Source organism: Hyaloscypha bicolor, assembly GCF_002865645.1.
Source record: "Hyaloscypha bicolor E unplaced genomic scaffold K444scaffold_135, whole genome shotgun sequence".
Lineage (NCBI taxonomy): Eukaryota > Fungi > Ascomycota > Leotiomycetes > Helotiales > Hyaloscyphaceae > Hyaloscypha > Hyaloscypha bicolor.
The window spans coordinates 101,642-355,849 of NW_020194637.1; the positions used below are offsets into that span (position 1 = coordinate 101,642).

General features: G+C 43.5%; 67 protein-coding genes across 67 annotated transcripts; 36 read left to right on the plus strand and 31 right to left on the minus strand.

Annotated features, from left to right (window-relative positions):
* Positions 1-30,475: 30,475 nt before the first annotated feature.
* Positions 30,476-31,054, plus strand: K444DRAFT_699090 (uncharacterized protein; the record flags this gene model as incomplete). The annotated part of the gene is made up of 2 exons (XM_024887973.1): positions 30,476-30,730; positions 30,827-31,054. The coding sequence occupies 2 exons, from the start codon at positions 30,479-30,481 to the stop codon at positions 31,052-31,054; spliced, it is 480 nt and encodes a 159-aa protein (XP_024731258.1).
* Positions 31,055-35,882: 4,828 nt separating this feature from the next.
* On the plus strand, positions 35,883-36,433 carry K444DRAFT_634518 (uncharacterized protein; the record flags this gene model as incomplete). Its single annotated transcript, XM_024883752.1, has 2 exons — positions 35,883-36,050; positions 36,095-36,433. The coding sequence occupies 2 exons, from the start codon at positions 35,883-35,885 to the stop codon at positions 36,431-36,433; spliced, it is 507 nt and encodes a 168-aa protein (XP_024731259.1).
* A 680-nt stretch (positions 36,434-37,113) lies between these two features.
* On the minus strand, positions 37,114-37,938 carry K444DRAFT_539630 (uncharacterized protein; the record flags this gene model as incomplete). The annotated part of the gene is made up of 1 exon (XM_024875643.1): positions 37,114-37,938. A coding segment is annotated over one exon (825 nt), but the record flags the coding sequence as incomplete, so codon positions are not given.
* A 1,644-nt stretch (positions 37,939-39,582) lies between these two features.
* K444DRAFT_539633 (HET-domain-containing protein) lies at positions 39,583-40,728 on the plus strand (the record flags this gene model as incomplete). The annotated part of the gene is made up of 1 exon (XM_024875645.1): positions 39,583-40,728. A coding segment is annotated over one exon (1,146 nt), but the record flags the coding sequence as incomplete, so codon positions are not given.
* A 677-nt stretch (positions 40,729-41,405) lies between these two features.
* Positions 41,406-42,155, minus strand: K444DRAFT_634521 (uncharacterized protein; the record flags this gene model as incomplete). The annotated part of the gene is made up of 2 exons (XM_024883753.1): positions 41,406-41,563; positions 41,618-42,155. The coding sequence occupies 2 exons, from the start codon at positions 42,153-42,155 to the stop codon at positions 41,406-41,408; spliced, it is 696 nt and encodes a 231-aa protein (XP_024731262.1).
* A 1,482-nt stretch (positions 42,156-43,637) lies between these two features.
* Positions 43,638-53,575, plus strand: K444DRAFT_597950 (putative vegetative incompatibility protein HET-E-1; the record flags this gene model as incomplete). The annotated part of the gene is made up of 5 exons (XM_024878510.1): positions 43,638-44,627; positions 44,688-44,826; positions 45,119-45,168; positions 50,273-50,286; positions 53,123-53,575. Exons 1-5 carry the CDS (start codon positions 43,892-43,894, stop codon positions 53,573-53,575), a joined length of 1,392 nt encoding a protein of 463 aa, XP_024731263.1. The 5' UTR covers positions 43,638-43,891.
* A 3,040-nt stretch (positions 53,576-56,615) lies between these two features.
* Positions 56,616-56,807, plus strand: K444DRAFT_511847 (uncharacterized protein; the record flags this gene model as incomplete). Its single annotated transcript, XM_024873479.1, has 1 exon — positions 56,616-56,807. A coding segment is annotated over one exon (192 nt), but the record flags the coding sequence as incomplete, so codon positions are not given.
* A 5,833-nt stretch (positions 56,808-62,640) lies between these two features.
* K444DRAFT_539711 (uncharacterized protein) lies at positions 62,641-62,942 on the plus strand (the record flags this gene model as incomplete). The annotated part of the gene is made up of 2 exons (XM_024875653.1): positions 62,641-62,748; positions 62,802-62,942. 2 exons carry the CDS (start codon positions 62,641-62,643, stop codon positions 62,940-62,942), a joined length of 249 nt encoding a protein of 82 aa, XP_024731265.1.
* Positions 62,943-66,247: 3,305 nt separating this feature from the next.
* Positions 66,248-68,552, plus strand: K444DRAFT_128333 (GMC oxidoreductase). Its single transcript, XM_024870434.1, has 4 exons — positions 66,248-66,343; positions 66,396-66,633; positions 66,695-67,567; positions 67,626-68,552. The coding sequence occupies exons 2-4, from the start codon at positions 66,516-66,518 to the stop codon at positions 68,447-68,449; spliced, it is 1,815 nt and encodes a 604-aa protein (XP_024731266.1). The 5' UTR covers positions 66,248-66,343; positions 66,396-66,515; the 3' UTR covers positions 68,450-68,552.
* Positions 68,553-70,717: 2,165 nt separating this feature from the next.
* On the minus strand, positions 70,718-71,283 carry K444DRAFT_699098 (uncharacterized protein; the record flags this gene model as incomplete). Its single annotated transcript, XM_024887974.1, has 1 exon — positions 70,718-71,283. A coding segment is annotated over one exon (273 nt), but the record flags the coding sequence as incomplete, so codon positions are not given.
* A 1,536-nt stretch (positions 71,284-72,819) lies between these two features.
* K444DRAFT_634524 (uncharacterized protein) lies at positions 72,820-74,756 on the minus strand (the record flags this gene model as incomplete). The annotated part of the gene is made up of 3 exons (XM_024883754.1): positions 72,820-74,392; positions 74,473-74,587; positions 74,699-74,756. 3 exons carry the CDS (start codon positions 74,754-74,756, stop codon positions 72,820-72,822), a joined length of 1,746 nt encoding a protein of 581 aa, XP_024731268.1.
* A 237-nt stretch (positions 74,757-74,993) lies between these two features.
* On the minus strand, positions 74,994-76,421 carry K444DRAFT_667455 (glycosyltransferase family 25 protein). The gene is made up of 2 exons (XM_024887296.1): positions 76,065-76,421; positions 74,994-75,987 (listed from the first exon to the last, which is right to left on the minus strand). The coding sequence occupies exons 1-2, from the start codon at positions 76,230-76,232 to the stop codon at positions 75,097-75,099; spliced, it is 1,059 nt and encodes a 352-aa protein (XP_024731269.1). The 5' UTR covers positions 76,233-76,421; the 3' UTR covers positions 74,994-75,096.
* Positions 76,422-77,707: 1,286 nt separating this feature from the next.
* On the plus strand, positions 77,708-78,248 carry K444DRAFT_539781 (putative 37S ribosomal protein MRP2, mitochondrial; the record flags this gene model as incomplete). The annotated part of the gene is made up of 3 exons (XM_024875662.1): positions 77,708-77,814; positions 77,927-78,098; positions 78,186-78,248. 3 exons carry the CDS (start codon positions 77,708-77,710, stop codon positions 78,246-78,248), a joined length of 342 nt encoding a protein of 113 aa, XP_024731270.1.
* Positions 78,249-79,337: 1,089 nt separating this feature from the next.
* Positions 79,338-80,706, plus strand: K444DRAFT_646244 (uncharacterized protein; the record flags this gene model as incomplete). Its single annotated transcript, XM_024885178.1, has 5 exons — positions 79,338-79,405; positions 79,453-79,568; positions 79,619-80,295; positions 80,348-80,609; positions 80,702-80,706. 5 exons carry the CDS (start codon positions 79,338-79,340, stop codon positions 80,704-80,706), a joined length of 1,128 nt encoding a protein of 375 aa, XP_024731271.1.
* A 191-nt stretch (positions 80,707-80,897) lies between these two features.
* Positions 80,898-81,101, minus strand: K444DRAFT_539842 (uncharacterized protein; the record flags this gene model as incomplete). Its single annotated transcript, XM_024875666.1, has 1 exon — positions 80,898-81,101. A coding segment is annotated over one exon (204 nt), but the record flags the coding sequence as incomplete, so codon positions are not given.
* Positions 81,102-83,026: 1,925 nt separating this feature from the next.
* On the minus strand, positions 83,027-84,472 carry K444DRAFT_655540 (HAD-like protein). Its single transcript, XM_024886018.1, has 3 exons — positions 84,326-84,472; positions 84,218-84,272; positions 83,027-84,169 (listed from the first exon to the last, which is right to left on the minus strand). The coding sequence occupies exons 1-3, from the start codon at positions 84,346-84,348 to the stop codon at positions 83,417-83,419; spliced, it is 831 nt and encodes a 276-aa protein (XP_024731273.1). The 5' UTR covers positions 84,349-84,472; the 3' UTR covers positions 83,027-83,416.
* A 321-nt stretch (positions 84,473-84,793) lies between these two features.
* On the minus strand, positions 84,794-86,101 carry K444DRAFT_667458 (putative UDP-glucose 4-epimerase; the record flags this gene model as incomplete). The annotated part of the gene is made up of 1 exon (XM_024887297.1): positions 84,794-86,101. One exon carries the CDS (start codon positions 86,099-86,101, stop codon positions 84,794-84,796), a length of 1,308 nt encoding a protein of 435 aa, XP_024731274.1.
* Positions 86,102-86,603: 502 nt separating this feature from the next.
* On the plus strand, positions 86,604-87,608 carry K444DRAFT_539695 (uncharacterized protein; the record flags this gene model as incomplete). Its single annotated transcript, XM_024875652.1, has 3 exons — positions 86,604-86,704; positions 86,762-87,119; positions 87,273-87,608. 3 exons carry the CDS (start codon positions 86,604-86,606, stop codon positions 87,606-87,608), a joined length of 795 nt encoding a protein of 264 aa, XP_024731275.1.
* An 846-nt stretch (positions 87,609-88,454) lies between these two features.
* Positions 88,455-88,974, plus strand: K444DRAFT_618208 (uncharacterized protein). The gene has a single exon (XM_024881269.1). The coding sequence runs from the start codon at positions 88,467-88,469 to the stop codon at positions 88,635-88,637; it is 171 nt and encodes a 56-aa protein (XP_024731276.1). The 5' UTR covers positions 88,455-88,466; the 3' UTR covers positions 88,638-88,974.
* A 197-nt stretch (positions 88,975-89,171) lies between these two features.
* K444DRAFT_486698 (glycoside hydrolase family 114 protein) lies at positions 89,172-89,894 on the minus strand (the record flags this gene model as incomplete). The annotated part of the gene is made up of 1 exon (XM_024873123.1): positions 89,172-89,894. A coding segment is annotated over one exon (723 nt), but the record flags the coding sequence as incomplete, so codon positions are not given.
* A 1,318-nt stretch (positions 89,895-91,212) lies between these two features.
* Positions 91,213-93,823, minus strand: K444DRAFT_634531 (uncharacterized protein; the record flags this gene model as incomplete). Its single annotated transcript, XM_024883755.1, has 7 exons — positions 91,213-91,516; positions 91,575-91,834; positions 91,885-92,448; positions 92,497-92,669; positions 92,818-92,908; positions 92,955-93,108; positions 93,168-93,823. The coding sequence occupies 7 exons, from the start codon at positions 93,821-93,823 to the stop codon at positions 91,213-91,215; spliced, it is 2,202 nt and encodes a 733-aa protein (XP_024731278.1).
* Positions 93,824-95,793: 1,970 nt separating this feature from the next.
* On the plus strand, positions 95,794-104,868 carry K444DRAFT_539718 (glycosyltransferase family 4 protein; the record flags this gene model as incomplete). The annotated part of the gene is made up of 11 exons (XM_024875655.1): positions 95,794-96,741; positions 96,806-98,710; positions 98,765-99,169; positions 99,224-100,440; positions 100,499-101,270; positions 101,347-101,940; positions 101,989-102,654; positions 102,708-103,646; positions 103,700-103,768; positions 103,826-104,044; positions 104,101-104,868. 11 exons carry the CDS (start codon positions 95,794-95,796, stop codon positions 104,866-104,868), a joined length of 8,502 nt encoding a protein of 2,833 aa, XP_024731279.1.
* Positions 104,869-106,577: 1,709 nt separating this feature from the next.
* Positions 106,578-107,557, minus strand: K444DRAFT_618213 (uncharacterized protein). The gene has a single exon (XM_024881270.1). It carries the CDS (start codon positions 107,531-107,533, stop codon positions 107,018-107,020), a length of 516 nt encoding a protein of 171 aa, XP_024731280.1. The 5' UTR covers positions 107,534-107,557; the 3' UTR covers positions 106,578-107,017.
* Positions 107,558-108,571: 1,014 nt separating this feature from the next.
* K444DRAFT_634534 (uncharacterized protein) lies at positions 108,572-109,397 on the plus strand (the record flags this gene model as incomplete). The annotated part of the gene is made up of 2 exons (XM_024883756.1): positions 108,572-109,042; positions 109,089-109,397. The coding sequence occupies 2 exons, from the start codon at positions 108,572-108,574 to the stop codon at positions 109,395-109,397; spliced, it is 780 nt and encodes a 259-aa protein (XP_024731281.1).
* A 1,646-nt stretch (positions 109,398-111,043) lies between these two features.
* Positions 111,044-112,499, plus strand: K444DRAFT_597981 (uncharacterized protein). The gene is made up of 3 exons (XM_024878511.1): positions 111,044-111,577; positions 111,623-111,708; positions 111,770-112,499. Exons 1-3 carry the CDS (start codon positions 111,180-111,182, stop codon positions 112,351-112,353), a joined length of 1,068 nt encoding a protein of 355 aa, XP_024731282.1. The 5' UTR covers positions 111,044-111,179; the 3' UTR covers positions 112,354-112,499.
* Positions 112,500-112,988: 489 nt separating this feature from the next.
* On the minus strand, positions 112,989-116,296 carry K444DRAFT_699128 (uncharacterized protein; the record flags this gene model as incomplete). The annotated part of the gene is made up of 2 exons (XM_024887975.1): positions 112,989-114,371; positions 114,415-116,296. 2 exons carry the CDS (start codon positions 116,294-116,296, stop codon positions 113,119-113,121), a joined length of 3,135 nt encoding a protein of 1,044 aa, XP_024731283.1. The 3' UTR covers positions 112,989-113,118.
* Positions 116,297-122,316: 6,020 nt separating this feature from the next.
* On the plus strand, positions 122,317-122,801 carry K444DRAFT_503557 (uncharacterized protein; the record flags this gene model as incomplete). The annotated part of the gene is made up of 2 exons (XM_024873372.1): positions 122,317-122,617; positions 122,677-122,801. Coding segments are annotated over 2 exons (426 nt in total), but the record flags the coding sequence as incomplete, so codon positions are not given.
* Positions 122,802-123,364: 563 nt separating this feature from the next.
* On the plus strand, positions 123,365-124,032 carry K444DRAFT_634538 (uncharacterized protein; the record flags this gene model as incomplete). The annotated part of the gene is made up of 2 exons (XM_024883757.1): positions 123,365-123,938; positions 124,010-124,032. 2 exons carry the CDS (start codon positions 123,365-123,367, stop codon positions 124,030-124,032), a joined length of 597 nt encoding a protein of 198 aa, XP_024731285.1.
* Positions 124,033-124,818: 786 nt separating this feature from the next.
* On the plus strand, positions 124,819-125,346 carry K444DRAFT_634539 (uncharacterized protein; the record flags this gene model as incomplete). The annotated part of the gene is made up of 1 exon (XM_024883758.1): positions 124,819-125,346. One exon carries the CDS (start codon positions 124,819-124,821, stop codon positions 125,344-125,346), a length of 528 nt encoding a protein of 175 aa, XP_024731286.1.
* A 9,786-nt stretch (positions 125,347-135,132) lies between these two features.
* Positions 135,133-136,758, minus strand: K444DRAFT_667466 (uncharacterized protein; the record flags this gene model as incomplete). The annotated part of the gene is made up of 3 exons (XM_024887298.1): positions 135,133-135,624; positions 135,720-135,833; positions 135,890-136,758. The coding sequence occupies 3 exons, from the start codon at positions 136,756-136,758 to the stop codon at positions 135,345-135,347; spliced, it is 1,263 nt and encodes a 420-aa protein (XP_024731287.1). The 3' UTR covers positions 135,133-135,344.
* Positions 136,759-137,517: 759 nt separating this feature from the next.
* Positions 137,518-138,967, minus strand: K444DRAFT_634541 (uncharacterized protein; the record flags this gene model as incomplete). The annotated part of the gene is made up of 2 exons (XM_024883759.1): positions 137,518-138,421; positions 138,471-138,967. The coding sequence occupies 2 exons, from the start codon at positions 138,965-138,967 to the stop codon at positions 137,518-137,520; spliced, it is 1,401 nt and encodes a 466-aa protein (XP_024731288.1).
* Positions 138,968-139,927: 960 nt separating this feature from the next.
* Positions 139,928-140,830, plus strand: K444DRAFT_634542 (uncharacterized protein; the record flags this gene model as incomplete). Its single annotated transcript, XM_024883760.1, has 2 exons — positions 139,928-140,034; positions 140,083-140,830. 2 exons carry the CDS (start codon positions 139,928-139,930, stop codon positions 140,828-140,830), a joined length of 855 nt encoding a protein of 284 aa, XP_024731289.1.
* Positions 140,831-142,828: 1,998 nt separating this feature from the next.
* Positions 142,829-144,133, plus strand: K444DRAFT_487621 (uncharacterized protein; the record flags this gene model as incomplete). The annotated part of the gene is made up of 2 exons (XM_024873146.1): positions 142,829-142,981; positions 143,018-144,133. Coding segments are annotated over 2 exons (1,269 nt in total), but the record flags the coding sequence as incomplete, so codon positions are not given.
* Positions 144,134-146,148: 2,015 nt separating this feature from the next.
* Positions 146,149-147,237, plus strand: K444DRAFT_488207 (HET-domain-containing protein; the record flags this gene model as incomplete). Its single annotated transcript, XM_024873158.1, has 1 exon — positions 146,149-147,237. A coding segment is annotated over one exon (1,089 nt), but the record flags the coding sequence as incomplete, so codon positions are not given.
* A 2,093-nt stretch (positions 147,238-149,330) lies between these two features.
* Positions 149,331-150,590, minus strand: K444DRAFT_128769 (uncharacterized protein). The gene is made up of 2 exons (XM_024870435.1): positions 150,338-150,590; positions 149,331-150,275 (listed from the first exon to the last, which is right to left on the minus strand). The coding sequence occupies exons 1-2, from the start codon at positions 150,386-150,388 to the stop codon at positions 149,454-149,456; spliced, it is 873 nt and encodes a 290-aa protein (XP_024731292.1). The 5' UTR covers positions 150,389-150,590; the 3' UTR covers positions 149,331-149,453.
* Positions 150,591-152,029: 1,439 nt separating this feature from the next.
* On the minus strand, positions 152,030-154,511 carry K444DRAFT_539815 (uncharacterized protein; the record flags this gene model as incomplete). Its single annotated transcript, XM_024875665.1, has 4 exons — positions 152,030-153,476; positions 153,531-153,865; positions 153,917-154,185; positions 154,244-154,511. 4 exons carry the CDS (start codon positions 154,509-154,511, stop codon positions 152,030-152,032), a joined length of 2,319 nt encoding a protein of 772 aa, XP_024731293.1.
* A 1,578-nt stretch (positions 154,512-156,089) lies between these two features.
* K444DRAFT_667470 (uncharacterized protein) lies at positions 156,090-159,041 on the minus strand. The gene is made up of 4 exons (XM_024887299.1): positions 158,739-159,041; positions 158,455-158,690; positions 156,633-158,400; positions 156,090-156,580 (listed from the first exon to the last, which is right to left on the minus strand). Coding segments are annotated over exons 1-4 (2,211 nt in total). The 5' UTR covers positions 158,945-159,041; the 3' UTR covers positions 156,090-156,579.
* A 1,009-nt stretch (positions 159,042-160,050) lies between these two features.
* On the plus strand, positions 160,051-161,303 carry K444DRAFT_618220 (uncharacterized protein). Its single transcript, XM_024881271.1, has one exon. The coding sequence runs from the start codon at positions 160,116-160,118 to the stop codon at positions 160,887-160,889; it is 774 nt and encodes a 257-aa protein (XP_024731295.1). The 5' UTR covers positions 160,051-160,115; the 3' UTR covers positions 160,890-161,303.
* Positions 161,304-163,552: 2,249 nt separating this feature from the next.
* K444DRAFT_128816 (uncharacterized protein) lies at positions 163,553-164,340 on the plus strand. Its single transcript, XM_024870436.1, has one exon. It carries the CDS (start codon positions 163,606-163,608, stop codon positions 164,062-164,064), a length of 459 nt encoding a protein of 152 aa, XP_024731296.1. The 5' UTR covers positions 163,553-163,605; the 3' UTR covers positions 164,065-164,340.
* A 328-nt stretch (positions 164,341-164,668) lies between these two features.
* K444DRAFT_667473 (uncharacterized protein) lies at positions 164,669-166,035 on the plus strand. The gene is made up of 3 exons (XM_024887300.1): positions 164,669-164,996; positions 165,092-165,701; positions 165,778-166,035. The coding sequence occupies exons 1-2, from the start codon at positions 164,807-164,809 to the stop codon at positions 165,691-165,693; spliced, it is 792 nt and encodes a 263-aa protein (XP_024731297.1). The 5' UTR covers positions 164,669-164,806; the 3' UTR covers positions 165,694-165,701; positions 165,778-166,035.
* Positions 166,036-168,854: 2,819 nt separating this feature from the next.
* Positions 168,855-170,340, minus strand: K444DRAFT_539732 (MFS general substrate transporter; the record flags this gene model as incomplete). The annotated part of the gene is made up of 6 exons (XM_024875657.1): positions 168,855-169,014; positions 169,066-169,350; positions 169,414-169,512; positions 169,559-169,790; positions 169,834-170,192; positions 170,246-170,340. The coding sequence occupies 6 exons, from the start codon at positions 170,338-170,340 to the stop codon at positions 168,855-168,857; spliced, it is 1,230 nt and encodes a 409-aa protein (XP_024731298.1).
* Positions 170,341-172,915: 2,575 nt separating this feature from the next.
* K444DRAFT_699160 (uncharacterized protein) lies at positions 172,916-173,968 on the minus strand (the record flags this gene model as incomplete). The annotated part of the gene is made up of 1 exon (XM_024887976.1): positions 172,916-173,968. A coding segment is annotated over one exon (1,053 nt), but the record flags the coding sequence as incomplete, so codon positions are not given.
* Positions 173,969-174,170: 202 nt separating this feature from the next.
* Positions 174,171-175,427, minus strand: K444DRAFT_539667 (FabD/lysophospholipase-like protein; the record flags this gene model as incomplete). The annotated part of the gene is made up of 4 exons (XM_024875647.1): positions 174,171-174,759; positions 174,817-174,900; positions 174,960-175,214; positions 175,264-175,427. Coding segments are annotated over 4 exons (1,092 nt in total), but the record flags the coding sequence as incomplete, so codon positions are not given.
* Positions 175,428-175,894: 467 nt separating this feature from the next.
* K444DRAFT_128871 (uncharacterized protein) lies at positions 175,895-178,061 on the minus strand. Its single transcript, XM_024870437.1, has 2 exons — positions 177,558-178,061; positions 175,895-177,485 (listed from the first exon to the last, which is right to left on the minus strand). Exons 1-2 carry the CDS (start codon positions 177,633-177,635, stop codon positions 176,046-176,048), a joined length of 1,518 nt encoding a protein of 505 aa, XP_024731301.1. The 5' UTR covers positions 177,636-178,061; the 3' UTR covers positions 175,895-176,045.
* A 144-nt stretch (positions 178,062-178,205) lies between these two features.
* On the minus strand, positions 178,206-179,236 carry K444DRAFT_486938 (uncharacterized protein; the record flags this gene model as incomplete). The annotated part of the gene is made up of 4 exons (XM_024873129.1): positions 178,206-178,239; positions 178,294-178,539; positions 178,625-178,907; positions 178,954-179,236. Coding segments are annotated over 4 exons (846 nt in total), but the record flags the coding sequence as incomplete, so codon positions are not given.
* Positions 179,237-186,425: 7,189 nt separating this feature from the next.
* Positions 186,426-188,622, plus strand: K444DRAFT_634554 (carbohydrate-binding module family 43 protein; the record flags this gene model as incomplete). The annotated part of the gene is made up of 3 exons (XM_024883761.1): positions 186,426-186,515; positions 186,569-187,370; positions 187,424-188,622. 3 exons carry the CDS (start codon positions 186,426-186,428, stop codon positions 188,620-188,622), a joined length of 2,091 nt encoding a protein of 696 aa, XP_024731303.1.
* Positions 188,623-189,235: 613 nt separating this feature from the next.
* K444DRAFT_128948 (uncharacterized protein) lies at positions 189,236-189,849 on the plus strand. Its single transcript, XM_024870438.1, has one exon. It carries the CDS (start codon positions 189,318-189,320, stop codon positions 189,663-189,665), a length of 348 nt encoding a protein of 115 aa, XP_024731304.1. The 5' UTR covers positions 189,236-189,317; the 3' UTR covers positions 189,666-189,849.
* Positions 189,850-190,123: 274 nt separating this feature from the next.
* K444DRAFT_539681 (uncharacterized protein) lies at positions 190,124-191,343 on the plus strand (the record flags this gene model as incomplete). The annotated part of the gene is made up of 2 exons (XM_024875649.1): positions 190,124-191,026; positions 191,110-191,343. 2 exons carry the CDS (start codon positions 190,124-190,126, stop codon positions 191,341-191,343), a joined length of 1,137 nt encoding a protein of 378 aa, XP_024731305.1.
* A 443-nt stretch (positions 191,344-191,786) lies between these two features.
* On the minus strand, positions 191,787-193,262 carry K444DRAFT_667478 (uncharacterized protein). The gene is made up of 4 exons (XM_024887301.1): positions 193,034-193,262; positions 192,849-192,978; positions 192,251-192,780; positions 191,787-192,194 (listed from the first exon to the last, which is right to left on the minus strand). The coding sequence occupies exons 1-4, from the start codon at positions 193,241-193,243 to the stop codon at positions 191,895-191,897; spliced, it is 1,170 nt and encodes a 389-aa protein (XP_024731306.1). The 5' UTR covers positions 193,244-193,262; the 3' UTR covers positions 191,787-191,894.
* Positions 193,263-195,622: 2,360 nt separating this feature from the next.
* On the plus strand, positions 195,623-196,643 carry K444DRAFT_618230 (uncharacterized protein). Its single transcript, XM_024881272.1, has one exon. It carries the CDS (start codon positions 195,837-195,839, stop codon positions 196,458-196,460), a length of 624 nt encoding a protein of 207 aa, XP_024731307.1. The 5' UTR covers positions 195,623-195,836; the 3' UTR covers positions 196,461-196,643.
* A 127-nt stretch (positions 196,644-196,770) lies between these two features.
* On the plus strand, positions 196,771-198,927 carry K444DRAFT_618231 (uncharacterized protein). The gene has a single exon (XM_024881273.1). The coding sequence runs from the start codon at positions 196,803-196,805 to the stop codon at positions 198,453-198,455; it is 1,653 nt and encodes a 550-aa protein (XP_024731308.1). The 5' UTR covers positions 196,771-196,802; the 3' UTR covers positions 198,456-198,927.
* On the minus strand, positions 198,795-200,441 carry K444DRAFT_646255 (cytochrome P450; the record flags this gene model as incomplete). The annotated part of the gene is made up of 2 exons (XM_024885179.1): positions 198,795-200,252; positions 200,313-200,441. 2 exons carry the CDS (start codon positions 200,439-200,441, stop codon positions 198,795-198,797), a joined length of 1,587 nt encoding a protein of 528 aa, XP_024731309.1.
* A 3,205-nt stretch (positions 200,442-203,646) lies between these two features.
* K444DRAFT_699188 (uncharacterized protein) lies at positions 203,647-204,426 on the plus strand (the record flags this gene model as incomplete). The annotated part of the gene is made up of 1 exon (XM_024887977.1): positions 203,647-204,426. One exon carries the CDS (start codon positions 203,647-203,649, stop codon positions 204,424-204,426), a length of 780 nt encoding a protein of 259 aa, XP_024731310.1.
* Positions 204,427-205,005: 579 nt separating this feature from the next.
* Positions 205,006-206,433, minus strand: K444DRAFT_618232 (uncharacterized protein). Its single transcript, XM_024881274.1, has one exon. It carries the CDS (start codon positions 206,380-206,382, stop codon positions 205,231-205,233), a length of 1,152 nt encoding a protein of 383 aa, XP_024731311.1. The 5' UTR covers positions 206,383-206,433; the 3' UTR covers positions 205,006-205,230.
* Positions 206,434-210,121: 3,688 nt separating this feature from the next.
* Positions 210,122-214,800, plus strand: K444DRAFT_646257 (uncharacterized protein; the record flags this gene model as incomplete). The annotated part of the gene is made up of 9 exons (XM_024885180.1): positions 210,122-210,139; positions 210,267-210,504; positions 210,561-210,919; positions 210,980-211,217; positions 211,274-211,737; positions 211,863-211,962; positions 212,108-212,373; positions 212,508-212,999; positions 213,091-214,800. 9 exons carry the CDS (start codon positions 210,122-210,124, stop codon positions 214,798-214,800), a joined length of 3,885 nt encoding a protein of 1,294 aa, XP_024731312.1.
* A 387-nt stretch (positions 214,801-215,187) lies between these two features.
* On the minus strand, positions 215,188-217,857 carry K444DRAFT_667485 (uncharacterized protein). The gene is made up of 4 exons (XM_024887302.1): positions 217,207-217,857; positions 216,926-217,132; positions 216,731-216,866; positions 215,188-216,659 (listed from the first exon to the last, which is right to left on the minus strand). Exons 1-4 carry the CDS (start codon positions 217,530-217,532, stop codon positions 215,319-215,321), a joined length of 2,010 nt encoding a protein of 669 aa, XP_024731313.1. The 5' UTR covers positions 217,533-217,857; the 3' UTR covers positions 215,188-215,318.
* A 491-nt stretch (positions 217,858-218,348) lies between these two features.
* Positions 218,349-219,304, plus strand: K444DRAFT_667486 (uncharacterized protein). The gene is made up of 3 exons (XM_024887303.1): positions 218,349-218,595; positions 218,669-218,924; positions 219,008-219,304. The coding sequence occupies exons 1-2, from the start codon at positions 218,472-218,474 to the stop codon at positions 218,911-218,913; spliced, it is 369 nt and encodes a 122-aa protein (XP_024731314.1). The 5' UTR covers positions 218,349-218,471; the 3' UTR covers positions 218,914-218,924; positions 219,008-219,304.
* Positions 219,305-219,649: 345 nt separating this feature from the next.
* K444DRAFT_667487 (uncharacterized protein) lies at positions 219,650-220,222 on the minus strand (the record flags this gene model as incomplete). Its single annotated transcript, XM_024887304.1, has 1 exon — positions 219,650-220,222. The coding sequence occupies one exon, from the start codon at positions 220,220-220,222 to the stop codon at positions 219,650-219,652; it is 573 nt and encodes a 190-aa protein (XP_024731315.1).
* A 2,780-nt stretch (positions 220,223-223,002) lies between these two features.
* On the minus strand, positions 223,003-224,570 carry K444DRAFT_598009 (uncharacterized protein). Its single transcript, XM_024878512.1, has 2 exons — positions 223,363-224,570; positions 223,003-223,297 (listed from the first exon to the last, which is right to left on the minus strand). The coding sequence occupies exons 1-2, from the start codon at positions 224,446-224,448 to the stop codon at positions 223,091-223,093; spliced, it is 1,293 nt and encodes a 430-aa protein (XP_024731316.1). The 5' UTR covers positions 224,449-224,570; the 3' UTR covers positions 223,003-223,090.
* A 336-nt stretch (positions 224,571-224,906) lies between these two features.
* K444DRAFT_539747 (uncharacterized protein) lies at positions 224,907-226,187 on the minus strand (the record flags this gene model as incomplete). Its single annotated transcript, XM_024875659.1, has 2 exons — positions 224,907-225,738; positions 225,781-226,187. 2 exons carry the CDS (start codon positions 226,185-226,187, stop codon positions 224,907-224,909), a joined length of 1,239 nt encoding a protein of 412 aa, XP_024731317.1.
* A 1,319-nt stretch (positions 226,188-227,506) lies between these two features.
* Positions 227,507-230,638, minus strand: K444DRAFT_646260 (uncharacterized protein; the record flags this gene model as incomplete). Its single annotated transcript, XM_024885181.1, has 5 exons — positions 227,507-227,851; positions 227,914-228,894; positions 228,931-229,553; positions 230,160-230,498; positions 230,563-230,638. The coding sequence occupies 5 exons, from the start codon at positions 230,636-230,638 to the stop codon at positions 227,507-227,509; spliced, it is 2,364 nt and encodes a 787-aa protein (XP_024731318.1).
* Positions 230,639-231,520: 882 nt separating this feature from the next.
* On the plus strand, positions 231,521-232,643 carry K444DRAFT_618237 (aldo-keto reductase-like protein). Its single transcript, XM_024881275.1, has 3 exons — positions 231,521-231,645; positions 231,700-231,757; positions 231,803-232,643. The coding sequence occupies exons 1-3, from the start codon at positions 231,563-231,565 to the stop codon at positions 232,535-232,537; spliced, it is 876 nt and encodes a 291-aa protein (XP_024731319.1). The 5' UTR covers positions 231,521-231,562; the 3' UTR covers positions 232,538-232,643.
* A 180-nt stretch (positions 232,644-232,823) lies between these two features.
* On the minus strand, positions 232,824-234,728 carry K444DRAFT_539661 (FAD/NAD(P)-binding domain-containing protein; the record flags this gene model as incomplete). Its single annotated transcript, XM_024875646.1, has 6 exons — positions 232,824-233,292; positions 233,353-233,933; positions 233,985-234,325; positions 234,383-234,477; positions 234,531-234,601; positions 234,633-234,728. The coding sequence occupies 6 exons, from the start codon at positions 234,726-234,728 to the stop codon at positions 232,824-232,826; spliced, it is 1,653 nt and encodes a 550-aa protein (XP_024731320.1).
* A 639-nt stretch (positions 234,729-235,367) lies between these two features.
* Positions 235,368-237,284, plus strand: K444DRAFT_539721 (putative sugar transporter STL1; the record flags this gene model as incomplete). Its single annotated transcript, XM_024875656.1, has 8 exons — positions 235,368-235,439; positions 235,505-235,582; positions 235,633-235,854; positions 235,913-236,074; positions 236,134-236,452; positions 236,508-236,836; positions 236,895-237,077; positions 237,132-237,284. The coding sequence occupies 8 exons, from the start codon at positions 235,368-235,370 to the stop codon at positions 237,282-237,284; spliced, it is 1,518 nt and encodes a 505-aa protein (XP_024731321.1).
* Positions 237,285-238,041: 757 nt separating this feature from the next.
* Positions 238,042-240,642, plus strand: K444DRAFT_598015 (uncharacterized protein). Its single transcript, XM_024878513.1, has 8 exons — positions 238,042-238,123; positions 238,208-238,287; positions 238,338-239,246; positions 239,306-239,505; positions 239,552-239,684; positions 239,736-239,963; positions 240,012-240,167; positions 240,214-240,642. Exons 1-8 carry the CDS (start codon positions 238,064-238,066, stop codon positions 240,557-240,559), a joined length of 2,112 nt encoding a protein of 703 aa, XP_024731322.1. The 5' UTR covers positions 238,042-238,063; the 3' UTR covers positions 240,560-240,642.
* Positions 240,643-241,569: 927 nt separating this feature from the next.
* K444DRAFT_129140 (NAD(P)-binding protein) lies at positions 241,570-242,988 on the plus strand. Its single transcript, XM_024870439.1, has 4 exons — positions 241,570-241,797; positions 241,846-242,045; positions 242,095-242,588; positions 242,643-242,988. Exons 1-4 carry the CDS (start codon positions 241,775-241,777, stop codon positions 242,937-242,939), a joined length of 1,014 nt encoding a protein of 337 aa, XP_024731323.1. The 5' UTR covers positions 241,570-241,774; the 3' UTR covers positions 242,940-242,988.
* A 1,324-nt stretch (positions 242,989-244,312) lies between these two features.
* On the plus strand, positions 244,313-245,204 carry K444DRAFT_539798 (putative 3-oxoacyl-reductase FabG; the record flags this gene model as incomplete). The annotated part of the gene is made up of 2 exons (XM_024875664.1): positions 244,313-244,779; positions 244,835-245,204. The coding sequence occupies 2 exons, from the start codon at positions 244,313-244,315 to the stop codon at positions 245,202-245,204; spliced, it is 837 nt and encodes a 278-aa protein (XP_024731324.1).
* Between the last annotated feature and the right edge of the window lie 9,004 nt (positions 245,205-254,208).

Here is a 254,208-nt window from a genome sequence, read left to right on the forward strand (position 1 = left end):
TATTTAAAAGCTTCTAGAAATCAAGTATTTCTTGAAAAATAATCTAGCTAAAAGCTTTATTAAAGCTAGTTAGGCTCTCTTTACTTTACTAGTTCTTTTTATAAAGAAAGTAAATAGAGGTTTATACTTTTATATTAATTTCTGCTATCTAAATAGTATTATCCGGAAAAATTAATATTTCTTTCTACTTATTAATAAAACTTTAAATCAATTATTTAAAGCTAAGATCTATATTAAATTAGATATCTGCTAAGCTTTCTATTATATAGCTATAGATTCGAACTTTTAGAAGCTAATAATATTCCGTATCTACTATATAATATATAAATATAATATCTTTTAGAAAAGCCTTATAAATAGTCCGGCTATATATTAATATTATATAAATAATATATTTTTTAAATATCTAAATAACTTTTATATAATATATTTTAATAATATTCTTATTTATTTAGAGAACCTAGTAAAGTATAAATAGTATATATAAAAAGTACTAAATTACTTATATCTTACTAACCTCTAAATAGATATTAAGAAATCGAAATTTAAAGTTATATATATAAAGTATTTGGGCTTTATTATTTCTATATTTAGTATTAAAGTAAATTCTAATAAAATCGAAGTAATATATAACTAGTAATTCCCAAAAATAGTTAAGGATATATAGTTCTTTCTCGGCTTCTATAACTTCTATAAATACTTTATTAGAAAGTATAAACAAATTACTAGATCTCTTATCTTACTTATAAAAAAGTATATTTCCTTTAAGTAGTTCAAGTAATATTAAAAGGCTATTAGTTATCTAAAGAAAGCTATAATTTCTATTTTAGTTCTATAATACTATAATTTAGATCTGTCTATAATAGTAGAAATAGATATATCTAAAGAAATAATTACTAGCCTACTCTTTTAATAAGATCTAGAAATAGACCTTTAGTATCTTATAGCTTATTTTTCTAAAACTATACTTCTAGTAAAGCTTAATTATAATATATATAATAAGGAGATACTTACTATAATATAAGTACTAGAGAAATAGAAAACTAAGCTAGAAGAACTTTAGAATACTTCTTTTAAGGTCTATTCTAATTATTATATCTTAAAGTATTTTATAATTACTAAAAAGCTCTCTTCTTAATAAGCTAGATAGGCTAAGCTTTTATTCTATTATTACTTTAAGCTTATATATTATTCTAAAAAATCGAATAAATAAGTAGATATTTTATTATAAAATAAGATAAAGTAGATATTTAGAGCCAGATTAAGAAAAAGCTATAAACTCAAGTATTTTTTTCTAAAAATAAAAATAATCCGGAAATTATTTATAACTTATAACTTATAGTAATACTCTATAAAGTCGGCTTATTTAATTCAGAATTCGGTCCTAAAAACTAAGTATATACTAAAGACTTTCTAAAAGAGAATACCTCTATTAAAGATATAATTTTCCTAGAAAAAGATATTTTCTTAGAAGCTTTACTAGTAGATTCTATTATAATAGCCTCTATAGAAGTATTATTAGAAGCTTTTGCCGAGTATAGTAGCTTATAATTTATAGATAAGATCCTATAGAATAATTATATATTACTAGATCTAGAGAAGCTATATATAATAGCTTAAGCTAAAAGTAATATCTAAATACTATAAAATAGCCTTCTTTTATATTATAGAAGACTTTATATTATAGAGAATAAAATAACTTCTGAACTATTTTTATAGATTACTTTAATTCGTAAAATATATAATAAATTCCTTTCTAAATATTCTAAATATATAAAGCTCTATTAGCTACTAAAGAAGTAATATTACTAGCTATCTATAGGTAAGGATATTAATTAATACTATAATAATTACTATACTTATAGAAGATTATATATATCTAGAAATAAGAAGCCTAGTTTACTTTATTTTCTTTTAGTTTCTAATTACCTCTAGTAATATATTACTATAAATTTTAAGAGCTATTTAGAAAATAAATCGGGCTATAATATAGTTATTATATTCGTAAATTACTTATCTAAATATCTAATTACAATTTCTATATAAAATATAATTATAGCTAAGTAGCTAATACTTCTATTTTTACTTTATATAATATATTAAATAGATATTCCAGAAATAATTATATTAGATTAGAAACTCTAATTTATATCCGATTTTTAGAGCGAATTCTATATAAGAATTAGTATAAAGCTTAAGCTTTTAATAACTAATTATTCCTAAATAGATAAATAAATAGAAATTATTAATTAATACTTTAATTAGAAATTATATCTATATATTAACTATTACTAAAATAACTAGAATAAATAGATTACTATAATTAATTATTAATAAGCCTTTCTTTAATATAAAACTATTAGCTAGTTCCTATTTATAACTAAAAAAGGCTATAAGCTTTATATCTCTCTAATTTAGAACTCCTTTATTAAAGCTAACTTACCTAAGAAGAAGCTAAATAGAAATAAAGCTAAAGTATTAGTAAATTAATTATATAAATTATAGTAACTTGCCTAAGGCTATATAGAGTAAGTATAGGAATAATATATAGTATAAGCTAATAAATACTACTATCTAATTAATTTTAAAGTCGGGAATAAAGTATAGGTTACTATAAAGAACTAGAAATCCAATTATTTAAGCCAGAAGCTAGAGAACTAAATAGAGGGCCTATTTAAGATTCTAGAATAATATAGTTACTTATTTCTTCTAAAACTACCGGAAACTATAAAGATATATCTAGTTTTTTATATAGAGAAGCTATAAAAAAACCCTAGAATTCTCTACTAGATTAAGTAAATCCGGAACTATCTCTATTAATATTAAAGAATAGTAAATAAGAGTATAATATTAAATAGATTATTATAGTTAAGCTAGTAAGAAATAAGCTAAAATATAGAATTTAATAGATTAGTTAAAATAAGAATTTAGTATAGTATCTAGCTTTAATACTAAATAATAGCCTTCTAGTTTTATAGGGCTTCTATAATAATAATATTAATATATTAGAATTTCTATAGAACCTATAATATTAGCTAGACTATATAAAAAACAATACTTATCTAAAACTATATAGAAATAATAATAAATTCTTCTAAGTTATATATTAAAAATATTAGCCTTTTATATATAATATCTATATCCGAGATACTAGTTTATTTTAGAAAGGAAAATAGTACGAAATTAGATAAATTAATAGCTTTTATAAAGCTCGGAAATAAGCTTATTCTAAAAGAGAAAGTAATATTATAATTTCCAGATATCTAGTATCTGAGATATCTGGCCAGATATTAGATATTTTCTAGATATATATAATATAGCTACTTTACTAGAGAAATATATTTAAAATATACTAGAAATATTTAGAAGGCTAAATACTTTTAGAACTAGTATATTATAAGATATATATATTTCCTTATAGCCTTCTATATTCTAGTTTTCTTTTCCTTAGCTTTAAATTATCTTTATAAGAAACCTTCTATCTTATTTTCTAAGCTCTAAATATTATATCTATAATACTTATTATTAATTTATTTTTTACTATTAAATATTATTTAAATAATTAAAAAAATACCTTTAATTCTATATTTTTAATACTAATTTAGAATACTTAATTTTTCTATATTTTATATTAATTATTTCAAATTTAATAATAATACTATAAACTCTATTTATATTATTTTATAGTTCTTTTTTCTATAATTTTCGAAGTATTTAATATTACTTTTTTAAATATAAATATTATTTTAAAGCTCTAACTAACTAAATAGCTTTCTATTATATAAAATCGACTTTAATAAATATTAAATAGTTATAATTAGCTTTTAAAAAAGATATAAATTAGTTTTAAAAAAAGTAATACTTTATTCTAAATTATTTCTTAATTCTATTATTCTGATTTCTTTTCTATTAATACTTATTATTAGTATAGCTATAATTATTAATAGTTATATAATATAATTATATAATATAAAGGTAACTAGAAATAATAGGATATAGGTAATAGGTAATAATTATATAACCTTATATTATATAGGTAACTTAACTAGTAGACTAGTCTCCTTTAGGCTTAGCAGATTTAGAAATTATATATTAATACTATAATACTATAATTCTTACTTCTAAAGAATAACTTTACTAACCTTATATAAATAGTATTTTATAACTATATAATTATTACAATTTAGCTTTTAACCTTATTAGTTAATATAGTTAGCTAATATAATTACTTATATCCTATTACCCATATCCCGTTACCTTCTAGATATATATAATACAGCCGCCTTACTAAGGAAGTATACTTGAAATATACTAGAGATATTTAGAAGGCTAAGCCCCTTATAAACTAGCGTACTATAGGGTATATATACTCCCTTATAGCCTTCTATATTCTAGTTTTCCCTTTCTTAGCTTTAAATTATCTTTATAAGAGATCTTCTATCTTACTTTTTAAGCCCTAAATACTATACTTATAATAATAATAGTATTATATATTATTAGTAAACTAATACTAATTAGTTAGTATTTATATATTAGAAATAGAATAGTTATACTAAAAGAGGTATCCGGTAGCCTTTAGTAAAATTAATCTAGTCTATATTAAAGAAAGAAATTACCTATTAACTCTATAAAAAAGTATCCGGTAGCCTAAGGAAAAAGACTCTAGTTCTTACTAATTAATAAGTAATTAGCTATTTAATTAATTATTTATTTAACTTCTATTATTCTTTAAAACTAACTTCTTTTAGCCCTAAAACTACCTTTTTAGAAACTATCTTTTCCACTTATATAATACCTGTATCTATAAAATACTTTCTCCGGAATATATACCCTATATATGCCCTTAAAGCTCTTTAACTACTACTTTAATTTTACTATTAAAATCGAGTTCTTTAAGCTTTAGACCCTCCCGGAATTATAATATTTCACTTCCTAAATTTCTTATTATAAACGAAATATTTAAGGGCAAAATATTTACTTTAATACCCTTAATATCCTTAGATATCTAGGGTATCTAATATCTTAATTAGGTATCTGAACTAGATATCTGGTATCTAAATCAGATATCTGAATATCTTTACTATTAAACCCTTTCTATAAACCTACTATAAACTACCTTATTCTCGAACCCCTTTTACTATAAACTATATATATATATACCGGAAAGGGCTTAGCCCTAAGGGTTTGGGATAGCGAATCTTTAGGATAGATATAAATATATAAAGAAATAGAAGAATAGTATTAATCTGGCTAGCTCTAATTATAAGGAAATTCTGGATTACCTTAATACCAGATTATTCTAGTATAAGGTAGAGAAGTTAACTAATAAGGACCTCTGGGAATTATTTAAGAAGAACTTTAGTAACTTTAACCTCGAGATATTTAATTAACTAGATTAATATATACTATATTAATTACAAGCTACTTTATAATATAGTAGTATTTATATTAAATATAATTATAGTTATTTTACTATTATATAGTCCCTAGTTAATACTATTTAGAGAGAAGAATAATATATCTGGACTACTAATAATATTATTACTACTAGATAAGACCTTAAGGCAGGCCCTATTATCTTATTATATATATCCCTAAATAATAGTATTATAAGAAATTAATATACTAAACTAATTATTACTTATATTTCTTTATTACCTATTATTCCTTTATTATCTATAATTACTCTTACTAGTACCGGACTATAGAGAGCTAAAACTAATAATTTCCTATTACCTTTACTACCTCTAAATAGCCTTTTAGCTAGTTCTCTTACTATAAAGCTAATTAGAAAAGTAGTAAAAATATATACCGAGATATAGAAATATAATAGAACTAATAGTAGTTTTAATTAAAAACTCGCTATTTTTCTTAATATCTACTAATATATAGAGCTTCCAGAAAAGATATTAATAAAAGCTTTTCCTATTATATTAAAGAAACTAGTATAAGACTACTTCTATAATAACTAGCTCTCTTAATATATATATAAAGAGGCTTATATAAATATTTATAGTTTCTTTAAAGGCCCTAGTTATTATTATTAAAATTTAGACAAATGAAATACTATTATCTTAGTAACTATAATAGTAAAAGATCCTGAAAAGACAATATTTAAGCTTGTCTAACTACTAATTAATAACCTATATAAATTGTAATATAGCCTTACTTCTGCCTTATAAAATACCGAATTCCTATATAATAAGATTATTACCTTTTATTAAAGCTTACTAGTATACTAATATATAGTCTCGAATTCTTCTAATAATCTCGGCCAGCTTATTAATAAGCTCTAATTATCTATTACTACTTATAAAAAGAAATAATAGATTAATATCTAGATTCTCTTTACTAATTAATAATATTATTCTTAAAACCCTTCAAACTACTATCTATCTGGAAATTATTAATACGGATCCAGCTATAACTTCGGAATCCGTAATAACTATTTTAAGTCCTATAATTATAATAATTATATTCCGAAGTTGTATTTTATATATAAGAGACCTAAATACCGCTTATAGAAGTATATACCGGAGAAATAAGAGGCTAAGAAGGCTCGATTTAAGGGTAGAAATATTTACTAATTTAGATCCCGAAATACCTGTAACTTTAGTAAATACTTTAGTAGTACTTATATATAGTATATTACTAAATTTAAAGAAGAAGAGAATAATAAGAGTAGTAAGGACAAACTAGTAAGTAATACTTTTAAAGCCTTACTAGCAGAAATAAATAAAGGAGAGAAATATTACTCTAATTTCTATTTTATTTCTATTAAGAACTTTCTAGCCGTTTCTATAGCCTCTACTTCTACTATTTCTATAACTAATATTTTTATAGATAATCTCACTTTCCTTTCCCTTATATATTAGATAATAGGCAAAAACTATATCTTAAAGCCTACTAAATAAATAGAGAATATCTAGACATTTATAATTAATAATATATTAAGATATAATATTTACTACTTTTATAGAATTATAATTAATATCGGAGTCTCTAGATTCTTAACTACTAGTTCTAACTAATTTCAAGCTTTATAGCAAACTAATAATAGTATTAAACTTAATAAAACTACTAAAGGTTAAGTTAATATCTAGTTTAGTATCGGATCTATATCCTTTATTAGATCTATAATAGTAAAAATACTAATTAGGCAAGTATAATTCTATATTATACCTATAAAGACTTTATTTCTACTTAGCTTAGCTAATATAGACAAGTTAGGGATTTATTTTAATAATCTTACTAATTATCTTATTATTTCTACTAGATACTTTATATCTATAATATAATATTTGGATATTCTTTTCTACTTTAAAATACTATTTTATAAAGCTTTATTTCCGAATTCTTTACTTATAACTTCTACTTTCTTATAGAGGTCGAATTATAATATTTATACTACTATTTTAGTTATTTATTTATTAGTAAGCTCTAAAATATACTAGAATAAATAAGCTATAATATTAATATAGAAGCTTTTAGGTACTTTATAAAGTACTATAAATAATACCAGAAATTTGAATAATTATTAGAATAATTCAAGTTTAATCTCAGAGATAATATTAGCTTTAACTATTCTATTATTATTAATATTTTCTATATTTCCGGTAAGCCTATACTTTATATTATTAATAAAAGCACTCGATATTAAGCCGGCTAATAGCTTTAAAATATTAGTATATTATATACTTAAAATACCCTAAAATAGTATTAGATTAATATCTATTTAGGCCCTTCTAATTAGATTATAGTAGATACCAGAAAGTAGTTTACTAGTAAGGAGTTTGCTTAACTTGCAAATACTATAGGAACTAAGGTTAAAATTATTCCTATAAAAGCTTATAATTCTATCGGAATTATAGAATACTACTATAGCCCGATTTAATATATTTACCTTATTATTATAGCCGAAATTAATAGAATTAATAAGGATATTATACTTTAAATAGCTTTTAAGGCCATTAATAATTTTGCTAAATCTAATAGTATTATTCTAACTCTCTTAATTTATAGTACTTTATCTCGAATAACCGAATATAATACCCTATTACTAACTATATTATAGTAATTAGTAATACTTAAGAAGGCAATAATAGAAATTCAGAAGCTTTAAACTAGATATTAGATTACAAATACCTTAAATATCCGAAATAGTTCTAATACTACTAATATTTATAAATTTTCCTTGAATTTAGATATTCTTATATAGTATAAAGGAAATACCGGTTAATCTAGTAATTAGAATAGGCTATATAAGCTAGTAGCTATTAACGGGAAGAATTATATACTAGCTTTACTATATGGTAATACTACCTTTTACTTAACCTCTATAAAGCCCTTTTATATAGGAGATATTAAGGTTATTACTAATAGCCCTAAACCTGAACTTATTTCCGAACTTTATAATAAAGCTAAAGGTAATATAGATATAATTTCTCCTGTTATTCTCGCTATTCTACTAAAGTATAGTAGAGAACGCTTTTATAAGAACCCGGATTTTATAATATTTCTATAAGATAATAACATATATAAGAACTTCTACTAAGTTAAAGTTACTAGTCTTCTAGAAAAAGATATATTTGAGATTATTTTTAGATCTCAGGTACTAAAGGAAATATATATCTTTAACTCTTGATTTATTAATAAGATTAAGAATAAGGGTATGAAGAGAGAGTTTAAGAAGTTAAGACTAGTTATTTAGGCTTATAATAATAGTAAGAAATATATAGTATTAATATAATTATCTATTATTTAATATATTAGTCAGAGAATTATCCTTAATATTACTACTATAATAATAGATACTATAGAGTTATATTTATATAATATCTTATAAGCTTATATCTAATTAATAATCTTACTTAACCGTAATTTTTATATTAATCTATTTTATAAGTTTACTAGAGAGCTAAATCTAAATAATAATTCGGTTTTAAAGGTTATAAAACTACTATATAATATACCGGAAGCTAGAAACTACTAGTTTAAGACTTATTATTTCTACTATATTAATAAGCTTTTTATAGAATAGTTAACTTATAACTCTTGCCTCCTTTATAATAAGTAACTCTTCGGAATTATTAGCCTTTAAACTAATAATATTTTATTTATTAAAACTAATAATTTTATAAAGATAGAGTAACTAAAGCTTTATAAGGCTAAGTTCTTAGCTAAGAAGTATAAATGCCTTATTTCTAATTATAATTTCAAATTTAATAGAGGTATTATCTATATAAATACTACTAGAATTACTCTTATATAGAAATACTAGTATAAAAACCTCCGAACTATTTCTATAAAGAATATTACTACTATAAGTAATAGAAGTATTATTTATTAAGATCTCTCTATTAAGGACTAATATATTATCTAATATACTAGAGGAGTATATATTATATTAGTCTATTAACTAGAAGCTTTATATAACCTATTAATTACTACTTAAGCTATTAAACCCTCGGAAACTAATATAAAAGTACTTAATAAGCGCATTTAATAGCAAATTAAGAATATTACTAGAGAACTGAGATTTATAAAACTAATAAAGAAGTTCTTATATTTAATTGTTTTTATAGATACTTTATTTACAAATAATAGAGATCTCTCTTCCCAAATCAGATATATTCTAGTTCTAGTAAATAGAACTAGATATACTAATATTATCTACTAGTCCTCTACTAAATATAAGAGAGTTATTAGAAGTATTCTAGCTTCGGAACTCTATAATATAGCTTATAGCTTTAATATAGGCGCTTTAGTCAAATCTATAATTAATAAAATACTAGAAATAGAACTATTACTAGTAGTCTATATAGATTTGAAGTCATTATATAAATGCCTTATTAAATTAGAAACTACTTAAGAGAAGTATCTAATAATTAATATAATATATCTCTACCAGATATATAAATAATAAGAGATTATAGAAGTTAAATAGATTAAGAGAGAATTGAATTCTACTGATTTTATAATAAAATTAAAGCTAATAAATACCCTCAAGTATCTAATTAATATAAATATTATATAATTAAATATAGAGAAATAAGTCAAGTATAAATAGAGCAGAAAATAAATAAATATAAGATAAGAGAATATTATAAGAAAGAAAGTTATATATAAAAGGCTATAGCCTTTAGTATATAACTAAAACCTCAAAAGTAATATAGATATATAAAGTATTTGGGAAATCTAATACTAGGCCAGATTAGAGAATTTATATATAATTAGAAAGAAGTACTATTTTTCGCGTTTTTAAAGAGGTTCTAGTATTAGTATAGCTATAATTATTAATAGTTATATAATATAATTATATAATATAAAGGTAACTAGAGGTAATAGAATATAAGTAATAGGTAATAATTATATAACCTTATATTATATAAGTAACTTGACTAGTAAACTAGTTCTTTTTAGGCTTAGTAAATTTAGGGATTATATATTAATATTATAATACTATAATTTTTATTTCTAAAGAATAACTTTACTAACCTTATATAAATAGCATTTTATAACTATATAATAGTACTATATATTACTAGTAAACTAATACTTATTTTATATTTTTCTAATATTTTTAATATATTTATATATTTTATCTTTTATATATTTTCTATATTATTTTTCTTTTTTTATACTATTTTTTAAGTTAATAGAAATATCTTTAAATAAATAGAAAATTAAAATATATCTATATTATAAAATTTTCGTTATTTTCTTTTATATTTTAATATTTTAGATACTATTATTATATTATATTTCTATTATATTATCTTTTTATTTCTCTATTATTACTATTTAGTTTAATTTACTTTAATTATTTTCTAGATTATATTTCCTTAAATTTATATATTTATATTTCTTTTTATAATAAAAGCCTAATTCTATATTTTATTTTCTATAATTATTTCTAGTTTATAATTATATTACTTTAAATATATTTAATTATTATATTTACTTTCTCTATTATATATATCTATTATACTTACCTTAAAACTAGTATTACTTAATTCCCCCTCTATCCTAATAAGTAAGTATAGCTACTTTACTCAGGTAGCTAATTGAATATACCTAAGTAAGAGCAAGTAGTACTAATATAGCCTTCGGCTATAGTTTTTACTATAATATAAATACCTCCCTGCCCTAGCTACTCTGCCCTTCCTCTATTATTATCCTCTTCTAACTTTTCTAACCCGCTACTCGGCCTTATTTATATACTTATAACCCCTATAATTATCTCACCTTCTTTATAGCAGCTATATTACCTATAATAATACTAGTTAAGGGCAGTCTAATACTTATCTCGAGTTCTTTAATCTAGAAAGTATATCTTTGGTATCCTTCTAATTATTCTCTTTTAAATTATACTATTAATTCAAATATAGCTATTCTCTATATCCTAGTCCCAAATATTATTAGTTTTAGCTTAACCTTTATATATTTGCTACTATCTCTACTTATTGGCCAGAGGTTATAAGAGCAAGATATATTTATTTAAGATATATATTTACGAAATAAGATTAATGAGAAAAATAGCTCAGAATAATAGGAACCCGTTCTGCCTTATTATACTATAATAATAGTATAATCCGGAGACTATTAACGAGTTTTTCCGTAAGCTATAGTTCCTAGTATTATTATTAGCTTTATATAATATATTAGATCGAGATTCATTCTATATATAAACTAGGGATTAGTAGAGGAGCGGCTAGTACCTTATAGAGAGGGATATTATATACTTATTTTGACCCGGATATTATACTACTAGTATTACTTTAAGCTAAGGGCTAATTAATAGTACCTTCTAGGGTAAAGAATTATACTATTCGGAATTATATTCCGGCTATAATTTAATCTTAGCTATATAGAAGGATTTATTAATTATAGTACTATTTCTCGATTCTCGGTATAGCTAAAGGAAGCTAGGAAGAAGATATTAGAAATTATAAAGAAAATATATTATATAACCTCGGATATAATACTATCCGGTTCTTTTTTGGATTCTAGATAGATATAATAGAAGGTATTAATATAGCTTTTATATAATACAGAAATAGATATAACGCCCCGTAATTATATTCGAGTTAATATAAGGTAAAATATTACTAAGGAATTCTCGTAAGAGAAGAGTAGTAAGAGAGAAATATATATAGGGCAGATTAGATATAAGGTACCTTTAGGTTTAAGGTTATAGAGTATATATTAATACTCAAATTATATCTTCTAGTAGAAATAATTCTTTAAAATAGCAGAATAAAAGAGACGGCTAGGAAAATAGGGGAAGCCTATATTATATAGTCTATTACTAAATTATATAAGTTTAGCTTTATAGAGTAGGATAGAATCTAGAGAGTAATGAAAAGAAGGAATTAATAATTAGTATTAAAAATCTTATAGTACTAATTACTACTAGATTAATAGACTTACTAGCCCTAGTAAATATATATATTCTTGGAACTTGAAAAGGATAGAGAGTTGGAAATTTATATACTAGATAGTTTGGCTTAGCCCCTATTTTAGCCTGTAATAATAGAGTAGTAGTTATAAATAGCAAGTAAAGGAAATTCTATTATATAAAACTGGCCCTACTTCTTATAAAATTATATTCTCAGGTTATATATAAAGTTCCTTTAGTATATTATTTAGAAACTAGTATTCCTAAAGTTTATTCTCTATTATATTTAAATTCTCCTATAATAGCTACTATTGAAATAAATTCTAACTAATTAAGTATTTCCTATTACCAGAATTAATTACTTCCAGAAACTCGTCTAGCTCTATTATATAGTAATATTAGAGCAGTTAATATAACTAGTTCTAAGATCCGGGAACTATTACTATATAATATTAGGGATATAGCTATATCTTTTAACTATTTCAAATCTTAAGTTTTAGCTTCTAATAAAAAGAATTATTTGGAATTAGAAGATAATATATATAGAGCTCTAAGTATAGCTACTAATTATACTATAAAATAAATTAGTCTAATATTTAAAGAAATAATAGAGAATAATTATAGCTTTAATAAAGGTAATAAAGTAGATAATAATCTACTAACTACTAAATCCCTAGATTATAGTATATATAAGGAGGCCTTAATAAGGTACCTGAGCCTATATAATTACTAGAATTTCTATAACTTTACTTTCGATACGAGTAATAGCCTTACCGGTTCTATATAGTTAATATTAGGTAATAGTCTAGGTAATAAAGGCAAGTTACTAGTTATATTTTACCGGATATAAATCTAATAATATATAAATAGATCTACTATTCTTGAGAAAGATAAGCCAGATAATAGCTAGGAGAATTATAATTTAAATAGTTATAATAGTAATTATAATAATAATCTAAAGTCCGTTTAGAATAATAAGGGCTAATATTACAGGCTCAGGAACCTAACCCTATTATTTTTAGACTCTAAGAAATAAATTTCAATGAGCTTAGAATAGAAGTTTTCCTTTAGTAAAACATATAATCTCAATATATGAATTATAGCCTTTATATTAGTATAAGAGGCTATTAAGGAGGCAGTTTATTATAAGAACCCCGCTTATATAGAGCAAGTTTTCGAATAAACTAGATTCCTTATTATACTTATAAAATAAATAATTCTTAATATTTTATATAAGATAATATATCTAATAGGCTATAAGATTAAATAACGCTTCTAAGAGCCTTCTAGATCTCTTAAGTACGAATAGTTCTCGGGTAATACCGAGGTATTACAAGCTAGTATTATTAGATACTATTAGTATATCTTTAATTATTACTACCTACCCGCTAAACTATTAAAGAAATGCGGTAGACCGGCCTCACTAATATAATCTCCTTCTAAGGTAAAGAAATGCGGCAGGCTAGTATTTGAAATATAGCCTCTTTCTAAGAAGAAATATAAAAGGCTATCTAAGGTTAGAGCCCTATATAAATAATAAAATAGGATAATAATATCTTTTATAATTAGGGATAATTACTTCTTTTCTAGTCTTAAATAAGTACTTTAATTCTTACTATTACTTATAATAGTTTGCATTTTCTTAGAATAAATGAATTTACCCTTTATAGATTTGAATTTTTTATTTCTATAAGCTTAAAATAGTATTTGGTTCTCTATACCCGTATAACTATTTTACTATATAAACCCGTTTATTATTATTCTATAATTACCTAATAGTTTAGCCTCTTATATAGATAGTACTATTAGCTAAGATTTTAGAGTTTAGGGATTATAATTTTAAGCTATTATTAGGGAATAGAAGAATATTATTCCTAAAATATAATACTTTTACTAATTACTATAGGCCTTCCTATAATATTTTTTAAAGAAGTATAATTCAATAGCTATTTCTAACTCCTTTAGCTATTTCAGCTTTTACTACCAGTTTTGGCTATATTATTATATAATCGTACTTACTTCCCCCCTCCCCCCTTTTCCTATAGGGCCAATATTTTAAGTCTTTATCTCAACTTTATATAGCAAAATTTAATCTACTTTAATCCTCCTTCTAGTTTTATATCTAATATAAGAATTTACTATCTCTAGTCTGCCCTTTAGCTCAAATTCAAAACCTACTATAACCTATACTAATTACTATACTTTAATACTAGTTATACCCGAATCTAGTTTAATATTTAAATACTTAAATAATATTATATCCTAATACTACTAATAGTTTAGCTTTATTACTTTATTATAAGTCAAACTAATTCGGGCTTATAAGTAGTATAGCTAGATAAACTAGATAAGTACCTAAATCTCTCTATCTAAGATTTATCCGCTTTATATATAAAAACTAATAGTACTTTAGTAACCCGAATTTGAAGTTCTAATAGTATAAAGTTCTATTCCCAAGCTCTAACTCGAGGTCTACCTAGTTTCTCTAAAATAATACCGGAAGTTATAAAAGATAATTTATATAATATAATTTTATAACCCGAAATCAGACCTATATTACCAGAGCTATTAGCTACTAAAGTAAGAGATATTTATATTAGACTTATAATAGTTAAGGCCAAGTATATTAAAGTGAATTAGAGGCTACTAGCCTTACTTACTTAAATAAAGCTTAATAGTTAATAATAGTAAGCTTTAATTATTTTCTACTATATTCTCTTATATAAGTACTATAATTTCCTGTTTATATTATAATATCCGTCTATAGATTTAGCTCTATAATAGCTTATATTAGAGTATAATATACCGACTAGAATATAGCTTTATAGTATTTATATCTTCCTTGAAGTCTTATAATATTATCTATCTGCTTCTTTAAATTTTATACTAGACTTTCTTTATCTATTATACTTAATAATAGTACTACTTTATAAGATAATACTAATATTTGCAGATACTTGAATTAAATACCTAAAAGAGATAAGTTAGTATAGAATAGCTCTTAAAGATAAAGATATTTGAGACCGAGAGGTCTGGATATCTAATACTTATAACTAGTATTCTAAGGTATCTAATAGAACTCCGACTATTAGCAGACTTTACTACTATTATATAATTCTTATAACTAATGCCCTTTAAGAATTATTCTTATATAGCAAGTTTCTTTATATTATAAATCCTTTTAACCTAGCTCGAATATTAATCTTAATATTATTCGATCTAGTTCTAATTCTTATAGGAAAGTACTAATACAAGTTACCTACTTTAGATACCTATTTTATAAGGATATATAGGCTATTATTTAAGTAGATAATAGAAAGATTTAATAGGGAAGTAATATAATTTTTGTGTTTTCTAAATCTCCAGATTAGAAGAACTACTTCTAGCTTTATAAAGTAAGGATATCTAATTACTATTTCTAATATCTATATAATACTCGATTTTGGATTAAAGAATAATACTTTAATTAAAGCTATTAAGGAAATACTAATAATAATTACGGATAAGAAGGCAGATATTTCATTCGAGCGCTTATGGTATCTCTACTATAAAATACTAGTAGTTATCCTTAAATAAGCCAGAGATCCGAAAGTTTTGCCTTTTCTTTATATTATTCTTGCTTTTATATATTATATATCTTATTCTCTATATATAATAGACCTTTAGGAAGTTTAATTACCTTGAGTTTAGTTAATAATAATATTAAATGCCTTAATTAATTATTTCTCGGAATAGATTAAATATAATAAGTTCCTAGAGCCTATAAAAAATAACTAGTATTTATTTCCTAAAAATTATATAATATACGGACTTTTGTAAACTAGAGACTATTTCCCCGAATACTAGTTTATAAAAAAGGTTAAAGATAATAAAAAGTCTCTCGAAAAAGCATTAATAACTCCTTAAAGAAAAGAACGAATTCTTTAGCTTATATATTATATTACTAATTATAGTAATTTACTAATTTATTAGGATAGTACTATATATATATTTTTAGTAGAGTATATTAATAAAGTAGTAGGTAAGGGAGCTTACTAGAGAAAAGTTAGATAATAAGATAATAAAAGAAATTAGTAGCAAGAACTATAAGATATATAATACTATATATAAAATAATTAATATAGGTATAAAAAAGGGCTAGAATAAAGAATTATATTCCGGAAAAAGATTACTAGTAAGTTATTTATATATTAATAAACTATAATAGTAAGAGAAGCGGCTTTATATATAGAACTATTTATATTAAGAAGAACTATAGGCTATAATAAGATAGTTTATAAAAGATAGAAGATACTAGAAGTTTAGTATATAATTTCTGAATTATTATTAAGTTATTAAAAAATACTTCTTTAAGCTATATTATATTTGCTATATCTTTTTTAATAAACTATTACTTATAAAAGCCCTTTATCTTAAGGCCTTACTTCTCGAGTTTTATTTACTAGAGCGGCAAGTAATTATTGAAATAATAATACTTTAATAAGTCTACTTTCTTAAGATTTATCTATTTTATACTATTATATTTCTCTTTATTATAGATTAACTTTAAGCTTTCTAGAAATTACTTTCTCTACTAGTATTAACGAGTTTATCTAAGCTTAATACTTTCGGATTTTCGAGTATAATAGTAATAGAGATAGCTAATTAATATTAGTTATAAGAGATATATTTTATAGCCTTCTTTTACTTTATATTAATTCAATATCTATTAAACTATAAAATAAAATCCGTTATTATATTTATAGTAATAGTTAAAGGCTCAGACTATTCCTATATTAAAGATTCTGGTATTATATATTATAACCCCTTCGGAAAGTTTCAGGTCTTTTAAACTGCCTTTTTCTTACTATTATTACAGAATTCAAATAGCTCGCCTAATAATAGAGAAGCAAGCTATCCGGCTATAACCTGACTTTTAGAGAAAAGCTCGATCTTTAGCCTCTATATTAGGAGGCACTTATACTTAATTAAATTAGGAAGAATACTTAATAAAAGTATATATAACTAATCTTTCAAGAATAAATAAAAAGCCTCTATAACTTCTAGTAATTCTTTAAATTAGAGTTTTATTAGATCTACTAGACTAGAGCTATTTAATATTAGCCAAACGAACTCGCTTACTAATATTATTTTCTATTAGTTTATACTTATTTAATGCAACTTTCTATATTTTTATTAGTAGGCTCGGTAAAAATACCGGTATTAATATATATTAATACTTGCCCTATAATATTTGTTCCTAAGTAGCGGAAAATCCGGTATACCGGAAATAACTAATAAGATTATAAGAATTACGGATTTTTTACTATAATATTCTCTTTAAACTAATTATAAAAAAAAAATTATATTTGAAGTTAGTAATAGGCTTATTATATAAGTTCTATTTATATAATAACTTGTAAATATTGAAATTTGTCTAATTTTCCGGTATACTAGATTTTTTACTATATAAGAACGGATATTATTTTAATTATTATTTAATTATTCTTATTTACTATTATTTTATATAACTTAAAAATTAAAGATTTATAAGTATTAAGAATACTAATAATTTGGTTTAAATAAAAATATTAATATTTATTAAAATTATAATTTTATAAGTTTTATAATTCTAATAAGCTTATTACTAATTTTTTAGTATATAGTCCCTAAATTTTAGGTAGTTTATTACTAAATTTATAGGCTAGAGGCCCCTAAATTTTCGTATAAATTTAGTAATAAGATATTAATACTAAAATTTCTGGTATTTTTACCGAGCCTATAATTATTAGAGGTAATAATTAAGAGTAGTAGAGATAAGATATTATTCAAGTCTTTAATAGACGAAAATAGATATATATACTACTATACTAAATCTAATATTAATAACCTATTCCTATAGGTAGTAATTTCTGGAGGTACTAATTCTTAGAAATAGCTATATACTTATACCGGAGAATTAGAAAACGCTCCTTATTTAATCTTGGTATCCGGAAAAGGGGCTAGCGTCTAAAGTTTCATACCTCTATTTATAGCTCCTTATTTTATATAGCCCTATTATTTTAAATTAGTAAGCTATATTTATTAGAAAACTTATAAATCTCAGATATAGTATAATAATAATATAATCTCTTTAATTTATAGTATAGTATAGCCACTTTCTTCTTATTTCTAATTAAGTTATATAATATTATCTACTCTATAATTCTTATTTTATCTTATAATATTAAGATATATAATCTGCTAGCTAAATATATCTAGAATTATAAGAGTAATAGAAGGCCAAGATATAGGAAAAGATTTAGGTAGCTTCTTCTTATTAATAAGTAACTTTATAAGAAAGCGAGCTTTATTTTTTATTTAAAGAATACCTTTACTATTAATACTAGTCTATATAGTTCTACTAGAATCTCTAATATCTATAGATTAAAAACTTTTTTATAATATATTCTATAGAATTATACTAGCTATATCTATAAGCTAATAGTAATCTTTATCCTTAAATTATAATAAAGTTCCTTTAGTAGAGTTCTTTACTAATCTTAAGTAGTAAATATAATATATATAATATATAGTTAATTATATAGTCTATCCAGAAATACTTTCTCTATATTTATAAAGTTAATATTAAATATATAAGAAGGGAAAGATTTTTTTCCCTAGACTAAATAGCTATAAATCGAGAGGTAATTAAAGTAGTAATAGGTATCTTAAACTATAATACTTTAAGTCTTATTAAGCCATATCTAATTTACCTGAAATATCTATAAAAACAGTTATATAGAGGCTAAATAAATACTTATAGAAGAAGCTAATACTTTTAAGAGTATAATATATAAAGAAGATAATAGAGAGGTATCGGATTTATATATAATAAAAGTATTTAGAAACTATAAAGAAATATAGAGAGGTTAGTTAGTATTATTAGAATAAGCTAAAGAGGTAGTATAAATATAACTTGCTTATAAAACTTAATAGGGATACCCTACTTTTACTTATATATATAACCGAATTCCTTTCTATACTATAGTAGTACTAAATAGCAGCCCTAGTAATTATATATAGTCCAAAGTACTAAGGTAAGCAGATATAAGAGCCTAAAAGTAGAAATAAAGTACTTAATAGATTTATTAAAATCTCAAATATTCTCTTCGAAATATAAAATATAGTCGACCGGTAATATCCCAAGAATTATTAAAATTAATAGGCTAAAAGTTTGAAATCCTTCTCAGCTATATATCTAATAATTACTAGTTACCCTTTCCTCTGGCCCTTACTAAGCTAGTACTTCCAAGAGCTATATACTCTTATAAATTTTCTACTAGAAGCCTATAGCCTCTTATAAACTATATACTCCTATAAATTTTCTCCTGAATAGTATATATATATAACCAAATAATATATAACTAAATATAGCTATTATAAGCTAAGGTATTAGAAATAGCTTCTTAATAAATAGCTATAATTAACTTAATAATTAAGTACCAGAAATGCCTTCTATTAGGTAGATATCTCTTAGGGACAAGAATTGGCTCCCTTAAAAGCGGAATAGCCGGAACTAGCTTAAGTAAGAAATGGCTTCTTAGAAATTATATTATATAGCTCTCTAAAGATAAAAAGTCTATAGAGATTATACTAAAGAAATTATAGTTCTATAGAGGCTATAGCTCTAGAGCAATTATACTAAAGAGTAAGTAGCTCTATAGTAACCGTACTAAAGCAAGTATGGCTCTTTAGAGACTACCGCTTTCTAGAAACAGATCTGAAAAGAGTAGAGCTCTTCGGAGGTATAGATAATAGATATATAACAGATATAGCTATAATAACTCTAAGTTACTTGGAAGTTTATTTCTACTTTTATAGTATTAACTCTTCTTCTAGAACTAATAGTAACTCAACTATATAGTAAAAACTATCTATTCTTAATTCCGGATATTAAATCCCAAGAGGAAGTACTAGAGCCAAAAATGTAAAATAGTAAAAATCAAGCTATAATAAATCTGGAAAATTATGAAATATCTCAGAAAAATATATAAGAGCTAGAAATAGAGCTAGTATATACTACTAAGATATTAGAGAGAGGATATTAGGTAATTAAAGGCCAGGAAGATTATAGGATAGATAAGTAATAGATAGGAAAGAAAGAAGATAGTATAATAGCTAGGTAATAGATAGAAAAGAAAGAAGACGATATAATAGCAGGATAATAGATATAAGGCGAAGATAATAATAACTATAATCTACTAGATTAAGAGAAGAATAATACTACTAATTCTTATATTCTTAGTAAACAAATTATTATTTATTTTAAAAAAAGGGTAGATAGTACCTATCTATTTATTACTCTATTATATTACTTCTATTAATATTTCCTTCTATAAAATATATAGTAATAGTATCTGCTTCTTTAATAAATTAAGTCTATATTATAGCTTTATCTAATTCTAGAGGATATTTTATTAGTAATAGAAAATATATATTAAAAGAAAAGAGTATCTAAAAGCTAGCTAATAGGTGCCTCTAGTTTCTATTTCATTTCGAGCCTCTAGTTGGCTTCAACTATACGCTTGCTTATCCTCTACTATATAAGCTTAATAATATCTTATATTCGCTTAGCCGAATCTATCTTTTGCCAGACTTATATACTTTCCTGCTTCTATTCCTGATTTAGTTACCAGAAATTTATAGCCCTTAGTATTTTATATTTATATCTCTATAGATATATTAGTAAAAGATTAGTAGATAAAGAGAGTTCGAACTTTTAATACTTATTTCTAGCCTACTTTACTAGGGTAGTTTGAAAAAAGCCTTAAACTAGAACTTAAGGACGAAAAAAGAAGTAATTTCTTTACTACTTTTATTTCTGTCTTTATATAGATTATATAGGAATAAATACTTTATATTATCTTTAAAGCTATCCGTATATAGGATTCTATATCTTTACTTAATAATTACCTCTAGACTAGTTATAATAATAAGAGATATAAATTCCTGGATATCTTAAATAATAGGAGAAATTAGAAGCCGCTTTAGAGCCCTAATTTTAGGAGAATTAAAGTCTAGTTATTTAGCCAGAGAAGTAAACCGTTAGAATATATCTTAATCGGCCTTAGCTTTTAATATTATTTTCAGATTCTTTTTAATAGGATATTTAAAGAGGTTTAAGTACTTATATATACTAAAAGCAAGTAATTATAGAATACCGAGTATCCTATAAGTCTCTAAGCTTCCCTTTTTAGACTAGAAGGTTGTTTTAGTAATCTGAATTCACTAGTTTTCTTTCCGGCTTAAGAATAAATTATTTAATATAATAAGAACCGTTTAATCTAGAGAGACTATAACTAATTACTTTATACTATTAATATAAGCTTTCAAGAATTTAATATCCTTAAAGAATATAAATAGAGAATAAATAATACCTTTAAATCCTCGAATATTATTCTATATAACCTTCTATTCTTAGGGACTAAAATCTTTAAAAATAGTTCCTCCTAGAATATAGCTATAAAGAAATATAGTATCCAAGATTAATATTTCTAGGGCCCTAAATTTCATAACCTTTATAGTAATCTTATTAACTCTTTATTATTCTTTTATAATCCCGTTAAGGAATCTATTCCAGACTTTTTTAATATTCTCAAGCTAGTTTACTATTTACTAGAAGATAAGTAGAGCAAGTAGCTACTTCTAGTAATATACTAATATTATAGTATCTTATTACCCTTACTTTATAAAGAGTAGTAATCTTTATACTACTATTATAGAATCCAGTAATTTTTAATAGAGTATCTAATATAGATCTTAGTCAGGAGATTTTAATTATATCCTTAAGGTAATCCTCTCTTTATTCTTTTAAATAAGTCTAGCCCTGTATTTATAAGCTTGTTTCTTTAATATCGGTTATAAGAAGTTATTTTCTGATTCTTGAGCCAATATATAAAGACTACTAATAACCTTTATATTATTTCTATTATCTCTAGTCTCAGGAGATATTATTTTAATAGTATATATCCTCCTCTACTAAAGCCCTTTAACCTCTACTATTAGGGTATTTCTTGCTTTATATAGTTTATTTCTATACTCTAAATCTATTTAAAGTCTATAGTTCTTAGTAGTAATATATTTAGAATAAATCTTTTCTATTCTTATATATAGTTGGATTAGTACTACTAAAATATCTTCTCCGGATTTCAGATATACTATTATAGCCCTTTAAGATAGAATAGAATATATAAGGATATTTGAGTATAACTAATTAGGCCTATAAGCTTCTTCTTTTATAGTAAGTTATCTAAAAAAGTATATTAGGGAAATTAAAATATATAGAAAGTAAGGATTTAAGTAATTTACTAATAGAAGTTCTTTAGCCAAACTTAATACTATTAAATATAGAAACTTGTCTACTTATTAAGACTACCTATTAGGATACTTTAAGGCCAATCTTCTATAAAGGTAGCTACCCTGCTCTATAAGTTAGAATATTATAAAGCCTAATACTTTAATATCTTTATATAGCCCGTAACTTTATAGACTAATATTAATATAGCCTTTAGGATTAGCTTAGATAATAGATTAGTAAAGTAAGTAGTCTTTAGGCCGAGGCCTTACTAATTTTGATATCTTTATAAAGAGATAGAAGTATAATAGAATATATAATATCTCTATATATTATATCTTAAGAGGCGAGGAAATTAAGTTCTATTAGTACCTACTACTTTAATATTAAAACCTAAAGAGTTTTAATAGTAATAGTTTACCTTATATATAATTATTACTACCTAAATCTTGTTTAGTAATATAATAGATCTATTAAGATCCGTTAGAGAAATGGCTATATATTCGAAAATAGTAAAGATAGTATTACTATATATAAATATTTTATAGCTAGTAAGGAAATTCTTATCTCTAACTTAATAGAGGATTTAAGCTTAGTTATTAACCTCCGAACCAGCTATATATTTTACTATAAAAAGCTCAAATATAGCTGGATTCTTATATATAATAACTACTAATACTTCTAATTTATAATAGTATATCTTAGTATAGTATTACTAAAGTAATGCTCTTCTTAGAGGCAATAAGTTATATAGTAGTAACTCTTCTAGACTATATATTTCTTATAGTATAAAAAGAGATTCGGGTATATTAAGCTTAAATAATAGTTGAGGTAGAAGTATATTATAGATAACCTTACTAGTATTATTACTTGGGTCAGATTACTCTTTATACTATATCTTCTTCTATTATATAGGGCTTTAAGGGTTATTATATCGGTTCCTCTTTAGTAATATAATAGCCTAAAAGATTATATTCCCTTACTTCTCTAGCCAAATTTTATCCGGAAACTATATTATAGTTAAGTTTAATCTCTCTAGTTAATATACTATACTTATTATAATATATAGAAAGGAAATAAAGTTAGTTATAAGAGGTATAAAAGCGGGCTATTAGTTTAAGGCTTTTATAAATTAGAGCCGGCTTAAAGAGTTTAAAAGTTCTTAAAATTATCTCGGAGAGAGTCTCGACTTCTTATAATCTAGTATAAATAGATAGTAGTTCTTACTATATAAGGAAAATAAAATAGCAGAAATTAGAGTTATTACCTGAAAAAAGAGAGAAAACTTTACTATCTAATTACCTATACTAAAACTAGAGCTACTTGAGAAGATAAGATAAGAGGCTAGAAATAGTACCTATATTAATAATAATTCTAGCTAAGGGTATTAAGAATATTACCAGATACTTTTCTAATACTAGGTAGTAGAAAATAGATATCTAAAATAGAGCCTAAAAGCCAGAATTATATAATTGCCTCTCTAATACTATAAAAGCAGTAAAACTAGATATATTTACTAGTTTAAAGTCTATTCTATATCTCTCTCTCCTCTTTATTTACTACCTGCTTTATTCTTCTCTCTCTCTATTATCTATATTAAAATAATAAATATATAATATAATATCTAGTATTATACTACTGAACTAGAGAGGAAGCTTACTAAAGATTAAGAAGAGAATTTTCGAGGGATAGCTTATATTAGTTTAAGAAGGCTTAATTTTAAACCCGAATACTCGAGAGATATTAATAGGAAGAATATTAAAAGGCTAAAGAGAATCTTTATAAAATAAGGCTATCTTTAGCTATTACTATCTAATTATATACTAGTAATTATTACTAAATAAGACCTAAAAGTTATATTCTAATATTCAGGTAAGATATTTAAAGATCTTCTTAATAGTATATAAGATATCTCTCTTAAGCTAATATTACTTTTAAATAATATACTTAAGTACCTCTATAGCTAATATTAGATTCTAGCTATTCTGGAAATCTTAATATCAAAAGAAAAATAATAGATAGTAGATTTATACCTATTAGATTCGACTTTAAAATCCTCTATAGTTATTTTAGAATGTCTAATATTATCTCTATCTAGTAATAAGTCCGGAGGCTAAAGCCGCTTTAAGTAAGAAGTATTTTAACTCGTTTAATTTTGCTAATAATGAAATCTATAGAAAGATTCGAGATTACTAACGGCGAAATAAGCCCTTTACTATAAGGCAGTAGCGAGTATACTTATCTAAAGGCAAGTAGAAAGATCTGGGCTAGCTTCTAATAAAGGAAAGATATAAGGAGGCTTTTAATACCTTACTAGCTATTTATAGTCTCTGGATAGGGCCAGAATTCTTACTTAGTAATATATAGGAAGTTCTAGCTATATAATTTAATAATATCTACTAGGTAATCCCTATTATAATTATCTAGACTAACCTTTTAAGTAGAAGATCCTATATTATCTTAACTATATCTGGCAGATATAGTCTTTTATTCTAGATAGAGATACGGATCTTATATATAAGACTGACTAATTTACTATTAAAACTTTATAACTGAGAGCTCTATAAATATTAGGAGATAACTTAAGCCAGCTTAAAATACTTTTTAATTTGGGTAAGCTCTTTTCCGAGATAAGAGAAGAAGAAGAGTAAAAGTTAATCTGAAATAATATTCCAAGAATAGCTTGTTTTATCCCCTTACTATATATACTTTTTAAAGACCTAAAGTTACTAAACCCATATATAAAGATTATCCAAACTTTAATTAAGTAGCCTTTTAAGGGATTATTATATAATATAATAGAGTAGTAATTCTCTGGTACAAATCAGACTCCTAGTACAATTATTATATAAGATACCGAAACGGTATTTAATATATATAAAGAGAGTATAATAGATTAGATTAAATTCGGCTACTAGTAGCTCTATCTCTTTATACTATAATATTTTCCCCGGATAATCGGAGAATATCCGAAGAAGAAGAAAGATTAGCCCAAGCTAACTATTAAAGAGCCTGATTCCGTAACTTGGTACCGGTTTGCCCTCTTAGCCAATTAGCTAGGCTTTGATTCGGAAGTTATTAGGTAGCTAAAGGCCAATAATCCGTATAAGGTCGAGGCTTATAACTTCCTTCTAAAGTATAACCCTTCTGAGTTATATACCTATAATTAGTAGCTCTTTAAGGAATATATAGAATAGATAGCAAGAATATATATAGTAGTTATTAAAAAGGACCGATAGTATATTAAACCCCCGGTAGTAATAGATGGACCCGGTAAACCCCTTTTACGATAGTATAGTCGGTTCTTTCAGACTACTTATAAATGCAAGCGGAACTATCTCTTTTTAGATATTCTCTATAATATTACTAATATAAGAGAGAAGGGAATTATATTATTCTTTATTCGGAGGTTAATATACTTTATATTCTTTAGTAAATACCTGCCCGGTACTATAGCTAAGGCCCTATAAGGGCTACTACCTCGAAATACGGAAGTTAATATAACTATAGAAAGTAATAGGGCATCTTCCTATAATACCGAGTCCGGGCCAGTACCGCTCTAAGCCCTAGTAGCCGAGCCTTTAGTACGGAAACAAGTACGGAGAGACCGCCTAATACCCCTGCCTCCGTTAAGCCAGGAATAGATAGTACTAGTTCCTGCTTTATAAGCTAGCGAGAATTTGTCGAGCCAGAAATAGATAGTACTAGTATCTATTTTATAAGCTAGTAAGAATATATATATTTATCCCTGTTCTCTAGATTATACTTTTTAGAAACTAAAGAATAATATAGATTATTATATATCTTAGTAAAAAAGATATAAACCTCTCTAGATATTAAATAGTCTTCCAGATATATTAGAAGAGAGGCCTTTAAGACCAGAAGCGCTTTATATTATATAGTAATCCTTTTAAGGTAAAATAAGTAGCTACTAAGTATATTCGGAAAGATATATATTTAATAATAATAAGAGGCTATAGCCTTACTCTAGAGAGATACTATAATACGGTAGTTAGTAATAATATATATACTATAGTACTAGTATTAAAAAAAAAGAGGGAGATTAATAAATTACTAATTATTTCTGGAATAGAATCTGTTATAAAAAATAAGCCCTAATTTATAATACCCGAGCCAAAAAAAAAGAATAATTATAGAGAGATAACTTACTTATTTTATAATTAGAATATAAAATTATACTAGTACTAATTCTTATATTATCTATAACTCTTATACTAATATATAAGCTTATAGAAGCTTAAAGTCTTATATAAACCTATATACTTTTACTAGCTTATATACTTCTACTAGCCTTACTCGTACTAGCCTGGATTCTCGTACTATTTATAACTCTTATACTAATATATAAGCTTATAGAAGCTTAAAGTCTTATATAAGCCTATATACTCCTACTAGCTTATATACTTCTACTAGCCTTAATTCTTATACTAGCCTGAATTCTTATACTACCTATAACTCTTATACTAGTATATAAGCTTATATTAGTCTATATATTATTAATAAATCTTTATTAGTTCTTATAGATTAAGAGCTAGATTATAATTATAGTATTAGTATAGATATCTAATAAATGCCCCTCTTCCTTATATACTAAAGCTCTATTTTATCTTACTATAACTATATTAGTCGAGAATATATAATTAGTTTACTAAGCGGCTAAAGTTATTATCCGGAACCTCAATTAATAACTATCTTAGTTATCCTCTTTAGGCCTAATCTTACTACTACTAATATATACTTTATTTTAAAGAGAGTAATAGGTGAGATAAAGATAAGGGATTATTATTAATTTACTATCGGAAATTCTTATTAACCGAGGGCTAGTTGCGCTTTAGGGGTACCTTATAATTGCCTAAAAAATCTACTTCTACTTTAGTAATATATAAAACGGCTAGATAGTATTTTTACTATAATAAGACCTTTATATAATAGAAATAGATTTTAAGTTTAGTTCTATAAACCCAGATATTAAGCTAGTTATAATTAATATTAAGATATAGATTTATACTCTCTATATAGTATATAAATATAGCCTTACTATCCTTAACCTTAATAGCTAACTACCTCTATTATAGAAAGTTACTTTTCTTCTAAAGATAGATAAAATAATAGAAGAAATCGAATAGATAATAACCAAACTTATAGCCCTTTATAATAAAGGCAACTTCCTTCCTATAACTTGCCTGCTAGCCCTTATAATAATTATAGTTCTTCTAAAGCTCTTATTAAAGGCTATAATAGTATAGATATATTCTGAATATACTAGTCCGGATTAGAAATATCTCTTAATTATATCTAGAGATATTATTATTACCTATATAACTACCTAGTTATAAATATAATAGATTAAGGTTAGATCCGCTATCTATATAGATAACTCTATTATCTATAGAAGTTAGTATAGTTTATATTCTTGAAATATATAATATATTTCTTATATTAGGGACTTGTATTTATAAGCGAGTATATAAATATTCTAAATTTTATATATAAATAGATAAGTAGGCAAATTTATTCTATATTATACTATTCTATTAAGTTCTAATTACTTATATAGCCTATTAGAATTATAATAGATGAAATAGTAACTTCTTTAAGTAAATATCCTTATCTAATATTTACCTTATAACCTCTCGGACCTATTCTCCTATATAATTATTTATATATACTATTAAGTTATTAGTTAATAGATATAGTATCTATTTATTACTAGACTTATATAAGATTATACTTCGACCCTTTCTTTCTTTAATTTCAGATCTAATTAAATTCTTAATATTAAAGCCTCTATAATTTATTATAATATAGTTATATTTACTAACTTAACTAACTATACTATATTCCGTACTATTAGTAATATAATTTCCGGTAATAAAGGGATATATATTAAGGACTTATTAGAAATATAGATTAGGGATACTCTAATAGGTCGCCTTAATTAAACTTATATATTTAGAGTCTTACTTAAGTAGATTAATTATTAATTATTCTATCTATTTCAAGTATTCTTTAGGGTAATTATTAGTAAAGGTTCTTCTGGAATTAACTAAAGCCTATTTTTAGAATTCACCTGCCAAAATAATATAATTCTTCTTATCTTTATATTATAATTATAAAAATTCTCGAGAAGCTATTTTATATAAGGTAACTAGCTAGCTATACTAATATCCGTTATAAATAATAAGACTATTCCGTATTTATTAAGATATATCTCTTTATTATAAGGTCCTTTAATAATAGCTCTCAATTTAGTAGGTTAGGATAAGCTACTACTACTAGAAAGACTTTATATAAATTCTATCTATTATTAAATAATAAAGATAATAATATTCTAATCTTTATTATATAGGTACTATTATATAACTATATATAGATATAATTAAAAGAAAGTATTATAGCTTGCTTCTGGGATATAGAAGTATATATATTAGCCTACTTAATACTTCTAGAGCCTTAAGATTTTAGTATAGATCTAATAAGTATTCGGTAGGGATTTAATAGAGACTTTATATAAGTATTTCTAATTACGGAGGTTCTAATAGAATATCTGGCAAGTCCGGAGAAGATATAAAGATACCTATATATAATATATAATAAGGAAATATATTATTAGTATACTAAGTAGCCTCCCCGAAATATGAATTTAAATAGTAGTTATAATAATTACTACCAGAATCCAATAGATATTTAAGAAGATCTTATAGAAATAATATTATATAATTAAAAATAAGGTAATTAGAATAGCGGCTATAGTAGAGGCAGCCTAATTTATTTAATTAGTAGTTCTTATTTCGGGGGAGGGAACTTATTACTAATACCGCTACTTGAGTTAATAAGTATAGATTAGATATCTATAATACTATAGCAAGAATTATATAAATTACTTTCTTAATTATAGCTACCTGCCCTATCTAATAATAAATAGTATTATAAGCCTTATATCTAAGTTTATAGCTACTAATAATAGAGTTTATATAACTTCCGAGAGTAAGAAGAACGAGATTTACTATAGATAATAGTTCTATTTACTATAAGGCCTTTATATAATTATCTATAAGGCAAACGATATTATCTATAAGAAGAATAATAATTAAAAGTATATAATATCAAGTAGTACCGCTTATATACTTATAGATCTATAGATAGAAGATATACTTAAGAAAATAGTATATTATATAGGTATATAGAAAGCTAATAGAAATTCCTAATATATAGAAAATAATTAAAAGGGCAGTAATAGCTATAAATACTATAGTTATAACGGCTGGTATTATATAGTTGATACAGACGTGGTTTTAGCTAAAGGGGTTAGTTTTAGCTAAGGTTCCAAGCTATAGTTCAAACCAAGCTCGCTTCCAAAGCTCGGCGTTTCAGTAGTTTTGGCCATACCTACTTATCCACTGCCATACCTCACTTCTTCTCTCCTTAGCTTTAGATTCTGTAGGATATTGGAAATTATTAATCTTTAAGTATCGTTCCATTACTTTATTCCTGCTATTACATAATCTAAAGCTCCTACCTTTCGGACGGTAGTTATTATTATTGGGACTCCTGTCTACTAGCCCGCTTTTACGCGGAGCCCCCTTATTATTATTGTCATTATTACGTAGCGCTATTCATAGTTCTACCTGCAAGGTGTCAAAAAGCTCGATTTTAGCCAGCTCAACCCCTTATTATTTATTAGAGCCCCTGGCTCACCACCTCATTAATTCTTTACCAACTTTACCGACACTCCCTTGAGAATGGACACCTTCCAAACGCAAGTCCAACGCGAGTTCGATGGCCTGCGAGCTGAAATTACCACCTTGCAAGCAAAAAACACCCAGAAATCGAAGCTCCCAGATCCAGAAAAGTTCGCTGGAAGTACGTACAAGTTCGACACCTGGCTGCCTTCAATTAAGGCCAAGCTACGGATTGACGGCCCGGCCATTAGAGACTCCATTGCCCAGTTTTACTATGTTTACCTTAATCTGGAGTCCTCTATCCAATTAATGGTTCTGCCACAGCTTTCCTATACAGAGCAAGCTCAATCGTGGGATTATAATACGATTCTGGATCAGCTTTTACGGGTATACGATAATCCAAACAAGCAATTAGAGGCTAAGGACCGTTTGTATGCCCTCCGCCAAGGCAACGATTCCCTTCCTGCCTATAATGCCAAGTTTGAATGTACCCTGTATGAAGCGAATGGCCAAAGCTGGCCAGATATTAATAAAATTTCCAGCTTTCGCAATGGCCTCAATTCCGCAATTCGCTCTCGTCTGGCCCAGCAGCTTGTTCTACCCAGGATCTATACTGATTTCCTGCGTACGGTTTAGTAGCTCTCGTCAAAAATAGCTGCCCCGCCGTACGTTACTGCTCCCAAGATTGCCAGCGACCCTATAGACGTCAGCGAACTGATAATTGACGTCGTTACACCGGTAATTGGTACGCTTACGTCGTCCTCTGAGCCAATCTTACCGGCTATACCAGCTCGTTCTACGTTAAAGGAGCTCCGCCAGTATTATTATCAAACCGGTAGATGTGTTAGATACAGATCCCAGGATTATTTTATCAAGAACTATAGCTTGGCTCCTGCAAGTACTGCTACTGGTTCTGGTTGCAAATGGGTTACAACTGCCGCAATTGACCATTACTCTGATTCTGGTAGTAATTCTAGCGATTCTGGCGATTCTGGAGGAGGGCCAACCTTGGATCCGGTTTTTAACCGTATATGGAGGGCTGATTTTGCGGCTGGCGATTGGAAATAGGGTCCTTTTCCTTTGTTCTGTTATTTTTACCACACTCGCTTTAGCTTTCCCTTTGTTTTTACTAGCGCTCGGGTCGAGCTTTTTGGAGGGGGGGGGTGATATAACGGCTGGTATTATATAGTTAATACAGACGTGGTTTCAGCTAAAGGGGTTGGTTTTAGCTAAGGTTCCAAGCTATAGTTTAAACCAAGCTCGCTTCCAAAGCTCGGCGTTTCAGTAGTTTTGGCCATATCTACTTATCCACTGCCATACCTCACTCCTTCTCTCCTTAGCTTTAGATTCTATAGGATATTGGAAATCATTAATCTTTAAGTATCGTTCCATTACTTTATTCCTGCCATTATAATAGTATATTATTAAATAATATCTATATCCTAGAGAATCTTAGTAAGATTAATATAGTATGAAATCCGGATATATAATATAGAAGAAATAATATAGGCTCTAATAGATTAGCTTATAAAAAGGCATTTAAATTAGAAGCTAAAAGTTACTATAGTATTTAATATACTTTATATCTTAATTATATAAGATATTAGACTCTAGTAATATACCTCTAGAAGTAATACCTCTAAAAAATAGCCTCTAGAAATAGCCTCTAGAAATAACCTCTAGAAACGGCTAGTCCTAAAATCACTTCCTAGACCTCTAAAAGCGGTACCTCTAGGATAGCAGGCCTAGATTCGTTATTAGATTCATTAAAATATTAAGGGTATACCCAAACTATAGCTCTCTCTTTAGTTAATAATTAAATTACTAAAAGCTTAATTTTCTAATTAGGCTCCCAGGCTAGAAACGGGTTAGATAGTAATAGGTAGGATAGAAGTATTAAGATATATAAGGATATTTCTCTCTTTAAATTAACTATCTATTTTATTAGATTATTCTCTTACTACTGCTTCCGTATACTCTATATAATTAAGATAAGGCTATTTACAGACCCGAGCTTATCTCCGAGACATTCGAGGATATTTAATTCTTCTATAGCTATATCTAAAGAGAGGTGGTTTATATTTGACTTGTAAATATAGTAGAACTTTTTTAGGTAGGTAAATAATTAATAGGAAACTGCCTTTAAGAAAAGGAAATAATAAAGATCTTATTAAATATCTAGATAGCTTTAGTTATAGTATTTAATAGTATCTATTTCTGAGGCAATTTTCTTATTAGCGGAATTACTAGTTATTAATAGTAATTTCTGCCAAGATAGCTATCTTAAATCCTATACTATTTAGTATTTAAGGGTACTACTTTATTAAAACTAGTTACCTTAACTAGGGTATAGGTTAGGTACTTATTTATACTTTAAAAAAACGGAGAGCTCGCAAGTTAATATAGCTGAATCTGGGTTATTAGTACCGGTATAAGCGAGCCTACTTCCAAGTAGAAAGAAGGTCTAATAAAATTCCGGCTAGAGTAACTAGTATAACAGATTTGGGTAGAACCTTATATAAGATAGTAAAGTTAGAATACCCCTTAAAGCAGGCTTGAAACCCAAGCTCTTTATAGCTATATATAGCTTTATAAGTAGATACTTTCTGGTTATAACGGCTTTTAGGAATTCTGCTTTATATTAATCTATTATACTTAATAGAGTCTAATAACGGATACCAGAGTCTCTAGTAGATATAGCTAGGCTATAAAGCCAGACTTTCTGCCCGTCTTATAATATAGTACCTTATCTATATTCGGCTTTATAAAGGATTTCTTATACTTTAAGGTACTACTTAAGCTTTTAGCTCCGATATACAAATAATACTATTATAAGTCCGTTGCCTCTACTATACTATAGAACGGATAATGGATATAGGATAAAAGATTCTTGGTAGACAGATTAACTTAATTCTAAGCTATCTCTTCTAATTCTTTATATAAAGGATTTAACCCTACTAAATTAATATATAGAATTACCGGTTATTATAAGTTATAAATACTACTACCCTACTACTATCTCTTCCTTCTTCTTCCTCTTCCTTTCTTAAACAACTATATAGTATAATATATAATAGTGTTTCTATATAGCCTCGGCCTAATCTTATAATTCTTTGACTTATTCCCGAAACTACTAGTCGAGCTATAGATAAATATATAGGAGGCGGCTTTCCGGAATCGGGAAGGCAGGATTATTTTCCTTATCCTTAAATATATCTCGGCTCTATACTTACCTCTAATAAGTAATATTAATTATAAATATAATAGAGCTAAGGTATATTAATAGTACTTGAGTTTTACCTACTAAAATAATAGTAGTTATATTATATAAATCCTATTATACAGACTTTAGTTCCTGCTTTACTCTATATCTACTAATAATCTCAAACTATTATCTAGCGGATATATATTAATATTAGATAGGGAGGGTTATTTAATACCCGAAACAAGCTTCTAGTAACTACAAGTTCCCTTTATACTAGACTTTAGTATAGCAGGTATAAGGAAGAGGTAAACGGTATAGCTTCTAGTATAGGTTATATTATAATATTAGAATAGTTATATATTTAATATATAATCTATTATATACTAGCTTTATCTTACTTAGATAGTTAGTAGTAGCGGGGGTATAGTAAGGATCTCTAGTATATATTTAGAACTAGGGCAGGGAGCTGCTTTATAAAAACAATTACGGTACTTACTAATAAGACTAAGGAAGAATTCCGGACTTCCTTAAACTAAGGATAGACAGAACCTATTAGTAACAAGAAATTTGAGAAGGAATCTTACAAGCTAGTATTAAACTAGATAGATAATCCGACTACTTTATAATAAGCAAAGCAGATATTAGGTCTAATACCAAAATTCCGGATCTCTAGAGCTGGATTTTAAGGGCCTAATAATCTTAAAGAAGCAGAGGAAGAAAGAGATTACTTTATTACCTTTTATAGCTACTTGCTTGCCAATCTTATTTTCAATTATATATAAGATTTCTAGTATACGGACTTAATATACTAGTTTGCCTCCTACCTTCTACTTAGAGCTTTTAATTATTAAAGGAGTTATATAAAGCAGGGGAAGTAATAAGAAGTAAGGAAGAAACTAATTTATAGCTTTATAAGCTTTATAGCTTTATATTAAAGGCTTAAAATAATAATAATAGTACTTATAGTAAGTGCCGTTAATTGAGCTATAATTCCGTACTCTGATTCTTTATACTGGATTGCCTCTAATCCGAACTATAATAAGCTTAAAGAAATATAGAGAAGAATAGAGCTTTATATAAGATAATTAGTCCTTTAATAATATTACCAAATACGGTTATAACCGTTTAGGATCTCCTTTATAATACTTGCATAACCGGCTTCCCCTTAACAGAACTAGAGAGATAGTAGTATAGAGCTTCTCAAAATGCTTTCAATTTCTTCCAGAAATAGTACCTAACTCCGCCCCTTTCTCGAGTATATTACAAAATCAAACCAAAACCTAGCGACTCTGGAAGACGGAGACAGCGGCCCAGGAATAGCGCAGATTTGGCAGCTAGCAGGAAGTCTGGCTTACTAAACTTTTTAAGCGAACCTCCTATTCGCGACCCCCTTTTTAGCTCGCTTGCCAGCCTATTATATCCTTCGGCTGCCCTATCTAACCAAATCCTACCCTTCTACAAATCTATCAGTCCCCCCTATAGGTTTAATATTTAGTGGGAGGAGTGGGTTTTCAAAAATTTGATTCCAGTGCGCTCCCCCAATCACTCTCATCATTATCCGGATTGATTGTCCGCAGTAACGAGATGCTGAAACTAACTTAGGGCTTCGCTCATACTTTTCGTCTAACGTCCATCCCTGCGTACCGAAAAAACCGGTATACCGAAAAAACTTTCTAGTTTAAGGGTCTTAAACCTCCACCACATAAATATATAAAGTTATAATCTGTTTGCTACTGTTCTTTAGCTATTTCTCTACAAGGGCTCGACTTATAGTCAGAAAAATACTGCAGTTTGGCTATACTATCGATCGTCCTATTAAGAGCGTCAAAAGCTGCTGAAGCTATTGCCCCTTGCTCTATTATGACTATCAACCCGTCCCCAGAACTCGGGGCCGTGGTATAGGAGCTTCTATTAAGTTCAAATATAACTCTAAAGTTTGAAGACACAGAGCACAAGGAAATCTGCCTGCCGGATTTATCCGGACAAAAGTGGGAGGTACACAAAATGTTGCATCTTAATAAGCGAGGAAGGATTTATCGCCCTTACCTAATATTGTATTCACAGCCACTCGAGTCGTATTTTGATTACGCATTTTATAGATATCACGTGAAAGCGTGGCGCAATGTGGCGTTCTTCTAGAAGTTTCTACAAGCCACGCGTCCAGCTGTGCTCGCGAGCGATTTATGGAGCATCTGCGGCTCTGCTTCATTTCTGCTATCATCAGACCTGCGACTTCATCAAACGGCTGTCATAGACAAAATGGTACTGCAAAGAGATGTCCAGGGCAGGGTTTACAAATTCAAGAGCAGGTCAGAATGCTTGGGTTTGGGCATGCTTACTCTCGATGTCACAGACGTGGTGCGCAGCCACATGGTCCTCGTCCTAGGTATTGTGCCAGGAAAGTTGGATTATGTGAAAGTCATGACAGTGAGTGCTTAAAAGTTTAAATAGTTATCTGCTAACTCCTCCAGATTACCTCGACGCGGAAGGATCAGAGCGAATATGTCCCTATCTCGCCCACACCGAAGAAGGGCTTTGCAATCCAACTTCGACTTCGAGACTACCCCGGATGGTATCACGGAGATGCTGGCCTGTTCTTTACTACACTGCGAAAGAATTCATACCTAAAGATTGACTCGTCCTACGAGGTACCGATACAAATGTTAGTCGAGGAACCAGATTGTCTCGGCAATCCTTTAATGATTTGGCCTAAAAATCGAGGGGGTCTGGGAGAGCTTCGAGATCATGTTCAACGTCGTGATTTGATTCGCAAGAAAGAGAAGCAGAGAGAAGTGGAGGACGGTGTTTAACAAGCACTTGTTCTTATGAAGACCTTCAAATCCGCTCACCCGAAGTACCAGCTGGAAAGTCGGTATTTCGGTACCATATCGCAGGACGACTGTGGATATGTGTCTGTTCAACGATCAGATAACGCTCAGCTTCGTTTGATGGAGCTGTCGACGTAGGGCTATATAATACTGGACCATTCCAGTATGATATAGTCGAATGGGAGGTTACGAAATTCATACGCAGGAGTCGAGTGGAGTCGAGTGGTTTCTCACAATCTATAGATGGTTTGCGCAGTCGATGTGTCATGCAGCAACCGCTTGATGTGAATGAAATGTGATACGAACAAAATGAATGTTTCCAGCAACCGATCCACCCAGTGCTTCCACCAACGTCTACCTACTATTACATTATCTCTTCAAAGGTATTCGTGAAAGATAGAGAGCATGTATTACTCCAGCTCTGCCTCTAAAGAGCTGGCCTTGTAAGAAACGTCATCCATCATAGCCTCTTTCACTGCCCTCTGCTCCTGCTTTGCGAATATGCCTTCCCGGTCTGGATCAAGATGCTCTGGTGGTGTGCGTCTCCTCGCTGTAGCTTCGGCACGCTCGAGAAAGGTAAGTAATGTTTCCGCCGAGATGTGAATGCTTTGATTCTGAAGATACAGGATCAATCATCTCCCCTAAGAAAGCGACATATCTGTTCAATCGTAGTCCGAATCATTCTTCCAATAGGGATCATGTCTTCTCCGGTAATATTCCTCCGTCCACTGCTCGTCCTCTTCCTCTTGCTCTCTCTGCCATTCGAGGAGGAGCTGCTCATGATTATATGCATCGCAATCTTCTTTGTTATCGAATTCGACTCGGTCATCATCACTGATCCAAACTTTCTTCGGGAGTTTTGTGACCTCGACGGTCCATCCACGGTCGCGTATCTTTGTCCGATATTCGCTTAGATCCTCTGCGGTGTACACCTGGAAATTGACGATGATCTCTTTCAGTGATGGGATAGCCTTGAAGCGCGTGTCGAGCAAATCTAGTGCCTCTGCAGAGATAGGCGAATCGTCGAAGGCGTAGTTCGCGGAATCTGGTGGAAGCAATAGTTCGAGAGTAGTGATGCTTGTACAGGTATCTCGGATGAGTTCCAGATTTTTGATATGCGCTTCGTGAAGCATAGCTCCCTCATGCCGGAAATCGTGAAAGGTAGGGAAGGTAATGCAGATGTGGCGAATAAGGCTTGCTTGGGATCCGATCTGGCGAAGGAATGGGGCGATGTGAGGACTGTCCGTGGCAGATGGCGTCGAAACAAAAATATCAGGAAATCGAAAGCGGTTGTTGGAATACAAAAGTGAGCTGGCTTCGCCGTGTACCTTCTTATTGACGCGGAGGAGCGCCGGACAGAGACCTTCCCTTTTGGACCGAAACAGGGGCGGTGACGGAGGGCCATAGCTCGCTACGAAGACGATGGGTTCTGAGTGAACAAGGAGTTCCGAATAGATCTTGAGCCGGATCTCGATGACAAAGTCGAAGAACCTGAGGCCCGAGACTCGAGAAGGGCTGGGTGGCGAAGGTGAGGACGATGCATTTTGGTATAAGTGGGGTGAGTTTGCTCTCTTGTTCTGGAGAGCTTCTTTGACTCGAAAGGTCTGGTATACTCCTTCATGTTCTTTCAGCTTCTGCCACGCCTTATAAACATCTATCGGGTCATGTGGAGCAATCTCGCTCGCATGATATGTAAACGACCGGCCCCCCTCCAACCAATACTCGAGGTTATGAAAGTATTGCTTGGCCACGATGTAGACCTCCCGCAGATAGTTGGCGACCTCTGGATCGTGCCTGACGAGCTTGGACGAGAATCGCAGGAAGTACTCGCATCGATATGGAATTATAGCACCCTCGCCGAATTGGAAGTATATATAGGCGTCTTCAGCTCCCGGCTCTCCGACAATACAGATGAGAGGTTTCCCTGTAACGGGGTGGACGGCGTCTTTGTATTTTTGCAGTACTTCTTCGAGGAAGTGGTCGTAGAGGCCCTGGCAGCTAGAATTGAGGGCTGGGTAGATGTCGAACCCCTCATCGACTCCCATTGTGTATATCTCATCGAATGATCGGCCGGTGAGTAATGTGTGGGAATTGAACCTGTACAGCACAGTTTGTTTGCGAAGATATAGGACTCTCAAAAGCTGGTCTCGTCAACCTTTCGAGATGCGGGGGCTTGGCCGCATCGCCTAACCAGAAGAGGAAGCGCTGGTGTTCGCTCGCTGGCGAGTCACGCGTGGTTTAGCCTCTCGTCAGCCACTCCTGAACAGCCACATGCTTTGCAAATGATTACATAATTGAAAATTACAGCGTAAATGTTGTGGGACATGGGTGCCAGCCTGCGGCTCACACGAAGCCTTCGAAATTGATTGGAGTATTGGAACATTGGAATGTCAATTGGAAAACGTTAAGAATAAGTAGCTCGTACGTGTAAGGTGGATGGAATCGAAAAGATCGACTGCAGTGAGGCGTCTGAAACAGCGAGGCAAGCCACACCACCAAGACAAGAATATTCACACTAAGCCTATATGAGTTAGCGACTTTATTGCAGGCAGCAGTCAATGAGGAGATAACGTTGACACTTTATTTACGTCATATGCTATATTCGAGGAGTCATAAACCACTAAAAAATGTCTCTACCATCTTATTACACAGCGTCCACCAAAGAACGCCGAGATCCACCCTTCAATAATCTCTGCGGCCAATGTAAAAAAGACTTTCCGCCTGGACAGACCTGGACCTGGACCTGGAAATGTTGCGAGGACATCGAAAAAGGCACAACTGTGAGAATATCAAGTACACGGAAGCTCATAGACTCTGCAAAAGGCGGCTGTCATCTCTGCATTTTGATATTAGGAGCCTTTCATGAGACATTCTTTGCTGGTACTGATGGCAAAATCTTCGGCTTCGATGAAGGCAAATATCAGCTACAGGCTGTGCAAGACATTCCTGGTTGGACACTGAAGCTCTTTCTAGACTGTCCAAATCTCCGACGTCTTTCAGATTTGAGCTTCCCATCGGATGATCTAAGAGTGGACTTACTACTTTTGTTGCTTCATGACCAACCTAAGGAATTCAACACAGGGAAAGGTGTTTGGACTCTTGATACCACTCGAGCAGGGACCATATCCCAGATGGATTCTGTTCAGATAGACTCCGTGTGCAACCTAGGCTCATCTGCCATTGTTCAGATCAAGACCTGGATGGAAGTGTGCCAGCGAGATCACCAAGTGTGCAAAAACCGACAGGATATCCCGTTTTCTGCAACCGAGCCTCAATTTCGACTCATTGATGTCGGTAACAGTGTGGAAAGTGCTGTTTATCTCGTATACAGCGGAGATATAGTTGGAGACTTCAATTACATCACATTGAGCCACCGTTGGACAGAGGAGACAGATAAGACAAAACTTACGCGATCCAACCTCCACCAATATCTCACGTGTATGCCATATATGGATTGGCCGGCGACGTTTCGTCAAACGATTTCAATAGCACGTCAGTTACAAATCAAATATGTCTGGATAGATTCTTTATGTATCATTCAGGACCAGCAAGACTGGGCTGTTCAGTCACAACTCATGCATAGGATCTATGCAGGCGGAGTATTGAACCTAGCAGCAGTTACAACGCCAACGATGGCAAATGGCCTCCAACTCCACCGCGATCCTTTGGAAATATCACCATGTATCCTCTCTGGTCGAGTTCCAGAATATGGTACTTCTGTCCGTTACTTCTTGTGCTGGCGCCCCAACGAATTTAGAGATCGCGTGGACAATTCACCACTCTACCAGCGTGGCTGGACTTTCCAGGAGCGTCTACTATCAAAGCGGACCGTTCATTTTGGGCCCCAATTATATTGGGAGTGTGCAGCTTTACACGCATCTGAGACGTTCCCGATTGGTGTTGATACCCCGGATCAGCCTACATTTGTTGACGACTTTGTGCAGAGGCTAAAGACTCAGCTCCAAACTCCGAGGCAAGGCGAGGATAAAGCACGAGCAGCTCGAGATCTACACAGCATCTGGTGTTCTATTGTGAGATTCTACTCAAAAACCGAGCTCACAAAAGAAAGCGATAGGCTGGTCGCCATAAGCGGTATAGCAACTAGTATTATGAACCTGTATGCATTCCAGTCCGACGAATACATTGCTGCCACATGGAAACCATGTCTTCCAGAACAGTTGTTATGGGCCCGAGATGAAAACTGCTCTCACTGGAGCAAAGACAAAGGGAACTTTGACTATGCACCATCCTGGTCGTGGGCCTCATGCTCTGGTAGAACGAGGTTTACGAAACTTAACTTCCGACCACCATTTGGCCGTACATACCTTATCAGAGTTGACTCAATTGGCGATTTTGAGAAGTCAGCCGGTATACCCCAAAAAGAGTCTATGCTATTGGGTGGCAACTTAATTTCAGTGGTATTCAAGCCTGAAATCTGGAAAAGACGACGTTTTGAGCGAAACTTCTATGTCGCTGCTTCCGAGGTGCACAAGAATACGTCTAGTAATAGCCAAATTCTCATCGAGCTCGATAGACCAGTCCCATCTTGCATTAGTCACACAAAGCTATTGCCCGTGTGGAATGAATTAGGGACAATTGAGGGTCTTTTCCTAGGCTTAATGAAAGAAGCCAGTAACGAAGTGGCAGTTTATCGACGGCTTGGTTATTTCACTTGCCAATCTCATGATTTGTATGGCGAGGCCGGTGTTTGTATGAATGAGCTAGAGTCAGAGACAGAGCACATTCTCCAGACAACACCACTGTTCAAATTGGTATAAGAGCTCAGGTTGCTTATGCAAAGACCCAGGCTATACCGTCTTCTATCACATCTCGCCACACCTTGAATTCTTCGTAGTGGGAAATCCAGTCGAGCGGAGCTCTAGCTCCAAAGTTTCGTGCAAAACCATCAAAAGGGGTTCCCTATGGCCAAGTGCAGTATTATTCTCACGATTTCTCAACCTAGAAGTTTCTTGCTACTGCCGTCAGGAAATCCAACCCTATACTTTCCCAATGCAGCAATTTGAGGTACATCTTCTTCTGTCATTTGACCTGTTCTAAACCTCTCTATTGCACCTGTCTCGATGGCCGAATATATTTCCGGATGCCGAACTTCTACAGATACGGATTAAATCAAAGAGATAAGACAGTTATTTGAGGGCAACTCACTGTGTTTCTCCAACTCTCTCTCGAAATTCCTATCTGATTCTACCTTCTTCTCGAGATACTGATTTTCGTACATCTTTTTGATAACCCTCGCAGTAATATCCACCATAGTCAGCGGCGTATTAATATACTCATGATCCATACCCAAACTTCCTTCGTGCTTTACCAGAATGACGTCCCCCTTGAAAAAGAGTCGTTCCGCTGGTGGGGCGAATTTAATAACGTCTCTGCAGGCCTGATTAACTGGCAACTTGGGGGAAGTGGTATAGTAAAGACAATAGTTCCCCCAAGTGTCCGGGTTTTCAGATTGTAACCAGTCCCTGCTTGGGTTATTGTCAACCTGGAAGTCGACGAAATCTCGTTCTAGGAAAGCGGGCTCCAGCCATGGCCTTAAGTCTGGGAGGTAGTCATAAAAGTCGACCGAACCATCTCCTTCGGATTTTTGTTTGATACTGTATGATACAAGCCGAACTGAGGTACCATCGGCAGGGAAAATAAGAGCACTCCGCTGAGTAGCACTGTTCGAGTTGCCAACTTCCATCATTCGTGACTTCTACCGTACTGTCTTGTGCTGTACTGTGGTATACTGGGGAGGTCGGAAAGGAGAAGGCGATCGACGAATAATACCGTGAGCCTACAGGAGACTGTGAGTAGGATACTAATAAGGGAAATCTAGTATGCAGTCGTACATTGGGACGAGCAGAAAATCAGGATAATGCTGGATTATAGGGAGTTGAGTGGTGGCAAGTGCGGGGAAAGCAGGGTTACGGTCTAAGACCGATTTTCGTGCCTCAGGCACCGAAGTCATTACTAAGCTAGATGTGGCGTACCAGGCCACAGAACCTCCAGCCACTAATCGCATTTGTGCCTAAGGCTTCATAATTGAAATTACAACGTAAATATTGCGGGGTTGTTTTGCACCAACCAAAATCGTCTCGCTTTGATCCGAGGTACAGATCCGCGTGGCGATCTTGCATGAAATCTGCACGCCACAGCAGCCACCAAGGCTAATGACGATTCCCTGCATCGTAGTGAGGCCTGAGAGCTCGGATAACTCCTTTATAAGTATTAGGGATGGTATAAGCTCGGTGGTGGAAGCTATAGTAGAGGAAGTCTATTACGCTATAAAAGGATACTCTTTGCAAATCAGGCGTGAGGGCGACGATGCGAACGTGATTTTCTAGTAGGAGGGGTTCAGGGTGTCCGGGAGTAGCTATGGAACATAATTTATTAAAAATTATAAGAGATATTAAAGTGTGCATAGATTTTAAAATGCTCAAAGTCAAAGTAACGTCTATCCCTGCGTGCCGAAAAACCCGGTGTGCCGAAAAAACTTCACAGTTTGGAGGTCTTAAATCTCCACCACATAAATATATAAAGTTATAATCTGTTTGCTATTGTTCCTTAGCTATTTTTCTATAAGAGCTCGGGTTAAAGGAAGAAAATACTACAGTTGTAGCAATGCTCTCGACCGTCTCGTCGACAGCGTTGAAAGCGGCTTTGTCTGTTCCCCCCTGTTTTATTATAGCCACCAGTCTGTCTCCAAGTTTCGGGGCAATAACATGAAGGTTTAATTAAGAAAGAATAATACCTCGAAGCTTTAAAGACACGAAGTACAAGAAAATCTACATGCCGAGTTTATCCGGGCAGAGGGGGAGGCACACAAAAAACTAAGCGAATTTATTACACTTATATAATGCGTATTAACAGTCACTTTACTCGTATTACTTTGTCCATTATACCAAATTTATATAAAGTGTGGCGTTCTTCTAGAAACTTCCATAAGCTGCCGCGTGCCTGCTTTCGGTCTACTGTGGGCGCTGATATACAGGTTCTTCCTTACCACAATTTGCGCCTTAGTGGTGGAAAGGTGTCAAGGCCTGAAGGGGCTGTGGGGATAAATATGGGTGTATATTGGTATATGTAAAGGAATGATGGTGCCCTAAAGGCGGGGAAGAAGCTATATATAAATCTGTGTGTGGCCTGTGCGTAGCACGTGACAAAAGGCGATGCATGGCTCGATCGCGCATCCGACTTGGAATGGCCCAGACAGCCGCCATGATCTTCTGCAGTGGCTAGCCGCGATCAGCTGGTCTGGCGCTTGTAGCGATGATGCGCAACCACGCCATGCCGCGAGGCTGTCGCCAAGCTGAGTCGTACGAGCACAACCTCGACCGAACCTGTCTCCCACCCAAACAAATATATGCATATCGACCCTTCGACAACTATCCACCGACATTATTTCGTTCAGAGATTCTCTCCGATCCTATCTGAGTCATGCGCCTACTACACTACAACGACGATGGCGAGTTCAGCCTGACGCAGTTCTTTGACGATATTCCCCCATATGCTATCCTCTCGCACATATGGGGACTGGAGGAGGTCACCTTCGGGGACATGATGGATAGGAACATGACGAGCAAGACTGGTTTTGATAAGATTCGATTCTGCGGAGAACAGGCCAGACGCGATGGCTTGCAATACTTCTGGGTCGATACCTGTTGTATCGACAAAACGAGCAGCGCTGAGCTCGCAGAGGCTATAAATTCTATGTTTCGCTGGTACCGCAATGCGGCGAAATGCTACGTCTTTTTTTCGGACGTTCCGAGACCGACCGTCGGTAGTGAGGACCGGCCCTACCAGCTTCCCTGGGAATCGGCACTCCGAGCAAGCAGATGGTTTACTCGAGGCTGGACCCTTCAAGAGCTTATTACTCCGGCATCAGTTGAAATTTTCTCTAAGGATTGGGAGCGTCTAGGTGACAAAAATTCCCTGGAGCGACTAATCTGCGAGATAACAGGAATTCCTAGCAAAGCTCTTCGAGGAACTCCGTTAGCGGATTTTAGCATGACTGAACGAATGTTATGGGCAGAACCCCGTCAGACAACTCGCGAAGAAGATATGGCATACTCGTTGCTAGGCATCTTTGACGTATATATGCCGCTTATATACGGCGAAGGGCGAGAGAATGCCGCAAGGCGGCTCCGAGAGGCAATTGACGGAAAGGAGAAGGGTATATCGCTCTTATTTGATTGAGGATAATAAGTTATATAGAGGTTATTGACTTAGATAGGGATCAAATACGAGGACTTTTCGATCCCGTTTAGTCTCTCTACAGCCTCTGACATCGAACATTTCGTAGCAAGAGAGGATGAGCTTGGAGAGATATACAAGGCACTGAGCGGCGACGGCTCCCGCCGTACTGTAGTGGGGTTTTTTCTCTCTTGTCCCGTGACTACCGTCACGTGTCCTGCTTCCCAGGCATGCTGGCGCTAGTTTAAGGGGTTGCATAAGACCTCCGTCCATACGTACGATTAGCCTTCCCAATATATCAACCTTCGGAGCCCCTTATTTTTGACTATTCGTATTATTTCTTTGCTGGTGCTGAGAGTCTTAATATTATTACTTCTACTTATTTAGCTTCCTACCCTCTTTACCTCCACCCACGCATCCAACGCCTATATATGGTCCGATATCCATATAATAATCAAATCCCCATTACAGTACCGTTATTCTTTATAGCCTCGGCGGAATCGGCAAGACGCAACTGGCTTGTCACGGTAAAACGTTGATGTGTATAGAAGTTGATTGATTCATGGCCCTTGTAGGCAGGAACTAACTATAAAGGTAGTCGCATCGGCTAGCTACGTCGAATGACGTAACAGGTGCCCGTCGCAAAAAGAGATAAACGACGTCCTCGTCGTAGTACGCTCTGCTGTAAAAAGAATAATCGTACATGGGTATAAAAGAAAGTAAAAAAAATTAAAAAAAAGGAAAGAAAAACAAAAACGAAACACTACGCTATAAAGTCCGTTCTTCTCCGTTTTCCACCGCCCTACTCTTCGTCCGCCGACTCCTCCTCAAACAGACCGTCGTTACCAAGGGCGTAGCCCGTGGGCTGGTCCTTTTTCTCTCCGCTCTTGCTCTTAAATCTCCCGTTGCTGAGGCGGGCCCATCCCGGTGGGACTTTAAATCATTATTTTTGGACAGGTTCGGTGGTCTCATTCTTCACGGCCTTCTTCGCAGGTATCTTCTTCTTAGTCTTCTTCGCCTTTGGTAGTGGTACAGATATATTATCGCCGGCCTCTGATACCATATGCCAAGGGCTAATACGACCTTTAAAGCCAGTTAAATCGGACTGGGTTTGGGGATATTCCTTGCCTATCTATATCGAGAACCACTTTCGAATTTCCTCTATCTTGGTATTATCGAGGGTAGGCGGTAGGTAGTTATAGATAGGAATAACTTTGATATCGTTGCCATAAAAGACTCTCATTATACGATTAATAATATCCGACTAACGAGCCTTTTCGACTCTTGTAGTAATGTCGCCGACATTGCTCTCCTTTGGATCACGCTTTCCTTGGATAATCTCAACTAATAGCTTCGTATTATTAAGTAGTATAGTCATAAGGAGGATTGCATTTACGCCGGCTCGGATTACTTCTTTACAGTATACGGCTATCTCCGTCGGGCTTGGCTTCTTTATCTTAGGAGCGGCCTTCGAGGATTTTGGTGGTACGACTACGGGGATATCTTGGTCATTATCAGTAGAGTTTTCGACCTTGCACTTTTTTCTGGGATTTTCGTCGTCGGTATTCTTGTCCGTATTATTATACTCGTCTTCCTCGGGATCTTCGGGAAGGACAGAGTACAGCTTTCATTCATAGACCTTCTTAGGCGGTCTGCTAGGACGGCATTTGACTAGAGTAAGGATATTATTATCGTCATTATCTTCTTTATTATATACTGGCTCAGCCGCCTTGAGAACGGACTTATATATCTTCTTAATATATACTACGAGAGCGTTTCGTTCTTTTGGGTACTTGTCTAGCAATATCTGAATTCTTGGGTAATCTTCGGGATTGCCGACGGTATCAAAGAAGTCCTTGAAGTCCTTATTAGTAGGGGCGTTATTCTTCTCTAGCTTCTTACGAACTCGGCAATATACCGGTTATAATAATAGAACGCCTTTAGTTAGTACGGGGGATACTATAGTAGTAGTAATAGCGAGTTATATGGTATTTTTCTATATAGTAGTATAATAATTATAGTAATCGCTATAGCTATACGTATTCTATACTATTTGGTATTAAGGAAATACTTCTTCGGTTATAAGGAAAATAAATATCCTAGTTTATACTAGTATATAGCTATAGAAACGTAATAATATTTCTTATATATATACTCGGTAATAATAATCATTACTCCATAATTACTATTCGGTATTTCTCGCCGGCCGACCGCATTTCTTTACGGGAACCATTCCCAACCGCTCTTTGTAATCTGCCACTAGTTCTAATACATTACCGAGAACCTCCGCTAGCTACTAGTTATTATACTCATTTCTCTATCCTATGTATTTTATCAAGTACTTAATATAGTTTCGTCTACCATACTTCACCGTTCTTTTATCTATGATATATTTGAGCTCCCAACTTTACTAGTCCTTATTATTACCCTGGATATCCTCTACTAGTTCTTTTCCTTGGATCGACTCTCGTCCATATAAGTCTTCGCCTTTTGGGGCAGGTTCTAGGTAGGCGACGGAGATTACGGGATATATCTTCTATTATTAAGGGAGTTCTAATTTATATACCAATCTTCTAACCCGGCGAAGTACTTTAAAAGGTCCCGTCCATTATTCCGTTAGTTTTCTATTCGGGTAACCCGGAAGGTAATATCCCCTATATAGTCTCAGGTAGACAAGGTCTCCGATATCTATCGTAATTAGCTTATACTTTATATTATAGTATTATTTGGTAGTATTATTGGCAAAATCCATAGCAATTTATATATCGCATTATCGCAGTTTCCGGATTATATCGGGTAGTTCGTTCTCGGTATTACCTACTAGAAGGGATAGGTTTGTAGCTAGGCGGAAGCCGCTAATATACTCGTTTAGTAATATTTGGATTATAGCTATCCAGATATTATTTAGGGCTAATTAGAAGGGAATAATCTCTATAAACCAAGCTTGGTCTGGATAAAGGAAAATAATATACCATAGACTAATCTCTATAGTCTAGTTCTTTCTTTCGGAAGTACTATCTATCTGTAGATACTATATCGTTAATATAAGGAGTTTCGTCTTTAAGTAACGGAATACGCCTCTCTAGAAGTTAGAGACGAATTTGCGGTCTCTATTAGAGATTATCCCTTACAGAATACCCTAATCGAGTAATAGCCAAAAGGTTATACAGATCATAGCCCAGTCTTCGGCCGAATACGTACTATATCCTGGGATAAGTAGTATTTTCTTACTCGCCTTATAAGATTATATTATTATATAATCAAAAAAGTTATATCCGTCGATTTTCTATGGGCTAACTACTAGAATTATTAGTAACGCCATTATGAAATCCATAGTAATAGTATAGTACGGAATTAAGATTATCTTAATTAGTTATAATTTGCCATATAGGTATTTCCTGGACGTTTAATTAAACAAGCATACGGGGCAGTAAAGGATATACTCTTCGAGTCGTTTTTTAAGCCAAGGGATACAGAATTCGTCTAGTTCGTAAAGTATTCTTTCCATATCAAAGTGGAAACGGTTATAGGCCATACTAATTACTTTATTAGTAACCGTATTAGGAATATATAGATGGAGGCGGGTACTAATAACGTAATATAGGAGTCCGTCCTTAATACGAAATGCCACACTATTCTTTTCTGCTTATTCTGGGAGGGAATCTTCTTCTGGGATTCCCAGAAGTCGGAATATACGTATAAACTTTGGGTTAGTCCGTAATCCTTTAATTAATTTTATCTTGAAGTCAGGGTATATAATGGTCTCTATTATAAATAGAATATATTCCAGTTTATTATCTGCCGAGATATCTCGTTATTCTATAGCCTTTAATTATAAGAGTATATCCGGAATAATATTTAGCCTGCCCGGATAGTATCTAATATCCAGGTCGAATTAGGATAAGTAAATAGAGGCATATACTAGTCTCATATTCGCTTTAGAGATATTAGAAGTATTTAAATTCGTTCGTTTATATATGCCTCTCGTTAACGTATGGTCGGTAAGGATAATAACGGAATGGTTACTAGATTGGATTATTAGGCGGAGCTTCTAATAGGCCCATACTAGTCCTGCAACTTCTAGTTCGGTAGTATAATAGCGCTTTTCTATAGTACTTAGTAGCTTACTCATAAATATTACCGGCTATATATATTTAGCTAATAGCTTGGCGGTTATCTCCGTCGGTTAAACGCCTGGTATAAGGTAGAAAACCATAACCGTAAAGCCTTACTTTACTAAAGCGTCTAGGTTAAGGAATAGGATCTTTCCTAAAAAGAAATATACCAGGAATCTCGGCTTTATTAGCATTTCCTAAAGAGCTTTAAAGGCCTTCTCTTCTGCGGGTATAAGTATATAGGTGGTTTTGGCAATATAGCCGTAACATTTTCCTCCCGTCGCTCCTATTTCTTTTCCTACTTCGAGTAATACTATTTTTCATTACTATATTAGCTTAATAACCTAGGTATAACTTGGTAAGTATAGTTATAGCCATCCGGTCATACTAATATATGTCTCTAGTACTTTTAAGGTTATCGGGAATTCGATATTCTTAAATACTATAACTCTATCCTCTATTATTAATATACCTAGGGCATTAATAAGGTAGCCAAGTAATCTTACTGAGATATATCCGATAAATGACTTCTTTATAGAGAGGAAAAGTCAAAGCTTGGAGAATAGTTAAAGGATAGTTTCTAAATAGTAAATATACTATTCTATTATATCTGAGAAGATAATAATATTATTAATAAAGTTTCGTATAAAGTAGGCATATATCCGCAGCTACTTATCTATAAAGCACTATATATATTAGACCGAGTTACGGAAACCTATTAGGATAACGTTTAACTATTCTAGCCCCCTATAGCTAATTACTATAAAGCAGTTACAATACTCTTTAGTAATAAGGAATTAGTAGAAGAACTACAAGCTATCTATAACGGATATGGCCTTCTTCCCTCGAAGTATATTAATGAGATCGGATTATAAAAACATAGAATAAGTATCCGGGACCACAAGCTTGTTTATAACTTATAGGTTAATAACTAGGCATTCCTTAGTAGTAACGAATACTAGTATTATAAAGGGGATTAGTCCTATAATATATTTCATTCTACCTTTCTCCTATAAATCATTAAAAACGCGATTAATAATAGCTCTGTACTTAATACTAATAGGGAACTTCTTTTATATAATTCGTTTATTCTACTAGCCCTCTATAAGTAGTATTCTCATGTAATCTTCCTATAGTATATTAATAGGGCCGCAATCCGACTAATACTTCTGGTAGTGGCTAATAAGGTTATATAATGCTATTACTATATTAGGGTTAATATTACAAATATGGATACCGTTTTCGTATATAATCTCAGGGATATTCTCTGGCTTATTAATACCGAAGTTATATTATTATTGCCTCTAGGACGGCTTCTCGTTATTACCGGGATTATCGGGAAACTCCTCCGTCCGATATTCTATATATCCATTATTATAAGTATATTCTATTATATAGAATACCTATTCTTCTATATCTCTTAACTTCCCGAGTTTCGTATCCGGAAATATTATCTTCGCCATATTAGAGTTATTAGTAATACTTACGAAGTTTATATAGTCGAGAATAGTATCCTATACTCCCGTATAGTACCCTTTAAAGAAGTATATTCTATTTACTAGAACTGGTTTATAGTTAGTAGGAATAAGTACTATAGAGTATAGTAGTATAATAACCTTTCGTATAGCTAGTATATTATGATTAATCTTGGGGAAACGGTTAATTACTATAATATTTATAATAAGATCTTTACATACCCCGATAGTAAGTATTAAGTCTCGGTAATTAATAATAGATAACGTTTGCTAAAGGAACTCTATACCAAGTAATAGGCCGGGTTCTAACTAAGTCATTACCCAGGCTATAATAAAGATCTTTCCGAATCATTCTTCTCTATCCAGTTTGCCTATAATATATATAGGAAAGATTACGCATCTCGTTAACGTAAACTCACTTGCAATGCCCTTAAAGGACATCTTCTATAAATCATTATATATTACTTCTATATGGCCTTTTAACTAGTTTTCTCTAATAACTAGCCGGGTATAGCTAGTATTAATATAGTATAACTTCTCCGCTTGGCTTAGCGAGAATCGGGTCAGTAGTTTTATATAGGTATATATGATATAGTTATTCTTATTATTATATTTACATAGCTCTGCTTTAATAATATCGAGGCCTATTAGAGTTAGTAGAGTTTTTAATATCTGTTTATTATAAGTATTTATAAAGATATATTTAAATATCTTTATTCGAGAGAGAAAGATCTTCTTATACTTTTTGCATATATATAGATTAATTACATTAGTTATAGCTAGGTAGCCAATATCTTGCGGTTTATTTCTATTATTATCGGGGAAGTATGGGTATATAAACTCCTCTATTATAATATAGCCGCTTTCTTCTAATTCTCTATTGTATTCCGTACCATAATCTTCCGGGATATTAATATAGTCCGATCCGTAGTTAGCTCCTTCTCCGTACCGGTAATATCTATAATATTACCCTATATACTCCCGCTTAGAGTACGGCTCTTTAAAGTAAGCCCGAGGGTTCCCTTGGTCGTCTCTATAGGATACTATAAGTAGGTTACGGGACCGGGCTAGTAGTAGCGGTTTATTCTATCTATTATTAGTATTACTATATACTGGCCCTTGTGGCTTCTATATCTACTATGGCCGAGTCTGCTACTATAGCCGGGGGATAAAGGGTCGGAAGCCGGAGTTTTAATATCGGTCATTATATCTCTGGCCTCCTCGAGAATCAGTACCTTTATAATTAAAGTGCGGCGGCCTCTATATATAGCAGGTATATACTCTTGCCGCAAGCATATTATACCATACTTCCTGCTTTACTACTAGATTCTTTAGCCATTCTAATACTACGGTTTTCTCGTCCGGAGCCATGACTTGTAGTCGGAATTCGGGGTCTAGGTTATTATAGATATAAGATAGCTACTAGTATGGCTTTTCTATTTCCGCTACCTTAGTATATCTCATTACTATAGCTACATAAGTATATATATCTCGGCCTTTCATGGCATTATCCTATATATAAACCTCTACGGAGAGTTTTTTTATTACCGTTAGTATAGAGTCCTTAAACCGGTTAATAAGGGCCTTGGCCCAAATTTTGATACCTTCCGGTACGAAGCGAAATACAAGTCAAGTAGTCTCTTTGATTTCTTCTATATACTACCGTTATATAATACCTCAGAGGCAGGAATATAGGTTTCCTCGAATAATTACGTCTCTTCCTTCTCGTATATTAAACTTGAATAAGTCAATAAAAAGATAAACGTTTTTCCATACCGTAGCCTTACCCTAATATTCATAATTAATCTCGTCTAGTAATATAGGGTCAAAAAATCCGATATCTTCTGGTAACTAACATATAGAAACGCCGCCGGCGTTTACTTGGTTAAAGTCATTACCGAATCCGAGAGTAAAGTTATTCTGACCGAGATTATTTTGACTATTATTATTCTGACCAAAAGAGCTTTGTTCATTTGATCCAAGGCCATTGGCTCCTCCTGAGCCGACTCCCGTATCCGCTTGTTCTCGTTATTACTATCTGTCTCGGGTATCCAGAGCGGTATTAATTAAGCTTGCGATCTCGGACGCTATTTCGGGTAATAGCAAGGGTTACTTGTCTCGCCGGATACCGGTATCCTCTCCCGCTTGCGCCCCGTCCGGCATATTAGTCCTTCGTAATATTTCCTCTGTAATATCGCTCGGTGGTATGGACTCGACTCGTTAACCGCTGGGATAGGTGCCCTGAACACCGCTTCCGCTTTTGGACGGTGCCTGCGAAGCGTCTGGTAGGTATCTATCGCAGAATGTATTAAATCTTCGTATTACCTCTCCCAATTTCGATCTATTAATTGCCTAATTAGATGGGTATGGGTCGGTCGGTAGAGGAACGTATATAATTAGGTCTGTAGACGAGGAACGACTATAGTGGCCCTCTGAAGTATATCGTATAGCCGAGAAGTGAGGGTATACGGCAACGAGTTTATCGATAATATCGTCGACGACCTTCGTTCTCTCGGCGTATTTGTGCTTCGTTATTCGGAAACTATATAACTGGTATACGAGCTTGATAAAGTCGTCTGGCAGCGACTGCATCGTTATTGAGTGCTTCTAGTCGCGGATAGGCTGGACGGATAATAGTCGATAACGACTCGATTAAACGGTTTTGGATGGGTTTGGATGGCGGAAAACGGGCTCGGGTCTGCCGAGGGTCCCCAGTCGAGTTATCGAATAGATAACAAGACAATTACTACCATTTGTTACGGTAAAACGTTGATGTGTATAGAAGTTGATTAATTCATGGCCCTTGTGGGCAGGAACTAACTACAAAGGTAGTCGCATCGGCTAGCTACGTCGAATGACGTAACATGGCTATTGCGTACGCAAAGCGGTATAAGGACAATTACTCGGCGATATTCTGGCTCAATATCAAGAATAAAGATTCTCTAAAGCAGAGCTTTGCTAAGGTGGCAAGGCAGATACTATATGAATACCCCTTGGCCCGCTGGCTTAGTAACATTAATATGAAAAACCTCGACAATATTATTAATGCTATTAAGTCATGGCAAGGTTTGCCATATAATACGAGATGGCTAATAATATATAATAATTACGACAACCCAATACTAGCAAGTAACAAAGATCCTGCTACAGTGGACATTACAAAATATATTCCCGAAGTATATCAGGGCTCAGTACTTATAACCATACAGTCGTCGGAAGTTGAGATTAGTCATCTTATACAAGTGAAAAAGCTAGTAAATATACGTAATAGTCTCAAGATTTTGTCGAATGCGTCGCGCAGGAAGGAAGTAATGGATGGTAAGCCCTATCTAACGTAGTATAAGTAGTATTAATCTTTACGCAGACGCGGGTGCATTAAAACTCGCTGAAGTATTGGCAGTGTGTCAAATGATTAGATTAGATTAGATTAATGGCCATTAATCTAATCTAATCAAGGAAATTTACCATTAATCATATTCTAATCATAATCTAATCAGATTAATCGATTATTAATTGATTAATTTGATTAATGGAGCACGTGATTAGACACGTGATAGCGCTAGCCGCATCGGGAGCGCGCTTTACCGCATTAGGGCTACGGCCACCTAGCGGCGGCCTGGGCCGCAGCTTACCAAGCTAAGCGAAGCATCCAGAACCTCCTCGATTTTTCGGTAGTTCCACTCCCTTATAAATCATATTAATTATAAATAAAATAATTAGAAATCAACCTTTATTAATAATAAGTGCTTTGAAATTACTAGATAATTTCTAATTAGAAGAAATATTAAGAACCCTTTAGAATTAAAAGTTTCTCTATATAAGAAGCTTGTTCTCTTCAATGATTTTTCTGATATCTAAACTTCAAATATTAATATTAAACCAACCACCACACCTATTAAAAAGCTTTCAACTATAAAGTTACTTTATTTTACTCGATATATTCGAAAATGTCTCAGCAATCCTCGATAAAAATTAACTTAACTCAAAATCGAGATGATTTTGAACTTGAACCGCTTGAGGAGCAACCTCCTCTCTATCGATTTAAATATCTTCAAAAGATATTAGATCCTCCCCAAGAAGATCCCGAAGATATTCGAACATATACTATTAAGTGCTTAGTTCGAGGGTATAGGTAAGTAATTATTATAATTTAAATTTAAATTTTAATTAATTTTATATTAGGAAAATCTGGCTTAAACAACGAATCTACGGCTCTACAAGTAATTATTATACCCATTTTCGACATTCTCATAAGTCTATAAGCCTTTTAAGCTTAAAGGCCGGTGAGATTAATAGTAAGTTAATTAATATTAATTTTTAATTAATTTAACTAATATATATATTAGGTGAAAGCGAGGTATCAAGCCAGCCTAGTCAATCTAGTCAGCCTACTATAGGCCAGCTATTTAATAAAAATACCGGCCAACGCGAAGAAAGCTTTACTATTAATCACTTTAAAAGATTATTATTAAATTTTATTATTTCTAATAATATATCTTTTAGAGCTATTACTACTTCTAGTTTTAAAAAGCTTTTAACTTATTTAAATTAGTAAGTATTCTAATTAACCTTATTTATTTATTTAATACTAATATATTACTAGTCAAATACCGCCTTTATATGCTAAGGTTCTTACGGATGAATTAGAATTAAGATATATCGAAAAAGCTCATTAATTAAAGAAGAATTACTTGAGAATATAAAAACTCAAGGAACCTTTTCTATTACTTTAGACGCTTGGACAAGTATAAATCAAAAGGCCTTTCTTGGAATTACTCTATAAGTTAATATCCTTTTAATTATTAAAGAAAAATATTAATAATTATTTAGACATTTTATAAATAATGATTTTAAATTAAAATCTTATTTACTAGCTATACGAGATTTAAGCGATATTCACTCAGGTGTTTATATGCTTTCTGTTCTCTTAGATACTTTAAGAGAATATAATATTGAATATAATATAACTAGGTAAGTAATTTTAATTTTAATTTTAATTATTATTAACTAACTTTAAATTAGTATTACTCGAGATAATGCTAGCTCAAACGATACCTTATTAAAGGCTTTTATAAAGCATTATAATAAGGAAGGCATTAAATTTCAAGAAGATATTCCTTATATAGCTCATATTTTAAATTTAGTAGTTCAAGATATTTTAAAAGCTCTTATTAAGAACGATTACGATACCTCTTATTCTACAGATTTATATAAGTAAGAAATAGAAGAACTCGAAGATAGAGAAGAAGAAGAAGAGGGAGAATAAGTAACAAGTAAGTTTCCTATATAATTTATAAGAGTTTTATTAATAAATTATAGATTTATCGATTTGGAGAAAGGTTCGAAAGACTATTATAGGTCTTAAATATAACCAAGAAAACCGACGGCTATTAGAAGCTCAAATTAAAGCTTTTAATATAGAAAATGCTCGATTCCCTCAACTTGGTAAGTAGTTAATTTTTTAATTTTTTAATTATTTAATTATTAATTAATACTAATTATTTATAGATCAAAAAACACGGTGGTCTTCGACTTATTATATGTTAAAGAACTTTTTACATATATATAAAGCTATTAAAGTAGTTATTAATAGCTCTAATTCGAAGGCTTTTAAAAATAAAAGTCTAGTTTTAACTAATATTGAAATTACTTATTTAAATAATATTTTAAATATAATTTCAATATTTGTTAAAGCTACGACTAAGTTACAAGCCGAAAATTATCCGACTATATATTATATTATACCTGAGGTATATAAAATATATAATAAACTTGAAAATTTTAAAAAGGAATTTAAAGTAAGTCTTTTCTTAAATTCTTCTTATATTATTAATAATATTATACTAATCTTTAATAGAATAAAGCATTTACAGATGCAATAGATAAGGGTATAGCTAAACTTCGAAAATATTATCCTAAAACAGGTGTTTTAGATAATAAAAGTAAAGCTTTATATTTAGCTCTTATTCTTGATCCTCGAATTAAACAAGAAGGATTAACTAGTATTGGCTTATCTAATGGTATGTCTTCGGATATATATAATAGATTAAAGACCGATTATAATGTGTAAGTAATTCCTTTAATTATTTTTTTAATAAATTAATAACTAATTTTATATTTAGATATAAATACGATTATAATTTATCTTACGCTAGATCCGATTCCTCGGATATTAATATGGCCGATTCCGACGGAGACGACTTAGATATATATGTTACTAATAAGTCTTCTAATATAGAAGACGAATTAATAACTTATTTAGAAGAAAAGAGAGAGGATAGAAAAGTAAGTAAAACTCACTTAAATTTTATTAAATAATTACCCGATATTTCCTTAATATTTTTTAATATATTAGTACTAATATATATATAGATTAAGCCATTAGATTATTGGAAGTCTAATGCGGCTAGATTTCCTGTTTTAGCTTTAATAGCTAGGAAATATTTAGGAATTCCGGCTTCCTCAGCCGCTAGCGAGAGGTTCTTTTCTCAAGGCGCTCTTATTATGTCTAAATTACGAAATAGACTTAATAAGAGTACCTTTGAAAAGATATCTTGTTTAAAGAGCTGGGGTATATTTAAAGATGAATTAGAAGAAGCTAAAAAAGAAGAGAAAAAGGGGGCAAATCAGGTTTTGGAAGAGGATAATCAGTTTATTATTATAGAAAAGGAGTAATTAGTTAGTTCTTAGCTTAATTTAGATTTTTTTATTATAATATTATTAGTTAGTTATAAGGTTATTTAATAATTAATAAGTAAAAGTAAAGAGAAAAGTAAAAAGAGTCAAGAAACTCCGATGTCACGTGATTAATCAAGCATTAATCAGATTAATCAAGATTAATTAATCTAATCTAATCAAAAAAAATCTGAATTACGTTAATCATAATCTAATCACATTAATCAATTAATTAATCGATTAATTTGATTAACGTGATTAATCCTTTGACACACTGCTGCTACTCCAAGCTCGTCCCAAAGCTGGCGCCTACAGAAGCTCAATAAAGGCCTGTAAAAGTGGCCAAATGAACGCTTTGAATAAGCCTGAGTAACCCCAACCTCGAGATCTCATTAACATCCCCGAATTAGGGAATATCAGGGTTTGAGTTGTTGATTGGTTAGAGCTCCGTGCTTGCATCTGTGCCTAAGTGGTATGATAAATATCATTATGTAGGATTATTGGGGGTAGTCATTGCGAACGGGTTGGTGGTCTAACCATATTCAGTTCAGTGGGCGACTGACCCAGACTAGGTGCTAGAGGACACCACAGTGCGGTGTATACAATCCAACCAGAGTATTCATGTCCACCACTCAGTCTGGATGTGTCTATACGTCCTGAATCCATCTCTGCACACTTAGGAAGCTAGTAAAGGCCTCTTGCCTCGGGCAGTAATTTCAAGTATCTCAACAGGCAGCTTCCAGCATTCTATACTGAATATCCTTCCAAATCAAAATCTTTGCCGTATAGTGGCGGGCTGTTGAAGATCACCTTGAGTTTGTGGACGCGGCAAGCTGATCTGCTGCAGGTAAACACGTCTTGGCAATTCAATCCTTTGGGATATTATTAACGATAATCCATGATCTTAGCTTGTGCCATACCTGTACCTTCTTTTTCGAGGCAAATACCATCTTTGCAACAACGATAGAGACATTGGCCTGGATACAGAATATTCCCTCTCGTTTTGCATACTAAGTGCAACGTTTGCATAATTAATCAATAATGTCAGTCGAGCTCCAAATATGGCTCGGGCTTCTTCTCTCGAAGATGAAATGGACTTTGTTTTGTCAAAACTTCTTGCATCTCCTCAGTCTGAGATGAGGTAGATCGGAGCCTTGTTGGAAACCCTTGCCACCATGTCCTTAGAGGCCGCGAGTTCGAGACGGTCAAGATCCGAGTGGGACCAGTGTGAGGTACGAGAGTATTTGTGCTCGGAATGTTTGAGATTGCTTGATGGTCGTTAAAGGCTCTGAATTGATACATGTCACTATTGCTAAGGTCTTGGCAATGTTTGTACGGCAATAATAGATATGTTATCCGCCAGACTAAATCTATAGCCGGTCCGACCCAAACACGACAAAATAAAAGAAAGTCCACCAAAATACTAATTAATATAAATCGTATTAATCGGAACTATCGTATATCTTGTAGTAATTAATTCCCTAGTCTCCGATTTTAAATACCTTTAATATTACAGGAGTTACAAAGCACGTGATCATTTTTATACGAGCTCGCATAGGAATTTTTGCGTTTTGTAAGAGTAAAAAATTACATCTCGTATAGTATACGAGGTTGCACGTGATTAAAATCATGAACTTTTTATACTTTATATTCTCTTTAGTAGTAACTCTTGATATTTAAGCTCTTACTAGATATACTAAGCTTATAGAAGCTCAAGGGGCCTTATAAGACCTTATAAGTCTAAGTTTAATCTACTATTTACTTGGGTACACGTGACTTTTCTGAAATATTTTTGCGTTTTGTATGGTCAGAAATCAAAAAAGTAAAAAGGGTCCGTGCACTTTAAACCTCGATTATTAATGAACCACAAATAGTATTAAAAATCTAATTAATAGGTGTTCTTCGCCTGGTTCTACTATATAATTGCATCGCTTAGTATTAATTAATTAGGGTTATGGTTAAAAAGTTATTATGGGCGTAAAAGAGTGACCGTTTTGTCGTGGTTGGGTCGGACCGACTGTAGGTAGCATAGACCAAGAGGCAGTTCTTCCGGCGGAAGTAATGGCCGAGAAAGCTCCGCTATCACCTCTCTCAATATACCCAGGAGCAATCAAGTTCCTCTTCGAATGCAAACCCTTGTGCATTACGTTGAATGGTCTCCGGCACTGTTAAACCTCTTTCTTTCCGTAGAAGCAAGTTCTGCAACGATGACCCAAGATGTATCTCAATTAATGAGAGGCGCTCTGCGATTCAATGATTCCCATCCAAAACCTCAATGCCGAGAGGCTCTCATCGGCATCTTCTGCCTTGGTAGTCGATTCACTAATGAGTAGTTATCATAAATTGGTCTTTCGTGTTGTGGATAGTAGAGGATAAGGTTGATTTATAAGTAAGGATACTGACTATGAGTACCAAAGTGCTTTTGTGCATACCTAGCTTTTCCAACCGTTCCTGGATATGGGAGCCTTTATTGCCCACCGAAAATAATCCAGGAAGCCAAGGTCGTTATCTGAACTCAGAGCTTCGACGAGGATATCGAGGTCCCAGAAGATCGAGACACAACCTGAGAGGATAATGACGATTTGATCCACCAGCAGTGTGTCAAAGAACTACTCATGCTACTCATACTACTCATGAATATTCATGAGTAGCGTAATGCCCTAAAAAATTGAGTAGAGTAGAGTATATACTCATGAGTAATATGAGTAGTGTAAGTAGTTATTACGTGACTATAATAATTTAAAGTTTACTTAATAATAATTAAATAGTAAAGGTACTTATTAAGTAGCTTATCACGTGTGCCTATTACGTGGATACTACTGTGGTGGGGATTTTACCCCTATTGGTCACGTGGCGCGGTCATGTGACCTCCGGACATCCGCAGTCCGCAACCCGCTTATATATTACCCCTCTTTCCTTCTCTGTTTTAGAAACAAACCAACCTTCACTCTCTAATTTCACGCCTCACTCGTACGCTGTGATCCCACGCTGTGGAAGCCCTTCAACTCTCTATATATTACTACTTGTTTTATATCCCCATTACACTACTCATACTACTCATACTACTCATACTACTCATGAGTAGCTTGAGTAGAGTATGAGTAGAGTGTAAGTAGCGCTCAAATTGGTTGAGTAGAGTATGAGTAGGACTCACTACTCTACTCTACTCTACTCATTTGACAGTTGACAGATTGTTTGACACACTGTCCACCAGGATTTAGCGAGGCCTGCTTTGAATTGACCTTCGCGCGTCCAAGCAACGTCAACTGAAGCTGGGAAAACCCCATCAGATGGTACCAATGTGTAGCTTGATGTTGCATAGCAACTGCAGGCTGGTCACGTGTGCTTGGCTCACGTGAATACACACACTATATTTAGCTCTAGCCGTCCGTGCCACACCTCTCTCCTCTTTACAATCTGATTATATTACAATACAACCGCATTTACTGCAACACTTGATCTCTCTCGTCTCTTTCGGCGGATTCTTGGCTTTGGCTATTAGTCTCAGAGTGACTGATATCTTGTGAGCTACTTGAAGCAGCCCAATCACGGACATGGCAACGCCCAGAGGATCCATGATCAAGAAATGGATAGCCAAGATAAAATTTCCAAGAGGCTACGTAATCTAGAAGGGGAGGTTGAATGCGTTCCACGGCTAGATAGAACGTGGCCACAGTTTGTAGAAAGTGCAAGAGCTGCAGAAAAGGTTTCAGACTTGTTCCACTCTATCCCTTGAGTTACATGAACACGTTATGTAATAATGAATGCAGTCAATGATCGAATTTGCATTCGGGCCGGCATAGCTAGTTCAATTGAGATGGCCATTATGCTTGACGAGGATTCGCTGCGAGTATAAACTTTAGTTAGTGCTATAAGTTAAGGCGCAGTAAAGATAAGGCCGAGACCGTAGTGAGGCCGACCCAGACGCTATATAAGGAAGAAACGCAATAAGTGAAAAGGTTATGAGTAATATAAAAGAGAGAGAGAGAGAGAGAGGGTTTCTTATAAATAATATTAAAAAGCAGTACAATTTCTAAAATATTAAATAATTTAATTAATTGCAGTTATTAACTAGTAATTAAATTAAATTAATAATTACTTATTTAATTATATAATATTATATAAGATTATAAAAATAATACAAGTATTATAATATTAAAATAAAGTTTACTCTAATTTAATTTATATATTACCTTATTATAATAAGCTTAGTAATAGCTATATTTATTTATTTAATAAACACAAAAATATTAGAACTCTCTTAATTTATTAGTTATAAAAATAAATAGTTTCATTAATTAATACTTTGAAATTAGAGAAATATTTTAAATTAAAAACTTATTAATAAATATAATAGATTTTAGAGGCTTTATATATAAATAAATAATTCTTTATAATTTAAAAATATATATTATATTAATTGAAATAAAAAATAAACCCCTTTATTTTATATAATTATAATTATAAGTATTATAAGATACATATATCAAAGTTATAAAACTTTATATTATAATATTTATAAGTAATTAGCTTCTAGTATATTTTTAAAAATATGAGTTATATAATAAATACTAAAACTTCTAGTATATTATAATACTTTAGTAAGTAAATCTATAAGCTCAAATATAAGCCAATTAATTTTATAAATACTCGAGTAATTAGCTATAATAACTTAAAATAAGTTTAGAATAAAATTATTAGCTAGCTGTAATGGGCACACGTGACGGCGCATGGACAGGTGTCAGATATCGTGGATCTGGTTTCCTATTTTGGGTAAAGCTTGCATCGGAATCGCACGGATCGCGTGGGATCGCATTTCCTAATTAAGTAAAGGGCTTCGTACGCTTGGCTAAGCACTAGGGAATATATAGGGAGACGCTCCTAGCTTTGGAAAGGGGCATCGATTAGTCTTTTATTGGATTCAACTCTTGGAAATCAGTTACACTTGCAAGCGTCACTCTAAAGCTTATTTACCTTGACTACTTGTGCATTACCCTGCTATTGCGTGCCTCACACTAGCCCTAAAGCTTATATAAGGCCGCTAGTAATAATCTTAGTAAAGTAGTCTTAAATCAATTAATTTATATTATAATAAACTTTCTCTTATTTTATTATTTTTAAATCTGACCGAGTATAATAACTAGCTCTAATTCCGAGTTTTATACTAAATCTCATATAAAATAAAGTAATTAATATATTAAAAAGAAAGAAAGAATTTTAATTAAAAGTTCTTTAAAGTAAAACTTTATTTCCTTTTTTAATATAGCCTTTAAAAACTATTAATTTAATAATAATACCCTATATTTTACTAAAAAGACAATTTGCAAGCTTGAGTATATATATAGCACGTGTTTTAGCTTTCTGCTTTACTCTCTTTATAACTTTATATACTTTTTGTAACGGCTGGTGTCACATGGTTGGTTTCAGCCAAAGGGGTTGGTTCCAGCTAAGGTTCCAAGCTATGGTTCAAACCAAGCTCGCTTCCAAAGCTCGGCGTTTCAGTGGTCTTGGCTATACCTACTTATCCACTGCCACACCTCACTCCTTCTCTCCTTAGCTTTAGATTCTGTAGGACATTAGAATTATAGATCTTTGAGTATCGTTCCATTGCTTTGTTCCTGCCGTCACACTTTTATTCTCCTGATATATTCGATATTTCTTGAGAATATTTGTATAACTAGTCTCAAAAAGTATTTAATCTTTTGCTTACTTGCTTGTATAGCCAAATATGGTCCGTATATTATTAGTTATTATGGGCTTTCTCACTCATATTACTATAACAAAAGCCTGCGGGGGTTATTATCAGTGCAAGAACTCGAACGGATCTCACTGCTGTGTATACGATTGAAGATACTCTTCCCGTATAAGAATTATTACTAATTTTTACAGGTAATGCCGGCTAAACATTACACACCACTTAGCTGCCCCTCTGACTGCACTGGCGGTACTGCATGGCCGGCCGAGTGTATTGGTACACTTGATGGCAGCAAGCGCCATCAGTATATTATCCTTATGAAAAAATCCTTTTGAAGTAAAACTAATACACGTCTTATAGATGTTACGCAGTCTAATACGCCGAAATCTCTAAATGTGGAATATTAGTATTGTGGGGTTTTTTGTCTCTTGTCTCGTTACGTGTTATATTCTTTATGCACGCTGGCGCTAGTTTAGGGGGCTATATAACATGTCCATCCATGCGTACGATTAGACTTACTAATACACCACACTTAAGAGCTACCTATTTCGACCTTTTATGTTACTTCTTTATTACTACTAAAAGTGTTAATTTTGATTACTTGGCATTTTACTCTACACGCATCCGAACCAGTGCCCGGAAGGGGTGGGTCCCCTAGCGCGAACTGCCCTAACTACCTGGATTTTACCAGGGCAGTTCTCTTTTTTCCAGAGAACTAGTAAAGCCAGGTAGGGCAGTTCTTAATATTCAAAAATCCAGCGCGAACTGGAGAACTGGTACACCCCTGGATTTGAGGACATAATCAGGCTCAAGGGGTCTTAGTGCGCGTTTGATCGCCATAAGCTTGGACGATTTCCCACATTTTGTACGGAGGTACAGCTTATAGAGATTTGGAGTATAAATCTTAGCAGTATATAATTATGCTTAATTTATTTGCTTAGTTTGCACGTGATATATTTGGTATCCCTGACATGTTAGCTGAGGTAGAAAGGCTCTTCTCAAGCGCTAAGTTAATGATACTACCCCATCAGAGTTCTTTCAAGCCTGAATTAATAAAGACAGGTGAGTATATTAGAAGCTGGGTAGCTAGTTGGCTATTCATTGGTGATTACTTTGATTATTTATCACCTGACGAACGAAATAGGGAGGCAGCGGAGCTTCAGGCTAGGGCCCCTTTTGGGGAGCACTATTTTTAGAAATATATCTTCAAAGTCGACCTGGTCGACCTGGTCCAGCGCGTATTTACCAGTTCTAAGACCTGCAATTCTGCGATTTCTATTGGGTAGGGCAGTTCTTTCTCAAAAATCGGCCCTACCCACCCATTACTGGCACTGATCTGAACGCCTATATATGGTCCGAAATCCATATAACAATCAAATCCCCATTACATTGGCGACCCAGGGAAAATTAAGCACTGGAGCTCTATCGTCACATATCTCCCTCGCGGTGTGGGATCACAAAGCCTTAATTGCGTCATTCATACGACGACGACGACGTCCTTCTTTAGTTTAAGACTCTCCTCTTGTGACTAATTACGACTATTTTACAGCTCATTTGGATTTCCAACGATTTACCAGCGACGCAATCTCCTCCTCTTCTCTCTACTCGTCTGCTCTCCTTGCCAAGCTTCAAGTTTTAAGCTTCAGTTACATTATCGACGTACGATTTCAATAGCTTCCGACGCTCCTTTAGTTTATTCGATTCAAAGACCAGCGATTCCTGTGGTTACAGCAGCAGTTATAGAGGTGCTGGAACACTTCTCTCCTTCGATTCCAAGACTAGTAATGCCTGCATTATGGCGGTAATCGCAGAGGTACCGGCACATACGAAATTGCAAATGGAGTGTTTACTGATGCTTTGAGAACGATGAAGTGGGCTGGTAAATGGTGTTTTGAAGCTTAGTGCATATACTGAGTACAAGACAAAGCATGCGATTTTTACGATTTATTTATGGGTGGCTTTTTAGGCTCTTGTTCTCGGGGTATACTCAAGGGACGAGCACCTGTGGGTGAGGGTAAATGTAAAACGACCCGGCCTCCCCCCACCGGGTGTCGATTGGGGGTGTCAATTGGGGCAGGGGTGTTGACGACTTGTAATTGGCTACCTAGCTCTTTAAAAATCTTAAGTTAGATTTTTTTAATATAAGTATAAGCTAGTATATTACAACCTTAGTATTATGATTACTTGCTTCCTAACCTATAGTAAAAAGATTCCTTAAAATAATATTTTAATTTAAAGGAGTTTATATATTAATTAATTAAGTTTTAGTTTTTAAGCCCTATAAGGCCCTATAAATTATAGGCTTATAGGGCTCTTATATCTGGTTTTAGGGACTTATTAGCTAAATTTCTAGGCTTTCTTAAGCTTATTTTAAGCTATAAAATGTGGAATTTTTAACTTCTTTAATTTAAAGAGCTATTATTAATTCAGTTTATAAAAAGTTTATATTTAAATAGCCCTTAATTAGCGCTATAAGGAAATAAAACAAGTACTAATTATATTAACTCCTTATAAAATTAAATCAAATTAAAGAAAAAGCCAGAATTTTGGTATTCTTGTCCGAACGCCTCTACTTTGGGCTACGAAGGCGCGTGGCAATGAAAACTGTCCATCTCCAAAGCAATGGAGGGTTTTAGAGCACTAGGACCTACTTTTGTTATTAACCCTCTAATCAAATTTCTCTAATATTTATAGATTCTTTTCTAAAATTGCAACTAGCATTTGCGAAATTATAATATCGTGCGGAATTATTGTGATGATTAGGCATTCTTGGTGTTTTCTGAAACATGGACGGTTTTTAATGCCGCGCGCCTTCGTAGTGGCTAGTCTGGCCCCCAATCGACACCCCAAATCGACACCTGGGGGTGGGTCGTTTTACATTTTCCCTGGCTTTAGACAATGATCACTCTTTTATAATATTCTTCATACTCCTGGGACCTGATTCTTCCACCTGGTGGAACTGCCATCAAAAGCCCCGCAGCTGTGGTTTTCATCGCTAACCTTTCAAGGGGATTGATTAGGGTCGCCCTAAGCTTCTGCACGCGAAGCGCCAACTCCTGACCTTCATTGGAAGACTCAAGACATTGAAGACACGTTTCCTACACTCTTAAAAATCAAGTCCTCCTTCCCAACTCGACTCTCCTTGTTAGATCGGCTCAACACCTAGCCCCACCCTTTCCCAGGCACCAGTTACACCGGACTGGCTTTCAATCGAACCGAGCTCTGCCACAAAGACGCCAGAAGAAGCAAAGGCGTTCAATGCTCTTGCCACACATAAAAAGCTTCTCCTGACCTTCTGAGAACACCGACAAGGCTGTTCCCAAACTCTTTCATCGCCCGTTGCCCGCATGCAAATGCAAGGCACGGGTCCAAGATGATACGTTCTGAGTCGAGGTGCATCCACGGGACGGCCGGGACGGCCCATTGCGGATTGTAGGCTGGTGGAATTGAGTTCAACACCTGCCGGCAGGGTGGAAGTATTGGTGGCGGGCGCTGACGGTCATGAATTGGGCAGGTAGCAGGTTCCTATTACATCCGTCTGTGTACGAGTAACCGATTGGACCAAACCGAAGTCAGACGTGATTTTTCGGAGGAGCAGCGGTGGATTGCATGGCCCCTCACTTCCTCAGCACAAGAGCAACCCACGGGTTTCCGCCTTGCAAAGCCGCTGAAGAAACAGAGCTGTATTGCCCCACCTCAAGCATGGCGGGGTAGCATCGCAGGGAAGAGCATGCACGTAAGATTAGCTCGTTACTTCCATTTATCTTCGATTGCATGACCCTTCAAAGACCCCCTCCCCTCACTTCCCATATTCCCGGGACGCACCAAGCTCTTCTCTGGCCGCGCCCAGTTTTCGTGTCACTTCAGAATTGACATCTTTCATGTTAGGTTGAGTCAAGCTGTCCATCATGGTGAGCATCTCTGTCAGCCTCTTGGGTGCTTTATTTGCTCTAGTATCTGCCCAGCAAGGGCGCCTCTATTCCAGCTCATTTGCCATTCCCGGAAATGCTTCTTACGACTATGTTGGTATGTGCCACTCCTATAAATTTAACTCCCGCCTTTTTTTACTGCTGCTTACTATTTCCAGTGGTTGGAGGCGGCACGGCAGGCCTAGCAATTGCCGCACGTCTTGCAGAGACTGCCTCAGTCGCTGTTATCGAGGCAGGAGGTCTTTACGAGATTGAGAATGGCAATCAAAGCGTTGTTCCCTACTATGCCTTGACCATGGGCGTCCTCTCAACATCGACCTCGTACGCAAGACAGCCGTTGGTAGACTGGGACTTGATATCTGAGCCCCTAAAAGGAGCTGGAAATAAGCGCATCCACTATGCGCGCGGAAAGACGCTAGGAGGCTCTTCAGCGATCAATACCATGGGATATCATCGCGGTACAGTTGGGACACACCAGCGCTGGGCAGATCTCGTTGGAGACGACAGCTACAAGTGGGAAAACGTGCTTCCTTACTTCAAGAAATCGACCACGTTCACGCCTCCCAACCTCGCAAAGCGGTTCCCTGCAAACGCCACTGTCCTCTACGATCCAACGGCGTTTGACAACTCGCTCCACGGACCTGTGCAAATCTCGTACGGTAATTGGATTGATGTGACAACGACCTGGCTTGCTGTCGCCATGGAATCGATTGGGTTGCCACTCTTTCCAAAGGGGTTCAGTAGTGGTACTCTCTCCGGCTGGGGCTCCTGGGTGACAGATGAGATCAAGCCAGAAGACGCGACACGCTCTTCGTCTGAGGCATCCTATTTGCGTCAAGCTATTGCGGACCCTAACTCGAAGATTACAGTGTATACCCACACTCAAGCGTCGAAGATCCACTTCGATTCCGGCAAAAATGCAAATGGAGTGCTCGTGAACACGGCAGGCTTTGAGTATACCATCTTGGCAACAGAAGAAGTTATTCTCTCTGCTGGTGTATTCCATTCTCCTCAGTTGCTCATGCTGTCAGGTATGTCTTTTATTCAACTACCAGCCGAGTAAATTGGCAACCCCAGTAATATTAACAGGTATCGGTCCTCGCGCAACGCTCGAATCTTTCAATATTCCCGTACTGTCCGACCTCACCGGTGTCGGCCAAAACCTCTGGGATCAAATTTTCTTCGACGTCCTCTCTGGCGTTAATCTCCCCGCCTTCATCCCCAACCCCGCCGCCGAAGCTGTTGCCCTGGGGCAGTACCTCCAAGACCAAGAAGGCCCGTACAGCTCAGCAGGCGGCTTCATCGCCTTTGAGAAGATCCCCAAAAGCCTGCGCAAGAATTTCACTCAGCGCACGAAAGATATGTTGTCCACGCTGCCGGATGACTGGCCAGAGATCGAGTACATCGTGCTCGCGTTCCCCGGCGCAAATAGTACTATTGGAGCAATTTCCGCGACGATAGAAGCCCCCTTCTCGCGCGGGACTGTCACAATCTCCTCGTCTTCCATCAAAGACCCACCAATCATCGACATGAACTGGCTTTCCGATCCCGCAGACGGCGAGCTCTTAGTTGCAGCATTCAAGCGCTGCCGCGAAGGGTGGAACAGCCCTGCGATCCAGCAGATCCGCGTCGGTCCCGAAATCGCTCCTGGCCTGGCTGTACAGACAGATGGGGAGATCCTGGCATGGATTCGCCTGAATTTGGGGATACAGTGGCATGCGAGCTCGAGCTGCAAGATGGGGAAAAAGGGGGATAGGATGGCTGTCGTGGACAGCAAGGCGAGGGTGTTTGGGGTGAATGGGTTGAGGGTTGTGGATAATTCGGCGATTCCGATTTCTATTCCCGGACATCCCAGTGGGACGGTTTATATGTTTGCTGAAAAGATTGCGGATGATGTTAAGAATAGGAGATAGTCTGCATTCTTGCCAAGAGAGTGGTAATTTGGATAAGAAAGCGTTGTCCGATTGCTGTGTCACCTGACCTTTTCTCAAGGTGGCTTATTGTTGCAATGTTTTGGAGGTTGACGACTTGATTTTTCAGCTCACGCGGGGTAAGCACTCTATATATACATCTGGTATATAAACTACAGTGTACCAGCGTACACTCAGTTCCAACACTTATGTTGAGAATTCAAAGCAAAAGTCACGTGCAATGCTTCTCAGACGACTGTCCATTTTGCAGTGATCTAAGGCCTATAGTTATACACGTCCAAATAGCCCCTATTACCACTGAAACCCCATGTTTAGCTGAATGCCCTGCATAGCTAAACACCCTTGCACAGCTGAATGCCCCTGCATAGTTGAATTGCCACTAGTAGCCTTAGGCACCAATTTCCAACAGCTTAATGTTTCGGGCAACAATTGGGAGGCCTGTTTGCTCCATTCCTTTAACACTTTAACATGGCAGTAACCTCATAATCACTGCTTCAAGAGAGCTATTAAACAGGGGCCTCCATGGATGAAGAAAAAAAGCTGCCTTATTTTTATTATTTGGGAACCAGATATCCCATAACTCCCTTTGCTTCCCAGATGTGAACTTACGCAAGGAAAAGCCCACTCCACACAAGTCCGCAGCGCTGTGGCAAATCAATCTGCACACTCAGGAGAAATTTTAATCATGATTCATGTCTCCTTCTACTCGGAGACGTATACCCAGAACAATCCGAGAAACATCTAAGTATCAGAATGCTGCGAGGTGAACTTCCCCGTACATAAAGGGCATCGGATTCCATGCTGAACTGCATTCTTCTGGGTAGACTCGACTCAAGATCCTTCCACAGAGACATAAGGACAATGCAAAAGCTACGAATTCTGAAATTACTATCTTTCTTGCGGGGTACTCTACTTTTTAAACCAGGTGCTCTTGCAGCTGGTCTTCCAAGATCCGTGCTTCGGTCTACTGTTGTATCCAGCCCTCAGGACGTCGATAGCTCGTATGATTTCGTCGTGATAGGTGGAAGGACTAGTACTTGACGGTAGCGGGTCAATTTACTAGAGATGGAAAATGTTAGAAAAATTCAAACTTGGTGTAACTAATCGACAGAGGGTAACAATACAACACAGATACAGTCCTGGTTATTGAACACGGACATTCTTGGTAGCCTGGTAAGCAATAATAGTTTCTCAAAATTAATCTGGCTTATGTTCTGGCACTGTTTGTTGTTATATATAGAGGCTATTTTTCTATGGGCGTACTCGGTATTTAGTGGAATGAAATGCTTCATTGGTGTGTTTTTGAAGCCGCCGAGTGCCGGAGTCGCCAAATCGCCAAGCGAGCTTAAGAAAAGGGGGGTTCACGCAGCGCTAGGCTAAGATCGTGTCCTAGGGTAGGGGGAAGTTGTGAGGACTTGGGCAGCAATTTAGTCTTTGCCCTATTTTGGTGATATACATGAATACTGGACTTGGCGTTTATGTAATTGGAGACACTAGTTTCTCCTTACATAGCATAGCATCAAGTTGCGGTGTACGGTTGTCCGTCAGCCACTAACACAATACGGCGCATAGTCATGCATCGGAAAATACTTGGGAGCCTGGAACTAAGTTGGTCTTGTGGAAGGCCTCACGAAATTGTTCACTAACTTCATCAATAAGGTTAGTCTGGTCATCGCTTCCGGCAATCCGCCAACGTTATACAATCCGCTCTTCCTGAGCGTGTGTCTCATGACTTCTCACAAACTTTAAATCTTATCATCACCAAACTTTTGTGTCTAGCTTATTCACTGACCCCGATCTCCTTCCCTAGCATCTAAGACGAAACCAACTGTGCGAGAACGTCCAGCATAGGCAAGCCACAGTTGAATGTAGACTGGCCCCGAAAAAGCGTCATAGAATGGGTATTAACAAGTTTGAATTCCTCGACGCGGAACTTATCACTATCCGCACCCATACTGCCAAAGTCGTTAATGACGTCGACAGCCCCTAGAAAATGGTTGGAATCAAGAGGGGATATAAGGGGAGTGGATTGAGTCTCGTGAGAGAAACTAGCTAAGTAGACTCTAAAACCTAACAAGGCAACTACACGTCACCAAGACTGCTTCCGGTTTCGCTCCTTCCACGCCCCTACTATCTCATGGAGAATATAGCGTTTGTCGGCGGTACGCGCCGCTCCATCTGGGAGACTAGCTCTGCAGGCACCTTTAGCCGGTAGCGAGCTTCCTTCGGTTCATGTGCACGACGTGCCCCAGGGACTGCAATGCTATTATTGGTAAAATAGTCGAAGTATGCATCTGCTGCTGCTTGGATGACTGCACGTTTGTCGCGGGCGTTTACAGGAAGAGGACTCCAATCCTCGAGGAATACCTGGTGCAGCAGGCGGTGGGCTGAACAGGCTAAAGGCAGTGAAGGAGATATCGCCGGTAGTCGTGACAATAGAGTCTATGTAGGTGATGTTGATACCGTTCGTATTGAAGCGGATCTGGATGCCAATATTATGTGGGCTTATTGTGGACGCGATGGTCAACTCCGAATAGGGTCGCTCAAGAGGTGGCGTCCATGAGAGAGTGGATGTGGTCGATCTTAAGTGGTTGGCTCAGTGTGCTATTTCTGGTAATGTCAACCGTCGCCAAGTTCTCAGCATAAGTCGCGTTGCTTCTTAGAACGGCCTGTATGGAATCTAAATGCCCTGTACTCTGGGAAGCGATATGGAGACCCGTAGCTACTTTGAGCTTCTCTCTACTGGAAGCAGTCTGGGTGAGCACTGTGAGGTATGGGCAGCAGTGGACTCCATTTTCACCCGTATTGTCGAAGATAACGGGATATTTATACAGAATTTCTGGGTTCAGACGAACATAGTCATGGTTATATGGCTAATAGCTGACAAATTTAGCTTACTCTGCGTACTATGGGGGGAGCAAAATCCTGGTGCTTACTCCGTTGTAGCTACCCCTATTTAAGCGAGCCAGGCGCTCCTTGGCGGAAGCACAGATGCTAAAATTTAGCGGTGTACGAATTCGTAACCTGGTTGTGTTATTGTATTTCTTATTTACTGACAAATCTTGCGACTCCAAATGCGACTCTCAACACTGACACCAATCATCAGATCGTCTACTCAGAAAAGGGAACGCAAATTACGCGACATGAAGTGATACATTTACTCTGCCTTTGGTGATTGGTTATCACTGAAAGTTTAAGGAGCATTGCTTTGTACCCGGAGTTACACCCTGGCGACATACCTCTGAGTAAATCTCATCATTGAGGAGAGAGTTCTTGCTGTCTGCAGTAAGCTGTATTGAGTCGTGCGTGCTTTCCTCACAAAACTACTTCCAGCCTCTCCTTCTTGAACATGGAGGATCTCCCGGAATAATCGTAGCCGAGTCCTCAACCGCGAACAACACTTGTCAAAACGGCACCCTTCTCAAGATTCATTTGTTTTAAGTTCCGCTGCCAGGCTTCATCTGCCTCTCTTGCAAGTCAAAATAGACAGAAGAAGCGGACCCAGTTTCATTGTCGAAGGTCAAGCTAGGCATTCTAAACACTTACCCTTATAAAGGTTCTCTCGCGATGCCGTAGATTCAGAGCCGAGTCCTTTTCGAATTTTTACGAAATGTTAGAATATTACAAGCCTCTCTAGACTAGATAAATGTACGATTTTTTAAGCACGCTCCGTTGTCGGTCCATATCAAGGCACTTCAGTGCCACCCCTTGTGCCAAGTTAATCTTACAATCCCAATATAAGTAGAACCTGCTGCAATTTGAGTCTTGCTAAAACAACTGCCACACCCAGAAATTTGCACGGCTTTCTTCACTGAGAAGTGCCAATGTCCCACTCAGTTTTAGGGGATAGCGCGGGGTAGTTTCGATTGTAGCGGGGTAGCTGACGCACCAATTTGCAACCCGGTATCAGAAGAGCTCAGGAACTTCCCTAGCCCTAGAACTCAATACAATTTTTCGTTCATTCGGTATATGGGTACTATCCTTTCAGGTTATCGATAATTGCAGCTCAGATTTTGCTTGTGTAAAATTAGAAAAGGACTCGTACCGACCCTTTGTTGTTCACTGAAACTGGGGAAAGAAGGCAAGGGATTCAAAGGCAGAATCTATTTTGCTTAGAAGGAGTGGGAACGAAGAAAAAAAAGCCAATGATGGAGAGGTGATGAAGGAAATAGCGGATGAAGAAGGGGTTCTGACCTTCGACCCATGAAAAACAGAGGGCACACTCTCAGAGGAGGGTGATGAAATCAAGAATGTGGCTACCACCCTAGAAGAGAGGGTAGTTTGTACCACGCATTAGAAGACAGATTCGGAGCTTGAAGGTCTTGGCTACTTCTGGAAACGAAGAGATCCAATCACCAGTGAATCACAGTTTCTCTCTTTTCCATCTTGCTGGGATCATTTCTGACATTCTTGAAAGCCGTCAACTTCGCCGTCTTGTTAGCCGTATCGATGTCAACCTCCATCGTGGTATTCACAAATTTGTGCGGAACATATTCCTCGTCATCTCTCAAACCCTCCTCCTCAATCTCAGCCAGCCACTGCGAATACCTCCCGATAAGCACACCATCAAACAGACCCTCTCGTCTAGGGTAAGAAAGGAGAAGTCTGATCGCTTCTTGCCTCAGCGCGCGATGCCGGAACCGATAACAAATTCTGCTCAAAGGTATAACAAAATTCATCTCCATGGAGAACCCACTATCATCACTAGAAGCGGTGGCTAAGAGTGACTTAATCAAGTCCATGAGCTCTTTCAGCTTAGTTGTTTGGCCGTAGTAAGCTTCCAGTGGACTCAACATGGGAACCATAAGTGAGAGGTATGCGGAGAGGAACATGGCCCTGAGGATTGTGGCACGCCTCAATTCGAAAGGATCGTTCGCTCTCCGAGCTTGAAGTAAGAGAGGTTGGAAAGCATTCGACCAGACTGCATATTCTTCGAACCTCCTTTCCCGCTCTGCACACCACTCTTCGTTTGAGGTGTACTCGTTAGGAGGTGGATCGATCGTAGATCCCATCGTTGGGGAAGCTAAATACCACGGCCACTCATACCCAGAAGAGCCTGACCAATGGTATTGGCGCACTTCTAGGAGGCAGAGCGCAGATCGAGCCTGGCGCATGCTAACAAATTCTTGTTGAAACTTTTTCCTTGTTATCTGGCGGCAAGTAAGAATTTGCTCCTGGCTCAGGTGAGAGCTAGAGCAGTCATAAACAAGCGATTGTGTTTCCAGCTCCTGGAAAGCTTCCTCAATTTCTTCATCAATCTTTAGGTCATGAGAGCTAACCCCCTCGCGTTTTTTGTCTTTGAGCAAAAAATTCATTGCTCGGATTTGGGGGACCGTAGATGATCTGTTGAAGTGGTATATCTCGAAGCAGATGAACAGAAGGCAGGCAACAAGCCTTGTTCTCAAATCCAGGGCTTTCTTCGATATCGCCTTCCTCATATCCCCAATCGCCATGCTGTATTGGTTGTATGCAAACTGGCGTCGTAGATTCTCCTCGGGGGATTTCGCACGACCTCTCCACGTTTTGGGATCCAAAGCCCCAATCGCTATGACTGCATGCCGAATCGACGAGTTACTCTCGCAGGCTTGGAGTACAAGATAGTTCCAGAGGCTCGAGGGAAATAAACCAGTCAGCTGGCTGGCAATCTGAGAAGTGAAGACGTCGAAATATCGATATTCTTGCTCATTTTTGAAAAGAGAACGCGGCGGGGCCCTGCAGATCGCAGTTGAGGCGACAATTGTTCGAAAGTCTGTTTCTGGACTTTGATTCGATGTTCGCATGGCTATAGGGGCATCTTTGGTCGATCGGGGATCAATCTTGCGTTCTCCCTTGCGTAGAGGGTCCCTGTACCCCTCACAACGGACACCAAATTTGACACAGCGTTGGCAGACGGGCAGAGTCTCGTCGCATTTGACACGTCGAATGCTAATGATAATTAGGGAGGTCCAGTCAGTTTCTATTATTGGGGCAAGAGGAATGGCATCGCAGGTATGGTTGGTGCTTACAGGCAGGTTCCGCAGCCAGTCCTCGACTTTTGGTGTGCTCGTCTTTTTCGGGTCTTGTCTTGACTTCTGTCGACAGGAAATTGCGGTGTGTCCATTGTCTTACTGTCTGAGGTAACTACGAGGATGGCGCAGCCAGTATGGGCGTTCTGCATCAACTTTGGAGGAATTTCAGATAGGCATGAAATGTGGTGTTAAAAGAAAGGAGAAGAGAAGAGAGTTTACGCACGAAGCTTCGAGTATTTTGTTATCAACAGTACTGCGTAATCTGACTGATCCTTGTCCATTCTGGGCTCGCTCTCGTATGGCGGCCAATTGGATTAAGATCTAGACAGCGATGTGGGGCTTGACCCCTCGGTACTCGTATAATTGGGGGCTGGTGGGGCACCACGGTGGGAGTTTTGATGACAAAAGTTATCCATCCATATCTTCCTTTGCACAGAGCTTGTCGACGAAACCGCAGCCAGACTGGTCGCCTTCGCTCATCGGGACGATGCAATTTCAAAAGATTTTCTGTGTTTGGCCCCGAGTTCAAAATTTAGAAGGCGTTGAAATTTCTGGATGAAATGGATCAATCCATTTGTCATCAATACCTCACTCACTCTTCCCTCAAGAGTCAAAACGGCTTCATTGCCCCGGGCCAGGGCATGTACTATCAAAAAGAGCCTTACACCTCGCGCTTCTTAGAATATTCGGCGTGTTCCCTATAATATGCTCAAACTCCTCCTCCTCCGCCCTGCTCCCCCTCTCATTCGCATCCGCGACGGCACTAATATGCCCAAATTCCGCCGGCGGTACATAGTGATGCATGAGTTCCGGAGTAACTACTAAACAAAACAAATCCTTCTTCTTGCAGCCGTTCTTGAGCCGAGTATCAAATTGTGTGTCTTCGCCTTTTCCGGCGAACTTCAATACTTTGATAGCGCCATGCCGTGAGAGAGCAATGGCGAAACTGCAGTCTGTATGTTGGCCCATCTGCACTGAGCGCATCCCAGGCGTAAGCCCATCCATATTCTCCTTTGACCAGGGAAACCAGAGGGGGGCAATGTACTTCCCCGGACGCGGCGCCGAAGGGTCATCGTACAATAGTCTCCTCGTATCATTTCTGGTCGGCTCGGCACAATGGCCAATCCACAATAGATCCCACGAACGCCCATACGGGCTACGATCCTCTTTGCCAGTCCACGTAAACTCCCTTACCGCATCAGAAAGCAGTTTCATCGAGTTTTTGATTAAGACATCCCAATCTACATCATCTTCGAGGATTAGAGCTGATTCGAGGTCTTGGGCGACAATATACTTGGTTATATCAAGGAAGGAAAGCCAGTTTTTAGCTTCGCCTCGACCACGAAGATGTGGGACACTCGTTGGTCCCATATTTTGAAAAGCATAGATCATCTCGTCGGTCAACGGGGGCTGAATAGGGATATCGAGGTTGATACCGCTGTACCCCGCGGCGGCCTTGAGACCCCTTGTTCTCCAGCTAGGACCTTCAGAGAGGACGACAATCTTTTGGAACTGAGAAAGTCAGCTCAAAGAGTCGAGAAATGCGATCATTTTTAGTTGTCTCATTAGATGAGTCGGGAGAAACTCACTCCGAGTGTAAAGTTACCAGCGGCGTCTCTCGGTTTCGACGACCTGAGTCGGAGAGCTGGATTCCAGTTGACATAACAATACGTAATGATCGCGAAAAGGCAAGCGGCAGCGAAGTACTTGAGTCGAATAAACGAGAATCGTCGGCGAGGCTTTAGATGAGCGGCCATCTTGGAGCTTGGATGAGGAGAAGTGTTGAAGGCTAACCCCACAGCCTTACGAGTGGGGGGTGCCTGCTCCACGGCGCCACCCAACCACACATGAAGCTATCCTCCAGATGTCGCGGGATATGTCTCAGGCGTGGGGTAGAAGTCGTCGAGACTGCTCGCTCGTCATTAGTTGGTGAGGATTGAAATCCGAGCTTTTTCGAGGTGGCTGGCGGTTGGTCGGTGAACACAGGGTGATTGGCGCCTGAGTAAAAACGGCTAGTGTGCTATGGCCTTGGGATGGAGAAGACGAAAGTTGTGTTCAACTACCGAAGCAAAAAAATTTGTCAAGAGAATCAAAAAGTTCGAATTACATTCCTCCACGGAGAAATCATCATCTACGTCTTTACCTGAAACTCCAGGATTTTTTCTTTTTAACCTTGCGGTCGGCCTCGTTGGAAATTTTGAGCATGCGGCGCGTATCCGCTACCTCTCATCCGTCTCATTCAGTTAGAGTGTTGATACTGCCAGTGAAGGCACCCACTCTAAGGACTGCCTAACAGCCCCGTTTACCAATTTTCTTCGTGCAGACAAAGTACTTACTCACTTACTTGATAACATTCTGGCAGCCTGAAAATGAAGAGAATAATTTGATCTCATGAGAAGGCAAACCACGGTATCGAAAAAGAAGATGGCCCCCCTTGAATACTCGATAAGTAACTTGGCTTGTGAAGCGCAAGCAGCTCATGGTTGTCAGCCACAGCCAATCTCGTGTGTAAACGAATAAATCCTTCTCAAAAAAGAATAAAGACTTCCAAAAATAAAATATAAAATATTAAAAAAAAGGAGAGAGAGATCAAAAAAGTTCGAGGCTGTCCAGGTGGAATGCTCTACATCTTTATATCCGACATGGCAAATCGTTCACCTTGCGGCTGATGCCAATCAGAGCATCAAGGACCATCTCACCTGCAATAGGTTTGTTTGTCTGTATGTGCCTCTGTGGTCTGTTTGTCCGTGACCTTGCGCAGTCGCTGCTTGCAGAACAAGCAACAGGGCGTCCTCTCCCACTCGTCCGAAGTTTTGGGTATGTAACTTATAGAAGTTGTATAAGCGCCATTAAATCACCTGCTTCCAACAACTACAGTCAGGAATGTGTGTTTTATCTCGGCTTATGAGCCTTCCTTTTACTCGTTACGGGGAGGCGGTCAGTGCGTGGGCGTGGGCCGCAATGTCTTTGGAAACTACTTTGGCCTTTTGTACTGTCCTATCCACTTGATACTCCAGTTAGAATGCAGGGAGGAATATGTTTGGTGCAACAAGAAAGTTGAATCGAAGCGCCGAAAAACACAATGTTGTCATGTTGAAAAGCGCAAATACGGCTCAGCCTGCGCAGAACGGCGCTAGGGTTACCGTAGCGAGAACTTCAACCTCACATCGCAACACCAACTTTTCTTCTCTGTACTTGATAATCGCAGCTAGCTCCCCTGCAACCTGGAATCATGTCGATGTTCAGAGCCAAAAGACTCGACCTTGGCTGCTTCGTCAATGTCAAGGTGATCCGCGATCACACCAAGCGCAAGGTGTTCGCAGAGCACGAGCCGGAACGGTATGCCTCTCATCATATCTCCTATCCCCTCGACAGGGTTACAGGCTCAATTGTCCTTCGGCGAAAACCATTAGAAAGCTGGAAGACATTTGCTGATTGATGGGATTGATAGACAAGCTCTGCGGTACATCATTCGCAACCTCAGCCTGCCTGCAAGGACACGCGCCCAGGCGCAACTTCAACTGGCGCAAATGCATTGCTATACACGCCCGACGCAGATTCGGAATCGGTGTATTGAGGGAGGGAAGGGGAGAGGTGTGTTGAGGGATTTTAAGATGACGAGGGTATGTGATCTGATGGGGATGCTTGGGGAAGGGTGTTGAAGGAGAGATGCTGGAGCGGGATGTTGGCTGACTCGATGGTTTTCACAGTACAATTTTCGAATGAATGCGCTGGCGGGGAGCATACCGGGTGTGAAGAAGGCTGCGTGGTAGAGGGCAGCTGCGAGAGTTAAAGGGGCGATGGATATAGGAGGAGCTTGGGGGGCATTATGAGATGGCTGCACATTGGCGGAGTGGAGCGGAAACAGACAACGGCTGTCGAATTAGGTGGACGAAGATATAAGTGGACGCGAACTCGCGGCGGAGGCTTTGTACAAATACTTGGTTGGGCTGTAGAGGCCTAGAAGTGTACATATTGGCGGCGTTGCGGACACCACTCCAGACCCGAAAGATCTATACAAACAGAGGAATTTTATTCCTGTGTCAACTCGGGTCCCTCGATTGGCAGCGTGTCGACTTCTGGAAGGTTCTTCGTTGGGACGGGAAGATATTGTGTGAGAACGAGTTAACCCTTTTGGCAGAGTTGGAGCTGGCAGCATGGACGAGAGCGGGTTCAGCCATTCCATGAATTGCGTCAAACACCTCGGCGGAGCTCACCTGGTGCACGTCCTCAGTTTTCGATATTCAGGGCAGGTTGGATTGGGAGAAGGTAACCTGCTTGCTTTGGTTGCTCTGTCCCCCACCAATCTTCTGCCAATGCAACTTTCCGAAGCAAACGAGATCCACGCTGAGTCTTCCATTCCTTCCTCGCACTTCTTTCCGTAAGACTCCGAGGTGATTGTTAAGCGGACACCTGAATCTGGACTGGAATTTCTGGTTTCCCCTGACGCTTCGCTGTTTGGGCTAACGCCACTCCTCGACTTCCTGCAATTGCACGTCGCGCGAGGGCACTCAGGCTCAATGTTGACATTGGGTTCGTCCTCACTGTTGCTTCTTTCTCTCCATTCTACGATCTTCAACAAGCTCGTGCTTCAATATCTGAGCATTTGAAATTGAGCCAAGTTCCAGAGTCCGCTGAACAATCGCAATACTTGCACACTTTGCTTTGGTTTACCACGTTCAGATTCACTTAAGCTTCCTCCAACGACTGCTCGTCTGAAATCTCGCGAACAACTTCCGCCTCCTCGCCGGCCACAAACCTCTAGGCCTTCCCTCTACCATCTCCTCCGTCTATTGCCAACCTTCTCCATCCATCATCCAAACCTTCCCCAACAGCATTGCGACTTCCCGCAATCAGTCAAAATGTTCCGACGTCTTGCATCCGGCCTTCCACGAGACCCCGTCTTCCCGGATACCATCGCGGGATTGGGGTAAGATATTCACCCTCTCAGTCGTTGCCTTGCTAATTGCAATCTAGCTACTTCATCAACGACAAAGATGAGATCCGAAGCATCGACAACCCAAAGGTATACTTCAAGTTCTTCATTACCAAGAATGATCGCCATAATTGCGTCCAACGAGAGTCCATGAATGGTGAGCCAATGTTGCAGGAGTCTACATGACCTCTGCTAACACATCCTTAGGTGCTATCCGTGAACTCGTAGCTCAACGTCTCGAGAACCTTGGCCTCGAAAAGGTCCCACTCCCCCTCGGCACAGAGGAAGGCGAGCCCCACGTTCCCATCTTCGTCTCCTCCAACCTCAATGACAAAAAGCGAGTGGTCATCCTCTTCTACGAACATACTCAGGACCTTGGCATCTTCGCACATCGTATCATTGGAGGCAAGGGAGGCATCGATCAGGGTTCTGCCGTCAACTTCGTCAAATACATCCAGGCCCAAGTCACCTCCCCTGGCAATGTCGAGTCTCCCGGTATTATATTGGCGAATTTGGGCCAGTTGAGATGGTGGCGTCAGCGCAAAAGGGCGGTGACACAAACAACCTGGTTTGCTCTTCCGCAGAAGAGTTCTGTCGAGGCCCCGTATCGCATTGATCCCATCAAAAACACAGTCCCTGGCAACAGGACCACGGAGGAACACGTCAACTACGTCTTCGGTCATGTCGTCGAGAAGTTAGTAGATCCCAAGGCAAAGCTTGATATCGTTGGAGTTTCAGATGGTGCTATTCAAGTCTCTGTCTTCTTGGAGAAGCACGAGAACTTCAGGAAGTGGGGAGAGAGGGTCGCTGCTTTCGCTTCTGTTGCTACGTGGTATCATGCGCGTGAGATTAAGAACGTTGATTTCGCGGATTGGTTCATGGATGTATGTTCCCCCTTTCCCAAATGCTTTAATCAAAATATTGACATCTTCACAGCGCGGCCGTGTCTACATCCTCTCTTCCGAGCCCGCAGGCACCTTCCTTGCTGATCACAAAGGTCGCAAGTACGTCCCAGCTTATGGCTGTCCCGTCTTCAGCTTAGGTGAACCTTACTACGCCGAGTCTATGCTTCCAAAGGGGTACAAGACCATCATCGATTGGTTTCAAGAAGTTGGCCTTAATCCTGAGTACACCAATCCCGCTTTCGAGAAATTTGATGTTGGTGGAGATGACGAGGAAGAGGAGAAGCCACTGGAAGGTGGAGTTGAGCTAAAGCGAATTGAGAAAATTAAGGACGACGAGGAGACTAAGACCGCAGATTGCAATTTGAAAGCTGAGGAGGAGACGAAGGCTGAAGCTCCGAAGGGTGTCGAGAACACGAAGCCCGGCGAGGAGACTTCTTAAGACCTTTCAAGACCTCCTACACGTCGCACCAGGAGTTTAGAGGTTCTCACGGGTGGCGGATACTGGTTTATCGGTTCATAAATTTGCATGCACAGATCAGCCAATTGATTACCTTTAATTTGCGTCCCCGCTCCACGTCTCCTTATCTTCCCCTCAACTTCTTGAAACTGTCTCGAATTTCCCTCAGCTCGGCTCTTTTGTCCAATGATCCCGAGAGAATAATGTTCCATGGCCCCGCCTCGAGAGGATAATAATTGCTTTTGCTAGGCAAGTCTCCTGATTGGAAAAAGGTGTTGATCTTGCTGAATGCGCACTTGTTCTGGCTGACGAGGGACATGTGCCGAGTTTGTTAGTTGGTGGTGCAATACTACGAAGATCACGGCATAAAGTGACGGGATTACAGGGCATTTGTGCTTTACAGCACTTCAGTGTCTTTTTTTTTTAGCGCACTTGGGCACTAAATTACCCTAGTAACTACCTATTTAGCGTCCAAGCGCTATGGTTGCTCTACCAGCAGCGCTATTTACCCCTAAGGACATCTCATACCTTGCGAATGTCTCACAGCGCCTCTTGAGATCTGCTTATGGCATATGGCCTGGAGCCATAGGGCCTTACAGCGGGCTCAAGCCACTAAATTGTGTCCTGAGGGGTGCCAAGGGTCCAAATGCCCTGTAATCCCGTCACTTTATGCCGTGATCTTCGTATAAGGATCGCAACAGAAAAGGCTACAGGAAGGAGTAAGCAAATGGCCATTGATTTGACATTCCTCAATGTGCTAGAGCTTTTTGGGACATTGAAGCAATGTGGAGCAAAGTTGTAAACCCAATATTCTCTCTCCACTTCAGGAATCCTCTTGTTGTACCAGAGCTTTCTGGAACTTTGAGACGACGGGGAATAACATTTTTAACCTTCGAATGAGTATTCACCTGAAAAGAATTGATGAGGACTTACACCTATGCCCTTGGTCGTGAGGAGTCCTGCAACATGGAAGATACGGGCTGCTTTTTGGCCAGTGTCGAATTACTTTAATATCAGTACTTTTCCGACCTCAACCTCCACAGAAAGGGATGGCGTTTACAGGCAAGACTCCCTTCATGGAATGAGTACCGGGACTGAACGTATTGCTAACAACCACCCTAGGCTTAATCGTCACAGCACCATACGGACTTTCAAACACATCATCAATGGTAATCGACCAGGTGAGACACAGCAACAAGTTCCCAGGATTTCATTGCCACTGATTCAGTCCTGCTTCTGCAAGATCTGAAGCCGTGTGCTGTTCTCTCCAAGAGAAGAGTTATAGAATTTCCCGTCAGTGTCAGAACATACCACCCCAGAAGGGCGCCGAGAGGCCCTGGACCGTGAACAATGTTTTTGAGACCAAGGACGCCAAGGAAGTCTTGTGCTGTGTCGGTGGTGATGTTTGCTGTCAGGCTCTCTATTGAGACCAGTGCCGTTGCGAGCGGGGAAGTGATCGATAGGTGCATAGACTGCGGACTCTTTGCCGCACAGGATGTACCTGATGGTGTTTGCGATGACACCCGCGTTGCTCCAGCTCTGCTCTATAGCAAGCGTAGCGTTTAGTCTTGATATCAGAGCTTCGAAGCGGAGGTACATGTTGCGGGGTGTGGAGCCAGTGTAGACCGACGTACAAATTTCTCGACCTCAGATAATAAAATTCTGTAGGAGACCTTCGTTTTCTCGAATATAGATAATTCAAGTAATTTTGGCAGTTGGTGAGGGAAGTCCAGTATATTCCGGCAGTTTATCTATCGAGACAAAGTCCATGCCCTATTATCTACCTTTCAGTGAACAAACCTCGAAATTCACAAATCAGCCTCAACCCCCGTGCATTAAGCAGAAAATAAAGGGGCAGACAAAACCTCAGTATCATGATGAACACCACCACCTCGTTGATTATAGTGACAACAAGACTTCGAAGGGTTAGGGACTGCTGCAGGCCAGCTCTCGCGCGCCAGAAATATGTGCCGCGGTATATCGAAAGAAACATACCAGCAAATTTGGGAAGCGGACCGTTTCTTGGGTTGATTCATAGAGATCAGTCAAAGATAAAGACTGTTTCTGACTGGGGACCGGAGAGTTTGGATTAGGGCCTGAACATCTGCGAGAGTGAGACTTGGTTTGCGTACTCCTTGGCTGCCATGCACCTGTTGTACTTCGGGAAGTCGCCTCGAGTCTGCCAAACCGTAATACGAAAGCACACTACCTGTTCATCGGAGGGCGTTATATTACTGCATGAAAGAAGAACTTATGGAGGCCTTGGATCTGGGAGAACTAGCTACGTAAATTTTCGAACTCAATTGAGCAAGTGAGACCCCCGAAACTTTACTGTCAAGCTTTCACTCAAACCCCAGATTTCTGTACTAATACATCATTCTTCATCTGGAATACAATCATTTGTAGTTTGCAAATCAGCTGAGCCTTACGAGGCCGCGGTGGCAACAATTCGTCTTCTTTGAGCTGTCCTTTGAAGAGATAATCATTTGGAGGCTCGAATAACCCACTCGAATTGTCCCGGGCTTTTCTGGATCAACACGTAACAAGTATGCAGGGTGCTATGCACAACTGCCCCAACCATATGCATCACAGAAACCGGGGGCCACTTTGATCCTCTAAGGCTCCAAGAGCTGATACTTCTGCTCAGACTGAAATACCAAAATCGCCGTATGGAAACCCTTCTAAGCTCGACAGTTTCATTGCCCACCCATCATCGATCTCTCCCAACTGCCACTCATCTCCAATCTTCACCAAGCCAATCCTACCAGCAAGCACCAGCTTCTCTTTACCTGCGTACTCAGCTACCAAAGCCTGGTGGGGTACCCAAACCACCCTCATCTTCGCTCTTCTACCTGCCTCGACACCTGGCACACTGTCCTCGAAGACCAAGCATTCTTCGGGGGTAATCGGGGCTTCACCCTCATCGAGACTGTCATTGATGCTTTGCAATGCTAAAAGGAAAATATCAGGGGCTGGCTTCCCTCGAGCCTTTTCCAACCTTGGATCGGTCCACAAAATACGCCGATTGTCGTCGAAATTAGCGAGTAACTCCTTCGTTTCAGGGCTTGAAGCTTTCAGTTCATAATTGATCTTGTTAGAGCTGGTGGCGAGAGCGATGTGTATCTTCGCTCTGTTTGTGTTATTTGCCACTTTGAGGGCGCGAAGCACTTTATGTGCACCGGGAAGGGGTTTGCACTCTGGGAAATAGATTCGCTGCTGCTCTTTCTGTTCCTTGTTGAATTGCTCGCGAGGAATAGGCAATTGAGCCCAGCTGTGAAAAGCGTCTCCAGTTGACCCCCCGGGGACACCCATCAGTTGCGCCTTGATGGGCCATGGTAAGTGGGGTCTGCCGTATTTCTCTAGAACGTTGTTGGCGCAAAGGGTGTATATATCCTCCTAGTTCCGTCAGAAATGAGGGCGAATGATTTGGACATTTACTCTTACGGTGTTGATGAGGAGGCCGTCCATATCAAAGATGCATGCTCGCACCGGGGGGAAGCTCCAAAACGCGTCAGTCTCGTGTTGCGCTGGAAGCGGCGGAGAAATGCTCACTTTGGCGTCTTAACGGACGCCATTGCCAGTATCGCGTGCCCTCGCGTGTAGAGACAAGGAAGTTGGTACTTTACCAAGCCGCTGCCCAGCTCAGCTCTTGCTGGAGGACAGTTGTGGGAAAAGAATTGACTGCGATCGCAAAATAAGGTGTAAGTTTTAGGTTTGACAGTTCAGGGGGCACACGGAAGAGTCGAAGGGGTGTTGGCGTGTTCTCGCTTAATTTGGAATGTTCGCCTTCAAGTGCTGAGTTTTCGGCACTTCCTTGCTTTTTCTCCTCATCCTCGCAATCACCCCATCATCGATCATCAACAACACCTCATTTTCATCGAAGTCAGATATCCCAGGTAAATCCATTATATTATTGCTACGGCTTACCATTATTGTAAAGAGTGAGGCGAGAGATTAATCTGTCTTTCAAGTGAGTGCCCCCTTCAGCCTGCCTGTCTACCATCCCGCTCTGGATCCTCATCAGACCACGGGCATCGCAGGGCGCTTGAACTTATCTAAGAAATTGCAGACATCCCTACAACAAGTCTCTAGCGACTTCTCTGTCTTCCAATCCAACTCCGTTTCCGCCCTCTTGGGCATCGCGACGCAACTCCCCACATCCCCTTCACGTCTGCCAAGGATTCTCAAGGGAATCTTTGACGACGAGGCCGACTCCACAGCACTGACCACATCCAACACCGAATGCCCCTTTCCACTGCCCAGGTTGTAAGTCCTGAATCCCTTCGGAACACGGCCGTCGAAAGCCGCTGCCAGTGCCGCGATGTGGCCACGAGCCAAGTCGGTCACGTGGATGAAGTCTCGAACAGCGGTGCCATCAACTGTGGGATAGTCTGTGCCGAAGACATCAAGCACTGGCGATACACCGGTGAGGACCCTTAGGACGACGGGCATCAAGTTGGTTGGCACGCCTCGAGGATCCTCCCTCAGGAGTCCAGACGCATCGCAGCCGACTGGGTTGAAGTATCGCAAGGCGAGTACTGTCCACTCTGGATCTGCAAGCGCGAGGTCCGAAAGGATGGCTTCGCACATCCATTTGGTTCTCCCATAGGGGTTGGTCAACCCGGTACACCCTCCGAGAACAGTCTTGGTGACGCCGTCGTGGTCGCTGAAGGCTTCCTCTTGGTGCGTGCAATGCTCTTCCCTCAATGGCATGCCTGAGTTCGCAATCGATCCGTAGACTGTCGCTGATGAGGAGAAGACGAAGGTCTTGATTTGGAAGCTGTTCAAGATTGAGCAGAACTCAACCAGGCCGGCAACGTTGTTCGCATAGTATTTCAACGGCTGCTGGATACTCTCAGACACCGACTTGTACGCCCCGAAGTGTATGACTCCCCGAATCCTCGATTCGATACGAGCTTCGCCTTCGAGTAATTGATGGGAGGTATGGGGTCGGACGTATTCCCCCAGTATCTGTTTCATTGCTGCCTCGTCACGATAGTCCGACACATACAGATGCATCTGGGGCATTGGTTCACATCGCGTATCGAAGTAGTTTTTCCCAAGCGTTTGGAGGCGAGTATAAACACTCCGAAACGAGTTGCTCAGGTTGTCGATGACGACGATGTTGTAGCCTGATTTCAAGAGTTCTAGGCAGGTATGGCTTCCGATATAGCCAAGACCACCGACGACAACGATGTACTCTCTGTCAGAGTCCTGGAGGTCTTCGCATGCATCATCGATCCCCGTCGATTGAGTGTCGAGGGAGGAGACAGAGCTTGAGTGCACGTGCCTCTGACTCGAAATATCGGAGTCTGAATGATGGTCCATCTGAATTCAAGCATGCAGCGCCTTGAAAACCGAGGAAGTAAAGCTTGAGTCAAGGGAGATTTCTTTGCTCCAACTATTCAGATCATGAGTTTGATTTACCATCAAAATGGATGAGACTCACTTGTCTTAACTGGAGGCTCCAATGTTCTGTTTTCGTCGATTATGCAAGGCAGACATGGAGGTATAATATGCCGTTGCATTGCTGGTGGTACAATCCTTCAGTGGTAAATGCCGTGAGCCGCAAGATTTGGTACATCTACGGAGAGGCGTGGCAAATATCTCATGTCCCTCAGACCTGACCGTGGCTCGTCTTACAATTTCCCATAAAGTCTCACCTGCTCCACCTCTTCATTCTCGTTCAGAACCCCCAACAACTGACTATCACATGAATCTTACAAGCCAACACACTAAGCGCAAATTTACAGCTTTCGGCCCGCGACGATACCTATTCTGGGCTCTCCTCGCTATCACGGTACTAGCCATAGCCGTACCAGCTGCAGCCATGTTCTCAAAGAGGAAGAAGACAACTCCACCGAAATCAAGCATCTTGGTACCACTCTATGTCTACCCTGCACCTGGGGCTTGGGAACCATTGTTCACTGCGTATGCCACCAGCCCGCATTTCCTCTCGGATGACTCCCAGCTAACACACCTTGACAGGATTGCCAGCCACCCAGGCCTCAACTTCACTATTGTGGTCAATCCTGCCAGCGGGCCAGGCAACGGCGCTGGGCCTGACGCAAACTACACGAGGGAGATACCCAGGCTCAATGCCTACGCCAACGTACGAACATTCGGATACGTCTCGACCGACTACGCGAAGAGGAATCTGGGCCTGGTCCTGCGCGATATCAGCACATACTCCGCATGGTCTGAGAACGCTACCTTCCCCGGGCTGGGGATGCACGGCATCTTCTTGGACGAGACATCGTCCCAATACGAACCTGCCAGCGCACACTTCTTCGAGACAATTGCTTCAGCCGTGAGGTCTGAGGCGGGCCTTGGACTCAATCCACTGGTTAGTGAACCTTGTTCTTTGCGAATCTGCTGTCAAAATAAAAGCAGCAACGGCCTTGAAGCCAAGAGCCTCCCCCTCAAAGCAGCACTGCTCAACCTCATGACAGCTTAAGTCGGCCCAGACCCAACCCGGCTAACCACATCTCACCTCCAGATAATCCACAATCCAGGGACCATCCCTGATGCCAAGATGCTGTCCCCAGCCATCTGCGACCTAAGCGTCGTCTTCGAAGGCACATACTCCACCTACCAGATCTATGGCTTCGGTGAACAGATATCGACACTTCAAGCCTCATCCAAATGCGGCAGAGAAAAACTTGCTTGCATCGTACATGCTGTTCCTTCGGCGTTGAGCAGCAATGATGTGATGGCACTCGTGAATGGATTGAGGACGATGGTTGGCAGCGTGTTCCTGACGGGCCTGTCAGTAGATTACTACGCGAGTTTCTCGCCTCGATGGGCTGAGTTTGCGGATGAGATGGCGGTCTAATGTGGTTTGTTCTTGGCAAGCGATAGTGTTGAAGCTGTAAGGCTGAGTGAGGGGTAATAATAGCCTTGTGTCACCGTCGTTGGCTTCAAGATTGCGTATGTTGATCACGGAGGAGCTGGGGTAGTGCCCTGCATCCTCGAATTCTGCGTCAGTTTCACGGCCTTCTATTCTTTCCGGGAATGTCCCGATTCTCCGAATAATAATCCGGTCTTCAGTTCGTTTCAAGAATAAGGGGGCCCTTTTGGTATCTGGACTTGTGCAGTAAAGTGTATTCTGCACAGGTGTTGTGAATGAGATTCATCGGGTCTAGGCCCCGCGTCTGATCCTATCCATTTATTTTTAAGTCTGTAAATTTGATGTTGTTCTTGCGTTACGAATGGCGTCGCTCCAAAATACCTGATTTGTTGTTGATGTGGCGTGTGCATTGAATGATGTCAAGCCACTACCCGTACAAGTCAGAAGAACTTTTTCAACGGGATGTTCCCAGGAGAAGTTTCTTCAGCGGAGAACCCGGTCGATTATCAGACGGTGGCATTGACGCGGTCCCAAGGAAAATCCTTCTAAAGAAGCTAAAAACCCAAGCCTTTGGCTTGGGAATACGGTAGCAAGATCTCAGAAGGACGCGCCAAGTTGTTTATGGTGTGTGTAACGAGTAATGTCAGTCTGGACTGGCTTTCGGCGCTGACCCGGTGAGCCCAAGACTCCCGCTAGAGGGAGCAGGAAGAACGCCGTTTCTCGTATTTCAAGACCGTTAGCTATTACTGGCCTAAGGCTCTGCGCCACGCGGCTAGCCGGTTTTCGTCCCCTGAAATAAGCGAGCCTGCAAAGGTTCGGTTGACGAACCGAGTTCCCGTTCCCATGATCGCCTTTTACCGAATCACACCATTCGGATACGGACCCGGAAGGAACGAGGGTGCGGGGAAGGACTTGGCCAAACGGCTCGGCATGGTGGGCTGCGCTGGGTCAGAGAAGAAAGGATTATTCCCTCAAGAAGCCACAATGATTGGCAAAACAAGCCACGCCCAATAGAAAGTTCAGCCACATCCCGCATTTGGACACAGGGGCAGCCAGGCACAGATCTCGCTTCAGTTCGTGGATCGCATTGTGGGGTGGGTTGGTCTCAACGGCGAAAAGAGGTTGTGGCGCAAGGATTGTCTCAACTCTTGAGTCCTGTCCCAAGGAATGGACCCGTTGGGCCTGGCCACATAACACGTCCATTAAGTGGCGAGATGGTCACGAGCTGCGTCAAAATATGCAGTTACATTCTTGCATTTGAGCCTCACGATGTTGTCGATGGCCACCCCGCGAATCGCACAATGCAGTTCCGTGTTCCACAAAAGTTGTGTTCCGCACTTCCCCTCAGTGACAGCTGGGAAAACTGGGAAAAGGCGTATTTGATGCTCCAGATTTCTAATCATAGTGCAGGAAATTATTATCAAGGTTAAAAATTTATTGCAAGCTGCGGTAATACTGTACAGCTCATTATCATGCTCGTCCACGTAAATCCTCCACGGCAAGCTCCAGACCTGTCCTATCAGTTCACACTGAGACCAATATCATTCTCTAGCAAGCGTCCAGCCAATTATCTAGACCCATATCCTTCAGGACCGTAGAGAAGCCCTGCGCCGAGTGGTCACCGCAGATTCCCTCCTTCACACTCGCACTGATGGCCGGGGCCGAACTCGGATACTCGATGTGAAAGACAGGCTTCCCAGCCCCGATGAAAGGCTGGAAGACGTCGCACTCTTGATACTCGAGACACTGCTCATTGACAGCCCACTGCATCATGTCGACAGTCGTCTTGTTGACAATCTCAGCAGCATTCTTGAGGCCTATCGACATGTTGAGCCCGTGTGCACCCGTTGTCAGAAAAGTCAAATAATCAATAGCATCTGCTTGGGTGAGGTCGAAACCAGTGTTGAAGCTGTACCCGTCGACATTGTCTGGGTCCACGCCATCGCAGCCTTTCGACGAAGCGAGCTGCAGCCGCTCCGTCATGATCCTTCTCACGTTCGACGACTTGGTGTTGAGCCAGTACTCGCCCGGCCACCCATCGAGCGGCTTGTCATAGTCGTTGGCCTGGAACTGTGAGGTATCGGGGCGGAAATCCTCGAAGCTGCCGGCCGAGAAATAGCAGATCACGCTCCTGTTCAGTGCGTGCAGCTGGCTGATGGTGGAGGCTGGGTTCTCGAAGAGGTCGATGTCGTAGACGGTTACATTTGGCGAGGTGTCGTTCAGGGCGGAGGAGAGCACGATTTGCCACGTTACGCCCGCGGAAGGTTGCCAGAAGTAGCCGTCCCCGGATGTGGTGGAGTTGGGAGGGGCTGGTGCCGAACCAACGGTGCTGGATTTGGGACCCCGTGTCAAGCCGACGCCAAGCCCGACTCCTAATGCTGCTCCGAGGGCGAGGAGGACGGTGCAGAGGATTGCCCAGAATCGGTTTGAGCGGTGGGAGAGGCATGATCGAGTAGGCTCAATGTTTGAAGCTTTGAGGCCGGCATGCGACGGTTCGACCTGGTCGAGAGGCTGTGAAATCCATGAGGGAGACATCGTGCAGAATGCCTGCTGTAGAGATTCAAGTTTGGCCGGGAGGGGAATGTGATCACAAATTATGAAGAAGATGACGGACTAGTTGGATGCCAAGGAGTGCAGTGGGCATGCTTGATGGCCGAGGACGGAAGTCCTCTTTTCCAAGACCCAAGCATAGCAACAGAGCACCAGCTATAGTGAAGGGGTTAACGAGGCCCGTCAGCCACCTTAAAAACGCCGTTGAAGTTCTTTTGTCTCAGAGGAGTGGAAACGCGGGGGTGGAGAAGTCCATAGAACGTGGATCGAGTCTTAAGATGCATGACATGGCAATATTGATTTTAGCGACCGAGTTGGTGGATATGTTTCGTGTCAGTTCGGACGAAAAGCGGGGAAGATATTATCAAGATCCACCAGATATGTATGCAGGATCTGATAATGCCTGATGGTGAGATTCTCGAGCCACAAGGCTCGCAGTCAAGGCCCTGCTTTTGGGGTTTTGCCACTTTTGGATACTCGGCTTGAAACATATCCATCAACATCGTTACCGAATCAATATTTCCATGCCATGCATGGTGATGCTGGCCGTGCCGCGGCTGTGCATGAGGTGGGATTCGAGGTTCGGGACTGGGTGTTGAGTTGCGGGGTTATTTAAGGGTTGTTGCACTGGTCGTATTCAGATCCCGCCATCTCGGAAAAATGCTGGGCACGACAGGCATGGGGGAACCAGTGGTCTGAGGGTGGGTGGATGGTGGCGTCGTCAGGAATGTGGCTCCGAAGAAGAAAGCTTTAGCGAGGGGGCTTGACACGTGCCTGCTCTAATCTGAATTGGTATTAATAGCATCCTTTTCCATTCGGCACTTCGTTGATGATTTCTTGGCTTCACTGCAGTCTCTGCGCTTGAATATTCCCGCTGTAGAACAATTTTCTCATTACCAGGCAGCTAGCCTATTTCCGCAAACGACAAGTAATAAGTGAACCACGTGATTAGGGCCCTCCATGACTCGTCTACGTTAACTGCAATTTTCTCTTGTTTCTGCTTTCCTTTCCTCCCTATATGCCATCGCGTTTCCAACGTTTAAAGAGGGACTGGAGTAGACAATCTGAAAGTAATTGGGCTTCCTGACATCTTGACCCAGATAGTGAGCGGGTCACTCCCAATCTGCTCGGTGGTGAAGCCTAGAGTGCTTACAACCTTGCCTGGAACCGTCACTGGTATCACAACACCGCAGGTATTGCCAGTCGTGGTGAGAGTGACGGCAGTAATAGTCGTCCCGCTGGTGGTGAATGAAAGCTTGGGGGCACAACCGTCTCGCGCCATGCGGTTGGCGAATGATGCTGCAATGTCATCATGCTTGAGGGAGATCATTGGCCATTTTACCCTCGTACATTCAATTAGTAGGATGCAAAATTTCAATGCTAGTTTCTCAGAGAACTTACAGTCTCATCATCTCCTGAGTAACAACTTCTACCCAGACTTGGAACATGGATAACTTTGACGACACCCCATTGATGGTGGTTTGTGGTGCAGTGACGTAGTTCAAGTTTGCTTGATGGAACATGAACGGATCATGGTAAAGGCCGAGGAGATGTCTCGGGTTTGTTGATTTTTCAACGCCCAACAAAGTATACCAGTCACCAGAGGGTTTCGGCGTGTTAGTATTGATCCATTCAGCAACGGTACATGCAGGGAGTTGGCACTTGAAATATTAGTGTGGCCCACTTGCAACGAAAATTATTGGGAACTCACGTTGTAGTAGATGTTTGTTGCCCAGCGTGGGGTGATTTGGACACCAGCATAGCCGTTCGAAGCGACGGTGCTCATGAGAGGCCACATCTCATTCTGTTGGTTTCTCAGAACGGGACGAGTGTTATCGCCCACAACGTTGACGATTCCTGCCGCAATCCAGGCACGGATAGCGTCACCATTATGAAGACCCGTAATAGCTGGTGGAACAAGTCCTTTGGGACTGAATCTTTTTGCACCAGCGATACCGACTTGTTTCAGCCATGCCGTATTCCAAGTCAATTCTTGATAAACATCAAAGTAGGTCGCATTATTTTGATCCTCATGGGTGAAAGTATGGGAGACATGCGCAAATGCATTCAGGTTCGAAGCCTTCGCCCACCAGGCCTTGAGAGCATCAAGATTGGTGCATGTCGTAGTGTATGGGTAGGTCGTCGGGGACTTTGGCCAGAGATTTGTGCCACTGCCGATTGGCTTCGCCCATTCAAGTGGGGTATCGATTTGTTCGGCATACTCGATGGGACCGGGTGCGCATTTTGTGCCGGTGGAGTCAATGTCGTTGGAATTCTGTAGAATAGGTCAGCGCAACGCACCAAACTGAAACTCGAAAAATACTTCAATGTTGCCATTGCCGTTGTGCGCAATTTCCATAAAGTAGCTGCTCCCCGCCGATAACCGTGAATTGAGATTCGCCATCCAAGTGATGTGCTGTGCCAAGTCGGCAGGCGTCACCTGGTAGGTTGTACCGGCAGGGCTATAGATGTCTGATTCGAGGAACATATCATCAACTATGTGACAAGGACATCAGCAACCAATCTCACGCCAAAGTAGATGGTGTTCAAGAACCTTGTGTGTTCAAATTGACTCGCCGATATCCAGTATCTACCACAAACGTCAGTTCTGAACCCGATTAGCTGGCGCCCGGATGATACATACATAAACCTCTAGTAGCCCAATGAATCCAGGCATGTTGGAGATAATTTGAGGTCAAGGCCCACTCAGTCGCCACCCCGATAAAGAACACCATCTGAGGCGTGTAAGCATGAAATGAGAGTATGAGTCCGATGCCTTACCTGTTGTCTTCCAGAGTAGGTATTAATGACGCCGGCGGTAGAGGCGGTCGCAAATCCTGTAGTGGGTGCAAATTGCGCAAATTCGACTGCAATGCTTGCGTTCGTGATGCTCGCAGGATAATGCCATAGCCCAATTGTGCTGACAGCAGCCCCTCTGTTGTGAAATATCAGGAGAGTGTTCAAAGTAGTGTAGCCTGGGGAGGGAGTACTGACGCATTCAAACCTGCCGTAAGAAAGGAAGACGCATTTGAAATCGAAATAGCCTGTTCTTGATTGGGGGTGCCGCAACAACCACCGAGGGCAACGGTGCCGGAGTCGGCAGATGGGAAGGAATCCAGTCGGACCATGCGTACGCCGAAGGCAGCTTGATATGCGTATATCTGAACCCATTGTGCTGCAGTAAGAGCACTTTGATACCCGAGGGTACCACCATAATTGTAGCTGACCTCTGACAAGATAACGATAGCTCCATAATTCCCGGCTGTTGCTGAGCTGTTCAGTGCTGGGAGTGTGATTCCCGCTTGTGGAACGACAACGACCTGGTAGGGGATCCCATAGGCGTTGAGGCCAGAGAAGGCAGAGTAAGCAGAGACTGTGTCTCTTGCGAATATCAAAACAGTGCTTTGAACTGTGGTTGAAGAAACGACTGCTGGGTTGGCTGCTGCAGGTACGACTAATGGAGCCGAAACGTTGGTGGAGACGGTGGCCCCTCCTTTGACAGTCACAAGGACCGTAGCTTTGGGGGCAGGGCCTGTCTTGACGGCAGTCCCGCCAACAGACTCGGAGGGACGGTGTTTCCTTGTAGTGACAGCAGCGGTAGAGAGGGCTGCTCCAAGGAAGGCTGCCCCGATAATGGATCGGAACAACATCTGGGCGGCTTTGCTGTTGAGAATCAAACTGGCTCAAGTTTTTTGTTGTTGAAAACGAGAGAAAGATGTCCAAAGGACGTGAAGTGTATGAGAGAGGTGAGAGCGCGGGAGGAGGTTAATCAGCAATGTAGGTCAGAGCTGTAAAGAAATCCCACTTGGGCGATTGGAAACCTTTCCAACCATGGCTCGCATTATGAACAACGAACAAGGGCAAACATAGTCGATTGAGGTCAGCCATCAGGAACGTAAGATGTGGAGCGGAAGGCTCGACTCGAGTCTCGGCCCCAGCGTCCATGTGATGCTCGTACACGACAGAATCGCAAGCTCCTGGACTGATATTAGCAATGGGAACCAATCTTGGCTCTTCAAACTATTGAAAGAGTGCAGAAACCCTCAAGCTGCCCCCGAGATGCGATCGATGTTCTGAGCTGGCAGTGCTGGGAGGGGAGCGGGGCAATGGAGGAGAGTTGGCGGTGACTGAGACAATCCTGTTTGGGCGGAAGAAGCTCGTCGTGTTCCACAACACAAGACGGGAAGCGCTGAGGTGAAGGAATGCTTGGCGGTTGCTGGTTGCGTGGCTGGCCGCGATGTTGTCGTGATGTTGGTCTTCAAGCGGCGAGGGTTTGCAGGGCGATGCAGCACAGCAAAGCGGCGAAGAGGCGGCTCACTTACCTAATCGCACGAGGGCAGGGGCTAACCTCAAGCGTAGCCGAGAGTTTCTCAACATCACGTCCTCCACAACATCACAACAGTCACCAGTCACGGCGCAAACGCCCTGTTCGGATGCAGGCACAAAATCACGCCAGCTATTTGCTGCATTAGTGGCCGCATACGAGGAAAAGAAACCACAACTTCCGAACTATTGCTGGGCGTTGACCAACTACCATGGCGCCTCTGCCTTCTAACCCCGCCATCAACCCCTCGTCTTCAGCTCCACAGCTCATGTGCATGTGCAAAGTGATAGCTATGCAGTCTAGACGGCAAGAAAGCCCTGCTGGAATGGAGCCACGATGGCTCTTTCCCTCTAGCACGGCTCGGCGAGGTGAATAGCCAGACATCCAACAGCTAGATTATCTGTTTCCCCACAGGATAATGCAAACATGGCGCATCATACGAGGTCATACCCAATCCGGTGCCCAGTCTTGGATCAAAAACACGATATGCAATCAGTGCAAGGTTACAGAAAGCCATGAGCTCATCTAACCTTACTCGGATGCAAAGCCAAGCCATCTACTGGAGGAAAGGCAAAATCATGCACACAGTGCAAGGGACGGAAAGCCATGGATTCGTCTGACTATTTTTGGATCATTGGTGCAAGCCCAAGGCACCCTTTGGCTTCAACCTCTCCACATTGTCTTCCACCTGCTGATGTCTCGGTCCGCAACCGGAGAAGTCATTGAGGTATGAGATGGTTCTGAATCCAACCATCAGCCCATGTAACGTGAGGTAACGGATCCGGAAACAAGTATTGATCACGTCAGGTACGGATAACGGTATGGCGAAGTCACTTTTCCCATCAGACCCCCAGGTTGCCAGCTATGCTCAATTACCTTTGTTGATTGCAGGAGCTACCCCGAGGCGTATCGAGATTTGAACATTCGTTCCAAAAGTTCTCGGTCTGTCAGCCGTTTTCATGCACCCTCAATCGAACTCACAAACCCACCTCATAGACAATAGCTCTATCCTGCTTTAATACCAACGATGGCAGAAATTTCTGGTGTTACAGCTGGGAGCTGGCCTCAGTTACTCAGACACTGGTGGCAATGGGTAAGAGGCATCACGTTTGGTGGTTAACCTGTGGGCATTATTTTGACGTAGTCTAGGGTCTTGCCGGCGTTATTCTTACATCTCTCCTGACGGGCTCGTTGTACATAGCTGCTGGTCTGATTCGGCGGTTCCTACGATACCAGGCCCGAAAAGTACGTTAGCAAAAGCCTGCCTCTTCATATGCAGGTGCAAAATTTAACGCGATGGCCTTTCAGAATGAACCTTCCAACTCTCTCACCCAGATTGCGGCAGATCGTCTCCGACGCTTTGCAGCCCCTCGTTCAGAGCGCAGCTCACAGACGACCGTCGAAAAATGTGAATGGATTAAGTCACCTTCTCTCGGAATATACCTGGGATCTTTCGAGCAACCGGCAACGGAAGCGCAAACCAAGTTTTTCGCCGACAATGATACGGTCATTCTTGATCCTCTACAACCCAATATCAGTGCTACATTGAAGGCCACTTGTGGGATGTCCGGTGCTCCTACCCGCATGATTGGTAGAATTGATTTGGCAGTGCTGCTCGGAAATCCTGTGCACGAACGCATGTCGGAATCATCTCTCATCTCAAGTCTCGACAAAATTATGAGTACTGCTTCAACCCACTTCCAGGGTGTAGATGGTGGCATTGACAGTAGTGGGTTCAACGGCATACTCTTAGCGGGTTGGGAAATATTTCCGATACCAGTCTTGAATCTACTGAATGCGGTGCTCACCACAAATGGGCTAGAAGTTTATCTTGAGACAGGTGGGCCCGACTTCTTGAAGACTCCAAACGTCTTGACGGCAGATTCTATTGCCGGACTGGTGATAAGAAATGCTCTCATGCATCCAAACGGAGATAGGCGAGACTGCTTTGATATGGAGAGTCTTCGACCGACAGTGAAGTCATTCATCTCTCAAGCTTGCCTGAGAAACTTCGCAGTCCTGGTTTGGGAAACATTGGATAGCGACGCAGTGCCGTCAATTGCAGCGCTGAAACGAACTCATACCTGGTGTAACTTTTATAGTGTTGTGCCCTGGATTGGGTCAAACAATGCGCTTTTTGACCTCTCAATCAAAAGCTCAACAGTCCAACCACTGAGCGCATTTGATTGGCTGAAAGAGCGTCATGTTTTGGAACTCCACGATCTTTGGAGAAACAACCGAGCTGTCAGTAGTACCCTTCGATCCGCTTCTGCTCCCCGCCTCAAAATGCAAACCAAGACTGACATAGTCACAGGCCCAATATTCAAATCAAAGTCAGACAGCTTGTCAGTTTGTGGCCACACTTCTACCATGCCTTCAAGTCGCTCAAGGAACTTCTGGCTGCGCACACGACAATTCAGCCAGTATTTCGTTGTCGCCAGTTCCACCCTCCGAATTCGATGACTGGTTTGTTCTGAAAGATGGAGCTCAAGGTGATCCGATTTGTTTTTCACCCAATGGAATGAGCTACGAAGGCATGGGCTGTTTCCCTCTCGGCGTCGACGTTACGATTGAAGACTTTCAGGATGTCTGCTGGTCTCAGCGAAATCTAAAAAAGCTCGACTTGCTTGATTCTCTTCCCACTGCTACTCTGCAATCATACGGTGCTGTCTTCGACCGTTTTATCACAGAATTTGACAGCTCTGTGAGTTCTCAACATGCCAGCTTGCTGTACGGTCAAGACGATATTCGGGAACTGTCTAAGCTTTTGTCCCAAACATCTGAAGAATGTATCGAAGGTATCCGGATCTTCGTTGGTCTTCACTCGGGCTTTCAAAAAAGGCCGCGACAGCAATTTTGGGCTGTTTACAATGTCCACAACTCCATTACAGACATATTCCTTTCAAAGGACGCACAGGACGTGATGGGCACCATTCTCCATACTTTTCTCTCCTGCCGAGGCCTCACTCGGCGCCAATGCTTTACCGCAGAGTTCCTATTTGCTCGCTGGAACGATACACTTGTTGTACCCAATGGCATTTTGAGGAGGACTATCCAAGATCTTAGTAGACTAACGCCAGAAGAGTGCATGGTCCTTTTACAGCAGATCACTTTCTCCGAGACAGAAGACGATTCATTCCTCGCCGGTGTGAAGTCAACTCTTGCGCAGCAACTGATCGACAAACCGTCAATGCACCAGCTCAAAGAACTTGGTACAGCTGCCTATCTCAATGGTAGTGTTACCAGGGAAGATCTTGTTGCTGCCCGACTACGCTGGCACTGTCAACGGAATCAGCCTCATCCGAACTTATCTGCCGCAGTGGATTTATTCTCCGAGGTTGAAGCGACCGTTATCCGCGTTCTCCGGGATCGGAATCGCGACGTGCTTCAAAGTTTGACGGACGCCTTGGACGGCTTCCTTGGCGAATCTATCACCGCCATAGACGCCACAGCCGATACATTTACTTTGTCACTATTTTGCACCATGCAAAAGCTAGCATTTGAAGAAGTCTACATGGAAGTGACAGACCGAAATCCTCTCTTTAACGACCAACCCGACCAAGCAGCTGCCTTTGCAGAACTATTTGCACTAGGATCCCGTTGCGAGTCATACTTTGATATGACCCCGAGTCAGTTTGGGGAGCTTTTATCAAAGAGATATCACGACCACTACAGTGTCAAGCAGCCCCCGCCGTTTAAAGAAAGCAAATTTGCTCTCAGCTCAGCATTTGCAGAAGCACAAATCGACGTTGATCCCAATTTTACAGGGCATGAGATGCCATCCTATCAGCGCTTTACTTTCTTGAGCGTGTTTGCTATCCCCGCCTTGATCGATATCCTTATGCTTACAACAACGGGCCATGGACTTTACCTCAGTTCCTATATGACTGAGCAAGAACAACACAGTGCGACGGTCGCGCTGATGCTCTCACTTCTTCTCTCTGGAGCTATTGGAACTTGGATCACCTGCGGCGGAACATACTACTTGGCATCTATGGCCTTCTCTGCGATGAACCTTTTTGTGATTACCCGCCTCCTTGGTGGATTTGCTTTTACACTTATTGTTGGGTTTGTCGGGTTCGTTGCGTTCACTTGTATGACCGGCGTTCGAGCAGGCATCGTTTTCTTTCTCTACTTAATAGCCCTTACGACATACCTTTGCCTGCTCGCTGCCCTTGCAAATTTCCAATTTTCTGGATCCACTTTCCAATCTGTATGTATCTACTGCGTCACATTCCGCTTCTAATACTAATATACAGCTTGATAGGGTCGAACAGTTATAATAATGTGCATACCAGTTCTCTTCATCTCACCGATAACGACAATCTTTCTGCCGCTTCACGATATCGACATCTATCTTCCGGTTCTCTATCTTTTCATTTCTTTATTGATTTTGGGAGTGCGACGCATTGGATCACGCTGGACAACTTGGTACCAAAAGATATTCCCCCTGGATGACTCGACCCTAAAAGAATGGTATTTGGACAAAATCTCTAGCAGTACCAGGGATGAGCTTGAGAAAATGTCCGAGCCAGCAATCCTGAAGCTTGCACGCCAAGCACTTTTCCATGATGTCGCCTTGGAAAACCGAAAGTGGTTTCTCTCACACCAGACAAAGGATCCTTTGGTGGTACAACTGGCCAAGTCATTTAAAGCCACCGACTTCTTGATGGTAATTGATCCTGTTACCCATGGTGATAGATCACCAGTAGCTAATATTTGACAGGACTGGTATTGTCGATACTCAAGTGTTCCCAAACCTATTCCATTCAGCTCTGCCTGGAATGTTCAAACGAAGGTCGCCCTAGATTCTTTGCAGAAGTCACAACTTGGGATTCGATTCCACAATGGATTTATCCACTGGCGGCAAGCCGGGGACGAGATTGGATGTACAGTCCTCTATTTCGTTATTGCCCTCTTGGATAAATGGGTCTCACTCATTAACGGCGCCGCACTTACTGGTTATCTGTCATCGGACAGCAACTTGAGGATGCCGATTGGATTCGGTCTGGCGTATTACCTGATTGGTGCTGTTCTACTTGACTTCAATGCACACAAACTGCACGAGTTAGCCAGTCAAGGAAAAGAAGAAGTCGTGCCGATCGACGATGATATTCCTGGAGCTGTGAGAGCCAAATTCCAGTCTCGAAAAACCTTGTACTGGACCACTCTCTACAAATATCTGCTGTGGCATGTGTGGGGCTTGGCTGTGACGGCGACTCTTCTCTGGCTGTTTTCGGGTACCAAGCAGGCCACCATCGTATTTCTCAGCTACGTGGGGGCATACACCGGTCTTCTGTGGTACCAATACACAAAAGTATTCTCCGGACCACATGCTCTGAAACCTCTCTTGGTGGGTGTGTCTTTCGGCCTTCCACTAGGGTTCATCCTTCATCACGAGCTACCGAATTTCCTATACGCTGAAATTATTGCTCTCGCGGCGGCTACTTGGACCGTTGCAATCCTATCTTTGTGGGCAGGCAAAATAGCCGGAACTCCGGTTGAGACCCCATTGGGCCACATCGATGGTGCATTCCATGCGTACTCCGCCCCAGGCGCAGATCAAGCGTGGTCACAGCCCGAACTTCAATCACTCCACGACAAGCTGACTGGCTTGGCCAAAGGAGAACGCTTTCCGGTCGATCCAGAATCGGACTTTGGCAAAAAAGTGAAGCTCAGATTGAGGGAGTGGAGATACATCGAGCTTCCTGAACTTGCAGCTCAAGCATTCCCAGAAGCTGAAAAGCTGCTTGAGCTGAGTGAAAAGCTATTCAAGGAAGGATCCGTCACCGTTGAGCTAGTCTCAGTGGAACATTTGATAAAATATGACCGAACCATGAGGGCGGTTAGTTCCCAGATCAATCAAAAAATCCGTCTTTTTGTCGGTTGCGAAACCAAGAGCGTGCCCCGGAATGATGATCCACTTCCACAATTTCATCAAGAGTAAGTTCCCCCCTTTATCTGATGACCAAGCTCACACAGGCTAATGCTATCATGATAGTGTGGCTGAACTTCTCATGCAAGTCGTTGCAGAACGTTTTCTTGGCTTCAGCACACGCGACGCAGTCCTTGCCCAGAGCATGTGGGCGAGTACCAGCGCCTGGGGTGAATCCGCCAACTCTAGCCTTCTAGAGCGCCAACTGCGGACCTGCACGAAGGCAGGTGATGCCTCCAGCCTCATCTCTCACCTGCGCAAGCAGCTTCTGAGAGACCTTTGTCTTGGGTTGAACTGCGATACCGAATGGGAGGGACTTCCGGAAGACCTCAGGAAATATCTAATCAACCGTTGTCTTGGTCATTCTGCCGCTCCCAACGACGACCAGATCCAGTTTCTGAGCAGCAAACTGAATATGTCGTGCGGCCTCGAGTTCGACACATTCATCGCGCGTTCCAATTATGCAGCCCTCACTGGTGCTATTACTATCAGTCGCGCGAGTGCTTGGCTTAGCGGTGACAAGTCCCAGAGATCACATTTGCATCTTAACCCAGTCAACACGATGTCTATCCTCAATCTGTTTGCCCGCACTGCGCCAATTACACCGCCATCATTTTCTGACAGAGTTCACAAATATTGTGGCTTCATCTGGCATCAAATTGGCGTCGGATGTAAGTTCTTTTCTGTCGCCTTCGTCGCAGATCCCGAGTACCAGAGAGAGGTGAAATGCACTTTCTCTCGTGGCCCCCATGTGACCCAGTCTATGACGAGATTTTTCTTCACAGGCATCTGGATGTGGTCTAAGGCCATTCAAGAGTTGTTCCTACCTACATTCCTTGTAAGTTAGCATCTCGCATTGATCTCATCATCCCCAGCAGTTCCAGGAATGAAACTGATATAATCGATTTGTTTAGTTCCACAATCGCAAACCTGTCGTCAACCTCTGGAAAAATGTCCAAGGAATTGAAGTCTCCTTGAAGCGTCGTCACATCACGATCCGAAACCTGGATGGGAATTTCACAGCATTCATCCACCCTGTAGATGAAGGCACATTCAAGCTTCTTCAATATCGTGGAGACCACCAGTCGGAGCCGGAATCCAAGGATGAGCTCTGTTCTATCAACATGTACTCCCACGGCCTAGCCCTTCTGCGTCGTGTTGAAATGAACAACGGGTCTACCATTAATGACTATGTCTACGAATACCGCCACCCGGATCCACGTGAACGAAAAAGACTCTCAAAGACCGACATATTGGCTTGCCCAATTACGAGAAAGGGGATCGCTGGCCAGCATAATTCTCAAGCCGTGAATTACAACTCGAAAGGCCAAATTGATTCTGGTTCCTGGATCAAAGACGGCAATCTCATCCGCTTCCAGTACCATTACCAAAAGACCGGCAAAGTCCAGGCTGCTCTACTGCGGGCTGAGTTCGTTCTCCCACACATGAGCTGTACAGTCTCTTGGTGTGCTGCACCACGATCTCATCCCGAGAGACTCGATACCTGGGTAAGTTCTTCCCCACCAAATTCAAGTGTCGAGGCTAAACTGTTCCAGATCCCTCATTCTCAAGTCACAGAAGCTACATTTGTGTGGGGCGAAGACGTCTGGGAGAACAAGTACCTGTATGATCACAAGTTCCATCCGACAATTTCAACGACCTTGAATGGTCGGACAGTCGACACTCCCCCATTCATTTTATACGATCATCTTGCCATTTTGAAAAAGCCCGATCACGTCTCAATCTTAGACGACAACCCACTCTTCTCATTTGCCTCGGTCAAATCAAACGCCATCACTCGCTGGCTGGGCCTCGCAAGCCGCAAATATCCTGTGTCCGCCTCCCAGGCACGATCACGTCTCTGGAAGGCTTGGAAAGAAGACCCTGGTTTTGACGGTATTGTCGTTCGTTGGCTCGACGAGCGTTTACTTCGTCGAGACCCAATCCTTCGCCCCTACTGGAGAAAGCGGGATACCGGCGCGTTAGATGAGGCTGAAGCGTACCTTGACCAAAATAGGGACGCTGTGATGGCCAGTGTTGATCTCGATAACATGATTTCAAGCTGGACGCCACTTGCCATGAAGATCAACGATCTATACAGCTTTGGCCAGGGTGGTGATGCGTGTAGCAGGACGAGATCAAATGCTGCTTCGCAAGAGGATGACGAGGATGAAGCTGCATTGCATGTCATTGCGGTCGATACCGGCACGTGGCCAAACGAGGTAAGTCGTCAGCTCCTTGCTTGCTGAATATCATTGCTGACAAAATACACAAGGGCGGCGGCGTGTCTGCGTGTCGAAGCGACGTGATCAATAATCTTCGAACGATCAAATGGCATATGGTCGCCGAAGCAGCCAACGACTTTGGCATCCCAAAACGGCAGATTGAGCGCAATGTCCACTCTCTAAAAATCATCCCGCTTTGGGGGCTTGATTTGATGACGCCAACTCACGGACTCTTCGCGAATCGACTGGACTCCGAGGTCGACCATAATACCACGCATGCGACGTTGCTCGATATTGAACGCACTTTCGTTCCTATTTTGGCAGCCATGATTTCCGGCGCTAGAGCCCTGGACCTGTCTATCCGTGATGTGCAACAAGTCACTCGGGCTTTGGTGAACCTGAATGCCTACTTCAAGGACTCTCGACACAACTGGAGCGCAGTATGGAGAAGCGATGTTGTCAAGAGTGCGTGGAGACGGCTCTGGCTTTCCAAGGCAACCTCAACATCAAATGCGGTTCCATCTTCCCAGTGGCTGAAAGTGGAACTGCCAACAATAGGACAGTTGGATCAAGGCCTCGAGCTGTGGTCTCGGTACCTCTTTATCTTCTCGATCCCAGTCCCAGACAAGATGCCAGCCGTCTTTCAGGCGTCGCACCACAGCGTGAGCGCCTCCTACGGGATCGTTTGCAAGGTCAAGCGGGGCTGTATCTTGCAAATTTGGGATCACGCAATCTCCTGGAGGGAGACAAATCTCTACATGTCTTCGGCACTGTGTGCTTTATCACCGTTCGTCAGAAACTCTCTCCTGGGGTTAATGAGAGTGACTTCTGTTCTTACCTTGCACCACGCCGACACGATCCTTCCATGTGCTGACTTCTTCAATCCGAATTGGGAGGTAGAGATTGGCACATGCCAGGGTAAGATCGAGCATCGCTCGGCATTCCGGCGTAAGATTGATCCAGTCGTGAATGGTATCACGCACATGGAGGTGAGTTCAAGGGATGCTATCCACTAAATGGCAATGGAACTGACAGAATGAAGCTATTTACTCCCGTCCAAGAACTCCAAACGAAGACTCCGACGGTGACGATGTTGTCGCATGTATGGTATGTATTGACCCAACTCCTTCTCGAGAGACCTCATACTTCATTTGCATTCGCTCATTAGTTTTTCAGGTATGCAAAAGATATCAAAACCGCTCTGTTGGCAGCAGACATCATTGTCAATCAATGGGGTTTCAAAGACTATCGACTCGAGATCTACGGTGCCATCGATAAATCTCCCGGGTACACAACCAACTGCCAGGAGATCATTGCTACCAAGTCTCTGCGCTACAACGTCTTCCTTCAAGGTGAGGCAGACCCGATCAGCGTTCTTCAGAAGACTGTAAGTAACCAGCCTCCTTTCCCCTACGCAGCAATGAAACTGACGCAGCTATACAGTGGCTATTCCTAAATTCCTCGATTTCAGAAGGCCTTCCCCTAGCTCTCGGCGAAGCCGCCTTGACCGGCGCACCTATCGTCTGTACAGATGTCGGTGCTTCCCTCCGAGTACTCAAAGACCCCGACGACGGTTCGTGCTTCAGTGCAGTTGTCGCTCCCAACGATGCCCTCGCCATGGCACGCGCACAAATCAAGCTCCTCGCTCTTCTCGAAGAGTGGAGTGCGTACGCAGACTCCACAGCGAGCAGCGAAACAACGTCCGATTCCTCATTCCCCACCAACCCAACATCAGAAGATGTTGCTAGGATTACGCAGCGCATGTACGAACAATCCGCTGCCCGTCGAGCCCTGGGCATGAGATCCCGGGCCATCGTCCAGAAGTCCTTTAGCGGGGAGCGCTATCTGCGCGAACACGAGCAGATGCTGTGGATTGGCAAAGCTCGCTACGATATGGCTCGCGCAATGGTTTCTCGGCCAGTGACATTGCTGCCAGCTCGAAGAGCTGTGCAGCTTGTTGATCTGACTAGTGCAAAGGTGCAGGCCGGGCCGGGCGAGTCGCTACAGATTCCCAGCCTGGCCTACGGGATAAGTAGCGAGACGCCGAGTATGGCGACTGACTTTACGCCTGGGACTGGAATCGAGGCGAGACTGCAGATTGCGGAGCAGGAGGTGATTAAGAGTCCGGGGAGGGCGGTGGTGAAGATTGTTGAGGTGGGACACCGGCGGCAGGATAGTGTGATGAGTGGATCTGGCCAAAATTGGGTTTAATGGTATGAGGTTATGAGCGATGTTTGATGTTTGAGACATGAAATTTAGTCACGTTAATTGGATGTAGGATGGAAACAAATGATACCTGCTCACTCCGCACTTGAACCGTAATCTTGGGTCTTTGGCTGCTAGTGAACTAAGTTGAGAGCTCGCCCAAAAACGACCCGATCAGAACGGGACAAAGAAAGGGAGATCTTTGTGAAGAAAACAATCGGGTAGGTCGCGTTCACCGGCAGAGGCTCAATCACATCCCAATGCTCAACCATGAAGGTGCCTTCGAAGCGCCAAAGATCCATAAATGCCACCGGCTACTAGCGAGGTAGGGCGATCTTGTAGTGAATCATGTGATACTGCCCATCGGACATGACCTGAAAAATAGTGGTATTCACGCCAGTGAAGTCCGAACCGGCTTCCAGGAGTGCGGAAAGAGTATTGTTGCGTCCGTGAGGCGGGAGGTTGGCGCTATGCTGGATGCAGTTTTCGTTGATGAAGTTCAGGGAAAAAGGAGGTGATATCGCTGGGCTGGGAGGAAGGAACTCGCTGGTGAATTGGTAGAAAGCGTCGCGCTGACATTCGGGAGAGGCGGGTCGCCCAGGCGTTAAGGTCTTTGTTAGGTTACTCCGTACGCTAGGTCGAACGAGAGGGGCGAATGCCTCGACTTTTGGCGCCCATACCCAGCCAGACTGAGAACGAGAAGGATGCTTTTGGTGAAGAATTGTATGATGTCTATCGAGTTGGCAGAAGCAGCGAGTAAGGGGCAGTTGAGAGTGATGATGAATTTCCAGACGCACACTTACCAAGCGAAGGGCTTGTATGTGGTCTCAAGGCGGGACATGACTTCTTGAAGATCCAGACAGCTGACAGGAAGTCTCTCCTTGCAGAAGCTCCCCTGAGCTGCGGGATCTGCAAATAGCTATGATATACTTCTCTCATTCCGACTCTACCAGTTCTTAAAGGTAGCATTCGGTACCTATTAGCCAGACCTTTGTGGGTGTCATTGCGAAAGTGATATACTTTTGGTGGTATGTGGAGCGGTACGAGTCTAAGCGTAAGACTCTTTGGGAAGATGCTGGGGGCGAGTGCAACATTGAACAGGAGAGCCAGGCGTGTACGACCTCGTCTGTAGTATTGGTAAACACGTGCTCGTTTCTCCTGGGGCAGAATACAGCACACTGTGATTGGAAGATACCCCTTCTCGTTCGTTTCTCCCCCTCCGATTTTAGGCAAAATGTCATGCATCGGAGCATTGGGGTTTTAAGGTGGCATATATACGTAACTCGCTTCGGGAAAGTCCCACGACTCACTGCACATCCACTAATGTCCTGTCAAGCTGTACCCGAGGGCTCGGCCCCCTACTATGCTTACATTTTTTGAAGAGTGGTGATAGAGTTGAGGATTAAAAACAGGAAGAGGAAAGAGAAGGTATGTGAACTTGAGGGCTGCGACAGAGAGGTTGCAACACCAGAAGTAGGAGTTGTGGGATCGATCGTGAATCGCAACCGATTTCGAGAAGCTGAGATGGGTGCTTTTCGTCCCGAGGTGATGATCCCAAAGCCATCAAAGGAAACCCCTGTACCCCACTGAAATCAATGATAGAGTGGCTGCCAATGCAAAGTCCCTTCACTTGGACATTCCCGAGCTTTCGGCTTCGGATGCTTTGTTTTTAACAGCTGTGTTGACTCTTTTCTCCACCGCAGCGGCGGCCTTTTCCTGGATCTTCAGGGTCCCTTCCAGAAGCGGCTTCCCATCTATATCTTCAGTTGTCTTGTCCATATACTCAGCCATCGAATTAAGCAGCGGCATCAAAACATGCTTCGGTATCTCTGTCCGTCCACCAATCGCTATGCTTTCAACCGGAGACCTGATATCATTCCTAATATTCTTCGCATGGTTGTCAGTACCGTGTGCTGTCCTCCCCAATGTTTCCGGCCACACGGTCTTCGGATCCAATGACAATATCTCTGCCAACTGCGTCACTCGATCCTCCGGATTTATTGTCTTCAACGTGTCTTTTGAATCAGGAACCTTCTTAGACAAGAACATCGCTCCGCTAGGAGAGAGCACAGATTGCTTCGCATTGTTCGCATGCTGTCTCGTTATGAACTTTCCACCGGCAGCATCTAGCGCATCACCAAGAGAAATCCCATACTCATCCAGTAACTGCACACTCCGTAGATTCCTGTAAATTCCTGTAGGCCTCCGCAGGCATGTATCCCTTCGCGGCCTCGATTGCGGCCGCTGCTTGCAGGTACGAATTAATCTTAGTCCCGTCCGAATCACCGATTGTGTGAGAATGAACCCAACCAGCCTCCCTCGTGCTTGAATGTTCGAAACGGTAGTGATCTGGCATGCCGTCGATGCCGTGGAAGTGTTTTGTTTTCACCCTGCAGCTGCATGTCCCTCCTTCCCTGCGTTGTCTCTTGACCTGTTGTTTCTCGCGCGAGGGCTCATTCTCGAGTTTACGGGCAAAGAGGCAGACGAGTCGGACGGAGTCGTTAGGGATTTTGTCTGTTCTATTTAGCTCTGGGCATGTTGGGCTTGAAGGGCTTGTAAAGTCAATTCCGCGACCCATCACGTTCGTCTCGTCGTATCTGGACCGGATGTTGTCGACAAGAAGCCAGAATTTCTCGAATACGTCTGCGCGCATGGAGAAGGGAACAGGCATTCCGAAGAGGAGGTTCCGGATCTTCCAGGTGTCTGGAGGGAGTTGGAGGCTGGCCATGATTGGCGATGTTGGATTGGCTTTGCTATCTGTGCCGAAACTCATGTGAACGGGCTGGAAGGTCTATAATCAATTGCAGCCTAGGAGTGGGCTTGTCTAAGATGGTCTTGAAGCTGTGCTGGCGAGGTGAGGTGTTGCTGCAAAATCTAAGGCAGCAACAGTTGGTGCCTGAATAACCCCGCCCCTTTTTGCTTTTCAGGATTTTGGGGATGGCTTCGCTTCAGCATCAACTTGATACAACCCATATTCTCTAGCAGGATCTTTCAATATCGAAAGTATTCCATCTACCAGTTGCCTACCTATGACCCCCCTGCCAGAAATGGCCTCTTTCTGCCCGAATTGGCGCCGAAGTTTCATCCTTCGAGGATCGTGACCTCTCACTTTTGCGGTGAATAGCAAACACATCAGCAAATGAAGGGAATCGCGGCCTTGCGATACCAGCCCCTCTTCCTTTACACAATCTTCTCGGTATGCCCTTATCTCATCTCATCACGGATTTGTTAACACATGCTGATCTCGAACAGAATCTGAACATCGCCAAGGCTCGCGTCACGTGGAACTGCTCCTCATCCTTGAAGGCACTCTCAGCCGCAGCGATCCAAAGACCTTAGCTGTCTTTCAGGTTATTTTGTTCTTCTCAAAACTCTAGAATTATCTACCTCTGATCTTCTTCAGCTTTGAAACCATTAAAGGTGATGCCCAGCACCTTTGGACGAGAAGTTCATCAGCTGAGGTCCCTGCCTCCAATATCAACTCGCGCAAAGGCCCGTATTATATTGCCATCACTTCCAAAGCAACTATTCTGATTTCTTGCTAGGATTAACTCGATTCTTCCACCATCTGATCCGTCGGAGAAAGGTGCGACTGCTATCAAGCACATCCGAGGAAAAGAATGCAGCCTCAGCACCTTCTACAAGAAAGATCCACCAGGATTTTCACCACGTACAATACCACAGAAATATATCTCACCCTGTGGTCCTCATGCCTTCTCGCCGTCCACTGACGCCGACAACATCAGACTCGATGGATACACCTTCCAACCCACCTCGAGATTTGCCAAGAAAGTTCGACGTGATGATCCCAAAACCGAAATCTCCAATACCTATCGGCAAGACCATCATTGAGGACAGCGAGGCTGACGGTAGTGCGGAGGAAGAAATCGTCACGGCTGGGGCTCGACGTACTCTCGACAACTTGCCACCACGTCGTACCGCTCCAAGACCAAATGTTACCTTCGAGACCCACCGACTACCAGGGGAAGAGTCCAGCGAGGAAGAGTCTTCGGATTCAGAGTCGGAGTCGGAAGAATCAGAGGTGCCGAGTGTTCAGCCCCAAGACACCGGGCCTAGACATGTTGGGTTCCCACCGGTTGAAGAGCTGCCAGATTGGTTTCCTGAAAACATCAAGCAGATGTATCGCGTTGATAGACATGGCGGTGCTCTGTCTTACAAGGTAAGTCGGCCATCACTTCTCAAGAATCGAGTCTAACAGAATACAGGAGTTGAACGAGATCACTAGATACCGAGCTGCATTGGAGATCATCTGCCGTCGCAAGTGGAGGGAGTACATCAAAGCTGGGGACGCTCGGTGGAAATTGCAGCAAGCTCTACACCATTTGAAGTGCCGACCGCTGACGAAGCCTTTCTACAAGTACCGAAAGGAGCAGTTTAGGGCATGGAAGGCGAAAGCGTTGAAGTTGTGGAAGCGATTGGAGAAGACGCATCGTGGAATTTTGATATTGGAGGAGACAATCAACATCAACTTTCGTCAAGAGAGGATGATTCACGAGAAGCATTTGATGGGATGACGGACGCGGAAGGCCCGAGGTCCCTCCAGTAAGCTCGTCAATCATGGGAATTGAGGATAGGTGCGAGCTCGCACTTCACGGAAGATTTCTGGCGTTCTCGGCGTTCTCGAAAGATACCCTACTGGAAAAGGCACAAAAGCAATGGATTATGTGCTGGCACGGATTTGCTCTCCATTTCGCTCGTCACAGAGCATTGCTGCTGGGTGCTTACAGCCCTCTCTTTCCTTACGGCCTGCATTTCTTCTTCCTTGCCATAGAATAGCACGGGAAGCATGACCTTGCATTTCCTGTGGAGAACAAACAGCTTCCTTAATTCCCCTTCGTCTTATTTATGTCCCATCTCCATCTCAGACGTCCTTGGCCTCTTGGTATCCCGACTCCCGAGCTCGAGCTCACTTTCTCGGCAGGGGCTTGTGCTGTGGCACAAATAGTTTATAACTGTGAGCCAATAATAGGGCCCTCTCCCGGCGCTGAAGCTTGAAACGTTCCGAATCGGATGCCATGCCCTTGGCGCGCTTGGCGGCCGGAACCCTTAGGATGGCAGGTGCTTGAAACGAGCTTCACAAAACTTTGGTGATGACAGCCAAGAGGCCAAGCAATTCGGGTGTTTCTGCGCAGTAAGTTACTTACCTGTGATGTTTGGGGAAGAGATTGAAGTCCTGCAAGAATCCCATCGGCACGTTCAATTGCAATGCCCTGAAGACTTCGCACGAGGTGACTGCAAACAGTTTTTGATTTTTGCTTGCACTGATCAAATCAGTTATCTAATCTGTTTACTAGATCGCATCTGTAAACATGCAATTTCAGATTTGTTACTTTTGTGGGGTGCAGGCACTGCAGCAGGATGCTCCATGTTTCGAGGATCATTCGGGCTGCGGCACCGCCAAGCTGTCGCACTTGGACTGCTAAGATCGAGGTGGAACAACCACTGCCCATGTTATCAGATGTGGATTCTGGTCTCCGGGTGGCTTGTTATGATCTTCGAGTTCTGCGACGAGGACTGCAAGTGAGAAAAGAAAGATTTCCGAGCCGGAAACTGTGGGTGGTTACGAGGCTCAACTTGGTATTGGAGAATATCAACACCTCATCGTAACACTAAACCTCAGATGTATGTATTGTTCATCCCCAAATACGTCTGATCTTTCTGATCATGAGGAGTATCTGCACGCTTCATCTGTTCTTCGTTAATCTTCAAAGCACATGGCTTTCCAACTGTACTCGGATCAAGCTGGCCACCACCATCAAGAGACTTCTGTATGTTAAGGTTGTCCAGTTTGTTGTAATTGCACCAGAAGGGCTCCTCCCCGCTTCCCATTGCCATCCAATCAATCAGACAGCCATCAGATGAAGTTTCAACGATCTTCGAGACGAAACTTCCACAAGCGAGACATGAAGCATTCTCACGCACCTTGGCACAGCTGGCTCCACGGCAAATTCTCCACTCCCTACTCCCACCATCTGGATCCGAAGTTAGGATGACAGCGCTGGACGCTTGGGCAGCTAAGCCGTCACGCCAAGTGGCGTTTGAATCATGCAGGCCCAGAAAAGGAACGCCGCATTCAAGTATATACCGCAGCCCCCCTTGGCGAGTGCTGCATCCTCTCACAATTGTTGCCTTTGTTGTCGTGTTGCTTTCTCGCCAGTCACTCTCTTTAAGATTCTACTGCACTGGATTTGCACTGATTTCTTGCCGTTCCTTTGCTGTCTCGATTGTGGATCGACGAGACCGAACATTCTTCTCAAGTTTGAGGGCAGGCTACTCCTCTTCACTTTTTGACCATCATGTTCTTCCCAAAGGCTGCAGCGGTGTTGCTGTGTGCGGTTGCTCTGTCTGAGGCATTCTCTATTCCGGACGTTGGATACTTGGCTGTTCGGTCGCCTCAAAACTTTGGCGGAGGAGGATTCGGTGGAGGACAGAACAAGCCCAACGGCAATAACAACAATGCTGCGAAACCTAACAGTGGAGGAGCGAATACGAAGACTTCAACGACTGCGGCGGCAGCTGCAGCAGCTTCGACCAAGGCAGCCACCGGTGCCAACAACAATAATAATGCAGCTGGCAACAACAACAACAACGCAGCGGCAGCCGCTACCACGTGCTTGAAGTCCAACGCTGTCCAGACAGGAAGTGCAGATGATGGAAACGCCACGCCGACAGATGGTCAATCTGCATCAGCGACGTCAGTATTCTCGTCTCCCCTATCAAACATGACTAACAGTTCCAGCGACGTCGCAAACTTCATCAACTTCTGCTCTGGTCAACCCCTGACCAACGGCCTGCAAGTTAAGACCGGCTCGTGCAACGGCATCGGTAATCCCCTTCCTTTTTAATCCCCCACTAAAAAAGGAAGAGAGCATCTAACATCTAGCAGTAATGGGCAAAATCCCCTCAACCTCCAACATGATCTCCGCAATCATCACCTCCCCCAAACCCGCCGAAAACATCGCCGCTTCCACAACCTTCACCATCAGCGTGCAAATGAAAGGCTTAACCGCAGGCTCCTTCACAAATGCAGCCGCCACTTACTACAGTGCACCCCAAAACCTCGCTGGCAACGGGCAAATAATAGGCCATACACACGTCACCGTCCAAGACCTCGGCAACAGCTTGCAACCCAGTACGCCGCCTGATCCAGTGCAGTTCGCGTTCTTTAAGGGCATCAACGATGCCGGGGATGGGCAGGGATTGCTTAGTGCGACGGTCCCGGGGGGGTTGCCCGCGGGCAATTATAGGGTTTGTAGTATGACGAGCAGTAGTAATCATCAGCCGGTGTTGATGCCGGTTGCGCAGAGGGGGGCGCAGGACGATTGCCAGAAGTTTACGGTTGGTGCTGCGGCTGGTGGGGGGAACAATAACAATGCAAACGCGAATGCGGGCGGGGCCGCGAAGGCGACGACTACGGCGGCTGCGAAAGGGGCGAAGAATACGAAGAAGGCAAGGGCGTATGTTGTTTGATTGTTCCAGGTTGTAAGTGGAGGCGGGATGGCGTTTGGGGTAGTGGGGGCTGATGTTTTTGGGAGAGGTATTGCTGGCAGATACAGTTTGAGAGAGGGGTAGTATGGACTAGACGTGATTGATTTAGAATGAATAGTACGAGGTGTATAATGGAAGATTAGTTCATGCATGTTACTTGACGTCTCTCGTTCTTGGCGCGTGTCAGGCGAAGGAAGGGGATTCACTATTGAGACAGCTCCAGTTGAAATCAATTCGAGATCCAAAAGAGAGACCGTGATTAGGGGTATAAACACATGAACGCATGAAGCTCCATGGTTGAAAGCCCAACGAGGGAATTGATTAAGCACGTGATCCGCATTCGAGACATTTTGGTTCGGTGAGTGCGACGACTCACTGCAGAACTCACAGCATTGTGGAGCTTGTTTAAACCATGCACTTTCTTGCTCAAAACTATGCTGAATGTGAAGGAACTATAATACAAGCACGAAAATTCCGCCATGAAAATATTCATGAAAACAAAATGTACATCAATCTTCCTGCTCAATTAAGGTACATCTAGTAACTTAACACGAATTTGATTTCAAAGGTATGGATGCAGCATCCAACAGACCCAGCACCGATTGTGACACCTATTCACATCATGAGATGGGGAATGGTCTTGAGGCTGCTGCTTGGCAAGGTGCTTGGTGGAGGTCGCGACCTTATGGAGGAGCCATGCTGGCACCCAAGAGCGCAATTGCTTTGAGTTGAGTGGCGGAGATGAGGCTACTTCTCGATGCTCGGCCGCGGCGTATCATCCGATATACTGAATCCATATGCTGCTGCGGCACGATGCCGATACCGAATGTTCAAGGCCTCAAGCTCCTTGGCAACCATGCACAGTCCTATCGGGTAATAATGGCCATAGTCCCCATTTACCTCACGTCGGACCGCACTGGGAGCTTGCTTTTGGGCCTTTTCGCGCTCTCTGGCCTTCAGGAACGCTGTCGTCGCCACCGACGGGCTTCGCTCGCGGTCTGTCTTTGCGGATGGGACTCGTTGCACGAAATCCGGCCGTCGAGGCGCCTTCATAGATGCATTCGCCAACGTTGTGGCCACATTCTTCTTGAATATACCGTGTGCACCGGCGTTACTGGCGATTTCCGCTTCAATTGCGGACGTTACTAGTTGCCGTTGACGCCGTTCCTTGGCAAGCTTCCTCCGGATCGGGCTTCTGCTCGACTCGTTTCGATGGACACACCCTCGGTTCTCCGACATAGAGCCTTTTGCACATGCGTTTGCGCTGGTTTGAACATCTGCATTCGACTTTTTCACAACATTGATCTTGAATCCATGATACTTTGCCATCGGATCTTGTGGGGAGCTCCGAAGGCTGGCAAGTTTCTGCTGTTGCAGACTGTTCTTTGCTCCCCAGGTACCTACAACACTCTTCCTCTCGGCGTCATGAAGTACTCTGCGCTCTGTTTCGGACGTGGCTGGGAGCGTAACATGAGCCGCTAGGATGGTCGGCGTTGTGCCTGCGACCTTTGCTGGGGGTGTTAAATGCGAGTATTGCGTTGTTCGAGATATCCCTGATTCAAGCGATCGTGGGACATCAACGGCTGACGCTGGCCTCGGTGACTTGGTACGTGCATCTCGCAATGCGGTCGAATTTGAAGACGGTTGAGTAGACCGTGCCATTCCCCACCTGGGCGGATGGCCAGCTTTCGCAATTGCGTCCAGGCTGGTTCTCCTAGTGTGAGTACCCTTTTCCGGGCTGCTCAGGGGAGACCAGCTAAATGCCACCGGCTTTAAAACTCCGACATTTGACAGTGGCCGAGGTGACTTGGAATTCGCAGGTGGTGTTGAATTTGTGAAGGGAGATTTCGTCGCTCGAGCCATTCCAGTCATTGCTGATTGTGAAAACTTGGCAACTATATCCTCAGCGGCTGACGGCAACGGTTTGTCGGACCGGACTTGTCCAGGATAGCGGCGCTGCGTTTTGCTTCGCTGTTGCTGTGTTGGGTACTTGCTTCCGACTCGTTGAAGAAAAAGGCTGCCTTTCTGGAGATGAAGAAATACTTGTTTGTGCAACTTTACTGGCTGTCTTGGGCCGCCAGGTTGATTCTGTGTTTGCTCGTGGTGTCATGCTCGCCAGAGAATAGTGTATTGACTTCGGTTTCGATGTTGCAAAGTTTGGTGCATCCCAAGCGCTTGATGAAGACTGGGTAAGAATACTTGGAGAACTCTCAGACGAGTTTTTTGGTGCATTATTGACAGCCGACCATGAGCTGAACGGTTTGAAAGCGGCATCTCGTGTCGGAGACGTGGAAGAAGACGGGGATACTCTTTGCTCTGGTGCTGTAAAGCTAGATGGCTTCTCAGTCAAAGAGGTTTGTTGTTGTGCGTGAGCTGGTTGCCGAAGGTCGAGGTCTAACCTTGCCATACCCGCTTGAATGTCCGCACCTCCCGCTGGCTTTGAGGATGAAGATACAGTCGCCTTCTTCTTGACCTCTGTTGTACAGCCAGGAGCAGTCTTGGGTCTTGTCAATAAAAGTTTTGCTGCGTCCAAGTTGACTGCTCTCCACCTCGAGGCTTCCACCGCGGGGATCGATTCTGAGCCGACGGATACAGCGGTAAACGCCTTTCCATTTCCCATTTGCACAAAAGAAGTTTGCTCTTCATTGGCGCCAGGAGTATTTCTGGTCCAGAAAACTTTGGCCGTTTGTCGTGGCTGCTGATTGTTTGGGTCCACAGGAGCTGGCTTTTGTGCAGGAATTGCATCTTCCACTGGCGTTTGCCGGATCGATATAATATCTTGCACTCGATTATTTTGTGAAGTGTCTGGCGGCGGGGCACTATGTATTTTCGATTGTTGAGACGGGGACAGAGTACGCGATACACTACAAGAATCAAGTATTGTCCATGCAGTCGCCATTTGCTCTGCATGTTGTTGAACATCTGGTCCGATGCTCATAACATTATCCTCACCCTCTTCATCCTCGGAGTCTTGAATGACTCTGTCGCTCCTCGGTGGGATCGGTGGGATCGGCCGGGGGCTTCTGACTTTCCTACGTTCAAATCGTCCGGTCTTGGGATTCCTGGCAGATCCCGGGCCTCGTTCTCTCACGGGTCTTGCTGGAGTGTCTGCCCTTTGCCCGACGGCCCTTTGCAACCACCGAACTCGCTCCTCCTCAATCAATTCCCGCGCTTGCGAAGACCCACCCGGGATATCAAATCGGGGCACGTTACGGAATTGAGCAATGAGTTGGTCACAATCGCAATGCTCTTCCGGAATCCAAGTCAGTTCGGTATAACCAACCCAGCCAAGGAGGTAGTCGTGCATCCCACGACGAGTTCTATGAGCAATCACCCGTTCCACCTCAAAGTCGGCGAAATCATCGTCATCACTTTCATTGTCGTCGTCATCCTTTTCGACCGATGGAATCAAGTTCTCCAAAGGTTCGTCTAAATCCATTATGTCGTCTCCAAGACCGTTCTCGCTATAGGTTACTGGTTTCCGAGGTCGCAGACGACGCTTTGCTGACAATGTTGCGGCTTCATCACCTTCCTCCCCAGACTCGGATTCTTTCCTTTTGTTCGATCTAGGGGAGCTGACTTGTCCAAGCCGCGGAGGAATGGTTTGTGGAAGGCGAGGTATTCGTTGGCAGGCAGATACCTGAGGGTTTGCTGAAAGTTGTCGAGAAATCGGGTCGGCATTCGAGGCCACGGTTGGTCTGATCGCCAGGGCTGCAAATTGTAAGGTGAAAAAAGGGTCGTTCCGATTTTGCACTTGCGGCTCGTGTTCATCATCGTCGTCATCTTTGGTAAGGTCGATAACGAGTGGACGTGGGCGTGGAATTCCCACCCTCCGCTCTTCGTAAACGAGCGACCGAAGCTCACTTGGGCGTATTCCGCAGCCCCTCACGGGCACGGGAGTTGCTTCAAATCTTGGAGCGAGCATCATGAGAAATGGGAGTGCTAAAGGGCGCCGTTGTTTCGGCAGCGAAGGAGGTGAGGAACCAGGTTTTTGTATCCACGCTGTGAGCAACGTTGTTTAGAAGTTGAAAGTCTGACAACAGATCAAGTTGGCTCTCGAGAGTGCTTGAAAAGAGAAGATAAAAAGCTCCCAAGAAAATGGATGAGAAGGAGAGAAGTTGGGAGGGGAGACTCGAGAAGTACTTCCCGACTGCTGGTGGCTTCCTCAAGCCGACTTCCAAATTCTCCGAAAGCCCCCCACGGTTCACACCTGGGTTTGATTGACCTCTCCTCAACCCTTGCGGAACATGCAAGCCGGTTTCCGACAACCATGTTGCCGGAACGCTCCTCTGATGCCCCGGTCCAACAAGGGAGAGAGAAATTTTGAACATTCAGACGGCATATCTCTTGACCAGAGCACACATTTCCACCCTTGGTAGAACTATTGGGTGAGCAAGGGGATTCTCCAGGAGACGCTGGCGCTAGCAGAAACTTCTCGAGCATGTCAGTGTCCTTGAATGAGGGGGGGCCTATTGTGATTCCTGTTTGCCGTGTTTACTCCCTGTTTTCTTCCCAAGCCACCGAAACGCCAAGGCTCCCGGGGTTTCTTTTCAGTTTAGATCCCATGGAACGAGTGGCTTTTGCAAGGCATGCAGTATCTGAAGGCATTTGAGCTGTCAACTCCTTGGGTTCGTGAAGCAGGCAAAAATGAGGGGGTTGGTCGTTGATCTTCATCTCCCACCAGCGGGGCACACACCGAGACGCGTTTGACGCGACTTTTCGCGAGGATCACCCTTAAGCGAACCTTCCTCCACGCCTCCAATTTCAAGTCCTCGTAAAATTCTATTTTCTGCCCCAAAAACTTGATTGCAAAGTTGCACTTGAAGAAAAGGGGGAGAGCTTTTGAGCATAGTCTGGTGGATACCCCAATTTCCTCATTATCTGTAGTGCCAGTTTGAGAGATCACACGCGGCAGAGCGGACGGCAAGTGCTGAGCGTAAACGCCACGAAACGTTTTCAATACCAGTTTGGCGGAGCATTCCAGGATCAGTTATCCTTTCTCGATCTCGGTATTTGAAACGATTATTGAATGTGGAGTTGCACAGGGGATCGGTGTCCCTTCAGCCTTGGAGAAAGACATTGGTCACGTGCCATTCGAAAGAACGGAATCCTGTCTTCATTCCATTCCTTTCTTCAGGCTTATGGTTCCGATCAGGAGTATGCAAAGTCCTTCATCGCGAAAGGTGCGTGCCGTTATGTACAAAATGTTGCATATTTGAGTATGAGAAAGCTATCATCAAAATGAAATTTCACAACAGGCAAAGCCATCACAAGCATCCTTAATCCTGCTCCCAATCTTATAGCAATACCTGGAATCTCAAAAACCCTTATAATTCTTATAAACTCGATAAATTTAGTGTATTATATATGCTAAGTTCTAAAAACCCGCTCTTCGTCGTCCTTGGCCATGAATTTCGAAGCGTACCTCTTGCTTGCAATGTGATCGGGGGATGCATCTCCTAAGAGTTGAACAATGAGACATAGATAGATGCTATAATTAAAAGAGGTCATGAGAGAAAGATTTGAGATGCATTTTCTGGGCTTAGTATACTTACAGGACAAATAACGAAAGGCTCAGGTTGTAGCAACCTCGCCAACGCTCAAATCTTCCATGATGCTTATCTCCCCAGCCGTGTAGATAGAGCTTCCTAAGGATATGCCCAAGTTCAGAACACAAACCCGAAATGTGACAAGCAATTCGAGACTCGGGACCGGTTTTGGGGGTTCTTGAGGGCGTGTTAGCAGCACCAATGCTGGGTTTGCAATTGCAGGGTATCAAACCTCTTCATCCTCTGGCCCATACCAGTCGAACAACACCATCTTTGGTTTTCTCGTGGGTCAAATTGCCTTGATGAACATCGCCCCGGGGACCCATATGCAGAGTTAATCTCAGCGCCTTGTTTCTCTCCTTTTTCTCCACCACCACCTTCATTGACTGTGTGATCACGGAACTTAGCAAAACCGTCGGAGGTCGATGAGGTCGCCGTTGTATCATCTAGAAGACAGTGTATCCATAAATTTGGATCCAGTTTATCGGGGAACGCAAGGATGCTTTTCCTAGAAATTAAGCGGACAAGTTGTTCGAAGACTGTATCGCGGAAGTGATCACATGGTGGTTTGCGATTTCCGTTGCAATTATTCTGTCAGTAGAGAACCCATCCCAGTAATGTGACTAAAAAGTATTACCAAACAAGTTCTCTCTCCTTGGATTGACAAGAATTGTGATGTTCATGTAGTGCATCAGCTTTGTGAGTAAACAAACCGGATTTAACGGACTTTGAAAATAGGACCGATTTTTACCCCTATTGGCAGTTCGCTTAAGGACATGATCATCACGGAACTGATTTCCCCCACTGAGGAACCTCAAAAGATGACTGGGATTCTCCTAGGTCCAGAGAAGAAAACTGAAATAAGTGAGGTTAGTTCTCCTTGCACGTTATTCAAGAGTAATTATATAATGTTCGCTTTCACGGCGACCCCTTTATCTCGCCTAAAAAGGGGCGGGTCGAGGCGATCGTCTAGTGATGTTGCTTATATCAGCCATTTCATCCCGGCCGGCAACGGTAATGCGTATTGGGGAACTCTCTCTCCGGCGGCGGCCTGCGAGATCTCACATACTGAACCGGGTTGGGTTTTAAGGGGACAGGAGAAACATTTCCAGAGGAATGAGCATTTCAAAAATAGAGGTGTGAACAAAGAATAGATATACTCGTCTTTAAAGGTACGAAAAAGCCGCCTCGCTGAAATTCAAGTCAAAATCTATTGATTCCCTTCTCCACTATAAGTAACTTTCACCGTACTCGAATTCGCAATACGGCCCAAACCATTCGCCTTCCCACTCCCAAAATCAACCACAGCGACCGTCAGACTCGAATCACCAACCTGCACTTCTGTTGAAGCAAATTTTGAGGTTCTGCAAAGAGCATATAATTTATGTAAATCAGATAGTTTACAGGGTGCCCAAAATCAGAATTATATCCTTACGCCGTCAAGTGGAAACCAGTCATTTCAACAAACTTTCTTCCCCTCAATGCCAGCTCTACAAGCCCTTTAAACATAGAATTTACCAAATGCAACAATTGGTAATGATTCGACGTCTTCAAGAATAAAATCAGGAAATCGCAATTTTGATCGTTTTTCAACCACCGTGAGCTTTCGGTCTTGTTTTTTGCTCCGGTCGCTTATGACGGTGTTTATCGTCCTGTGGTTTTTCATCGTAATGGAGATGGAAATTACGGCCTTTCAAGTAATTGGGGGGTGAACTTTCTCTTTGTCCTGAGGATACCACTGCCACCATGCCCCAACTGTTAGTCCCCCTCGTTCCTCGGGTTACAATACCAGCCTGCAAATGACTCCGGCCGTTGTATTTGCGAACCCTCTATCGTCTATGAAACCCACCCACTCAGGCGCGTCGTCTGTGCTGTGGTTATCGGCTTTTACTGGCATGGATGGTTTGATGACTTCGAACTGCATGGAGATGGAAGCAAAGGATTGGTTGTTGGTGCGACCATCCATGCGCCAGACCAAGTTTGAGAGGTGCCGTTTGTGGAGGCGTTTCTCTCTGATGGATGAGGGATTGAAGAGGGGACGCGGTCTGAGGTTGAGGGCGTTGGCTGTTACTGCTATGATGAAGAGGGCCGAGAGCCTCATCGTCAGAGAGAGAGAGAGTAGTCGTGAGCGTTGAAACAATCATTGAAGTGCTTAGAGAGGAATATTTCTCATCTGAAATCATCTGAAATGAGTTAGAGATTCATGATTAAGCGAGTGCGGAGTCGAGATTGGTGCTTTGAGTCTGAAAGCAAACCAGAATATTGGGTCGAGGAAACACTTTGTTGTGGTATCCAATTTGTCATATATATAAGTATGGCGGTGGGCGAGGTTGTTGGCTCTCAGGCCGGTCTCCCTTCCGTATGAAGTAATCTGATGTATGCTGTACGAAATTGCTCTCCTCCAAATGATCTTGGGGGTATGATTGGCTCAGCCGCGATATCGATGTTCCGTTCATCAAACAGGCCATTTAACAAGAATCTTCCTCCAATCAATATCCGTACCTCATAATACCAAGTTACCAGTTGTTTTAGATAATGGGACGATGTTTGTAAGGCCAAGTGGTTTAGTATCTTCCCAGTAGGCGAGGATAAATTAGCGAGCCCCTGAATGCGATTTCAATTCCTTGACTGCTGAATTGGAGGTGTTTCTTTCTCGCGCTCAATGTCTTCCCGGTCGCTACTCAAGTTGACGGCCTCTTCATTAGCCCTGGTATCTAACTCGACCCTTCGAGCGATTTGCAAGGCGACAAGGCGAAAGGGAAGCATCTCAGTTATCTGCTGCAACTTAGCTTGATACTACAAGAATTAACAGATTTGGGAAAGAAATACTTGTTAGTGTGTTAAGAGAGCTAAAAGACGATTCCTAAATCTTGTGTCAAGTCTCTTTAATTGCTGTATTCATTCTGCTCTCCTGATTATGAATTTCCGTTAAAGTGTTGAAGGAGGCACGTGCCCCGCCTCCTTTCGCAGTTTCCATTCTGTTTTCGATGCGGCTCGGCAACCCCTATCACGTCAGCCATTGAATTGCGCAGACAACCAAAAGTATTGCTGCAAGAATTGGTGAAATTAGGCAAGAGATCACTGCAAGCAACCTGGGAAATTGGCTCTGTTCTTGCAAAGCCCAACATCTTCAGGAGCCGGCCGACTTTGGATCTCAAAACTGCAAATGGAAGATAGCCGTAAGTTCCTGCTAATAGATTTCTAGCATGCAATTTTGACTGTTTAATCTGCATCTAGCAGCTCTATTTTGGAGCCTTTGCTGCAGCTCGGAACGGAGCTTCGTTGAGGTGTTGGTCGTTTGCTTACGAGGCGGACCACGTGATTTGGTTCCGACTCCCGATTTCGTTTGCTTCCTTTACCTCTTCCGGCTCGCGACAGCATCTCCCACTTCTTTCTCCTTTCAACCCTTTGTTCGTCGCCACTACTACGTCCGCATCTGCCAAGGCAGCCACCGCGTTTGTTCAGTAGGTAAATAGGCCACCTCCTCCTTTTCGGGAGACTACTCTCCTCACCTTACTGCGTTCCCAGAATCATCTAAAGGTCACCTTCAAGATCCTCACCGGAGTTGTGTCGAGTCGCCCAAAGTAACCTCCGTCTCTCGTCAATACACCAGGAAGCTTTCCACGCCGAAGGATTGTAAGTAACCATCCTCCCGCTTCTTCTAGTCTCTTTGCAACCCTTCAAAGTCTGCAGCACCCAATTCTCCAGAGACGCGAAAGCGAGAATAGCCACCAATATCGAGATCAGCACGCGAGACCTTTGCTCTGCTTATGCCCTGACCCGAGACTCCTGCTAACACGCGCGTTGCACGCAGATCAAGTCAAGATGGCATGCAAGCATCTCAATAAGGTTCGCTTGGGCGAGTGAGTAAATCTTTGATCCCAAGACGCGTCCCGCGATCAGGCTAATTCGTGTAGTGACATCGGTGAAGAGATGCTTTCCATCACGGTTGGTGGAAACGAGACTGGGATATGCCGGCAGACTCTCCTCTCCATTTTCTGAACTTGGCTGACCCTCCATTCAGCGCCAGACATTCTCGATTCACAAGGGTCTCTTGAAGAAGGTTACGAAGTATTTCGACAAGATCATCGCCTCGGAGGATGGTCAGAAGGGCATGATCCTCATGAAGGACGAGGATGCTGAGATCTTCAAGATGTTCTATGATTGGCTCTACACGGTATGGCCCCACGAACAGCGTGACTCGAGCTCGAACTGACAAGCGAAGGGCAATATCCCCAAGGCTCCGACTACATTCAGATTGAGTAGGGCTGTTTCCGAAGCCGAGATGGAGCGCCATGAGACTGAACTTCTTGGCCGATTCGATGCCCATGTCCGAAAGCTCTGCCAGCTCTACTGTCTCGGAGAGAAGTATGAAACCGAACACCTCCTGAATAATACTATCGACACAATCCAGGATGCCTTTCACGAGTATGGAACCGTCTTTGGACCTGGCTTGATATTGTTTGTCTTCGAAAAGACACAAAAGGGTTCCAAGCTCCGCGAACTCTGCATTGCTGCCAACGTCATCCATATTGATAGGGGCTGCGGTCAATTACGTGAAGAGCTCATGATGGCTGCAATGTTGACTGAAGACTTCCTCTCCGAGATGATGAAGTGGATCTCCCGCAACTTCGTCATGTTCGGTCGTCGTCAAGCTGAAGGATTTAATCCCGCGAAGCCTACCCAAGGTTTCAGCAGTAAGTCACCCCACTTGCCTGTCAAAGTAAGATCCACTCAAGAACTCGACCCATGATAGTGCTCAATCGCAAGAAGCTCTGCCCTTGCCACTTCCACAAGCACACGTCTTCCAAGGACGCTCACAAAGGCCATAAGAAGTGCGCCGTTCCGTACAACAAGTGTGGCCATTCCGAGAAGGACGATGACGGAAAGATGGCTACACCTATGGACGCTTTGAATATCTCTCCACAGTAGCATGCCTATGTCTTTATGGTGTCTCGTCATCTTTTGTGGTTGACATTGAGACGTTCGGAGAGCTGTCGTTGATTCTTTGCTACGGTAATGATGTTATGAAGATTGAGGAAACGTTGGGTTGCTTTGCTGAGGAATGATGCCATGGGAGCTGGGGTAATTGATTCGATGCTTGACATGAGTTTATCCGAGCTGTTATATTGATGCGTGAGCTATTGAAACTAGCTTCACTTTACCCTTTTCCCAACCCCTCGTGTAAAATCCTTCGCTTCTGCTTCATGCTCTCGTAGTCGTCAAGTTCACCTCCCTCCCCATGATTCATACAAGTTATGGTAACCCTGCACGTCACGACTTCTAGTGCAACCTCAAATTTCGCACTAGTCCCTATAAATTCAAGTAGACTGCCTCTACATTGCACAAAGGCACTTTAAAATACCAAAAAGGATATTTGAACCCTCCACTGCTAAACCTCAAGCTCTGATTCAATACCCTGCCCTGTTTGTGCCCACCAAAACATGTCCGCATCAATGTTTAGACTCTCTTCACGTACTACTGTGCTCCTTCATCTCCTCACACTTCTCAACCTCGCCGCCGCAATAACCACAACTCACATGCCATTAATCGCCCTCACTTTCCCACAAAACATCACGTCGACGCTGCGAAACTTCACCGCCTCTCTGACATACGCTCCATTAACTCCTTCAAACATCACCTCGACAACACTGGATAATACGTCCATCTCTATCGCGACAAACACTAGTTTCCTCTCCCAGAGCGCTGCTCTGCCAATTCAATACACATCTTCTCCGCTACAGGCTACTACGACGCCAGCAATGCTTCCGAACTCCAGCCTCTCGACGTCGCCAAGCCCTGCCCTACAGACAGCAACATCAGCTGTTCCTCCACCGCCTCCGCCAACATCAATAAAATTATGCAAAGACGCATGTCCAGGAACAGGCAAAGTCTGCGGTTCCCGTATGAAAGGAGATTGTAAAGCAGATACATTGTACTCGTGCTACAATAACTGGGATCCGCCGTTGGAGGGGGAGGATAAGGATTGCAGTATCGTGGATGGGAAGAAGGGTATTTGTAAGTAGGTTCAGCAGGGGTTCTGGGATCGGTTTAAGGGGAGTTTTAAGGATGGCTGTGCGGCTGGTTAGGGAGAGGTGGCAGTTGGGATTGAGGTGAGGGAGAGAATGGGCGGGACGGTGATGTTTTGCAAGTAATTGAATAGGGAGAGGAACGTTTGGAGATTGTCAGGTATTAGAAGAGAATCAAATCGAAGCGTTGTCTTGAGCCTTTGTCTATAGAAGGGCAAGACTTCTACTTTGTTTCATCATCAAAGTATAGAATGGGTTAATTTGTGAAGTTTTGAAAGTACGGATGCAGTTCTGAGATACGATAAGAGACTTGATGTGCTCAAGTCGTGTACGAGCTTTATTGACCAGATATTTGGTCAAATAGCTACTTAAAGAAGCCTTCTTTTATGCCCCTAGCATACCCTAGTCTCTGAGCCCGTGATTCCGCTGCTTCTATGCGGCCTCGCGTCTTCCTCAAAACTTCTACTTACAGAGGAACATGTAATAGAGTTTCGAGTCAGGCCAATGGTTAACTTCATTGGGACCGTAAATATAAGCTGACTCGCAACGCTTCAACGATTCACAGCAACATTGTATCTGCAGCAACTGTGAATGCCGCCAGCTCTTTACACAATCTTCTGCCCTACCGCGGGTATTAAATCTTGGTGGCCAGCCTGTTTCTCGGTGTGAAAGCTTCAATTTCCACAGTTCTTCAACACACAAACTTCTGACAAATCTCACTTCGCGCAACGCTTTCTCTGGGCAGCTCATTTAGCACATATCTTCCTTCAAAAACTCCTCAAAATCTTTTGAAACTTTCTCAAGCGTCAAAGATTCTTCGAAAGGCTTCAGCTCATCGAAGCAAAAGGACTTCCCGGACCCCCTCAGCAATGCTACACCACAGCACCAAATTCATCATTGTACCCGAAAGCCTCTCAACAATGCAAATTCCAACATCATTTATCATCTTCCTCTTCTTCACATTCCTCACACTCGCAACCGCAAAGAACTCCACTCACAACCTCACAGCCACAATCCCAGAAATGGCCTCGGCCGTGAAACTATCCGCAATCGCCGAAATAGCTTTAATGGCAAAGTCCTCTCCCTCCGACATCAATGGAACATCCACTTGCCAGTGTCTCCAGCCGGGCATCTGGTGCGGCACACGTTCAGGCAACGGAACCCTGAACGACATTGTCAGGGGACGTCTAAATGGGACTCAACATGGCGATCACAATGCAACAAGACCTGAAATTAGACAGCAAACGCTAAATGGGACGTGTGATTGGGATACGGTGTATTTGTGTCCGCCTGAAGCGGACCTCGCTCAGAATTCTTTGCCTTGCAGGGAGGACGCGCATGCCGTTAAGAAACATTGCTGGGAGTTGGAGAGGAGTTGGATTGATATTTGTGATTGAGTTGTGTCAAGGAGGATTATGGGTGCTGTACTATTTCTTACTTTTGAAGATTGGAAAGGGGAGTTAAGGGCAGTGTGAAGGGATTCGCGGTACATGGATCATTTGAGTTGCTATTTCGTTACTTTTGCTGGGTTTTGGGGCCAGAATTAGAGATGATGTGGCATTGTGAAAGTAATTTTTTTTTCAGGAAGAATTTCTTTGTAGTTAAGAAACACTCGTTGAATTAGAAAACGATGATCTAGACTTCACTTCTGGAAATGTTCCTGGCAAAACCCCGCTTAGTGATAAACAAGGACCACCTATGAATGTAAGATTATCACCGCGAAAAAAACGCTGCTGCACCTGAGCCCCTAATGCGGCTAGCGCGCACATCTCTCACTGCCCGAGTGAAGCCTGCGCCTGGTCGCAATACCCCTTTAATTAATTAGTACAACGATAATGAGCATTTTTCTAATAAAAGAAATTAATAGAGTTATAGTATAGTATACTCATAGTAGCTCCTTATTCTCTGTTTAAGGAAATGCCTTATTACGGGCAAGTTATCTCAAATTGTAATAAAAACTGCTATTACCCCGCTATAAAAACCGAGATTTTGATATTCGCCAGGTAAAATAAACGCTGCCACTCGCGGCAGCGTTTTTAAAGGAAATTGACCCACCAGACCCTTATTCAGAAAATTTGGGTAGTAGCGGAGGGTTAACTAATAAGGATTCCGTATACTTAATTAATTAATTACTAATTGATTACTTATTAAGTAGTCTCCTTACTTCCATTATTACTAATCTTTATATGGCTTTTCTAAATATATCTTTGAACTAGTAAGGAATATAGCTACTCGCGTATTACACCTCCCAGTGGGGAATCTGGCTATTCTCTAAATAAGCTATAACAGTGAGGGATATATGGCTATTCGCGTGTGGCACCTCCTAGTAGGGAATAAATGGCCATTCTCCAAATAAGCTATGCCAGTGGGGAATATGTGGCCATTCCCAAATGGGCTATGCCAGTGGGAATAAAGCTATTCGCGTATGGGCTATGCTAGTGGGAATATATGGCAATTTCCGTGTGGCACGTACTGGTCACGTGCACAGGCAGCGTTTATTTTCGGAATGAATGATTCACACAAGAGGTCTCATATCTGTCTATAAAAGCCTCACTTCGCGAGGACTTACGACTTTCAAACCTTCTCCAAACACTACAAACTTTTAAGCATCTCAAACGGGCCGGAGTTTACTCTGTTCTTACAAGTCAGTTGCAGACACTCCAAACTGCCATCAAATATTTCTCATCTTGGCAAACTTCATTCCATATCAGCAAACAACAGACACTCAATCACTCCAGGCCTCGAGCACCATTGCACAGAGAAATTGACCCCGAATCACATTTTTCGAGTTCACTTAGTGCCAGTAAACATGCAAAAGATCAATTCACTCTACTTCCTTCTCATGCTCGCCTTCCTCACACTTGTCACAAGCTCACCTGCCACCAACACAGGCCAAGGAGGCTCTCATTCAACCAACTCAATGGAGGCAAGAAGCAGCTGTCAGTGTATTGAACCTGGCCATTGGTGCGGCACTCGCACAGATCAGCGCAAGTTGAGCGGCTCCTGCGACCCGAACACGTTATACCAGTGTGGAAATCCCACCAAATCCTTTGACTGCAGGCAAGCCCAAAGAGCTTGTAGGCAGAATTCAGGCCACAAGGGGGATCACTGCGCTTGAAGTTTCTGGCGTTTGGCTCTTGGATATGTGTTGTCATGTTAGAGTGAAGAGGGGTTTGGAGGGAAATTTATTGATTCTCTGCTGGCTTTTTCGTTGCTTTCATGGTGTTTTTGAGGTCTGGAAATGACAGGTGTTCGAGGAGAATGCATGCGCTTGCGTTTAAGGGTTGGTTGGATTGGAACTTAAGGGCTGGTGTACCTGTATGATATCACTGTGTTGTCTTCGTTGGGGCTAAGGGTCCAAGCCGAGGTATAGATTGGGGACCATGGATTATTTGCATGGCTTTCTCGATGGTTTTATGTTGGTTCTGCAGGGCTGGCTATCTGAAAATCATGCCTTGAGCAATTACTTCTGAGTTTTTGTGTGTGTCATGCCAAATTTGTAAGTCTGAAAGACAAGGCATCCTATTCCTTGGTTAAAGATTCACATTCAATTAAACAATTGGCGCAACAGACAGAACATTTTGATACATAAAAAACCACTGTGATGCTAGAGCTGTGTATAAAGTGAACCATTTCCTCATCAATCCCGAAGGCTTCCCATCTCTAATACTACCACCAACATCAAGGCCCCGAGGAAGTCTCAACGTTAACAAGATCCAAGCCCTTGTTCTGCCCAGCCCAAAGACAAAGAAACACTCCAATCCGAGAACCAACCCCAAAACAGTACCGTATCAGCACAATACTCCAAACCACAATGCACAACCTCACCTGAATCTTTATCGTCATCCTTGCTCTCCACACACTTGCGTCAAGTTCTACATTCCCGGAGCTGGAGCAAAGAAGAGAACCCTGAGAGCCTTGCGAATGTCTCGCTCAAGGCTCGTGGTGCGGTAGCCACTCTGGAAACGGGCAGCTGATTGGGTCCTGTGAATGGGACACCATCTTTAATGCAAGAACGACTCTAGCTTTCCCGGCGAGATCACCGCTTGCGGTAGCGTTGAACAGGGCCGCAGACGCTGTATCGAATATTGCTGCAAATTGACCGAAACGAATCCACAGTTGCAGTTGTTTATTGTGCACGTGGGGGTTGGCGTTTTGATGTGGGTTGCTCGGTTCCTATGCTAGTCGAGAGGTTGCAAGAGTTATGATAGATACAAAAACAGTGTGCCCCTGCCAATCCCTGCAACATCCCTGTTTTGCTCGCGTAGCATTCCTAAAACATGGGTGTACGCCCAAAGGGGAAATAACAGGAGGCCAACTCTGATTAGAATGCATAAGCACCCTCTCTGGGTAAATCCTAGAACGGGTGCTCATGCAATTGAGAATTGGATTCCCTTCTCTTTCCCCGCACTTCGCAAGCTAATTTTTATAATTTTATCGTAAAATAAGGCTTTTTTTCCCGGCTATTCTTTAGCCCCCGGTACACGCACAAAAGGTGGGCAAGACGCACGTCCCTCTGTCCCTTACTTGTAATCGCCTAGGAAGTATATCCTCAAGGATACACGTGCGCTTCCTGTACTTTGTTGAAAATCAGGGGCTGTATACCATATGGCCCACTTTTAAGTGAAGTCGTAATTTCCAGAGTTTTAAGGAAGCTGAGCTTCCATAGAAAAACACCACAATCAAGCTTCAATTCAATACACTTAAGGTATACGTGTGTATACGCTCCTGTGAGGTGCCGAAGGCGCCGAACGGGGTGCCCCTAGCCTATTAAGGTCCTAATATTAGTAGAGAAATAAGCTTTAGAACTCCCAGAACTAGCGCTCTGTCTAGTTTTAACTACGTAGTTTTGGGCGGCGTTGAAGAATTTGAAATTCTAAATTTTGAATGAGACTTGTGATGTTTATTACCCTGTCTACTGCGTTTCTCCATCTGTGGGGTGTTGGCTCAGCAATATTGCAATACACAGGCGCCAATAGGCTCATACTTGCACGCCCGATACCCAGTCCTGGTCTTGAACTGGCTCTCTTTTGGTGCTCCTCATTGTTCCATTCTCTAGCCAGATCGAGTGTTGTGGGTCTGAAACCCCCGCTTCTGCCTTGCTCAGTTGTGGTATTTCCTCAAACCAGCCAGCGATGTCCTGATGTGGGACGATGGGTTGATAGTAGGTGGGCACATGAACGTTTGTGGAGAAGGTGGTTTGTTAGAACGATGTGTACGGACTAAAGGTTGCTTCGTCGTTGAAGTTGAGGTTACGAATTGTCAGTATGATGCCCTTGCATCCAATGAGTACCTTGGCTTTTCTGAACTATATTCCATGAGTTGGGGCTGAGCACCAATTAGCGTAGTGTCCCTCTTCAGCCGGTTTTTCTAACCTCGTATTTGTTCCTTGAAGGGTATTTCGCGAGGAACCCAACATTGATCTTTTATATATATTCCAAATCAGCTCAGAGGGATTCTCAACTTACCCTAGCTTATTTTTTTTGTAAGCTGAGTACACATTAATTTTTCTTAGCAGTTTCCAGAGAGAAGCCGAGGTGGAGCAAGTCCTTGAACTCTTTGAAAATTTCACGTTCAAATTCATGGCTAGTCTGAATTTGTGAAGTCATGGGGACGAGGTTCTTTTGGCAACCCTCCCGAAAGCATGGTCAAAAACAACTACGTTAATAAGTGAAATGGTAAAAGAGTTTTAGGACGAGATTTTTTTCAATACCTTTGACTCATGAAGCAATTTTGGGTGCCGAGCTGTAACCAAACAATCTCCGAGGGCTTTAGTCGAGTGTCAGACTCTAATGAATCACAAGTAACCCATAATTGAGAGCCCAAATCAAGTCAACTCTTGAATAACCAAGTCGCCTAAAGACTTCTTTAAGAGTTTCTGAAAACTCCTTACCTTCTTTCGACGTCTTCTCTACAACAAAACCGAACGAGAACCTATTCTCAAAAAAAACAAAAAGTAAAAAGACTGTCAACCTCTCAAGAGCTCTTAAAGCAAGAACAATCAAAGTCTTTGCTAGAGCTCAAAGGTTCAGTTAGCTGCAATACACCATCGAGAAAATGCATGCAGCAACTTCACTCCTTCTCTCCGTCCTCATATTTCTCGCCTTCTCACTTGTGTTGGCAGACTCCACAACAACCGTAACCACCACCACCCCAATGACGACAACAACCACAATCAAAGTTACCTCCTCAGCGCCTCCAGCTGGCCCTGCCCTTCCCTCCTTGCCTTCAAACACAAACACCCCAAATAAATCCAACACTCTCTCCACTACTCACGACCCATCATGCGCCTGTCTCACCGCAGGAGCCTGGTGCGGCAGCCGCGGCTCAAAATTGCCTCAAGTAGGCCTCAACGGCACCTGCAACACAAATTCACTGTACCTATGCAAGAGCGACGGAGATTAGACACCGCAAGAGTTTCCCTGCACCAAGGTCCTCGAGAGCATCTTCTAGGGAGAGGCGAAGGAGGCAAAGTGTATGGAGGCTATGTTTTACGGTGATTTCCACGATGACTGTAATATGCCGAAGCATGGAGGTTCTTAAGATTAGGGGCGTGTGAATCTTTGGGAGAGGCCTGTGGGAGAGGGGGCCGGGGGGGTTATGTGTTGGGTGTGTTAGGACGGCTGGCGAGGCTAGAGAAGATTGTAATGTATTGTTAATGAGAATGGAACGAAGATTATGAAAGAACTAAATGTGTAAATTTCGAGATTGTGGAATTGCAATGCTGTCTCTAACAGCCAGGCCTACAATACTGTTTTCCCCCCTCCCCTATATCTTTATCTTCCACAGCCAGATCTGTCCCCAGCCAAGTCAATCCCTGCGCAATCTTACCCACTGCACTTCGTGACAATATACTTTAACAACACCCAATTCAACGTGCCCAGCTCAACCCTGTATGCAACAGCGCCTCCCACTCCCTTCCCTCCATGCAACACCACTGAATCCCTAACACTAGTCTGACTCTGACAGGTCCTCAAAGATCAACAGCATCCCACATTCCTTCGCGAGGTCCGCACTTATCCCCCTGCGGATCCTCAGAACACCGATGACTCTCTCCATCCCTATTATAATATGAGTCACATTGGTCTGATATCGGCCCCCCAGTGCTCTCCTTGCAATGTTATAACGTGTTTCTTCCGCAGTCGCCAGTCAAGCCCATGATGTCGGTCCAAGATTCGCACCAGTAGCCGTAAGAGGTGCAGGTGAAAGGTTTTTCATTGCGGAAGTCGCGGGTTAACATAAAGTCTATTGATACCAAGTCGAGGCAGATGAGGAGTAAGAAGGTGAGGAGAGCGAAGATTAAAACGGGTCGTGTTTGCATTGTGTTGTATGGAGGTGATTTATGTTGTGAGAAGAGACAAAGCTTTCGGTTTGTAAATCATGAAATTGGTTTAGGTTTAAGTTCGCAATTTTAGTTCTTTTATTGGGGAGGTTGAGAATGTGAAGCGGAAATTTGAAGTTGTTCAATTAATACCCATTAGTGAGAGGGTAGTGAGTCAAGAACTGAGAGGCTCTTTCTCGTTTGTTCGTAGGCCGTGTTAGTAAACTAAGCAGCTGTGATTCGCCTCCAAACAACCGAGACGGTTTAGAAGATCTTGTAAACGAGGTATCTCCAATAATTGGTGTTCAAAAGGGAGACTAAGAAGCTTCGAGGTTTCTTTTCTACATTCTAGCACCGTTATTTTGGGTATGGGTAATGCTGGGAGAAATATTCTCAGGGGAGGATAGCTCCAGGGTGAAGAGTTGGGGCTAAGCTTGGGAGAAAGCATGTCCTCTGAATGCATAAAGATTCGCCGGATGGTTGGACTGAAGGAAAAAGATACTGAATAAAGAGACATCGAGCATCTTACTCTATCCACGATATCATTTGAATCACTTGGTTCCTCCACATGCATAAAATCTGCCAAGGTCTCCAGTTCGTGTACTCTGGGCCCCCACTTACACAACTAAATACAAGCAGCTGACACATCATTAATGGATCGCAAAAATGTCTTTCAGAATACTTTCAGTATCCGGAACTTCAACTCCGGTTCATATCAAACCATTACCCAACTCTTCTCCCGGACTATCGACATCCAAGTCTCAACGTCTGACGCCATCAAGGCGTTGAAAGACTTTCCAAAAAGAGTGTCGACTTCAAGACTCCAATTACTCCCTCTTCATAAATTCTTCAACAAGCTTCTATCGAAAGGACTACAAGCAACCACATCAACCTCAAGACCCACACTTCCAAAACTCATCGAAATTTGGAACTTCAATTGCAATCCCTTTCACCATATCAATCTATTGAGAATACAATATTGCACGTGAATCCAAAATCTAGCAAGAACTAAGAACAGCAAACGCTCTAAACCTCTTTCCGAAATGGGCTTCACGTCCATCATCGCCGTTCTCACTTCCATCACACTAGTGGCCAGCTCACCCAACGTGGCACCCCCAGAGGACAATTCAAATCCATGCACGTGCATGGAGAAAGGCACCTGGTGTGGTACTCGTGCAGAATCGGGTCAACAACTGCGAGGAGGTTGTCTCCCCCACATGTACCAATGCAAGTTCGTTTGGGGTCTCCCAAGTGTTTATGATCCTTGTCCGAAAAGTGGGCATTGTGTTCAAGGATCGACTCAGGTTCACGGCGGAGACGCTTGTCATGTGTAACCATAAATGAGGCTTTCTAGTGGGGAGTTTGGCTATTCGAGGCAGGATCTGTGTAATTGAGTTTTGTAGATATAAAGCTTCTTGTGCGAAAAAGGCTGAGGATTTTGTAGATATTCGGTTTTGGTAAGGACATTGCATGCGCGACTTTAATGCAAGGACTTTTTTAATTTTGCGATATCTGAAAATTGGATACACCCCCTGCACCAATGCCTCTCCAAAAGACTTTGTCCAATCCATCTCGCCAGCATATGCAGAGAGCTATTTGAGCATTTGGGCTATTAAGAGCATGTTGAAGAAAATGCCGGTCTTCTCGAAGGTGGGAGTGAAATTTGATGTGAAATAAAGACAAAGAAACGCGGCGCATTCACCTGGATTACTTGGCTTGCCTTGCGTTTCCTATTCATTGAAGATATTTTGATTTCGTTAACTTTGGGAGAAGGTCAATTGTGATAATATCGATATGTGGAACTTCTTTAGGAGTCCATCGCGTCCAAAAGATAGATACCTTCAAGTGAACCGTGTTTCGTGGAGGAGTGGTGCAATTTTCATAATGAGAACCCATGTTCAGAACTAACGAGCCGGTGGGCAGTAGTCTGTGCGTTCAGGCCTGTTTTCGGGCATTTTCAGGCTTCGCAAATTCGCTTACAGGCCTTGGAAAACTAAAGTCTGCTTAAATACTTAAAAGTTATAAGATAGCAAGGAATAGTCACGACTTAATATTTAGGGTAAGAGAAGTAAAGTAACTAAAGCATAATTTGATTAATTAATTTTTAAAGATTTGATCGTTTGAAAATTTTATTTGTTAGTAAAATGCCCTGAGCGCACAGACTACTGTCGGGAGGCTCGTAAGAGACAGCGAGGAATAGAGGCAGAAGCCACAAGCGAGCATTCCACAATAGGGGCTCTTTAACCACAACAAATCCTTGCCACATATTGCGGCTTCAAACGTAGACAGTAATTTCCGAGCAAGAATCGATGTTTTCTTCTAAGCAGAGTGACACAAATGAAAAGCCAACTTCATCTACCCGTATTCAATCCCGACAAGCGTCACGGCTCTTTTGGGTGTTGTAATTGGAATGAGTACAATTTAAATCCCTTAACGAGGAAAAATTGGAGGGCAAGTCTGGTGGGCCTCAGTCCTTGCTGACGCCAGAAATAGGTGGACTTCACACTAGTCGAGCACCCGCAACCTGATGGGGGGTGCCGGCAAGACAACCTGGATCGGGGGAAGCTACCGGCGCAAATGAAGCCTATGCTGATCCCGAGCGGAGCCTCTGAACGGGGCCCGCGTAGAGCGCGCAAAGGTGTCGGCTGCCTCTGAAGAGGTGGCTTAAGGTACGTGCCATACCCGTGCGAAAGCACGCCCACTGTTCAAGCGCCATCACGCGAAGACAGGGGAGAGCAGCGACGCAACTGCTCCTGTATTTGAATAGGCCAGCAGCCGCGGTAATTCCAGCTCCAATAGCGTATATTAAAGTTGTTGCAGTTAAAAAGCTCGTAGTTGAACCTTGGGCCTGGCTGGCCGGTCCGCCTCACCGCGTGCACTGGTCCGGCCGGGCCTTTCCTTCTGGGGAGCCGCATGCCCTTCACTGGGTTTGTCGGGGAACCAGGGCTTTTACTTTTAAAAAAAATTGGAGTGTTCAAAGCAGGCCTATGCTCGAATACATTAGCATGGAATAATAGAATAGGACGTGTGGTTGGATTTTGTTGGATTTGAAAACCGGGGTGTCGCATGCAGTTCACAAGCGCAAGGATTTTGGTGTCACAGGAAGGTTCATCGACTGAGTGCGACATCTGGCAGGGCGATAATTTGGATCTATTGCAAAGCTGTCGGAGCGAAATCCAAGTTGGAGGAAGTGAGAGGGGCTTCTCGGGGTAGAAAGGAGGGCCGGGCGACTTTTAACCGATTCCGAGTCCTGTAAATTTAACCTTCTGCTGAATGCTTTCTCTATTTTCTTGATTCCCAGACTTGATTCTTATGCCATTGTCTTTGGGCAGTGGAGCACAATCAGTCCGGCGATACTTAATTTTTTAGTGGCAAATGAGCAACCTCACTCCCAGGCCAGAGCAACAATTACCATCTAATCCTTTCTCGTTAAGGGATCCAGAGTGTATTCGTTCCAATTGAAAGACACCAAAGAGTCCTGTGACTGTATTTATTGGCTCTTACCCTCCCCTGCCGGCATTGGGTATGAGTTAAGTTTTGTCTGATAATTCTTCACTGAGTGGACTGCATTTTGTTTGCAAGGAATTTTATGTATTCGCAACCGGGATATCGTGAAAATTTTCTTGGTTGAGAAGCCTTTTGTTTGAGGTCTCGCTCTTAAATGTTGACCCCTATCTCTCAACTTGCCTCTCCTTCACCTAAATATTCGCTTGCAAAATTGTGCACCGCGTATAATTCCTCTATCTAACACTTTTATCACCTGTTTTTGTTGCACATTGCATGCGATTTATATGCTCATATTGCGATCTAATGGAGTCGAGTCGACGAATTGGCGGTTCAATCAAAAGAAAAATCCCCGTTGACCCACCCCCTACCGCCACCAATTCCCTTCTTCCTTGGCCTTCCTTTTTCGAGTGGAGAAGGCAGTCCCGACTCCCGAGCCGCATGCTCCCGATACTCCCGGTTTCCCTGCTTGAACTTCTCCCGCAACGCCCGCAGCTCTTCCTGAAACTCCACCAAGTCCCACTTCTTCGCGAACTTTAGCAATTCTCCCTTCCTGCTGATGTCCGCATTCTATAGCCCCAATAGGGCATGGGGCCGCGGAAGGTCTCGAGCAAGGTGTTCGAGAAAAAGCTTGAAGGTTTCAGTGCTCTCGGGGATGCGGTATGCCCTCCTCGGTGTTCGGTATGATCGCTCATCACTGCCGATGGGTATGGGAACAAGCTCCGCGTATCTGAATATCTTCTTGAAGACTTCCGTCGCCGCGTCGGTGATCTCGAGAAAGCCGTCATGCACGCGGACTTGGCGGTGGTCTGGGCCGACGTCGAAGTTGATGAAGGTTTGGTTCCAGTTGCTGCAATGCGTCATTTCAGCAGTTAGTAGAACAAACAAGTCGAGCAAGTCAAACGAAGGAAAGTCGATGGAATTAACAGTCAACGGAGGACTTACTCAAGGGAAAAAGCATCCAGAGAGAACGGTACGGCGCCCTCATACATTAGATGTGGATCCGGCTCGTCTGGGTAAGCCAGGTGCTGGTGAGGTGCTCTCTTGACTTCAAGGCCCCTGATAAAGATAAGTCAACAATAGGGATCACGTCTCGAATTGGCTGCATCACTTACTCGGTACAAGAATGGTGTGACCCATGGTATCCAAGGTGGATCTCATCTTCGTCTCTATCAGGGCAATCTGGAGGACATTCATGCCAATTCGGGTCCGCGCAATGATCGGGGTGGCATTCGGGGCCCCAGAGATGATACTGAACCGCATAGAGTGGTTCCTCAGCTTCCATTCTCCGTTTTGCTTCCGCCACCTGCCTCGCTGCGGCTTCTCTCCTATTCTGCTTCTTGATTTTGCGCTTCTGTTGTCGCTCGATGATCGCAGCAACGATAGCTGCATTCGGTGAGCCGTTGCGCTGCCGTCGTAGACCCGTGCTGGCTCCATTTGAGGCCCACTTGCGCTTCATTGTCCGTATCGACTTCTCCCTCGCAGCATCCTTCTTCCTCTGCTTCTTCGCAGCCTTCCTCGCCTTCTTGTCCATGAACACGGGAACATCATTCAAACCTTTATCCGCCACTTCGTGCTTCATTTCCCTCTTCACCAGCGTACGAGACTCGGTTGGCGTGGAGATAGATCCCGTCTCTTTCTTCTTCTTCTTCTTCTTCTTCTTCTTCTTCTTCTTCTTCTTCTTCTTCTTCTTCTTCTTCTTCTTCTTCTTCTTCTTCTTCTTCTTCTTCTTCTTCTTCTTCTTCTTCTTCTTCTTCTTCTTCTTCTTCTTCTTCTTCTTCTTCTTCTTCTTCTTCTTCTTCTTCTCCTCCTTCAAACCCGGTCTCTCTCGTCTGGTCGTCCGGTGAAGATCAATATCCGTTGTGACCGGCTGCTCGTCAACCCCCATCGACGGTGAATCAGCTGCTCTCTCGAAAGGAACCTTGGAGAGCTTGGCCTCAGAACTTTGACTGGAGGGCCAAATCTGCGAGATGAATCTCCTCATGTCGGACTGCTGCCTCGTGATTTTGCAATTGCAACAGAATTGGGGGATGTTGGGGGGCGGGGACGCGCCTCCAGCTCCGTCGCGTCGGAAGTCCCAGCGCATGCACGGGCTGCAAGCCACTGCAAGGTCCCGCTGCGAGTTCGGCACAGGTGCCCCGGAGTCGGGCACCGGGGCGCTGAGACTGGGGGTTTTAATTTCCGGGGTGAAACAAGATGGCGCGCTTGACTCGTGAACGCGTGGGAGACTGAGGCGATGTGACTCTGATTCGTGTGGATTCTGGTGGCAAGGGGCCAAGGGGTTGGAACGAGGTCTGTAGAGAGAGCAAAGGCAGAATAGTGGAATTGGAGTGGGATGATTTTGGGGAAGATTGGAAGGTCGACTTGGTATTGAAAACCATCTTGATCATTCCATTGCACATTTTGTCAAGTATTGGACTTTGGAGCGAGAGAAAGATCTTCCTTGCAAGATGTCTTCATTTGGTAATTATGCTCAACTCCGATGATAGCAATGGGAACCAATGTGGCTCAACCTTGGGCAGAAAATCCTCGAAAACCGAACTCTAAAGCAAATATGTAGCAATGGTATGAATGCGCTGTTCTATCATACAATTTTTCCTCGCATAACGGCGAATGCTCGAACGATGAAGCATCCATGCTCTGGCATGCTAACATACGAAAACAAAATCCGTCCCCTCTGCCCGGCGTTTCCAGCAATACTTATGCCAAAGTGTGCTTGGCGGGAGAAATGACGGAAAGAGAGTTATGCTGGCGCGGTGAAAGCCCTCTTTTTGGATTTTGCTCGCTTTCCACTGCTTCGAGTCAGGGGAAGGTGGTCCTCAACCCGCTCCGAAGCAGTTTCCTCTCTATCTTCGTCAAAGTCAGAGTCTTTGCCATCCTCTACGGCCTCCATCTCCGAATCAGAATAGATCGGCGGTGTAGACTCCATTTGCGTGTCAATACTACCGTCGACCGGCTCTGGCGTGAATGCTTCGTAGAGAGTCGTCGGGGTATCAGCGCGATTGTTGGCTTGTGAATTTGGTGATAATTCATAGATGGGAGTAGGAGTGACATGGTAGTCGCCGGGATCATCTTTCTTCGGATTCTTGGCCTTGATTTTCGTCTTTCTCATGAGCGAGAAAACATCATATACCATGTCCGGATGCGCTGAAGCAACTTCCGAAAATTGTTCCGTTGTCCATCTCAACTTGTCCTTCGTGGTCGCAATTTTGTGGAGGAACCACTTGGCCACGAGTGCGCGCAGTGGCGAGCCTCGATTTGTATTCGCATAAGCATATGCACACCATTTGACATCCCAACGGGGGCGGCTGTTTCTCAAGTAAGCCATGATGAAGTCCATAGACTCATTCATCAGTTTGATCTCTCCGTATGCTGCTGCAAGACAGTAGAGCTTTATTCTGTTGTAACATTCTTCTGCCGATGTGGTTGTGGTGACTTCAGGGAGCTTAGACTTGTAACACCACTCGATGAGCGTCTCGATCGTGTCGCTCAATTCTTCCGGGAAGTTCAGGATGTGTTCATTTGGTTGTACTCGCTTCAGTTCTTCCTTGAAAGCCGGAATCGTGTCACATAGCACCTTTCTGTGAATGAACGAAGGGAGAATCTGGTCGCCAAATCGAAAGAAGATTGCCTCTGTACCAAGATTGCTGCAGAAACAGTCAGGACGTGTGCGATTTGATGATACAACCAACTTACTGTGCGTAGGATAAATTGATTTGCTCGGTATTTGATGTGCGAATGGAGGGCGCAGCGACAGAGTCCAACATGGACTGAGCTGTCGACACAATGGCAGAGCGGCTGTCAGAACCAGGAAGGGCCTCATTGGCAGAGGCATTTACATCTATTGGGGGAGGACTGGTGTCTACTGTCTGACCCGGCTCGGATTTTGGGGTCGGCCAAAGCGGGAGCATATCAATTCGGTGTCTCTTAGATGGAGTTGGGTCCATGGTGGCATCAGAGGACTGGGGCCGCTTCGAAGGCTTGAGGAAACTCGAGGCAGACATCGGTGGCGTTGCAGACGACTGGGTGACGTTCCTGACCGGAATTTCGACGTGGGAGAGTCCCCTCATTGTCGTTGGGGCAGTGGGCGGGATGTTCTTGGGGAGAATTCTGGTTTCCATCGAGATTATGTCCGGATCACCTCTCCAGCTCCGTTGCTGGTGCTGCGAATATTGTGGGCGCCTCTGGCTCATCTTAGAATTCCACTGCAGCTTCCACGTCGAAGGAAAGTGACGATGATGTCAAGGGAGAAGGAGAAGGAGAAGGAGAACCGCCTGCAGGTGTCAATTGATGTACCCCAACACGTGACGATGGTGAAGGCATAAATTTTGGGGTGGAAAGAAGGACGAAGTTCGCGAGTCGAAGCCGAAGCCGAAGCCGAAGATTTGTGAATTTCGGGGAGCTCTTGCCGGACAGGGGATGGGTAGCTTCAGGGCCGCAGGGCAGCCTCCTCCCTGCAGTTTTAGCGCGCCCACCCCTGCTAGCCTTGCCTCGCCTCCACTGTTTCGGGACGACGCATCTACGCGACTTCCTCGGCTCCATTGTCCACAATCTTCCTCAAAAGGAGTAGAATTGAGAAATCACTGTTGGCAAACCTAAAGTGCTATATCGAGTTCCCAAACGAAAGTTCTTGAGTATTGTGCCGTATCTTGCAGACTGCCTTGGTGGTCTTATGGTTTCTTACTTGATGGGACGCAGGAGCGTCCCCGGTGCGATGGCATTATGGATACGAATCCCATTTGTGCACAGAGTCCCCGCCGACCCGTGGCAAGGTTTTGGGGATGCGTTGGGATGAGGGTGAGTTGGGTTGCTGAGAAGTTGTTCTGCGGATATTAAGCGAGGGAAGCAAAAAGGTGGGTTGTAAGCGAGGGGCCCTGGAAAAGGGGTGCGCATTGACCGCCTGTTTCTCGGGCGACCTTGTCTGAACGACAGCCCTCAAATGAGCTCCATATCCACCACCACTTCTTCTCCCCTCCTCAACTTCGCCCTCTACACAACCGAATTTGACCGGTCTTCCTTCAATTGCCTTTCCAGAAACCATTGAAAGCTTCGCTGTCGCAGGCACATATTCTCTCGAACATCCCGCAATTGAGGCCATAGACGAGAGGGCATTGAAAGCTCCATTATCGGCCCACGCGTGGGGGACCAGCACAATGTCAATTCCAGAAGCTGGTAAAGTTAGCAAGGTGGAAGAGCAACTAGCAGAGAAGCCTCTGCTTCCTTCCAAAGAAAGTAAGGTCGGCGAAACGCCATATATGGAGTAAGCTGGAATTTCCCTTGCGGCGACTTCAAAACTCACGCGGTGCAGTGGTGTCGGCACCGAGATGGTCGATGTCTATGTCGGCCCTGGCAAAGCCCTCTTTCGGCTCTACAAATCCAAAATCTGCGCCCGAATCCCTTACTTCGACAAGATGTTCAACGGCAATTTCAAAGAAGCTTCCTCCAACGTCGCACATCTCCCCGAGGACGAACCCGAAGCCTTCGACTTGCTCGCAGAATGGGCAAACCATCCCATACCAACGAAGAGCCCGAGACGGATAAGGGAATTGGTTACCGTCAAAGACGAGAATGGCGAGGAGATGGACAGCTGGGATGCGATTGGATTCTACGGCTTGGCAGAGAAATTCTGCTTGCCGGAGCTCCAGGACATTATCATGGATATGCTGATCAAATACCACAAGAAAAAAAACGAGCTGCCATCCGTCGATTTCACAAAGCGAGCTCTGGAAGAGACTTCGGAAGGGTCACTGTTGACAGATTATTGCACGCGAGCTATGCTTTATGTGATGGAGGAAGGACAGCAGGATACATGGAAGATTGAAGATGTGGCGGACTTATTTCAGACACCGGACTTCACGAAGAGATACCTCACGCTGCAGTGCGAGGAAGGTGCTACGGATCCACGACAGCTCGGGAAATGCGATTTCCATGCTCATAAGGATGGTTTACCGTGTGCCGCACTACCCAACAACAAGAAGAGGATTGCCCCTGAAAGCGAGAAGGCGGATCAAGTGAAGCGGCTCCGGGTTGAAACGCCAGAATCGGTCGAGCGTTAGTTGGGTTTCGCATCTTAGGCCGACCCCAATGTTCTCTTGGCCATGGTCCACCCAGCGCGGGTCTCCCATCCCCAAAAAGAGGCCACGACGCGGATCGGCGTGGTGCATTTCAATTCAAGAAGTTGTCTGTCCCTTGTGGCCAAGCACCCGTACTGAACAGCGGAGTCTCCCGGTGCCTGGGAGTTCTCGGTAGCTTACTCCCGGTCAAGCTACTGGCCAGGCATTAATGTCATTTCCCACGGACCTCACCCCTACCACATCTTGTCCTGAATGATTCGTAAGGTAGGCCATTGTTTTAGACCATGATCTATGTCGCCAACGCCCCATTGCAAGCCATTCAGGACCCGCGCTTCTTCTGCCAAGTCTGGCACTTTGATCGTTTCCTTCGTTCCCTCGGCTACAGTGGCCTCAGTAGCCACTTTATCAACACCTTAGATACATGCTTCCGTGTAGTACAAATCTACTCGGAGTGACATGTAAGTACCGAGGATATGCCTTCTAAAGGTGTGGTACCACTTGTTTATGGTTTGCAGCGTGCTTACAGGAGAGAAGCCTGGAAATATAGGGGGCTTTAGTGGGTGAGTGTGGTAGAAAGTGGCCTGAAAGTGGACTTGCGGTACAAATGCCCTGTAATCCCGTCACTTTATGCCGCAATCTTCGTACGTTTCCGAGACTTCTTGCGGTTAAATATGGTTTGGCTGGAGAGATTTTAAAACAGACTTGTCGATAGTTTGTGGGAATTGTGCAAGTTTGTAGACGGCTCGGAATTAGGGACAGGCAGACTATGACTTGATTAGAGGCCAATTTTCTCATTTCTTTCCTTGCTCGAGGGCAAGCTATGGTGTTGGAACTGAGTGTACGCCGGTACACTGTAGTTTATATACCAGATGTATGTATAGAGTTCTTACCCCGCGTGAGCTGAAAAATCAAGTCGTCAACCTCCAAAACATTGCAACATGTTGAAATTAGGGGCCTGAGGCCCCTAATAGGCTTACTAAGCCCTGGAACGGAACGCCATGGGGCTGTGTACTATGGGGCTTACCTCGTTAGTACCCTGTACAGCTGGAATACCATGTATAGCTGGAATCGGTTCAGCTGGCATAGGGTAATTAGTGCATGTGATTTGGGGGGTTCAGGGCTATATATACGGGCTACTTACCACTGTAGAGCAGCAGTCAATTCAGTATCGTTTACTTGGTCTACATTGCACGCACGTGACCCTAGCTTTATTATTTAGCTAGTTCAACATATGGGACAACCATACGTATTAAGTTTCAAATGATCCTTAAGCGAGGTTTTCCTCGTTGTGTAGTGAACGAGATACTCATTACCATTGTTGGGAATAGTAGGTAGCATGATCTCCAAGCGTAGTCGAGCTTAACGTAGGCAGGATACTGATTCATAGCAAGGCAGCCGATATCTGGACTAGAATTCTTTGTGGATATTATGCTTCAAGACGGAAAAAGGAAATTTTTTGGGATGCACAAATCAAAGGGCTGAGGGGAGAAGGAAATCGTGGCAGGGAAGACAAACCTTTCAGCGAGGCTACAATGGGTTGATGTGTCTTTCTCAGCAGATGCTGGTAGTGGAACCACGTTGCAAATAATGGCTGACTAGTCAAGCATCTCACTGGTAGATTCAACAAAGTACCCGGCACAGCCACTGGACGCTATTGGCTGGCTATAAAGCTGGCCTCGAACCTTTGTCAAGCACCGCGGGCCGCCATGGGATGTGGGTGGGAGAAACCATTTTTTCTCGATCCTATCCAATTCATTTATATACCACTGAACAATGCCTATTGTCACTTGCCAAAGATTTACGTCAAGTATCAACCTGCCTTTGTCAGTCGGTGGTCAACCCCTTCGCGAGGCTCCTGCACCTCAGTCGCAAGCTGGGCCATAACCAAGCAACCTGACTTGCAACCCGTCGACTTTCGGTCGCAAAAATTCATCAAATCCCTTGGCAATTAGCCTCTTTTCTTCGAAGTCCCTTACAAACATGGAAAGCGAGGCCCACTTTACATATGGCCCGCCGCTGCAGGGTCGCAATATACGGCTCATCCGGATCAAGCTCGGTTCCGAGAAGACTACACTAGAGATCAACCTGGTTGAATGTAGGCTTGGGAGCGTGAAGTTTGAAGCCCTTTCATACGTGTGGGGCAAGCAGGCGATTAGACAGCAGATTAAGTGCAACAGTCAGTCGATGTACGTTGGAACGAGTCTCCTAGACGCCTTTGGCGAGCTGGCTCGCCGCCGGTCGACTGAACTCGTCTGGGCTGATGCGATTTGTATTAACCAGAAAGACGACCAAGAAAAGACTCACCAAGTCCGCATGATGCGCGACATATACAAGAAGGCGCAGAGGGTGATTATCTGGCTCGGAAATGAACAGGCCGGCGATGGGAGAGGATTCGAGCTTGCGCAAAGCCTGTATCAGAAATGCGACGGCGAGAATTACAACATGTATGCTACTACCTACGACTTCGAATACTTTGACTGCGGATCCAAAGGAGTTCCCACACCTTTGGGTGATCCGGGTTGGACTGCACTGTTCGCCATCCTCAGCCATCCCTGGTTCAGTCGGATATGGGTTGTCCAGGAATTGCTAGTGGCCCAAAGATCCATTATGTGGCGAGGAGGCTTGGATTTTGATACCGACGTAATTCTCTGGGTGACGATGCAGATCGCTCGCCATAGAGATCTCTACGAGTGCTTCGATATCTTCATGGGCAGCCCGCCGTGCTCGGCCCTCATGGCCCGCAACATCGCAACAGGCTACCTCGAATATAATAGTTTGGGACCGCTCTCTATTTACGATACGCTTTCGCGGTACAACGGCATGGAAGCAACGGATCTGCGGGACCGATACTTTGCGCTTGCTGGTATATCGCTCCTCGACGCAGGCTTCGTAAACTATGAGAAGTCGTATCGCGACGTCGCTTGCCTGGTAGGCAAGATGGCGCTGCTAGGTTTCCCCGAGTATCTGGTCGATCCAGAGGGCATTGAAGTGTTGCGTTTCACGGAGAAGCCTGAAGCTCACAGGTTCCTTATCGAGTGGCTGGCCTTTCACGCAAATCCCCAGAACCACAATCTCGGCCTCCCATCGTGGATTCCTGATTTGGTATCACCACACAGCCCCGGCTTTCTCATGTCCGGATTCTATAACACCCTATATTTGCAGGGCCTCAAGGAGATCCCATCGCCGAAACTGCGACTGATGAGACAAGGTGCCTACTTCGAGTCCCCCAGATTTTCGCCGCCTCCGTGGATTATACCTGTACCCGACGTAAGGAGAAGTTCAAGCTCTTCCACTGAGAACTTACTGACTAGAGCAATTCAGGAGATTGATATAATGGGGGCAGTGTTCGACCGTGTCGGCAGACTGGCTAGCAAGAGGCCACCGTCACCCCGCCTAAGTTTGGAAGAACAACGACAAATACAAGGTGGTCATATTAATATCAATATCCGGGAAGCAATGGAGTCTGTTTCCCTATACGAAACAAAGATGGTCTATTGGCTTTCGGAGATCAGAACTTTGGCAGACCCGACCTTACAAGCACGGAGCAGCATCCTGTCAGGATCACCGGCGCCTTTCAATGCCTTCTGGCGGGCCCTCGTCTATAACCGTGAACCACAGTTCAACCATCAGTCCCCCAACCAGAAGCCAGCGGACTGGCTCGGCATCAGCTTCGGGTATTGGTACCTGTGGAAGAAGCTGAAGATGAAAAGACTATGGCAGGAGAGTATCCTTCAGGAATTAATTTATTCCCAAATTCTAGAAAGGTTGGCAGCCCCGTTTGATGTGGCTGAATGCAGAGTTCGTGATGCGAGGCGCTTCTTTGTTTCCGAGAATGGCAAGTTCGGATGGGTGCCGCTCAGAACTGAGGTCGGCGACCAGGTTTGCGTCTTCAGGGGGATGAGAATACCCGTAATTATGAGACCACGGGGCGATCGGTGGGAATTCATAGGGGCTTGTTACGTCCAAGGATCAATGGATGGCGAGATCTGGGATCTAGAGGCCTTGGAATGGAGGTACATGTCTTTTGTGTGATGCATGTACGTCTTTCTATCCCTTCTAGCTGAGTGACTTTTTGCTTATTCTAGGACTGTACTCAAAATGAAGCCAGAAGCAGAAAAATAAGATGCCAAAGTTCGATATTGTGAGGACTATCTTAAGCATTATCAACCGAGAAATCCCGATATTTCAACACAGGTGTCTTGATTAAATCGATTTCGCATCGGTTAGGTCAGTTGGTTAACGACACGATGAGAAAATTAATTACCCTTTAAGCCTCAAGCATGGGTATGAAAACAATAACTTCGATTCCATCTCTCCCACCAATTAGAGGTCTTGGTTTGCGTGCGAAGCCTCCACGCCCAGGGTAGGTGTTGATTGGGCTCGTCGTGCAGCCCCCGTGACAGCCCACTTACATTTCGTGCGGCGGCTGCGAGTATCCAACGGCAGCCTCATGGTTCAGATACCTTCACAGCTCCAAAACATTAGGCAACCGCTAGACAATCTCCCAAGTGCCATGGATCGAAACGAGGATAATGCGCAAACTAATCGGAAGTTGGATATCCAGGCACGGCATCACCGGATACACAAAGCGGGCTTCCCTTTACATTGGTGTGACACCTGCTCTTCATCGAACCCGCAGAAATTTTCCAAGACAGTCGAGCCCGAAACGGTGTTGAGTCCTAGTCAGGATGGTGTGAGTGCTCAGGGAGTGATCTCCGGAAGCCCCTCGAGCAAAGCATGCTTCACCTGCGCCAATCTGGACTGGGACAGATATTTATATCGCAGTAAAGATGGACTCGACACAGAACGTCGCTTGGAAATCAGTTCGAAGTCACTTCAGCATTCAGCAACGTCAGGCAGATGTACAGAGTGTTTGATAATATACTCAGGCATCCGTAACTTTGCTGTAACACTTACGAATGCAGAGTACAGACGCCGCCTTTTCAGTTTTGATCGATGTTATAGCGTCGAAATCATACTGAGACGGAACAAATGTCTTCGGGTCCTGGTACATGATACCATAAATGAAAGAGGCCCCTCTCAGTTCGTGCTCGCAGACGCTGGCTTTGAGCGCTTGAGCTCAATCCTTGATGGGGCTGGGGGACCATTGATCATAGAACTTGATTATTATGGGCCAAGCTGTGAGTATGTGAAAAGCTCCCGCAAATTGCAGGTTTGTTGACGTGTTTTATTTGACAGGCCATCCTCTCTCTTGGGATGCTCTCGGACCCACGAACCACATCGTATCGAAATTGACGCTACCAGTCGCATTAGGGTTCGCAAGGTGGTGGATTTCGTTCTGTAAAAAGAATCACGATCCAGCTTCATGTCGCCCAGGAGGTCGATCTCCAATTCTTCCTACCAGAGTCTTAGATGTTGGCTCGACAAGCTGCAAGGTTCGGTTGATAGAAACCCAAGGAGCGAGGGGCCGCTACATGACCATGAGCCACCGCTGGGGGGAACAAATGGTCACAACTACACAAGCGAACATTGGGGCACACCTACGAATTATCCCGTGGGCGGTGCTATCAAAGACTTATCGTGATGCCATAGACTTCACTAAGTCACTGGATTGTCGATATCTATGGATAGACTCGCTTTGCATTATCCAAGATAACAAGGACGACTGGGAGCATGAAGCGGCTAATATGGGGAATATATACTCCAAGTCTTATTTAAATATCGCTGCGAGTCAATCGGGAGAGAGAAACGATGGACTTTTCAATGAACGGTTTCGGCTGGAAGGAATGAAACTCGGCAAGTCGTCAATCGAGCCAGCCAGAGTACATGTGGGTGGGGACAGTATTCTGGTACGCCAAGCTCCATATATAGCCCATGATCACATCCTCGGAAGGGCCCACAGGGTGACAACTGGACACTCGGACATCGGAGGCTCCTTCTCTCCCCTATTCGAGCGAGCTTGGGTGTTTCAAGAACGACTGTTAGCTCCGCGCACCATCGTATTTCACCACGAGGAACTAGTATGGGAGTGTGCCAAAGCAACCTGGTGCGAATGCGGAGAAATCAATAGCTCGTCCACTCCTAGTGCAATTGGGTATGATGAACTGTATCTGAAGGGCCGGCTGACTCGTCTCAATTTTAATGCAGACGGGATCGTTTACTCCAAAGAGCATATGTTTAGCTTTTGGATGGATGCCGTTGAGCGCTACTCGCTCCTTAGCCTCACAAAGGAGTCGGATCGTCTGCCAGCACTAGCAGGCTTAGCACAACGCCTTTCAAAGCGCTTTTCGTGCCGGTATCTAGCAGGAATGTGGGAAGAAGATTTGGCAAGGAACCTATTATGGAGTCGAGATCCATGGCGAGAGACAAGGTCGTGTAACGATCTAAGCGACTACTGTACGCCAACTTGGTCGTGGACGTTTATACGGCTGAGGACAACCAGCAACAATTTTAAATCCTTCATTCGATACGACTACACTCAAGACTATTTTTTCAAAACCGATTCTAGATTTGAGCTCGTGGCCACACGTTGCGAATATTCCAACCCGTGTGACCATTTCGGGCGAGTCAAATATGCAAGTCTTGAGCTCAGAGGAGCTGTCATTGAAGTGGTCCTTAAAACTTACGAGCCAATCAAGAGCGACTTCCTGACTGCCACTATTTTGCACTTTCAAGCTGAGTCAAGTCATTTTCGAGGTGATGTCGGTATGATTCCCTACGAGTCTAGCTTTTGGAAGGTTATGTGGATAAAGGCCCACTGTTTATTGATTGGTCATTCCTGGGCTAAGAATCCAGGAAGTGACAGCTTTGGCCTTGGTCTAGTTCTTAGCAGAAAGTCTTCCGGAGCATATTTCCGTGTGGGATTGCTTGCACTTTCCAAACTCCGAAAGAGCGACTGGTTCAAGGGAGCAAGCATCAACACAGTCATTATAGAGTAGAATTAATATCCCCTTCGAGATCCTAAAACTTCCTATAATCCCACATTATGACATTTATAATACTACTTGGGCACAGACGCAAGCAGGGAACTCTAACTAATTAAAAGCTCAAAATAGCCCAATATTTCCTAATTCAGGGGTATCAACGACATCTCGAGATTAGGGCTACTCGAGTTTATTTAAAGCGTTTAATTAGTTACTTTTATAGGCTTTTAGTAAATTCCTATAGCAGCTAATTTTGGGATAAGCTTAGAGTAATAAGAAAGTAATAAGAGAGTCTCTCATCCATGAGCAAAGACAAATCCATCACACAGGAGGGATATCGTTTCCCTGATGGCCAAGACAGCCAGCTCGAATAATGTTTCCGCCATAGTAGAGAACTCCAATCGCCTGGCATTGTTCGCCATGCCCGACTTGTAAAACTGAACCGCCAGAATTTCCTGTGATGGTTGGTTACAGTTATTTGCAAGGGTGGACAAATAAAGGGACTAACCGCGGCTGGTGCGAAGAGAGTATTTCAATCTGTATTCATCCATCTCGAGATCATGAACTGCAATGGGACATTCGCTCACATGCATGGTCTATCCTTCCTCATGTTTGGGGACGTCACTCGGATATCCGACCACCTTAATCTTGGTTTCCTTGCCTTTTGTTGGAGTCTTGCCCCAAATTATGGGTCTCGCATCTTCAAATGGAGCCTGGAGGCGAAGAACAGCAATTTCGTACTTTTCATTGCTAGCAGCATAACGACCCCAATGAATTCCAGCCGATTCAGAACGCTGATACCCCATTCTGTTCTCGGGTGCGCAGCGTGCCCCTTCGTAACCAATACAGACCAGGACATCGACTGCATGGAATCTTGTTTCCTTACGGTATATGTTATGTACAGTTGTGACAACTGTCCCTCGTTGAACAACCACCCGGACCCCGTCCAATAAGATTTTTGGATCCTTGTTCTGGAACCTCATTAAGATCTCGCAGATGCCCAGTAGCAGAGGATGAGTTTGAAGTTCTCTGATTTGCAAAAGGAGGGGTCATCTTATTTGTAAATCCCGCTCTTCATGAAATCTTGTCCAGGAATATTTGTCAAAGAGACTCTCAGGGATACTATCTACAGGCTCCCCTAAACGTACAGAAGCAAGGTAGTATTTAGGGAGCAAAGGGAATGGAGCCTCTTTACCGGGTGATTCTTCACAGGGGAAAGTCCACCAGGCCACCACTGCAGGATCTTACTGAAGTCGGGAAGTGGAAGATCACTTTGCTGAAGATTTCCTAAGACAAACTTCAGTACATCAAGCGAGGTTTCCAGCGACGGCGGCAGCAAAAGAAGCTTCAAAGACAAGGCGCGGCAATTCGTCGAGACAGTTGGCGCTGGGTGAGGCAGGGCTACGCAACCATCTGTTTGTGTACCTAGCACTTACAAGTGCAATTGGACGCCTCATTCTGGAAGATAATAACATAAGAACCTCTTCAGAGCGTTACTCCGAAGCTCCAGCGCTTGCTTTAAACCATAGAGCTCATCAATTGCTTACGCACACCAAGCCTGAACATATCCGAGCACTCATTAAGATATATAGCATTATCATATATATCGCTCACCCACCACCCCAAACTCCACTCACCAGCCGTCCCTCACAAACTACCCATCCTCCCCTCCCCACCACGAACCGATTTCCTCGCCGGACTCGCAACCCGCAGAATCGGGCTCAGCTGCGACATCTCATGGACCGGCGGCGGCATTTCATAGGGGAATATCGGTTCGCCGCAGACCTCGTACGGCATCGCGCTTGGATCCGGACCGCTTGTTGGCGGCAAAGGCGAATAGCCCCACGATTAAGAATATCCTTGGTTCTGTTGCGGGTATTACTGGTAATTGTGAGTCTGAGGATACTCCTGACTAGCATGTGGCGGATATCCTCCACCTTGGTTCTGTATAGGATACATCTGCGTATGCTGGTTGCAACTAGGAGACTGCAACTGAGGGCTCGTTTGGAATTTGGGCTCGTAGATGGTGCCGGGGTTGAGGATGCTGCTCCTGCTCCACCCGCAGCTACGTCTGAACCTTCGCCCTTCTTTGATTGTCGCCGCCAGCAAAATAAGAGTAGGATGCCGACTATTGCTGCCCCGGCTACTGAGGCGACGCCGATGCCTGCTTTGGCCCCGGTAGAGAGACCACTTGCTGAGTTCTCGTTACCAGAAGACCCATCTGTTGGAGCTTGAGCTCGACCAAGCCATAGTTTGGCGACGAGGGAACCGTTGCAGTCAGGATCGCAGGAACGTCTTGAACGTGGGTCGGCTGATGATTTGGGATTACTTTGTGGGTTGCAGTGGCTCCGCATCCTTGACCCTCTTCCTCGATAGCGGAAGTACGTTTCACCACTCTCGCTTGCCCTCCCATAGCTGATACAACCACAGTCGTCGATGAAGTGATGGTCACCGTCTGATATAGCGTCTGAATATACTGTCTTTACTGGGCGAAATAGTCGTATACGGTAGCCCAAGAGGTGTAAGTTGATGTAATGGTTGCCCTAGTCTTTGGTCAGGATTTCATTGCCATCTGGTCTCTGTGCCTGCTGAGGAAACCGCGTACGTTGGGAGAATGCACCCGCTTGTTGAACAAATCGCTCCGTCGTTGCAACATCCCCCCTTCCCACCACTTTCAGAGTTACAGCAAAAGCACCAGTCTGAGCACAATACCATCCACCACTGGCTTGCGTGCAGCAGATGCCACAATCTGGACAATAGGATCCGGAATTGTTAGCAAAGCAATAGTTGTCTGCCGTACATGTTTGTCGCGGTGCCAAAGCTGCTGCATGGTTTGGAGAAAGGCTCTCTCCGGTATGAGTCGGCGTATTCTTTCCAACTTGAGGCGGCATATGAACATCTTCATTGGGAACGCGATTGGGGGCGGAACCAGCTCGGCCTCAGGTTTTGCAACCAGGCTATCCATTGAACTGGCATCTTCGTAGCTTGATAGAGAAAAGGATTCATCCGGCTCGGTGTAGCGAACGACAGTAGCAACGAGTAAGAACAGGGGGGAAAACATCATGTCGATGTCCAACAAGAGACGGGGACAATCGTTTCCGCACCGTGGACAAAAGGTCCCAAAAGAACGGCCAATTTAAGAGTCTGTTCGAATGCATATGTACTCCAACTAGGGAAGCTTCGTGGTGGGGTTAAAACCATCATCCACTGAGCTTCACCTATGCGAGCTTTGTGATGGCGCAGGAGGATCGATGCAACATGGCACGGGAGACACATCGCGGAACAACGGGGTAACGACGGGCAACTCTTGTGCAACCCTCGCAGACTGCTCTTCCCTCCTCTGATAGCCATCATGCTAATTCAATTGCATCAGAGAGATTGTTCCCGGGCTCAGATCAACAGGGCAGCCCATACATCTCCCCCAAAAGTCATCTGGATACTTAAAAAATAAATCGAATTGCAGACACGAAGAGTAAGCGAGGCACAATCAATCTTCGAGCCCATCATAGAGAATTGTGCGCCCACAACGCACTCGCGTCTGCACGGGGCTTAAATATGTCACCTAAACCGAGGCTCACCTCGTATTGATTGGCCCAGTGGGAGGTGTTCGAGAAGGAGCGCATTTGCAGGGTGCATGCAGCAAAAGAGGCGCAGCCATCTCCATGGTATTGGATAATCCAGAGCTCCAGAACGAGTTCGGCAGGGCTCGTGGAGTTTCCTCAAAACATTGTCCGAAATAGCGTGAAGCAAATGCCCATGAGTGGCAGACCCTGGAGAACAGTTGCGGGCCCCAACCGGGGCTGAGCTGCGGCAGTCCTCCCCCGAGAAGATCCTCTTGCGGCTGAGCACGTGTCTTGGGGGTATTGAAGGAAACTTTGTCGAATTATGAGTGGTTAAATTCATTTCAAAGCTTTACAATCGTACTCTACAACATTTGCGCAGCTCGAAATGTTGGTAAAGCGGCATTCGTTGCCAAGAATATTGCATAGCTCCAGTCATCGCGGAACAGTATTCGAGCTCACACAACTTACTTGACATGGCAATCAGACGTGCATCAAATGAAGGTTTGGCTCATTGTAATGGGCGTTCTTGCATTCTTCCTCGTTTCAAAATCTGAGGGCGACGTCGGCGAGAGCATACTCGGCACGCTGAGCATCATGGTTCAGATCGAGAGGTGTTCGAATGGCCCATCCGTCACTCAAAAGGGTGATGGGAGAGGTCGCGATGTTCTCCATTCCTTCTACCAGTCGTGCTGATGCTTGTTCTGAAGTCAGTTCTGTCCAATGATTTTCAATAATCACCAGAGCGGATCCCATCCCCCAGTAGATGTAGTCATCGTCGCAGGTCCTGGAACGATTGAAGAATGGAACTCCTGCATGAGATCACCCACTCCTTCCCATTGCATAGTTGGGTCGAATTCATTCATATCCAGACCCAAGTCCTGCATTGCAGAGTCCTCCAACAGCCATGGCGTTGGAGTGATGGCCACAGGATATTGTTGTGGCTGAAGCCACTGTTCTGGGTATCCTCTTTGATACCCTCCCATGCCCATATACGGAACATTCTGAGCATTGCCCAGGATATCCGTCCCAAAGTTGGTGCTCGCGCCCTCAGCCAGCGAATTTGAATCCTGCTTCATACTCTGCTCCGTGGCTTGTTTTGCAACCTCAGCTCCCCGTGCAGCACTCAGATCCATCTCCCTCTTATGCCTCGCCCTCGCAATCAGCTTCTTCATCGGCAGCCAGAGCACCCCCGGAGCCCCTTGTTCCCGGAAGTTCGTCCAGTCTTGAAATACTGAGTCCAGTACATTCCACGCCCACGTGACATTCTCATCAAAATCTCTGACGCACAATTCACTCAATAGATATGCGACAGCATGCCACTGCACAATTGTCCGAATGTACCAGTGCCATTGTTTAGTCTTCTCAACTTCCAGATTCCGGCGAAGTTCAACGATCTTGATGCTTTTGATGAAGACCTGATCCGAGGCTTCCTTGGCGCTGGATGGTTTTGAGTCGGCTTTATGAAAGGGAAGCAGGAGCATGCACTCCATTTTGTATCTGAGAAGCTGGCACATATTTTTAACGATCCAAGACATTGAGCTATCGTCGGTACAGTGGCGGACGTATCTGTCCTGCAGGTGTTGGCAGAACTCTTGGATGATAGTGTCTTCTCCCGTCGCGGTAGAGCCAATGATGCTCGGAAGTGGAGCGTTGTTGTTCCTCGCTCGTTGTAAAGTAAAGACTGCGGAGGCGAGCTCGCATGCGATGAGCGTCATTGTCATTTCTGTGAGGCCGGTACGAGGTTCTGGAGCGGTCGCGGCACTGGGGATAAGGTCGGAGTCGTTGATATTGAGCGGGAGATTGGTGTCATAAGTTCCAGCAGCAATGGAAGGCTCCGTTCCTTGTTTTTCCGAGTTCCGGAAATCAAGAACGCATAGCTGCCACCATAACCTACGTCGCATCTCGCACTCGAAAGGCGGCAGACCAAAGTGAGTGCCGTCTCGGTGCAGCCCAAGTGATTGAGCTACCGCAGTAGCGGATCTTGATAAAGCCCACCCAACACGGGACTCGTTTTGACAGCGTATAATAGTCAGATACAGCACGAAAGCCTGCAGGGTGGTGAGATCTGTGGAATCGAGGAAGCCGGCACGAGCAAGTGCTTGCTCTAATCCAAAACAATAACGATCTTGAATGAACTTTTTGTCCGACGCAAAGTTCATTTGCACTTCATCAGCAGTCATACTGTGTGTTTTTATCAGCATGAGAGAAAATTTGAAGGGGATGGGAGAGGATTACCTTGCAATAACAGCGAAATATATCCCAAATAGCAAAGCTTCTTGGCTTCTGCCCACGGAGTCAAGATCATCAGCTGCTTCTTTCATCATCTTCTCCAAAGAAGGCTTATGCAGCATCTTGAGCACCGGGTCGACCTTTTCGACATAAACTTGAAAGTAAAATGGTAGTTGAGATGGGAGCGGATGAAGCGGTCGAAGATCAACAGTAGAGGAATTGTATCTGAGGACGAAGCTCTGTTTGTTGTTTTCGGCGGGCGAGCACTCTTGGGTTTCTGGAGAAGATTCGTTATCGTCTTCTTTGTAGTCCTCGAATACCAATTGGACAAGATCATCCACCTAGGTCAGAGTCAGTGGCATACTAGAATGTACAGTGTTTCACAGATATACCTCTTCAGTTACTCGAGCCCAGAAGTTGTGCTTAACGTAACGGCGTGTCCCTTCTTCGGATATCACCAGTGTGCCAAAATCCTTCTCCATCGGCGGCGCCACGTTGCTGAGGCTTCTCAAGGTAGATGCAACACCTTCGTCTTGTCCTTCACGCCCCGCCTCCAACTTTGGTGGGGTTGTCTCTTTGTGTTCGTCGTTCGGAGGTTCGGGTTCCCTCACAACATTCTCTTCACTTTCGTGTGCTTGTCTGCTGAGCTGCTTGACGACACCTAATCGAAAGATATATTAGCCATTGTACTAAATATGCCTCGGCCTGCGAGTACCCACCTTCAAGCTTGTTCAGCCTCTTGATCAGCTCGACCTCCCGCGTACTAAGTCCGTCCGTCTTCCTTGGCTGTCTCGGCGCCCTCTTTCGCGGCGCATACTCGCAGTGGAGTCCCAGCCTCTGACAATTGGAGCAGAAAGGTTTCTTGTCGCATTTAACCTTGCGGCGCCGACAGGTTACACAACTGCCCTGTTGATGGAGGGGCAGCTTGGCCGCAGGCTCGCTCGACTGGCCTGCAAGAGGATCCTCGGGACTCGTTGTGGAAGCCATCTTCCCGATGCAGCAGACTAGATGACTGTCGGTAGCGGCGCTCCAGGTGGTTATTGTACAATTTCCATGGTGTTGTGTTGAATGGGATGTTGTTTGATTTCGGATGACCAGGGAAGGAATTAATCGAGCGGCTCGTTGCTTCGTAGGTGGATGGATGCACGGCTGCGGCGCAGGGGTTCACAACCCCGCAGAGAAGCCAAGGCCCTAGGAAAGCGAGTTATTAGTGTAGGGGCTCAAGACGTTATCTTTGGAAAAGCTCCTTAAGTTTAATATTCAACTTAATTATTATTCGCCTTGAATTACTTTCCAGTATTCAGGCGTCCAGAGCCTTGCTGCGGGAGTGCCCGGAGTTGAAGCCCCATGACCTTCACGAGGCGTAAGCACTTAAACATTTCAGTAATTAACGCACAGCTGATCGATAATCATGACGTTTGAACCGTCTAGACCCCAGCCATTTGCTAGCAAATGGGAGCGAAAGTCGACAAGAGACAAGAGGGGACAATCCTCCAGCATTAGCAAGAAAGGAATTACCAGAATCATAACACTGGCAAGGTGCAATTTCAAGAGAAGCCGCTAAACCGTTAGCGATTGTTTTGGATGCGGAAATGGGTTTAAAAGGAGCGACTTGAGGTTAACTCACCCTTCCAGGGCAGCCCCGGAAGGGTGCTTATGCAAGCAGATAATAATTGTCTTAGCCCTTCCTAAGCCCCCACAACGATTGGGTATTTGACAAGATTACTTGGCGAATAGAAAGTGCTAGAATTTCGAGGCTTCTAGGGCTCAAAGCCTTCTTAGACTTGATTACAGACCAAGTCTTGCTCAGTGCGAGAGGCTGCCTAGGGTGCCCTACTAATCAGAATAAGTGCTTTTACCTTTGACCCACAAAATGGTGGGTCTGCCCTTTAAACCAGGGGGGGTTAGTAAAGTAAGGCCTTCTTTTTCGGCTACATTTCAGTCCCCGGCGCGTGCACGTGAGATAGGCAAGAAGCACGTCCCTCCTTTGCCTTCACAACCGCTTAAGAAGTATATCCTCGCTTGCGCGATCCACGTGATATAGACCAAGGAGCCGCACCGAAGTTGCGCGCTGAAAGCGCCTAATGGGGTGCCCCTGGGCTATAAATAAGGCTCAGAACTCCCAGCAACAACCCACTCTCTAGTTCCCTTCTTGAACGACAGTTGTCGACCTGTCCAGATCCAAATTATAACCACTATCCGCAGTCAGGGCTGCCATCAAACCTCTGTTGTCCCGCAGGCCAAGGACGTATACCACTAGCCTTTCTAGTTGCTGCGATTTAGGTTTTAGATGTAATTATAGCGACAATGGCGATTTGATTCGGAAGGAAATATGATGGCAAGATTAAGTAGGCACCTGCCACACTTGAGTTCATGACGGATACGGTCAAGAAGGGCACAGAAGGCTGCGGATGCGTTGGCGCGGAATCTTTAATGGAGCTGGAGGAGATCTGTGCTGCGATCTCTGCTGCTCACTGCCCAGGCTGGTTGAAGGTGGGGACGCGGTCAATTCTGCCACCACTGAATGATTGTCCAGCCAAGACCAAAGAAAACATTTGAATTTCTTCGCAGGTAGCATACGCCTATACAAAGCCCAACACAGAACAGATCACTGAAACGAGGTTTGCTACTCTAATCGCTCCGAACCAAAAACCCCAATTTGCCACCAGACACTCTTCGCAATATTCAGCCTTCATACCTGATATTCTCAAGACGCCAAGACTCTGTCAGGCTTAATCCCAACAATTGCTGCCGGATTGATTTCCCGGTTGATAAATGTCCACAGACATAAAAGCGTTTTCCTGGAGTTGTAAATGTTCCCCCTCCGCATGCGCCACATCTCTTCTGGGACCATCGGCAGGCCCGAATCTTTGACCCAATTTGTTGGTACAGGCCCCTAGACAGGAGCAGGTTGTTGAGTTCTGAAATTGAGGACGCAATTTTAATCTGTACTTGCCAAAAGAACCTGTCGAAAGTTGTGGATTTTCCCGAGAATTTTTGGGGCGGTGATGTGGTGCTTGAGAACTAGTGGATGAAGTCTCTCTTCTGCCCAGTACCTTCCCCAGTATGTCAGCTAGAATATTGCAAGATAAACATGAAAGTACCCACTAGTAATCCAGCGGATCGAGTATATCACTCTCATCTTCGTAGTCATCATCGTCATCATTGTCTATCGCCTCTCTTTTGTCCTTCGCCCTCATCTCTTCCAGTTGTTCCATCCAAGCATTAATCTTTCGAATGCAGGAAGTACGAGAATTGGGCTCTTCACTACTCGACTCAAGCATTTCAATCACCTTCTTGAAGAACAATTTCCCCTCATTGTATCGACTCTGGTTTGCATAACGGAACCCAACTTCCTCGCAGCAGTTCATAGTGTAGTGGTGTGTAAGTCCATACATCTGTGCCTGGAGAAGATATTCCTTTTTACGCCAACAGACTGCTCCACGGTGGCGACCAGTCTCGTCCAATATATCCGCAAGCTCACACACTAACCGCCTATTCATGGATGGCGTCATGTAATTTGGGTGATATTTTAAAAGGCCTCGAAGTATTTTCTCGCTGCTTTCGAATCGTTTCTGATGCCTGTAGGTGCAAGCTCTTTGGTAGTGATATACAAAAGCAGCCCAACACCTTAACCTGGTCGCATCGGCTAGCAAATTATGTGCGAACTCCAGCACGTTTTCGCTTTCGTCATGTCTCCTATCCTCCCTCAATGATCCAGCAAGCTGAGCCACGCCCCAGAGGGTATTAAATTGGTTTTTGCAAAAATCCCCTGAATCCTTTGCTGTCTCAAGCCGGAAGTGTAGTGAGGCCTCCAACAGTTGTTGAGCCTCGCCATGTCTCTCGACCAGTTCCAAACTGGCTCCTAGACCCTCCAAAGCAAAAATCGTTTCCGGATGTCTCATTCCAAGAGAAATTAGACGTATTTGAAGTACTTGCCGACGGATAGCTTCTTCCTCTACCGGAAAGCCTAGCCGTCCCAGTAGTTCTGCGTTTAATTCTCTTGACCTAACAGAGACGTCGTGATTAGCGCTGAATACCCGCTCGATAGTGCCATGCAAACCCTGCTGAAGTTGATGCGCTTCTTTGTATCGACTTTGACATCGGAGGCACTGGGCAACTTGCAGACAAGCCCACAAAGTTTGGTGCGGCTTGTACCAATTCACGAGTTTTTTCGCCCTAACCACGCCCCGAAACCAAGTCTCTGCAGTATCATAACTGTCTTGGTAGTACAACTCCTCTGCTCTGGCCCCCATAGCCTCCATGAGATGAATTATTTCAGTGTCTTGCATGTGTTTCAACTTTTGAAGTTTAATTTTGCATTCCAACTCTGATAACTTGGACTTGAGTGAGCGGCTCGGAAAAAACCACTGTCGGCGGACAACAAAAGGCTGTCTGGAGGATGTAGGAAACGGATACAATTCGAACTGTAGATTAAAGTGCGACGATTTATCAAAGTCTCCAAGAGTCTGAAAATTCTTTGTTGAATTTGACAGCCTCGTCGACCATGACTGCCTCCTGGATATAATGTTCTCTTCTTGAGCCGAGTCACATCTACCACATAGGTCCATTAAATCGCTCCCCGAGATATCGTCGGTGCCGAGATTATCGGAAGCCAAATTCAGAAGTGTGATATCACACTCTTCAATAGTCAAAGCTCCAATCAATTCGGTGAGACCCGGCGATCCGATAACATCCACGGCGTTCCAGTCGAATGAATTATCGTTATAACGAAAAACTGAGACGCTCGGCGATTCTTGAACTTGTAGATCCAACTCGCTTTGCTTTTCATAGTTTGGGGTTTGTGTGGTGGGCACTGGTTTTTCCGAGTCTTGGTTCGCCGGTCTAAAGTTCAGTTCAAACGGCACATGGCTTGCTTTATAATAAATATTAGCAAGATACACCAAATCCGAGTTGAAGCAAAACCTACCTGGATCATATGCTATCTCATTGTTTTCAACCAAAGACTCCTCAGAGGTGACCTTCTCCAATCGCATCCATCGATTCAACTTCGCCGCATCAAGTGTCCGCCCTCTCAGCGTCTGCGCCTCAATTTCCACTTTTCCCAGTTCAGGGCCAAGATGCTCAATAATTGCGCGTCTTTCATTCTTCTTCACGTTCTTCTCAAATCCCCACTGAGAAATTCGGTAAAGGAGTTGCTTCTTCCTATCCACATGTCAGTCCTCAAGTCGACCACCAGAGATACGTGCTTACGTGGGCCTGAACCCATGGTGCTCTTCCAGGTATTTGGAGAGTTGTCTGAGTGTCTGTCCTTGATCTAGGTACAGTTCTCGAACCGTCGGCTTCAAGTCATTCCAATTCTTTTTGGCAATGCCCTGGGGCTTCGAACTTTTTCGATCGAGGGTATCGCTAAGGTGCAAGGCTGCGGGAACGTCGTTCTGAAGTCGCGCGTTTTCCATCCTGAATAAGTTGAATAGGTGAGTCGTGTTTGCTTGGCCACGTGCTCTCGGAGTTCTCTTGGACTCGCTCAGTCATATCGAGAGGGTGATAGTCTCGGAGCTATATAGCAGTTGAGAATCTTTATCTGCGCCTGGCGCCCAAGGTGCGATTCGCTGAACAAAAGTCCAATGCAGCGCCGCCACGGGACAATGTCACAGCTGGCTACAGGCAGGCAATTGGCTCCAGCAAAAGTCCTGCGCAAGAACGCCACAATATGCACTGTGAGCCGGCGGTTTTGCCCCGCCTGGGTATCGGCAAGGTCATTCGCTAAAACAAAAGAGCAACGCCACACAATGCCTTGGAATACAATTGGCTGAACAAAAGTCCAATGCATCAATACCTGTGAAATCAGGTTGTTTTATTTACTGTGCGTAAGTTGCCTTAATTTGATTGCTTTACTGTCCTGACGCAAAGCTGCCCATTTCTCCAACTCCAATGACGTTAACATTGGATCTGAATCAGACAACACTTAGACTCGTGACCATTTCATCGAGATGCATTTCTCCCGCAACTCGTTGGCGATATCGGGTAGAATTCACGGCCTTATCTCATATTCCTCCTGAATCTGATTGAGAATTATGAGCCACGCAGCCTTCGGAAGCTTCAACACATCAACAAAAGAATAAAAAGGGAGTGGAACGGATGAGAGACTCCACAAAGTTGAGTCTAAAAAGCTAAATTCATGCCCCAAGATTATTGCAAAGGCGGGGGGGGGGCGGCTTTGAAAACCCGCCATTTCGCCAGTGCAAGGAACACCAAAATTTCTTAGTTTGGAAAATTGCGCATTACAACGCCACCACCTCCCAATGCTTTATATTAAGTATTATGAGATACGGAAGAAGCACAAGTATCTTTTATCGTGCTGTAGTGATTATTAACTTCTGGGGGGATTTATTACGACTTTTTGAATGCGAGGGAATGATTCTAAATGGTCCCGCTTAGCGAAATGGACGGTTTTCCAAGCCATCCCTTTCGTACTCACGGTGCTTCAGTACAGGGGTTCGCTAAAGCTTTAGCGATTGTTACCCTGGGGATGCGCTTTGACCCCGACACGTCCCCCAAAATTCTCGACGCGTCTCCCAAAATTTTCCCTTCTCCTGTCTCCAACTAAGAAGCGACCGATCCTCAATCATGGCCGGTTTACCCACGGGCGACATTCTCTCCGGTGCAGAGTCGCAATTGCTGCGTACCTTCTGCACCTCCATGTCCTACACTGACGATGATCTCGACGACTACGCCCGCCTGCTGCAGACCGGCCCACTCGAGGCCATCCGTAGCGACTTCGACCAAAGAGTCGAAACCAGCGGCATAGACGCAGCCCGACAGTCCCTCCTCGACCTCGCATACGGCCCCACGAAAATCCCCCTCTACAACTACATCCTGCAGCTCACCATTCTCGTCCTCCATCGCCGATCAATGTACCTGTCCTATTTCCGATTCCTCGCCCTCGAAGCCAAGGTCCCCGTCGACTCTGCCGATCTCAGTGGGAACACGACACTCATGTATTCGATCTCCACAAAACCATATTTGGACACCGAAGTCGCGGAGATCTTGCTGCAGGCTGGCGCGGATATCAATCATCGAAATCGATATGGATCTGTGGCTGCTCACGACATCGTGATGGCAATGGACTATTCACCGGCTGGCAAGAAGAAGGTCGTTGATGCTCTGAGGTTCTTTCTTGAGAATGGGGGAGATATAAATATTGCGGATGGCGATGGGGTCACTGCTAAGAGGATTGGAACACCCGTTCAGAGACTGATTCCTGAGTTGGGGCCGTTACTGAATGGTGGAGGTGGAAGTGGAAATGCAAGCGCGGCAACTAAGGCAAAGAAGGTTGGCAGGAATGATCCCTGTAGCTGTGGAAGCAAGAAGAAGTACAAAGTGTGCTGTGGCAAGGTTTAGGCTGGGAAGGGGGAAGACCCTTTCCAGGTCCCAGCAACACCCGAAGTCCACACTTGTACCAGCGCGATGCCGAACATTTTTGGCTTGACCACAAGGCCTGGCCTCGCATATGGTCGAGAAATATCGGAACATCTAGGTCTTAGGCTTAAACTCGTCCCTGATTTCCCAGGATCTCAGGTGCTTGGGGCGAATTTCACGCAAATAAGCCAAATGAAGGGAAATCCACTCTTGGAAAGGTCTTTGGTCTCTATTTATGACTTCGTATTCCTGAAGTCTGCGTTTGACAACGAAGAAAGAGTTATTGAAGATCCGATTTGCCAATGAAGCATGGCAAGTGTTAGCACCGCCGGTTTGTCCCTCTCCCCTTCCTCGTCGCCTCGTACTTCTGCCAAAGTTCTCTGACTTGCCCCTCCGCTCCTTCCTTGGCTGTTGTGATGAGAGTGAGTTGTGATCTAGTGAAACCTTCCTAGATGGCTATATGTTCCTCTATGGTTACAGTTGATGACTGTTGCGAACTAAATGTTGAGTCTTCAACCAATGAGGGTATCCCCGCTCAAGAACACCTTCTCCTTTCAACCACAACATCAATTTGTGTTCTTCCCAACTCCTCCCTCCCTTCATTTGATCCCATACAACAACTGAACGGCATCATCGTTCATCAACATCCATCCAACCACCAACACCTTCCGTTCATGCTATAGGTCAAAGTATCTTAACCTGCTCCAAGTTCGCACATCACCTTCATTCTATCATTACACACCAAAGCAAACACTACTTCTCAAACACCTCGCAAGGTTGGTGCTTCGCCCTCACTGTCAACCTGAGCTCTCCAAAGTCCATCCAACCAGCTTGCAGTCCTCCAACCACCTTTATCGCACCTCAGAACCCTTTCTTCTGCAACAACCAAAGTCAAGCCACAAGTCAGCTTCCCGCCCTCCCACACACCAGCTGATTCAATCTTACTCATTACAAGGATTCGCTATGCAATTCGCTAGGCCTCTCTTCACCCTTCTCAATTTTCTCACCATCTTCACCCTCGGCATCGCCCTTCCTCTCACCAACAAGATGTCCACCACCACCAATGTTGCCATCACAAACTCAACAGTCATCCACCGCCTCGGCTCCCGCGATGTTGTCTGCAAACCAGTGGCGGCGCACACTATATCGGCGAGGAAATGCCACGTCTTCTCGCTTGCCTACGAAGAAGACGGCACCAACTTCATCGCCGGCTTTGATTCCGGATGCACGCCAATCTCAACAATCAAGAACGCACCAACGAACGTCAAACAACTCGTGGATATCGGACACAAAACACAGAAGGCGATAGTCTGGTTCTACGACTGGAAAAACGTCCCGAGAGTGCGGTTCATTGCGAAGGATGGATCGCTTGGGAACTATGGTTCTGGGGTTCCGGACACGTTTCATTGCGAGAAGGGGAATAATGATGATACGGGGTTGTATTGCATTACCCAGTTCCCGTGCTAGGATTACGCGTGGAATTGCACCCGCTGTTGGGCTTGAAACGGAGCTACAGTGTGAGTTCGCTGCATATCGCCTCAGCGGCCGGCGTGGGAATTTGTGTGGGAAACACTATCTATATCTTGCGAATAGTTCTGCTCATTTACGAGTCGACGGCGTTTTTCGTTGCTTTTGAGTTCTCGCGGAACATGGAGAGTTGGGCAAGGGCCTGGTGGGCGAAGACTATAGAAGACTTACTGCGTTGGGTTGAATTATAATACATGGACTGACTTTTAACATTCGATCGTGCACGACCGTTGACTGAATTTATTTCATTTCATCGACTTCTCCAACGCTGCCGTTATTCATTTGCTTTCCCACTTTCTTTCCTGCCAGCCCCCAATGACTCAACCTGGAGGGTTGAACAGCGGTAGAACATATGCCAATAACACACCTTTTTGAATCTATACAGCCCGTATTCTTATTACTGAGACATAAACTACCAGCTCTTAATTATATCTCACATATGAGACTAGGTAGTAAGAAGCTGATGGCATTAATGAAGCCTGGAGTGAAGTATGTCTCTTGGTCACGTGACTTTATTTACTTCATTTGAAAATATTACCAGAAGCATAAGACATACTTATAGGAGGCTGGATATAGAATTATGAATACTATTTCCCATCATTTTTGGATACTTTCAAAGATTAAGGATTAGGTCCTCCGATCAATCCCATCTCCGCTGGTACCCCGCCCCCTTTTGCAGTCAAGATCGCTAAGCGAGCACAGCCAATTGTGGTAAAATCACAATATCCCACCGACTCCAATCGATACACTTAAATGATGGATCTCTCGGCAATTGAAGGAATCAGGGAATGCGTGTGACAGTGTCTACTCCACCAGACCTCTACAAGGCTACTGCTACAACAGGCTAAGCAATTACAAGGATTCCGCGCCCACTCAGCTGCAACGCCACCGTTGGATTTGAAGGTTCTAAGGCCTGTTGATTCTTGGCATTTGCGACAGCTATCTGTATACAGAGAGAGAGATGCCAGTCCGAGATATTTCAGCTTAAAAGCCAATCTGGGATCTTCACCCTTAAAGTTATTTGTTCTAGCTGGTAAAGGCAATTACAAAGGACACCAGCAAACCGGAGCAGCCTTACCATTTATGCTTCGAGAACTGTAAGATTTTGAAACTTCGTTCTTGTGTGTAGCCGGCCAATGAAAGAGTTAGTTATGCATCTACTTCCACAACGATGGTTTTACTTCGCATCGAAATCACAACGCCTTTCCTCCACCCCACAACATTCTGCATATTATCTCTGATAGGAGCAGCCCTCTCGCTCCCAGTCCTCAGTTCCACACCAGCGGTTCCGATTCCCTATCCAACCCTCAGCTTCCAGCCCGCGCTCCCGTCATCCCCACCAAACTCTTCCTTCATCGAAGCCCCCACAGTACCACCATCCTCGCCTTCCATTCCGGCGGCGCTGTCCCCTCAGTCTGGGTTACCCATTACACTCACCTCCACCTACGCACCAGTCCTATTTGGCGGATGCACCAGCACACCCGACGTCTGCGGCCCACACATGAAGATCAACAACGACCACATCGCTCTCAGCACCACCTTTTCCCTCCATATCGACAGCGTCTTCGCCGGAATCTTCAACCTGCTAAGCCATTCACTCAAATGGGGGCTGAATCCCATGGTGGGTTAGCAAGCTAAACTTGTCTAGGGGGCTTTTGGACTCGAGACTCCGGCTATTGATTGTGCGATGGGTGATAGAGGGCACGCTGCGGATTCACATGCGGCGGTTCACGGTTATATTACGGGAACGTGTTTCAAATATTAGAGTAAGGTAAATTGGGAGGACTGGATTCCAGCTTTGGAGGTTCTCAACGTCAGGGCTAAAGCTGGGAATGAGTTTCCTGGACACCTGGAAATGTGCAGATGAGCTATACCCGAGGCTATATAAGGGAAGCATTGATTCGCTATCGTTTTGTTACCGTGGAACTTCGTTCAAGGTGCATGTTTGCCAGGCAGAAGCTTGAATGGAGGAGTTGGAATGACATTTGGGGATGGACACGGGAGGATGCAGGTACAGAGAGAATCGCATTTCAGCAAGCCTCGTTCGCATCAAGGTAAAACGAATGAGATTTCTAGAACAAAATCATGAAATTCTGCTGTGGAATTTCAAGTAGTGAATTAAAGTGAGGATTTGGTCCGATTGCCGCCTTAGCTGTAAGAGGGGATTAGCGTCGGTCCTAGGCTCCCCCGCTACCCAGCGCCATCGTTTTTCATCAACGTAGATCTTTCTAGCCAGAGGATTTGTTCGACAACTTCAAATCCTCAAGTCAATCCACAAACTCTTTGTAGACTTGCTTCAGGTAAGCAGAGGGTTCAATCCGGGGCACACCTCCAACACAACGCACAAACCCACGATAATCCCAGGTGGCGGGATGAACAGCGACCGGACAATGACGAACAAGGTGGTACACAAGGAGGCTTCAAGAAATGCGACAGGAGCCTCTGTGCTCCCACCATCTGCACCAACATATCAAGTGCCAGCAATCACCGTTTCGTCTGCCGAAAAAGGAATCCTTTGGCAGGAGCCACTGGTAGGAGATTCTCAAGAAACAGAACCAGAAAGTGCGTACCATTTCTTCTTTTCTGCGAAGGTCATAGCTCCGAGCCCGAAACATCCATCAACTCCGTTGTGCAGAGCTTGCTAACGCTATGTGCAGACGTGAAGAACTACCTCGGCATCCGGATCCTCATCACCATTGTTACGACCTTTGTCCTGATCTCCATTATTCCCATCATGCTCATCGACCTCCTGCCTTCCCCAGAAGTTGCGCTTCCTCTTTCCAATACTTCCTCGGACTCTGACATTGTCCACCGTTCGTTTCCGCTCGACTCTCGGTCCGGGAATTCTAAATGGAACTACGCCAAGCTCTGCGAACCTCGAGAGGGCAAATGCCAATTCGGAACTTACTCCACAAAGCACCACCCAAGTAATAGGACGCTGTTGTGGCTTGATGAAGGGTGCGAGAAGAGGCATTTCAAGGCATACTGTCCGCGGTGCCCCGAGAAAAAGACGTGGGTTCTTGACACTGCTCAGCTTCATGGATCCGTCTCCTCTCCGGGCACTCCCTTCTTCCCATTCCAGCTGCTTGTAAAATTTCCCCATCCGGACAATTTCACTGATATTCCATCCATCATTTATTACGATGAAGAGTCTTCTCGGCATGGTAAGATGGTTGGCAGTTGGTACAGTCCTGATTCGGATCTTGAGTTCTTCTCTCTGCTCTGGTTTGACTGTTTCGCGGGACTTGATGTAAAATGACCACCGAGGTACGTTGCGACATGATGGAGAACCTACGAATTCTACATATTTCATGTTGATTGAGCATTTGCTAATCTGGGGGAGTGGACAGAATGGAGGTATCATGGGTGGAAACTGGGGGTCGTGGTGCGGGTTACATAGGTGGTGTTCATGATGCCATGTTTGCATTTGCATTTGCACAGAAGTTGCTAGAATTGACTTTGCGACGGCGACGGCGACTTTGGCAATATGGCTTTCATGACATCGAAAATGCCAAAAGATTAACACAGCGATTTCCATCAATTCTTTTGACCTTTGCCTTATGCTCTTACGGCTATTAAATCTCAATAACCCTTAAGCGCGTCTGAGATCCCGTTCGATTATCAGAAACACTTTTAGACTCATTCTTTTAGTTGCTCCCAAGCCAGTAGGTACATTGTGGCGGGCCGCCGCTTTCTCAAACTCGGAAAAGGGGAAGAGTCACGGGTTGCTCTGAGTACACAATCGACCGGGCATACTTCTTAAACCAACCTCTCGCCAAGCGCTGAGGTCTCCACTCTATTTATCTAAGCCGCCGAGGTGATTTTCCCTTTCCTCGGACCACACCTTTACCTGCTACGAAGATACCAAGCTCAAATCAGTACTCGAACACCAAGAGCAAGACTTCAACTTTCTGATAGATACCAGTCCTGTCTGAATTCATGTTTCGAATCTCCCTTGAATTCAAGGCCTCACCCACTAAGACGACAGAGGATAAGGTTGTTGGTTATAGACCCCAAAAACTTTTATTACGATAATCACTCACCAAATTCTCTCAAATTGTGGAGCTCCTCGCGTCCGTAGGAGTTCTCGCATGCGTGGGACATTGTGAACATCAAATCTTTCCAAAGGAGCAACCGCCTAATACATGGCTTGTCGGGAATGGAAATTAAACCTCTCACGAAAGAGAAAATATTGGCAAATATGGCGCCTGCGTAAGAACTCCACCTCTTCCAATGGGAAGTAGTTCCTTCCAGAATATCCACCAAGTCTGCAGGTTACTCCAGGAGAGATATGATGTCGAATTTCCCACTGAAGAATGCTGCCTTTGAGTACACATTTCAGAAGAGGTCAATAAGGATTTTGGACTCAAGCTCCTCGAATACCTATGTGCGTTCCTCTGGGCCATGGAGTTCCAGCAGGACCAGTTCCACCCTGTTGACATAACATGGGATCAACTGACCGACGGTCGCTCTAAAAGATGACAATCCTTTCGCGGAGTGTGGAATGATCTGTCGAGACAGTATCAGATGCAATTGAAAGAATTCTAGCCTGTAAAACTAAAACGAAGCCATCGAGTTGATGAGCCACACAGACATTCAGGGCGATCAGAAGTACGAACCCCTCTCCTTGGAGACCCATATCTAGTGGGACAACAGGGGCGCAGCCGGCCACCCAATCTATCTTCACCAAGGAACCTTGGACGGTGACCGTGTCACGAATTAGGTGCGAGTCTGATTGGGAATTATCCGTTTCTCAACGACTTTGATGCCGCCTTCACCACTTGTTTTGAATACCTTATTAAAAGCGTACCTTGCTGCAAGGGCTGTTCTCTGGAAGGGTTTCTAGCTGATATCGGACTTTCAGTGCTGGTTGAGTTCTATAAACCACAGTTTGACGAGCATGCAAAGCTCACTGAAAAATCTGACAAGCAGATCAAGTGATCCATCATCAACGGTTCATGGGCGCCTATCCTCCCTTACTTGTGATTTTATTTTTCTTTTGAATTCAATCCATTTTTCTCGAGGTTTTATGATTTTCATGCGCAATAACATTATGAGACAACCAAATTAGGTCCTGTAAAACCGAGCATTATATCTTCAAGTGGATTGCAAGGAACTAAACAAATTTAAGCCTCACAAATCAAAGGGTCTCAGGGCATCTTCCCCGAAGTTGGCTCTAAAAACGAAAATATTGGAATTCGTGGACTAATATAATGTCACGTGCTACGCACAGGCGTATATATAGCTTCTTCACCGCCCTTAGGGCACCATCATTCATACATATTTACACAAACACACCACATTCCACTTCCATAGCTTGTCCAGGCCGTGACATATAAGCATGTCCTCTGAGAGGTCTAATACACTTTACCAAGAGCCCGTCGTCTCGGTCGAAAGATCATCTAGAGATCTCGGTGAGAAACCAAGTCGAGGTAATCGTCCACCAGGCGCTGGAGTTTTGCAAACCATGAATCTATCCCTGATACGCAGGTTCAGTCATCTATTATTGCTGAACCTGACAGCGATGTGCGACCTCCTTTGAGCCAGCTAGTTGAGAGCCAAGACAAATTACGTTATTGGCACAAGCTAATGACTGTCTCGCGATGGGTGTCTCTAGAAACAGCTCAGGGAAGATTTCCATTTGTGTTGCTTACGAGAAAAGAGAATCTGAGTCCCAAAAGTTGCACTCGAAAGCACCTTTATTGAGCACTGAGGCGGCGGAGCCCATGAGAAACACGGATTTGTAGGGGCGCGAATCTAATGAATCCGCAGCAAAAGATATATGGTTATCAACAGAAACGGGTAGTAATAGACAAGTCGTAACAAACCTTTCTACGCTTGGAAAATGATGACCACGCCACGAAGCGGGTCCCTGGAAAGGGCGCAGATGAGACCCATGTGACTGAAGTGCGAGAATCCAAAGGTCGAGAATTGCACACCGAAGAATCTTCAGTGAGCCCAGGTGGCGTGGGCTCACAGGAAACACAGAAGTTAAAGAGAGTGAATCAGATGAATCTATCCATAACACCAGAGCTATCGACATTAACAGGGGTGGGTAATAACGTTGAGGTACTCGATCAAAACTCCGGAGTTGAGTTTAAGTCACAAGTTGACCCAAGCAAAACCGGTGATTCATCTACACAATCGAAGGATCTCCTGGATACATTCGATAGAATGTTTTCCCAGCGGAATTCTCGGATATCGAGGCATCAAACACATAGTGAAGGAATCCAGTTTAAAGGTACAAACACGAAGACTCCATTTATAGACAAGAACTAAACCTTCAATTTTATCTATGTTATCATAAGTTCTTACCATAAAAACTCCTCTCCCACGCTCTAGATAATTAAATATCCCGTCCCAAGCTTGTATAATCTTGACGTATTTTCCGTCCACAATAAATTAATTCTCTCGTGTACATCAGATCAATTTAGTCATTGACCACCCACCCAAAGAAACGCGGGCACCAACAATCATACAGGTCCCCGCGAGGATACAGCAAGCAGAAAACAACTGCAATCCCAAGAAAGACCCTTCTTCTGCAAGGATAGCTCCCTCAATCGGCAATCCAGTAAGACAGCTGCAATGTGTAAGAGACAAGTGCAAAACGCAGGAATAGGATAGAACTCACCTAAAAGCCATGACTAATTGAAAAGTTCCAAAGCGCGTTCCAAGAGTTTTCAAACTTCCTGACTTCGCCGTGCAGGGCATTAACAGGCTGATGAAACCACCGCTGGTGTACCCATATACTGTTGCAAATACAACCAACGCAGCATGTGAAGCATAATAGTCAAAAGGGATCCATAGAGCGAAGATGCTCACCGCCGATGAGAGTGAAATGGCCGACATCATGTTGAAATAACCGTACTTGTCTGCGAGCGCCGCCATGATCACACGGCCAGGAATGGAGCCAGCGCTGGAGGAAGTAATTAGCGGCTATCTAATCATATGATTCTGTTTATTTGAAAGGGAAACTTACTTGATGATGGAGATTAGGTAAATAGACATTGAACCAGAAAACGACGAGGTAGCTTGTGCCATGCTAGGAAGGTAATCAAATGGCGCCCAGAGTCCCCACCTATAGATACGTCAGCAGTGAAAACTATACCATAGAGGAAACTAACATAACAAGGAATGCCCCGATGGTGTAAAGTGCGAACCCCTTGTCGTTGAGCAATGTGAAGTCAATCCATTTTCCTTTTGAGTTCCAAGGCTTTGGTGGGAGACGCGCCGTGATAAGGCAACAAGAAATCGCCAGGAGTATCCCAATGAGCAACGCTGTGTATCGAACGGCACCGTAGAATCCGATATCTTCTGTGACTTTATTGACGAAGAGCGGGAAGATTACACCACCTGCTACACATCAGCAACTTCGACTTGCCGTTCATTAGGCACTTACCTAAACTGCTCCCACCCGTCACAATGCCAAGAGCGAGGCCCCGCCGCCGCACAAACCACTGCCCAGCACAGACAAAAGATGCTGTAAAAATCCCACAAGCTCCAATTCCAAAGCCTAGTCCTTGCGCTAGGATGATCTGGTAGTACTTCGTGCTGAGACTGGTCATGCAAAGCGAGAACACACAAAGCACACTGGACGGTAGCAAGACAGGTCGCGGCCCGTACGTGTCAATGATTCGTCCAAAGAGCGGGCCTGGGAGCCACATCAAACAGAGCTGGAGAGCGAAGATCCATGATATTGTTGAGGGGCTGTATTCGCTGAGGATATTGGCTTGGTAGAAGGTTTGGAACACGCCTACCCTATTTCCTTGCTTAGTTTTTGAAATCTTAAGATGTGCGCAGGAGATAGTTACGCATTCAAAAAGCCGAATGTGCTGAAGAGGCCACAAGAGCAGCCGATGATGGAAAGCCAGCCTGCCAGGCCTCCCTCAGGAGGGATGCCCTCCATTTTTTCGCCCACGTCGATAATTACTTCGGTCGTTGAGGGGGCGGGCAGCGATGTGTCGGGTGTTTCCACTGGCATGATGAAAACACTTAACGGAAAATTAAGTGTGAAGAGTACTTGCTTTAGAGTTTTGCCATGGCCTCAGCTACTTAATCAATGGGATGGCAAAGCAGGAAGTGGGTGCTATTTATTGCCACGAAAGACTCGGGATTGAGGACCCAAGCAGTGACATCTCAAAGCTCATATGACAACATGTGCTAGCATAAGCGGAGTTAGAACGTTAATAACCAGGAGATACTGCTATTGGAAATCACGAAGCGTTCCTCTTGATAATCGTTTTGTGGAGGGGAAAGCAGCAGGCTCGCCGGCCGCGCCAAACGGGAATAGCGGAACGGACGGAACTGGCGGATGGGGACTCACATTTCCCGCTCTTAACTCCCACCCTTGCACTCTACCGAGAATGTAGTTGATTCTTAGTAGAATTGTTATAGTTCTTTAGTAATAGACTTCCTTTTCTCCATACTTAACTCCTTTTATTAAGGAGTTATAATACTATCTACCACTACCACTATTTATTATTCTTATCACTGGCGAGGTTCCCCAGTGCCCTCCCATATTAACTTCCCCCGAGTAGCCTACAGTCACCTGAGTGTTTGGTCGTCTACAATCCTGGGAGGAAGTTCAACTGTTAGGAGGTGACTTCATAGTGCGAAGTAGCGATCAAGTCGAGGTCGGAGGCGGATCTGGCGCGCTTACCTTCCGTGCATTCTCGAATGTCACTCCTTCACAAAGGTGTAGAAGGGACAAACTACCGCGATCCTCTGCGCGAATTTCTTTCGCACCATTCAGAGAGCGTATTTCCGAGCTCATAGGAGCTATTGAGGGTTCCCTTCTGCTGTGCCAAGGTTTCTTTTTGTCGTTCTCTTCGATAGCGACCGCTGGTCTATCGATACTCAACCTGCATCTCCCCTGCATCGTCGAGCTCAATCTCCGAGTGGAGTCGCTTCGATCGCCTCTGAACTCCGTCATGCCCCCCTTTTCTCTGTCCTGTTGTTGAACTGTTGCTGCTCATCTGATCTTTCTGTGGTTGTTGTGATGTGTTATGCTGGAGCGAACCAGTTTTTGATGATGATGGTTCTAGAGCTGTCGCAGAAATATTCTGGATGAGTCCAGTGCATGTTGGCAAATTTCCTGTGTGGTTATCATCTTGGGATTTCATCCCCACGGATCTGCGAGCTCGGGTTGTCATGGTAGGAGCAGCAACGCGTTTGTCACTTGATCCATCGCCGACAGCTGTCTGAAAGACGCTAAAAACATGCTGGCCCGAAGTTTCGGCACATTCGTATGCAGTAATGCCATTTGAGTCCTTGTTCTCTACATCAGCGCCATGCTTGATGAGACGTTCGATGGCTCGCTCAACCGCCTGCTTGTGATCTTTCGATGAGACCTTCCCATATTGGTCTACCAATAGATGGAGAGCCGTGGTATAGATTGCACCCTGTAAAGGAATTTTCTGATTTGGGTCTGCACGATATTTGAGCAATAAATCGAGGACATTCTCCCAGCTCGCTTCTGGATAACTTGTACCGATACGAAGGTAGTGCTGGAATGTGTGCCCCCAAATCGTTTGCTCTCTCCCATTGTCAAACCAGCTTTCATTGAGTTCCAATTTTTTCTTGAGGAGTAGCTTGAGAATTTTGAGATCCACGGGTTCGTGGGCCCAACCGGGTGGGTTCATGGCGTAGAATAGAAGGGGCGGCCGACGTTCTTTGTTGACGAGTTGAGAGGTTGATTTCTGTTCCACGTAGAGCTTCAGCTTGCAGCAAACTGCAAGACATAAGATGTCCATTCCATGCACCTGATGAGAGGTCTTGTGATAATAGAACTTGGAAACCCAGTCAGGATCAGCATGTGTCAGAACTCGGTTGAGTTCATCGATGTATGCCGTCTGGGGTATGCGGAGTTGAGTCTCCAGAATTTGAGCGTAGTTGAAAAACTTCGTTATGGCGTTGTCTGGGGCCCTGCGTTTAATCTCTTCTTCATATTCAGCTTCGTCTCTTTCATCATGATCGTCAAAGAAAGACTTTTGAGTCAAGCTTCTCGGAGACTGGCTTTTTTCGCTCCCACTCTCATCTTTTGGTTCGCGGACTTCTTTTAGCATGAGAGTCTTGGCGGCTGCCCAATGAGGAATATGAGAAACTTGGCATTTCAGAAGCCGGAGGTAAGAGGCCATCAGCAACTTATCGGCTGAAGCAACTATCTCCATTCCTGAACTGGTGATTCTATCACGGATCCTCTGCTGTACTTCTGTTTTCTTGAGAAACTCTTTCAGTGTAATATGTATGAATGTCACATTTTCCCTTCTCAAGGGATCCCATCGTCTTAAAGCATATTTTCTGTTCCGAATTTGTATCAAATTTCGACAGCGCCGTTTTAGATGATCTCTCATCAATTCTAGCTTTTGGAACAAGAACTCGTCGTGACCGGCTCCGGAGTGGTACTCGACCTCACAAGTTACGGCTTCCTCGGGCTGCTGGGCTGCAACCAGAAATTGCAAGAGTGTGAGTGTGCACTTATCGCCAGGAGCACGGAGGAGAAGACGGAAGTATTTGAATACCGCATGGAGGTCTCTTACCGGTATCTCGCTGATGATATGCTCGTATAGATTTTCGAGTTCAGGAGGGAGCGCTTTGAGACGTGATTGAAGTTGTGATTCCTCTTGGCATTCTTCCAGACCCGATTCCAGATCAGCGACAACAAGCTTGGCCCAAATGAAAACCCCCTCTGCGTTTCCGACTATATTTGAAACGAGCTGATCCCCAAAGATCCTGTGGCTCTTAGAGCTCAATGAGATTGATCTCCTCACTGCGTCGTTGAGGTGGTCTTGGACATACTTCTGGATATCGTCCCTCGTCCACTCATGGAGTTCTAGCGAGGGTCGTTGAAGAGACGGTTTCAAACGTCCCATTATGTCATGGATATATCGACTTGCAATACAAATTTTGACCTTGAGCCCGCTCGCCTGCATCTTGCCAAGCCAAGAAAGCACAAAGCCGAGGGTTTGGCCAGAATCTCCCTGACATTCATCGAAGCCATCGACAAATAAGCAAATTCTCCCATGCACATACTTCTGCTCCGAAATTTTCATAAGAGAATCTTTCAGATGTTCGAGGGACCATGGCGAGGTCAAATTTCCAGAGGTACCGCAACAACGAGGTAGCACCTGTTGAGTAAAGAGGTTGGAAATTTTCCTCTGCAAATTAGGGAAGGAGCTCAGGAGTTGGTAAAGAATGTAATGGAGTAACCCATCAAGACTTCTTTCTTGCGGTGTGGACAGCTCGCTCATGTCGTAAAAATAGTAACATAATAGCTTGTAGGCTAAAACACCCGCTTCTGTTGCTATGCATTTTTGTGTGCGTTCATCATTGACGATGAATTTCATCAATGTTGATTTTCCAGACCCTGGCCGCCCTGTTATCCAATAAACGCCGTTGTGACTTTTCTCTAGCCAATTGACGAAATTGTGTTTCTTCTCGGTCCAGATCCATCCGAAGGTATCCTCATGAGGTGATGGTATCGTAGCCTCGCGAGGGTTCGCCGCGAAAGGTTCAAGGCTTTTCAAGATTTCTGTTAACTATTAGTGGTAAACTAGGTCGAATACTTCCTCTATGGTTTACCATCCATGTTGCTGTAGCTTATACCTAACGCAACTTGTCAGATTTAGTGGACGGTTGGATGAGTAGCGGATACCTGGAAGGGAAGAAATTGGCTTCAATCGACAAAATCAGATATATTTTATGGACCACTCTATGAATGACAGGCTCGAGGACTTACTAAGGTCTCAAACTGTGAAACCTTTCCTGTAAGCCAGAGTCATCAAGAGGAGAAACATCGGTGACCCTGTTCAACCCACTCCCAGGGAACTCCGGTAGTTGAGGCTCACCTTCTGCAAGCTGCTCCGAACAAATCCGTATCTTCAAATTCACTTCCCCTATATTCAAAAATTTCTCAGCAGCATCTTTGATCGCGTTGAGTTCCTTCGCTTCGTCTAGAGCAATGTTGCCAATGTTCGGAACGTTGAAACGAAAGTACCGCTGAGAGCGGGCTGCTTGTGCTCCGTCCCTCCTGAAGAAGGAATCCGCCTCTTTTTCAGTCTCGGTTGCGAGATCTGCCAGCTGTTTTCCAACGTTCGCGAAGTTGGGATTGAATAAGTTGCCGGATAAGAGTCCTGTTCCGAGGCTAAGAAGAAGAGTTTCTCGCCCAGGAAACATGTCAGCCCCTTCTATGTGAACAAGTTGTACTGGATTGTTGCAGAGCAGGCCCCCGTCGGAGTAGATATCCTCGCCAATTGTAAGAGGTTCGAAAAAGGTTGTGGCTGCAGATGTTCCCCGACATGCCTGCCAAATTTTCAAGGTCTCAAGTCTAAGTTCCGCAAGTTAGCTTCAAAATATAATTGGCTGGGAGGAAATGGTATCGAACTTCTCGTTTGGCCTTTCAAAGTTTCTGTAGGACCTGAAAATTGTAGTATGCCCCAGTATGTTTTGGAGATGAGAGACCACGAAGCTGTGTCAATTATTAGCAAGCTTGGGAAAGTATTTTAAGGCGAAGCGGTGGCACTTTACACTTTGCAAGGGCCGCTTTCCTCGTAAAGCAATGCTTCGTCTGGGCCCACTCCCAAAGTGGAACCAGCAGCTTCAAGGATTTCTCTGATGGCTTGCTCAAGTGGTTCCACTTTGAAATTTGGACCAACAAAAGGGCCTCCAACAGCTTTAGAGAACATGTTTTTGGGCGTGAATGCTCTTTGGGAAAGCTTCATGTAGGCTTCTTTACATTTGTCGAGAGGCATTCGAAGTCGGCCAAGCATGATTGCAATAAGGCTTGAACAGAATTAGCCAGGCATGCACGCGAACGGATTGTATTCCTTACCCTCCGGTACTTGTACCTCCAATAATATCGAACATCTGCCAAGGTTCCTGACGTGGAAGACCAACTTTCCGTCTTTCCTCGTTAGCAACCTCCATTACTTGCTCAAGAATCACCAGAGCAGCCAAGCCGCGAACGCCCCCTCCATCTGCGCAGATTATTGTTAGCTGAAGCTAATTTTTTTTTAAAAAGATTGGAAGGCAAAAGCGGATTTTACCAATGGATAGCAGCTTTACCAAACCTTGTGAGGATGCCATGATGTGGAGTTCAAGAGCTCAAAGAGGTGTAAAGTCTGGTGAAAGCTGAAAGGTTTGCCACTTTCCGGAACCCAGCGTTTAGGGACGATCCGCGGGCGGCATCTTAGATTGACGGAGGAGTCCGCACACCATCACACTGACCGAGCGCAGGGGGGGAAGCAAGCTGGCTGGACAGTTGGTGGTGGAGGCTTTGCCATTTTCGAGGCTTTTCTGGCGCCTCATCTGCATCTCAAACGAATAGCAGACCACTGTGAAGCGCCTGCCAAGCAACGAACTCACGGGCTGTCGGTGAGGCTTCCAGCGGTAGCCACACACCCAAAACCACATGAAGAGTTGGGAACAGCATCACAAGGCTGGGAGAACGATCTGTTGAGCGACGGCTTTACGTTTCATATAGCAAAGGCTACAATCATGCGGAAAATTTGGAAAAATCATATTGGTATTAACTAGCAGCTCCAAACTCCTTCCGCACACGGATACAGGCCCAGTATCTATGTATAGAAGATGTGAATAGCACGTAACGATCGATCAAGCAAGGAAAGCGGTTTCAGATAACGTATCGTTCGCACCTGAAGGTGAGGTCGACCATGGTGGGGCTTCATACCAAGTAATTTTACTTGTGACTTTGTCAACATGGAACCAGTTCCCCTTTGCCTCGTCTCTTTTCCAGAACTCATGGAACTTCTTGTCATGACAGTCAGCAGTTGCGATGAGTGGTTTGTCAATCGCCTTTGGCCGTCTCTTGCGCTTGCCCTTCTTTGTCTTTCGAGTGGGTTGGTATATTGGATCGCGGACGTCTGCTTCGATTGCGGCAGATTCACGCGAGATGGCCTGGATATCGAGGCTTTTCGAAGACAGCGATATAGAAGAGCTTGCGCGTAAAAGTGTCGATGTGCAAGGAGAGTCGTCCCTGTCCATGCCTGAGAATAAAAGCTCCTCTTCCGTACCGGCGGGAGAGCGCCTCGAAGGTTGTTGACCTTCCGGGATTACTCTCGACGTTTCTGGGTCTTGGAAGACTATTGGGTGCTCCTCGGCTGAAGCTGCAGAAAGAGAGTTGGAGTCTGAGGAGAAAAGATTTCCATTGGCGTCTGGGTTTTCCCGTTCGAGAGGGATCCCATCGTTCAATAAATTGGCTGCTACGCATCGACATGGGCACCCGACTCTGGCGTTACGAACCTTGGGTAAACGATGTAATTCTTCGGGTTCTCCTGTTAGTGAGGACGATTGCGGTTCCAGGTGAGTTCGTTTGTTCCCCTTGAAAATCGGTTGCTTCGAATCGTCTATCGCGAGTGTGACAGAGCTCAGCAAATTAAACTTGTCCCGTTCCGGGATCTTAATGATAACAGGTGCCGTCGAATCACTTGGATCCTCGCCACAGAAAAAGCCCGCCTGGTCTCTTATGCGGCGGGAATCAAACGTGTTCAACGCCTTTTCTTTATCATGCTGTCTCTTCCTTTCCGAGCTCGAGCCCAGTTGGACAGCAAGTTGACCTTTAATATCTGCCAGAGATGGCATCCGAGGACTCCCGGAAAGATAATCCTCATCTGCTACCCGTCCCACAGGCAATAAAAAGTCGTCCTTGATGCCTCCTTGGAATGATTTCCAACGAGGCAGTTCAGTCTTCAATGTACCGTTGTTGATCCCGTTCTGGAACTGCTGGTTTTGATGGTCCGGAGTATTCTGGTTCTGTTCGTACCCAAAGAGCAAGTCGAAGTCTGCATCTTTGGCGATCCAGAAAACCGTTCGCTGCTGGTACCTTCCCAAGCCTTCACAGACCCATACCAGCCAACAGTCGCGGTCGACATCTTCTTTTGTATTATTGTCTAGAATTCGAAGTCGATTCTTCGCAAACTGTGAGGAGACATAATTTCGATTGCATGATTCGTTGAAGAGCGCAACTGTTTCGATCTGTTCAGCGTGCTGGTAGCTTGCTCCCTGCACAATCCTGAGCAGGAATGCATACGTAGTCTATAAATCTCAAGTGTGAGCGTTTGAAGGGCGATCTTCGAATTCTACAGAAGGGATTTGGTGAAAGCTCACTGTGCTCCTTTCCCTATTTTCTTTTCCATCGCTCCGATTTTTGCCTAGAGAGGGGCCTCGGAAGTTGAATATCTGCATAGAAAGAACCCAGATAAGGCCGTAGAACTACTCTGTGACGAGAAACAGCAGAAGGGAAATTTCGGCAAGTCATGAAGAAAAGATTCTGTTGACCATTGGAAGAAGATGGCCAACTGTGTCGAGAAAAAACGGAGAGAAACTAGGCAGCAAGGGCTTCAAAGGAGGGCGGCGATTGAGAGATTAGACAGACGAAATCGACCCGGAGGCACTGTGGACGACATTCGGCAAGGCGATCGAGGGGGTGGGCACAAACCTAGGCTGACACATGTTTTCTGATTTCGCTCACCGAGACATGCTGTGTAGGCTATGTCCAAGCCTATCGAATTCCCTGTGTGGCATGCGAAGGTGCATAAGAAAATCATTTGTGTCACCCCAAGGCGGAAAATCCTCGATATAATTGGATCCATTCTCGAGTTGCCTTTCAACAGTTCCCGCTTTGTATCAGCTGAGGGTGTGTGTGACGTGGTCTTAGCGCGTGTGCCCTATTGAGACCTTGGTGACGCCCAGGAAATCGACCGATCATCATCCTGTTACGCTCAAGCCTCAAGGTGACCCGCTCGAGTTGCCCACACTTCCAACAAATACCACCTGAACGCTTGCGAAACTTGAATGATCGCTGGTCAGCCTCCTCTTCTTCGTCATTAGGGGGAAGACTTACGCAGCAGTTGCTGCAAATATCTCAATCCTTCTTGCTTTGGTAGCCAACGCCAGAACCAAAGAAAACATAAAAGTAAAAACACAAACTAGACCAAGTCGAATCTTGACACTGTGAATAACATACAGGACAATGATGGAGATCATAGGCGCTAATGAAGATGCAACGGTTCCGATAACGCCGATCGTTGCATGAATATGCTCATCCGAATAATAATATAGGGAACTTTTGTTTCCAGGCCCAGACTGACTTTCAGGATCGAGAGGAGCTGGGGTCTAAAAATTCTGCGGCTAAGCAAGCACGTTCCAAGCCATCATGGAACCATTTAATACACACCTTGTGGCGATACCAAAACTTGTGGAATAGCTTCAGAAAAGGCCCGGAAAGGAACTGGCTCAGGAAGTCGTCCTCTCCGGGGCTTTCGACAGGGCTCACAAAATCTCCCTCGCATCTGGCGTCATATGCGGAGGGCTGGACGAACCCCCCGAGGTCTCGACCGATAAACCCACAACCACCACCAAGATGAGGACTTTCGATCCATTCACGAAGTGTCCGAACCTCAGAATCCTTCGGACGATTCAATGATGAAACCTGGTTATATTGTTGGAGAGAGGCATCTGTAAAGTTAGACGGTCTTGCATGTATAGGAATTTGGGCTTGTACAATATTCCCTCAACTTTCGTCTGATCTCCAGGGCTAATGCCCACTGCTCTCCTCCCAGTCCACAATTCTCTGATTGACTAAGATGCCACCATTCGAAAGCGTAGAGATGTCTTTCGTCCCCTTCGTCGGTATCTCGATCAGATTTGGCCACTTTCTGGTATTGAGACTCCAGATGGACAAGCTCCGCTTGAAGGTACAAGAGATCTCGGGCGGCTGAAGCCTGGAATTGACGAAATATTGGATAGCTCTTTGTTACCATGAAATTCGAAAGCTTGATGTACCCCATGATTGAGGCTATCCTCTTGCTGGTGAGTTTCTCGATGAACACTTTCGCTCCTTTAAGAACGGCAGGAGATTCGATGAATACATGTAATGCGAATGTGGAGGTGGAAGTGGGCAACTAAGAAGCATGCTCAGCCACCCTCCTCTGGTCTCGTTGGCCAATTGTCACCGTAAACCGCCGCTGGCTATGAGCTGGCTGTCCAAGCAGCTCCTCATCCGGCAGCAGCACCTTGGATTTGCCGCGCCAGCACCAACAAGCACACACCACCACAAAATCAGGTTGGACAAGGGCCACTGGTCTGAGAAGAAAACTTCAACATTCGTTCCGCCGACGTCGACACCACACCTCGCCAAACATTCCACACTCCAAAATACAACTCACCTTCTCTTCTCTCCACGTCAACAACAACGACCATCACCGTCTCTATTACACACAAAGGACATGCTCCACCTACCCTTTCCATCGCATTACACAGTTCAGTCGTTGATCCTGCAGCTGTAGCGGTACGCTGACGTTGCCGTCATGCTTCAGCATACGGAGCACAACAACTGATAATCTTGCAATTATCGCAGTTCCAAACCACACACCATTTATTCTTCATCATTGTCTTTTTCGACAATGGAGTCCGTTCAATATGCGAAAAGGAAGAGAGACGCTGTTGATCCAAGCGATAGCGATGACGAACACGCGCACTTAACTCGACAGTCAAGCACCTACCTCATTCCGAATAATTCGGAGACTGGTCAATGTAAGACCAATCGACCTCGCCGCGCAGGAGTCAACTACGATCCTAAACCTCAGAGCCGGGCGTCCACTTTCCCGCGAGGGGGGAAACGACCGAAAAACATACTTGTTCTTCATGAAGGCGAGAGAACGCAAACGCAGGTTCGGCAGTTGCCACCCAATGAACCACCACGATCCGCTTCCCTGGTCCTTCTTCCATCGGAGACTACAAGACCTCGGACAACCGACCCCAGTGGCGTTGAAGCGGAAGTTCCAGAAGTTCGAGAGCTTATCAGCGGGAAAGCCCGAAGCAACGACTTGGTAGTCAACAACCCAGCTCAGAGCACCGCACCTGCCACCGTCTCTGACATAACATTGGGCCTTGAGCTATCAGATTTCAGTAACAATTCTCTAGGTGCCAAACAAAAAAAGGCAGGGGTTCTCCTCACTCACTGGAGGCAAGGATCCGATGTTGAAGGGCACCGACCAGACAATAATTACGACAATTCGGGTTGCACCAGGGAACCTAAACCGTCGACTGCAAGGGCAAGTACAGTGAGAAAGATGAACCACAGTGCCACATCAACCGATTCGAGAATATCCCCCCAAAACCTAGAATGTGCCACCTCTAATGGCGGACCTTCGCACTCACCCAACCTTGTTAGAGAGGAAAGCCGTACTAGTTATGTCAAGTGCGACGTGAACGAGCGCAGCGAAGTCTCATTCGAAGACATTGACACGTCGATAGAGGAGTCGTCCGATGGGTCGTCGACACAAGATGAAGGAAGGGAAAGTGCACCAACACCTCCGCCGCCGCCCCAACATGGGTATCCAGGCACAGTGGATGGATATCGAGAGAACGTGCCGGTGCCAAATGCACCAAGATGGGAGGGGTCCGCGATCGTGTGGGATAATCATGACCACCCGGATTCCTCCCGTGTGCTCTTCGACTCTGGGTCTAAGCCAAATTTCGTTTCCTGGAAACTAGCCCTCCGACTAGGTTTCCAACCCACGCCGCTCCCAGAGGAACAGTGGAAGTTGTTCAGCACTCTTGAAGGTCAAAAAGATCTCGCCCAATATTATGTCAAACTTGATATCGAGATGAGATGTGTGAACTTCAATCGGGAAACGACTTACTTTCTGGTGGTAGAAACGGATGAGATTGATATCGTTCTTGGCCGACACTTTCTGGATCAATACGGGATCGCTAGGAGATTGGTCGCAAACGCTCAGACAAGGACTGCTAGCAACGCATTTGCAATCATTACTTCGAACCCCACTTCCGGTATGATCCTCTCAAAAGCATGTCCAGTTATGTGAATTCCGCTTACTCACATTCCCTTTCCAGAACAAATTCGAAGCGTCTTACTAGACAAAGAACGTCGAAAAAAGCTCGCCGAGAGAGCCAATGCGAATATAGAGGAGCAGACCCGAATGCTGAGGCGGGGCCCGGACGCACCTTCGAGGCAAGGCACATCTTATACCAGTTCGAGTAGTACGGCAGGTGTTCCGGGGGAAGGCGTATATGGGCCAAAGATGGCAACTTTCTTGAACAACTCTTTTGGGCCTGCCATGGGCCGAGACCAGGGGACCAACATGCGGAACCATAGGCAGGCATCAATGGGTAGCTCCTCTACCGACAATTCATCGTTCCGAGACTCCCTTGACTCATCGCCGACGAATTCGATACTTCCCAGTCCTGCCACAACATTCAGCTCGAAGTCGACAGGCAGTGCAAGCTCGGGCTATAGTCGCATGAAACAAAAGGTTGGCAATCCATTTCGCAGCAAAGGGAAAGGGAGGAAGAAGGGCGAAGAGTGAAGGAGGGTGGGGTGATTATATACAGATACGGGCCCACCTTACGGGTGTTCGGGAAAGCTGGTCTATAAGGCCCTCCTATGCCTAACATCAGTCATCACACGCCAATCGTTTGGTCTAGGCGGATCAACCGTGCCAGAACCTGGCATTTCGGCCTGGACCGGGTCCTTGACTTTCTCAGGGTCGGCAGTTATTCCCGGCGGCCCCACCACATCGTCGGGGCCACCCAGCCCTCTCATGAATCGCCATTGGCTCTCCGGGTCCAGGGTCTGCCAGCCCCAACGTCTGTCGCCTTATCAAAGTATCAAGGCGTAGATACCTAGGCTTTTTTTTTTTTCGCGACGTTGTTTGTTGTTTCTTCGATTTTCGTAAGGCACTGTTGCAGACATACTGCCACGTCAGTTGGGTAACCACGGTCGAGGCCGGGGCCCACTGCGTTGTCGGCTGGAGCTTAGGCCGGGAAGCTCCAGAACCAAACCCTGGCCAGAGAGAATCAGCCAGGTGGAAATACCCATGAAGGGGTGAGAATGAGAAGATGAGAAATGACTCCATGGCTTCTGGCTTCTAGTTTCGGCTCTGATTTGAGTTTTCTCGTTGGTGGTGGGCTGCATATTTCTGGTGTTGTTAATTGGCTTGGCTTGTGACTACGGTAGAACTGCAACACGGATTCCTGCATGTTAAATTTTTGCAGGACCACATATTCACATAGAAAGGTCGGCGTCTCGTTTTAGCGTCGGCAATTTTACAATGAATATTTTCTTCCGTCCTTTCGAAGAGCTGTCAGAAGATGAAGTCGCTGTTGCCTGTTTAGAGCATCTGCAATTTGGGAGGATGCCTATCCAGGTGACCAGAGTCACCCACACCTTGCACTTACCATTGTCCTATCAAATATCCCTGCTGCTCAATAGTACAAAGCCATCTTCACGCCTCAGAAATCGTTAATCTTGCTGCCGTAATTTGCTGTGTTACATTTTAATTAAACGGTGTCTCATCAAGCAGTCAGTCAGTGATCAGTTAAAGATACATCTCAGCTGACTGACTGATGTGTCTGATCGATCAGGAATGTCTTAACTAGATTTCCTTAACTATATATTATATCCTCACTAACTGACTGACTGATTAGCCACCGACTTACTGGACACTCTAACATGAACCCGCGTGCCGTGTAGAGTATAATCCTCTAACAACTAGTGCCTCTAAATACGACGTGGACCTCTCTGTTTCCTTTCGATATTTTGTAGAAAGGGGCTCTTTTCTTCCTCCAAGTTCAGGTTTTGGGAGGTATTACGTAGGTGTTCCAGGGTAGCGATCTGCCACCATATGATCCACTTGAAATGAGAGCGAAAGCCTGGAGTTCGGCTAGTTAACGCTCGATTTCAATGGGTTGCATCTGCTCGGTGTTCGGAGTTAGGGACTGATTTCACGAAATTCAAATTTTCTGGCTCTTTCTCCCTAGCATAATATATATCCACACCGTTTCTCTATCTTCCTTAAGTCAAAGTTAAATCCACAAAGGCCTTTTTTTATTCTTAATTGTATTACTCTTCATTATTCATTATCCTGTCAACATGGTAGCACCAACTGTAGATTGGAACAATGGAGACAAGTCTGACTCGTTCTCGGTTGGCGCCCACAAACTCTATCTCTCAGTCTCCGGCAGAGCAAACCTTAGTACTAACATGTACTTTAGGTCTTTTGTTATTCCAAATTTTAGGGTTTATATTCTAAAATTGGCCATTAACAAAGCCTTTTAGACTTACATCTCCCTTTGTCTAATCCCTTTGTACTAGAAATAATATTAAACTGGTTACTAGTAAAGGTCGTGGGATTTTTAATATTCCTATTATGAATTGCAGACAAACTACAGAACGCCGAACAAAGTATACTCAATTTAAGCCTCGCCTCAAAGTGATGTACCAACCGTGGTTATCGTATTACCCTCTCGGCACCTCCGGACCAGAAACGTGGTTGGTCTAATTGGCCTCACACTGTACACATGACTAACAAATCAATTCGCAGATAACATAGCACGAGAAACGCCCAATTACATTCTGCAAACAACAGGGGAAAAACTTGCTGCCCTCCATCTTGTGGATTGCACACACCTACTCGCCCTCACTCAGCCCGTCTCTTCAAATTTCCCTAGCCAAAAACAAACTCCATTGTGGCTCGTGAGCATAAAACCAAAGGTCGAGTCTCAACATTACTTCGTGGGGGAGGAAAGGGGAGGGTAAGAGGAGCTCGCTGCTGGATTCAAGAATACCATATGGGGAATAGCGAGAGCATGTCCTACCTCGCCGAGTCTTGCACATGACCCGAGATGAGCTAACATGGGAATTCAATACCACAACTGTCTGCAAATGTTCAGGTGCGCTCAAATCAGAAAGAGATGGCACATCATTAGCTAGCACACCACTAAAACGCAAGTCCAACTGGGCGATGGCTCGGTCCTACGAAGATCCCGAAAGGCGGCACCAGCATTGTGAGATATTGTAAGCAAATTCATGCTGAGAAATCTTACCTTGGAAAGGACAACTTACCGGCAATTTCCGGCTTGGGGAGTTCCCTTGCACTCCCTAGGTTTGGGAAATTCCTGGCAAGGGCTAGGAGAAATACATCATCGCGACCTCTTATGGCTTGCTTCTTGCCCTCTGAAAATCGCCCGACAACACTATGCCAGGCGCCTACTTGGTCATGGGCATCTGTGAATGGGAATGTCTACTTTTCGAGTTACTTCGAAGCATGCGGCCCCGTTGTCGAAATACGGTCAGCGGAACTCGTTGAAGTGGGGTGTGATCTGGCTACAGGCGGTACCTTTGGGAGGGTGGAAAATGGCAGTTCGTTGCCCTTCGCGGCACTTTATGCCGTTGCATATGTCAAGGTGGACACCCCTTTCAGAGATGGGAATGCAATTGTATCATGCAAAGACCTCGGGTTTGTCTCAACCTTCTACGCTGATGGCCCTGGTGTTGAAATTGGTACGCTACTATAGCTAGCTTACCAGTCCTTCCAGCACCAGGTTCAACCACTAATTTAGGGTTCTCCACTCTCATTTGTCATGCGTCACTCGCCGAGCTTACCAAGCTTACTAGTATATCGTCATTTTGATTACTTTTGATTTATTGGCTGATTGATAATATATCGGAGAAAGCAGGTTCGGCATCATCGATATCGCCGATAGGTAATGGGGATAAAGACCCTTACCTTGAACACTTTCTCCTCTGTTTTTAGACTTCACTCTCTTGTATCTAGTCATTCTGCAGTCTGTCAACCTTCAATATATCGATTTTCCATCAATAAATCGATTACTTCTCAATACCTGGCCATGAGGCGTCATGTGGGCTATCTTCTGGAGATGAAGTACACTGTCTTTTTTTAACTGGTAGCCGTGTCGCGCTTGTTCTTAGTACTCAAAAAGTCGCAGTCCGAAGAAGAGACTTTTTTGAATGAGTCGGAATCACATCGTGTCGATCTAGCCTAGATCCCAAAATGTGCTTATGTAGTAAAGTGGGGGAATTCACACCGAAGGTTAAGAACTTAAGATTGCTTAAGAAGGACCAAAGGGAATCCAGAAGGAGTAGTTCAACGCAAGGGTGAGAGTCTGGCCCGTTAATTTCCCTCGGAATTACCTAAAGCTATACTTTCTATTTTTTATATCATTAATTTCTCCTTACGTAAGTTTATAAGTCGGGTACATGCGTACTTCTCGTAGCCTTTCATTACAAGAATCTCAAGACCACCGGCATCCTCCAACCAATTATCCAAGGCCACAATTCATCATATCCGTGAACAGCTCTTCTTAACTCTCAAAGCCACTACCCCTGTTGGAATACCGAAATTTGAGAATTTTTTTAAAGTGCTTAGAAAATTCCCAAAACTTGTAGAATTGGTCGCCCAAGCTTGCTGCTGATTACGAATATTTACCCAAAAGTTTGCTTTTTTGTTGCTGTTTTGGTAAAAGAAAAATTTGGGCGGTTGAGTGGTCTGGGTGGTTGGCCAATGAATACATCTACTTCCCCAACAAGCGAGACTGAAAAGGGGGACAGTGGTCACCTGACTTCGGATTACGCACTTGAAAAGTTTGAATAATTTAGAAACGATGGAATGGTAAGCTTCCGTATTAGAGAGCAATGGCGTCCTAAAAGACTTGGACGCCTCGGCATGGTATCAATTATCGTGAGTAAATGGAAGTCACAACACCTGCCAAGTTATCTGGCTGCGGAGTCGATTCGACCGCATCTGACATTTTTATTCTCAACCACGACCTCGAAAGATCCACGCCGGTATTTCGGGACTGGGCCGGACTCTTGGACCTCGGACACCTGACTCCCCCTTGGCTGAGAAAGTTGTTTGTGAAAGAACGAATGTGAACCTTCCTTTCTTGGATTACTTATTATTAAACGGCCTACTGTTTGCCGATATGAAGAGGCACAGCACCGAATACCCGGTACGCGAGTGTGGCAGTGCCGCAATCAGGGGCGGAGTCGGGCTAGCCAGCCCCCACGACCTTCGGCGCGTCGGTTGATGTCATGTTCCTTTCATCTTACTTCTCAGTTATGCGATCGTGAGCTTCATGTTTTGATCTCTCGCGGGGTTGCGGTACAGCTGTGGTGTGCAGTCGTTTGAGATTCTCCACTGAGCCGTGGTCATGCCACTGCGAGCAGGCACCCTCCTTGCATGGGTCGTGATCCTCTGCGCAGCACTTGTCGCTGCAGATGTGGATCCTGTGATGATCAAAGTGAGCTTCAACCGCCCAAATCCCTTCCACAATCGTTCTAATGGTCAATCGAGGGCTCACATTTCTTCTACCATACGAATGGCTCTGAATTCTTCATCCGAGGCGTCACATATCAACCGCCATCGAACTCGAATAATACACAAGTGGATCCGTTGGCAAATTTAGACTGTATGCGCGATATCGTGTTCCTCAGCCAACTCAATACCAATGTCATTCGGGTCTCCTACATCGATCCAACGCAAGATCATACAGCCTGTATGAGCGCACTGCAAAATGCTGGCATATATGTTTTTGTTGACCTACCCACAAACCTCACCATCAACAGCACAAACCCTCAATGGAACTTGGACATATACAATTCCTGGACACAGAAGATAGACGCAGTAGCCGGGTTCAACAATTTACTGGGATTCTTTGTTGGGAACAATATTATCACGAACAGCGGTAACTCGCCTGCTGCTGCGTTTGTGAAAGCTGCAGTCCGGGACCTCAAGTCATACATCAACAGTAAATATAATCGCGACATACCGGTTGGGTACGAGGTGAATGCTGCTGCCAATTACGATATCGTGTCGTCGTATATGACGTGCGGCAGCAATACTTCAGCAGCAATAGACTTTCTTGGTATATCAGACTTTAATTTGTGTTCCAACAATACCAGCCAGGGTTTCGACTTGATTTCCGCGGAGTACGGCATCTATCCTGTCCCCGTGTTTTTTGCGGACTATGGATGTAGGGATTCGCCTGGCAGTGCAAGGATGTTCGCTGAAGTGCAAAACATCTACGGCAATCCTATGACGAACATCATTAGTGGAGGCATCGTGTTTGAATACTTCCAGGACGACGAACTCAATGGTATGAAGTCCCGACGCGGTGGAACGAACCTTTGAAGCTGATCCCAACCTCAGGACTTGTCTCCATATCGGGAACCCACGTCAACCCCTTGGCAGACTTCACCTCGTACTCGTCCCAAATTGCTAAAATCACCCCTTCTCCTACTTTAGTTTCCAACTATGTGGTGTCAAATACTTTCACGCCGAGCTGTTCAACAGGGGCTGCTTTCTCTGCTTCTCCAACCTTACCACCAGTCGTTAACCAAAATATATGTGCCTGCATGGTGGGTTCTCTAGATTGTATAGCCAAACCAGGACTAGAAGCCGCAGTGGTAGAATTCAGGTACCGAAGTATCTGTGGGTCAACATCAGAAAATTGCCCTGCGTTGCATGGAAACGGAAGTAATGGCACATACGGCGCATTCAGCATATGTACAATTAACGATCGACTCTCCTGGGCTCTGAATCAGCTTTACCAATACAGTACAGCGGATTGCTACAGTGACGCAGATGCTGCTATAGCTCACACTAATTACTATTCCAGCGGCGGGGATTGCGCCGAAGCCTTGTATGAAGCGGGCCCGTCTGGCACAGGAACCATAAGTACGTTTCCAACATCGACCGGTTCAAGCTATCCTGAATATACGAATATTGGTGCCGGGGTGCCATCACCAGTTCTCAGCAACGGCGCAATAGCCGGCATTGTGGTAGGATCCATCGTCATTTTTACTGCATTTGTTCTCGGATGTGTACGGATCTGCTGTTGGAGGGGAAAACGGCGAGGCTGTGCTTGCTGTATACGAAGACGAGGCATCAAGTTCCAAGAAGATGCGACGAAGGACGAGAACCAATACCACCCAGATTCTCGACATTCAAAATCTCCAGACCAACCCGGTGGTCTAAGAGGAGGCGGATCTTCGATCATCTCGGATGATTCGCGAGGGATGGTGGAATTGCAGCCTTGGGACGAGAGATATCTACCACCAAGGAGTAACAGCGAGTTCCAAAGCACCAGTAGCAGATCCGAGATTCCAGCGCACGGGTTGGCCAGTGAGGGGAGTGCGTATGTTTCTCATCAACGACATCACAGCTCGACATCGCAGCATTCAGGACCCGAGTTGGTAAGCTCACTTGCCGCGCCATCACCGATGGACTCGGTGAAGGAGTTACCGGCATTTCGTGCACATGACCAGCCGGAGGACAAGTCGTTGGGGAGTATGAAGTTGCTGTCGCCGGTAGTGAAGGTATTGCCTGTACCAAATGCTGATAATTGAAAATTTTGGCATTCGCCTTCGGCTCGTTACACTTTCGAAGGCGCTCCTCTCGGAGGCCTCTCATCATATGTAGTGGCAATGGTTCTAGCGAGAGTGGAGCAGAATGACAGGACCCAATGACCTGGTATGCCCCGTTGATAGAATTGGGACCGGAATTTTCCGATAGCAGCCTGGTCCATGAGCCAAGAATTTAAAAGGAGCCCTGACCACCAAGTCTCTCGAGAAGTTCCTCATCTGGAGGAGAGATCGGTTACCGACAGTTCATTCTAGGGAAGAAATGATGGGGTTTCATTTGACTTAGGCCCTCTTTTTGACCGGCTGGATCTCATAGTCGTGGAAAGTGTTGGTCGACTTGATGATCAACCTCCGAGGTTTATGATGGATCTCTACTTCAGCAGAGATAAGATGGAGGAATCTGTTGAACGAAGTTCAGTTCGAACCATGCATTCAACACCACACGAAACACAGCAAGCCCGCCGCGGGGGAGCTTCGGCGCATTGCGGGTTGTTCAACCGTCGGGGTATTGTTTAAAAATATGGAGAGACTGGCTGTGTCTTACCTACATGAGGAAAGGGTTCATCGGAGCTGGTGGGTGGCAAGGTCAATGATCTGATGAAGTAGCGCTTGGACGAGCCTATGCTCAGGAGCTGTCGAGGATAGTCTGAAAGTGTTCTCCCGGGAGGTTCCAAAGTGGAATGCCTAATTTAAATATATCCTCCTTGAAATCCTCACAGTTTTGTCAATGTTTGACCCGTTGTTGGAAACCTGTCAACCCCCTTTACTGGCCTAACCTTCTCGGGCCCATCGGGCTGTTTCATGCGAGCTTCTTCCTTAAACTTTTTCTCTCAAAAAGTTATTTCAGGACTCCTAAGAGTAGATGCAGCATGGGAAGTTTGTACTATAAAACGTCTATCGATCGTCACCTATCAGAGAAGTTTTGCATTGAGGCGGAAGCTCGGTGTCGCTGCATGCTTACCACGGTATCACAAAGGCTGAAATACGAGATATTGAGCGTCTCAAAGTTCACCGGTACTGGCTTCTAAGATCTCGCATCCGAGGAGCTACAAGAACTGGGCGAATCAACATGCGTGCAGATCTTCAACATCCCTCCACCTTCACGCTGTGAAACGGGATTATCTCACGCCAAGACGGTCAGTTGCATCTTTGCCCATCACACAACTTTTCGTGATGAGTACAATTGAATCCTTCTAGGCTTGCATAAGGTTTGTGGTGCAGAGGATTGCACCTGCTAACTCGGCATAAATGTAACTCAAAGGACGTTGTCTCTCGCCATCAATATTACCTCTCCGCCTTTCTCTCCCTTGCGTAGATACTACATCCTGAATCGTATCACGTTTCCATACTTACTTCTCTCCTAATCCTCCAATTGCTTAAACTGACTCCCGGAGCGATGTCCGACCCGGTCAACTCTCCAGCAGGAATAACTATTCCAGCCGGCTTCCAGATACAGCCGGTTGATGATAAGTTAGACCCTAGCCCCATGCCGAGTAACCCTCCCTCGGCGGCAGCTTCTCTCGGAGTCTTAGCAAACTTCAAGGGAAATTTCGCGGGTACTGGCTTCAACCTAATCTTCCGCCCTAACAGCGGGCCTCCCACGACGACGACGTTCCCCAACCCCGTCGCCCCAGCGCCGCCCACCCCACCTAGCGAGAACGTCCTCGAACTCAACCTGACAACAGAGACCCTCTCGTTCTCCCCTTCTCTCGGAAGCGTCCCCAACCGCGGGCTCGAGAAACAGAACGACATCTTCCTCAACGGGATTCCATATGTGCAAGCCATCAGCGATGTGACTAACATCGCAACCGGAAAAGCGGACGGCACACCCGTCCCAATACACTTCGAGCCGGGGCTCTGGATGCATATTCCCGCAACAAATTCAGACCCATTCCTGGGCGAATCACTCACACGAATGGCTTCCATCCCACACGGCACCACGATTAACGCACAATGCCTCGCACCAACGACCAGCATTGCTGGTCCACCCACCATCGCGCCAGTTGACATTACCCCGTTCCCCATCGGCGGCAACCAACAGTCGGGAGGAATCAAGTTCGCAAGTCAAACTGCATCCGCCACAAATACCCCGCGGTTACCACAGGACCTGAGCAAGTTCATCGCCCAGGGCACAATCACCCAAGCCATGCTCACGGACCCCAACACCGTTCTGCGCAACGACAATGTAGGAAAGACGATCACCAAGACTTTTGTCTTCACCGTGTCCACCAAAGCCGTGAGCCCGGAGCTGGCTGGTGGGACGGCCAATATTGCTTTCTTGCACGGTTCCTCGGCTGGGCCGAACGCGGATGCGGCGCAGATGTCTGCGACGTTCTGGGTCGAGATTGTGCAATATAGTCTTGTGGTTCCTCCTTTCAAGCCTGGGCAGGTATGTTTCCTTTATCCATTCCACTAGACCCCCCTTTCGAATAAAATTATAGGTGTTGTGCTAACTTTGTTTGGCACATACAGGCGCCCCTGAAGATCTCACCCCGAACTTCTCATCCCGGTGCTCTTGTGCCGACCTTCCACGTCAATCCTCCCCTTGAGACCACAGTTCCCAAGACGATTGTCATCACCGCAACCCAGATTCAATATTCGCAGGTGGTGTTTCTCAACTTTGCTGGCTTGACGTGGCCACATGTTTCGGTGGCCACTCTTGTGCCGGCGACGTTGCAGACAGTGCCGGCTTCGGCTTTCAACTGAAGCTCCATATGGCTTTGTTTGACCATTTTGGAACAATGTTGATCCAGTGGACGTGGCCAGTTGTGCTAGTTGGTGTATTTTCGAGCTAGAATCATTGAATTCGTTTTTTTAAAGTTGATAGCCAGAAATGAGAGCCTTGACGGCGCCGCTTGGAATTCTCATTCGGAGCTACATTCGCTTACCTTATCTTTTGCCCCTTTTCTTCAAGTTCATAATGCTCAGATCAGCCCATGCACCGCAGTCTCTCACCTCGTCCAATGATTTAGAACTGCATATCACGTAGAGGCTGTAAGGTTGGAAAGATTGGGAATTATCTTACTAACGGCACAGAAGCACAAAGTAACAGGGCAGTTAGGGCTTATGACACGGCTTCCAGGCTCTCTGCTCTCGCGTGACACAGAAAAAGTGACCAATGAGTATGAGAAAAAACGATATCCATCAAAGCAGAGGCAATATTTGTGCTAAAAAGTCTACCACCTGCACATCGCAGCCCATCATATGGCGCCTGGATGTCTATGTTGCTTAAAAGGAAAAAGGAAAGAAGGTTTTCTCTAATGTCCGGAGTCCAATGAACAACTAAATTCACCTTTAAGGAAAGAACTCCAAGTCTTTAGCCAGTGTTGATCAAAGTTACGATTTTGCCAGTGCAGGATCCAGACCAGCAAGCCCCTTTCCCACAGCCCTGTTGATTCCGCCCAGTCTCTGGCTTCCAGGTTGTTGTTCAGCTCCACCGATTCCAAATATCCGAGTTTGGACCCAATAAATGCCATATAATGTGTTAGCATCTGGCACAGATGGTTCCTCAATACGTCGTAGAGAGTTCGCGAATTTCCAGTTCTCATAGAACCGTCCTGGGATGTCCCTGTTAGCGAAGGGCAGTTTTGATGAGGCAAGAGCCCCCACTTACATCTGGGAATGGCGGAAGAGCAACAGCGGGATCAGCGAGTCCCACTGTTAGAGTTGTTCCGAAAACCATGAAAAAGATTGCGCGAAGGCGTTTGAGAGTGCATGATGATAAAAAACTTGGCCGGAGTAGTCTTTCAAGTATCTTCAGGTATTGATGGCCGGTAAAGGCAGTGAATTTGAGGTTCTTAGGATTGGATTCCTCGAGTAGCAACACCGATGAATGAGACTCTGTATTTTCTGCTAGCCCCATAACCGCTGCTCGTTCTTGTCTCCCTGAAAGATCCCAATCAAACTCAAGGACTTCAGCGGCGGAATCTAACGCCGAGAGATTCATTTGATATAGGAAGGTGTGAAATACCATAGGAAGATCGTCAATGAAGTTGGCATATAGGAATGTGTAAAATACCATAGGAAGATCGTCAAGGAAGTTGGCTTGTGCGAAAGCGGTGCTCAAAGTGTTCGTATTTCCAAGGTGTCCTCGCTCAATAACTTCTCCAAGCCAGGAAGGCCTGAAAAGATCCCTCTGTTTCACTAGAGATGCCCAGGAAGTCAGATCAGCTATGCCCTGTTCGATGCTTCAATCATCGGGACACATTTACCGTGTGGAAATATGCTCACATCAAGTAGGGATGTTCGAACGCAGCTCACGAAGCCCAGCACCCGCTTCTCGTGGTTGTGTGACATCTTGGCAGCTTGCAAGCAGGTGGTACATAAGTCATCGTCAGAGCACTGATGTACCATTAGGATAGACAGTCGAGTAAGAGCCGGAAATTTCGACACTAACCTTGATCTTCAAGAGTCTGCATCTCATACATGCGCCACGCTTGCGAACATTCTTGACTTGGTGACGTCGTTCAGAGTTGAATTTACTTCTTTTGCGGCTCGAGTTGGTCTTCTCGGCTCCTCTCAAGGGAAACATGATCACCGAAGAAGGCAGTGGCTTAATCTCATCCCTGTACATTCCATCTTGAGAAGCCGGGGATGGTGCATTCATGCTGGCCGGAACTGTGAGCGAGACTTCAAGAGCAATAAAGATGAGCGGAGAAGGATAGAAGCAGAAAGGACAATAGGAGAGCTTTTATAAACCCAACCTCCGACGTCGCCTAGATAGGGTCGGATAGTCTCAGACCCTGGCCTGGTGGTGGTTTGGTTACACAAACCGTAGAGCTGACGCAGGAATCAAGCCACACTTGCGCTCAATGACTCAGCTTTCAGCACAGCGCTTACTCGAACTTCGACTCAAGGGCCACCCTCAAACAAGGCAAAGACGTTGAACTCCAATGGGGAACTTCCCAAAACAAATTCCCCTGCCGATCTGACTCGTCCGTGATGAGGTAGGTTACACGAGCCAATAAGGGGTATTATGATGCAAGCCACGCTGCTCTTGCATCTTGCTTGATGCCTCTTTGGGAATAGTGGGCAATCTTGACTCCTGATTCCCAGGATTGACGTAGCAGAATTCTGCGGTAGCAAGAACAAGATCGAGCGCGGAATTTTCGGGTGCCCAAGTCTTTGAGAATCAGGATGAAAAAGACTTTCGAATGCCTTCTAATTACACTCTTTTCTTGTGGATGTTGATATGATCAAATGTGTTCTCAGACCGTGGTCGTTTCTGAGGTGTTGGGCCAATGTTGGTGTTGTCCGGTCTTCGGGAAATGGTTCTTCGACACTGTGCAAAACGGCATTGACGACCTTGACGTCCCGCGGCCGCAGAGGAACCGATGTGCTCATTGTATAAGCCGTATCTCCGACGCGCGGAGGATGGGCAGCTGTGGAGGGCACAGGTCTCTCAGCATCGTGGCTGGAAGCCTGGAACCAGCTGCCAGAACGTCTGCGTCATCCTCGTCGAAATGTTCATAATCCTCCCCGTCAGTATGAACTTCTGCTTGACTGGTGAAAGGATTAGCCTTTGGGATTGTTGCTGAAGGAGAGGTAGTGAATAAAGCTCTGTTTACTTATACGAAACGTGTCGGAGCTGGTGGTAAGATCAGTGATCTGACCAGGCGAGTGTGTTGTCAATTGACGCTCGTTGCCCCTTTTCGAATCGCCGTCAGAAGAGTCATCGCCGACAACCCGTATCTCAGACACAGATGCCATTGCAGGACAAGCTGTATGGAGTGCATGCCAGCTTGAAATCCAAATATAGCGTCGTCGAATTCTTGTCCTAGCTAAGTCGGACCTTGTCACTTGCAATTGTCAATCGGCCCGCCATCAGTGCCATAACAAAATACTCGAGCTGGGAAAGTACTACGTACTTTCTTTTGCCCAATCCTGCCCATGGCGGGTAAATTGAGCCTGCGGAGGACTTTTAAGGGGGGTTATGAGAGTGACGCTTTTTGCGGGGTAGGGAAGGGGGGGGGGAAGTAAAACGACGCCCCTCCAGGTGTCGATTGGGGTGTGACGTATCGAGTTGGGGCAGGAATGTTAACGAGTTGTAATTGATTACTTAAGCCCTTTAGAGACCTTAAGTTGGATTTTTAATCCAAGTATAAGCTAATATATTATAAGGCTTATAATAAAAATCTCCCTTAAAATTTAAATTAAAGGAGTTTATATACTAATTAATTAAGTTCTAGCTTTTAAGCCTTATAAAGCCCTATAAATCAGGGGCTTATAGGGCTCTTCTATCAAGTTTCAAGGACTTAATCGCTAATTTTCTAGGCTTTTCTAAGCTTATCTTTAGGCTATAAAATATTAACTTTTTACTTTCTTAATTTAAGAACTATTACTAATTTATATTTTATTAAAATGTCATATTTGAAAAGCCCTTTATTAGCGCTATAAGAGAATAAAAAATTATTGAATTCTATTAATTCCTTATAAAGTAAATTGAATTTAAAGAGAAAGCTAAATTCTTGGTGTTCCTGTCCAGGCTCCTCTACTTTGGGTTACTGTAGTAGGTTAGTCTGGCCTCCTGGGGTCTGTCGTTTTACTTTCCCCCCTTTTTGGAGCGCGATCCGTTCTGCTGTCCGACTTTCCCATTTTCGGTCTGGTCTGGACCTTTTTTGCACTTACAACGCCCAATCTTCCTCCAACACTTCACATCCCTCTTTCCACAGAGCCATTAACACTCCCAAGACGAGGCAATAACGTGGGCGGGGGCACCCCAGCGCTGGCAACAACTGTGGACTGGAATGAAAATCTGGAATGAAAGCCTCACTATCCAATTCTGTCGAGGCACAGGGGTGGTGGGGAACATGGCAGTCCTTACCTCATTCGCAATTGGTCTATCGACTAAAGCTTGACCCTTCTCGAGAGTGTAAAGAATGGGTCCTTTAGTTTTTTAAAGAGATTTTGCTTGCTTTTTTTCTCCCAATATCACTCTCGTGCTTTTTTGATAGAGCTTTTCTCGACTCCCTCTTTGACAAGTACGCCCTTGCATTTGTGTGCTATTATGCCCTGTTATTGGCTACCACTGTGTTCCGCATGATTTTACCCCGCATGACACAAAGTTTACAAGTACCGAGATCGCCCTCTTCTGATTTATATCAACAGTTTTCACCACCTTCCATTTGCATGTCTCACACCTTCCCAATTGCAACTTCACACAAGCTCAGTTACCTCCCTCGTCCATTACTCTTATCCAAATGTCTTCCCTCTCCCAAGACGCGTTGACCCTCCACGGCGGCTGCGACTGCACGAGCATCCGCTTCACAATCTCAATCCCCGCTCTCGTCTCCCGTCCGGTTCTACCATACCCGGACCTCTTCGGTGCAGAGATTTGGCCCCCACAAATCTTCTTGGACCACTGCAACAAGTGCCGCCGCGTAAGCGGCGCTCTCGTCCAAGGCTGGCTCACATGTCCACAGGATTGGGTTGAGTGGGCTATCAAATCCACATCCGGTGAAGAATCCCCAAGTGCGACCAAGTTCAACACAGTAGATCTCATCTGTGCCAAGCCTGGGGTATTGCCAGTTGTCAACTATGCATCGACTGAAGGGGTTACGCGGCCGTTTTGTGGGAGGTGTGGCACGAATCTAGCTTATGTTTTTGAGGGGAGAAAGGAGAAGAATCCGATTCCGATGGTGGATATTGTGCTGGGTAGTTTGGATACCGAGAGTCTTGAAATGCCGGGCGTGAGACCTGAGAGGCAGTTTTATTGGAATAGTGGGGTGGAGTGGATAAAGAGGTTGGTAACTGAAGGCGATTCTAGCGTGGGTGGAGAGAAGCTTCCTAGACATCCGGATGGGAGTAGGATGCAGGTCGTTTGAGGAGGATTCTGGTAACCGTGGTTGGGAAGAGTCATATTTCGTATGGACTCGTATTCGAGGGTCGTCTATAGCCAAATATGTCGGCATGGTTTTCTTCATATTCGCCTTTCAATTGGCCCAACATTGCCGATTTTGTGAAGATTAACACATGAATAAGCAAGATACAGTTGTTGCTGAGTTGAGATGACGCGCTGGAACACGCTCTCAGGTGACGCTGAATTTCTGCCGGCTACGCTGTTTTTGGCCTAGTCAATTGAAGGCTTGCCCGCCCGCCTAGCTCCTTCTGAAAGCTTCCTGCTCCAAATATACCATCAACCCCAAGCTCCATCACAACATTCCAAGATGCGCCCACGACTGCCCGCACGAAGAATACTCTTCCTGCGACCTTTCAGACCGCCCAATGCTCCTCGCCTCTTCACACAGAACACCCTGACTTCCCGGCCACAACTTCCCTTCCTCTCAACTTCCCGCAGACGACAGACTGCACGATTCCTCACAACAGAAAGAAAGCAATGGATAAAAGATGAGGTCTGGCTGGCAGGGAAGTATACAGCATTCCTCTGGGTCGGAGGTAGCTTACTGCTGGTTATCGCGTTCGGTGTGCAGCAAGAATGGCTGGATCGCAAATTTCCATCCCCCAGCGAATGGTCGTGGGTTACGAGGAAGGATTTCAGGAGCGCAAAATGGGACGAAGACCACGAAGGAGTGAACGATGGCCTCGTGGACTGGGCTCGGACGGGAGAGGCATATCGACGACTGCTGCGGCGACTGGAAGATCCAAAAATAGATGGCGCTGGGCTGCAGGATCAAGACGAGGGAGGGATTCTGGTGGCAGGAATTGGAAAGACTGGATTCGATATTTCGAAGAAACCGGAAGCTTGGAGACGTGGGTATTACGAGGTCTTGATGGGAGCTGCCAGAGCTGCAGAGCATCTTGATGGTTGGGTGCGAGACACAACGAGGAACATCGCCTTTCCTGCTAATGTTGTGATCGGTCTTTCAAATCCGAACCCGCGTCCGGTTCCTCCTGGTGCTGCAACTGCACCAAGGGAAGAAGACTGTGAGCCAGCGTTCGAAGCTCCGGAAATATATTATATGCGGGTTCTCACGACAAGTGGTTTCACGGAGAAGCAGAGAGTGGATGCTGCACTGGCATATGGAGCATGGTTGGAATACAAAAAGACACCGGAAACTGCATTAGAGATGTACAAATGGGCATTGGACATTGCAACTTCGAGCTCAATATCTTCCAAGTCCATTATCAATACCACGACTGGCATTCTCGACCCATCTGCCGGATTACCGTCTTCGAATCTTCTGTCTGCTGCGACGGCTCTAGCGGTATACCATGCTGTCCATTCCGACCTCTCCAATGCCCTTCCAATATTCCTTTCCATCCTCCGCGCACGAAAATCCTTGCCGGAACAGCCTGTGACGATGCATTCAACTCTGAACCCGGACGAGGAAATGGCCGGTTTCTGGAAACGCGCCATGAATCTCGTCCACAGCCTTATGGTCCCCCCATCATATCCACCTCCTCCAGGTGATGGCACAACACCACCAACACGAAATCCGAAAGAACGCTGCGAGGAAGCAGGCATTATGACATACATTGGAGAGATACTCTACGCCTCAAAGCAAACCAAAGCAAGCAGGGAGGATGGATTGGCCTGGACTCGAGAAGCAGTCGATATTGCAGAGGAGCAATTGAGAAGAAAGGGGGTTGACAAGGATGGTAAAAATACGTGCAAACAGTGTCTTGAGGTCGGCTTGGGAAACTGGAAGACAATGGTGTCACAAATGGCGAAAGAAGAGAAGGAGGCAAAGGCGCAGAAAGCCGGCGGCTGGCTTGGATTTGGAGGCGAGTCTCAGAAAGATGTTACTGGGAGATGGGAGCGTGAGAAGCAGGTTATCGTTGAGAGGCAGCGGAGGGCCATGGATATTCTTGCATCTCCTTCACAAGCTCCTCCGAGTAGCTCCTATTTGCAGGTATAAGGAGCGTGGGATTGGGGTTGGCTTTGTGGTTGGGAAATATAGGTGTGCATGATCTTTCGAATTGAATACCCAATCCTACTCAAGCCAGTTAGTCCTATCTTCTCTCAGTGACCTTCCCCACTGACGCCGAGTGGCAATGCGGAAGCCCATACCCCCAATACATTTGACATCTCCTTGCTTCTTGTTTTCGTGCATTGGACGTCCCTTTTATTTCGCTGTCGGTACCGAGTTGCACGCGGCAACCTTAGTCCGGCGGTCTTCTTTCCTTGGTTACCAGTTGGATTTCCTCGGTGGGGGAGCTGCTTCTCCAACATCCCTGCATCCAGGCTTCATCCAAGCTCAAGTTGAGCCAAGCTGAACAAACTTTCTCGGCGACAGTCGAACCTTCAACGGCTCTTTCTCCACCAAGACATATGTTTTCTGCTTCGCCCAATCGTAGTCTGCCATCCCTTTCGGCAGACTGAGATCAAAGTTCCAAATCATACGAGAAAGGATGAGCCGCAGCTCAGCGTATGCCAAGTTCTTTCCAATGCAGTTTCGAGGGCCAAATGAGAAGGGCTGGAGCGTGTTCTTCTTGTCGGTTGCGAATTGCGAAGTCCTGTTCGATTGCAGCCATCGCTCGGGGATGAATTCGTTTGGCTGCGAGAAGTTCACTGGAGATCGGTATGCGCTCCATTGGCTGAAGGATATATTAGTCCCTCCCGGAAGCCACTCGCCGCATACGATACCTCCCTCTGCTGGTGTTACTCTTGGTAGACCAGACGGAACAGGTGGTGCCATTCGCAGCCCTTCTTCGATCACAGCAGACAGATACGGCAACTTGCCAAGTGAAGAAAGATTTATATCCGTTTCTTCTTCGAAGTTGCATCTGATTTCTTGGACCAAGGTTGCCAGACACATCGGATTCTTCAGCAAGTAACCAGTCGTTCCAGCTAACGCCGATGCTGTAGTCTCACTCCCTGCGATGATCAAGATATTGAAAGTCGTTTCAATCTCTTGCAAAGACATCCTCTCTTCATTCTTCGGATCGAGAACATACGATATGAAGTCTGGCGAGGCCTTTGCCCCCTTGAGTCGACGATGAATCTTCTCCCTACTCAACTGGAAGTGTCCCTGTCGATTCGACACAGGTGACGGCAGCCACCACCGCAGAAACCGCTCAAGGAACGGATAAAAGCGGACAGAAGTCACCAAACTTGCAGCTTTGAAATGCGAAAAGACCAGCGCCGACCACGAATGATGCCGCTCATCCGTCAAGCACCCAAACGTCTCCCCAAAGCCAAGCTCTCCCACAATATCAAACGTCGTCCAGCTAAACCACTCCACTAAATCCACAATCGCATCCCCCCAACCTGCCCTCGCCTGTTCATGTAATCTCCTCATCAACGTTCCCACATACTGCTGCAGAATCGGCTCCTGCTCTCTTAACGCCTTATCCGAGAACGCATGGCTTATTAACCTCCGAATGCGATGATGATCCTTATCACCCGCGCTTAGAATCGAGTTTGTGCTGTTCTGCTTTCTAGACATCCAAAGCGGGTTCTTGCCAAAGTTTTGCCCTGGCTTATGGCTACCGTAGATGTCGGTCCACGCTTGTGGGTTGATGCATGATATCTCGTTAGGACCAATGCGGATCATTTCTCCGTACTTCGAATGGAATTTTTGGACCTGGTGGACCAATGTCCCCGATTGCATGGCTCGCATGAAGGGCCATCGAGTTAGAATCCAGAGTTTTGGTCCTTGGAACCTTGACAGAGGGTGGTAGAAGAGGAGATAGACGGCGCGTGCTGTGAGATACTGGGAAAGTTAGCCTGGTCATGCTCTTTGTGCAGGCTGCGGAAGGTTGTGGAAACCTACAAGCAACAAAAGAAAGGCCAACACTACAAATATTTGGAAATTATTGAGCGGCTTTGGAGCACGGAATGTTGCCCAGTGGAACGGCTCCATGTTTTGTGGGATTTCGAAAGAAGAGAAATTTGCTTCCATGTTGTTTCTGCAAGAGCAAAGTTGCTAGATAACCGGTCGTTGAATGCGAGAACGACTTCTTCTAAGTTCTACTAAAGATTGCAAGCATGCGGCGCAGTCTCGTCCTCTGATCTCTTCGTTTGTTTATTTTCCACATCGTTGGCTTTCTGGATTTCATTCTTCGGGGCTGGTTCTCCAAGAAGGTTTAGCCTCGGCGAGTTGGCTTTTTGGGGGCTGTCAAAACCTCGAATCATTCCCATCTCTACAGTCCCGCCAAGTCTAAATCCTAACCCGATCCAATCCTCAACATCCCTGTTGGGAAACCTCCGCATCGCCACCAAAACGGGAGCACTGGCTGACGTGCAGGCAGATAGGCGCTGATTAGCGGAGATGTGTTTAAGCGCCCAGCCCCAACCCCAGATATGCAAATGCGCGTGTGGTGACGCTGACGAGGTATCCTCGCTTCTATCCCCATCAACGCCATCGGCTCCAGAATTCGGGGTCGAAATGGAAGGTAGAGGTGACGCACAGGTCAGCATGTTCCCCCACCGGAATGTTTGTTCTTCCCAAGCCTATGTTTCACGTGAGCAGCGCCGCCTTTGCTCAGGCTCGGCTCAGGCCGGGCTCATCTTCGGCTCAGGTTGCTCACCCTATTACGCGACGCGGCGTGGCGTAGCTAAGAATTAGGGACCAGGAAAAAAGAAGAAAAAACTCTTTTATAAGTGCTATAAAAAGTAATAAATACCAAAAACTCTCCAAAAGCAGACGTAAAAAAAATGGACAACTGCCAAACAATCTATCCTAGACATTATCTGGCCAAAAAGCACCAAAACTCAATACATTTCCCTCCTACTTCTCTTGAATATTCCAGCAGCTCTTAGCAAGTGTTACGAGACCCCTTTCCATTTGGCGTTACTAAGGGTAATAAGTGAACTTGATATCCAACCGTTCTAGTACTATAGAATAAGCGGACGGCCGGTCCCTGCCTTGAGGAACATTAGTACAAGGCCACCGAACACCAGCTGGGCCAGCCCAATCCACAGGTGGTACAGACTGTCCAATTGGCGAGTACATCCCATACACATTGACAACAGACCTCTCTGTTGGCCCCAGGTTGAGGAAGCCCTGTGGCATGGCCCTACTATATGGATATGCGACTCCGTCCTGAGTGGCACTGGCAATGGCGAGATCTTCTGAATAATATTCGCTATAGGGATCTGATTTTCCAAATGCTGCTTTCCATACAGGCATATTTTCTATCATTGAGTATACGAATACAAGTGCAGGGCCCCATCGACTCGGTATCGACGCAATCCAACAGAATTGCCTTGGGATGCAGAAAGATGCGACCACGTTGTCCACTCTCCCGGGGGGGGGGGGGGGGGGGTTGTGCGGCGACATCCACGAGCATAGATTCATAGCCGTTTTTTGCAAGTGCCGCCCCGAAGTCCTGCAACGGTCTGGATTAACCGACGAACAGGGAACCCTGCCAGTCCACACATTCGTCCATTGCATATTAAACCAGGGTTGCTTCCCAGCCCTAGGCACCAAGGAGTATCTTTCGAGGGTAGCCTTGTAATCAATTGATCTAGGAATAACCGACTGGTCTGCAGAACTATGTGCGCAGTCTGCAATGCAAGCGAGGGCCAGGAGGCCGAAGTGTAGAGAGGATAGACATCGTGAGACTATGGCAGAGAGGTTTGAGCGTGCCATGACCGATATTTCGATGAATAGCAAAATCGATGAGATAACGAAAACAGGTGTTTCTGGCAAGGAATAATAAGTGGTGTATATTGCAAGACAGTGCTTGTTAAGATGTGTAGCAGTGCTCAGAATGTTTATTGCAGATGGCCGAGACAACTGGAAAGATGAACTCTTATATATATCGTTATCTGCAAGTTCATATTCCAAAATACCTTACTCTTGACTAGTATAGATTTCTCGACTTGGCAGCCGTGGCTGTGTCATATAGAGAAGAAGCGATGTGTTGACATGGCTATTTTACTCGTGCCGCCCAAAGTCTGTCTTGGGCCTAGCTCCCGCATCCCTTGCTTATCCAACCAGTTGAGCAGAATCGAGTGGATTGGTGGAGGGATCTACTTTGTTTACTTGCCCTCGCGCTAGGCCCGAGACAGACTTTTGGGCGGCACGAGTAACGTTCCCTTTGCGGAGGCAGACTTTTCAAGCTAATATTGAATTGCGGTAAGAAGATAGATTAAAGGCTGCCTGATCGAAATCTTTTTGGTTCAGGCGCAGTGTTTCATTCTCAAATGCAGGTTTGTCACATTTCGGTAGCAACTCAGGCGCGTGTCCACTCCCAATACAGATACTGGTAGTAGAAATCCTTCATTAATAACCGTCTAACAGTGGCGCAGTGGGGCCAAAACACAACAATAGAACCAAACTCAAGAGGAGGATCGAAAATAAAACGGTCCAAACTTATCCGTTCAGCTGCGGCCAGGAATACATGGCCCGAGCATAGCAAAGCGAAAACCAAATGAAATCCCGTATTTCAAGGCTTTAGAGACGTCTCTCCTGAAATTTAGCAAGATGGTCTCTAAAATACAATTTTGGTGTTCCTTGCTTAGAAAGCCGGCATTTCTGGCTGAACGGATAATGGAGTAAAACCAACGATAGAATAAAACCCCCAACGGAAGGATTAAACCCAATCATAGGGTCAAACCCAAAAGTAGGATCAAAATAACAGAATCTAACCAATATATAGCCAACTTCGAAATAGGATCTAACAAGAGAATTCTAAGGAGTGGGACCGAGGTGAAACTACACTGCCAGTTCAATTTCACGAAACCACATTTTTTGGAATTTAATAACGCTAATAATAGCTAACTTGGTAATTTTTTGGTCTCTTTCCTGGGAAGGAACCCGACAGAAGTTGCTATCGCCGACAGAGTTTCGCCACGACCATTACGAGAAATTCTATATAAGTCCCATTCAGTCTCCTCTTCCTCTCAATTATTAGAACAGCAGAACTCCAAATACTTTCCTCAACGCAACTTCGATTGAAATCACTTGAAACAAAATCTTCCCGCTTCCTCAGCTTAAACTCTTCCAAAAACGCCCCTCATTTCCCATACTTCTGTCACCAATTATTCCTACCGTTCCAACATATCCGCCATAATAAAGAGTACAGAAGCCCCTTTTATACTGTATTCAACACAAGATTACTAATATTTAATCAGCAACCACCATTGCACTTGGGTTCTTAATGAGCTATATTTCTGGGAGATCTTTTGCCCTTCCCACGAATACACCGCTCAATAACGTCCTCTCATCTTCGAGTAGTCCTTTCCACGACTGCATGGAATCGGAAAATGCTATCTGGACTGACTGCAGAGCTGCCGCAGGCCTCACAGCTCAGTCAACCGGTTCTAGTACTGTGGTTGTTGGGGGCCTGAACACCCGAGCGCTGCTGCCTTTCCATTCTATTGGGACCATCATCGACTTAGGCCAGAAGTTGGGCGGATCTGAACAATGTTACTCTGTCAACGATCTTGGTGCCACTGGCTGGCTCACAACTACCGCAGTCGCAGGTCTGAAAACCAAGATATGTACTGCAGCAGTCAATGGGGCAATTGCTTCAGGGCGCGGATGTTATAACGAACCTCACGGAGGTTTCACCCAGCAGGGTGCAGGACCCGTGGCCACGTCCAAAGTGAATCTATACCTCGACATTCTCCTCACGGGAGCACAGGCTCTAGATCCAACCATCGATATCACCCAGCTGGCCATTGACCTGTGCGAGAAAGGGATTGACCATCTTACCGGGGATAAGGGATGCACCGCACAAAGGAAGGCCGGAGTTATTGTTTCGCATAATTCTGTGAATGGTGGCGCGATTGATTGGGCACCGAATGGCCAAACTCCCCAGTTTGATAACACTGGCGTGAATTGCGGGAATTGTTTCATGAATATGATTATGGAAGCTTCTAGCATTGTCGACAAAGATGGCAAGACCGGTATCCCCGAGGATGCACCTCCCTCTTAGGGATGACGGTCTATGTTTACATGGAAGTCGAGGGGGGGATTAGAGCACGGGTCAGGGAGTTAGCATTCCTGAGTTTGTTGAAGTACTGTATCTGCTTTGGAGATTTTCTTTTTGTTTTAGCTTATCTTTTGATTGTTTAGTCTAGTCTCTCGTTAAGTTTGTAGTTACTTGTTTGGTATTTGTTTGTTTTACTCATCAAGTCCAGTGTTATATCTTAAATTGAATCTTTCTTCCAACCCTCTGTCTTTTTAATCTTGTAAATGTAATAGAGTCTCGTCTCTACGGAGAAATGTTCTGTTCAGCCAGCTCTGATCTGTGTACCCTTCGATCAAACATGCTCCTCAAAAATGGTATCCGAGCTCGCATACGTAATACATTAATTCAGAGTTCGTTCTCCAAGGCATATAAAGACTTGGTAATAGAGCTGACGAGGCTCGTTCGTATCAACTTTATAACAGAGGCTACTAGTACCGAATATCAAGGTACAAATAGAGAGAATTTTTAAATTCAAACTTCCGAAGCTTCACAGTATCCACTGACAAAGTACCTGAAGTCGAGTTATTAAATCCTTCCACACTATGCATATTAAATTTGTGATTGCTTTCAATATAGTTCTAGTCCCGTTATTTCTATTAATACATAGTACATTCAAGGTCCTACAGCAAGCACTTGCATCGAGGATTCAAGTCAATTATATCATTCTCTGTCACTGAACCTCAGTTGACGTCTCCGATCTCCGGCTTCGGCCCATTGATTGCTATGTAGCAATGAAAGACGCCTTGCCAAACGAAATATGAGCCTTATCTATAGAAATCCCTTGCTCAGTTGTAATAGAGATGGAAACTTAGGCACTTCAGTGATTCGAGGATTGCATAGACTCGGGTGACACATATGAAATAATGGGCAAGGATCTTGCCAGAGCGGTCCCGTCAGCTCCTTTCTTCTCAGCACGTACTTCGCAATTCTCCACTCGTCAGACGCAGGATGGCAACCATGAAACTCAGGGTGAGGGTGGAGTTCGTCTTCCGTGGCTGGCAACACCTTTACATCCCAACTGATGCTTTCCATCATTGTTTGCTGATCTTCGAGCTCTTTTCGACAGTCATTTCCTTTCCAGAGTACCTCTACTTGCTGTGCGTGAAGTGATCGAAATTTTTCAATCAGGTTTGGAAGATCCATGCTATACCACCCGTTTTCGGGACAGGGGTCGGTTGGATTGCGCAGCATTCTCCCTCCTGGATATGAACATCTGTTAAGGTCCATAACAATCGTGACTTTTTGCTCCGTTGTCCTCTGGCCTAGCAATACGAATATCATTTCGACGGCTGGGTTGATATTTTCTGCTCGGCCACATCGTAAACGCCCTTCGGTGGTGGGGAGCTGCAAGAAAGGATGCCGTGGATATATCTCCCAACGGGTTTTGCCCTCTGCGTTCGCAAACCTCTCACCATTTGAACATTGCCACACGGGATCCGGTCGCCCTGCGTTCACTTCTATCGAAACTAGGGAGGCTCGGTTTGCCGGACCAATGGTTCGGAGCCATGAGACGATAGGATCCCAATTATGCTGTCCCAGGAACGCAAACGTGTTCTTCGTATAGAACATCCGAGCTGCCTCGTGGCTCACGGTCTTGTTACACAAGATAAGATTCACAGCTAGAGGTCGGAGGCTTGCTAATATAGCTTCTTGGTCGACCTCTTGCCAGTGTAAAGCAGAAGAAAGACGTCTCATCCTCTCATTCGATGGCCACGCCTCCCCTTCAGGTTCAGGGTGATAATGGTATTCCCCTTTCCATTGACCCTTCCAGACAATGATAGGCGACGTTGATACCAGCCCTAAACCATAGATTTCATCGCGAATTTCGCGGGAGAGGGACAGAAAGGTGAGCGGGGGCGAATTGCGCGGTCGTTCCGGGGCAGTATCTCGAATCAAAGCTGTACAGCGGTTTCGAATCATGACGTTAAGGGCGATAAGATAGGTTGGGTCGTTTGTTTATGAATCACAAAGTGAAAGTGCATTCGAGGAGGCCAGATGACTGTTGTCAAGCGGTACTTGTAAGGCAACGACTTCAAGCGTTCTATTTTTAGCCTGTTCCAACAAAACCTAACAGAGGCCTTTGTTTCACTAAGCACCGTTGTATATGGACACACCCACATCGAGTATATAGACACCCTTTTCAAATTGTGAAATTTGCTGAGAAGAATTAGTCTTCAGATTCAGGCGTGAGGAAACCAGGCATCAATCAAGATTTCTTACTAAGTCTGAGTTATTCGAGTGCGGCCGTGTGAGAAATTCATACAGTACCTATCTCCAGTTTATCTGCTTTGTGTGTGGGGCACGTGACCTATACGAAGCGGTATAAATTGTTAGTTTCTAGGTGCCGAAAAAAACACCATCGAAACGACGAAGCAAATTTTCGGAAACCCCCTATTTACCTCACTCCATCTCACGTTATCCCTTCGTCCGGCAAGACATAGTCCACGCTAGCAAGGGGGCCTGGCTCAGACTGTAAAGTCGTACCTTTGCTAATAAACTTATTAGTCATCTATCACTTTTTCGCCCTGAGCCAGGCCCCCTTGCTAGCGTGGACTATGTCTTGCCGGACGAAGGGATAGAGCTTCTGACTAACCTTACAAGGCTATAATAGAGAATTTACATTACACCATGCGTTCACGCAATCGTTGAAAGACACAAAATTCAGACACACACACGGCGAGATGCGATTCGACCCCTCAAATAAGCCCTCACACGAAGTCCTTGGACAAGCCTATAGCCTGCCTCTTCTAAGCAAGTAAATAGCTCGAAGAGTAGTCCTAAAGGAATACCTTTACAAGCATCTTCACGAGTATCTCCATGAGCCTTTAATATATTAAGTTAACCTATAGAACCTCAGAGCGTTTATATATATATCCGGCGTATTTATGGTATCTCGAGGCAAAAGACTACGAGTAAGCTAACCATTTGCCCTTATCAGGAGGCACTATACCCCATATATATCGTTACCTAGCTATTTGTCCTTCTACGTATTGCTGGGATGTGCCAGGACGGCGAGGGACAAGGGGAGGAGAGGAAGGGAAGGAGGGGATAAGGTGTTACATCAGGACAGGAGAGGGCATTCTTCAGCTCCCTTTTCCCACAGGGTTTTGGAGCTGTTTACTGAAGCCTAGGCAGGGTCTTCTTTGCACGCGTCTTCTTGTTAACAAGAAGTGGATTAGTCAGCGAAAACATTACCTGAGGTTAGAACTCATATAGTTAGTCCCCACATGGGCCTTTTTAGGCCTAGAACGGAGTATGAATAAAACAAACAAATAAACAAACAAACAAAGTTTCTAGGTGCCTGAGGCTATAGAGGGTGCATGTGGCCAGCCACGCACAGCCTGCCTTCAACCATTCTAAATTAAACCCTCTCGAACCTATTAAAGACATAGGTAAAATCTTTTGACTTGAACGCTGGAGGGAGGGGGGTCCATGCCCTCCCCCCCCCTCTGGGAGTGGGCTTAGGCTTGGGTCAGGCTTAGGTCAGGCTTAAACTCCCTATCGTACTTACCTTGACTACTTGTGCATTACCTTGCTATTGCGTGCCTCACACTATAGGGCTTTGCACCTATACATACAGGCTACCTACCACTGTAGAACAGTAGCCAATTAAGAACGTTTAGCCTTGGTTATATGCTTCACGTGACCTCCCTATATAGCCTGGAAAAGCCAACAGATCTAAAAAAGGGTTCTGGAGGGATCCCTGTCGGAGCCAAAATAGGACCCGCCCCTAGAGATAAGACGAGGAAAGTATTACCGGGCCTTAAGAGTGCCAAAACGAGCCCCTGCAAATACTAAAATGGCTCTTCAATGCATGCTCAGGTTTACTTAGCGCGTGCTCAGGCGGTGCTCAGGAATGCTCACCTTCGGCTTAGGCTAGCTCACCCGTAGCTCAGTCTAAAGCAGCAGCTGCTCAGGTCCAGAGACGGAAATGGAAAATGTCATGAAATCATTCCGGTGGGGTTGGCCTGCACCACCATCTCGGCGATCAGAGAGACGGGCCGCTGCTGTGCCACATTCGCTCTCACAATGGGGACCGGTTATCTTTCCACTTGCGGTCTCCCTATCAACACCTTCGGTGAACTCAGGTCGAATGAGGTGCGAGGCTGAGCGAGTAGGCTCGGGATGGTCGACCTCACGGGTGCGTTGCACAAGGGTAAGCCGTTTCTGCGCCACCTTCTCGCGTCTTGCAGTCCACCCAACTTTCTACTCGACTTTACTAAGAAGAGACTCTATTATTCTCAGCTTACTTTTCTTAAAAGATTTAATAAAAAAAATGATATGGGAGCCTATACTTATAAAGCACGGGAGCCTGTAACTACAGCACATGTAGAAGGGTCGTTATAGCGCATAAGATCCTCTTTAAAGCCTGCATGTGATCAAGTGCGGGGCTCAGCTTTCAATGCACCAGATGCCCTCTTCTGAGTTCCACACCCATTGGCGCGAGTCGCACGAAATATTAACGGTCGAATGTCGATATTGTGAGGAAGAACGTTGTCAAGTATTCCCAGTTCTAGCTTGATAGCAAGATATCCGCTGGGTTGTTGAGAGCGGTTGGTTTACCCATGGCCGGCTTTGATGGGGGTGTAAACATTTGGGGGAGGAGTTTGGAAGAGTTTAACGGCGGTAAGTAATTTTTGTGAGGAGCGGAGTGGTGGGGTAAGGCCGATGAAGAGTTTACTTGAGGGTTGTTGCTCCAAGATGAGGAGACGTTCTTGGAGAGGGTGGGATGAGGAGCTGAATGGATGAGACGAATTGTATTGCAGCACACACCGAGAGGACGATTTAATCGAAGTCGGCGTTGTTAACGTGAAGTAGAACATCTAACATACTTCTACGCATTGCCTTCACCCTGACCTCTCTTCACATCTGTGTCTCTATTTTAGGTTACCTGTGAGTGCCGCCTACCCCTTTTCGCAAAGTGAATTAAGCGAACTGCAAGATAGTGACTGTTGCCGCTGTTCTTGTATCCTACAAGTGGCGAGGCCTTGAAATCTCAACAAGAAGATTAACTCCTTCTGGTAGTCCTACAGAAACGCCAAAGTCGTGAATTGCATCGCCATGCCGAAAACAGTCACGTGAAAGTCACATGACCCTGGTATCCAATATTTATAGAAGAGGGTTTCCTCGAGAATTGAAGCGATGATCACCCTAAAATCTCAGCAATATTGCAAAGACAAAGAAAAGGGATTCATTGAAGAGAACTAAGGAATCGATTGATTCATCAATGGAGGAGCTCGCTTGCCTCCGACTCACCGCATCTCATTCAGCTGACAAAAGCTCCCTCATACAACTCCAACACTCCTCTTCAAGTGAATCGATCCACCCTATCTAGAGCACCATCTACACAACAACGTGGTATAACTTACGGATTGCTCCTGCCAACAAGTGCAAGTTCAGTGTAGCTTCCCGGGTCGGCAGTGACTCAACTCAACAAGTTCAAGTTCAGTGTTGCTTCCTGGGTCGGCAGTGACTCAACTTCCACCCGGTCAACAACCAACGAGTCACGTGGTGTGACTCGGGACGCAACTCAACTCTCCTGCCCTTCCCTTCCTATATCTCAGTAACCAGGACCAGTACCAGTTTGTGCTTTCTGATTCCCTTGTGCTCTTCGCCTTTTTTTCCATCGCCTATCAGCGATTTCTTCCGCCCAGCAATCATGGAGCGGATCACCAAGGCGAGTCCCAAGCAATGCCCGACAGCTCTTGGAACATTGTGGTCGCATTGTCCAATAGTTCCTGGAACATTTGACTCATAATGTCCAACAGCTCCCTGGAACATTCTGAATGCTAACCTTCTCAAAGGTCGTGTTCGACCCACTCGCAACCACAAAGGCACAGATCCGAGCCCTCCTCAATAATCTGCCAATCGGCTCTGCGCACCCGTTCAGTCCAGAGCGTCTGCTGCTCTGTCGGGCCGCTACAGGAGTAGAGGAAATCGATATCTCATCGTATCCGGAGAGTCATTTCTTCAATGCGGTGGACTTGGGTGAGCTCGGTCAGACGCTCCAAACGCGCATGACCAAGTTTGCTTCCCAGCTTCGTAAATTACTGCGTGCCTCCTACACTCGCGCCTGATTACTGACACAAACTCCACAGAAACGTTCAACGACGAGTACACTGTCCAACAAGCCCCGACCGCGATCTTCAAGGTCCCAATCGAATCAGACAAGATCGCCATCCTCGCGGTTTCCGAGCGCTACCCAACATATTATGACTTGTGTGTTGCAGACGCGGAATGCAAGACAACTTGCTATGGTTCAACCGCCTCTCTCACTGGCATGCGACATAGTGGGGATATCAACGTTGGAAACGATCTTCTCCATCATATCAAGGTCAATGAGCGGCTTCAGTCTGGAAAGGAATTCGCTGTGTTTGTGTCGGGCTTTCAATGCACCAAGTTGACGAGATTCCACGACCGCAATCCGGTAGTGATGATTGCCAACCACACTGAAAAGGTACTTCGCATGCCCTGATCCTGCTCTAGGCATTTTCCAAGCTAACTATCTATTTCAAAGGCTTTATACATTGTCCCAGTCCCGCTTGATGCTGCTTCGATTGGAGATGCAACAATCTGCTCTCCGGTTGTGTTCAAGCGTGATGGAGAATCGCTCATCTGCTCGATACTGCCAACACCAACCTCCGATCTTGGAAAGATGTGCTCAGGATCTTCCTTACAGAGTACATCGTTCCCTGAAGCCATCCAGCGTGCCGATTGGACGGTTTCTGCTCCTCCTGTATCCCTGAGATCGCATCGTGAGTATATAAAGGTTCTTTAACTTGAATGTACCAGAAGAGCTGATACATTCCAGCAGCAGCATCCTTCAATACAGCCACTCCCGACATTGCTTCGACCTTAGAAGCAGTATCCTTGATCTCCACCAAACAGAATGCTGTATTCGTCACTCAAACGACTGTCTTGCCCTCAATCATTACACCAAACACGACGCAAATCATCCGTTTTGGAACAGGACTAGAGTTTCTGTCTGAAGCACAAGAGATCGCTCCAGAAAGCAGTCCATCAGCGGTGGTATTGCCATGCATTTTCGGCTCCCGTCTAGAAGGGCCATTGTTGCTTGCGACAGGGAAAACCCCTGAAAATGTACCTTTCCACGATGAACAGTCACTTCGGGCCTATTATGAGGACTTCGAAAGTGCTGTTGTTTTTGTTGACGAACGCATGACCGATAATGCTAGAAACCTAGCTACGCCATGGAGAATGAACGCCGTTTTCATCCTTCAGATGACCGCGCTAGCGGCACCCAAAGATGGAGATGTCAAGGCAAGTCCCGAATCCTCGGAGTATCAAACCATCTAGTGGCAATGTTCAACAACTCAGGGGACATTCTTCTCCTGGAAATATGTTAACGAAATAGGCTGACTCCGATATCATGTGAATAGGCAATTTTGGACTTGATCAATATCAGTGCTGTGACAGCGCTTGCTGGGCCACAATCTTTGGTGTTGGTGCAAATCACTGAGAAGTATTACTTTTACAGAGGTAAGTCCTATCTTCTCGGAGTATTATATTCTCTTGTTGCAATGTCCAACAGCTCTCGGGTCATTCTACTATCAATGTTCAACAGAGGCTTGAATAATCTACCTCCGAAAACACCAGAAAGAGGTATGCTGACTCTTGGGAATAGGTATTGCCAACCGATCCATTCTCAATACTTCAAATTTCGCTTTTGGATCAGATGTCACGAAGACTGTTGAGTCTACGGGGCTGGAGTCTTTACTGGACCCACGAGCCAAGCGAATGATCAATCTCCGCGACGCAAACACTGTCCTTCTCCCTAGCTCTGGGAAGATGGCTCTGCCACAAGACCTCAAGGACCTCTTCCAAATCCTCTCTCTCAACCAAATCCACAACCTGGAAGACGACATCTCTGCGATCGTCCCACAATTGCAGGTAGGTCTTAACTTCTCAGAGCATTGACATCTCGCATACCGATGTCCAACAGCTCTTCGTACATTCTATTCGCAATGTCCAGTAGCTGCTGGAACATTCAAAGAAGCATGCTAATCTCTTTTTCTTGGGAATAGGTCCTTATGAACCAAAAGGATCTGGTGGATCTCTCCCGAGCTTTAATTTCCGTCTTCTCCGCGAAAATTGGTGACGCAACGGCCCCTCGAAGAACTGCGTACATCAATTTCCTGACCAAAGAATACGAAATGTTGAATCCGGATTCGGTTAAGAAGAAGAATTCGATGCTCGGCGATCTCAGAAAGGACAGCAAACGAGTACAAAAGAGCCTCGAGTCAATCATCACTCATCTGAGCAACATGATGTCTTCCCAAACGACTTCCAAGCGGACACATGACCTCAAACGCTTAGAGCGGCAATCTGCTATTCAGAACAATGTCGAAGCGGTTAAGTCCATGACTTTCGATACTTTGGCAGGACTTCTGGAGATGAAAGCCGCAGAAATGGGAGTTCTACTTTTGAACATCGAGACCACGCCTTACAAGCAACTCCTAGGAAATTTGAAGGCTAATTCTCTTAATGTCAATCCATGCTGCGACCTAGACGCGAGAGTGAGTACAACCGGGCTCTTTTGGCTTCCAATCTTGAACGTGCTCTTGAGATATTTGTGAGTTAGAAAGATACTGACTCCCGATGTTCTAGGTTCTCTTCCTCGAAGGCTTCGACGCCGGGATCATTTTGGAACAATCACAGTCCAACCACGATGGCCCACTGAAGCACCAACTCGGAGCCTCTCATCCCGTCCTCGCGCTTCCATACCTTTCTCAAGAGCGCGGCACCGGTTCGATGCTGGCTTGGGTGTGCTGGGACGAGTTCGTCAACCTCGAAACTCCATTCGAAGTGAGATGGATGGAGAAGTGCAATGAATCGCATATCGCTGCGCTGAGGGTCATGATGCGAGATACTCTCAGTTCAGCTGTGACATCAAGAGAATATAATATGCAACCTGGAAGCCCCGAAACAGGTCAACTTATGAGCGCTCTGATGATGGCTGCAATGTCCAAACTTGCTGCTATGAGAACATCAGCTCCAACACGTACAATCACAGCCCAGGATACAGTCACGAAGTTGATGCGTGGGTTGTTCGGTAATCTTCTGACCACAGCTGGCTCAGGAGTTCGCCCAATGAGTATGGTATGGCAACTGTTTGGCCGGGAGCCAAAGCTTGAGGTTCCTGCAACTGCTGTAGCCTGGAGCTGGTACGAGACTGTGGTTAGATTGTACCCATTCACTGGCTGGCCTCAAGAGCAATTCAACCTGAACTTGGAAAAGCTGCTCGACAAAGCTCTCCTCGCCATCATCACGAAGAACGAGATTACGGAAAAGATCAAGATAACTCATGTGGATAGGATGGTAAAGTATTGCCAACTTCGAAACATTCAGCTTGATCATTCCCGATCCATTGTCACCATCTTCATCCAAATGATGAATAGCGACGTCGACCGCAGCGCAATCGCCACCCGTCTCTTGGCCGCTCTCCCGTCGCACCTCCCAAATCAAACCCAATCCTACCCGAAAATGTTACGCTACCTCAAATACGTTGCCTCGACCGGCTCACATCGTGAAGAAGATGACATTGTGGTCGTCAGCGTCTACCTCAAACGCTCCGCAGTTTTTAAGGCATTCAAACAATCTGTCGCGCAAGCATGCCGCGACAATAACAACGCAGAAATCAAGAAGCACTGTCTAGCGTTGATGGCGAAGTTTAATGAGATCGTCGAGAGCTGGAAACTACAACACGCGAAGCTGATCATGCAGAACTTCAAGGCCTATCAAGGACTGCTGGATACGCATTGCGATGAGGGAGTTGAGATGGAGGACTTCGCCAAGACACAGCGTAAAGACCTCATGCACCAGGTCATCAGTGATGCAGAGAAATCAAGGGTCCCGTGGCAAGTCGGCAAGGAGGGAGAGTTCGGAGACGACATCGAGCCGGTTGACGAAGCATTCGTTCACGAAATCATGACTGGTGAGAAGGCGCCTGTTTTCAAAGTAGTAAAACAAGTCGTTTCCGGAACACACGTCGCAGTCAAGCCTGTTGGAATGATGCAATTCTCCTCCCTTGTCAATGGAGACTTCATTACGAAGATGGAGAATGTGATTACTTCACAGGATGTCTGCAAGATTATGAATGTGCCTGTCTCTGCAATGCGGGCCTTTGCTACTGCACTCAACCCGGAATTTGAGATAGAGAAGCACCTCGGTCTGAACTTCAAGAACGTGGTAATTGCCCTTTTGTCAGACCGGAAGGAGAGAGAGAAGCAGTGGCCAGTTAGGAGATTGTTTGGCATGGTTGAGAGGGAGTCAGAGGGTGGAATTGGGCCTGGGATCGAGATCGAGTTAGAGGGTTGAATTTGGTGGTACGATGATGCATGCGAGCAGGGGCCAAGGAGCATTCATTGTATTGGTATTTTTTCTATTTTGGTGCTTTGAGCGCACCCTAATTCGCAGTTTTGCGGCCTCTGTGGATCGAACATAGTGCCTCGATTAATGATCTGAAGTTGATTTCTTCTGCCGCTCTCTCAACTATTCGGAATCCGAGCATTGTGAGCAAGCAAGACTAAGGTAAACCAAAGCCTCACATCTTATTACAGAACTTATCTTTATTTTAATTTATAAAATTTGTTAAAATATTGTGGCTCTCTATTAACCTGTTATAAGAAGAAATATAGAGAATATGTGAATTTCCCCCAGCAAAGTGAGGAATTGCCGACGAGTAACTACTCGATTTATATAAAGCTGAATTTTATTATTAAATTTTTAATCTGAAATATTTCTAGAATCTGTATTAAACCCGAGCTCTATTTAATGTATCAGTTCTACTAAAAGGCAGTCCTAATTCGGTATATTTCATATATTTAAAACATAGATTAATAATCAAACACATCATCGTCGGCTTCCGCACCACCGGCCGGCGTGATGACTTGCTCATAGAAAGGCTCAATCAAGATTTTATACCCTCCACCATCATCAACTCTCCTCGCCCTCGCTTCCGCCCGCGACCCCTTCAGCTTTTCAGCAAACGCAGCTTTGGCCGTGGTCCAGGCATCCTCGGCATCGCCGTGGACCGTCAAGATCGTGTTGGAGAAGGGGGTCCGCAGCGTGAGCTTTACCTTTTCGATGTGCTGGCCCCGCTGGGTCACCTTTGCGATCCCATCGAGGAACTCGGCGAGGAGGAGCCCCTGGAATTTTCCTTCGTTCCAGAGTTCTTCCGTGTAAAGCGGTTCCCGGGTGATGATCCAGAAGGGGATTTGGATCCTCGGGCGAGGGACCGGGGTACTGGGTTGAGACAAGGCTTGCGGGACTACTGGTGGTTCTGGGGTTGCATGCTGCATTTTAGTGGGAAGCGGCTCTCTTGCTGTATTTGAAGCAGTCGTTGACTGCAAGGAAGGTGTCGGAGGCTTGCCTGGCGGTCCGCTGTAAGCATCATTCGTTGAGAGTGAACCGCCTTGCAACGATAATCCGGAATGCTCTCTTGCGAAGCTCAGAGGTACCACGTCGTTATCGTCGTTTGATGAAACTGATGCTGCCTTCCTTGGAAACGGTGGCGAGGTGGGAGTTGATTTCGGTTGGCGTCCAGTTGAAGAGGCCACATTGTCCTGTTCTAGACTCGAAGAAGCCGGCTTACCTCTCACAGCTTTCTTAATCTTGGTATGAGAAGTTGCAGATTGAATGCCTGCAGTGGGATTGGGTGGCAGTGTCTTGGATTTTTGAAGTCGATCTGAATGCGGCATCTCCAGGGGGACATCCTTCATAGATGGAGCAGGTTGATCTGTCGACAGAGATGGCTGCGGTGCCGTGGGCCGTTGGGTTGAGATCATCGGGGCTGTCGGTGCAGCAAATGGACCATTGGGCGAATCACTCTGGTCTGATATAGCATGTGCGAGTCCTCCCGAAGCGGAAATATTCGGGCCTAGTTGTAGACAGACTGTCGAGTCTGACTGCTGTTTCTTTGACACACCTGACAAAGGACTTGGGGGGCCAATCTCAGCCTCAGCGTCTTCCATATCGAGAAGCATATCCACTACCTCCGGCGGCACTACATCGGCCAGGGAGCGAGATTGCCGTTTTCGTTCAGTTCTTCGTGGCGACTCTTCTGTTTGGTGCTTTTTTCTTTTTCGTGCTTCATTCTCATCATCTGGTCGCTCATCTCGAGAATGTTTGCCTGTCTGAGCAGATGGAAAGGCTCGTGTTGGCGCGTCTTGGTCATCCTGGCTGCATGTAAGCGGGCGAGCGTAGAAGATAATTGGAAAGTGTATGTTGACGTTGATTGCAAACTTACCGAGCTGTCAGGGACGTCGCACATATGATCAACCTCATGAGGACCGTGGGTGGCTGCATCCCCTCGCCGTTCCGCGCCTTCGGCGATTACTGGAGATGCCGTCGCGACTTCCGTTGGCCTTGTGGGCGCTGCGGGCCTAGAATGCTATGATTAGTTTTCGCTGCTGCGAATACGGCGGACGAGAACGACACTAACATCTTGTTCTCATTCTTCCTGTTTTGGCCTGGAAGGGATGTGGTCGAGGGAGAGGTAGCACACTTCTCGTGACTCTCGCGTGCAGGCGTCGATTGATCAGTCGAACCGCCGCGAGAACGAGAATCCGTTGATTTGCCATTGTAGCGAGAGTTGTTGTTAAGGTATCGATTTTGTTTCCAGAAGAGTTGCACGAGAAGGTCGATAATCCTGCAATATAGAATAAGCATTATAAGCGAGCGACTTTGAGGCGAGAAAGGTTGGGTGGGTGCTGGCAGTCTTACCTGTCTCTGTCCTTGGGATAGTGTAAATCGGACGGTTGGGCCCAAGGTCTGGTGGGGTTCCAAAAGCGCTCACCGTTGCCATTATCGTCTAAGAACTTCACTGCGGCAGTCCTGAGATCTGTCTGCACCGATGGAAGGTTCCAGTCAACGAGCGTGGCGACGAGAGAGCCACCGATCGTTTTGCACGACTTCCTGAAAGCGTGGGTCGCATCCATGAACACCGTCGAGTCTTTTAGCGAAGCGTGCTGAATGCCTAAAAGCTCGGACAGCCGTTTGACAGAAGGCACTTTGCTGAGCGAAGTAGTTGGGCGAGGAGTCGAAGCCATGGGCGGGCGGCGACAGATCAGATCAGATATGGCGAGATGAGAGAGAGGCCGTGGTGTAGAGATGGCGGTGCAATGGCCGTGGTGTAGAGTGCAGAGCTGCTCGTTGATGACAGTCCAGTCCTCGGTGGGTAAGGCAGGTTAGATGACGTTGTTAAATCCCTCGAGTATGAGCGCCACAAAAGATCTCTTTCCTTTTCGCCGCCCAGGAACCTTGCTTTCTTGGGCAGATGCTGCTGCCTACTTATTTCCCTCGATTATGCGCGCTGCGTGTCGGCCGACCTGAGAGACTGAAGTGTACATACAAGGTTGTCGAGCTAGAAGCGGGCGCGGCGCAGGTTTTGTGTCTAGGAGGCCAGTCTAGGTCGGTGTCCAAATCCATCTGAGCTCAGCCCCTGGTTGGCGCAGTCCTAGCCCTAGAGCGCTGCTTTCTACGCAAAGAAGTATTTCGGGGCAACTAGCAGTCTCCCAGCGGTCCAAAAACATGAAACTTATATCGGCGCACTCTGCGTGCTCTCGAGAATGCTGTTGCGTTGAGAGCACTCTTTTCGTCCCAGGTAACGCGAGATAACGCGAGATAACGCGGAGAAATCGCATCTTAACGTCAAAGTCGCGCCTGTTGCCCCTGTTCAACGCGCCCTGGATACAGCAGAATCACATGTCATTGTGGCCCAGTGTGCCTTATGCCTGCTATATCTGCTACAATGACGCACCATAGCGCTTGCGCTTTGACTATTTGCCGCTTTCTCATTCATGCGATCCCATGCTCATTCATGTGATCGTTAGGTGCCAAGAGTTTTAGTATACTATAAATTTACAGCCAAGGCCTCTTCAACTTCGAAGGTATTATCCGCATCAATTGATTATTATCCGCATCACCAGATCCCACCCACTACACAACTCCCAAATAATTTATTTACAAAGAGCCAATTCAACGGCAATATGAACCCAACCATGGCGCAGTATCAGAGTAACTTCCAGAACAACCTCCAGAACAACTTCCCGAGTAACTTCCAGAATAACGCCACGATGGCCCCAACAGTGATCGTGTACGGAAACGTAACCAGTAAGTCTTCTTTTTCACGACCCGAACGCTCACTCTGTTCTGTTGCGAGATCCCCAATCTGACACATCTCCAGTCCACAATCAAGTTAAAGTATCTAAGCGGGGCAAGAACCGCCAGAGGGCCCGCCAGAATCGTCAGGACCGCCAGCGCCGACAACGTGCAGAAAGACAGAGACAGCGGCGCCAAATTCGAAACCTCGTACGGAGACTTAAGGAGAGGGCCAATAAGATTAACAAATTTGAACAGAGTTATGAGCAGCGGACTGCAGAAGGAGCAAGTTATAAATACGAGATAAAGAGTGAATCAAGCACGAGGTAAAACTCAGAAAGGTATTTAATTATTTACTTGATCGCAGCGATCTGGCTGGCTCCTTAACTTATTTTCGCTGCTAATGGATGTGCTGCCCTGCTAGAATTTGAAAACTACAAACAAACTATGCCCCGCGCGCCGCCTCTGACAGCGAATGAACGCCCCACGACCACCTCGTCGAGCCGCCCCGTAAAGAATTTGATTTATTTGGGAGGATTTTGGACGTTGTAGAGAATGCACTTGAGCTCCCCTAATCCCTCTGCTTTGCTTGCTTGTTTTGCTTGCTTCCATTTCTTTGGGATTAATAGGGTTGCTTGCGCAATGGGGAGGATCGCACTGGACAATAGATAGATTCGCTAAGAAAGTTCAATTAAAAAAAATGCGTTGTCCACAATATCAGTCCCTCTGGTCAGTTGTGTGTAAGCTATCGAATTGAAATCTTATCGCTCCCAACATCACCATTTCCCTCCATTTCCCTCCTGTGTGTTATCAATTGCACATAACACGGCGTCTCTAGCGCGAATCCGTTTGCTCTCCAGTGATTTTGAACCGAACAGCCATTGAAAGCCAGAAGCAAAGCCATGAGTCACGGCCCCCAAGTTCAGCGGATTTTCGCACGCGCGAGATCGAAGGCAACTTGCATATGCTCTGCTCTCCTCTCCTCCATGACGTTGCATCAGACCACGATCTTCTGCGAACTTCTGCAGAGGAGCGGGAATCACAATCTAGAACCTACTTCTTAGCTCTAGGCCTGATCACTGAGCGAAATATGCCTAGAGCGTGCGCATGAATTCTGGAATTCTGTCCAATCTAGCTCCTGTGGCTGAGCCGGGGAACTTCCCCGCCCAACGTCTTCGCCACTTGGCGCCTCATCGTGCGGCATATTAGCACACTCCTGCCCTGCTTCGCGATCATCAATGTTTTCTTTGGGGTTCAATGTCCGCGATGGGTAGGCACCCCAAGGGACACGCACCGCGACCCGTTGCTGTATTTCGCAATAATTGGGTCCCTGTTTGATATTCTGCGTCATCGCTGTCGTGCTGAAAGCGCACGCGGGCGATGCGCGCTGGCCTTCGAAGCTGGGGGTGCGTGCTCCAAGTCTTCGATGACTGAATGAGAGAACTGGGGAGGGGAGGGAGAGATGGTCTGCAGGCGCCACGAATGAAATGAGCATCATGCAGAAAACTGGTGGAAGCTTGAATAAGCTTATTGAAACTGTTAATCGGTTCATCAAGCGACCCGCTTTAGGGTGCAAGTTGGGCTGCAGTGTAGAAACTCCGCGCATGAACTTGGAATCTCGAGGGCCGCCCAAGGTCATTATTGAGACGACCTCTCGATGATTTTATGACTCATCTCAACTTAATCATTGACGATCGTCAAATACGAGACTAGGCTTTTCGTATCGGTCTAGTGGATCAATTGTAAGCATTGTTTTCGGATTGTGCATTTGCATAAAATATTGTGACTGGGATCACGTGCTACGATATCCGCCACCACCTCATCCAGGCACATTTTCCCTCACGATTTTCGGTGCCTGCGAAGAAAAAAAAATTTCCACCTTCAGAACAAAAAGTTTGGGTTATCTGTTAAACATTTAACTCAAATATCTAGTTATCCTGCGAAGTTGTTGTCGGATCGTGTAGCACGTGATACTACGACCCTGCGCGAAACTTTCGGTCCCGGGCGAGCACGATTGTGTCAATCGAGTCGCCAAGCAGTACAGTACACGTACAGGGGTGGTGAGGTGCTTGCCGTAGAAGATGACAGGAAGGTTGACGTGAAGACGATGACATCGAAGTTCTTCGAGAAATGATTGGACCTCTTATACCCAACCATGCGCGCTCAGCCAAATTTTTTCAACGATTGCGAGGTGCGTCCCCCAAAGTCCCCTCGTCTCAAGGTGAAATTTGCAGAAGCAGCAGAATTCACGCAGTGAGAGTCTTCATTTGACGACCGCTTGTGGGTTTGCAGATTGCACATCCAGCCGATGAAACGTCAACTAACGGTGTGCGATGATCAGGTGGAATGCATGACGCCAAAGAGCCTCCTCCCAAATTTGACTCGGAAGAATGATTAAAAGCGGTGTTGATTGTGAGTTGAGGCAGCTTGCAAGCCGGAGCCAGAGATGGAATGTGGAGATGATGGTCGGGCGGCCAACGGTGCGGGCGGCGAGCCACTGACGGGAACTTCGACGAGAACTTCGAAACTCTGGTCAATGCCGCTGCTCCGACTGCCGGTCAGGAGAGTTTGAGCCATCTTCGAACTAACGACAAGACCATGATCTGAGGAAGGCGCAGGAGGCGGAGAGGCAGCACGGCCTTTGACTCTGCCTGCGAGAGGTAGACAATGCAATAAACTGGGTGTAGGGTAGGAGTAGACATTGATGTAGCTGTGGAAATATGATGAAGGCGTAGGCTGACATCCCGCCCTATCCTCTGTTTTTCGGAACTTTGGGAAGGGGCACGAGTCGTTAATCGTGCGTCAGGACTTGCACCAAAGCCCCTACATCCCTGCGGGTTTAATGCGTTTCAGCGATACGGTCATTTTGCAATAACTTCCACAATTTCACAAAATTCAAAAATTGAAAGAAGCCAAAAATTGTGCAATTATCAGGCGTACCTCTATATAAACTTTTTTTTCAAGATCTTGTATTACGTTGCGAAGTTATTAAAAATACTAGTTTTTTTTTGTTAGGGAAAAAAAGTGACCGTATCGCTCGCTAACCCGCAGGGACACAGGGGCAATAGTGCAAGTCTTGACGCACGATTATTGCGATCTCTCATTTATTTTAACCAAACGCGGCCGCCCTGCGGCGAGGCAGTGGTATAAGAAATATTATAATTTTTAAAAGAATTAAAAAAAATTTAAAAAATTTACAGGGTAGTTTTTAATTTAATAGTTTATAATATGAGTAATAATTATTTAAGATAACATCTATTTAATTTATATAATTCTTCATAATGTGATGGCGGAATCAATGCAATGGTCGGGACTCAAAGTTCAGAGAATCTCATGTATTGAAAATGCTAAGCTAGAGAGTAAAGGAGCAGGGGATTGCTTCGTCCTTTAGTAGTGCTTTGCCAACCTCTAGCTTACTATAAGTTTAAAAATTAGAGAAATTACGTCTTTTTGGTCATGTTTCTCTCCTTTTCTTCTTTAACTTTGAATTTTTGATTAAAGGTTTAATAAATTAATAGTCAAGTGGTTAAAGAATTAACGCCCAGGTCATCCATCCCCCTCCGTGAAGATTCCTACCCCAGACCGCCATATTCATACAAGTCTTCTCCGTGTTGGCCTGGAAGTTCCCAATCTCAATGGAAGACGACGCTCACTGCCAATTCTTTTCTTGCAGTCTTTGCCGCGGTCAACATAGCTATCCATGGACACCGCTTATCTGATCGTCCGACGAATGAAATGGAAGATCCCAGATCTCTACTGAGAAGAGGGTATCTACTGGTATTTCCATAGCTGGAACTTCAGATCCGTTGCCACCTGTTGCATTTGCATCCCCCCTTCGCCACGTAAGTCACCAAAACTGCCAATCTCATGAATGCTAAATAATAATGTCCCATTTTTGCCATAGCTGGATTTCTACATAGTATGATGGGTACCAAGCACACTCACGGCGCAGATTATAAAATGTTTCAAATGAGCTTCTTTATTGGATATCCACTTGCGGTCATTACCCCACATCACCATCAATAAGCTCTTCTTCCAAAGGGTCTCGGGCTGGAGCGCAGCTTTGCGGGCTCTGGTGAAACAACAATTGAGGGCGTGCCAGCAGATGGTTCTATAGAGAAGGAGGCGGAGAAGGCTGATGGTGGTATTTAGTTTTCGTAGTCAGAGATCGAGCAACTCAAGGCATCAGGAGAGAATTAATGGGAGAGGCATTCTCCTGTTCCCTAAGTCATTATGAAATTCCAGCTTCAAAACATATATTTTGAGAAACTCCTAGTCACTACAAGAAACCGCTGAACTGGACATCCAACTCGTAGTCGGCGTTCCAATTGTATTTTTGGAGCAACCGTCAGAGGCCTGGGGGGGGGGGGGGGGGGGGGGGGGGAATTCTCAGTCAAATGACAGGGTTGAAAATTAGTTGCAACTTTGGGTTTTTCTTCATTCCCCATTCTTGCCATTCAAATCTGCTACGTCCGCTTCTTCCCTTGCAGAGCATGGAACACTAGCATTACGAAGTATTACTTCTCGTTGCATCCTCATATCCCGGAAGCTCATCTGGGTCAACCTCCTCTGTGGCATTATTTTCTGGCTCGGAAGAAAAGTCATATGTTGGTGGCAAGGGGGCATCGGATTGGGCATCCCCAGAAGAGAAAGATGCAGCTGTACCTGAGAAGATCTCAATTTGAAATCGGAGAGGGACGAATACAGTTTGTGCCTGGTTAATTTATTGTCAGAAGTATGTCTCATAAGAAAAACGCAACTGGTGAGTTTAAGACATACTTGTGCATTCTGTGTGCCTCGGTACCCTAATCCAACTCCTACTTCCAAATCATATGTCCGTCTCAAATTACAAGTCTCAAATGAAGGTTCCACAGTGCTAGGTAGTAGAAGGCGATCCCAAAGCGTAGAGTCCAACATTGTATCCATTTCCGATGGAGCCCAGATGGGTATAGCTAGACCATCTAGACTTAAGATTGTCCGAGCATTTGTCTTTACTCGTACTACATCGCTAGCCCGAATCTCTGTAAAATCAAATAGCCGGAGCTGCAGGAATGCCAGGTATAACTGTTCCTCATTCTCATCTGACTTCCGCAATATTATCCGCAGCGGGATGTTCTGGTCCCAAGTCAGAACTGCCGGACTCGGCAAGCGGGCATCAACTTCCCCTCGTGGGCCGGCCTGGAATATGTATGGCCTGCGAGCATAGACCTCCTTGGAGGAAGTGAGGATTTTGGGTGGATCCAAAGGGATGAATCTGAAAGGGTGTTCAGATCTTTTGTTTCCCTTAAATCTCGAGGGGCGGTGGACAGTGACTTTGATGTAGTATCTGATTTCCGCTTGAATACCTAAGCCCGCTAGGGATGGTGGCAGTACTCTTTTGACATGCCGATATGGTAGATGTGGTCGCCCTTCTTCTTCCCAAAAAGCTCCCGGGTCGTAGTTCGGACGATTTTCACGAGATGGCAAGTGCGAACAGCCGTTCTCAAGTGGGATTTTGAACTTGAAGGGGTATTCGTGCTGGCCAGCTCTCAAGGTATAAACAGGATCTGTCGTCTTTCCACCTCCTGCAGTCGAATTTTGGTTTGGAAATACTTGACTGACTTCATATAAAATCTTGTGCTTCTCCGTTGCCACCCCTTGCCGTTGAAACCCAGCCCGTTGATCATTTTTGGTTACTAGTGCGCTGCTCGGATAACGACCCGTTCCTTGTGCCCTTTCAATGGCCGACTTGCTCTCTCCTTCTAGCTTGACCACGACTGCAGATACACTTTCGTCATGGCCAAGGCTCAACACTATGCGCCCGTTAATGAAGTCAAGATTTGTGTACGAGCTCTTGTTGTCGTCGAGTTGAATTTGGACAGACATCGAGAGAGAGGGGCGACTGAACTCCTCTAATAAAGACCATCAGAATGTTGGGCTGTGAAGGAGTTACTCTTGCGTGTGGCGAACCTTGCCTCTCAACAAGTCATCATACACTAGGAGTTGAGTTGACGCAGATGCTTGGCGACAGAACTTGGTGTCAGGGGAGGTTTTAAAAGCTTGCTATTTCATCGTTGCCTAGACTACCCACCAATTACAATACCCAGCCTCGTTACACAGGAAATTACCCCGCAGCATTGTTTCTAAAACGCTATTGGTGTACGCCACAGTCGTCACATCACATCTGGGGATTCTGCCTCTGCTATCTCTGATCCTCGCGGGGATTTACTGAAGTAAGTGGTTGAGTGGAAACGGGAAAGAAATGCCTTTCTTGGTTGTAATTGATATCAAGCTGCAGAAAAAAAAAATCGTGGACAACCCTGGAAGATATCCCTATCATACACCTACAGACGGAGCCTCCTCTTCAAATCCCAGGTATCATAGGTTCTACTGGGGTATCTCTTCCTCTCATCCTCCACTTTGATTCCCGTTGTGTTAGGAATACCTGCAAGCTCCTGTATTGACATTCTACCCGAAATTTCCGGATCTGGTGCTCGGTAATCATACACATCCGCATCATGCTCTGGAATATGTCTGTCCCTAAGTGCGAACAATAGCTCGTAGATGGCGTTGACATGGCTTCCCACTCCCGGAAGATTTCTCCAAACCTCCAGTCCAAGCTTCCCCAGTGGTGCGTACTCGACAATATGATTGTACACGTCCCCATCCCCGATTTTTCTGTCGTTAGAGAGGATTCTGTCTATAATATCCCTCTTTTCGAAACTCTCTATGACCAGGGAATTGGCGTCGTGCCTCTTGATGGATTCTAGCATCCACTTCAAAACGAGGTCGGCGAGGACGTGATTGGGTTCAATGACCTTGCTTACGAGTCCAATTTTTGCAAGTAAGCTTTCCGCTAACGAGACACCGACGCCATCTCGAAAGAATTTGAAGCGCTGGCGTCCAAGATCGTAGTGTGTTCCCGGGAACCACTTCTGGTGGATATTCCACTTCTGTCTATCCCCCCACTTCCTCTTCGTCGAGTCACGCCCAGCAAGACAAGGCTCGAACACATACATCCGATCATGCAGAGAAGTGGCTTGATAAACATGCTCGACGACGGATGAAACGTTCTGGTCGTAGAAGCCGGGCCATTCCAACCCTACACCACCGGTGAACGAGGGCATACCGAGGGAACCGACTGTGTCGAATAGACCCATGAATCGGATAGGCTCTCTGGTGACCTTCTGCTCATTTGCAGAATTATTAGTGGTGGACACAACTGATGCCTCATCGTCATCGTCATCCCCGATTTGAGGCCAGGAGACACCTTTTCGAAAAGCTTTCGATTGCGCGGAGTCGGGCTCATCAATCTTGTATCTCGAACGGTAGATCCTGTATACCTCTCGGCAAAGAAGGTCTATCTCGGTCTCAGAGAGGTTGTCGCGTTTGATAATACCACAATTGTTAATCATTCCGGCCACGCAACGGATAGTGTATGCTCCACGACTGAGACCAAACATCCAGATCTCATATTCTCCACCCACGTAATTGTCTACAATGTATCTGTACGCACCGATACATTGTTCTGCGATGTCTTGGGCTGTTATGCCATTGAAGACATAGTCCAAGAATGTGCTCCCCAGTCCAACACCGTGGATGTAGCGACCTTTTTTCCCTTTCATAGCTGGATTCGATTGAGAGATGAAATGGACATCATCCTTGTCGTTATCAGCTTGCGTCTTGAAGTCGATTCCAATCATTTTTGCCAGCTCGTAGATATTAGTCTCTGTGGAAGTCTCGCGACCACACCAGGTGCCATCGCAAAGGAGAATGAGAGGCTTGAGTTGAGGAGAGGACATGTTGTCGAAAAAAAACAGGCTGACTTGTCTGCAGAGAGTAATATTTATAGTAAAAGCTGCTTCGGCGAGAAGACGGCGGGAAGGAGGTGGAAAGTATGGAAGCGAGAGTAGCAAATGGTCAGATGAGCAAGGACAATATATAGTCTGGTGAATGGCAGCAGCAGAAGGACATTCATGTGCCTTGACTCATATTCAGCCACGAAACCCAACCATTCAACAAAAGGGTGGGGCGACGCGCGGTGGTGGCTTTTACACAAGACATGAAGGCTGTTGCACAGAAATATAAGTGGTCTCGTGCTGGATTGAGGCGGCTTGGTTTGCTCAAACCTCGCCCAACCACAACATGTTTCCTAGACACTCTAAACAGCCACTTCGCTAACTCGAGTTCACCACCTGAAAACCTGAACTTAATTAGAATTTGCTGAAAATTGAAACAACAAGTGCCTGGTGCGTTCACAAATTTTGTCCATTTCTCCTGATCCCAGCAACTTTCTCACGTGGGACTAGTTTGGGTCATGCCTTTATTAATTGTTACTTAGCAACTTTGAATACAGGAGGGAACTCCCCTGGAATTGGATTCTGTGTCACTAACGGATCTACAATCGGGCAGATGCCATTTTTGAATGTTTCGGTGGACCAGGTACTTCGGAGTATTGATATTTTGTTACCCAAAACAGGCTTCTTTCTTTCTTTACTCTATTGTTATCTTACTTAATTAGGCCTAGTTAAATATTAATAATATCATTTTTATTCTATATTGCTCTTAGTGTAACAGATAGGAGCCCAGAGAAATGTCTCACGCAAAAGACCGCTTTTCTGGCAGTGAGAAGTTTAATTCTATTGTTGAAAAAGACATCCTCGCTGAAGAGAGAACAACCCACAACTGTCTCATGTAGAAGAAAAATATGATTTATCAGACTTTTAATAGGGGTAAAGAAGCAGTGGCTTGTTCTTTTGACACCAGAAAGACAGATAGAAACAGCGGCCTACATCTTCAGCGTCAACTGAGTTAAAGATCCTCGTACGTGAATAATGTAGCTTTCTTGCTTCCGCATCTTGAGCCACTACTTTATCACTATGCCGTAGAATAGGGTAACCGCCGTCGACTCGGCAGATAATGAGATGAACCTTATAGCCAGTCTTTAGGAATTGTAAGGAGAGGTGTCCCTAACAATATATACCTCGGCAACAAGAACAGCAGAACTGATTGCCATTGCGAAGACAATAATAGGAAGATTCACTCGCGCAAAATCAAGACGTCGGACCCAGATCCCTTGCTTAGCAAGCACATCACGCCACATAATGCCAGTCAGCGATGCACCGAAGGTCAGACTAAAGGCCCCGTAGTTCACACCAAGCGCCATGCTATATACTGTTGCCCAGAACGTTCTGTCGCTGATAGGGATTCCGTTCTTTTGGTGGATTTCTTGCCACGCTTGGACGACGCAGGATAGCGGAATGCTGGCACCAATATTTGTGCCTGCAAACTACACGGTTGTAGCAGGTTAGCCAGTGACCTTCAATAATTGGTCTAGATATAGAAACTCACGTTGCACAGAATTGTAGACAGGAGACCCATGCCAAAAATGCTACCAACAGTCCCTGTTTTGTTTACCCAATGGTCCCATCCGTGAGCAAAGACGGGAACCCAACCCTTATGGACTAAAGCTTGTACGAGGACAAACATAGAGAATGCAAAGGGCACAAGTGCAAAAGGGAGGTTCGCTAATGCAACAGTAGCAGTAGGGAAGGTCATCTGGGACCAAAGATACGCATCTGCAACCAGTGAGGTGAGCGTTGGCCGATGCCGATCATTCCTGGGCTGATCCTCAGTGAAATTATTCTCAGCGTCCAGATCGCTCTTCTTCTCGCCCCCTCGGCTCGATTTTATTACTGGACGGCGTTGTGATGAATAGATAGAGTCCGTGTGGCCCAAAACCTGCTGCATCTCCTTCGCCCCGCTCGATAGTGTGTCTGGCAGTTCCTGCGGCGGTCCATTTTGAAGGTCTGAGGTAGCCAATGTACGCTTATTCTCCAGCTCAGTTATCTGACTCCTTGGTTCTCGATCGTTCTGCGGTTGGTCTCCCCGCATTATACTAAAAGGTTCAAGTCGATAGTTTATTACAAGAGTCAGGCAGTTCGCCTTCTCGGAAGCGGGAGGCGCTTGAGTAGCGCTTGGCAGTAACGTTGGAAAAGTCGAAGACGTATTAGTACTGCCAATCACTTGTGTGATCTCGTCTGTGTCCCCAATGTTATCGTGACCACTAATTGCGCCGTTTTGGCTCTGAAATTGACCCGGTGCCGAACTGGCGGGCTCTAGAGAAGAGATACACTGTTCGTCTTTGAGCTTTAGGCCAGCTCTCTCCTCTTCCTCCATCTCTCTGACCACTCGTTCTGCTCGAGTACGTTCAGCTCGAGCAAGCTCAGACTCGTGTAATGCCTTACGAGCGATCTCACGGGTTTCAAGCCGGTGATACCATCCAAATGCAAGGTCCCAGAAGAACATGACGAATGCAGCTGGCAATGCCACCTAGTAATCGGAATGTCCACCGCGGGTTAAGTAAACAGCGTTAAGAACCAGAAGGATAATAACTGTCGAGACCATGACGATGGCTCCGAACGCTGCACTTCTTTTATCTAGATAAGGATTTAGAATTTCTTCCATGGAAAGTGTCCCCTTGGATTCATCGAGATGGTCTTCAAGTTCACCGACTCTTATTCTGGGAACGGGGAGATTGACATTTCGGGGGGGCTTAGCTCTCGCTTCATAAGGGATCTCATGTAGCTTAATCGAAAGAGGGATCAGCGATTCGTCCGCAAAAACGATATACAACAAGATAGGAAGCAGTAGTATGGCCATAGCAAGAACGGGGAGTACCATGTTGGCGGTGTAAGTAACGAACTTGATATTGAAAGCTCCGGCGAGTACAAGGTTGGCCGGATTAGAAGTGACAAGGAGTGCGGTAGCAATATTAGCTACGGCGAACTGGGTATGTATCCATGCTCTTGGATGTACAATGTTGGACGCTATCCGGTTCATGTATGACAGGAACAATACCATAATGGGGTCGTTTCCAATAAAAATGCCTATGCCAAAGAAACAAGGATAGAGATATGCGTATAATCGATGCCCAACCGATCCTGCCCTTTGGAGCACTTTAAATACTAAGTATTTAATTAGACCGGATGCTTCCAGAGAGTTGGCGACAGTGTGTCAAAGGAATACTCAAACTACTTAAGTTACTTAAGTATATACTCATTGAGTATTGAGTAGAGTATAAGTAGCCCCTCTATGACTAAGCTTAAGTAGAGTAGAGTAGACTACTTAAGTAGTTTAACTACTCATCACGTGGTTTATTTTATTAAATATCTCTTTTTATGTTATAAATACTATTTAATTCTTTTCTTTATTATCTTTCTCTACCTTTATTATCTTTTGTACTACTTAAAATTCCTCTAATACTACTTATTATACTAGTAAAAATTTATATAGTAATCACGTGTTATTTTATATATGTGACTTCTAAATAATAAATCAAAGAGAAAAGAAATACATGGGGATTATTTTGACTTCTACTTACTCTTAGATATAATATAACCTTTTAAAGTAAATTTAAAGCTAATAAATAAGTCGGGGGACTCCCTTATAAGGATATGTGCTTGCACGTGACTCACTACTTAAGTCACTTAAGTATATACTCAATGAGTATTGAGTAGAGTATAAGTAGGACATATTTTGGCTGAGTAGAGTATGAGTAGGACCCACTACTCTACTCTACTCTACTCATTTGACACACTGGTTGGCGATGTATCCCAGCGAGAGAAAGACAAGTATAATATCGAATGGTGTAATGTTATCGGCCCCGATCGTGCCATTGTACACTTCCTGTCGGCCAATCGCCGAGATGGCAAGGAGAAAAAGATCTGCTATTAGAGGTGCCGTAACGTAGTTCATAGGGAGGTCGAGCCGCAAGAAGGGTTTGACTAGGTTATTCTCGCCAGCCCTGGAGCCATAATCAGAGCGGTCCTGCTGTGGTGATATGAATCGAACAGCACTTAAGGTGTATATGGCAGCATCCGAAAGTGGTCTAGGGATGTATACTGGAACATCAAATGGAAAAAGTACAACGATATCTGGAGAGTCAGAGGAGTCAGTTCTAGGGACATGATCAACCCTGGTCTCCTCGGCACTACTCACTGGTCAAGGCAAAAATGATAAGCGTGATAATTGATCGCCAATTTTCGATTTGGCTGGTATCAAGATCGTCTGACATTTCGACTGCCCTTTGCGAATGTCGTCGAGGCCGACGCGCTCCCTCAGGCCTTTCATAAAGCGAAGAAATAGAGTAACATCGATGGAGGCGCAGCCGATGCGTCACTGTGTCAGTGGCGCTGTTGCTTAATTGAATTGCAGACCGCCTTGTACAGCGCAGTCAACTTAAGGTGTTGATTCGTTGTAATCGTACCTCATTTCTCGTTTAAGAAACGTCGCTGGAAGCAAGCTTGGCGAATTAAGAGCCCCCAACGTTAGTCTGCCAATCGGGCTACTAAAAATCAAACGCACCTGCATTGGGAGTTTATGGAGCTGAAAGACATGGATGAGCGGATTATTGGTGGGTTTGTGAGGAAGCTGAAAAGATGTATTGGAAACTGTTCGCATTTGGATCTTTAAAAAGAATTAAGTTGGACTGTTTAAACATGGGATGTAAGATTACGTTGAACCTGATCAATGCTTTACCGAAGAACGAAGGTTGAATTGAACGCAAAAGGGTTCAAACCGAAAAGTCAAAACAGCCAACAGTTTGATAGGCTTTGTTGCCGCAGGGGGTTGCTTAGGCTGTAACTATGTTGAGTTGAGTAAGCTGACGGGGTAAATTGGAGTCACAATACACTCTAAACGAAAATAACTGCTTATAACCTCCCTCCTATAAAATCATCAGAGAAAGTGCAAAGGCTGTACCTGGGAACCCTTTATCGGTTTTCCTTGTGGGCACAGCTATTTTATCTTCCATGAATCGTATCGATGATGTCAATGGCGCCAAAGGTAGACCCACCATTACCCGATATCCGTTGGAGTTAAATGGTTTCTTATCTCCGTGCCGAGCTCTATATTGCCCTCCTCGTCTTCCCATCAATATCATTTCTCTTGGGTTTGATTTTCACTTCAGCAATCATTTATGATTTGTTTTGCCAGAACAATGTCGAAACTTACGATAAAATCAACCTTGCGTATGAATTCGGGATATGAGATTCCTATGCTTGGTTATGGGGTCTACCAAACGTATGATAAAGAAATTCCCGCCAATTTTCCTCTCGATACTAAAACAAAATGCAGACCAACCAACATCTGCGAAGAAGTAGTGACGAAAGCCTTCGAGACTGGCTACAGACATGCAAGTTTCACGTCCCAAGTCACTTGCCACCTCTAACACCCTCAGGTCGATTCCGCAGCCGCCTACCGGAACGAAGAGCCTTCCGCTGCAGCAGCCAAGAAGAGCTCCATCCCTCGCTCTCAAATATTCTTCACCTCCAAAGTCCCTCCCAGGAAGTTGTCCTATGAGAGTGCTTCCGCCCAAATCGACGCCTCTCTCAAGCTTACCGGTCTCGGCTACATCGACTTGATGCTCCTCCATGCTCCCTACGGGGGCAGAGAGGCACGAAAAGGAGCATGGAAAGCGCTCGTCGAGGCGAAGGAAGCGGGAAAGGTGCGCAGTATTGGCGTTTCTAACTACGGCGTCACCCATTTGGATGAATTGGAGGTGTACATCAAGGAACTAGAGAAAGAGTGCGGCGGTGAGCGGAAGGGCGGCAAGATCGATGTCGGGCAGTGGGAGGTGCATCCGTGGCTGCCGAGACGGGATATCGTGGAGTGGTGTGAGAAAAGAAGGGTGGTCGTGCAGGCTTATTGTCCAATTGTGAGGGGGAAGAGGATGGATGATCCGGCTTTGCTCTCATTGGTTAAGAAGCACGGGAAGACGGGCGCGCAAGTTCTGATAAGGTGGAGCTTGCAGAAGGGATTTGTGCCTCTGCCGAAGAGCGTGACGCCTGCACGGATTGTGGAGAATGCGGATGTGTACGATTTTGAGCTCGATGTGAAGGATATGAAGGCGCTGGAGTTGGATGTCTATGAGCCTTGTGCTTGGGATCCGACAGTGGCCGCGTTGGAAGACTAGAGACTCCAAGTGAAAGGTTGTGTAATTAGACCCCCTTGAGGGTGCATATACTTTTCCTGACCTCCGTCGTTCTCAAAGTATAGTGTCAGCGATGACCAAGTCTGCTCTTTGGTTTACGTACATTCAATCCTCTACATTTTCATTTTTTTTTTAGGTGGTAAGAACCTAGTTCATTGTGTGCACAAGCAAAGTACCCACCCACCAGACCTAAAGTTAGAGGGAATACTTGAGGATAACTATCAACTGAACGGGGCTTGTGTACAAATTTTTTCTCTTCTATCTGCAACTAGTGGCGTAATATCCCTTTAAACTTCCCATTTCTCTGTGGTGTTGATTGGTTTACCAGCACCGCCAATGCAAGTGAAAAGAGGGTAAGCCAAACCCAGACGGGCGTAGTACTTAAACTCCTCAAAACCTTATGAAGGAGCCAAGTTCGTGAACCCCCGCTCATTTCGAAGTCTCTCCACCTTGGAAAAAACGCAGCTTTCCAGAAGGTAAAAGCCAGTCCAGGCCATGAAGCCGAGTTTCGCCCAGCGCTGTTGATGTACCAGTTAGAGCACCCTGCAGAAAAAACAGTGTGCTCCAGAATTCCATCGAGATTCTGGATGAATTTCTCTTCCGTTTCTGCATTTACTTCAACGACATCTGCGTAGCGGTCGAGGATTGGTGAAATTAGTGTTTTCGCGACGTATTCAACCTGAACTTCAATAGAGAAAATAACTGAGTTGAATGCTGGAAAGGTGTTGGGCCCAAAACTACAGGTCGTGATATATTAGCATTCTATATTTTAGTTTTATCAGCATTAACAAACTTACAGGATGCTGAAGTTAGGACAGTTGTGTACAAAGGTTCCCATATATGCCTGCGCGCCATTCTTCTTTCCCCACTGCGTTGAGATGCTCTCACCTGTCTTGCCCACGATCTCCATGGGTGTCAGAAATGCCTGCACTTTGAAACCAGTTGCCAGTATGATGGCATCAAAATCCTCACTCTTGCCTGTCTGACTGACGATTCCAGTTTTAGTGATCTCCCGAATTCCCTCCGGTAATAAATCCACATTGGAACGGTGCAGTGATGCAAGATACCCTGGGTCAAATATTCTTCTTTTGCATCCGAGTGGAAATTCGGGCACAATGAAATCGTGGTACTCTTGTGGCGTCTCTCGATAGATATAATTTTTCGCCTTGTTCTCCACAGCAATCCGCTGCTTGACTTGCTTCGGTTCTGGCCCGTATACTGATGACAGTTGATCGGTGGCGAGGAAGACCTTCAGTCTGTGGTATCTCTGCCAAAATGGGACGTAACGGAAACAAAGCTTCTCGAATTTAGTGAAATGGTGATTTGGTCTTTCGTGGTACCATTGAGGGCTCCGGGCATATCCACAATCCAAATCAGCCTAGTTATAACAAATTCATTATTTATTTACCTACTGGGTCAGCTTCCGGACGCTTGGTGCAATTGATGGCACAACTTGAGCAGCGCTGCAACCGTTTCCAATCACAGCGATTCGTTTGTCCCGGTAATCGAAAGTGTGATCCCATTCAGCAGTGTGGAATACCTTGCCTCTGTATCCATCCAGTCCCGGAAAACACACGTCTCTCGGTTGAGAGAAACCACCTACAGCAGTTATTAAGATTGCGCAGTGCTTTTTAAATCTTTGCTTGGTCCCAAGATCAAGGAACGACACTTCCCATTCTTGTCGTTCCAAGGACCATTTGGCACCTAAGCATTCGCATCTGAACCTGATGTGCTGGCGAAGATCGAATTTGTTAGCGGTGTCCTCAATATCTACAAGACTATCAGCTGTGGTGTGAATTTGGGGTCCAGAAAATCCTATCTACTGACACTGTAGAATTTCTTCCTGCTCTGCCAGCTCTTGTGACCAATCGGGATTCAGATTGAAGCTGAACGAATAGAGATGGATGGGGACGTCGGACCCACTAGATATATATTAACAGTTAGAGAGAACGTTGCTTAGGGATTTGCTACAAACCAGCCTGGATAAGTATTTGCTCTCCATGTTCCCCCAAGACCTTCGCGTTTCTCGTATATCTGACCACTTAGCTTTGTGTGATGCAATTGCGATATGACATACCTCAAAATTGCTGTACCCAAGCTTCCACTTGAGCGTATGCCCCATGGCAATACCGGCCACCCCAGCACCCACGACAATGGCCTTTGGGCCCGACATAGTTTAAAAACCAGGAACTATTGCGGTGTTTTGCGCCGTATCATCAAGTCTGGAAACCACGCCCTGTGTTCAAAGCCCACGGCTTAGAACTGAATCGGAACAACAATGTAAGGGATCCCTTGCCCCAACGTGAGGCATTCGCAAATTTCTGAGCATACACCAGGTCTAATCAGATTACCGTTAACCACAGGACGGGAATACTGGAGTGCGGGATGTGGCTTTCAAATTACTCCTGAACGGGTTAAGCGAGATGTATTTCCGCAATCCCGCAATCCCGCTGACCAAACTTCCAACTTCCGTCAATTCATGCCCGCCTACGACTTCACTGACGGTCATCCTTCACGAAAAATTCGTACCTGTATGACGGCAAACTGCCTTGGCTGAAGAAAGAGGAGCTTGGCCATGGGGACTATCCCCACTCTGGGGGTTTCATCCACAACAACGGGTTTCCCGGATTCCCCAGATTCTCGACATCTCTAATTCCCCAGATTTCGCCGAATGGACTAGATAACCGAAGCGAAATCCCTAACATTGCCGCTTGCTCTGCTATAGTACCCTCTTCATAGTATTGAGGAGTCTCCCAGTTTTCAATTTACTTTTCGATCTCCTCTTCGCCTGCTACATCGTCACCAAATCAACATGGCGAAATTCACCAAAGCCCGGTTTGGAAGCAAGACATCATATCGTATGATGTCAATCAGTTGCGCTCTCGTAAGTGTCCTGTACTATCTTGACTGTCTTGCATGAATGGGGGCTGAGTTGACTACCGAAATTAGGCATTTGCGCTCTATGGCTACGACGCCGGCGTTCTTGGAGGTGTTCAAAACACCAAGCCCTTTCTCGACGCAATCGGAGTAAGTTTATCTGAAAGATCTCAACGAAGTAGCTGGCTAACACACTTAAGAATCCAACAGGTGTCTACGATATCCCCATGGTAGCTTCATCCTATGTTTTAGCCGCGACTGTCATCTCAGCCTTGGTCATCTTTATCGGCATGCCCTTTGGCAGACGGGGCTGTATCTTAATCGGTGACATGTGTGTAATTGTTGGGTCAGCAATTCAGGCCTCAGCCATGTCAATGCCACATATTATTGTCGGGAGAGTTATTTGCGGTTTCGGAATTGGAGTAAGTTCCATCTTCATAATTCCTGACCTGCTCGATGGTTATTCTAACAGTTAGAAAGTTCATCTCCAGCACCGTGCCAACCTACATGGCGGAAATGGGCATCATGAAAGAACAGCGTGGACCGGAAGTTGCTATTCAATGCGCATGGCTAATCACTGGAATTGCAATTGCTTACTGGATTGACTTTGGGTTCACTCGGACTCAGCATCAGATCTCTTGGGTAAGAATCCTTCGCCAACTACTCCCACTACGAAGACACGCTGCTGACATCGAACAAAGCGCTTCCCCATTGCATTCCAGGCTGTCTTTGCTATCATCTCCTTTGCTCTTCTCTGGTTTCTTCCAGACACACCACGCTGGTACTATGCCAGAGACAGGATCGAAGAGGGTGATTTAGTCCTCATGTTGCTTCATGATAAAGGCATCGATGGCGAAAGTGTGCAGAAGCAAAGAAAGGAAATTTTGTCTTCCATCCAAATGGAAGCTGAGAATGAGAACAAACTCATTCTCTGGAGTCTCGTCTGGGATAACACTGAGCTGCGAGTTGGCCGACGGATCCGTATTTCGTTTCTCATTCTCAGTATTCAGCAGATGATGGGTTTGTGTCCTGACTGACTTCTCCCTCCCAGACAGCCTTAGCTAAAGATTTACAGGAATCAATATGCTGGTCTACTACAGCACTCGAATATTTGCAAACATTGGTCTGTCGCCCTTTTTGTCCCAGCTCCTCGCTGCTGTGATGAACACCATTTTCGCAATCGGGACATATTTCACACCAGGAACTATTGAAAGGTTTGGAAGACGGCAAATCATGCTCTGGACAGCCTTTGGCTGCGGTGTTTCCATTATGATATTTACCATCATGATTGGGTTACCGAATCAGACACCCGCAACCCAATGGACTGCAGTTGCATTCGTCATCCTATACAATCTGTTCTACGGATACGGCTGGGTTGGATGCCCTTGGCTATACGGACCAGAGGTTAGTTGCTTCATAAGAATAATCAACTGTGTCAATACTAACACGTACCGACCTGCAGATTGCCCCTCTACGATATCGACATATTGGTGGGGCTGCTGGGTCACTGGGTGAATGGCTTTTCTCGTTCATCACAGTCTTTGCGGGTGGAATTGGTGTTGACAGAACTGGATGGAAAATCTGGATCTGGCAGATTATTGCTTGCTTCGGTGTTATTCCCTTCGTATATTTCATGTGCCCAGAGGTAAAAATCATCCTCGCACCAGCCACCAGCATATCTGACTGATGATTTCACTAGACGGCAGGAAAGTCCCTCGAAGAAATTGATGCGCTGTTTGCAGCGCCTGGCTATGATGGCTATCACCACGGGGCGGGTGCAGATGAAAAGATTATTGAGAGTGACGGAAGCAATACATCCCATTTGGAGGAGAAGATTGTGGGGAAGAACTAGAGTCCGTCAAAAGTGTGGCAGAACACAAGAAGCACATCATGTACCGTACCATACCTTGAGTGCATTTTTTGTTGGCTGTTTTTTCTGTGGTCGGGGAAAGTTACAGACTGGAGAAATTAGTCCAAAGCCGCGGTGACGGAGAGACAGATCCACGTGGAAACTGTTCTTCAAGGCGTTTCGTATCCTGCACTGTAAAGGAGCATTTTGCTTATTTGCAAACCGCGTTATAATATTCCGAACACTTCCAAATACTTCGCCAATTATTTTACCAATACTCAGACGAAGAAGGAGTATGACAATTATATGCCATTTAAACTTCTATTACATTTTTTTTTTACCGTTGACGACTTTTTGAAACGCCTTGAATTTTCCAAGTTGTTTCCCGGCAATACTGAGTACGAAGTAACCGAGAACCGATCCCGCAGCATCCAAATTTCGTGTGCTCTCGTAATCGTGAGAGCCCAAACTCCTCCGGTCACGACCCGCACCTTTCTTATGAATTCAATTGGTTGTAGACTGTCGGTAAGTACCGATAGCAAGGAGGGATTGGAGAGGATACGGATGCATGCTCCCATGAAATTGGAGACGGGGCGGGCACCCTGTCCAAAGTTCGGGGATCTTGGCATGCGGGGTCAAATCCTACCCCATTTCCACTTCCAAGGTTGAACTAATCTACCTTCACGTCGCCAAACTTTCTAAAAGTTACCTTATCTTTGGTCAACGCTTGAACGGTTACCGACCCAATTCTGCACCTCATGCCGCTCACTGCAAGTCGCGTAATGGAGGGGAAGAAACATGTTACGACCGCATGTTTGCACTGCCGGCGGAGAAAAATCAAGGTCAGCGGCACCGGGATGCCTCAGCCCCCAACTTTGGGGCCATATACTCTCCCACATGAATGTCACTAAATCAATTCTTGACAGTGCGACGGTCAATCGACTTGCTCGAACTGTGCTATGCTGAGTCAAAAATGTCTTTATAATGCGGAAGACGATAATAGAAGGCAAGGCAATCGAAGTGGCATACGACGGAATTCAGCTGACCGAGACCAAGAACTTCAGCAAAGAGGGCATCGAATGCCCTCAAGAACAGATTGGTGCAATTAGAGGAAGCTCTCAAAGCCAACAACATTGAACTGCCACCTCCACCGGCTCCGACAACAACCCGAAATCATGAGAACCAAGAGAACTCTCAAGATAATGCCAGGAGGTCCAGTGTGCGGGAAACTACGGAAGAGACACAACACCAACAATCTTCATCATTCTCTCAGGCAGCTTCTAATCCGCCGGATGAAGTGCAGTTTTCGAGCGATTGGGCTTCTAATGTTACGCAAGACAATGACGAGGTCCTTCGTGAGCGATCAATCAACGAAAGTTCTCTCATTCCGAGTGATGCTTTTGCGGGCACATCCATGCCGGCTTCTGATCTGGAAGCAATCTCCCTTAATTATTTCCAGTCGGGTAGCAGCTTTGATGCCTTAACTGCAGAGCCTAGAAACGCCAGCCCTGACCTTACCTTGCCCCTGAATGCAGACTCTCCACCAAGTCCTCGATTAACGTCATACATCCCAGATACAGGCGAATTCAGGGGTGGCACGGCATCCCGGGACAACATCACCAACTCCCTGGCAGCGCGTATGGGCTCTCTACAAATTGCTGAAGATGGTCAATTGCGTTACTACGGACCTACTTCCAATCTGCACCTCTACCACAATGGACTTCAATCTCTTTCGAGATCAACGATCCAGCACGTGGCGATTGAAGGAAATGAGGTTCTGAGACGTGCCGGTTTAGATCAAAAGATACCACTGGCTGTCGAAATGCATCTTGCACATTTGTACTTTTCTTGGGAAGACCCAGCTATCCACGTCGTAGATGAAGAAATATTCTTCTTGGAGAAGCAGAAGTGGATCGCGGGGAACAAGAATACCCCTTATTATTCAGAGACGCTAAATAACGCCATGTTAGTGTGCTGAGAAGAAACCTCCTCAATCTATGCCGAGTACTGATGAAGTTTTGTAGCTGCGCAATTGGAGCCAATCTGGCAGCAGGGGAGAGACTTGATGTGCCAGAACCAGCCCCCGAATTCTTCTCATCCCGAGCGAAAGCTCTGCTGGATATCGAGATGGATAGTCCCAACGTCGCCACTGTACAAGCTCTTGTGATTATGAGTGCTTCAGAAGCTGCGTTCACCCGAGATGCAAGAGGCTGGTTGTATAGCGGTAAACAATTTAGGCTAGAAAGGGTCACCGGCGGCTAACACTTTAGGAATGGCTGTACGACTAAGCGCAGACTTAGGGCTGCATTTAGACTTGAACGACCAGTACAGAAGTGGAATGCTAAGTCAGCGAGATATGGATGTGAGACGCACTACGTTCTGGGGGGTCTTCATACACGATAAGTTTGTCCTCTAAGGTCTTTGGTGGCAATGTTCCCTGTTAACTGTTTGCAGTATGTGGAGTCTCTATGTTGGCCGGCCTTGGGGAATTAGCATTAGAGATATCTCGGTGTCTCGCCCACTCAAGGAATTAGACGCCGTGAGAAGGAAGTTGTGGAAACCTTATCCAATCAACAATGGACAATCAACGGTACCTCCTGAAGGTCTCTTGGATCCGCTGGAAGCATGTACAGACGCGAACATCACTCTTTGCGGGTTCATGCGACGTATTAACCGCACATTGTGAGTTCTTCTGGAGTCGGAAATGGAGAATCACGTTGACGAAGTTAGGTACTCTGGTCGTAAAATCGGCATTGATGAACTCGCAAAATTTCTCTCGACTACCCAGAAGGAGCTCTCATTGTGGATGGATAACCTATCGCCCGAGTTACGTGTAGATCTGTCAAATACAGACAGGACATATATTCCTCATGTGCTCCAACTTCAGTAGGTGGACCCTGCATTTCCCACCTCCAAATGCTGATCACAACAGCATGCAATTTTATGCGGCGATCATCTTCTTATTTCGACCATATTTCTCGCACCATCTTTTGAGAGCAACCCAGTCCTTAAACACAATGGAGGATCGAGCAGCTGTTGCAAGGGTCAAGTCAGACTGCATCTCCGCAGCCCACAGCATGGTGGAAGTACTAAGATGCTTCCGGAAGCAACACTCACTGCGACATACGAACATCCAAATTGTTCACCTCATCTTCACGGCCTCACTCATTCACATTTACAACGCATGCACTTGCACTGGTGCCGATTCGCAGACCGCCTTAGATGATTTGCAATTTTGCTGCCAATCGCTGGGAGAGATTGGGCAAACTTACTGTTGAACTAGCTAAGTAATAAAGCTAGGGTCACGTGCTTGCAATGTAAACCAAGTAAACGATACTGAATTGACTGCTGTTCTACAGTGGTAAGTAGCCCGTATATATAGCCCTGAACCCCCTAAGTCACATGTACTAAATCCCTATGCCAGCTGAACCGATTACAGCTATACAGGGTATTCCAGCCGTACAGGGTATTCCAGCTATACAGGGTATCCCAGCCGTACAGGGTATTCCAGCTATACAGGGTATTCCAGCTGGACAGGGTATTAAGCTAGTGCACAGCCCCATGGCGTTCGGTTCCAGGGCTTACTAAGCCTATTGGGGGCCTCAGGCCCCTAATTTCAACACTTACGGAAATGCAACGAGGGCACTGGAAGTCATTATCCTTGTTAAGCGAGAGTGGCAAAAGGTCGCAGCTGTTCGGACAGCACAGGGCTTCAAGAGACCTAGTAATGCCCTGAACTACAGTCGGAGTGGAAGCGCAGATGGCGAAGACTTCCGCAAGAAACGTCGACCCTCTTCCAACGTCGCATTCGACCCGCTCAATCCTCCGCGGTTTCTTATGCCATCGGCTTTTGAGACTTTCCGTGTACCACCAAATGACTTGGCCTTGGGGCCTCAGGCTCTGAACGCACCCAGAGATGGTGGAGATATTTACGATGCTTGGGACTTTTTAAATTGGGCCGACCTTGGGGGCGAGATGGTCAGCGACCTTGCTGCACCTCCCGGACTTGGCGGCCAAGGTCTCTTGGAGCAGAATGGTACCAACGAGCAACTCTTTGGAGGAAACTCCATTCAAGACAGCTGAATTCATAATGCGGGTCAGTACGAGTAATTGACACAATTCCTTCAATTTACCACCATGAGCCTTGAGGTTCAATCACTCCACTGCACCGAGCTCTCCAAGAATGCGAGTATGGAGGCAGTACGTCATTGGGGGAAAGTCTCTGCGATTTGAGGACATCGATGGAGTGCCGAACCCTGGGGGACCAATCGGGAACTGAGCGGAAATTTAATCCCGCTTTTCCATATGTATGGCCGCATTTCCATGTTCCATACTCTAACACTGGGAGACGACCAATCACTAGTAAAGCAGATGACAAATGGTCACAGTTCGTTGGTTTTATAATTGCAGAACTTCAATGGTTCTTGAAGTCTCTTCTGTCACCATCCCCACTCTCCCGAACTTGAGATCACTTCAATTGAATTTTCTTAAAAATGGCAGCCAAGAAGGTCTTTATGTCAGTCTATTCCACTTAAATTGCCGTGTCGGGGCTGACATTATTCAGAACGGGAGCAACTGGTTTCATCGGTGGCAGCGTCTTGAATAAGCTTCTCGAGAAACACCCCCAACTTGAGATCACAGCCCTTCTACGCAGTCCTTCTTCAGCATTTTCTGCCAAATACAGCTCAGTTGAAGGGGTCAAGGGCTCATTTGACGATTTCGGAATCATTGAAAAGGCAGCACATGAAGCAGACATTGTAATTCGTAGGCTCTCTCCATTCCTGCAGCTTCGGGTTTGCTGACTCGGCCATAGATACTGGTGACATTAGTCATCCGGGATGCGCCAAAGCCATTCTCTCCGGACTGAACAAGCGAACAGAAGAAAGCTTCTTGATTCACCTAACCGGAACTGGATGTATCTCCGATGAGCGCGAGCAGACGTGGGAAGGAAAATACAATCCGCATGTATGGGACGATGTCAAAGAAATCAACGAGATTTACGACCTCCCCGAGACGGCGCAGCATCATGTCATCGATCAGTGGATTATGGATGCCAGCAACGAGAAACTGAAAACTGTGATTATCTGTCCACCTGATATATACGGCCAGAGTTCGACCATTGGCAATCGGGCGACATTTCTGGTTCCGGATTATGTTGAGGCAATTATCAAGCACAAAGAATCCTTTTATCTAGGTTCTGGAGAGAACATCCGCGGTGTTACACATATCGATGATGTAGTGGATCTCTTCTTACTGATTTTGGCGAAACAACTCGAAGGCCGGAAAGAATTGGACTATGGTAGACAGGTTTGTGGGCGCTCAAAAGTGGGCGTTACTGAAATATGCTGATCAAGGGCGAAGGGATTCTATTTTGCAGTCTCGGATGGCATTCCGTGGAAGAACGCAGCCGAAAAGATCAATGAGCTGGGTCAACATCAGGGCTGGCTGCCCAAAGGAACGAAAGCAGTGTCTTGGAATGAGAGTCAACTGGCGGCTTTGCTACCAAGCGATCCTGGCCGAGTCCTGTACCTATGGGGCTCTAATAGCAGAGCTGAATCTTCGAGAGCGAAGAAATTGGGTTGGAGACCACATGGACCGAGTTTCTGGGAGGCTCTTCCTGAGGACTGTAAAGTAGCTGCGGAGAAGTTGAAGGTTTAAGCAAAATGTCATGGTGAGTTCAGCGGTTGACAACTCGACATGAAAGTCAGGGTTCAAGGAAGATCAATTTATACAGAAACGATGTTTTGAGGTTTGGCTATGAACCTGATTTGGAGGAATGGGCTCTGTATGAGAGATCATCCAATGATAGATGACTAAAAGCTTGAGCAGCAAATGCAATTAAGACTTCCACTTATTATTGGTTTCCCGCTGAAATAATTTAGCCTACACGCACAGAGATAAAATTCGAAATGAATAATAGATATCGAGGGGCGTAAGAGTGCATTAAATAACATATTGCCTAGATAAGAGTTGGAAATGATGTGAATGGGGGCTGTGATTGTGAAGTGTTAAGAGCGAACTTCAGCCTTGGTGATTTCATTATAGTGTGAATGACCTGATATAGTGTGTACTGTGTAGGGTTTACATCTTCTCTTTCTAACGTATCCATCGCCTAAAACCATGGCAGTACATTTCCAAGTATATATTTACGCATCTCCAATTTTCCTTTAATCTCTTGCACTTGGAAATTCTCAGATATACTTATTTAGGCATACTGTGTAATTCTAGGCGCAATTCTTAGCTCCGGGGCTAACTACTCGACATCCCGCATTTCCGCAATCCCGCAATACCGCCAATGAGAAACAGAGACGGCAGCATATGTTTTGAGAACAATGTGAACCCCGGCCGAGCGAAACTACAGGAGGTCAAAAACGAGTAAATTAGAAGTCATGTTCACGTGCTGCCCACGGAATTGTTGGAGCTACAGTTGATCCACCCAAACATTCCGATAGCTCACAACACTTCGAAATTTCAAAACAACCACTAGACTTCTACCCTCTAGAACTTTAGACGTAATATCAATCTGTATCCTTTGCTCCAAAACTGTTGTGATCAACAAATGTATTGCTAAGAAATTGTTGAACTTGGAAGTGTTACCACTAACTCTTTGGGGTTTAAGCATAGTCTTCAAGGAATCTAGAGAGAACATAATACACCCACGTTGCCCCATGGTCACCACATGCGTTACACAACAATAGTTCGACTATAAATTGCGCAGTTATTTGCTATTCTTTCTACCAGCCGTACCACAGACTAACTTAATGCGGAGTACGTCAATAACGCTTCCGGCATTCCTATTCCCGCAAAATTCCCAGACCGGAGATGAACCTGCAATGACGATCCCTTGTTGCCCGCCCCTTCCTGCTTTTCGGGTTTTACAGCAAATTGCCTCGATCTGTCAATTAGTGCCTATTGTATGTATGTATTATTTTCTGCCAAAACTCACTCCATCTATAATCGAATGAACCATGCACTTCACACAGCTAGAAAATAAATCATTGTTCAAGCTTCCTGAAAACACCTCAAACAGAATGGGAATCCAGGGGGAGCCGATCGTTTCAACAACAAGTGCCCTAGGCGTGCCAGGCTTTGCACTCGTTACTGGTGCCGCATCTGGAATTGGTCGAGCTATCGTCCACCTCCTTGCCAGAGAAGGGTGTGCCGGCATTGCACTCGCAGACATCAATCTCGCCAGTGCACAAGCTGTGCAAGCCGAATTAGAATCCTCATCTCCAAACCCTAAATTCAAATGCGTGGCTATGCGAGTAGACGTACAGGATGAGGAGTCCATCATCGCTATGGTGAAAGAGACGGTGGCAGCATTCAGCAGGATAGACTATGCTGTTAATTGTGCCGGTATTGGGATGAAGAAGCCACTTGCGGATACGGAGCTGCAGGATTGGAATCGAATGGTTGGGATTAATATGACGGGTGTCTTCCTATGCTTGAAGGCAGAAGTTAAGCAGATGATGTCTCAACAATCTTTGACTACTGATCGGTAAGCTATACCTGCGTTGTAAATTTGAATTTGTTCTGAAAAATATGACAAATAGTGCATACGCGCCACTTCAAAGAGGTGCAATCGTCAACATCGCCTCCCTTGCTGCCATCAACGGCCTTCGCCATTCAGGTGCCTATACGGCAGCAAAGCACGGCGTAGCAGGGATAACTCGAACGGCCGCTCTTGACTATCCCGAGATCAAGTGCAATGCAATTGTGCCCGGGTACATCAAAACCCCTTTAACGGACGCCCCTGGAGAGATGCGTACGAACGCTCTGATCAAGGTCAATGACTGGACTCCCATGCAGCGATTCGGGCTTCCTGAGGAGATCGCAGAGGGTGTGGTATGGCTTTTAGGTTATCGAAGTAACTTCGTGCATGGAAGTTGTCTTGTGATGGACGGTGGATATCTGACACATTAGAAGTCATTCAATTTAAATAGTAGAACCCTGCATGGCCTTTCCCGTACAGTACAAAACACCAAGTCCACTATTCCTATGCGTTCAAAGCTTAGTAAGAACATCCTGAGTATGAGTTTATAGCTCCTCAGCCATCTTGTGCTCGTCACGGTCTCGTCCAACCGATCGTTGCTCAACCACCTGATGGGTATGTAGTATTCTCCATTTGCCAGATTATCTTTCTTTGTGCTTGCCGCGGCCTAGAGCTGGCTGAGACTGCCATGCTTCACCTCCATGAATGAAACGCCTAAGAATAAGAAAATAATCTTCATCACGATTTCATGACCGAATGATATAGTGGTCATGAGATCAGTGTAACTTGCCTCGGGGTGCATTATGAGAACCCAGCCTCGCAATATTACGGCACTGAGATTTGCAACTGAGTAGCTTTCCCCAGAGTTGATGGCGAACTTCGGTTTTGTTCGAGAACGCCACAAAACTTTTTTTATTTTATATTTTATCTATGCTTAAGGTATTAAATACCGCGGTTCCGATATGGAGTGGCCGATGCCATGTGTTTTCACTGAGTATAAAAGCTCTTGGAGCCGGTCTGCCTCCCAAGGAAGCCTTTATACGGGAGAAGAAAGAAACAATTCTGAACAAAGGAGTCCGAGATCGAGCTCTTGGAGCAAACTATGGCAAACTGATCCAAGTCATGCCGGAGTCCCAGCGCGAGGAGCTACTATTGGTCCGAGAGAGGACAAGAACGACGATATAGTAAGCAGTGGGATATAGTAAGAGGTGGATGAGCTAAAGAAGGCACGAGAGAACTGTTTGAATGGCTTGATAGTCAGGAGAGCTCAAATTGGATAGCTCAATGTCGATTTGACAGGATTGAAGAGCGCGTTGCCAGAGTTTGCGTAAGCGTGGATGAAGTTGGCGAATAGTTGCTTTGAACGACAACTGCACTGGAAACTTGCCTAAACTCAGGTCTCAAATATTATACTATCTCAAAACTTCAATTCTGTAGAATATATGGAGGATCGGAAATGGGGTCTTCTCTCTCGGATACAATCAGTCTTCGTCCTCTGTAAATCCACAAGATTATACACAGCTCCTTCTCTAAAGTCCTCTTATACGTCCACCTTCCAACAATCATCTTTTGCCACTCCGAAACCATCATAAGGGTCTCATTTCTTCCTCGACACCTCACTTTGCATTACTATATCCATCAGGAAACTCATATAAAAGACCACCCCATCCTCTTCCCCGCAAACCACTTTCTCTCCTCATCAAGAATGTACTCTATCACCCAGAAAGTGACCGACAGCAAGCCTCACGAGAAGTCTACCAAGCTGCCGAAATCAACGCACCAGTCTACCTTGCTCCAAAAGACTCTCGGGAAAAGAGTGGAAAATGCTTTCACAAAAACTGAAAGGCATCGTAAGCGCCATTATTCCTCGTCTGATGATGCCAAGTGAGGTTCCGTTGACCTCACAGCGCTGAAGTTTTCAGGGTCGAAAGGCGTTCGCCCTTTCCAACCAACCGGAGCCGAGAGCCGATCACGAATGGTTGATCTCATGCCAAAACGATGCACTATCAATCTTTCGGTTTATTTCTCCAACGAAGATTTTTCCCCGTCAAACAGAGCACTCTAGTAGATTCGAAGACGCAAAATTGAAACAGCAAGCTACATTAAGGCTGGAGTAAGCCGTTGGAACAGCTAATCACGAAACACACCAAGTTCTTTATTCTTAAAGAAAAGAAAATCACGCTGTTGTTTGTGTAGATGCATAAAAGGAGATGGAGTAGCGGCGCCGGGCCCCGTCTGGGACTTTTCGGCCCATCGCGTTGAACAAGAGAAATGCTCCTGACAGCTACCGGTAACTCATTCTCGGAGTCGATGGCATAACTCAGATACTTCTCGACTGTCACTTCAATGCGTTCGGTGATCAAATAATCGTTGACAGCTAGGGCTGCTGTCATAGGGTACACTCCCCTGCGTCAGGTAGCAACTCTGTTTTCCAGATCTCGCAGACTTTTGTTTGGCAATGCCGTGTGAGCCGTTCGTCTCGAACGCAAACTGAGGGTTTGTCTGTCCCCAAAATACTGCACGGAGTTTGAAATGGCCCAGGCAAAAGGAAAGCCGAAACAAAAACATACAACAGCAGGTATTCGCTGGTGGTCACCCACCCAACTACTAATCTGCCGATCTGAGGCTTGTGTATGGCAGAGCGGACGGGATGCCCATTTCTCCTCAGTCTATGGTCGTATGTGACGGTAAAGCTGCTATTTGACAATATAGCCTACATAAAGCTCAAATTTCAACAAAATCCGAAGATCAATACAGAAATCCAGCAAATTCGACGATACCTCAGCACCAGATCGGATCGTCAATACAGTGATTAGGTTTCAAGACCTTAGAACCGATATTTGCGAATACCGCTTTTTCCCCTGTGTAATCGATCGAAAACTCAAAAGCCACTGCTTAAATAATTTATCAGCTGGCGACCTGCGCAAGAGCGAGATCGAGGAAAATCAAGGCAACGCAAGCGTTAGCGTCCTCTTGCGACGTGCTCCACAACTTTTGAGCTAAGCGGAACCAGGTGCCGAATGGGGCCTAGTCTGTAGGGACAGGTACAGCGTACTGCATGGTTGAAAATACAGACAGAAACTGGAACCCGCATATCTACGCCACACTCGAAATTTCCAGACCAGCCATAAGGATCAGAAGACCAAGCGATTTTCGAATCTGGTTTTCGACCTTCAATGTCTGATTTGTGGTACGTGCGCACCCCACCAAAAATCGCCTGTAACTAAAATACCGCATTCTGCGGGCACAATTACTATTATACTCGTATATATAACTTATATAGAGATAGCCAAAATAAAGTTATTTATAGTTACTAAATATACCGATATTTATATTTATCTTTGCTATAATATCTCTAGTACTTCCTCTGCCTCTATTCCTGCCTCTATTTCCCCTTTTTAACTACTATTAACTCCTCTTTAACTTATATAATCCGTATAGTAGATCCTATAGATTATAAGATATATTTTCTTTATTATTATTATCTTTACTATTATCTCTTATAATATTCGAAATATCTCTATCTTTATTATCCTCTTTATTCTTATTTTTACTCTTTTCCTCTTTCTCTCTCTTTTCCTTTATTAGTCTCTTTACTTTATTACTTTATTTCGAGGGTATTTATAGTTTTAAAGATTAAGGTTTTATAGAGGCTAACTTAGAAAAAGCTAGATCTTTTAGTACTATATTAAGGCAGTATGAGATATATATTCTACTATTATTATTATATCTGTAATTATAATAGATTTAATTAAATTTGCCTTAAACTTATATATATTTCTGCTATAGGCCTTTAGGGTTCTTTTTTATATAATTAATATAAGATATAGATACTAAATAGCCTCGAGTTTAACTATATACTACCTCTAGATTTACTATAATTTTCGGATTATCTAAGTTAGCTAACTTCTTTCTAAAATAAAACTTTATATTTCAAACCTCTAGTATTTTATAGATATTTTTTATAACTTGTATTATCTTATTAGAGATATTAAAAAGCTTGAAATAGTACTATTTATTAGTAGTAATAGAAGAAAGCTATAAGGTATTTAAGAAAAAAAAGAAGTTTAGTAGATTTAATAAATTATTATTCTAGCCTTTTATATAAGAAGAATATAACTTATTACTTCTCTATAATACCTCGAATCTTAAAGCCTTTATATTCGAGCTATATTATATTACTTATTTTTACTAGATAAATATAAATTATTAATATTATATATATTATATATATTATATTTCTTCTTTTTCTTTAAGAACTTCTTTAGTAATATAATAAAGAATTATATTTACCTTATAGTAAAAAGAAAGGCTTAAATAATACTTAAAAGAAAAAGAAGAAAGGCAAAAAGAAGATTAAATATAGTATTATAATTAAAAGAAAAAGAATTAGTTAGAAGAAAAAGAAGGCCTTTTTATAATACTTTTTTCCCGAAAAGTAATTGCGAATTCGAAATTACTTTTATATTATAAAGGCCCAAAAAATATAAAAGAACGAATTTATAAATAAATTAGGAGATTAGATTAACTTTTTTAAGCTTTTTTTTTTATAAAGTAATAATAAATTCGCAAATAGAGGTAATAATAAAATTAATAAGCTAATTAGAAGATAGAATTAATTTTATAAGTAATAGTATTTGCTATACTAATACTACTTTTATAAAAAGAAACTATAAGATATAATTTCTGGGCCAAATAAGCAGATTAGATAAACTATATTTATAGGTCTATTACTAATATAATACTAGAGTATAGATAAAGAGTTCCTAGTTAAACCTAAAAAGTATAGAATTAGATTAGAAAGCCTAATAATTTTGGAATTATATAAATAGCAAGTTATTTTCTCTAAATTTTATATTAGTTTCTCGGATCTAGAGAATTATATAATTATATAATACTAAAAATAATTTTTTTTATATATAAGAAATAAAATATTAGTATTATTTTATAATCTAGATAATATAATATAAAAACAAGACTATTTTTAATAATTATAATATTATATTTTATATAAATATAAAAGTAGGATTTTTATATTAGTATAAACTAATATTTAAAAACTATATATTTCCTTTTTTTCTTATTCTTTATTTCTAATTACTATTACTATAACTTATAAACTATATTATATTATAGGAACTAATAGAATTAATTTTTAATTATAGAAATAATATCGAGTTTAAATTAAAAAGCTTTATTATATTTAAGAGAAAACTCTTTAGAATATTAGATATATTTTATAACTAGAAGGGTTTAATACTAGTAAAACTAGCTATATTATTTAATTATAATAATAGAATACTAAACTCTTTCCGAATTAATAATAAATAAAATATAAGATATATTTCTATAATAAAAAGCTAATTGAAATAATATATTATTTCTAGTATTAGAACTATTTACTTAAATATATATTTCGGATCTTTAATTACAAATTCAATTATTCTAGGCTTAATATATATACCCTAAAAATAATTCGGTATTATTATAAGCTTTAGCTAAAACGAAATTAATTTAATACCGAATATATTAATACCTTTAAAAAAGCTAAAGAATTTATCTTTAAGAAACTAAAGAGTAATTAATTAATCTAATATAGCTATAGAAGAATATATTACTAGATCCGAAAAAATACTAGTAAATTTATATTCTATAAGAAAATATAGCAGATATTTAGGATATTAGATAAAATAAAAGTAAAGATATAAGATAAATATAAGAATCGGAAATATAGGAAATTTACTATTAAGGAGCTAGGTTAATATTAGTTTATAAATAGATATAATAAGTTATTTTATTACGGCTTTTAGATCTATAGTATTATTAATATATATTCTCGAATAATAATTAGTATTTTTATTAGTATATTAAATTATATATAAATTACTATTCTAAAGTTCTACTTTTTCTATATTAGAGAATAGAATTACTTTCTAAAAAAGTTATAAGCTAATAAAGGCTAGAAAATACTACTTATAATAGTTATATAAGTTAAGCTCCGGTAGTTAGTAAAGAATTACAATTTATTATAGAAAAAGGCCTTTATTTACGGGCCTTTAATAAAGAATTAGTATATTAAAATATAATAGAATACCTTAGCTAATAGACTTATAGAAATCTAGAAACGGTTCTTTAAATCTTTTTATAATATAAGTATTTTTAATAGAAAGTTTTACTATAATCTAATTACTATTCGATTTATTTATATAAATATCCTCTATTAATAGATTAATAACTTTATTCTTCTTTATAATATTAGTTTAATTTACTCTTAGTAAGTAAAAGCTAATTACCTCTAACCTAAAGTTCTAGAAAAGCTATATAATTATTACTAGGGAGTTTGTTATTATAGTATTTCCCTAATAAAAGTAATTAAGTAATTATTTTCTAAGCTTAAAAAGAAAATTACAGGATATAATTATATAATATATTAAATTCCCGAAATTAAAAAGCTTTATATAATTCTCTTTAAAAATACCGGTATTATATATATTATAAATAAGCTTAAAATAGAATTAGATTAAAACTATATTAGAATATATTAGTTCTTTTATTATATTTTTAAACTTTATAAAAAGAGAATTAGAAAGCTTCTATTTAATATCGAGTTTTCTTATAGGAGAAATAAGTAATTAGAGGTAATTCAAAAGGCAAAATAGAGACTAAAGAATATAATTATAGCGAATTAAGGACCAGAAAATATTTAAGAGAACGATTTTAATAATAAAATTTCTATAAATAATAAGAAGTAATATAAGAATAATTTAGGGAATTTAAAAAATAAAAGAATCTTAAATAACTTATTTAATAACTAATATTTGGGCTATAAAAGTTTATTTATATTAAGCTTTTTAAAAGTAATATTATAGCTATATATAAAGATATAATTCCTTTAAATTAATATAAGGAATTATATAATTATATAATTCTATAGAATTAGCTAGCTATAAATATATCCTAAAGCCGGAAACTTATAAAGAGTCTTAAAGGCTTTAGGATATTCGGACTATTACTAATATTTAATACTTTTTAGAAAAAGAATATAATATATTCTATAATAAGTAACCTATTATAGATTATTTAATCTTAAAATTAAGTAAGAAATTTAAGGGCTAGGCTTATAATTCAAGTCTTATTAAGGTTATTAAAGTCTTTACTAGCTAGTATTATAGATTTAATATTATTATAGGAATTCTATAAGTTTTATTCTAATTTATTTAGAAAGTATATATAATATATCTTCTTATTTATTCCAATATTTATATATAATTCCTAAAAGCCAAATTATTATCTAAAAGAGAAATAAAAAGGCTAAACTAATACTTTTAAAAACCGAGGCCTTAATAAATCTATCTAGAAAAGCTTACTAATTCTTCTAAAAATAACCCAAAAAAAGTTTAAGTTTATTATATATTATAACTTATATAACCAGAAATAAAGGCTACTTTAATAAGCTAGAAAGAATTTATTATATAGCTTATTTATATAATAAAGAATAGGAACTTGAGTTTATTATATGAAATTACTTATATATAAAAACTTTTACTATAAACTTTTTATTTAAATTAATTAGTTAAACTTATTTTTTAATACTAAGTCTTTATTAGAGTAATTTCCTGTTTCTAGAGGCTTTAAATAAAATAGCTAATAAGTTTCTTAGTTATTAGCTAAGACTTATTAGCTAGAAAATAGGCTTATAAATAATAAATAAAATTATAAAATAGAACTTCTTTAATTATAATACTAATATATTTTACTATTTTATAAGATAATTAGTATTATGGTTATTATAATATATGGTACTAGTAAGGGTTAGACTAGAGCTAGAGAGATATCTGGTATCTGAGCAAGGTATCTATAGTTACCTAATTATTATATATAACCCCGAGCTTAAGCTAGTATATGGGCCTATATATAGCTTGCGATTATTTAGATCCGAGGCTCCTTCGGGATCCTCTTCTCTCTTTAGCTTTAAATTATTAAAATAGAAATAGTCTAACTATACTTTTTAGACTCTAGATCTTATACTCGTAATATAATTCAAAGCTTGCCTATTTCTTAATCCTATAAAGGATTTAAATAATACCTATCTAATTAGTTTTTAATAAGTATAGACATAATATACCGTAGCTATTCCCGAACCGGTTAACTAATATTAGAATAAAAGAAAGCCCTAGAATAACTAGGCAAGAAAGCCCTGGACCGGCCAGGTAAGTAGATAGGCTAGTAATCTTACTACTAAATAAAGATTTACAAAAAAGTAAGTCCCGGAATAACTAGGCAAGTCAGAAGAAGCTATAGTACGAGATACTACTAGTATATTACTAGAAGATAGACCAGAGCCTCTTATTAAGTCTCCTGAGGAATCCGAGTATTCCATTAATATTTATAATAGAAGAGATACTTTCTTCTAGAGAGTAAAGGAAGAAAAGGGACCTGTCTTATTAAAAGCAAAGTTCCAAGAGTTACTTTAGAACCCAGAGGCTTTATATAAAGAGATTATTAAGCTAATTCTAAAGATATATAATATCCTTGCCTATAGCGAGAATTATTATAATTAGCTAAGAGAAACCAAGCAAGTTCTATAAAAGAATAAAGCTATTATTAAGAAGCTTATTATATAGCCTGCCGGGATAACTAATTCCCCTGTTCTAGAAAATAGATATTTAGTTAAACTCTCTAATTCTCCCATTTTCGAAAATATAACTAAGGATAGTATTACCTTTAATAATTAGTTAGTTCAGATTAAGAACAGGCTCTATAATAACTCTAATACCTATTAGATAGAGGACCTTAAGATTATTTATATATCCGGCTATATAGGTAGCTATACTCTTATACTAATCTCTTCCCGCCTGAACCAGAATAGTTAATATATATACGAGACTATTAGGGAACTATATACTTATCTAGAGAAGCTATATAGTAATCTAAATAAGGAATATAATATTCGGTAAATATTTAAGGAGCTATTTATAAAGAAGGGCCAGACCTTTCAGGAGTTCTATACCCTATTCCTAAGGTATATAGCAGATGGAAATATTAACCTATAGGACCTTAAAAATAACCTGAATAATAAGCTTACCTGGAAGCTTTAAGAGGCCATAGCTATATACTATAATAACCCGGCTATCCGTACTATAGAGTTCGCATAATACTATACTATAAATAACTAGTAAATCCGAGCTTGCTATAAAAAAAAAGAATAGGTATCTAAGAAAGCTAATAAAGGTATAGATAAGCCAAGCCCAGGAGGTACCCTTTATATAAAGCCTGCTCCCAAGACCCTAATAACGGATAAGCCTGCTACCCCGAAGCCCGGATCCTCAGATCTCAAGTACTATAACTATAATGGATTTAATTATATATCTAGAAACTATTTAGAGCCTAAGACAGAATATATAAAGTAAGTTTTAGTAGCCAAGCTAGCAGTAC

What these genes read in the sequence shown, in the direction of transcription:
- K444DRAFT_128333 (XM_024870434.1), top strand. Translation starts at nt 66,516, where the DNA reads ATGGTGAGCATCTCTGTCAGCCTCTTGGGTGCTTTATTTGCTCTAGTA. An exon ending in TGCTTCTTACGACTATGTTG is followed by an intron (nt 66,634 to 66,694) that starts GTATGTGCCACT and finishes TACTATTTCCAG; the next exon opens with TGGTTGGAGGCGGCACGGCA. An exon ending in TCAGTTGCTCATGCTGTCAG is followed by an intron (nt 67,568 to 67,625) that starts GTATGTCTTTTA and finishes TAATATTAACAG; the next exon opens with GTATCGGTCCTCGCGCAACG.
- K444DRAFT_667455 (XM_024887296.1), bottom strand. Translation starts at nt 76,232, where the DNA reads ATGGCCGCTCATCTAAAGCCTCGCCGACGATTCTCGTTTATTCGACTC. An exon ending in CTGGTAACTTTACACTCGGA is followed by an intron (nt 75,988 to 76,064) that starts GTGAGTTTCTCC and finishes TGACTTTCTCAG; the next exon opens with TTCCAAAAGATTGTCGTCCT.
- K444DRAFT_655540 (XM_024886018.1), bottom strand. Translation starts at nt 84,348, where the DNA reads ATGGCGTCCGTTAAGACGCCAAA. An exon ending in GCGTCCGTTAAGACGCCAAA is followed by an intron (nt 84,273 to 84,325) that starts GTGAGCATTTCT and finishes CGCGTTTTGGAG; the next exon opens with CTTCCCCCCGGTGCGAGCAT. An exon ending in ACGGCCTCCTCATCAACACC is followed by an intron (nt 84,170 to 84,217) that starts GTAAGAGTAAAT and finishes TGACGGAACTAG; the next exon opens with GAGGATATATACACCCTTTG.
- K444DRAFT_618208 (XM_024881269.1), top strand. Translation starts at nt 88,467, where the DNA reads ATGATCGCCTTTTACCGAATCACACCATTCGGATACGGACCCGGAAGG.
- K444DRAFT_618213 (XM_024881270.1), bottom strand. Translation starts at nt 107,533, where the DNA reads ATGCCTGTTCCCTTCTCCATGCGCGCAGACGTATTCGAGAAATTCTGG.
- K444DRAFT_597981 (XM_024878511.1), top strand. Translation starts at nt 111,180, where the DNA reads ATGTTCTTCCCAAAGGCTGCAGCGGTGTTGCTGTGTGCGGTTGCTCTG. An exon ending in GGTCAATCTGCATCAGCGAC is followed by an intron (nt 111,578 to 111,622) that starts GTCAGTATTCTC and finishes TAACAGTTCCAG; the next exon opens with CGACGTCGCAAACTTCATCA. An exon ending in CGGCTCGTGCAACGGCATCG is followed by an intron (nt 111,709 to 111,769) that starts GTAATCCCCTTC and finishes AACATCTAGCAG; the next exon opens with TAATGGGCAAAATCCCCTCA.
- K444DRAFT_128769 (XM_024870435.1), bottom strand. Translation starts at nt 150,388, where the DNA reads ATGTTGCAACGACGGAGCGATTTGTTCAACAAGCGGGTGCATTCTCCC. An exon ending in AGCGGGTGCATTCTCCCAAC is followed by an intron (nt 150,276 to 150,337) that starts GTACGCGGTTTC and finishes ACCAAAGACTAG; the next exon opens with GGCAACCATTACATCAACTT.
- K444DRAFT_667470 (XM_024887299.1), bottom strand. Translation starts at nt 158,944, where the DNA reads ATGGAAAACGCGCGACTTCAGAACGACGTTCCCGCAGCCTTGCACCTT. An exon ending in CACCATGGGTTCAGGCCCAC is followed by an intron (nt 158,691 to 158,738) that starts GTAAGCACGTAT and finishes ACATGTGGATAG; the next exon opens with GAAGAAGCAACTCCTTTACC. An exon ending in TGAGATAGCATATGATCCAG is followed by an intron (nt 158,401 to 158,454) that starts GTAGGTTTTGCT and finishes TTTATTATAAAG; the next exon opens with CAAGCCATGTGCCGTTTGAA.
- K444DRAFT_618220 (XM_024881271.1), top strand. Translation starts at nt 160,116, where the DNA reads ATGGCCGGTTTACCCACGGGCGACATTCTCTCCGGTGCAGAGTCGCAA.
- K444DRAFT_128816 (XM_024870436.1), top strand. Translation starts at nt 163,606, where the DNA reads ATGGTTTTACTTCGCATCGAAATCACAACGCCTTTCCTCCACCCCACA.
- K444DRAFT_667473 (XM_024887300.1), top strand. Translation starts at nt 164,807, where the DNA reads ATGAACAGCGACCGGACAATGACGAACAAGGTGGTACACAAGGAGGCT. An exon ending in TCAAGAAACAGAACCAGAAA is followed by an intron (nt 164,997 to 165,091) that starts GTGCGTACCATT and finishes CGCTATGTGCAG; the next exon opens with ACGTGAAGAACTACCTCGGC.
- K444DRAFT_128871 (XM_024870437.1), bottom strand. Translation starts at nt 177,635, where the DNA reads ATGCAGATATTCAACTTCCGAGGCCCCTCTCTAGGCAAAAATCGGAGC. An exon ending in AAAATAGGGAAAGGAGCACA is followed by an intron (nt 177,486 to 177,557) that starts GTGAGCTTTCAC and finishes TGAGATTTATAG; the next exon opens with ACTACGTATGCATTCCTGCT.
- K444DRAFT_128948 (XM_024870438.1), top strand. Translation starts at nt 189,318, where the DNA reads ATGCCTAATTTAAATATATCCTCCTTGAAATCCTCACAGTTTTGTCAA.
- K444DRAFT_667478 (XM_024887301.1), bottom strand. Translation starts at nt 193,243, where the DNA reads ATGAATGCACCATCCCCGGCTTCTCAAGATGGAATGTACAGGGATGAG. An exon ending in TGTGAGCATATTTCCACACG is followed by an intron (nt 192,781 to 192,848) that starts GTAAATGTGTCC and finishes GGGCATCTCTAG; the next exon opens with TGAAACAGAGGGATCTTTTC. An exon ending in CTCTTCCGCCATTCCCAGAT is followed by an intron (nt 192,195 to 192,250) that starts GTAAGTGGGGGC and finishes GGGACATCCCAG; the next exon opens with GACGGTTCTATGAGAACTGG.
- K444DRAFT_618230 (XM_024881272.1), top strand. Translation starts at nt 195,837, where the DNA reads ATGTCTTCCCTCTCCCAAGACGCGTTGACCCTCCACGGCGGCTGCGAC.
- K444DRAFT_618231 (XM_024881273.1), top strand. Translation starts at nt 196,803, where the DNA reads ATGCGCCCACGACTGCCCGCACGAAGAATACTCTTCCTGCGACCTTTC.
- K444DRAFT_618232 (XM_024881274.1), bottom strand. Translation starts at nt 206,382, where the DNA reads ATGATTCGAAACCGCTGTACAGCTTTGATTCGAGATACTGCCCCGGAA.
- K444DRAFT_667485 (XM_024887302.1), bottom strand. Translation starts at nt 217,532, where the DNA reads ATGGCTTCGACTCCTCGCCCAACTACTTCGCTCAGCAAAGTGCCTTCT. An exon ending in AGGAAGAATGAGAACAAGAT is followed by an intron (nt 216,867 to 216,925) that starts GTTAGTGTCGTT and finishes ATAGCATTCTAG; the next exon opens with GCCCGCAGCGCCCACAAGGC. An exon ending in GCGACGTCCCTGACAGCTCG is followed by an intron (nt 216,660 to 216,730) that starts GTAAGTTTGCAA and finishes ACATGCAGCCAG; the next exon opens with GATGACCAAGACGCGCCAAC.
- K444DRAFT_667486 (XM_024887303.1), top strand. Translation starts at nt 218,472, where the DNA reads ATGAACCCAACCATGGCGCAGTATCAGAGTAACTTCCAGAACAACCTC. An exon ending in CGTGTACGGAAACGTAACCA is followed by an intron (nt 218,596 to 218,668) that starts GTAAGTCTTCTT and finishes ACACATCTCCAG; the next exon opens with TCCACAATCAAGTTAAAGTA.
- K444DRAFT_598009 (XM_024878512.1), bottom strand. Translation starts at nt 224,448, where the DNA reads ATGTCTGTCCAAATTCAACTCGACGACAACAAGAGCTCGTACACAAAT. An exon ending in GAGGCACACAGAATGCACAA is followed by an intron (nt 223,298 to 223,362) that starts GTATGTCTTAAA and finishes TAAATTAACCAG; the next exon opens with GCACAAACTGTATTCGTCCC.
- K444DRAFT_618237 (XM_024881275.1), top strand. Translation starts at nt 231,563, where the DNA reads ATGTCGAAACTTACGATAAAATCAACCTTGCGTATGAATTCGGGATAT. An exon ending in GGTTATGGGGTCTACCAAAC is followed by an intron (nt 231,646 to 231,699) that starts GTATGATAAAGA and finishes AACAAAATGCAG; the next exon opens with ACCAACCAACATCTGCGAAG. An exon ending in TCGAGACTGGCTACAGACAT is followed by an intron (nt 231,758 to 231,802) that starts GCAAGTTTCACG and finishes TAACACCCTCAG; the next exon opens with GTCGATTCCGCAGCCGCCTA.
- K444DRAFT_598015 (XM_024878513.1), top strand. Translation starts at nt 238,064, where the DNA reads ATGGAGGGGAAGAAACATGTTACGACCGCATGTTTGCACTGCCGGCGG. An exon ending in GCGGAAGACGATAATAGAAG is followed by an intron (nt 238,288 to 238,337) that starts GCAAGGCAATCG and finishes ACCGAGACCAAG; the next exon opens with AACTTCAGCAAAGAGGGCAT. An exon ending in CGACGTATTAACCGCACATT is followed by an intron (nt 239,964 to 240,011) that starts GTGAGTTCTTCT and finishes TGACGAAGTTAG; the next exon opens with GTACTCTGGTCGTAAAATCG.
- K444DRAFT_129140 (XM_024870439.1), top strand. Translation starts at nt 241,775, where the DNA reads ATGGCAGCCAAGAAGGTCTTTAT. An exon ending in TGAAGCAGACATTGTAATTC is followed by an intron (nt 242,046 to 242,094) that starts GTAGGCTCTCTC and finishes ACTCGGCCATAG; the next exon opens with ATACTGGTGACATTAGTCAT. An exon ending in AATTGGACTATGGTAGACAG is followed by an intron (nt 242,589 to 242,642) that starts GTTTGTGGGCGC and finishes TCAAGGGCGAAG; the next exon opens with GGATTCTATTTTGCAGTCTC.